This window comes from Microtus oregoni, unplaced genomic scaffold (genome assembly GCF_018167655.1).
Source record: "Microtus oregoni isolate MIOR12 unplaced genomic scaffold, Mior012 000018F_ref0000195, whole genome shotgun sequence".
Lineage (NCBI taxonomy): Eukaryota > Metazoa > Chordata > Mammalia > Rodentia > Cricetidae > Microtus > Microtus oregoni.
The window spans coordinates 1,535,470-1,813,794 of NW_024543077.1; the positions used below are offsets into that span (position 1 = coordinate 1,535,470).

Sequence of the window (278,325 nt, forward strand, 5' to 3'; positions counted from 1 at the left end):
GGATTGTAGCATGGTTATCCTTTGGTTTATGATGAACACCCACTTATAAGTGAGTGTTGCAGGAGCTCCTTCCACTCCTCCAGCCTATTGGCGCTGAGATACCAGCCCATTGGGGCGTGGTCTCTCTCCCTTTAAAAAAGGGGCCACTTCCCTCGCTAGCTCACTTTGGCTTCCGGCTCTGCTTCCAGCAACTAGGCTCCCTTCCTGATTGCACAGAAGGCTGTTGTCTGGGACGGTGATCTGTAAGTCTTCCCCTTAAATAAATAACCATTCTATTAATCATAATTCCAAACTGGTATGGGATTGTTTTTGACTTATGCCTTCATCTGAAGCCCAAACATTTGGTTTTAGGACCCCTCCTAATCCCCGCTGGGCTGCCTGCCGCCAGCTGGGTTTGGCACGAGCCCTCCCTCAGCTGCAGCTCCTATCGTTCTGGCTAGGACAAATAAAGCCGCTATGAACGTGGTTGAGCAGGTGCTCTTACGGTGTGGTGCAGTGTCCTTTGGTGTATACCCAAGAATGGTTTAGCTGGATTTTGAGGTACATCAATTCCCAATTTTCTGAGAAACCACCATATTGATTTCCAAAGTGGCTGTCTTAGTTAGGGTTTTTGTTGCTGTGAAGAGACAACATGACCATGGCAGGTTGTTTTTTTTTTTAAATTGATTTTATTGAGATCTACATTTTTCTCTGCTCCGCTCCCTGCCTCTCCCCTCCCCTTCAGCCCTCTCCCATGGTCCCTACGCTCCCAGTTTACTCCGGAGATCTTGTCTTTTCTACTTTCCATGTAGATTAGATCCATGTATGTCTGTCTTAGGGTCCTCCTTGTCTAGGTTCTCTGGGATTATGAATTGTAGATTGGTTTTCTTTGCTTTTTGTTTAAAAACCACTTATGAGTGAGTACATGTGATAATTGTCTCTCTGTGTCTGGGTTACCTCACTCAATATGATGTTTTCTAGATCCATCCATTTGCCTGCAAATTTTAATTTTTTTCTGCTGTGTAGTACTCCATTATGTAAATGTACCACATTTTCCTTATCCATTCTTGGGTCGAGGGGCATTTAGGTTCTTTCCAGGTTTTGGCTATGACAAACAATGCTGCTATGAACATAATTGAGCACATTCCTTGTGGCACGATTGGGCATCCTTTGGATATATATCCAAAAGTGGTATTACTGGGTCTTGAGGAAGGTTGTTTCCTAATTTCCTGAGAAATCGCCACACTGACATCCAGAGGAATTGTACCAGCTTGCACTCCCACCAGCAGTGCAGGAGTGTTTCCTTTTCCCCACAACCTCTTCAGCATAAATTGTCATCAGTGTTTTTGATCTTGGCCATTCTTACAGGTGTAAGATGGAATCCCAGAGTCATTTTGATGTTGAACATTTCTTTAAGTGATTCTTGGCTATTTGAGATTCCTCTGTTGAGAATTATTTGTTTAGATCTGTACCCCATTTTTATTTGGATTATGTGAGTTTTTCAATGTCTAGTTTCTTGAGTTCTTTATATATTTTGGAGATCAGTCAGATGTGAGGTTGGTGAAAATCCTTTCCCATTCTGTAGGCTGCCATTTTGTCCTTTGCCTCACAGAAGTTTTTCAGTTTGACCAGGTCCCAGTTGTTCATTGTCAGTATTGGTGCCTGTGTGCCTGGTGTTCTGTTCAGGAAGTCATCTCCTGTAACAATCCACCTGGAGGTATCACCATCCCTGATTTCAAGCTCTGCTACAGAGCAATAATAATAACTGTTATGGGTAGTGGTGGCACACGGCTTTAATCCCAGCTCTCGGGAGGCAGAGGCAGGCGGATCTCTGTGAGTTCAAGACCAGCCTGGTCTACAGAGTGAGTTCCAGGATAGCCAAGGCTGCCTGTCTCAAAAATCCAAAAATCAAAACAAACAAGCATGCAAGGAAACAAAAAAACGCATGGTATTAGTATAAAAACAGACAGATTTATCAATGGAATTGAGTCAAAGATCCAGAAGTAAAGCCACACCTATGGATACTAGATTTTTGTTAAAGAGGCCAAAATTATACAACGGAGAAAGGAAAGTATCTTCAAGTGTTGCTGTCACAACTGGCTGTCAGCATGCAGACGACCATAACTCCATCCATGTCTGTCGACCTGCACAAACCCAAGTCCAAGTGCAGAAAAGCAGCCAGATGCCCTGAACTTGGCAGAAGGGAAGGTGGAGAACAGCCTTGGGTGAATCTGGTGACTTTTGAGTCGAGCGTGTTAAAGGGTTTAGTAGCTTTTCCTTGTGCTTGTTTTACTCAGCACAAGAACTACAAGTTTGCCCACAGTGTGTTAGAAGTTGCCTCCTCCTTACAGCTGAATAGTGTTCTGTTGTATTTGTGCGGTGCCTGTGTCTGCCTGGTTACCCATGTAGATAATTATGGACACGTGGGCTGTCAGCCTCCTGGCTTACCGACATTCTTATTTTTAATGGCACTGAAGCTGTACCATCAGTGCATACAAACGTCCTTTCCCATCCCCGCTCTCTCGTCTTTGGGTACATTACCAGAAATGAAGTTGATGTGCAATCCGGTAATTTGAGTCTTAATATTTTGGGAACCTCCATTTTTCACACTCGTGCCCAGAGCACATCCTGTTCTGGGTTCCCCACATCTCTGTGAATCCTTGCTGTTTTCCTTGACTCTACGCTGGCCGTCATCAAGGAAAGTAACAGTCTTAAGTCACGCGCTCTTTGTTTGGTGAGTTTGTAAGAATAGGCTTCACTATTCAGCATTGACAGGCACTGCAAAAGGAATTTCAGCTCTGCCTGCCTAAAAAGAAAAAGAGCCACGTGGTGGCGCACGCCTTTAATCCCAACACTCGGGAGGCAGAGGCATGTGGACCTCTGAGTTTGAGGCCAGCCTGGTCTATAAAGTAAGTTCCAGGACAACCAGGGCAACACAGAGAAACTTTGTCTTGAAAACTCATAAGGATATACATGCATCAATCAATCAATCAATAGTCTAATGACATAATTGAAAATGACTTGGAGGACTGGGGAGGTGGCTCAGTTGGTAAAGTGTTTGCTGAATAAGGACCTAAGTTTGATCCCTAGCACCCACATAAAAAGCAAGGCGTCGTGGTGTATATCTGTAGCACTAGCACAGAGAGAGGCTGGAGAATGGCTGGGGTTTGCGGGGAGCCGCAGGTCCTCTGAGAGACTCTGTCTCAGTAGATAAGGTGAAGGATGGCTGGGAAGATGCTCGGTAGCAGAGCACCTGCCTAGTGTGTGAGGTCGTAGGTTCAGTTTCAGCACCGAGAAAGAAAGCAGCTACCAGGGAAGAGCACCTGACATGGGCCTCCGTGCCCTGTACACGCGTGCACACAAGGATAGTTTATAGGCAACTAGGTGGCCATATTACTTTGTTTTCTTTCCTTGGTCTTTTTATGGATTTCCATTTAGATGTCTAATAGAAAACTCCAATAACTCAAGTCCAAACCGATGACCTCCTGGTATTCCATCCCAAAACCTTCTTTATCTGCATCTTTCCTGACAATGGCCAGTCTATCAGTTACTTCATCCCCAGATCTTAAACCATCCCTGACTCCTCACTCGTGTGTACCTCGCTCATCCTGTCTACTGGTGAATTCTGATGCTCGTGCCTGTAATGATAGCTGTGTCCAGCTGTTTCTCATGTCACTCACTGCCTCCATGGACCAGGTGTTATCACTCTCACCTGGGTCTTTACCGTCCCCTTCCACCCTTGTGCCTCCCTTCCCTCCGCCCACCAAGCTCACTCCGGGCATAGCAGCCACAGGGATCAAACCCAGTTAAGTCCAGCCGGGATCACAGCTGCCAGCCTTCCACATTGCACGTGATCCGTGCTCTTCCTTCGGCTCCAGGCACATTCCCTCGCTTTCCCCAGGATCTCCGGCACTGCTTCCCCAGTTGGTCTTCACTTGCTGTCCTGAGACTGGACTCCTCCGCTCCCTTAAATTGTTATCTTGGCTCAGATGACATCCAAGAAAGGTATATTCTGTGAGTCTTACTTAGAACCTCCGCACGCTGAGTTTTACTGTCTTGATCAATCATTTTCAGCAGCCCTTAGCTCACCCTAACATTGTTACTAGTCTTCTTTATTTTAATTTTTTATTATTGTGTGTTGTGCATGATGAGGGAGGAAAGGAGCATGCACACACCGTGGCGTCTAAGTAGAGTCAGGTAACAGCTTTGTGGAGCCCCCTCTCTCCGTCCATCGTCACAGCCTGTGCTGGTTTGAATGAGAATGGCCCCCATAGTCTCCTGTGTTTGAGTACTTGAGCCCCACTGGGTGGAAATCGAGGGTGGACTTGAGATTTCAAAAGATTTGTACCATTCCCAGTGTGCCTCTCTGCCTCCGGCTTGTGGTTTGAGATATGAGGTCTCAGCTGTACCCGCCACCAAGCCTTTGCTCCACCATCATGGTCTCTAGCACGCTGAAACTGTAAGCTCAATTAAATGCTTCCTTCTGTAAGTTACCTTGGCTGTGGTGTTTTATTTATTTATTTTTTATTGGTTTATTTTTTATTATTACTATTTTTTATTAAAAATTTCTGCCTCCTCCCCGCCTCCGCCTCCCATTTCCCTCCCCCTCCCTCGCTTCCCTCCCTCTCCCTTTCCAGCCCAAAGAGCAGTAAGGGTTCCCTGCCTTGTGGGAAGTCCAAGGTCCTCCCCCTCCATCCAGGTCTAGGAAGGTGAGCACCCAAACAGCCTAGGCTCCCACAAAGCCAGTGCATACAGTAGGATCAAAACCCAGTGCCATTGTTCTTAGCTTCTCAGCAGCCCTCATTGACTGCCATGTTCAGAGAGTCCGGTTTTATCCCATGCTTTTTAGACCCAGTCCAGCTGGCCTTGGTGAGCTCCCAATAGATCAGCCCCATTGTCTCAATGTGTGGGTGCACCCCTCGCGATCCTGACTTCCTTGCTCATGTTCTCCCTCCTTGTGCTGCAACTCATTTGGACCTTGGAAGCTCAGTCCGGTGTTCCAATATGGGTCTCTGTCTCTATCTCCTTCCATCGCCAGATGAAGGTTCTCACTCAGGATAGTGTTTTCTATTTCCATCCATTTGCATGCAAAACTCAAGATGTCATTGTTTTTTACCGCTGAGTAGTACTCTAATGTGTATATATTCCACACTTTCTTCATCCATTCTTCCATTGAAGGGCATCTAGGTTGTTTCCAGGTTCTGGCTATTACAAACAATGCTGCTATGAACATAGTTGAGCATATACTTTTGTAGTATGATAGGGCATCTCTTGGGTATACTCCCAAGAGTGGTATTGCTGGGTCCTGGGGTAGGTTGATCCCAAATTTCCTGAGAAACCGCCACACTGCTTTCCAAAGTTGTTGCACAAGTTTGCATTCCTACCAGCAATGGATGAGTGTACCCCTTACTCCAGCAAAGGCTATCATTGGTGTTTTTTATTTTAGCTATTCTGACAGGTGTAAGATGGTATCTCAAAGTTGTTTTGATTTGCATTTCCCTGATCACTAAGGAAGTTGAGCATGACCTTAAGTGTCTTTTGGCCATTTGAAGTTCTTCTGTTGAGAATTCTCTGCTCAGTTCAGTGCCCCATTTTATAATTGGGTTGATTAGCATTTTCAAGTCTAGTTTCTTGAGTTCTTTATATATTTTAGAGATCAGACTTTTGTTTGTTGCGGGATTGCTGAAGATCTTCTCCCAGTCAGTGGGTTGCCTTTGTGTCTTAGTGACAGTGTCCTTTGCTTTACAGAAACTTCTCAGTTTCAGGAGGTCCCATTTATTCAATGAGGCCCTTAATGTCGGTGCTGCTGGGTTATACGTAGGAAGTGGTCTCCTGTGCCCATGTGTTGTAGAGTACTTCCCATTTTCTCTTCTTTCAGGTTCAGTGTGTTCAGACTGATATTGAGGTCTTTAATCCATTGGGACTTGAGTTTTGTGCATGGCGATAGATATGGATCTATTTTCATTCTTCTACAGGTTGACATCCAGTTATGCCAGCACCATTTGTTGAAGATGCTCTCTTTTTTCCATTGTATACTTTTAGCTCCTTTATCGAAAATCAGGTGTTCATAGGTTTGTGGGTTACAATCCGGGCCTTCTATTCGATTCCATTGATCAACTTCTGTTTTTATGCCAATACCAAGCTATTTTCAATATTGTAGCTCTGTAATAGAGTTTGAAGTCAGGGATGGTAATGCCTCCAGATGATCCTTTATTGTATAAGATTGTTTTGGCTATCCTGGGTATTTTGTTTTTCCATATAAAGTTGATTATTGTCCTCTCAAGGTCTGTGAAGAATTTTGATGGGAGTTTGATGGGGATTGCATTGAATCTATAGATTGCTTTTGGTAGAATTGCCATTTTTACTATGTTGATCCTCCCAATCCAAGAGCAGGGGAGATCCTTCCATTTTCTGGTGTCCTCTTCAATTTCTTTCTTCAAAGACTTAAAGTTCTTGTCAAATAGATCTTTCAATTCCTTGGTCAGAGTTACCCCAAGATATTTTATGTTATTTGTGGCTATCGTGAAAGGTGATGCTTCTCTGATTTCCCTCTCTGCTTCTTTATCCTTAGTGTATAGGAGGGCAACTGATTTTTTGGAGTTGATCTTGTATCCTGCCACATTACTAAAGGTGTTTATCAGCTGTAGGAGTTCTTTGGTAGAGTTTTTGGGGTCGCTTATGTATACTATCATATCCTCTGCAAATAACGAAAGTTTAACTTCTTCCTTTCCAATACGAATCCCCTTGATCCCCTTATGTTGTCTTATTGCTATTGCTAGAACTTCAAGCACTATATTGAAGAGGTATGGTAGAACTTCAAGCACTATATTGAAGAGGTATGGAGAGAGTGGACATCCTTGTCGTGTTCCTGATTTTAGTGGGATGGCTTTGAGTTTCTCTCTGTTTAATTTAATGTTAGCTGTCAGCTTGCTGTAAATAGCTTTTATTATATTTAGGTATGACCCTTGTATCCCGAATCTCTCCAAGACCTTTATCATAAAGAGATGTTGAATTTTGTCAAATGCTTTTTCAGCATCTAATGAAATGATCATATGGTTTTTTCTTTATTTATTTATATGATGGATTACATTGATAGATTTGCATATGTTGAACCAGCCCTGCATCTCTGAGATGAAGCCTACTTGATCATAATGAATAATTTTTCTAATGTGTTCTTGGATTCGGTTTACCAGTATTTTATTGAGAATTTTTGCGTTGATGTTCATGAGTGAGACTGGCCTATAATTTTCTTTCTTGGTTGGGTCTTTGTGAGGTTTTGGTATCAGGGTAACTGTAGCTTCATAAAAGGAATTTGGCAATGAGTTTTCTGTTTCTATATTGTGGAATACATTAAGGAGTATAGGTATTAGCTCTTCTTGGAAGTTCTGGTAGAATTCTGCATTGAAACCATCTGGTCCTGGGCTTTTTTTGGAAGGGAGGTTTTTGATAACAACTTCTAATTCTTCGCGACTAACAGGTCTATTTAGATCGTTCACCTGGTCTTGATTTAACTTTGGTATATGGTACTTCTCTAAAAAAAATGTTCATTTCTTTTGCATTTTCCAGTTTTGTGGCATACAGGCTTTTGTAGTAAGATCTAATGATTCTCTGAATTTCTTCTGTGTCAGTGGTTATGTCCCCTTTTCATTTCTGATCTTATTTATTTGCGTGTTTTCTCTCTGTCATTTGATTAGTTTGGATAGGGGTTTGTTGATCTTGTTGATTTTCTCCAAGAACCAACTTTTTGTTTCATTGATTCTTTGGATTGTTTTCTGTGTTTCTATTTTGTTGATTTCTGCCCTCAGTTTGATTATTTCCCGTCTTCTACTCCTCCTGGTTGAGTCTGCTTCTTTTTTTTTCTAGAGCTTTCAGGTGTGTTGTTAAGTCTCCAATGTGTGCTTTCTCCATTTTCTTTAAGTGGGCACTTAGTGCTATGAACTTTCCTCTTGGCACTGCTTTCATCATGTCCCATAGGTTTGAGTATGTTGTCTCTTTATTTTGATTAAATTCAAGGAAGACTTTAATTTCTTTCTTAATTTCTTCCTTGACCCAGGTGTGGTTCAGTAGTTGACTGTTCAGTTTCCATGAGTTTGTCGGCTTTCTGGGGGTAGCATTGTTGTTGCCTTCTAACTTTAATCCGTGGTGATCTGATAAGACACAGGTGGACACTGATATTTTTTTGAATCTGTGGAGGTTTCCTTTGTTACCGAGTATGTGGTCAATTTTCGAGAAGGTTCCATGAGCTGCAGAGAAGAAGGTATATTCTTTCCTATTTGGGTGGAATGTTCTATAGATGTCTGTTAAGTCCATTTGATTCATTACCTCTATTAATTCTCTTATTTCTCTGTTAGGTTTCTGTCTGATTGACCTGTCCATTGGTGAGAGAGGTGTGTTGAAGTCTCCTACTACTAGTGTGTGTAGTTTGATGTCTGCCTTGAGTTCTAGTAATGTTTCTTTTACATAAGTGGGTGCTTTTATATTAGGGGCATAGATATTCAGGATTGAGACTTCATCCTGATGAATTGTTCCTGTTATGAGTATAAAATGTCCATCTTGATTTCTTCTGATTGATTTTAGTTTGAAGTCAGATTTGTTAGAAATTAGTATGGCCACACCCACTTGTTTCTTAGGTCCATTTGCTTGAAACACCTTTTCCCAACCCTTTACTCTGAGTAGATGCCTGTCTTTGTGGTTGAGATGTATTTCTTGTAAACAACAGAATGTTGGATCCTGTTTTCGTATCCAATCTCTTAGCCTGTGCCTTTTTATAGGTGAATTGAGTCCATTGATATTAAGTGATATTAATGACCAGTGGTTGTTGACTCCGGTTATTGTTATTGTTTTTGGTAGTAGAGTTTGTGTGTTTCCCTTCTTTAAGTTGTGCTGGTGAAGGGTCGCTAGATGTCTGAGTTATTGCGGGCAGTGTTGGCAATGTTGGATTCCTTGGGTTGTGATTTTCCTTCTATTACTTTCTCTAGGGCGGATTTGTGGCTACGTATTGTTTAAATTTGTTCTTATCCTGGAATACTTTTTCTCCATTGATAGTGAACGATAGCTTGGTTGGGTATAGTAGTCTGGGCTTGCATCCATGGTCTCTTAGTTTCTGCAGTACCAGAACCTTCTGCAATACCAGTATCCAGGACCTTCTGGCTTTCATGGTTTCCATAGAGAAGTCAGGTGTAAGTCTGATCGGTTTACCTTTATAAGTTACTTGACCTTTTTCCTTTGCAGCTCTTAATATTCTTTATTTAATCTGTATGTTTTGTGTTTTGATTATTATATGGCGAGGGGATTTTTTTTGATCCAGTCTATTTGGTATTCTGTATGCTTCTTGAATATTCATGGGAATATCTTTATGTTGGGAAAGTTTTCTTCCATAATTTTGTTAAATATATTTTCTGGGCCTTTGAGCTGTAATTCTTCTCCTTCTTCTATCCCTACTATTCTTAGGTTTGGTCTTCTTATTGTCTCCCATATTTCCTGAATGTTTTGTGAGAATTTGTTGGCTTTGCTGTTTTCTTTGGTCAGTGTGTTTATTTTCTCCATGGTGTCTTCAGAATCTGAGATTCTTTCTTCTATCTCTTGTGTTCTATTGTTTATGCTTGTTTCTGTGGTGTCTGCTCGTTGACCTAGATTTTCCATATCCAGCCGGCCCTCGGTTTGTGTTTTCTTCCTTGCTTCCATTTCAGTTTTCAATTCTTGAACTGTTTCCATTACCTGTTTGATCGGTTTTTCTTGGTTTCCCAGGGTATCATTTATGTATTTACTCATTTCTTCAAACTTTTTGTTATGCTTCTCATCCATTTCTATAAGGGCATTTTTTACATGCTGTTTAAGAGACTCTATTGCTTTCATAAAGTCAATTTTTTCCACTTCTTCTGGATTAGGTTGTTCAAGTCCTTCTGTTGTAAGATCATTGGGTTCTGGTGTTTTCATGTTGTTTTTCAGATTGATGGAGGAATTCTTGCCTTGGTGCCTGCCCATCTCCTCCTACAAATGCTATCCAATGGGTCTTCTGAAGCAAGATCAGGTTCCCTTGCTGACCAGGGACCTTGCTGACAAAAGGCCTACCTTTCTGCAGGCAGGCTACCAAAGCAAAGGAACTCCCGCTGCCCTTTGCCCCCAGGACCCATCCCAGCGCCCAAACAGGCTGAGCTGGCTGATCCGCGGCCCAGTGGAAGGGAGGAAGAAGGGAGGAGGTTCCTGGGTGCAAGCTGGGATGGGCTAGGGAGAGAGAGGTCCTAGCGGGGGGAGCAGCCCCAGCAGAGGGGAGCAGCCCCTGCAGAATGATTGGGGAGCCAAGGGGGTCTGGGAATGTCCCTGTTCTGTTTCCTGGCTCTTGCTGCGGGTCAAGAACACACTCACCACTCAGATGGGTCTTCCGGTACTGGCTGTGGTGTTTTATAACCACAATAGAAGCCCAGCTAAGACATATGGGGTCTGGGATCTGATTGAATGCAGAAGGCTTGGTTCCTTACCTGCAGAGCCATCTTGTCAACCACTGTTGCTAGTCTCCTCCCCCTCCTATGGGGATGTGAGCTCCATAACAGAAGAGGTTTTTACTGCTGTTTCCTTGTGTGTTTTCAGCTCCTACAGTAATGCCTTGCACATAGATGAAACTAAAAAGGATTTTTGAAATGGTCTTAATATATTCCACAGGCTAGCCTTGAACTTGCTGTGCAGCCCAAGTTGTTGTCAAACTCACTGCTCTCCTGCCTTAGCCTCCCGCGTGCTCAGACTATAGGGGTATTCCTATTTAGGTGGAAGCTCTGCTCTGGCTCCACCTCTCGCTCGCTCTCCCTACCTTGCCCCTGAGAAAGACTGCAAGTGGTGGCTCCTCTTCCTGAGAGGCACAAGATCATGCTTACAGGGTATTTAAGACCCGGCCCATAGACTTGCGGCATGATTTCTTCTCCCCTCACCTGGGAGTTGCTTTGCTCTGATTAGACCTGGTATCATTAATTTAGCCTGATCTGATTTATTGCATCGGTGGAGAGACTTAATATTGGGATACAGAAATCTTTCAATACCACTATATCTAGGTTCAATAAATATTTTAAACAAATTGTAAGAAAGGTATTTAAAAACAAAATAAAACAAAAACCCCACTTTCCTGAAGAATAATAGCCATACAGTAAACTGTAGCTATTTGAGATGTAGCAATGAGATTTGAGCTAGGTGTGCATTTATAAAACCTCTACCACAGCCAGGAAAATTAGTCTGTCACCATCGTGTCTTCCTGTGTCTGATGCCTGTCAGTCTAGCATTGGAGAGCCGAGGTGAGAGAATTGCTGCAAGTTTGAGGCCACACAGGCCAGTATAGCAAGACTCTCTCAAAGAACAAACCAGATGAGGTAGCCATCACTGTAATCCCAGCCATGGGAAGAAGGGGTGTGGGGACTGGCACTTATGGCCACTTCAGCTGCAAGGCCAGTTCAGCATCAGCCGGAGCTACACTGAAACCCTGTACCCCCAAAACCAAGAGCAGTCTCCTCATATGTCTCTGTGATGACCTCCTACCTTCTGAGCAAGCGTCACGCCCAACACTGACCCGCTTCCATCTCACAGCTTACATTCTCCAGAAATCCGTAAATAGAACCCATATCCCACGGTCGTTCTCATCCAGCTCCTTCCATCGGCCCCAGCGTTTCAGATGTTCCCTGTTGTCCCTGTTGACTGTGCCAGTGGCTTCTCCTTTCCTGTACCATGCTGTGGTTTGGATGTAGTTACCATAGTGATTCTCATTCTGTTGGGGTTAGTAGACAGTGGAGCATTTAAGAAAGAGGAGCCTGGCAGCAGATGTTTGAATCACTGGGGTACCCTTTGTTTGTTTGTTTAAATGCAGGACCAGTTGTGTGTATTATGTAGAAACTATCTGCTGTTATCTGGCCACACATTAACAGACACTTGAGTTGTTTCCAATTTGGGGCTATAAACAAAATGGCCATGAATGTTTATATACAATGTTTATCATTGCCAGACATAAGTCCTTCTGAAAAGGTCAGAGAACTTACAGGAATCGATTCTTTCTTTCCACCATGTGAGTCTTGGGATTGAATTTAAGTTGTCAGACTTGGCAGCGAGCAGCTTTACACACTTTGCCTTCTTGTTGGTCTATCAGCTCTATTACTATTATTGTACATGCACACACATACACACAATAGTATATATGTGTGTGTGTATAAATGTATATACATATATATGTGTGTGTATTGTTTTGTTTTTGAGACAGGGTTTCTCTGTAGCTTTGGAGCCTGTCCTGGAACTCACACTGTAGACCAGGCTGGCCTCGAACTCACAGAGATTCACTTGCCTCTGCCTCCCGAGTGCTGGGATTAAAGGCACACGCTTCCACCGCCCGGCTAATAAATATATTTTTAAAGGCATTCTTGGGTTTTATCTGTAATTGTGTCAAGATCTCCATCATCTTAGAGAAACATGGTAGCTCGATTCTGTTTATTCTCACAGTGCATGAATATAGCATAGTTGTGGTATCTGTAAGTAACTAAAAAAATACTAAAACCCATCGGCACGCCAGTCTCATGGACAATGTCTCAGTGTCTCCAATAGCCCCTCACACCCCCTCGTGCTCCTTATGTCATCTCTGCATTACTTGTAGCACCGAAGGGCAGGGTGCAGGCAGGATGAATGGTGTACTGTGTTGTTTATGGACAAAGGGGGAAAGCCTGTACGTGTTCAGCACAGGCATGATGTTTCTAATGCAAGTGTCTAGTCTTGTGGATGTAGCGGCACGGGTGTGGGTTCATGGGAAGGCTCAGAGACTTTAAGGATGGACTTGGCCTTTTGTGGCTGCGGGAGCTCTGGTCTGAACGGACTGAACACTTTCTCTTTGCCCAGGGAATCTCTTATTTTTTTCATATTTACAATTAAGCCATTTGATTCCCATCTGCTCAAAACAACCTGAACGAAGCTTCTAAAAAAAATGCAATGCCAAGTGCAAATTCTCCACTCATCAGGTAACCACAGTTTGCCAGGCTTCCTGAACCAAACAGGCATAGGCTTTGTGTCCTTGGGAACTCAGACAAGATTCACACAGGGCAACAAAAGGGTATCTGCTAGGCGAAAGATGGATTGGAGCTGGGTGCTCACTTCCGAGCAAGACCAGATGGGAATGCGGCCACAGTCTTGTCTAGCCAGTGCAGTTGTGGAGCTGAAAGTGCATCTGTCCAGTGCAAAGATGATGAAGCTGAACACGCATCTCTTCTTGTGCTTAGACGTTCTGAACACGCATCTCTTCCTGTGCTTAGACGTTCTGAAATCCTTTTCAGCAAGACTTTGTGATGTACCCCTTACATAACTATAGGATTTAGCTCTAAAAGATTACATTTTATGCTACTAAAGATGGTATTTTAAAATTGTAATCTCCAATTTATTGTTGAATATCTAGACATGCATTTGATTCGCATACATTGGCATCATATCATGAAATCTTATGACGTTAACTTACGAGTTCCAGTGAGTTTATTTTAGGGTCTAGTTTCCAACACATGTGGCCATGCCTTCTGTAAAATTTTCCTTCTTCCTCTCTGGGCACCTTTGATTTCTTTTTCTTGTCTTATCACATTGGCTAGACCTGCAAGTAACGTCTCAGTGGCGAGACTGGATGTCCATGCCAATAGAAAAACATTTGGCACGGTATTACCTGAAGTTCTTCCGTAAATACCCCTTGCCGGGCTGCAAAAACTGCTTTCCTGTGGCTGATGTCTCGAAAAAACATTTAAGAACGTACTTTGTATTCTTCACTGCTTCTTCTGAAGCTACTGCTGTGATCGTGAGGGTTTCCTTTTTAAATGCTTTCTCTTTTAGTGGCTTACATTGATTTTCCAATGTTGAAATGGCCTGTGTCTTTGGAACAGACTGCACCTGGTGTCTGTGGATTTTCATTTGATAGAATTTCTCTAAGGTTTTGTGTCTGTTTTCATGAGCAGTATACTTTTGTGTTTCTCCTGTAGTTTCTTTGTTTTTATAGCATAGCAGTGTCGGCAGCTTAGAATGCCCTCTCCTCCCTTCTGTGAAGTTGTCCATACCTGGCCTTTTCTTCATAGGAAGTAGTGGGATTATCTCTTTCAAGGACATTTTAAAAATCTACTCCAAAAACTCAGATTTATTAGCATAGTATTTTTTAGTCTCCTTTTTTAATATTTACATTTTCTGAGTTCTTTTATTTTTAAATTTAGTTTAGTTTTTGACACAGGGCCTCACTATGTAGCCCAAGATGGGCTCAAACTCATTATCCTCCTGCCTTTGCTTCCTGAGTGCTGGGGTTATAGTAATTTGCCACTGTGCTCAGTTCTTATTTGTTGAAATAACCAGGCCATCTAAGGATAAAACAATTATATTTTATTTATTATAAGGGGGAAACTCACAAAACAGGAAATGAGAAATCCAAGCACAGCAATGTCCCTTGGGAAAAGGCGCAGGGAGAGAGAGCACCTGGAGGTGCACAGGTTTTACCCTGGGCCCCACCTCTTAAAGGTGATTGGCTAACAAGGTTCCCCACCACTTATTCTCTTTTAATATCTGTCCTATCCTGATTTCCACCAACTTATTCCCAATGTGGTATGTTATGCCTTTTTGGTTTTGTTTATTCTTATCAGCCTAGTTAGAATTTAGTCTGGTTTTTGGGTCCTGTCAAAGGCTTGGGTTTGGGTTTGGGTTTTGGTTTTTCTCTTATCCTCACAATTTCCTTTCTCCTGCTTTCAGTTTGATTGGCTCTTCCTTTTCTAACTTCGTAAGGTGGTGGCTGAAGTTGTCGACTGGAGATTTCTTTTCCTAAAAATACTGTTTCCATGGTCCCCACAGTCCCATCCTGTGGTTGCTAGAGTCTGAGTGTGAGCAACCCTTTAAAACTGGTGTGTCAGAACCTACACGCGCGTGGTCGCGTTCAGAAGCCAGCACTTGGGGAAGAGGTTAAACATGAGCCCTTCACCCTCATGGGAGGCTCTGATGCTCTTAGAAAGGAAGCCAAATGCCCTCATACTTTTTTTTTTTTTTGTCTTTCTGTTCCCCCCACTCCTGCAAATACAGACTTATTTCATCTGGAAAACGTAACAGAAGGTACCAGCTTTGAAACACAGGTCTCTGCCCAGAAGCCAGATGTGTCGCTCACCCCTGCCAGCGTAGCCCCTAAAGCTAAGAAAGGTAAGCCTCTGTTGTGTATGAACTTCTAGCTAGCAATGTTCTTTCGCGGCACTGGGAAGAGACAGAGACATTGTGGGTTCATTTTCATTCATTGCGATGTCTTTTCTAATTTCCCTTTCTTAAGTCTAGAAATTCATTGCATTTTACCTTATTTATTATATGGGTTGGCTGTGAGCATGCATGCAAAAGACATGGGCGGTTCTTGTTTTCCGTCATGTGTGTCCTAGGGCTGAACTGAGGCCGTTGACTTGGCTAAGGTAATCAGGTGGTCCATACAAGCTCTCATTCATGCTCCAGACACCGAAAGTACTCAGTTCTGCAGAACCCTGCGGCCTCATCAGGTCTTGTGCCCGCTGAGGAGCTACCAGGGGTTCACACTGCCGTATTTCCCCAGACAAAGAGCCCAGACTGCACCATGCTTTCCTCCCACTCAAGTTGTTGCTGCACAGGACTACTCTAAGTCCTTGGCCCTGTAGACCCATGCAGCATCCACGCAGCTGCAGCACAGCTCCACCTGCTCCACCTGCTCCACAGCCACAGCAGGCGTTTGGGCCCCCATAGAAACCCTCAGCAGATAGTCACATGGTACCCTCTGCTGTCCTGAAAGCACCCAAGTGGCCCTGTTCACCAGAGACCCCGGAAGGTAACCAAGACTTTTCTGAATGGCATGTCTAACACTCCAGCCCCTTGCAGTTTTTGAGAAGCAGTTGAACATCCATTTCTCAACTTAGCCTCCTGTTGTCTGAGCAGGTTAGCATGCAAGAACCTTTAAGTCAACTTGTGTAGTCCTTGGATACCAATATTCCTGCCTAAAGGAGCTGTATCTAGCTAGGGTTACAATCCCAGGCAGAGATAGCCGATGTCTTTGCAAATGTAGATTACAGGCAATGAAGCTACAAGGCACTCTGCCAAAGCATCCACAGTGGACAGGCAAGGAAGCTGCTTCCCAAGACGACTAAAACCCACAGGAGGTCATCCTTACTAGACAAGCCTTACAGCAGAAGCGAAAGAATAGCAACCATCACAGGCGAGTACAGAACTCAGAGAGGATCCTACTGGAGCACAAAGATAGACGAGAAAGGAACAACAGAGATACAAAAAACAAAACAAGAAAAATTAACAGAGCAACAGAAATGTTTCTTTATTAGTGATGACCTTGAATGAAAATGGATCAATATTCCCCAATTAAAATAGACAGACTGGCTAAATAGATTTTTTTAATTTTTATTTTTTGAGTACGGATGCTTTGCTTGCACGTAGGTAGGTGTACCACATGCATGCCTGTTGCCTGTGGGAGCCAGAGAGGACATGAGATCCCTGGAACTGGAGTTACCAATGGTTGTGAATCATGGTGTGAACCACACCATTCGGGTGCTGGGACTCAAACAAGGTGCTCTGGAAGACCAGCTGGTACTCTTAGCCACAGAGCAGTCTCTCTGGCCCCTGGAAAAATAGATTTTTTTTTTTAAACCATACCAAATGATACACTACCTATGAGAATTCTCTTTACTAGAGATACATAGGCTGAAGGAGAAGGGATGGAAAAAGACTTACCATGAAAATGGAACCAAAAGGAGAGCGATTATGTATATATGTATATATTATATATGTATATATTATGCAGTATATAACACAGACTACTTAAACAAACTAACTGAAAAGAAAGTCACTGTTTAACAACAAATGGATCAATTCAAGAAGAGAGGGTGTAATCATAAATGTATATGTACCCAGTGCTGGAGCAATGAATTACGAAAAGCAGACCTTAGTTGTAAAAGAGGACAGATGGCAATACAACACCTCTGTAATAGACCAGACAGACCTAGGGGTTGCAGATCATCATACCCAACAGCTACTGAATATACTCAAATCCACACACAGGACATTTACATATATGCATATACGTATACATATACATCCACACACAGGACATTTATATAATTTATATACATACATACACACATCCACACACAGAACACTTATATACATATACATATACATCCACACAGAACAGTCATATAATTTATATACATACATACACATATACATACACACAGGACATTTATATAACTTATATACATGCATACACACATACATCCACACACAGAACATTTATATAATTTATATACATACACATATATATCCACACGCATAACATTTATATACATATATGTAGACACATACATCCACATACACAACATTTACATATATGCATATACGTATACATATACATCCACGCACAGAACATTTATATAATTTATATACATACATACACACACAGACCATTTATATAATTTATATACATACATACACATATACATCCACACAGAACATTTTCCAGGATGGCTGGCTCATAAAAGTTAGATCAAAACAGGTCTTAACAAAATTTTAAAATTGAATTCTTAATTCACATATTCCTTGACATCAATAGACTAAGACCAGGAATCAGCAGGAGGAATTTTAGAAATTGTACAAATACAAATCATGGAAACTAAGCAGCATGCCACTGAGTGCATGAGTTATTGAAGAAACCAGAGGAGGAAAGTTAAGAAGCAAAAATAAAAACAAAACCCACAAGTGTAGCAAAAGCAGTACTAAGAGAATTTAATAGGAAGAAATGCTACATTAAAAAAATAGAATAAAAACCTACTAGTTGAAACTTAACACATTAGAAAAGCATTAACAAAGCAAACATAAAATTAGTAGAAGACACGAAATAAAAAGATCAGAGCAGAACTGAGACTAAAATACACAAATAATAAGCTCAAATTAGCTTCTTGAAAAGATGAAAGACCCAATTTCAGCAATGAACGTTGAGACATCTAAGAACGACCAAGATCAAAAACACTGATGACAACTTATACTGGAGAGGTTGTGGGGAAAAGGGAACACTTCTGCATTGCTGGTGAGAATGCAAACTGGTACAGCCCCTCTGGATGTCAATGTGGCGATTTCTCAGAAAAGTAGGAGAAAAACCTTCCTCAAGACCCAGCAATACCACTTTTGGGTATATATCCAAAAGATGCCCAATCGTGCCACAAGGACATGTGCTCAACTATGTTCATAGCAGCATTGTTTGTCATAGCCAGAACCTGGAAAGAACCTAAATGCCCCTCGACCGAAGAATGGATAAGGAAAATGTGGTACATTTATACAATGGAGTACCTCACAGCAGAAAGAAAATAGGAACATCTTGAATTTTGCAGATAAATGGATAGAAAACATTTTGAGTGAAATAACCCAGACCCAGAGAGACAATTATCACATGTACTCACTCATAAGTGGTTTTAAAACATAAAGCAAAAAAAAAAAAAGCCCACAAATCACAATCCCAGAGAACCTAGACAACAATGAGGACCCTGAGAGAGACTTACATAGATCTAATCTACATGGTAGTAGAAAAAGACAAGATCTCCTGAGTAAATTGGGAGCATGGGGACCTTGGGAGAGGGTTGAAAGGGAGGGGGGAGAGGCAGGGAAGGGAGCAGAGAAAAATGTAGAGCTCAACAAAAAAACAATTAAAAAAAGAAGAAAATTGAGGCGCTATAACTTAGCATCACAGAGTGAAAGGGACCACTGGGGCAATAATGGGCAATTTCAGGCTATAAATTGGAGAGCCTAGAAGAAACGGCTGGACTTCTGGACACAGGCAGCCACCAAAACTGAACCACAAAGACATGGAAACTCTAAACCAAGAGTGAGTGATGAGACTGAATTGGAAATGTAAGTCTCTCGTGCGATGCTCTAGCTGCTGTGACCAAGCAAAAACCTCTGATGGCTCAGGTGACACGGTCCACGTGGGCAGGGAAGGTATGGTGGAATTTACGGCAGCTGGTCCCGTTGCCTTCCCAATCAGGAAGCAGATAGTGAAGAATTCCAGTGTTCAGCTGGCTTTCTCTTAGATGCAGTCTGAGCCCTCAGCCCATGGCATGGCGCCACCCACATTTTTATCACTAGACCAGTGCCACCCTCAGCCTGGGGCAGAGAAGTTCCTGTATCCGGAGGGCGACAGTTGACGCGAAGACGCAGAACTGGCAGAAGTGCTGACAGTGGTGGCCGTTGTATGATCGTCCCTAAAGAGGACATTTATCTCCATCCCTCAGGACTCAGAACCATGAGCAAAGAGGATAGAAAGAAGAAGAGGATGGGGAGGGAGGAGCACCGTGAAGTGCTGTCTGCTGGACCACTGTAGTCAAGAACTCACAGTAGCCATGGCTACCCTGTACAAGACCTACCCAAGATCAAGCCAGTCAGTAGACATTCCAGTATACATAGGGGAGGGACTTAGGGGTCCACACCCACAGCTGAGGAGCTGTTGACAGCTGATGGCTAATAGGGAAGGAGCTGTGACTTCAGGGAGGATGCCATGCTCTAGGGGATGCCCCACACCCTGGCACATGCAGGCGAGACTAGCTGGACTCAATGGGCTGTTTAAATAAAGAAGTGGACATTAATTTGAGAGGAAGTAGTGTTGGGGAGGGTCTGGGAGAGTCTTAGGGGGAATTTGGGTTGCATATGATTAAGACACTTTATATATTTGAATGAAATTGTAAAAGAATAGATAAAAATATCTTCAAAAAGAGAAGTATATATGAGGTACTGGATAGGTAGTTCCTATGACCCGGTCATTACACACTACATACATGTATTGAAATGCTACTCTATACCCCATATATACTATTTTGATGTGTCAAAAACTGAGGTTGCTTGTTCCAAACATTAGAGGGTTTTCCAGCTGTATTTGGGGGAGTTCTTAGTGGAGGCTGAGGCTGGAGCTCAGGGTTTTTTCTGGCTAAGCCCACATTCTAGTCCTGAGCTATACCCTCAGCTCCAACTTCTCCAGACATGTTGCTATTGTTTTCTAATTTAATTTTATGTTTCTAGAGAATATATGAAATGATTTTAGTCCCTTTCTATTTATTATGACTATTTTTAATATAGCCTATCTTGATAGATTTTTTTCTGCCTATATGAAAGTAATGCATTCTGTAATTGAACAGGTACTTTGAACACTAATTGAGTCAATAATAAAACAACCTTCATTATTTTGGATAATAGTATTCTGAAATGTACTTGGTATGATATTAATAGAAACCCTGACTTTTCATTAGTGTCAGTCTGACCTATCTTTTAGACATATTTGTCTTTGTGTTTTTAATATCTAAAATGAGTGTCCTGCAGGATGCATACAGTTGGAAATAAGCTTCCCTCCTTGAGTTATTACTTTCTTCTTTTTTTTTACTTTTCTTTTTTTTCCGTTTATTTATTTATTAAAGATTTCTGTCTCTTCCCCGCCACCACCTCCCATTTCCCTCCCCCTTCCCCAATCAAGTCTCCCTCCCTCGTCAGCTCAAAGAGCAATCAGGGTTCCCTGCCCTGTGGGAAGTCCAAGGACCTCCCACCTCCATCCAGGTCTAGTAAGGTGGGCATCCAAACTGCCTAGGCTCCCACAAAGCCAGTACGTGCAGTAGGATAAAAAACCCACTGCCATTGTTCTTGAGTTCTCAGTAGTCCTCATTGTCCGCTATGTTCAGCGAGTCCGGTTTTATCCCAGGTTTTTTCAGACCCAGGCCAGCTGGCCTTGGTGAGTTCCCGATAGAACATCCCCATTGTCTCAGTGTGTGGGTGCACCCCTTACAGTCCTAAGTTCCATGCTTGTACTCTCTCTCCTTCTGCTCCTGATTTGGACCTTGAGATTTCAGTCCGGTGCTCCAAAGTGGGTCTCTGTCTCTGTCTCCTTTCATCGCCTGATGAAGGTTAATATTCAGGAGGATACCTATAAGTTTTTCTTTGGGTTCTCCTTATTTAGCTTCTCTAGGATCACTAATTATAGGCTCAATGTCCTTTGTTTATGGCTAGAAACCAAATATGAGTGAATACATCCCATATTCCTCTTTTTGGGTCTGGCTAACCTCACTCAGGACAGTGTTTTCTATTTCCATCCATTTGTATGCAAAATTCAAGAAGGCCTTGTTTTTTTACTGCTGAGTAGTACTCTAATATGTACACATTCCATACTTTCTTCATCCATTCTTCCATTGAAGGGCATCTAGGTTGTTTCCAGGTTCTGGCTATTACAAACAATGCTGCTATGAACATAGTAGAGCATATACTTTTGTTGTATGATAAGGCCTCTATTGGGTATATTCCCAAGAGTGGTATTGCTGGGTCCATGGGTAGGTTGATCCCGAATTTCCTGAGAAACCGCCACACTGCTTTCCAAAGTGGTTGCACAAGTTTGCATTCCCACCAGCAATGGATGAGTGTACCTCTTTCTCCACAACCTCTCCAGCAAAGGCTATCATTGGTGTTTTTTATTTTAGCCATTCTGACAGGTGTAAGATGGTATCTTAAAGTTGTCATGATTTGCATTTCCCTGATCGCTAAGGAAGTTGAGCATGACCTTAAGTGTCTTTTGGCCATTTGAAATTCTTCTGTTGAGAATTCTCTGTTCAGCTCAGTGCCCCATTTTATAATTGGGTTGATTAGATTTTTACGGTCTAGTTTCTTGAGTTCTTTATATATTTTGGAGATCAGACCTTTGTCAGTTGTGGGGTTGGTGAAGATCTTCTCCCAGTCAGTGGGTTGCCTTTGTGTCTTAGTGATAGTGTCCTTTGCTTTACAGAAGTTTCTCAGTCTCAGAAGGTCCCATTTATTCAATGAGGCCCTTAATGTTGGTGCTGCTGGGTTATACGTAGGAAGTGGTCTCCTGTGCCCATGTGTTGTAGAGTACTTCCCACTTTCTCTTCTATCAGGTTCAGTGTGTTCAGACTGATATTGAGGTCTTTAATCCATCTGGACTTGAGTTTTGTGCATGGCGATAGATATGGATCTATTTTCATTCTTCTACAGGTTGACATCCAGTTTTGCCAGCACCATTTGTTGAAGATGCTCTCTTTTTTCCATTGTATACTTTTAGCTCCTTTATCAAAAATCAGGTGTTCATAGGTTTGTGGGTTAATGTCGGGGTCTTCTATTCGATTCCATTGGTCAACTTCTCTGTTTTTATGCCAATACCAAGCTGTTTTTAATCCTTTAGCTCTGTAATAGAGTTTGAAGTCAGGGATGGTAATGCCTCCAGATGATCCTTTATTGTATAAGATTGTTTTGGCTAACCTGGGTTTTTTGTTTTTCCATATAAAGTTGATTATTGTCTTCTCCAGATCTGTGAAGAATTTTGATGGGAGTTTGATGGGGATTGCATTGAACCTATAGATTGCTTTTGGTAGAATTGCCGTTTTTACTATGTTGATCCTCCCAATCCAAGAGCAGGGGAGATCCTTCCATTTTCTGGTGTCCTCTTCAATTTCTTTCTTCAAAGACTTAAAGTTCTTGTCAAATAGATCTTTCAATTCCTTGGTCAGAGTTACCCCAAGATATTTTATGTTATTTGTGGCTATCGTGAAAGGTGATGCTTCTCTGATTTCCCTCTCTGCTTCTTTATCCTTAGTGTATAGGAGGGCAACTGATTTTTTGGAGTTGATCTTGTATCCTGCCGCATTACTAAAGGTGTTTATCAGCTGTAGGAGTTCTTTGGTAGAGTTTTTGGGGTCGCTTATGTATACTATCATATCCTCTGCAAATAACGAAAGCTTAACTTCTTCCTTTCCAATACGAATCCTCTTGATCCCCTTATGTTGTCTTATTTCTATTGCTAGAACTTCAAGCACTATATTGAAGAGGTATGGTAGAACTTCAAGCACTATATTGAAGAGGTATGGAGAGAGTGGACATCCTTGTCGTGTTCCTGATTTTAGTAGGATGGCTTTGAGTTTTTCTCCATTTAATTTAATGTTAGCTGTCGGCTTGCTGTAAATAGCTTTTATTATATTTAGGTAGGACCCTTGTATCCCTAGGCTCTCCAAGACCTTTATCATAAAGGGGTGTTGAATTTTGTCAAATGCTTTTTCAGCATCTAATGAAATGATCATATGGTTTTTTTCTTTCAGTTTATTTATATGATGGATTACATTGATAGATTTGCGTATGTTGAACCAGCCCTGCATCTCTGGGATGAAGCCTACTTGATCATAATGGATAATTTTTCTAATGTGTTCTTGGATTCGGTTTGCCAGTATTTTGTTGAGAATTTTTGTGTCGATATTCATGAGTGAGATAGGCCTGTAATTCTCTTTCTTGGTTGGGTCTTTGTGTGGTTTTGGTATCAGGGTAACTGTAGCTTCATAAAAGGAATTTGGCAATGAGTTTTCTGTTTCTATATTGTGAAATACATTAAGGAGTATAGGTATTAGCTCTTCTTGGAAGTTCTGGTAGAATTCTGCAATGAAACCATCTGGTCCTGGGCTTTTTTTGGAAGGGAGATTTTTGATAACAGTTTGTAGTTCTTCGCGACTAACAGGTCTATTTAGAAAGTTCACCTGGTCTTGGTTTAGCTTTGGTATATAGTACTTATCTGAAAAACTGTTATTTCTTTCGTATATTCCAGTTTTGTGGCATACAGGCTTTTGTAGTAAGATCTAATGATTCTCTGAATTTCTTCTGTGTCTGTGGTTATGTCCCCCTTTTCATTTCTGGTCTTATTTATTTGCGTGTTTTCTCTCTGTTGTTTAATTAGTTTGGATATGGGTTTGTCGATCTTGTTGATTTTCTCTAAGAACCAACTTTTTGTTTCATTGATTCTTTGGACTGTTTTCTGTGTTTCTATTTTGTTGATTTCTGCCCTCAGTTTGATTATTTCCAGTCTTCTGCTCCTCCTGGGCGCGTCTGCTTCTTTTTTGTCTAAAGCTTTCAGGTGTACTTTTAAGTCCCTGATGTATGCTTTCTCCGTTTTCTTTAAGTGGGCACTTAGTGCTATGAACTTTCCTCTTAGCACTGCTTTCATCGTGTCCCATAGGTTTGAGTATGTTGTCTCTTTATTTTGATTAAATTCAAGGAAGACTTTAATTTCTTTCTTAATTTCTTCCTTGACCCAGGTGTGGTTCAGTAGTTGACTGTTCAGTTTCCATGAGTTTGTTGGCTTTCTGGGGGTAGCATTGTTGTTGCCTTCTAACTTTAATCCGTGGTGATCTGATAAGACACAGGTGGACACTGATATTTTTTTGAATCTGTGGAGGTTTCCTTTGTTACCGAGTATGTGGTCAATTTTCGAGAAGGTTCCATGAGCTGCAGAGAAGAAGGTATATTCTTTCCTATTTGGGTGGAGTGTTCTATAGATGTCTGTTAAATCCATTTGCTTCATTACCTCCAATAATTCTCTTAATTCTCTATTAGGTTTCTGTCTGATTGACCTGTCCATTGGAGAGAGAGGTGTATTGAAGTCTCCTACTACTAGTGTGTGTAGTTTGATGTCTGCCTTGAGTTCTAGTAATATTTCTTTTACGTAAGTGGGTGCTTTTATATTAGGGGCATAGATATTCAGGATTGAGACTTCATCCTGATGAATTGTTCCTGTTGTGAGTATAAAGTGTCCATCTCGATTTCTTCTGATTGATTTTAGTTTGAAGTCAGATTTGTTAGAAATTAGTATGGCCACACCCACTTGTTTCTTAGGTCCATTTGCTTGAAACACCTTTTCCCAACCCTTTACTCTGAGTAGATGCCTGTCTTTGTGGTTGAGATGTGTTTCTTGCAAACAGCAGAATGTTGGATCCTGTTTTCATATCCAATCTCTTAGCCTGTGCCTTTTTATAGGTGAATTGAGCCCATTAATATTAAGTGATATTAATGACCAGTGGTTGTTTACTCCGGTTATTCTTATTGTTTTTGGTAGTAGAGTTTGTGTGTCTCCCTTCTTTGAGTTGTGCTGGTGAAGGGTCACTAGATGCCTGAGTTATTGCAGGCAGTGTTGGGTTCCTTGGGTTGCGATTTTCCTTCTATTACTTTCTCTAGGGCTGGATTTGTGGCTACGTATTGTTTAAATTTGTTCTTATCCTGGAATGTCTTGATTTCTTCATTGATAGTGAACAGTAGCTTGGCTGGGTATAGTAGTTTGGGTTTGCATCCATGGTCTCTTAGCTTCTGAAGTACCTCTATCCAGGACCTCTGGCTTTCATGGTTTTTATAGAGAAGTCAGGTGTAAGTTTACCTTTATAAGTTATTTGGCCTTTTTCCTTTGCAGCTCTTAATATTCTTTCTTTAACCTGTGTATTTAGTGTTTTGATTATTATATGGCGAGGGGATGTTTTTCTTTGATCCAGTCTGTTTGGTGTTCTGTATGCTTCTTGAATATTCAAAGGAATATCTTTCTTTATGTTGGGAAAGTTTTCTTCCATAATTTTGTTAAATATATTTTCTGGGCCTTTGAGCTGTGACTCTTCTCCTTCTTCTATTCCTATTATTCTTAGGTTTTGTCTTTTTATTGTGTCCCATATTTCCTGAATGTTTTGTGATGAGAATTTGTTGGCTTTGCTGTTTTCTTTGATCAGTGTGTTTATTTTCTCTATGGTGTCCTCAGAATCTGAGATTCTTTCTTCTATCTCTTGTATTCTATTGATTATGCTTGTTTCTGTAGGCTCTGTTCGTTGACCTAGATTTTCCCTATCCAACTGGTCCTCGTTTGTGTTTTCTTCCTTGCTTCCATTTCAGTTTTCAATTCTTAAACTGTTTCCATTACCTGTTTGATCGGTTTTTCTTGGTTTCCCAGGGTATTATGTATGTATATACTCATTTCTTCAAACTTTTTGTTATACTTCTCATCCATTTCTATCAGGGCATTTTTCACATGTTTAAGGTACTCTATTGCTTTCATAAAGTCAATTTTTTCCACTTCTGTGTTAGGGTGTTCAAGTCTTTCTGTTGTTAGATTATTGGGGTCTGGTGTTTTCATGTTGTTTTTGAGATTATTGGGTGAATTTTTGCCTTGGCGCCTGCCCATCTCCTCCTATTGATGCTATCTAATGGGTCTTTTAAAACCGGTTCAGGTTTCCCTGATGGCCAGGGGCTCTTCTTACAAAATGCCCTCGCTCTGTTTCCTGGCTCCTGCCGGGGGCCACAATCCCTCTCACCCCTCAGAAGGGTCTTCAGGAACAGGACCCGGCTCCTCTTTTGCTAGGGACCTCGCCAACCAAAGGCCTACCTCTTTGATTTAATTGTAGTGGGGCAATTTGCTCTCGGTGTTGCGCGCCAGTCCCTGCCTCCTGTGCCTCCCGTGCGCGCCGTCCGCCTGCTCGCCCCTTTGTTACTTTTCTATTGCTATAATAAAATGCCTTGACCAAGGCAAGTTATAGAGGAAAGTATTGGCTGCTTACAGTTCCAGAGGGGAAGTCCACGGACCATCATGGCACGGGGCAGCATGGCAGGAAGGCAGGCATGATTCTGGAGCAGTAGCTGAGAGCTCACATCTTGAGACAAGCAAGCCAGAGAAAGAGAGACTATTACTTTCTTCTTTATTTAGGTTCCACAATTCCTCAGTTTGTTGTTAACTATTAAATAACTTTAACAAGTATTTTTATATTTACCCCACTTTTAATGCTTTTTTTCTGCATAAAGGTAGTAGATCTGAATTTTAGGTCCCCACCACTAGTTTTTCCATCAACAAAGTTGTAGAATATATTTAGCCTCTAATATATGACATTTTTCTGGGTATTGGGAACATGATGGCAAGCAAGTCAAAGTTCCTCCAAGATACTTCCATTCTGGTGGGGGAGCGTGTTCATAGGCTGAAACAGAGCTTTACTCTGTAGCCCAGGCTGGCCTCAAACTTGTAATCCTCCTATGTTAGCCTTTTAAGTGCTGGGAGTTCAGGGTGTGACATCACAGCTGGCCACAGGAAGCCAATGTCAGTCCCTGCCTTCTGAGCACTTCCTTGGCTCACACAATCACTTTTCCGTGTCTGGATGAACAAGAGTGTGCAGGCACTGGAAGTTTAGAATGAGTCCGCGTAGGCTGGGAGCAGCTCTAACACACAAGTAGTGACTGCGCTCACATGTAGCAAACAAAACCTGGAGCTTGAGAGTTGAGAAATCTCTACCTTTTCTCTCGCCCACAGGCCATAAGGAAGCAGAGCAAACACCAAAAAAGTCATAGGAAAACTCTGGCCACCTTCCAACCATCGTGGATCAAAAACCAAACAGTCTACTTCACAGCAGTCTGCAAAGACCAGACCTCTTCCTCCAACGAGAGCACTGACCCCTTAGGACTCGCCAAGAAAACGTAAGGGTCACACCACCAGTAACCCCCTAAGGGAATACCGTACTTCAAGGGCCCCCCAAAGAGGACACTGCTCTATCAGGGCTCCCCAAAAGAACCATGAACCACAAAGTCCCCTAAAAGGGATGTGAAATGCTCCCCCCAAAAAGACTGAGGAGAATATCAAACAACCAGTGTCCGTAGAGGGCTTTAAAACCCCAGGTTCCCATCTAGGGGATCACTATGCAAACTGCACTGAACCACATGCTGGCCTCTGTCTAGCTAACGCCTTTCTCAGGAGTCTGTTTATATGGTGTTTCCTCCTCTGTCATGTCTTCTTTCTCCACCGTGCCCCCTTCTTCACTTCCTGTCCGAGTGTGGGGATGGTAGGGTGTGGTCAAGAAGGCGCACACAGGGGCACTGAGGTTCTCAGGAGCCGCACTCTGGCCCAGACTCTGTAGGGAGTGCACCTCAGGAGACAGGCCAGGGCAGACAGTCATGCGTAGTCACGGACCCAGGGTGCTGCTCTCTGGGTTCCGCAGGAGTATCTCGTCTTTTATTTCTGTTGCGTTACCTGCTGAGGAGCGCCTGACTGCTCACGTCAGCTTGTAATAAAGGCACCTCTCATGAAGCCAGTGTGTTGTGTGCCTCCCTCTGTGGTCAGGCTAATGAAGACTGAGAATCGGGTGCAGAAGTGACATTTTCCTCAGTCAGGGATGGAGAGGTGGCGTGGACATGAGCCAGGGGCAAAGCCCTCCTCCCACCCTCATTTTCTGATGTGTGTGCAGTGGGTGCTTCCTAACGCCTGAGGTTCACAATTGATGGCCTCATGCTCACTCAATAAACACTCTTGGCCTTATCAGGAAAAGAGCTCAGAACAATCATCTGAAGTCCCTTTTGCCTGGGAGTAGCAATAGTGAGCTGAGTTCCATGATGTGACCTTCCCCAGGGGTAGCAAGAGTGAGATGCGACCTTCCCCAGGGGTAGCAATAGTGAGCCGAGTTCCCTGATGTGACCTTTCACCCTTTCATTCTCACCCTGGTGGTCGGTGAAGCAGTGTAGATGTTGGAGGAGCAGTCGTACTGGTGGTGTTTGGGCACACAGACGTGTCTGGCCTGGCGCGCTTAATGTGATGTCTCAGGGAGACTAAGGGGTTCTCACTGTCACCTCTGTAGCTGCTGACTCCAGCCATTGCCCCGTCTGAAGCCTCTTCCCGGCCCAGATGTGCATAGTCCCCTCCAGACTTCACTGTCTCACTGGCGCAAGCATTTCACCGGAGGAAGTAGTAGTATTCTTGGGTGTGTCTCGATAAAACAAGGAGATTCTTCTGGCACAATGTGAGAGCCATTCTACCTCCATTGACCCTGGTTAAGAGCCAGGAAGAGATCCCTTCCCCAGACTCTATCCTCTACACACGCGCACACACACAAACACACACACACACAGCAGCTTGACCACGCAGGTGGAAGAAGTAGCTCTTGCGGTCACTCCCCTACAGGTCTGTATCCTGACCCCACATTTACTCCACAGCAAAGACCAACACAAGACCAGAGGCTAAGACACATGCTTTATGCCCTTAGGTGGTCAGGGAGATTTTCACAGGGACCCAGCATGCAGCTGTCACACAGAGAAGTGACCCTGGTAGAACCAGGAGCCTTTGTCCAGACCCAGGAGGTAGTCTAGGAGAACTTCCTGGAGCAGGTAACACTGAAGGAGTCTTCCAGGCAGGTCCCAGTGGTAGTGCTCACGGCAGGGGCCGTTGCCAAGGACCCTGAGGCCAGGCCCCAGGGTTTCAAAGTGGCAGTTCAGTGCACACAGGGTTAGGTTGTTCCCAGCTCCCAGCAGCACACAAAGTCACAGACCGCCTGATGGAGCGGGTCTGGATCAGGAGAGGTGTGCAGGGAACAGAGGGTTGTACACCAGGAGGCACTGCAGAGCAGGGTGAAGTGAGCCCAGGCACCAGAGGAGGGTGGGTGCAGGGAGGTTCTGACCTCCTGGCAGACGGGCTAGAGCCCAACAGATGCGGTCAGACGGCCAGGGCCGGGCCAGCACCTCCTCTGCTGTTCACCTGCTGCTCCTGGAGCTCCTCTGTTTGCTCATGGCTGTGAGCATCTGGCTGATGTAGGAAGTCAGAAGATCATCCATTTTGTAGCCCTGGAACCAGGGGTGAGAAAGTAAGCAAGGCCCACAGAGGAACATGCCAGCCCCTCACACACGTGACTCCCAGGATTCTCTGCAAGTCCTGTCCCCATCTACATGCTCGAGGGTGCCCCAGCCCTGTGGTCCCTGCAGTTCTGGAGGCCTCCCTCCAGGGGTGACTGCGGACCCTAACAGTCAGGCTGCATCTTGGAAGCCTGGGCTCATCTAGAAGGTCTCATCACTAATGGCTCTTCTGTTTGTACCTGGGCTGAAGGCCCACAGCCACCAGCTCAATCTCCCGATACTAAGACAGCACAGTTGAAGGAGGGATTGGTACCTCTACCCTGGACTGTGGACACTTTCCCCCAGATGAAGCTTCAAACAGACCCAACCCTGAGAGGCACAGGAAGTGCTCTCACCAGTGACGTCTCACAGAGCAGTTTGCTCCCGCGGACCAGGTTCCCAATGGTGATGTGGAAGTAGGTGTTGCCGCTGCTCCAGTTGGAGATCTTGGTGAAGGGGTGAGTAGTCAGAATATCCTGGGAGAGAGGGAGGCACATGGCTGCACAATGTGACCCCTGACTTCAGTGACCCCGCACATCCCTCCTCACAGAAGCCCTGAGCCCTCATAGGAGGAAAGAAACAAGAGGGAGGAGCCAGCTCTGTGTGGGGCTGCAAGGGAGCTTCCCCTCCCCACGCCTTGCCTTAGACACCCAAGGAAGCCCTAGAGGCTGTTGGGTGATTAGAGCCAAATATAGAAACTTAAGTGGCCTGAGAGCATTGGCAGCTGTTGGTTTGAGAGAGATAGCCTGGGTGAATTTAGGGAGAAACTGTGGCAGGGGAGAAAACAGAGAAGAGCCTGGGAAGGACACAGTGTACTTGGGGTGTGTAGAGCGGAAGCCCAGGAACGTCTGCGAAAGAATGATGAAGACAGAGCAGCCCCTGCAGCAAGGGGAAGGTGATGGTCATTAGTGATTTCACCAATATTCAGGAGCACAGCGTCTGGGGACGCAGTGGACTGGCCTTCCTGGCGCACAAGCGTAGGGTGCCACCAGTTACCAACCTGACCAGATGGGCAGAGTGTTTTGGAAAGAGGCGGCAGTCTGGCATGCAGTGACACTGGGAAACTGAGCATTAAACAGACTTTGCGGGATTGGGCAGCAAGGGTCTGACGGTAAAGTTGAAGGTTACAGTTCTGGTGGTGCAAATGAGTAAGCCAACGGAGCAGGCACAGGCAGCCTTTCAAGATGGACACACAGGGGCCCTGCTATGGGGACGGTGGCTGTCTGGGACTTCGGTTGGTCCTATCCAACCTGCTCACCTTGGTTCTGGGATCGATGAGGCTGACTCCGTACTTGTTGATGGCAATTAAGAGAATCTCAGGGAAGTTTGGTTCTGTAGTTTGCTGTCAGAGAAAACAGAGACACCATCAGATGGGGGTTCAGAGCAAGACCGGGATTCGGAGACAGGCGTGAAGCCAGCCTAGCCAGGACAAAATCAACCTGGTCTGCTGCCTACGTTGAGCCAGAGGTACAGAAGCCCTGCCGGCCCTGCTGTGGCCTCCTGGTTTCCCCCTCTGCCCGCAGCCTCATGGGTCCCCAGCAGAGGTTCCATCCTTTCCCTCTTGCTTCTCTAGGGGGTTTGCTACGTCTTCTCTCAATCCAAAGGTTTCCCAGTGGCCAAAGCCGACATAGGGTGCTCTTGTTCCGGTCCCAAACCTCCAGGGCTTTATTAACCCCTGAGGAGACCCTGACCCTCACCTGTTTGCCACCCTGCTTCTCACTACCTCAGTCACACTTGACCTTCTTCACTTCCTGCCCGGACGGGAGCGCTCAGGCTTGTGGGCTCTGTCTACGCAGGGCCCTCGGCAGAGGATTTCCTGGAAAGCCCAACATCACCTGCTCCAGGAAGCCACCCTAGACTACCTCCTTGCCCCAGGCACAGCCTCCTCCTCACCAGGGCACAGCCTCCTGATCTGCTACCTCACGAGGACCCACTATTACAGTACAAGCCACCCTCCATCACTCTGGCCTACACGTATGACCATCTCCCTCGGCAGGCCAAGCTTCTGGTCCCTCTTAGTGCGTCAAAGTTAAGGCAGCTCCTCCTCTGTCGCCAGCCTAAGTTCAAGGCCATCACCGCCACCTTCATGCCAGTCTCTGCCGTCTCACCCCACCCTTTGCCACCCTGCCTGCCCTCTGAAGATCTCCCAGAGACATACCTTCACCTCGAAGAAGGCTGAGCCGAAGGTGGGCCACTTGAAGATGAGCTTCAGGAAAGCCAGCTTGGCCTCCTCTTTGGACTTCCCTGCGTGCTTGTTGAAGTAGGCAACGATGGACTGTGGGGACATGGATCAGGGCGAGTGACTCACCACTCTCGGCTCTACTCCTGCCTGTCCACACCAACAGACCCAGGCAGGGGACAGACAGTGCTGCCGACTACCACGGTCCCCACTTACCCCAGCCAACTGCCTTCTGACCACCCCAACCCATGCAGAAAAGTAAATTCAGGTCTCCTAGACAACCAGGATGGGACAAACTAATGTCATAGGGTCACTAAATCCTTCGGGTGGAGATTAGAGAGTGAAGCAGATAGAGATGGACTAAAGGGTGCCCTCGTCACACAGGAGAGGCATTCCCCTTAGCTGCTGGCCAGTGTCTGCTGCCCCAACTCCTGGGGCGCCCCCATTCCCACTGCGCCTCCGTGTTTACCCGCTTCCAGTCATCCGGTGAGACCTGCCGGATGAGGTCCTGGGGTACCAGCTCCCTTAGCAACTTGGGGATGCTAGGGAAGTAGGACTTGTCCTCCTCAAACTTGACCCTGTAGATGAGGGCACCCAGCTGCAGCACCTCCTCCCGAGTGCACTTGTGGTAGCCTCGGAGATACTTGGGCAACTCCTGCCAGAAACAGAGCAGATGGTAGCACGGGCAAACTGGAAGAGGGGCTCCTGTAGTCCCCCTACATTTGGGTCCAGCACTTCCTCAGCTCGTCCTGCTTCCTCGAAGGAGATGCACGGGACGGGAAAGGTGTGGTACAGTCCTAGCACCTGGAAGAGCCAGGCTGGAGCATTGTCCACTGCCCTTCTACAGCCAGTGAGGCGGACTGGTGGATGAGCCCGAGGCAATTCCACATCCCTCCCCTCCTGAACTAGGTACCCCAGGCTTGAATGAGGGCAGGCCCTGCTCCCGGGCACCAAAGCAGCTTCTCAGGAATCCCAGTTTCTTCCTCACTCAAGGCTAAGCAAGCTGCAGCCTAGGATAGAGCACTGAGCAACAGTCATGAAGCCTGGGAGCCCAGTCCCCCCAGCTGTGCGACCTGAATCACTTGAACTCTCTGTGTCTGTTTGCTCCTCCAACGTAGGAAGATGCCGATTGCAAGTGGTTAAATGGAAGGACAGAGGGAATCAAAAGCAGACATGGCAGGCTCTGCCTGTGAGCTTCCCCAGGTTTCCTGTCTGACAGAACCAGAGGGCTTGGATGGACTCAGCCACACCAGCAAACACCTGCGTCCAGAGGACTTGGAGCAAGGAGCAGCCTGAGCTAGCAAGGACAAGGACCTCAGAAGAAGAATCAGTCAAGCCTCCAGGACCGGGAGGTGACGAGACAAGGGTCTGAGTTCCTACAACTGTCTGGAGACTCAGCCGTCTCCACAGGAGGCTACCAGCCATGTTGGCCAAAAGTAGCATTCTCTGGCCTCACCGTGAAGCCACCAGGTGGGTGGCCCAAGAAGCAGAGGCAGCAGAGGTGCAGCTCACCTGGTAATAGTGGAAGATGGAGTCGGCCATGGGGTCCTTGCCCGGCACTGTGGTGGTCCACAGCTTCTTCATGAAGAACACCTGGTAGGTGAGCGAGGGCACGATTCCTGTGGCCCGGGACAGCTGGTCACACGGAGGCTCCGCAGAGAAGGTTCCCTGACTCTGCCAGCCTGGCTCGGAGCCAGCGTGTCCCTGTCTCCATGCCTCTAGCAAGCCAGAGCCCAGCCCCTTACCATCCTTGATGGGTCGTGCTTTCTTTATCCAGTCTGTCAGGTGTCGGACGAAGTCAAAGAAGAAGTCATTGTCGGGGACACTGATGACCTAGGGAGGTAACCATCGCAGCCCATTTGCCTCAGTTCTGATTGGCCCACCATCATTCCTGGCACCTGCTTCTATGGAAAGACTCCACCCCCAGCCAGAGGGGTTCCCCGTGCCAGCCCCGCCCACACCACCTGTGTCAGCATCTCTGGAACACCGGCCTCCTGCTTGGAATGGCTTCATCCCACCCAGTGCCTGGCACGCTAAAAACTGCGCAGGCCCAAGGCAACATGGCCGAGAACGAGACCTAGTCTCAGCCTCAAGTGTCTCTGGCATCTGTGTCCAGCTCCACCCACAGGCTCTGACCAGATACTCTGGACCAGTGACCGGCACAAAGTGAGACAGAGTACACACAGAGCTGTCAGTGGTCAGTAGGAGGGACCATCCAGTTCTCCCCTAGGATGCTCCAGGAAGCCTTCCTTTGAGCGGGCATGACAGCTGACTTGGGAGACCTTTAGGGAAGGCACACCAGAATCTGGGTCCTGCTTTGCAGTCTTGGATAAGTTACCTAACCTCTCTTATGCAGCAGTAATAAGCATTCTTATTTCAAGGGTGAATTTGCTGAGGGTACCAAGTCAGTGAGCCCTGTGAATCCAGAGCACAGGGCACCTGGGCACGTGACCCTCAGAAGCGTTTTGCAGTGCCTCAGAGGGCAGGGCTTGAGGGGCAGCTGGGCCAGAAGGAGGTAGACAGCCAGATACTCCACGCAGGTATCTCCCTCCTTTCCTCCATGCCCTGTAGTTTCCCAGCCCCCTCCCCCGCAAGTCTTCAAAAGTCAGGCGGACCCACCTTGTCTGCGATCTTGACAAACAGGCTGAATCCCTCGGAAGACTTGAGGAGCAGCCGGCTGGCGATGTTCTGGCAAAAGTCCTTGGCCTTGGTGCTGGATTCCACCTCAAAAGCCTAGGGGTAGCACCTACTTGACTTCTGCAGGGCCCTTCCCCATCTCTGCTCTCCTCCTACCCAAGTTCCTCCAAGACCCCTGCCCTATCAGGTTGTCTTGTTGGATCCAGAGCTGCCTTTGAAGAAAGTAAAAAGCCACTCCCACCTGGACCTTCCCAAATCTCTGGCTGTCCCAACAGGACAAGACCAGGCCTGGACAGTGAGAACAAAGGCGGGGTCTCACAGGCAATTTGGGGGGAAGCAACCAAGGGAGTGGACAGGGAAAAGCAGCCAGACTGAGCAGGGGTGGAGTACAGGGGGGCAGGATGCCGGGAAAGTTTTTAGTCTCCAGGATCCCACTTAAGATGTCGCACTCATGACAGAAAGCCTGACTGCGGGGGGGTGGGGGGGTAGGCAGAGGGGTGTCTGTCTATCTGTACTCTTCTGATCAAGTCTGGCTCTACCCAAGGGCCAGAGAATGAGGCGTCAGGACAGAAGACTCCCACATCATCAGGGTGCTGGGTGGTGTTAGAGACTCCTCTGTGCAGCCTGAGGGAGCTTGGCTCCGTTTCTGGGGGGGTTGGACCCCCACGTGGGGCCCCTCACCTCGTCAGTGTCATCAGGGAAGTAGACCTTGTGGAAAATCTGGGTTGTCTTGTGCTGGATGGCCTCCACCTCCACCAGATGTGGAGGGTACTTCCGGGACCCATTCCTGAAATGCAGAGAGAGGGGAAGGTGATCCTCTAGGGAGCAGAGGAAACAAGAGACTGCCCCAGCCTGATCCCTATCTATACGCCCAATGGTGGGCTCAGTTATATGACCTCCCTGAGCCTTGAGTTCCCGTCCCAGTAGGTGGGATGCTGGCTGGAGGAGGGGGTGGAACCAGGGCAAAGGGTGTGAGTGAGCTCAGCGAGTCCACTGTGGGCTCCAGGGGCCGCCTTCCCTGTCTCCCAGAAGGTTTAGTCTCTCCAGGAGCAGCCGGACTCCCCAGTTGTGGCTGGCAAGGGCTGCAGCTTCTGCCACTGTAAGGCCCCACACTGGGTGCTCTTGCCCTCACCCCAGGGGGTTTGTCCTACAGCTGGGTGTGCCCCCCCCAGGCTCCTGTACCTCAGTGCTTTCTGCAGCCGCTGCAGGCAGTCGATGGCAAGTGGGCAGTGCTTGCGGGATTGCAGGAAACGCTGCACGTGGGGCAGGAGGATGTTGCTGGGGGGGAAGAGGCCCGTGCACAGCCATAGCAGCTCCCAGCCCCGCTCTTCACTGTACCTGTGGGAGGAGGACCAGAGGGAATCACAGGAACCCTGCACCCTGGAGCTACACCTCTGTCCAAGAACTGAACAGACACATGCATGACAGCCAGAACCAAGCAGTGCTATTCATTGCAGCCATGCACCCAGGCTAGGCCATGCAGTCACCTGTCCACGGGAAACAAGAATGAATGCCCGTAGCTGCTCAGCACTCTGTCTGGGTCAGCTGAGATTTTGTCCTCAAAGTCACACACTCCCAGAGATGTCGAATTTAGTGCACCATATATGCCGGCTGGCTTGTCTACACCGTTAAGCCAGATCCCCTATACCCTCAGGCGCCCCTTGGTTCTCTGGCCTGATGGAGCAAGAAGGCTTAGAGGAAGGGGTACAAAGTGGTGTTAACGTAGACTTTGAAGAGCAAGACCAATCCAGACACACAGATGAGAGGTGACCCTGCGCAGGGCATGGCCTGGCGGTGTGAAGAGATCTGATGGGTTTGCTTCCAGGGTGTAGCTTACAAACAAGGCGGAGCGCAAAGCACACCATTCTGATACAGGCGGATATGCCAGGAACTAGGCTGTCACGACCTCGGGGCAGGCTGGACTTAGGTCAAGGACTCTGCTGCCTCTGAGGGGGAGCAAGGCAGTCTCTCAGAAAGTAGATCACACCAAGCCCCAGCTGCGATCTGTCTCTGTGTGTCCTAGCCTCATTGCAGAAGATTTAATGTGCAGGCCAGACCATCTAGAGACAGATCCTAGTGACACACAGCGTTTTACACGGACAGCAAGGCCCATAAAGAAACAGCATACAGAAATACAGAACTCGGCTCTCAACAGAATGACGAGGTGCCCAGCTGACCGTCCAATGGGAGCCAGACACAAGTGTCTCACAGGGGAGGGCCATGACTTTCCTTTTAACTACTTTAAAAAGTTTCCCCTGTCTCCCAGCTGGGAGTCCTTTGGGAACTCAGCCACCATCACCTAGAAGTTTGTTTCTGTGAACCTTCCCTTTGCTTATTCTGTCTTGGTAAATTCTTTTATCCACCTGCATCACTGGCTTCCTGATGCCACCTTACACGGCCTATATGGGGGCGGGAGGGAAGGGGAGAAGGCTCTGCCCCTCTCACCCCAACTCCCCCCGCCTCTCTCTCCAGATCCTTTCTCTTCCCCCAGATGCATTTTCTCCCTCACCATCATTCAGCAACTCCATACACGGAACTCAGAGCAACTAAAGCCACCTCCTCTGCCTCAGAGAGCATCTTTTTCCTTCACAGGGTAGCCAACAGGGACCTCCACATCACCTTGGTAAACATCCCCGCTGTCCCAATTACCATCTAACCTGGGGCCATTGACTCAAAGTCCTTTACCTTCCTTACGGAAACCAAAGGGTCCACTGTGGCTCTGACCTAGCCTGGCAAACATTTATCACCCTAACAACCGCTTGCTGTGAGTTACCTGCCTTAGCATTGCCTGGCTGGGCTGATGAGGCCCAGGTGGGCTACTGTGTAGTTCTTTCAATGAACTTCAGGTAACCCTAGAAGCAGCAGGGATCCAAATGACTATCATTATAGGTAGGGAGCAACCTATCCTGCCCCGAACACCCTCCATCTCAAATCCTCACAGTCTTAATGGCAAGCCCCAGTCTTCCCTGCTGCTCTATTTCCTTCCTAGCTATGGGTTTCGTGTTTAAACTCTACACCCATCTAAGACTTTTTGAGACCCTTATCCTAAAAGTCCCTTGTCCGGTTACATCCCTAAAGACCGTCCCTATAATCTCTATGACAGTCTCATAGCCCAACAAGTTCCCCACACAGTCTAGGATGTCTCACCCCTGGGCACTACCGGCCACCTCTGTCACAATAGCACTTACGGACTCTAAAAGGAAAATCCCAGTAGCCTTAAAAGCCTGATGTGCGAAAAAGGCTTGTAAGCTCTCATTGATGTAACGCTCCTCTCTTGGCATTTAAAAAGTCAGGTGGGTTCTACAGAATGGTCCCCAGTCTTACCTAGGAATGGAGCCAGATATGAGGCTGTGGTCCCCATCCTTACACACCCTTGAGACAGACAGCCTGCAGCCCTCCTGGGCCCCAGGCCAGGCTGATGAGGACAGCTTACCGCAGACGGGGCCTCAACTGCCTCAGGAACTCCCTGCCCACGTCGGCTTACCTGATGTGGTTGTCAGTCAGCTGCTTCAGGATCTGCACGTAGGCCTCATCTTTGAGGGGTTCAGCCTTCAGTGCCCCCTCAAAGATCTGGTCAGTGAGTTCATTGACAGAACGCATCCTCTTGGAGGGGTAGTCACCCATGTACTTGAGTACAGGTGGGGGCCGTTAAGGAAGTTCTTGCGACTGAAGGGCAAGTAGGGGACCTGGAACTCAAGTCTGAGTCACATAGTGGATGCGGCCTGCTCACCACACCCCTTCCCTTCCCCTTCATAGTCACCCTTCCTCAAGCCCTGACCCTACATCCAAGTGTTCAAGGCTCCAGAAAATGTGGTCCAGTCACCAATCTAGCCATACCTCCCCCTGCCCAGAAGCTCCCCTGTTCATGGAACACAGACTAATTTGGGTCTCTCTCTCTGTCCTCTTTCTTTGTGTGTCTCTGTGTATGTGCCTGTGTGTATGTCTTTGTGTTTGTCTCTGTGTGTCTGCGTGTGAGTGTGTGTATGTCTGTGTGTGTCTGTGTGAGTATGTGTGTGTTTGTCCGTGTGTGTGCCTCTGTGTGTGTGTGTGTCTGTGTTTGTTTCTGTGTGTCTGCGTGTGAGTGTGTGTATGTCTGTGTCTGAGGATGTGTGTGTGTCTGTGTGTGTGTTGCTGGGGATTGACCTTGGCCCACTATGCGAGCGCTACACCACCTGGTTATACCTCCAGCAGCCATAGCTTCAGCAGGGCCTGGGAGTCTTTCCTCAGCAGACATCCACCCTTCATATATGCTGAATTATTTTGTACCCTTGAAACAGCCCTGCTAATTTGCCTCAGGACCTTGGTGTATGCCACCTGCCTGAGGAAAACCTCCCTATAGACTGGGTCACTTCCTGGGCCAGTACCATGACCGTGGATTCTGGCCAGCATGGCATCCTTATGAGGCAGGGGGCTGGCTCTGGCCACAGCTTTGTGTCTGTGCCCAGTCTAGGACAAAAGGCTCATATTTTAACAGAATGACATGACCAGAGGTGGTGACGGATGAGGCCATCCCTCGCATAGTGTGAGGTGCCAGGGACTCAGTCAGGGTCTTCCACCTGTCCCCAGGACCCAGCCTACTCTGGAGAATCTTCCACCTGTCCCCAGGACCCAGCCTACTCTGGAGAATCTTCCACCTGTCCCCAGGACCCAGCCTACTCTGGAGAGAAGTTTTGCTGTGCTTTTCTGGGTACCCTCCCCCCCCCCCCCGTGGCGGAGGATATCTATGAAGGCCATGCAGGCTTCCTGGGATAGCTCCTCGCTGCCCAGGATCTTCTTGAGCAGGGCCTGCTTGAGCGGCTCTCGCGTGTGACTCCACAGCCGGTCCTTACCGCGGGCCTTGGACACCATGACCCGACTCAGCGTGTGCTTGGGTGGGGGTCTGTCAGGTGCAGAGATGGTCAGACCCACCCCACCACGGGAAGCTGGATAGAGAGTTCCCACTGGCTCTTCCCCCTTCCCACGCCACCTCCCTGGGAGCCTCTGCACTGCTCCCAGACATCCCCAGTCAGAGCTGAGCACCCAAACCCACCGCATCCATCTTCCTGCCCAGCCCCCTCTCCCGGGCAGGGGACCTGCTCGGGTGGCACAGGCACCACCTAGAGGAAGGATGAGACCCCACGAGGGGACTCATTCTGGACGACAGAATCTGTCTCTGCTGCCCCGACCTGGCCCTGCTCTCAGGTGGGGGCATCTCAAAGTAGGCCCTTCTTGTCCTAGACCTGGCACCCAGAATCACCTGAAGTAATCGTAGGAGAACTCCTCCAGTGTGTAGGGCTTGGTGCGCACCTCTGGCTCTGCGGAGCGCAGCTGCAAGAGCCGGACCATATCCTGCCTCTGGTCTGGGGTCATGGTGACCAGGGCCTAGGAGCCAAGGGACAGAGAGTACCTGTCAGTTGTTCCGCGAGGACCACTGGGATGTGGCAAAGCCGGAGCTTCCAGGATGGGGCGGAGGGACTTGGTCTCCACGGGGGTAGACACCAAGCCTTCCTCCCCATGCCTACAGTTCTTGTGCCGCAGGCAGGCTGCACAGAAGCTGCTCGGAGAGCCGTGCTGAATCCCTGACCTGCGGTCCAGGAAAGGACCCTCACCCAGCCGTGGCTCCATTTCCCTTCAGACATTGTGACAACCATCCCCCATCCCTACCCCTAGGCCCCTCCTCAACTGACAAAAGTTTGGAAGAGACCCGTACATTAAGTCTGTCCATCTACACAGAAGATGCAGATTGTTACATTCCAATCACCAGGTGTGAGAAGGAGAGAAAGGGAGGGACCACATACCACAATCTCCCGTGGCGGCAGGGTGACAGTGGGCATGACGTATACACAGTCAGTGGGGAAGTCCCCACGCTGCTTGGTCCTCTCGTTGATGCCGTTGGCCCAGCCCGAGTTCATGACCTGCTCTCCCGTATCATGGTCGAGGATGATGAGGTCGCCCTTGGCAAAGCCGAGGAAGCCGGACTCCTCGCCGGCTTGGAAGCAGGGTGAGCGGGTCCGCATAGGGGCAGAAAATGGGGCTCGGTTGGAACATCTTCATGTGGGCTGGTGATATAACCGGCCGCTCCTCACAGAAGCACTGAGGCTCTATCCTTTCTGCATTCGGCAAACCCCACCCCCAGATTAAGCCACCAGCGAGCGAGCATGGGTCACCCTCCTCCTCAAAGCCTATCTCCTTCCTCCTCACTCCTGGCCTTTCTCCCTCCCTTCCCCTTTTCAATCAGGCCAATGAAATTGCAGTTTTGGATACACAGGCTTTCTTCTGCCTCTCCTCACTTATGACCAGGCTGAGTGGAGAATCTGACCTCCAAGTTCCCACAATCCTCTGGGCTTCCATTATCACTGTGTGATCACCACCATTTCCTACTTCCCTCCACACTGCCCAGAAGGGGTGCCATTGTCTCAGCAGGTAGGGAGGCTGCCGTATAACTTGGAGCCAGTGGTAGGAGGCAAGTTATAGTCCCAGAAGGATGGGAGCGTTCCACGGACTGTGTGGACAGGTAGTTCTGCCCTGGGCCCATGTCTAGACAAGGTAATACTAAGGCGCCAGCCACCCTGCTGGATGGCGGGGGTCGGGCCAGTTCTATGTCTGCCTGCCTCCTCTGAGCACCCGCGTCAGCGGTCACTCACCAGGGTTGGGGTTGTCTTGTAATGCCACCACATACTTGGACCTCTTCCGCAGCCCCTCCAGAAAGGTGACCACCAGGTCACGGATGTCCTCGGCATTGGTAGACGTGAAGGTGTACTCGTCCCCTTTGATGGTGGCCAGCGTAAAGCTGGGGGCCATCATTTTCGCTCCCCTACAGGACCAACACGAAGAACAGGGTCCAGCCGGGGTCAGCCCTGCCCAGCCTGGGTGACAAGTAGCACAGCCCAGGTCAGAGCAGCCCAGTGAGAGCGAGATGCGGCACTCCCTGAAGGGGACCAAGGCCAGCCTGTCAGATGGCCCAGACACCCACGGGGAGGTAAGGGTCATCTCAGACATGTCCCTTCTGAGGCAGACACACCATGGCTACAGCCAGGTCTGGCTCGAATGTAGCCCACTCTAGCCCAGTGCCTTCCTCATTGCCCATCTATGTCCTTACTCCCCCTTTAAGGCTTAGCCTGGATGCCTTTTCCATCAGGAAGCCCTCGCCCCTCCCCCCGCCATCCTCATCATATCTGAGCTGCGTTCCTCCTGGCCCGAGACAGATGCCCTGGGCTGCACTGCACTGTGGAAAGTAGCTATTCCAGGACCACCCCACCCCACCCCGCCCCCGGTGCTTCTCAGCTGACAAAGAGCTCCCCGTGGATAACACTGATTGCATCCCCAGTCCCAGGCGCTGTGCCCTCTCTCCCATCCCTCGGTGCCCTGGTGGCCATCCCCACCTACTGCTGGATACAGCCATGATCTCTGGGAAGGACAGCTCCAGAAGCACCTGCTCCTGCTCGTCCACGAAGTAGACACCTGTCCAGTTCACAGCCACGATGACGTCACTCTTGGGGAGGGGAGGGCCTGGGACAGTGACAGAGGCTCTGGAAGAGGAGCCTCCCTGATCTGGGGCCCCGCTCCTCCCTAAGCCTCATAACTACAAGTATGCGTCTTTGGCAGGAGAGTACTGATTCCTGGCTTATAAATAGGGGGAGTGAGGCTAGCCTCTGGTTCCTGCCCTGCGCCAAGGGCAGACAACTGAACCCCAGGGTTGCTGGTGGCCCTGACACCTGGCAATTCTGGGAAGCCGAGAATCAGCTCAGGGCTGACCCGGAGCGCATGTCCAGTGATGACCGCAAAGGCAAGCAGAGGTGATGGGACCATGTGGGCCGGCACCAGCCAGTTGCTTCCCCTCAGCAGCAACCACCTACCCTCTGTCGGAAACAGCCAATAGAACAGCACTTCTCTAACCTGGCTACCCTCTTCTATGCAGAGTGGGGGCTTCAACCCCATGGGCCATGAGCCCCACCTGCTGGTCATCATTGACTGCTTGTCCCCATAGCCCCTCAGCAGTAGGACCCGAGAAGACCACGCACTTATGACTGCTTGTCCCCATAGCCCCTCAGCAGTAGGACCCGAGAAGACCACGCACTTACGGACAGATAACCACCCTCCCTCTGCATGATGGCTGAAAGATGGACAGATACCTGAGAATTTGTAGGCTTCATAAAACCTGGAGAAGAGCAAAGGCCACTTGAAGCGGGCATAATTGACCACATCCTCTTTGACCTTCTGGGCATCCGTTCTTCTCTGGGTATAAATTCCCTGTGGAAGATGGAGTGGAATAAAGACCACAGCAATAGCCAGGCTCTAGAAACCAGCTTAGGGGCTTCTGCTCCCATCAGCCCACGGGCAGCCCCGCACTGGGGCTCTGGCAGGTCTGTGTCTGTGCAGGTCCCAGGCAGAAAGGGAATACATATCTGCCACCCTCAGGGAGTTCCCAGTGAGACCCTGGGAGGCCAGGGCCAGGTTCAGTGGGAGGGACATGCTGTGTGGGGAGGCATGCGAGCAGAGAGAGGATGTGGCATCGTGGCTGGGTCCTAAGAGCGGGCTTCTCCAAGGCTAGATAGGCGAGCGACAGAGTGAGCAGGGTCAGTGAGTAGGAGAGGGATGGGCCTAGAGGTCAGGCCCAGCAAGAGCTGCTGCAATGCTCCTGCCCAGGAGCAAGGCATCAACGTTCTGTTGCCTGGGAAGGACCCCATGGTCCTGGAGTAGTCTCGAGGCATCAAAACAAACTCATGGCCTGGACAATACATAGACCCAGCCCCAGATAAAAATGCTCATGCCGACCACAGAGAGGGCCAATGTGATCCCAGGCCAGGGACAAGGGACAGTTAAGCAGTAGCTGAGGGGTTGATGTGACCGACTTGATCTCAGTGTCCAGAAAATAACCATGTGTATGTGTGTGGAGAAAAGGCTATGAAGCAGAAGGTGGGTAGCCACCAGCGAGACCAGGGGACATGAACATGGCACACATGCATGCCTTGCTGGAAGTAAATACTTGGGTAGTCAGGGAGGCAGAGAGCTGGGAGCTAACACTGTCTGGGCAGGAAAGCAGACAGGCTTCAGTAACTTGCCAGGGGAGCAAGAAGAGATGGCCAATGAGATGGAGTGTTTCCCTTTGGGAGATGGAGAAGTGCAGGAGGGAGACAAGGGAGGGCCAGGCCTGGAGGAAATCCTTGGATGGGCATTTCAGGACTGGGTGGGCCTACAGGGAGCTGAGCAGATGAAGGGAGAGGGTGGGTGGAAGGAACCGAAGGACACCGGGGTGAAGGAAAAGCTTATCTGAGGGTATGAGAGACTGTATCCATGGGGACCTCCAATAACGTAGGCTAGGCCTACTCTGCTCGAATAATGTGGTGCCTTGGAGGAGAGAGGCACTCAGATGCATCAGCACAGCCCAGTTATTGCTTCTGCTCCACGCATGCGGGCCCCTTAGCTCCAGTGGGAACTTCCCATATTAGGTCATGACCTGGGACTTCCAGCAAGGAGTATGGCAGGAGCCTGTTCCCAGGGTTCCCAAGCAGGAAGGTACTGTAGTTTTGAGGGGAAAGGGGGGGACAGTTCCTAGACAACCCCCATTTTCAGTCCCACGTGGTCACTCAGAAAGCACTGCATTGTGAGCAACTGGAGAGGTCACCGTCAGAACCCAAGACCCTGAGGCTCTCTCAAGAGGCCGCAGGACCAACTTTGAGCCTTCTGTGTCCCAGGTACCCAGCCCAGAGGAAGTGACAGAGGACATTCATGAATGATGTCTGTGATGGTAGTGGGGCGGGGAGAGGGTAAGAGGCCCTAGCCCATAGCAACCTGCCAGGCAGAAGACATTAGATACCAACTGTAAAGGCTTGGATGCTCAGCGCTACCCTTCCTCCGAGCCCCTCCCTCTTCCTACCTTCTTGTGGGCAGCAATGGCCAGCTGTGCCCACTTCTCGAGAGTCTTCAGGGACGTGATCTCACGGTCAGGGATATAAGTGGGTACCAGGCTCAGCAGACGCTCCAGAATCATCTCAGAACCGTAGTCTACAAAGTACTGCTGGGAGGCCAGCTCAGCCAGGTCATCCTCCTAAGGAGGGGGTCTCCGTCAGACCCCTAGGGATGCCCTTCCCAGCCATGCCCCCTCTAGCTTGGGACCCCTGACCCTCAGGACCCTGTGTTCTCCCTGTCTCAATGTCATGTTTCTCTGCACAGGGCAACTATGGGATCCCTAAGCCCACAGCCATACTCTCGCCCCATCCTGGTCCCCTTGGCACCAGCACAGAGCTGGCTGGCTTCTGTCCAGGGGTACATAAACCGAGCAAAAGAGAACAGACAGCCTGTTGGTGAGACAGTTGGATGCTACAGCTCAACCCTGCAAAGACACTCGGGCTGAAAGTCTAGAAGAAAAGAGATGCCCGTCTTGGGGAGCAGGACCCCGGAGATGGTCTGATGGGGGACACACCACTGTCACCATCTCCATCACCGTCACTATCTCCCTGGGAAGACTCAGCGTGGTAACAACATGGCTCGACTTTAGAGAGCAAGGTGAGAATCTGTATGGGTGGGGCCCTTCTCTGCCTAGGTTGGTGCCCAGCAGCTGGGTAGTACTTCCTTGTGGTTCCTGGGGTTTCTGTATAGGAGCAGGGGTGATAGAGGAGGCTCTCAGGGGCCTTGTAGGCAACTTCTATTTCCCAATGAGTGGAAAATTTAGCAGCCAGTGAGGTGGCTTTAAGAATACTCTGGATAGGGGCTGGAGAGATGGCTCAGTGGTTAAGAGCATTGCCTGCTCTTCCAAAGGTCCTGAGTTCAATTCCCGGCAACCACATGGTGGCTCACAACCATCTGTAAAGAGGTCTGGTGCCCTCTTCTGGCCTGCAGACATACACACAGACAGAATATTGTATACTTAATAAATAAATAAATAAATATTTAAAAAAAAAAAAAAAGAATACTCTGGATATTAACTCATCAGTGGGCACACCATCACACCCCTGCCACCAACACCAATAAAACACCATCACCAGAGTCAGCACTACTGTCATCACCAATAACAAGCTCTCTCAACATCAACACTATATATCCATCTTCATCCTGCCGCCTCCAACAGAGCCACAGGTACCGGCAGCGCCACCATTAGCTTCAAAACCAAGACTCCATTCTGCCCCAAAGAGCTAAACTGATACACACCTGCAAACCTCAGTCTACAGGACTGGACCTTGTCCCTCAGAGCAGCTCCTGGACTAAGGACCACATGGCTAGTTTGTCCATCAGTGAGTACAAGTGTCACTACATGCGCTGCGGACTGCATGGAATCAGGACAGCCTTCTAGATACCCGCTCCACAGAGCTCATGTGAGATCAAAGGAACCCGGGAAATGCCCAGCTGCCGTCAGACCATTCTTGGCACTGATGGAGAGTTAGCCCTTAGCTAATAGCGCACAGATGGCCGTGGTTTTCTGTGGCTCATGCTCACACCCCCCACCCCCCTCCCGCTCACCTTCTCACACCGGTACTCCCCAAACTTGACTCCTCGCACCACCTGCTGGTAGATGAGATTGGTGGCCACGTTGTCCTCCGAGGGGTTGTGCCAGGGTGTGAAGACCTCTTTCCTAAAGAAGAGCCTCCACGGTGCGTTACGCTCCTGTGCTCCCTGCTCCTTGGCATACTGCTCACACTGGGAGATCGCATCCATGACGTGGTCACTGCTGCTGCCCAGGGAGGACACCTGAGAGCCATGAGAGAAGGCACAGGGGAGAGGATAGGCAACAGGTGGACACGGGATCAGAGACTTCAAAGGTCCATCCTCCGTGTGAACTGCATGAGGAGGTAGGGATGTGCCCTAGGTCCCCTGGGAGGCTGACCCCAGGTACATGTCATTAGCTGGCATGTGGCATACACAGTGACTGCCGTTCAAGGCTCAGTATCAAGACTGTGTATGTGGGAGTCCTTTTTTCCCCCTCTCAGAGCAAAGGATGCTGTCAAGCAAACCATCACTGGAGGAGCTGATTGGTGAGGAAAAACTCCAGGCAAACTAAGCCCAAGCACAAGGTCCTGTCCCTGGGTATGCCCAGTGACAGAGGAGACTCCAAAGCCCCAGGCTTAGCTCAGTAGAAAAGACTATGCACCCAAGCTGGAGGAACTCACACAGCCAGGAAAATGTGGAGAGAAAGGACCAGTGGCTGAGAAGACCCTGCACACATCTCAGCCTTGGGAGTGCAGTGACTGCTCTCCAATCCCTCTTTCTCCTCCCCCTGGACACCTGTGGTTGGAGTGAGCCCTGGACCTATGGCCACAGGGTACCCAGAAGCCCAAGAGCTTTACGCCCATAAATCCCAGTAAATCTGGCAACGCCGGTTCCCGTGACCCACATGCGAACACCTCAGCCAGCAGGTGGCAGCACGTACCGCTCTGGGCTTGGTCCGCCATACCTTGTCAAACAGGGCGATGTAGAGGGAGAACCCAAAGCGGTCCTTGAGTGAGATCTTGTCAGCCAGAGCGTTGCACAGCTCCTTGGCGGTGGTTGCGGAATCCGTCAGCAGAGTCTTAGTGGTCCCGTCCATGAAGGTCACAGGCAACATGATGGGCTTCTTGGACTTGGTGGCCTGAGGATGACCAAGGGAATGTGGCCCCATCACTCTCTCTATGCTCTGGCTGCCTATGGGGCTGGAGCTGACCCCCACGCTCTCTGCATCAACTGGGACACCACCTGGATCTGTCACAGGTATCTACCCTGAAGGGACATTTGGATGTCTGAGCCAGGGACCCAAGACCAGGAGGAAAGACATGGGCATAAGACAGAGTCAATGACCTTTCAGGGATTCTGGGGATTCATATTCTGGGGAACCCCGGAATTTCGCATGAAGGGTGTTTCTGGGGCACCAGAGGCCATGTACCCCCATGCATGCCATGTTGACATGCTGGGTCTCGCCGACCTGCAGCTCCAGCCAGCTGGGTGGCTGTGTCCGAGTTCCATTGACAAAGGTCCTCCTCAGGCGCTCCTCACAGTACGGCGCGTAGCCAGGTGGGCCCCCGTGGATGAAGTTCCGTAGGTACTACAGACAGGGGACTCAATGAGGCAGCCTGCAGTCCAGGCACACCTGGGACCCGCAGGGTCACCTATAGCCCTCTTTACCAGGCTGCTCCTGTCACCCTTGGAGCCCAGTACATGCCCGACAGCTTGGTGGCAAGGCCAGACGGTCGATCTCTCCTGCCTCACCCCCTCATTCTCTGTACCCTCTATTGCCGCTGCTGACCTCCTCCAGGTCTCCTCCCCCACCTCCCTCCTCCCCTCATGGTGCCCAGTTAACACCCAGAGCCTGGCCCAGAGTGATATTGAAGTGCCCGTCCCAAGATACGTGTTCAGGGTGCTCAGGACACATCTCGAGTGGGACCGGCAGAACCAAGTGCTCACCACCTGGCAGAGGGGAACTGGAAGGAAGGGGCTGGACAGGGGGTGTGGGACCTTCAAGGACCTGGGAAGGGCTCTGTCCTCACAGAGGGATTTCCTAGTCTGAGAGGTATGGAATTTCAGAACCAGACAAGTCCCGGAATCCCACGTGAGGGATATTTGTGGGGCACTAGACAGCCCGTGCCACATATACATGCTCTGTCCCAGCATAGAGCAGCCCTGCGTCCTTCCCGTCCCACACCACCCCCTACCTTAACAAACTTCTCGGAAGGGGCGAAGCAGCCCACGCAGAGAGACACGAGGATCCAGCCCCTGGCGTAGCTGCTCTTGGATGGGTTGTGTGTGAGCTGCTTGCTAATCTGGCAGTAAATCTCATCCCTGGGAGGGGACAAAGCCTCAGAGTGGCATCCAGTCACCCCCTACAGCAGAGCTGTTCTGCCCAGCCAGTCCAAGGCTTGCCAGGAGACAGCGAAGGGCCAGGTGAGGAGGCCGAGCACAGGTTCTTTAGATTTGTGGGTCATAAGGCACGGCCCAGATCTAGCAAAAGCTCCAGATGGGATCCACCATCCACAAAAGTGACCCGTATCCTATACAGGTTCAAGGGTCACAGCCCCTAATGTTCACAAATAAGAATAATCAACCTGGTCCTGCCTAGACCCCGCCACTGGGGGGGGGGGGGGCACAGCTACCAACGGGCTGCTATTCCGGTCACTGCCTTCCCTCAGGTCCCTTATCCCACCTTTACAGATAAGGCACAGAAAGATGGCAGAGACAGGTTAGGGTCACATGGCTAGCTGGTAACAGCTAGATGCAAGCATTTCTGCTTCATCAGTGGCTAAAGTGATGGAGCCCCTACCAGCTCCTACCGCCCCTGCCCCCAGGCCCTGCCTATAGGTGCCCAGCCATAGCCACAGCAACCATTGCCCGTGGGCACTGACCGCAGTGCAGGCCGCAGGATGCCGTTGCCGATGATGAAATGCAGCTTCTCCAGGTTTGAGGTGGGCCGGTCCTCTAGCATGCTGTTGCCCTGCACTGTGGATTCCCCGTCATGCAGTCTTTTGGTCACCTGGGCCGCGGAGACAGGCTTGAGTAGAACAGGTGAGGCTGGGGTGTTACCCCTAGCAGGCACCCCACAGGAGCAGGCAGACACGGGTAAGGTACTGTCCCTGCCAACCACTGCACAGGGAGCAAGCGGATGGGAGGATGGCCACTGAGTTTGTCCTTACTCCATCCTTAGGGCTAAGAACTAGACCCCATGCTGGGAGCGCCAGGTTGATGGCACCTGCTACAAGGGTAAATTTTCCTCTGTGGCCTCCACTGCCCCCTGCACCTCAGTTCCCACCCTAGAGACATATCCTCTTTTCAGACAGGATATGTCCCATCCCTGACACTGAGAAGAATAGCGTTGGCATCAAAGTACACCCTGACTTACAACCACCTGGTTACCGAAGCCCCTGGGCTTGACATGGCCAGCCTCATATCTTGGTCTCAGTAGATGTGTGTCTCTCCTGGCCTCACACAGTCCCAGAAGCTGCCCCAGATTGCACTCAAACACTGTGAGAGAACCTCCGTCATAGACAGAGGGCCTGCCAGGTCCTCACATCTACCGGGCCTATGTCTGTCTGTTTTAGACCTGACCCCCACCAGCCTAGACAGCCCTGGGGGGTGGGGGCCTTGGGGGCCTCAGATGGAGAGGGGTGGACTGATGGGTTGCAGTACAGAAAACCAAGGAGACCGCCACAGGAATTTGCTCCCAGGCTGATAGGTCCTGGGAAGGACTTTATGGTGTGTGTGTTAGCGAGCAGCAGCCTCTTGTTCATGTGTGTGATGGGTGTGCACAGCCCCTCCTCACTCTTTCCCCTGCCCTGGGAAGCCCCCACCCCAAGTGCTTCCATGCATTCCTGTCCAGTGATTGCTCCAATGCTGTACTGTGCAGAAGGGAGGCGTCAACCGCCCCTGCTCCTCCCACTCCCACGCCCAGTCTAGTTACGCTGCAGTCCAGCTACCCAAGGAACCCCGAAGCGATGCCAGGCCTTGAGGTCTCTTCTTACCTCCTCTGTGAGTTTGGACTTCTTCTTCAGGGTCAAGTGTACCAACTTGTGTCTCACGCTGGTCTTCTTCTGCCCCTCGGGGAGCTGGGCCGTGTAACAGAAAGCAAGGATGTGATATCAGGACAGAGGGGCTATGGGGAAGTGTGTGTGTATGCGTACATGCGCATGTGTCTGAGTGTGCGTGTGCACGTGTGTTTCGTTTCTATCAGGTGCAGGCCATGAGGCCACTCTCAACCTCTCAACCCTCACTCCCTGCTGAGACTCAGGCACTGTCTGCCTCCCAATAAGTGGTCACTAACACAGCAAACTCTGTCCGCTCTGCAGTGTGGCCGCTCAGTGAGGATGAGCACTTTACAGTTGGCAAACGATCACACATTATTCCCACGAATAGACAGAGGAGGGCTGGGCACTGGGGCAAACAGAGACAGCTAGATCCTAGGACGCTTTCTGCTGATTCTCCGAGGCTGCCATGCTGACATCATCCCCACTCGCCCAAACAGTTGTCAGCTGGGGGCACCTTGGCCTCACCTCGCCCTCACCCTGCAGGGCCTGCAGCTCCCTCTTGTACGTCTTCTTGCCCAAGGTCTCGTAGATCTTAGTCATCACCGGGATCTTCTCGCTGCCATTGCTCATGGCTGTGTGGTATTTGGGCTCCGGCAGGTCCCCCATGAACCGGAGGATGGTGATCCAGACAGCCAGCGCCGCCTGAGGATGGAGTACAGGCGTCAGAAAGCCAGGGAGGACAGAAAGGACCTGGGCTTGGACAGGAAGCTGGAGACATAGACAGCCACCTGCAGTGTGGACTGACCCTAGGCTGGGTGCTGGGCCAAAGGCTGTCAGACCTTGGCCACCGCCAAGGGTAGCGTCTACCCGCACCTCCCCCCGAAGCCCAGCCCCATCAGCAGCGACCCAGCTGCAGGCAGCCTCACCAGCTGGTCACCCTCATCATCATGGAAGAGCAGCGGCTGCTTGAGGGGCCTCCGGGTGTAGGAGTGTGTGGTCGTGCCCTGGAAGTACGTGGCAGCAAATTTGGCGAATTTGTACTCAGAGAGGTCCTCCTCATCCTCGTCAGGCAGGGGTAGGGCTGCATCCACGTCCTCCTCCACCATCTCCCTCCGCCCTCGCTCCAGGTCCTGGGAGGTTGTGTCCCAACCGTTAGCCAGCAGGGCCGGAGCCGAGGCAGCTAGGCTGCTGTCTCCACTCTGCTTCAGACCAGCATTACATGTCAGGAAATCCTGCCCCGAAGTCCTAGTACCTCAAAGCCGCTAGGTGCTTGGCCCTCCTGGCCTGGCAGGCCACTTGAAGTCCCCAGGAAGCCAAACATCTTGTCCACCATATCTGAGTGGCTGATGGGCTCATGGCGGGCCTTCTCCATCTGTTCCAGCAGCTCCTTCTTCCTCCGGGCCTCCTCCTTCTCCTTCAGCTCCCGCTCCGCATCCTCACGGGCTAGCTGGGCCAGACGCTCCTGAAGGTGGGGTGATGCAGAGGAAGTAAGTCAGCACCCAGCAACATGGCCTCAGAGAACAGCTGTCCTCAGAGAGCCGGAGAGACCAGAAGGAGCAACCCTGACTCCACCAGGAGCCTGACACGGAGTAGCTGACTATGCTCACAACCCCCGTCTGGGCCAGAGAGATGTCCAGCACCCCTGGACCACAGAGGACACCTCCTCTAGCATTCCCCTTTTCGTGCCCACCCTGACTCCATGCCTGCCCCTGCCTGCCTCCTTGCCCACCCTGCCTCCGTGCCAGAAGTCCTGGGCCATGGGGCTGGGAACTGTACTAGAACTGACTGAAAGGTTAATATAAATCATGTTTAAAAAGCAAGATAAGGGGGCTGGCGAGATAGCTCAGTTAAGAGCATTGCCTGCTCTTCCAGAGGTCCTGAGTTCAATTTCTAGCAACCACATGGTGGCTCACAACCATCTGTAATGAGATCTGGTGCCCTCTTCTGGCCTGCAGGCATACACACAGACAGAATATTGTAAACATAATAAATAAATAAATAAATATTTTTTTAAAGCAAGATAATAATGAGGATGATGTTTTAAAAACTAATAATAATAATAATGTTTTAATCATTTGGATCATATTTCCCAAATATCAACTTCACATATAATCAAATATAAAAATCACATGGGTACCTTACATCCTCTCCCTCTTCAGCTAAGTCTTCATCATTGTGTGCACCTCCCAATTTTAGCCACGGCCTTTAGACAAGCCACACTTCAGTGTTCGGTGGCACTTGTGACTGGCAGCCTGAGTCGGGCTGCATGACCCTGGTCAGTCTCCTGGCAAGCTTTTGCTCTGGGTGCCACTGCTAACCAGGAAGGTGCTGTGGGCATAGTCCTCTGATTCCAGCTCCATCCCACACCCCACATCAGAGTTCAGCAGCTGTGGGCTGACGGAACCAGGAAGTATCTCCCAGGAGGGAGGAAGACAGAGGGACAAGCTGGAGTCAGACTGCAGAGCAGCAACCCAGGACAGCTCCGAGGTTTGAGCTCACCTGATGCTTGCGCTCCGCCTCCTCCTTGGCTTTCTTGGCGCTCATCTCCTTCCGGAGCTTCTCCTCCTCTGCCAGCCGCATCTTTTCTGCCTCTAGGCGCCGCCGGTACTGAGGAAAGGGGCAACCGCGTGGACATAGAAACTTGTGCAGCCCTTGTCACAGCCTGGCCTCACCCCACTCCCAGCGCCCCTAGGCTGAGTTGGTCCCCAGGTCGCACATGTGTGGGGGCCCTGTGGATCCCAGAGCCAGGTCTCTGGTCTGTCCTGAGATCAGGCAGAATGGAAAGTCTCCCTTCTGTCTCTGGCATCCTCCACCAGCACCAGGGCAGGGGTGGGGAGACACCTGTGTGGGGCGGCACACACCAACAAGTCGCCCACTTTTGGGTCTCGGGAAACCCCTCACCTCGGCCCGGAGGCGCCTATGTAGCCGGCGGGCGATCATGCCTCGGGCATAAGCCTGCACGGTGAGCACGGCCCAGAGGCGGTGCCGGAAGGCCTTGCGCACCAGGTAGGCTCGGCAGCGGGCCTGGAACTTGATGATGCGCTGTCTGGCCAAGCGGTACTGCTGGTGCAGCTTCCGGGAGTGGTGCAGGGCCTGCAGCCGCAGGAAGCCAAGCCGCATCTGCAAGGACAGCAAGCCCTGTTCAGACCTGAGCTCCAGCCCAGACGGACGAGGCCAGCAACAACATTCAGAGCACAGTCCTCCATCAGACTGGACCCACCAAGCTACCTGGGTCCCACAGTGAGGCCTGCCTCCTTCCAGAAACTCCAGCCTTAACTAACCCGTGTTCTTTTTGTCCACCTCCCTACACCAAGTGCAGGCTGCAGCCGGATGCTCCAGAGTTGCAAGCGACCAGGTCTCTCCTGGATCTTCCCAAGGTCTCAGTCTCACTATGCTTTAACCCACCAAAACATTCCAAAATCCCACGGGACAGCCACTAGAGCTAGACCGGAGATTTGACTGACGGAAAGGTAGGGCTGGCTGGGGCATCCCTGGATTCAGGTTAAGTCCTGTAACCAAGGCAACACAGCCGGTCCATGGCCAGGCCAGTAGAATCTGGGAAGCGAGGCTTACCAGCTCATAGTTCCTTCTACAGTAGTGACCCCGCCAGTGCCTCTGGATCAGTGTGGCGGCACTCTTCAGTTTCAGGAAGTTGGACCTGAAAGGGGGGCAGCGATGAGTGACTCCATAGCAGACAGCTGGAAGCCCGAGTCAGCCAGGGCCCAGCTGTGCCCAAATAGCACACTGAGACCCTGTCCTGTGATCCCCAAGCTATGTGATCTAGAGCAAGGTATGGAACCTCCGTACCACAGCGCCACCTCCTAGAAGAGATGTGGCGTAACGCCTATCCTTCCTGCCTGGCCTTTAGAGCAGAAATTCGGAAGATGCTTGTTGAGAGAGTGGATGTGTGGCCAAGTCAATACTGAAATAATGTGAAAGAGAGAGCTTGAAGTTGTCCAACCCCCTCACTTTGTAGGTGAGGGAGTGGAGACCTAGGAGGCTGGACCCAGAGCCCCATCACTGTCTGCCTCTGAAGAGCCTGGTACCAGTCTCCGGCACACAGTAGGCTGCTCCTCAGATACCACAGTCACGTCTGATGGGGACAGAAGCCACAAAGCAACCGCAAGTGTTTGCTGGGAAACACAGGAGGGAAGGGTGGACAGACACGTCATGGCACCGGCCAGCGCTCCAGGGCCAGCATGCTCAGAGAGGCGGGTGGTGGCGAAAACTGAAGGAAAGGCAGGGGAAGGGGGAGAGGCTGGTAGAAGGAAGGGAGGCAGACTGTGGGTTTCTGTGACACCTGCATCACACTCTAGAACTGGCCTTGCCCGTGTGTGGACCATCACAGATATACGCATGTTCTGAATGTAGAATATGAGGTAGCGACACCTTGTAACTTATAAAATATCTGTGAATATACCTCTGGCCTCCACCGTGTGCAGGAGGAACCAACTAGTGTGTGGTCTGGTTTACATGACATGGTAGAGCTTTGTGATCCTTGGATGACCTTGTGATCATGTGCGAGTGCTGGACACGTGTGTGATGGCTTCCGTGTGTGTACCATGGGCGTGCATGCCTGTCCCTGTGTCCGTGTGGGAGCAGAAGCTGTTGACACACACCTGTCCTTGAAGCCCCGGATGACCTTCTGAAGGAGGATGACTCTGTCTGTGATGGCCTTGTCCCTCTCAACCTCCAGCAGCATGTCATGGTGGTCCTGAAAGGCAGAGCTCCTGAATACTGTCCCCCAAGACTGCCTGTTCATGAGTACTGTCCCCCCAAGACTGCCTGCTCATGAGTACTGTCCCCCCAAGACTGCCTGCTCATGAGTACTGTCCCCCCAAGACTGCCTGCTCATGAGTACTGTCCCCCCCAAGACTGCCTGCTCATGAGTACTGTCCCCTCAAGACTGCCTGCTCATGAGTACTGTCCCCCAAGACTGCCTGCTCAGTCCAGGTAGGACCCGTCTCCTGTCTTAACTCCTGCTTAGGACTCTGTGTGCACCTCGGGCTCCTAACCCTGCTAGGGCCTGTGCAGTGACCTCCTTTGCTGTTCCCCAGAGGCCTGGGGAGGGGACCAGAGGAGCCAGAGGCACCTCATTTCACTAGACTGAGGGAAGAGACTCAACAGTCACATCCTGGCTTCCCCTGTCACCATTTCACCCCTGGACCCTGTTACCTTTTCTCTCCAGGATCTTAGCAGCACACTCCTTACCAGGATGCTCCTGGTGTCTACCATTCCCCCTCTGAGCCTCTCCTTCATATGAGTCGGACAACCTTCCTCCGGTCTTCCAAACAAACCCACAGCATATACCTCATCCCGGCACTCAAGACCACGCCAGACCCCACTGACACCTCCAGCCCTTCCCCAACTCTTTCCCAAGCCCCGTCCCCCTGCCTCTTGGATGAAATTTGAAATTCACTGGTTCATCAATGCATAGATGGAAGGAATGGTCCATGGGTAGGCACAGTGCTGGGTGGTGTGGAGGAGCCTGGCCTTTGAGTCTCACGATAAACATCTAACAGTCACTAGACACCGGGTGAGACTCAGCCATGGCCTTCTCAGTGCGTGGACAGATGGGTGGACGGGTGAACGGACGGCTGGGGCTGGGTCATGCAGGCTCTTGAAGGATTCCTAAAGAATGCAGGTGGGTGCTCATGGGGACAATGGTGTTCCTCTGATTTTTCTGACTTTAGATGCCATCGTGATTCTGTTCTCTCTGCCAACCCATGCCTGGCACTTGACCATCCCAGGCGGACAGCCCATCCCCTGCATCCCTCAGTCTGGCTTCGGTCACTCGCTTCTCTCTGAACCTGTGAGTTGGGCACAAGAGCTCCTCTCTCACAGCACTAGCAGGAAGGCAGTGGGATGCCTGGCACACAGAACCCACTCTCCAGCCAGCAATCAAGGAACATATTTCCCAATGCAGAAACAAGGACATGGGAGGTGCAGGGGTTGACTCAAAGCCCTCACCAAGAGAAAAGACCCCACTAAAGGCGGCTTCCTCCCTCTCCTTCTCCCAGCCGTCCTGCACTCAGCCCCGCCCCCACAGAGGAAGAGCCCTGCTCTGTCACCAGAACAGAGGAAATGGAAATAGGGAAGCCCAGGCTGTCCCTATGCAGCGGCTCTCCAGGGCCATGACTGCTCAGGCCCAGGTCTTGCTCTCTCCCAGCGTGCCTAGGAGGCTGTGGGAGCCAGAAACTGTAGCTGCTGTCCCTGGTGCTAAGACAGAGCCGGGAATGACAGTGCACAGCTGACCCTCCTGAGCCCTGCCTGCCAAAAACACAAGAAGGGACCTGAGGTCCACTCTAGGCCACCCCAGGCCCAGCCTGTCACAGACACGAGAGTGGACAGAAATGCTGAATGGCTTATCCTCAGCTCCCAGGCTGAGAGCCACAGGCCAGGGTTTGAGTCCCCACTATGGGGTCTGACAAGGTAACCCACATCTGGTCATCTGACTCTAACCTGGGCCAGCACCTGGCCCCATTATTTATCATAATTATTAATAATCAATCATTATTTATTATTTAGTAAATATTTTATTAATAATCAATAATGATTAAACATTATTTTATGAATAATTATAAATTATTTCTCTTTTTTTTTGTTATTCGAGACGGGGTTTCTCTGTAGCTTTGGAGCCTGTCCTGGAACTAGCTCTTGTAGACCAGGCTGGCTTCAAACTCACAGAGATCCGCCTGCCTCTGCCTCCCTAGTGCTGGGATTAAAGGCATGTGCGACCACCGCCCAGCTATAAATTATTTCTGATGCTCACACAACCATCAAGATACACCCCATGTGTGCAGGGCTCCAGACATGGCAGAGCCATGGCCATCAGGGCAGACTGCGCTCACCTTTAGAAAGATCTTGGTTTTGCCAATCTGCCAGTCATCATGTGTGCCCAGCACTGCCTCAGCCATGCGCTGACATGTCCCTCGGAGGTCACCCTGGGTGGAAAACAAGGGTACTGAAAAGGCCCCCAAGTGTCCTTCTTAAGACTGGGGTCAAGTCTGTCCCTGTCTGGCTGTGTGACGGACGCAGTCTGACTCTGCCTTCCATGAACATCTATTTTCTCCTCAAGCCAACTGGATGGCAACCACCATGACAGCCGAGGTCTTCAAATATGTCCTTCTATCTGCCCCCTCTTTGCAGCAGTACCTTATGTGACCAAGTAGATGCCAAGCTCCAGTCCCATGTAAACCTCGAGTTCTCTCCCTTGTGGCTTGCCCAGCCTCGTACCTGCTTGTATGCTGGCTTCACCCCAGGCAGCAGCACACGGTAGCGCTCCACAAACTCCACAAAACTGTAGCGGATGGGGTAGCCTGCGCGCCGGATGCGGATAGTCTCCATCATGCCCGAATATCGCAGCTGCCGTACACACAGGTGCCGGTCGAAGAGCTGCCGGGCCAGAACCAGAGGCATCAGGACGAGGCCACTGCTGGGAAGCAAGGCCTGCCCTGCCGTTGACCCGCCCAGACAGAAACATACAGAGGCCAAGGCTTCTGGGATCGTGGGGAGCAAAGCAAGGCAGGAGCCCAGGACTGTTGGTCAAACCCAAGTGGTAGCATGACGTGAAGACCTGGGATTGGACAACCATGTGCTATAGGATCAGATCACAGAAAATGTCCGTGTCCTGATGCACGATTAATAAAAACTAGAGGTAGAAATTGAGGTTCAACCTGAAGGTCAGAAAAGCAAAGCAGCCAGTCCCTGGCTCTTACCTCAACCTCAGTCCAAAAATGGCAACCCTGCCTCCAGGAATCTATGACTGAGAGCTGTCTCCTCCCGTTTTACATTCCTCTCTAGTTCTGGGATTAAAGTCGTGCACCACCGGGATTAAAGGCATGCATCACCTGGTTTCTATGGCAACTAGTGTGGCTACTGGGATTAAAGGCGTGTGTCACCTCTGCCTGGTCTGTAAGACTGACCAGTGGGGCTGTTTTACTCTCTGATCTTCAGGCAAGATTTATTAAAATACAAATGAAATGTCACTACAGTGTCTCTTGGGAGACACAGGAGGCCTCATGGATACTGAGGGACAGATCTGGAGGCGGGTGAGCATGTGGGAAGAGATAGAATCTTGAAAGTCCAAGGCCTGCTCTGGGGAGTGTGGAAGGGGCAGTAGAGCCTGGGTCAGGGCACAGTGCAGGCTGCCAGGAGGTGGTACTCCACACAACCCCAGGCCACCCTTCATGTGGCCCCCATTACAGATCCACGGTTATTTAAACAGCTCTCCAGGGGCTGGCTGTAGTGCCTTAGGAAGAGCGTGTTCTTTGAATTGTCACATAGAAGCCAATGAATGGCTCAGGGCAGGACTATATCCCAAGTTCAAATGGAAAGAAAATGGGGAAAGTGGACCCAGGGGCTTTCTGGGATCAGGCTAGAGCAGGTAGGGCTACACACATGATGTTATTATCGGCGGCATAGTGGCAGGAGGCAGCGGGAAGCAGCAGACAGAGAGGCAGGTAAGGAGGCCACTAAAGAGGTGGAGACCACAGATCCCAAAAGGCCTGGGCTGGGAAAAATGCTCAGCCTGCATGTCCTGCTCCAGAGGGGAACCCGAAGTCAGAAGAGGACAGGACTCACCCACTCTGGGACATGATTTCCTGCAGGGACAGGGTGTGCGGAAGGCCAGCTTCCGCGGTCATTTCCTCTCCCTCTGGGCCACTTTCCCCAGCTTTCCCTCCCTCCCTGCCTAAGCCCCACGTCCGGCTTCCCCTGGCCCTCTCTCCCTCTCTGGATAAACAACCCCTCAGGCCTCCTGCTCTGGCCAGGAGCTAGGGCTAGGCAGCCCTAGGGATCTAAGCCCCTCAAAATCCCCTGAGCCCTGATGTGACAACCTTCACTTCCTCATAGGCAGCTTGCTGAAGGGGGCTATTCCCGGCCTATGGAAGGGCTAACAAATGCTGTCACTCAAACAGAAGGACCTCTGCGCAGACGAGTCCAGAGGGCCTTCCTGAAGGGGGTGGACACTGAACTGATGGGAGGGGACCTTTCAAAGGAGGGGCCATGGCAATAAGCCACACTACTATTTACTAAGCACTTAATAGCACCCTGCAAACTTCAGGCAATGGTCTCAGGGAAGAGGTGGCTGCTATGGCTCCTGCTTTCTCTCTCAAGGAAACTGAGGCACAGGGCGGCAGCTTATGACATATGTACAGTCACTCAGCTGGGAGGTTGCCTTTTACAAGCCCTCTGGTCTCCAGAAAGGACAAGACCTTGCACTGCCCACTTCCCCCAAGCATCTTGCCCCCACCTCCCCACCACCTCCCCCCCCCCCAAAGGCTCACCATGGGCTTCTTGAACTCATTGGGTTTGATGCAACGCACGAAGAAGGGCTGGCAGGCACCCAGGGTGCGCATCAGCAGCTCCAGCGACCGCTTGAACTGGCTGCTGAGTGTGGGCGAGCGCTTCCTGGTCTCCGCACCCTGTGGCGGGGGACAGACAGACAGTGATGGGAGGGGCCACAGCTTCCCCCTCCCAGCCCCCAGCAGCTGTTTAGGAGGGAGAAAAGGACCAGGCAAGGCCACCAAGGTCGGAGCCTGGGTATGTGGGTAGTTGAGGATTTCCTGGTCTGAGATGGAGCATGGACCTCAGACACCCACTCCAGGGAGCTCCCTAGGACCCCCAATACTGTCCCTCTGTGCCCCCCCCCACCACCAGCTGGGAGACTCTGGACCAGCAGCCTTCCATCTCTGAGAACTTTTCCCTCCCTGTATAAATGAGGAGTTCAGACTTGATATCCTCAGGATGCTGGAGTCATTTTAAATACAGGAGTCAGGCACACCTAAATTCAAACTCCATATCTGGCTGAGGCCAGCCACTAAAGGGTGCTGAGTCTCCACTGTTACCTAAGTGAAGCAACATTGCCATCTACCTCTCTGACAGGATCGGGGAAGGGGTTCTAGTGCAGTAAGCAACCACCTGGAGTGGTCACTACCCCGGCTGGGAGCCTGGGAGGAGCCAGCACTGCTCACGCCCTCCTCTGCTCTGCTGGTGGGATTAGCAGGCAGGCTAGAGGCAGTGGGGGTGACCTGGATAATCCTCCTGCAAAGGCAGGCTGTTGTTCTCCCAGCTGCTGTGCGGGCTCTGCACCCTGTTTATATGGTGCCTCTCAGAACATTGCAAAATAACAGGGAGAAGGGGGACTAGGGAAGACCCGCGGTCAAGGGAGCAGGAAACAAAGCTTCTGGACCATGGCCAGACTCAGGCAAGAGAGAGCATGGGAGTAACACATACTGTTCTCCTGGCCATTTTTGTATGAGAATTCATTAGCTAACTTGATTTTATGTAAGATCTTATAGTCTTAGAGTTATAAGTCAATCATATCCTTCAGTATCAGAACTCTGGGGTGCAGGTGGAGAGATGGCTCAGCAGATAAAAGTGCTCACTGCTCTTGCAAAGGTCCCAGGGTCCCAGTACCCACGTAGTAGCTCACAGCAACCTTTAACACCAGCTCCAGGGACCTGACACCCTCTGCTGACTCCGAGGGCTCCCGCATACATGTGGTGTATTGACATACACTCTCTCACACACATGCATATATATAAAATAAATACTTTAAGATTTGGGGTGCAGGGGGCTGGAGAGATGGCTCAGTGGTTAAGAGCATCGCCTGCTCTTCCAAAGGTCCTGAGTTCAATTCCCAGCAACCACATGGTGGCTCACAACCATCTGTAATGAGGTCTGGTGCCCTCTTCTGGCCTGGAGACATACACGCAAACAGAATATTGTATACATAATAAATATTTAAAAAAAAAGATTTGGGGTGCAGGGGCTGGAGAGATGGCTCAGAGGTTAAGAGCACTGACTGCTATTCCAAAGGTCCTGAGTTCAATTCCCAGCAACCACATGGTGGTTCACAACCATCTGTAATGGGGTCTGGTGCCCTCTTCTGGCCTGCAGGCATACACACAGACAAAATATTGTGTACATAATAAATAAATAAATATTTAAAAAGATTTTGGTGCAAAAGCACATGTATGAGGAATTTGGGGGTAAAGGCACTTAGCAGGTACTAAATCTAGGTGACATACCATAGCTTCTAATGAAGCCTGCAGGAAAGCAAATGTTTTGGGGTCTAAAACATGAAGTATTTTTCATCTTAAGTTTTATTGCAAAACATGCAAAATTTTGTTCAGGGGATTTAGGGATAGGGTGACGTCAGCTTTGGACCAACAGTTCTTGATTCGGCAACAGCACATGCATACAGAGCTCGCGGCTCACAAGACAGTGCACACACACAATGTACACTATATGCAGATAGTACACACGCACCAAGTACACACATCCCACAGTGCATACACACCCACACAAACCATACACACGTACATACACGCATGTACATTATACAGCATTATACACACAGGCAACATCTGAGCACGCAGACCACACATGATGTATACAGCACAGACACCCACATGCATACATACAACATGCATGCACCATATAGCATATGCACCATATACGACTTGCTCACACCAAGCGTGTATATACAACACAAATCACTCACAAATGCATACCCTACAGGACAGTGTATTTAATTCACACACAGCATGCATAACCCCATCCAACATAAATGCATACACACGGCACAAACATGCTAAGACCATGGCGCTCAGCACACTTGCTGGACATATGCCATAAAGCACACAAGGCAACATGTGACATACATACTCTGAACATACGTGCCCTCTACCCATTCCCCGCAGCACCCGCACACAGCAAGCACACTACAGCACTTGTGCATATATATGACATGCACCCACTAAGAACACACGCCACACTTTCCTCACAGCACACGCCCTGCAGGCACATGCATGACATGCACTGGCATGCTCACTCTGTGGCACATGTACACACATGCTGAGAACACACATGATACTAAACAGGGCACACGTGCCCTTCATGATTCTGTTATCCTGAAGCTGTTCCCTTCTGTCTGTCCTCCATGTTGGGACCCCATGACAACAGGCTGGGTCTGCCTTGCCTACTACTACGTCACCAGGGCCTGGGCACACTCACTGCTGTGTGTGCACCGGGACACACGTCAACCCCTTGGTCACCTGTCCTCCACGGTGCATAGACTGTCACCTTTCCAAAGCTGTACAACCAATCCCTTAGGAAATCCCTCCTGCCTCCTGCCCCTTCTCTCATCTGGGACAAACGTGCAGGTCCTTCCCAGGGTCAGATGTCATTCACGTTTCCCAGCAGCTGGCTCCAGCCTCAGCCTGGCTGGCTCATTTCCCACTTCAGCCTCCTACCCTGTCACCATGCCCAGCACTAACCACTCCACTCACAGAGCAGCGGAGTGGGGACGGGGCTGGAAAACCAGCCGCATTGCCCTCCTCACTCCAAGGATACCCAACAGCCCTACAAGGATCCACGATAGCTCCAGGATCTGCTCCAGGAGCCTCTGGTCCCCAATCTGTTGGCACTCTTTCTGGCACACTGGCCTCCTGGTTCTGCCCGGGGTACACTTGGGACTTTTGTACATGTGCGTCCCTCTTCCTGCAAAGTCCTCCTGGGGGAGGGCAGTGCCTTCATTTCCCAGTAAGGCCTGTCCTGAGCCTCATGAGTGATCCCAGGGCCTGTCACTGCCCCCGTCCTCATCCGTACCCCCCCCCCACACACACACACAGCACAGCTGCTTTAATCTTTTACGGATTCTCTCACTGCTCCCCTCTGCTAGAGCCCAAGACTGAGAACAGGGTTTAGTTCTGTGTCTCTGCATTCACCGCTATGCCCTGGGACCGAGGCAATGTATATGTGGTATATGGAGACACTCAGGAAGCGTTTGTAGGTTGAACGAGTGTGTGCGTGCATGTGGGTGAATGGGTGATTGAGGGTGTGGAGTCTGCTCCCCCAGCCTCGGCCACCAGTTTTCATCTGGTTCTGTTTTATTCAGGGACAGCCTCCTTCCTGGTGATTACCAGATCCTGGGGTCTCTGGGAGCGCTTGGGGGTGAGGTAAAGACTGAAGCCAATAGTCCAAAGGCTGGCATGAAATGAGGACAAAATGGATCTGAGGGAAAATGAAGCCATCATGGTGTCAGGTGTCTGCCAGTGAGCAGGCACATGACAGGCAGGAGTGAGCAGCTGTCCTGCAGATATGTCTGGGATGGGACATTCATCTGGTTACACCCCACATGTGGGAAGGTGGCCTTCCTCCGCTTCACTGGTCCCCAAGTCAATAGGTCAGGGCAGGTTGTGAAGCCCTGAAGGGTGAGAACTCAGGGACTGAGGACTTGCTCAAGCTTGAGGGATTAGGTTCCCGGAAGCAGGCGCTATGGCATCCACCCTGACAGAAGAGCAATAGCTAAGATGCTCTCCCCGGGCCAATTCCCACAAGGCAGCAGCCAAGCTTCCAGTGCTTGCAGGATCTCTCTTGGCCGGGGACGCAGCTCACTTGGCACAGTTCCTGCCTTGCAAGCATGGAGACCTGAGTTCAGTCCCCCAAACCCACACATGGAAAGGTAAATTAGACGGAACACCCTTGTAATCTCAGTACTGGGGAGACAAGACTGGCAAAACGGAATCGGGACTCACTGGTCTGCCTGCCTAACCTACTTGGTGAGTTCCAGGCCAGTGAGAAAAGCAAAATGTATGGCTTCCAAGGAACAACATCTGGGGTGTCCCTCTGGCTTACACACACACACACACACACACACCACGCATGCACGCACGCACACACGCACACATTCACAGACTCTTGTCTGATGCCGCAGGGCAGCCCAGGGCCACCTGATTCTAGATGACATAATTGTGTCACATGACAGTGGAACCTCTCTCAGCACAGGGAAGGGACTTGTCCAAGGTCACATTCAATCACTGCTGGAATGTCTATTTGTATCATAGCCAGGATAAAACATGTTGTGTGTGTGTGTGTGTGTGTGTGTGTGTGTGTGTGTGATGAGTGCAGGGACCAGTGTCACCCACAGAAGGGAAGATAGCCCCTATAAGACAGGCTTGGTACATAACCCTCCCCTTATTCCCCAGGGTGTTGGATCTATCCCAGGGCTCTGGGATCGCCCAGGAGCAGACCAAATAAGAGGTCATCCCTAGGCAGAGAGGAGAGAGGGAACTGGGAAGAGAGAAGCAGAGAGGAGGTGGGACAGTGTGGTAGCTGAGGCCTCTAACACCTTTGTGACCGGAAGCAGCATGGCAGCCAAGTCCTGAGGGGGCAGAGACCAAGGCAGCTATCCTAGCTGAACCCCCTCAAGATTGTTATTAAGGTAAAGGAAGCCCCCTCCCCTCCTTGACCTCAGTCCTGAATCTGCAGAACAGAAGACCACCTGTGTCTACAATTAAGTATGTCATCAGAGTCCCACTGAGTCCCTAGGGCCCACGGACACAGGGTATATAATAACAGACATGAGGCAGAAAAGGCTTAGGGAACCTTCTCCTACTTTCTTCTTGTGGACCTCAGTTTCCCCCTTAGGAAACAGAGATTACTGCAGCACACACAACTCAAAACAAAAGCCACTCCAAAAACCACTCCACACACACACACACAAAACACACTCCCCAAAAGACAAAAAATCCAGCCCTCTCTCCCTTGGAGTCAGCCCCATAGGGCTGAGCTCTCCCATCATGGTCATCCTGAGCCCCGGGCTGGGGCTTTTACCTTCACGGAAGCCGCTGCCTGGCCGACCGTGCCGGGTGAATAACCACAGAGAAACTATAAGGGGAACCACAGGCAGGTGAGAGGCAGAAGGGGGCATGGGCGAGAGAGCCAGGATGGGGTGGGCCTGGGATAGAGGTCAAGGCTCTGGCCACCTCCCAATCAGCTCAGACTCTGCACAGGCACCGGAGAAAGGTGGCTCTGCCCTCCCTGCCAACCCCACCCCCACCGGGGCCCTGGGAGGGAATGAAGGAAAAGCAGCCCAGCAAGAAACTCCAAGTGACCTTTGCTGGGCTTCACATGGGGGCAGAGTGGATAGTCCTCCGTACAGCTCAGGGTCTGGGTGGCCAGCATGCCACACCTGTCCTGTGTCTCCCCTTATATCTAGCTAGCACAGGGACCTCCAAGGCAAAGCCAGCCCCAAATCCCAAGTGACCTCCCACACAGCCCTTCCTTTTCTGAGCTTCATACCCCAGTCATATCCTGGGTCAGTAAACCAGGACTAGACAGAAGCATTTTGTAGACCTTCCCTTCTGGATGCCCAGCTAAGCCCTGTCCCCTGTCCCTACTCTGAAGTTCAAGGGGCTCCATGGATGGACAAGACTCAGGGTGGGGTCTGGATTTGAACCTGGCTCCCAAGGTGAACATCCAACAGCCTTACCATGGCAACGTCAGCCTGGAAAATCTGCTTTATGAACTTGTTCCGGGAAGAGTGGACCAACTGAATGATGTCCCCATGCAAGGTGTCCCGGTTCTTCTCCAGGAAGCCTGGAAGTGACAAAAAGTCATCACGGCTCCTCCAGCAGGGGCTCCCCAAACCCATGACAAAAGTCATCACGGCTCCTCCAGCAGGGGCTCCCCAAACCCATGACATCTGAGCCAGAAGGACCTATAGAATTCACCTAGCTCGCCCACACCCGTTCCTCAGTGGTGGGGACACTGAGTCTGGAGGGGACATGGGCTTACCAATATCACAGAGGAAATGAAGGCAATCAATCCCCCAAACACATAGCCCTGCCCGCAGGTCTCTGTCTCAAGGAGAGAGCGAGGCTACCTTCTGGGTCATCCCTAAGCCACTATGAGCTTTAAATTAAACTAAGGTGCCAGAGTCCATGATCCCCTGAAAGAGATCACATGTTAATGCTATAAGTCACCAGCAAGACAACTAAACACCACCACCTCCCGACTAGACAGAGCCGTGTATTTTACAGTGTCAGCCCTGCCTGACACTGGGACAGGCACTTACTATCTCCTCCATGTGACGAGGGAGAAAACTGATTTCAGTGAAGTCAGAGCAGCAAGCCATGGCAGAGTGAACACTCGAACCCAGGACCCTAGTGCCAACCCAGGGAGGCTCCCCACACCCAGAGGGCACTGCCATTCTCGGAGATAGAAGAACTAGAGCAGTACAGAAGATGAGGTACCCACAGGCTAGAAATGCCTGAGGGGTGAAAACACTGTCAGGTACAGGACTTGGGCCACCTCTTAGGGCAGATCCTGGGCCTGGTGTCATGGCGATGGAAGGGTAAGTTTTACAATGGCAGGATCTCTTATTAGAGCTATGCCCACCTCGTGTGACATGAAGGTCCCTTTCAAGATTTTGGTGTCCCTGTCTGGGAGGAGAAAGGTAGAACCATGTATATGCCCACTGATTTCTGAACCAGTTCATAAGGGAGCCTGCCACATGGCCCTAGATTGCTCTGAATGTCAGGGGGCTTTGGGCCCTGGGTGGGAACCCTTCAGGACAATGGACAGGATGTCAGTATTACACCCACAGTGAATGCCAACTTGGGGCTGGCCTTTCACACCAGGGTGGAAGCAAGACTCTGCAGGAAAGCTTCAAAGCTGCAGAGATTGCAGGACTGCAGGCAGGGTGAGCTGGGTTTTCACCCCTACTTAATTTCCAGTCTCTCTCTCTCTCTCTCTCTCTCTCTCTCTCTCTCTCTCTCTCTCTCTCTCTTTCATTTTTTAAGACAGGGTTCCTCTGTATAGCCCTGGTTGTCCTAGAACTCACTCTGTAAACCAGGCTGGCCTCAAACTCACAGAGATCCACCTGCCTCTGCCCCCCAAGTGCAGGGATTAAAGGCGTGCACCACCAATGCTCACGAGAGCATTTTTTAAAGATTTGCTTTTAAGACAGACTGTGGATCTGGCTAGTTCAGAACTCACAGAGATCCCCCTGTCTCTACTCTTTCTACTCTACTCCCTTCTGAGTTCAACACCATACCCAGCAAGATTTATCCTTCTGTATGTCTATGACATGTGAGGGTGGGTAGCACAGAGAGCATTGGATCCCTTAGAGCTGGAGCCACAGGCAATTGTGAACCACCTAACTTGAGCTCAGTTCCTCTGGAAGAGCATTTAACTACTGACTGTCAGCTTTAAGTGAGCCAGCTGCATGCCCTTGGGATGGGTTGGGAGGGGGAAGATGATGTCCAGTGCTGTTAGGCTATATCAGGTCATAGAAGAACAGTTTAGTTCCCTTTGGAGCCTGAGTTTCCCCCATTGCACAAAAGAGCACAGAGCCCCTCCTGTGAGCAGGAACTCACATAGACCCCACACCCACAGCACCACCCATGTTCCCATCAGCACACGAAGAACAACACAGTATGGTATATCACGTGGCAGAATAGTAGTCAGCCATGGAAACGAACGAAATTGACCCATGTCACAATGTAGATACACCCGGACGGAACTGTAATCAGCCATGTAAGCCAGACTCTAAGAGACAGATGGTGTGGCTCCGTTTACATGAGGTACCTAGGTGGCGGGATCATAGCAACAGAAGGGAGAATGGAGGTGTTGGGCCAGGTGGTGAAGGATGGGGTAACTGAGGGTGGACTGACCTCTGGGTGGAATCATGGAAAGCTCTGGAAAGGGCGGTGGTGAAGATTCTCAGTGTTGTAAATCTGTGTCGTGGCACTGAATTAGAGTGTTAGGTACAGGGGTGAATTTGCATTGTGGATGCTTTTGCCACAATTGTGTGTGTGTGTGTGTGTGTGTGTGTGTGTGTGTGTGTGTTTTAATCAACATCTGAAGTACTGGGGACGTAGCTCAGGGGTGGAGTACTTGAATAGCATAGCTTTGACCCCCCCAGTATCATAAGAAAACAAAAACAAGCCCAGAATTCAGGAGGCAGGGGCAAGTGGATCTCTGTGCTCCACATCAGCCTGGTCTACACAGTGAGTTCCAGGCCAGCTGGGGCTCCATAGTGAGATCTTGTCTTTTTTTTTTTTTTTCCCAAAATAAAGCAAAAAGCAAAGCACTGGATGGCATGCTTCCTGTAGCCCCTTCTGTCCCCTCTGATCTCTGTGCCATGTGGTCTCACTCCTAGCCTAGGGAGAGGGACGGGTGAGGCACAGGCAGAAAGACGGACACACACACACACACACACACACACACACACACCCATACCTTGAGTCTCGTAATAGACAATGCCCGCAAAGTGGTTGATCCCAAACTGGGTGTCGTGGCTGTTCTTGGGTGGTACATAGTTGGCGTTGAGCCTGTGTTGCGAATTCAGCTTATGCAGCATGGTAGCATCCGTGCCCTGAGGGAGTAGAGGAGCCACTGCCAAAATGCTGCCGTCCAGTGGCGCCTGCTTACGTCCTCCCATCTTTCTCAGCAGCTGCCCCTGCCATCCCCTCAACAGGTTCTCCGAGCCTCAACGCCCTTCTGTGAAGTGGGTGACCTGGAACCGCTCATCACTGAATGCACATCCCAGTCTATGCCAGCTAGTTCCCATGATGCAAATCCTTGGACGGCTAAGGCTGGAGGATATCCAGAACCGAGGAGTTCAAGGCCAGCATGGCCAATAGCAAGACTCTAATCTCAATGACTTTCCCCAAGGGCAATCCTATGTTCCCATCATAACCCATCATGACCATCTATGCTGAACCAGCTGTGAACTTAGATCTCCATGGTTTAGCCCAGGACCCAGGACCCAGGACCCAGTAGAGCGCAGGCAACCCCTGCTCACTGCGTCAACACCCTGGAACCAGCACGAGGCACCTGAGCAAGCTCACGTTGCTTGTCCCGGGTTGCAGATGGGGAAACTGAGGGTTGGCATGCCCACCTTGGGGAACTTGCTCTCCTCGTCGATGAGGGAGATGACGTTCATCGGCCGGTTGGCGATCATGTCCAGCGCATCCTGGTTGTCAGTGAACTCAATGTGCATCCAGTCGATGCTCTCCAGGTCGTACTCCTCCTGCTCCAGCTTGAACACGTGCCGCACGAAGAACTGCTGCAGGTGCTCGTTGGCAAAGTTAATGCAGAGCTGCTCAAAGCTACGAAGGGCAGAGGGCAGGGACATGTGGTCTTCCTGTCACCGAGACCCGGCCCTGTCTCTACCGTGTGACCTCAGGCACAAAGCTCCCATTGGGTGGACTGGGGTGGGCATGTCAAATTCAACCCCCTATGCAGAAGACTCTGGGGACTGGCAAGGGCAAAGGACATGCCCAAGGTCACCGAGCATCAGAGGAGAGAGGTTGGCTAGAGCTAGGCTCAGGGCTCTTTCCTTGAGTGACCAGGACCCACCTAGGGCCCACCAATAAGGGGAAAGAGTCAGAACACTGGGAAGGTGGATCATAGGGAGATGATAGAATCAACGAGAGGCCGAAGTTGACAAGCCCTGATGTCAGCGCAACTGAGTGGCAGCCTCAACTCTCTTACTCAGTGTGGTAGGCTGGGAGATGCTGTGACATCTTGCATTGCAAGAATTGAAGTGACTGTGGCCATAAGCTCAGAGACCAGAGACACCTCCCAAGTACCCAGGACAGCGTGAGCTTCTTCAGTATCCAGCTGGGCTAGCCTTACCTGAGCTGGGGCTGGCCATGAAAGGGATCTCCAGGATGACAAAAGTTAGGTTTCTCAAGCCTGGGGTGCTCTTGGAAGTGGGTGAGTGAGCCTAAATGCAGAGGCATGGCATTTCCCAGGTGTGGGGTCCCCCACACTACCTGTTCACAGCGAAGTTCTCAAACCCGAAGATGTCCAGGAGGCCGATGGACCGGCGAGAGTTCTTCACTTCCTGGGAGGGAGGTTTGTAGATGGCAGCATTGATCTTGTCCACAATCCACACAAAGAGACGTCCGTAGATGCCCTGAAAGGTATCCATCAACTGTGGGATAAGACAGACCCTTCCGGGAGGCAGTCTTTTCTAGACCCTTTGGATCCTGGTTCCAGCCTTACCCATGCTATTAGTGCCCCCAAGTCTTCACTGGGCCGTCCCTGCTACCTCACATACACTCCTGACTCAGGAATTCATTTGCTGCCTTAAAGCTTCCCCGACCCTGAAAGGGGTCACTTTGGGGTCCAGCGACTTCACTTGTGTGTATCCCCATCCTCTGAATACCTTGAAGGTCCAGAGTCCAGCACAGGGCTGGCACAGACTGGGGACTTTGTGATTGGCAAGCACATGGGTATACAACATGAGGGCTGGAATCTTCCATCCAGCCAGACCTCACAAGACCTAAGGGGTCTGGTCCTAGCTGAGGACAGTTGATCAAAGCGAGCCTGGGGGCGTCCCTGCAGAGCGCAGAGCCAACTTCTGTGCAATGCCTGGCCTTTGGGCTCAGAAGACAACAGAGGGAACTTGGGCACTAGAGAGTCAGAGATTCCAGCTGCACCCTAGCCCAGGGGCTGCCGAAGCAAGGGCCAGCTTGGAAACACCTCAAACTCCTGAGGGGCAGAGAGAACAGGGTCACTCCACTCACCCACCTTGACAAAGGCATCCCGCACGTCCAGCGCCTGCTCCCTGCTGAGGGGGGTGGACACTGTCTCCCCACGGGTGATGAGGGTGCGGCTGGTGAGACAGCTCATCAGGTCCGGGGGGTTCACCTAGAGCAAGCGCCCAGGTGTCGGCCCAGCCCCACCCTGACTGTCTTTCATCCCAGTTGGCTCCCTTCCCCATTTCTTCCCAGGTATTGCAGGGCCCTGGCCCAGGCCACCATTGTAGTGACAGAAGCCCAGGACCACACACAGCTGCCCCCTGACTGAACAGAACTTTCCTGCCCGAGGGCACCACAGCCAATTCCCCGCTCAGCTGACTGAGTCAGAAACTGACCTCAGAGAGAGAGAGAGAGAGAGAGAGAGAGAGAAAGAAAGAAAGGCTAGCACTGACCTCGAGCAGAGAAGCAGCTGTGGCTAGTGACGGGGAGAAGAGGACCTCACAGGCATCCAAGTTTTCAAATGTCCGGGCTGCCAGCAGAAAGGGACACAGTGTCAGGAAGGGAGGAACAGGGGCAGGGAGACTCTGAGGAGGAGCAGGCGGCCATGTCTATTCTCTGGGACCTGCCCTGTCCCCAGAGAGCACCGTCAGTGTGGCCAATGTACATCTGATTAATATTCTCATGATGTGTTCTCATGGTGGGCACCCTGAGAGTAGTATTAGCCTGGGACTGTTTTAGCTCTTGGAACATTCATCACTGCATGAACCTCCCAGAGTCCTCTACTCTGCCAGGACCCATGCTGGGCACCAGTGAGAAGGCAGAATGGAACCCGTGCCTTCTTCCAAATGACCACTTCCCACTCTAGGATACAGTGGTGCCAAATAAGTGTGCATGCTCTGCTTTGTCTTACCCCTTACAGACTGCTGTTTGGTCATTCACACCATAGCATGAACCCAAAGATATACCCTCTCTTGGGGACACCTCACCTTAAGAAACCAAATGGGGAAAGGATCTTAAAGGGTCCCAGTCAGCTCCGAACACCTCACCTCTGTGGTCAGACTGCCACACAGTGTACCACCCCTGAGGCTGACATCAGGTTGGCATCCCTCCCAGCCTGCATCTCAGATGATACCGCCATGACAGACAGCGCTGCTAGCACCCAGAAGCCAGGTGCCAGGCTGAGTGGGGTGTGTCACTGTGGCGCAGGGCACCGTGGGGTCTCACCCTCATACTGCAGGTTGCCCATGTGTAGGATGGCAGCCAGAAGCTTCGAGATCTCCCAGTTCTCCGTGTCCGTGAACATGAGGACCTTCATGGCTGAGCGGATGTTGGCGTACTCCTGACTGTCCACCCGGCCCTCACAGGTGATGCAGTTACCCTGGGGAGGGGCATAAAAGAGGAGGACGGGAGGATGTCGGGGAGGCCAGGTGGGCAACGCTGCCAGGATATCTAGACCACTCCTGTGGGCTTCTCCAGGGCACCCTGCTGTGAGTAAGAACTGGGCGCTGACACCAGGTCTGCTCCATCAGCCACTTCCATCACAGCTCAAAGCACACCAGGCTCCACACAGCCCCAGGGTGCCCGCTCTTCGGGGAACTCCCATTAATTGTAACCACGTGTGAATCACAGAGAACTATAGACACAGCCTGCTCCCTGGCGTGTGTGTGTGTGTGTGTGTGTGTGTGTGTGTGTGTCAGAGTGTGCCATTCAGCTAGTTACCCATAGCACCTCAAAACCTTTAAATCCTGGGCAGACTCTCTCCAAGGAGGTAACGTAGAATTCTCAACCTCGCCACTGTGTGCCCAGCCCCTAGAGTTCTCAACCTTCTTAATGCTGTGACACTTTAATACAGTTCCTTATGTTGTGATGACCCCCCCCCCGACCATAAAATTATTTACATAACTGTCCTTCATGTATGTAATTTTGCTACAGGGGTACAGGCCCCAGTAACCAGCTCCCACAATTTTAGAAGGCCCAGCCTACAGGTGGGAGCAGATCCATGCACTTAGATCTATGGCTCCTGTGTGTTGTGTCCCCACGTCCCATGTTAACCACGAGAAAAGTGTCTGTGGTAAGAAGTCACTAGGGACATGTGCCCAACTGAGGTGGGCACTTTAAGTACAAACAAACCTTAAAGTGTCCCAAGGCTGGGACAGAGTCACACAGGTGAATCTGGTCTTGTCTACATGACAGACAGGTGTCTACCCCAGGTGTCACCTGGGGACTCACCATGGCCAAGTAGTTGTAGTCAGCAGCCTGGCCTAGGCCCAGCTTCTTCTTCTGCTCCTCATTCATACCCTCCAGCATGCAGTAGAACACGTGGTAGTTCCTCTCGTCAGGGGCCTGGAGATGGACACGCATATTGGGACCAGAGAAAACACAAGGGCAGGGATTCCACAGGGGACTTTAGACACTTTGGGAAGCAGATGGAAGGGCAGCATGGTAAAGGCTGGCTCAGACCATGTGGACAGGGGAGCCCACCTACCCAAGGCAGAGACTACCCACCCTAGAAGACAGGGCTCACCTGGCGGCAGACTCGTGATTTCTCCAGCAGGTACTGCTCGATTTTGGCACCCTCGATGGCACCACGCTTGTTAAAGTGGATGTCAACATACTTGCCAAAGCGGCTGGAGTTGTCGTTGCGGATGGTCTTGGCATTCCCAAATGCTGCAGAGTGATAGAGAGTACAGGTGAGACTGGAGGGACCCCAGTACCAGCGCCGGACTCACCCTCAAAGCCTGGCCCTACCTTCCAGGATGGGAGTGGCCTCCAGCACCTGCTGCTCAATCCAGGAGTGCTGTCCACTGATGGCCGCCAGGAACTGCAGGATCAGCTTTGTGCTCTCGGTCTTGCCTGCTCCTGACTCCCCACTGCAGAGGGTGGGGGTGGCAGGACAGGCCTCAGTACTGGCTGTCCCATTAGCTGCTGTGTCTCACTACAGGTCGATGGTCTGATCCTCAGGGAGCACAGAGCTCCGCCCCGCCCCACCCCACCCCTACTGGTCCTAAACATGACCCATGGGAACTGCTCAACTGATACTTTGGCCTCTTGTTTAGCCCAAGAGAAAACAGAAGACAGATTTAAATTGACTGTAGCTTTAACAGGAACCTTAGGAAACAATGTTGCCCTCAAAAGCTAACATCAGCCCAGGTGATGTTAAGCAAAGATGTAAGGGCAACTCTATACACGGTGACATAGAAGGCACAGCCAGCTCCTGCGGAGCATCGTGGCCTTCCAATCACGGAACAGTCTCTAATATAGTCACAGGAGGGCAGAGAGCTGGGGCTTGCACCGGGAGTGGGGCTGTGCCGCCCACCTGATGATACAGCACTGGTCCCGGCTGTTGCGTTTCATGTTGAAGTAGCAGTTGTCGGCAATGGCAAAGATGTGAGGGGGCATCTCCCCTATCTTCTTGTTGGTGTACTGGCGGATGTGCTCTGGCGAGTAGATTGAGAGCAGCTGGTAGGGGTTCACAGCTACCAAGATGGAACCTGTGTATGTCTGCAAGCAGCAAGGGACAGGAGTTTACACTGTCAGGCAGCAGGGGAGGAGGGGGATCTCTATCCTGTGCGACTCTGGAGTCCACAGACATGGCAGGAATCAAGAGGGCCTCAGACTGGCTTTGGGTCTGGCTCAGAGACATTTGATGAAGGGAGGAGGGGCCAGCAGGAGGTCCCTAAGCCTGGGTTGTATCATCCAATCTGTAAAAAGGATGAAACATAACTGTCCCTATGAAGATGCATTAGATACTGTATTTTCAGATTCAAAGCACCGAGCAGGGACAACTCAAATACTGACTCCAACCTTTGGCCCCAATCTCTGCACCTAAGACTTCTAAAGCAAAATTCAAAAGCTGGACCATGTTCAGAGGGGAGATTGGGATGGTAAGGAGGCCACAAGTGGGGCCAAGGCATAAAGAGCAGAAGGGCCGGGGCTGGAATGTGGTACAGAAGGGGCTGGGATTTGGGGCTTGGACAAGGACTTTTTCTTTAGCGCCCCCAGGGCAGAGGTAGCTGTGGCACCCATGGATGGAGCTTGGGGACCAGAGGCTGTGTCCATTCTGTTCCTGTTTAAGAGTATGGGCATGACTTTCTGCTATGTCCTGGGGTCCTGTCACACAGGGCAGGGTGGGGCAATGAGGGGGGAGTTACTCCTCCCACCTCCTACCCCACCAACGCTAGAAAATGTCAAGCCCTGCCTATTGTTGCTGTGTATGTTTTGATGTCTGGAGCCCAGACAGGCTGAAGACAGATGTGTCTACACGGGAGGTGACAGCCACGCCCATCTCTCCAACCTCCGCCACCTTTCCAGGACTCAGTGCACTACACAAGATCAGCCACCATTCCCCAGCAGCTCTGTCCAGGCAGGAAAAACAGCTGTGGTGCCCAGCTCAGGCCAGGGGTGGTGCAGAGAAGCAATGACCAAGCCGAGAGACCCCAGTTTCAGAAATTCCCCTCCCCTTAAGCCACCTCCTCCCAGCACTGCAGCCAGGAGCACCCAAGATTCACTTTCACAGCTCAGCTCAGTGCCAGGAGCCCAAGCAGGCAAACAAAGGAAGCCAGGAGGCCAAGAGGAACCATCCAGCCCAGGTAGCAAGCCTCACACTCACCCACCCCTCCACAGTTGGTCTGCTACAAAGTAACGAACAGATAGAGACAGTCAGTCAATGCTGAAGAAGCCACAGAGACGTCTCCAGGAGCCCAGGCAGGACCCGGTGGCCGTCATCCCACAGCTCCATCCCACACAGCTCTGCAATATAGCTGACTCCTGTCTCCAGATGGGGAACCCATCCACGCCTGAGAGTCAGCCTCAAGGAACATCACTGTGGCCAGCCTCAGTATGCTCTTCTGTGAAAGGGGATGGCTTGCTACCCACTTCCAGGGTTGCTGCAGAGACTAAAGAACTAAGGCACTGTTCTTGCTAGGTACCAGGGGCATCATGCCACCTTAATCTCTTCTTAATACTTGCACAAGGGTGTGACACCTGTCACCAACACACAGCAGGAGGCTGGACCCCCAAAGTCACTCCACACCCTCACCATCAGAGCTCCGAGGAGCCCTGCGTTCTTCGGTGAGAGGTGGGAGCTGGCCAGCAGCAGATGCAGCCTAAAGGCCATGACATTTAGGGGGAATCTGACGGAGAAAAGTCATTCTGGAAACCACAGATGACAGATAGCATTTACCATTTCAGACCCAATGACCAGACTATAGAATCACCCTGAGAGTGATTCATTGACAAGGGAAGTGACAGAAAGGAATGTGGAGATGTCACCATGTCCCCGGACTTCCTGCAGCTGCAGACGGAGCCTGTTCTCCCACCACCGCTCCGGGTCCTTTCCATTCAGTTTGCAACCCAAGGGCCTCATGGGCTCAAGAGTCTTCAGTGTCCCTCCTGGAGGTCACCATGTGATGGGTTCCCAAGCCAGCACCCCTCCAACCCTGCTCTCGGCCGGCCCAGCTCAGCCTCCACTGCCATCATGCCCTTCACCCAGGTGGACCCTCCACTCCTCCCTGTCACCAGCCCACAGTCTCTGCTGCGCTCCCTGGCCCAGGCTACCAGATCCTTATTGGTCCCCTCTGGCATTTCCCTGCCTGGCTCTGGTCCCCACATTGCTCCATCTCCTCCACTTGCAGCCTACATTGGGCTCCACCAGGTTGGAAGCAGGTTGTTTTCTGCTGGGACCCATCCCTGCTTCCTACGAGCTCAGGACACGGTATGTATCTCTCTGATATTCTTCACCTTGCAGATGAGGAAGCCCTCCACTGAACCTGCGACCCAAATCCCCGCATTATCCTGCTGAACCAGGCTGGAGCACTCGGCCCCATGCCTTTGACCATTGCACCCCACATGTTCCCTACAACACATTTTCCTGGATGCTTGGTGGCTCTGGTTCAAGGTCTTTATCTCCCCACTGCCTAACAGAATATAGGACACACTCAGCAGTGTCTGTTAAGTGATAATGTGATTAGTTTGAATGGGCACAGTTGTCAGCATCAGAGATTATCTCCGGGGATTAGTACGGAAAGGAGCTAGGGACCACGACAGCCACGCTACCAAAAATAAGGCCTGGGATAAAAATGGTGAGAAAGACAGACTACCGTGAATAGACAAACTACTGTCTGTGGAGAAGAGAACAAAAGTTTACACGAAGGTGTGCACACACGTGAAGGTATATGCACATGTGTGCACATATATTTGCCTGCCCCACATATAATGAACATGCAAGTACTCATGGTCAAACACGTGTGTGCTTATGTGTACACATGCATACGTGGGTATACATGTACACCATTTGAGTACATACAGGCACACACAGTCTTTCCACTGTGGGAACACTGAGATACGTAGCATCGTAATCACATGTACACCATTTGAGTACATACAGGCACACAGTCTTTCCACTGTGGGAACACTGAGATACGTAGCATCGTAATCACACGTACACCATTTGAGTACATACAGGCACACAGTCTTTTCACTGTGGGAACACTGAGATACGTAGCATCGTAATCAGCTAGAAGGAACACTGATTTATAGCACACACATCTGGTTGAGCCTGTACCATAATGGCCAGTGAGATTGTTCAGGAGTTAAAAGCACTCCCTGAGCAAGCCTGCTGACCCAAGTTTGAGCCACAGAACCCGTGTGAAAAGTTGACCGCAGCGACACACATCTGTAATCCCAGCACTCCCACGGGAGAATGGGCTGGACACTCCGACTCCCACAGGAGATTGGGCTGGACACTCACAAGCCAGCTAGCCTGCTGTATGCAGCCCAGCAGAGCAACAAGAGAACCCCTGCCTCAAAACAAAAAGGAGAGAACCAGCCCCCCCAAAGTCGTTCTCACACTTCCACATGTGGCGGCTACACACTTATAATAAAAGCTCATGTTAAAATACTCAAAACCAGACTCCTTTCTTCAATGGGAAGGGTGTTCCCAGAAGAAGGGTAATGCCAAGAAGGTCCTGAGGGACACAAGCCTTTGCAACTTCAGATGTGAGGTATGGCCACTTTGCTCTCTAGATAGCTTGTCATCTTTTTGTTTGCTTGTTTTTGTTTTTGAGACAGGGTTTCTCTGTAGCTTTGGGTCCTGCCCTGGAACTAGCTCTTGTAAACCAGGCTGGCTTCGAACTCATAGAGATCTGCCTGCCTCTGCTTCCCAAGTGCTGGGATTAAAGATGTGCCCCACCACCGCCTGGCTAGCTAGCTTGTCATTTTTAATGAATAAATATCTTAAACTTTGTTTTAATTTCTAATACCATAAATATCATTATATGACCCGAATAAACAAGAGTCTTTGGCTCCCTCAGCAATTGTAAAAGGCTTTGGGTTCTGATGAAACCATGGGACTTTCTATTCACCAAGTGTCTCCAGGGCAAGCGTCCTGCCTGTGGAAATTGCCTCTGGGACCCCAAATTTCTTCCTTTCTCTGTGGAATCACTTCTCTGCATTCCACTAAGAACTGGTAAGGTTTCCACGGGGAGGGGTAAACTGGACGGTTCTAACGAGGGTCTCTGGTCCTTCTTTTCCTTTCCTAAGGACACATGCTACTTAGGCAGCCCCACCCTCATCTTGAGGATTCAGGGCCAGCCCCCATATGACACCAAAACACAGCAGGCAGCAACCCCTGGGCTCCCCAACTGGCAAGATGCTAAGCCTGTCCCTGAGCAACCCTGGCCTCTAGCTTCCAAACCCACAAGGCCTGTAAACCTGTATATAAAAGCTCCTGTCCCGAACCCATTCCTAGAGCCCCCAGACCTGTGCCCAGGAAGAGGAGCCTGGGCCTCTGGATCTCAGCACAGCAGCAATGGGTGGTACTCACATAGATGAGGTGCTCCCTGTAGCGGATGAGCAGGTTGCGCAGAATGCCCGCCTCGTTGAGATCCCCCAGGCGGATCATGTCCTCCACTCCATGCACCGAGGTGGGGTGCATCGGCTTGATGTGCGTGGCATTTTGAGGGGAAATCCAATGCTCCTGCAGGCAACAGAGTCTTTCATATCAGCTGCTGCTCCCGGCCTGGGCTGTGCAGAGGGATGGGGGCCCCAGGCGCTGCTCGCCTCTGACTGGCTTGAATCTGGGGACTTTACTGGTCTCTACCCACCAAGGCAGCTCTTCTCCTCTTAAAGAATCTGGCTACAGGCATGTAAGGCAGAGACTGCATTGCTCCCACCTGAGGTTATCATTAAGGGTATCAGGTCCCCCAGTTAACATTGAAGACTGGAGTAAAAGCATAGAAACTGGATTTAAGGGGCTTGACTTCAAAGCCAGGCTCCGGTCAACAAATACATAAAAATAAGCTTAGAGAGCTCAGCAGGGCTATTGCTGCCAACGTGCTGAGGTCACCTCTCCAGAAAGGTAGCATTCAAACCGAGAACGCGTCTTTAAGAAGTGAGAGGGCCAGACAGCAGGGCCAGCCAAACCAGCCCTTCCCAGGCCTTGTGGGCGTGGCCTGCGAGAGGTGCCCACGGGTAACGGTTCCACCAGGGTGTCTTTCCTGGCTGTGGGAGTGGAGATTTTTCCGGACCTAAGAGCTGAGTTTCTCTCTTCCTACCCCAGCCTCCTTTTGCCTGCACTATTCCCTGCAGCCACCAGATGGCAGATGAGGACATTCTAGGAGACTTGGATTCTTTGCTCTGGTCAAAAGGTGGGGTTGTTGGATTCAGAACCTTCTCACAACCCGGTGAGGGGGTGCACACCTTTAATCCTAGCACGCAGGAGGCAGAGACAGGTAGATTTCTGTGTTTGAGATCAGTCTGGTCTACAGAGCGAGTTCCAGGACAGGTAGGGCTACACAGAAAAGCCCTGTCTCGAAACACACACAGACACACAAATACACAGACACACAGACACACACACACACACAGATACACAGACAGACAGACAGACAGACACACACACACACACAGATACACAGACAGACAGACACACAGACACACAGACACACACACACCAAAACCAACCAAACAAACAACAAACCTCACATCCCCAGACTCTGACCTGAGCTCGACCTGAGCTCCTTGACTCTCCAGCACCTTGAGCCGGGAAGAAACACGGTTTCTGGGGGTGGGAGGAACATCTCTGCGACCAGCCCCCAGAGCCCGTAGGTGTGCTAACAGGTGTAACACCCCCTTCAGGACCCCGCTCACGTGTCCCTCTCCTCCAGCTGTTCTTAGCTATCATCAGCCCCACAGGAGACCGGAGCGCGAGCAAGGATCTAGCTTCAGTCCTCAGCTGCCCCTGACAGATTTGGTCACGTGATCTCGCCCCTCGGGCTACCCATGGTAGCAGCCACGCCCTGGTCCTCCTGTTTTGTGTTTTCTCTCCTCTGGCAGCTCAGGCCCTGCCTCTAGGAGTGAAGAGGTAGCTAGGTCCCTGGGCTGCTCAGAGGGGTCAGGGTAGGGCTACTCCAGCTTCCCTAACATTCCATGGCACTCTAGCAGGAAAACTTAATCCAGTCCAGGCTCTCCCACAGCTGTTCCCAACGCACACGGGGCCCAGCAGTGACGTTAAGGGCCTGTCTACACTTTCAGCACCACGCGGAACATTCCTGTCTTCCAAACACTCTGAGAAAAACTGATCCATTTGGAAATTTCCCTTTGCCTGTCCCTGGCCCCTGAGTGGGGCCAGAGGGACCTGGGCCTCTGGGCAACTCTCTGTGTCCTTCACCCCACACTTTGGTCCACAACTCCTTCCAAAATAGGTCAGTTAGACAGTTCAACATGGTTACTGTCTGGGCAAGGTGCTGAGATCCACTTTATCAAGGAGGTGGCATTCAAGCTGAGACCTGAAGGGAAAAGGAAGAGTTTCTGGGAGAAGTGAGCAGGGAAGGCCAAGGGACCTGCCAAACCAGCTCTTCCCAGGCCCTGTGGGCCTGGCACGTGAGGGGCCACCAGGGGTGTCTTTCACAGGCCTGGCTGGTGACCTAGATGGAGTGAGAAGGTGAGACAGACTGAGCCCACGCAGCCTCTACAACCTTAGGGAAGGTTCCTCACATCACCTTCTTGGGCCTCCAGGACCTCACCCACAAACAGAAAGCAAAGACAATAGTGCTCCGGAGTGGGGGAGGGGAAGCTATCCTGCCTGGAGAGGCCTGTCAGGTGTGCAGGTCACTGGGGCCTGGATAGACTCAGGCAGACACCTGTCAGGCACCCTGAGCCAAGAGGTTACAGAGACCACACGGCTCCTTGTCACAACCCCCAACAGAGACGTGGGGCCTGGGACCCAGCGACAGAATCAACATAAAAGGCCTGGCCAGGTGAAGAAGCTGAACAATTAATTCCACCTCCTGTGTGGGAGAATGCTCTGCTGAGGGCAGTAGCTTTCTGGTCAAGGTCCATAGCCCACAGCAGGGGCCAAAGTGTAAGAAGGTTAGGGGTGGAGACCTGGCTGTGAAGTGGGGAGCAACAGAGACGGAGGAAAAGACAGTGTCTGAGGACTGAAAGGGACTGGAAAAGAGAGACAAAAAAGACAGAGAAGGGAGGAAGGGAGGGAGGGAGGGAGGGAGGGAGGAGGGAGGAAGGGAGGGAGGGAGGGAGGGAGGGAGGGAGGGAGGGAGGGACAGGTTGGGGTGGGCACAGAGAAACACTGGGCAATTCTGAACATGAGACACACCTGGGAAAGAGGTGGCTGGGACTAAGCTAAGACAGGTGTTCTCCTGTGTGAGGTGGGGCCCCCACAGGCACAGGAGAGGATTGCACAGAGATGAGGAGGCCAGAGCTTCCATGTTCTGCAAGTGTTCTCCAGAGAGCCTGCTCTGAATACCTTGTTGAGGCCTGTTTAAGTCATGTGACTGGCCTGGTCCCTACTCTCAGCTACTGGGTCTGTGAGAGGGCAGAGGTGGAGGATGATGGCCTAGCGTGTCAGGGGAAGAAAACAGGAAAGAAGGTCCCAAGGCTTCAGTTTCCCTAACCTGTCTCCATCCTATGTTCCTAGCCAGTCACCCCTACCCTCATCTAGCAGTCCCTACCCTTAGGGCCATGGCGGGTGTGGTGCGGGGTGTGCAGGGTGGGAGGGGACCTTCAGGATCCAGTGACACAGAGTTACAGGATACCATCTGACATGCAACCTGACCCGGGTGAAACTCTACCCTCGGGTAGAGTCCCTGTCTCCATCCTCAGATCTGAAGGGCATCGCCAGCCTGACTGCTGCGCGTCCACCCCGCACATGCCTCCCCGGACTCAGCCTCAGAGCAGGTTCCCGGAGCCTAGGAGCGAGTTCCCGGAGCCTCAGAAGGGAGGAAGGGCACTTTGGCCTCAAGGCTGGGGTGCAGCCTCTCTCCCCCAACCCGAGTCCTGTAACTGCGGCCGAGACGCTGGTGGCAGACACACATGCAGAAGTAGAGATCCTTCATTCTAATCCCAGAGCCACTGGTTATGAACTTGGTGACTCACGGCCACCTGATGAGGTCACAGTTATCCTCTGTCCAGCCTTTCACAGGTGCCGTGAGAATCCAAGGACAGCACTTAGGCCAGGAGCTCTGAGGGGCGGCCCTGTGGGGTCCTAGGGTTCCTTGCCCTCGGCTTACAAGCTCCTCTTGTCCCAGCAGGACCTTCTTCAAGTCACTATTCCCTCTTGGCTCTCCCCAGACTAGGACACTAAGACAGGAATCCCAGCTAGACTATCCCCAGAGCCAGTCATAGCACTGGACACAATTCTGATTAGGGCAAGGAAGTTTCCCAGGTCCTTAATGTCTCCACTACACCACATTCTTGGGATCTGCCCTGCATCTACATGTCCCCAATACACACACACGTGAACACGCATAGAGACATGTGCACACTCATGCACACACACTCACATGCAAAGGTACATACACATATTCCGGACTTACTCTTCAAGATCCCACGGCTGCCTTCTGGGCCCTCACATAGACCACCTCCCTTCCTTACAGCCCTTTCTTTTGACCTTTGCCTCCTTCCTCAAGCCTGAATCATTACCAGTCTGCACTTCCAAGGCCCCTTCCAGGAGATGTGAAGGGCTGCTAGGTTACTTCCTAAGGGCAATGTGGGTGGTGAATCCCACAAGCCAACAGAGCAAAGCCCGGTGTTTCTACATGGATGCCAGCTGTACTGAGGTGCTTGCACGTGGAGGCCCACACGTGGGTCTCATCTTATTAAAGAGGGAGAAAGAAGAAGAAACTGAGGCATGAAAGGGAGAACCTTGACCCAAAGGCCCACAGAGCCGTGCCAAGGAGCTCCCCCAACACAGCACATACAGCCTTCATCCCATGTCCCAGAGTGGCTGGAAGCCTTCAGAAACGTGCAAACAGGAAGCAAAAGATACTCTTGCTGGAGCAGAGGAGGAAGGGTTGTGTGGGGGGAGGCATCTGTCACTGTAGCCTTCCCAGGCAGGGCTGGGGGAAGGAGGGTCACTCACGTTGCCTTCGTCATCCACCACCTGGATCTGCCCAGAGTCGCAGAGTTTCACCACGGCCCCGATGGGTACATCAAACTCCTGGCCCGACTTCAGGTCCATCCACACGTAGTCTCCCTGTAGGTAGGAGATCCTGCTGCTGAGTCCGGAGAGCCAGCAGCCATAAGCTCAGCGCCCTCTCGCCCACCGCCACTGAGCCAGAGGAGATGGAGGGGGGAGCCCTGGCTTTCTGGGAACCTCGGGTGGTGGCCTTAGGGCTCACAGTGTCCTCTGTGCCTCTTCTGTAAGCCAGGGTCCCCTCAGGTAGATGGACTGAGACCCAGGAAGAGGAGAAGCTGAGGCAACCTCAGCCCAAGCCGGTCTAAAGCTGCGCTACCCATGACTTATGGACTTACAGACACCTGACAGACTAGAGACAGAGGCAGGAACACCAAGTCACGGCCATCCCACCCTAAAAGGGTCAGGACACGGGAACCACCAGGCTGTGACAAGTATTGCAGGCTCCATCAAATCATCCTAGCGATGGCGTCTACCATTTCTGCGGAGCCCGGGGCAAGAGGCCACACTGATCCCTGGCTTGGAGGTGGTGGGGGAGGGGTTCTTTCTATTTCCATTCTCGGCAGCATCGGGTCCAAAGCCTGGCTCTTAATTCAGGTAGCCGAATCAAAACCCAGATTCAGAGATCTGAGCTGAGACCAACTATATTCCAAGCTGGTGTATTCGACAATCACCTACTAAGGGCACCTACTGAGGACAAAGTCCTGGTTGATTTAGACGAGGCTGTGACCAATATAGAGTTTCTATTCTAGTTAAGGAAATTAGAATGGCAACAGCTCAGCAAGGCTCTTCCCAGGATCCCTATGGACGCTGGTAAGTGCAGTAGAAGGAAACTTGCAAGCAATGGCAGGAGAGTGGCCATGCCAACTGGGCAGCCAATGGACCACGCCAGGGAGAAAACCACCACACTGGGATCTGAGGGGAAAATGTAGCCCTGCCGAGAGAACAGCGGGAACGCATATGCAAAGGTCCTGGGGCAGGAGGGGACGTGAAGGAGGCCAAGAGAGAAGTGGGTGGGGTCCAGGACAGAAAGGTCCTTGGAGAACCTGGAGGTAAAACATACACGCTCTAATCTAATAAAATGTGTTCCCTTGGGGAAGGGTTCCCAAGCTCTCCTGGAGGGAGGGAGAACTTGGTATCTCTACCAGCATATAAGCTCACAGCAAGCATGGTTGGAAATGCAATGGCCTGGTAATCTGGGTCGCTGCAGACCCATGGGCCTGGCCAGGTAGGAACAGTTCAGGGCCTGGACTCAGGGATCCTTCTCACTGACCCCTGGACCTCAGTTTCCTTGCCCTTCAGGAAGGGGGAGGGCTTGGATGTATAGTTATTTCCGCTTCCCTCTCCCGTCAGAGCTACAATGGGCCCTGGCTTGCTGGTGTGAGTGGACTTAGCACATGCCAGAGACAAGCCAGTCAGTCCCAGGCTCTGCTTGACGCCAGGAAAATGATCAGGTCCAGAAGTCAGGAGAGGTCATGTGCACTGAGCATCCCTAGGGAAACTGGGACTACCCACTGCTTCCCAGTGCCTGCCTTTTCAACATTCACAACTGCTGGACACCTCACCTCCAGCCCTGGGACCCCTGTGCCCGTCCACACCTCTGCAACAGGGCTTTTCCTAGGCTTCCTCAGCCCTGCTGGGCCGCACTGATTCTGCACTCTGCCATGGCTGTATGTGTGCACTGCCTGTCCTCGGGGACAAAGCAGATACAGATTGGAAGGTGCTGTCCAAGGAGGAGCAAGCCAGGCTACCCTGAGATGAGCTATGACAGGGACATGGAGCCACACACACCCAGAAAATGGCACCGTTACCACTTTCTTTCTTGAGACAGGGTCTCCTGTAGTCCAGGCTGGCCTCAAATGTGATACATGACCAAGGATGACCTCTCTATCATATAATACTGTCACACAATGCCTGGTTTATGCCCTGGACTCTAACCCAGGGCATTGTGAGTTCTAGACAAGCTCTTACCTCCTGAGCTGTCCCCCCTCCAGTCCTGGGGTTTCGTTTTGACAGCTCCGCTCTAGCAGCTGTGTGGATAATGGAGTCACCTGCTGATCTCACAGCCCAGCACGACACTGTCTGAAGCAGGGTTGGGCCAGCCTCTCACCCATGGCTCCCCAGAGCCTGGCTCAGAAAAAGCTTCCGTGAGAAGCCAGGGGAGTGTGAGGGGCTGTGGGCATGTGTGTGGTGTGAGTGTGAGCGAGGGCACGGGACTGTGTGTGAGGGTGTGGGGGAGGGGTAGAGAGAGTGAGCACAGAACAGAATCTTGAAGCAGTGGTGTGGTTCAGAGGAGAACACTCACCCAGGATGCAGAGGGTACAGGCTCTATCCCCACACTACGAAGGAAAAAGACAGGCAGAAGGGAGGGAGGGAGGGAGAGAGGGAGGGAACATTCACGCCTACTGGCCCAACTGCCAGTTGACCACTCTATGGAAGTCCCAGAACCTTCCAGAAAGTTAAATGTTCCTCTGAAATTAACTGTTCCTTCTGCCTTCATGATACCCTCTTGTGACGAGTTCCATAGCTCTGTTTTCTCAAAAGAAGTTAAAATGCCCCTGCTGTCACCCAGCCAGAACCCTAGGAACTCCAAGTCCAGGGCTCTTCCCCCAGGTATAGCCCCAAGCAAGACAGGCTAGGGTCTCTGGTTGAGTGACTCCCAGCTCTAAAGACAGACGGGAAACCTAGACCTAGGACAGCCGAGAGCCAGGTCTCTGACTCACGGGTGTCTCCTGGCCTTAGCACAGCGCCTGGCATACAAAATAGTTTTCCCACTGAAAGAACACAGAATCATCAAATTAAGATACCTTGTGTGCACCAGAAATAGAGGCTCAGAGAGGGAAACTGAGGCACTCAGGACACAAAGAAAGCAGAAATGACTAGACTCTTCTAACTTCAGGCTGTCTCCAGGAGGGTAGTGACAACCGTTTCTGCCCAAGGCCACAATTTCAAATGCCAAGTTGGAGGCTTCAGGGAGAATTCTGAGGCCAGACAGTCTCTAAGCGGGACAAAGATCTGGCCAGAAAAAGGCCTAAGGCAGCTAGGACACAGGGATCTGTATTTTACAGGTGAAGACACTAAGGCCCAAGAAGAAACAGACATGGGTACGCTCCTTCATCAGATCTCTCATTAGCAAGGCTGGCAGAGAGGAGAAGGAAGCCATGAATAACACCAGGCTCCAAGTCCCAACCCACTATGCCCACTTCCTGTGGCCAGACTCCACACCACCAGACTGCCCAAAAACATGCCATGAAAGGGACCCCTCTAGGGACCTCACCTTACAGTGAGGATCCCATTTGTAACATGGCAAATGCTTCAGTGGGGGGTGCCTAACTTGGGCCAAGTCTCAGATTTTCCTCATCAAGTGCCTGGCTCGGGGGATCCAGGCTCAGGCCTCCTCCTGCTACGCACATGTCTCCAGCACACTCCCTCTCCCTGATTCCTCTCAGGAAACTGGCATTTAACTGCAGGGAACACAGTGGTCAAGAGAGGTGGGTTCCAATTTCAGCTCTGCCACTGGTGCTGTGTGGCTTGGTCGAAGCGTTCAGCTGTGCCAGGCTTCGCTTTTAGAAGTCTTGGGAAGGGAGGATACAGTGTCTCTGAAGACCAGAAGCCCACAAAAAATGCCACCTGTGCCTGCCGCCTGCCCTGCTTATGAGCTTGGGGTCAGAATCACATCAATGCCAACCTACATGTTCTCAGCCCCCTCCTGCCTCTTCCCTCCTCTGGGACAGGGCTTAGGTCTCTGTGGAATGACAGGGGCCTGAATTAGAACATGGCCCCTCACTCATTTTCCTAACCTCCCTGGGACATTTTTATAGGCGGTGGGGTGGGGGAGAACCAATATATTGCCACAGGCATTTAGAAGTGGGAACTGTAACAGTTACTAGCTTGTAGTGGAGCAAGGGGCTCTAGGATGCCCCTCTGTGTGTCTGGGGGTGCTGCATGAGCTGGACACCAATAAAAGTTGGGGATTCTATTCTTCACTTAGTTCAGCTAGCCTGCCCCTTCCCTATGACATCCCTGGTTTTCCAGGGGACAAAAACTCTAGACCCTGAGAGGTGTGGCTTCGGCCAAGTTGACACCAGAGTCCCTAATCCCATGCAGCATCCTAGGGATGCAGTCTCTCGTGCCCCTCTAGCTCCTGCAAACCGCTTGGCTTCTGATCGACCCCGAAATTGAGGCCCAGGCCAGCGAGCCTTCCCCTCCCGGCCCGGGGCTCACCGGCATGACCGCGAAGGTCTTGAGCGCTTGGTTCAAGCTTCGTACCAGAGCCCATTTGCCTGGCGCCTGGGCGGGAGCCTCGCCTGGGTCAGCAGGGTTGCCGGGGGACTCCATGGTGCTGGTGCGCAGAGTCTGGTAGCTTGGCCGCAGGACGCGATGCGGGCTCCCTAATTCACCTAATCCCGCGCCGACACCGGCTCGGGAACCCTAAACCCGGCCATCTGCCACGGGCCCATGGCAACGGCGGCTTAGGTGACGCCCCGTGGGTCTGGTGGGGAGGGGGCACCGCGCTGCTGCGACCCCTCCCATGGAGGTACCTTGATACCCCCAGAATCCCGGGAGCTTCTCTGGGACCGTAGCCAGGAAAAAGTGGCTTCAGGAATCTCATCTTGGCTGCAGTTTTGGAGAAAACTGGTCTGTTTTCTACAGAAGGAAAAGTCAGACAGCTATCGGGGAGCACATGCAAACTTCGAGACATTTTAGGACTACAGGGAGGGTCTCTCTGGTTCCATTGCCGCCGCCGCTGGGGATCGAAAGCTGTTTTGTTTTTTGTTTTTAATCTTCCCAGGGAGCCAGCCATCTTAGGGTAACTGAACCCTGAAGAACTTGTCTGATCCTCCTCCGCAGGACCCAGGGGTTAGCAATAGGTGGCCTTGGATCTCAGAGGCATGGTGGACTCCCAAGGACCTGGAGCCACCATGATGGCTTAAGCTTGGCAGCGCTCCTGCGTCCCTGCATCCAAGCAAGAGAGGCACCAGGCTGAGACATGAGCGCGCTCGCGGAGAAGGGGGCGGGGGCGGGGGCGGGGGCGGGGGCGGGGGCGATACAACTGTCCGTCCAGGATGCTCTCCAGCTTCCTGCCCCACTCTCGTCTGCTTCTCTGCCCTCCTCTCTTTTCTCTTCAAGTCCACCTGTCTCTATTGTAGATAAACCTCCAGGTCTGGAATCCCAGAAGCCCACCTGCTGCTCCCTTAGCAAACACCAGCAGGGAGCCGAGTCAGGGAGAGCCCGGAGGAGAGTCAGAAGCCACAAGCAGCTCAGGCCAGGCCTCCATTTACCCACAGGTCCCAGTCTCAGGCTCAGGGACCCAGGATTCCGTCTTCCTGTTCCCGGCTAACACCGTGCCTGCAGACACTAACCCTTTCTACCCTCAGGAACCCTGATCATAAGAGCCCTTCTCCACCAAGCCCGGAGCCAGAGTACCTCTCCCTGTCTGCCTGCCCACCGCGAGCTAGCTGCAGACTGCAGAGAGGAGCTGATGTGGACTCTGGGCGTTTCCCATCTTTCCATACAGAAGCCTTTTCTGAGCACAAGCCCAGAGCTGGGCACGGAGGGCCCAGCTAACACAGCCTATCTTTGAGTTCCCCTCCTGGTGGGGTACACACAGGTAAGGAAGCACCAGGAGATAAGAGGTCAGTGCTGAGTCAGCTCACCTCCGTGGACTCTGGAGTCAGACCGCTTAGGTCCAATCCCACCTAGCCACAAAGCTCCTTTACCTGGGTACCTATGTTTCCTCCTCTGCCTGTCACAGGGTGGCAGCTCCACAGGGGTCCTGTGGACTCATGGACTGAGCCAGGGCCGGCACTCTGACTGGTGCTGCCCGATGGCCGTTATTAAGGGAGGGCATCACGAGAGCAGACACTACTAAGGACACCATCTCCTGGACATCCATGAGGGGAAGAGTGACCCAGACAGAGGGATAGCACAAAGGGCTGCAAGGGATAGGGGAGAGGGCAGACAGTGGGTCTGGTGGCTTGAGAAAGGCCCAGCAGGGGGTTGGGAGGTTGACTCTGCAGGTGGCACTGGAAAAACAGGTCCTCTCCAGAGCGGCAGAGACTGAGAGGGTCAGCAACTGGGGAGGGAGAGAGAGAGAGAGAGAGAGAGAGAGAGAGAGAGAATCTTTACTACATGTGCAGCCAGGTTCTCTTCAGAAACCGTGGAGGGCAGAAGGCAGGAGGAGGGTGTTCATCAAATGTCAAAAGAATCCAGCTGTGGTAGCTCACACCTGTAATCCCACAGATGCAGAGGCAAGGGGAGTGGACGTTTGAGACCAGCCTACCCTGCGTAGTGAGTTCAAGACTGGCTTGGGAAACATAGCATGACTCTATGTTCAAAAGAAAAAAAATCACTGGGCAGTGGTGGAGCATGCATTAATCCCAGCACTGGGGAGCAGAGGCAGGTGTATCTCAGTGAGTTCGAGGCCCTCTGGTCTATAGAGTGAGTTCCAGGACAGCCAGAGCTGTTACACAGAGAAACCCTGTCTTGAAAAACCAGATAGATAGATAGATAGATAGATAGATAGATAGATAGATAGATGGATAGATAGATGGATAGATAGATAGATGGATGGATGATAGAAAGATGATGAGAAATGATAGATGATTGATAAAGATGATAGATAGATCAATGATAGAAAGATAGATGATGATGAGAAATGATAGATGATAGATTGATAGACAGATGATAGATAGATCGATGATAGATAGATGATAGATAGATAGATAGATAGATGGATGATAGAAAGATGATGAGAAATGATAGATGATTGATAGATAAAGATGATAGATAGATCAATGATAGAAAGATAGATGATGATGAGAAATGATAGATGATAGATTGATAGACAGATGATAGATAGATCGATGATAGATAGATGATAGATAGATAGATAGATAGATAGATAGATAGATAGAAGGTACAGATGAGAATCTTATGCCTGGCGTCATGCAAAGGGGACACCGAGGACTGGAGAAGTGGTTTAGTGGTTAGGAGAAGATGCTGTTCTTCCAGAGGAGCTGAGTTCAATTCCCAGCACCCACAAAGTGATTCCCAACCACTTATATCTGCAGCTTCAGGGGTTCAGCCCCAGGCATGCATGTGGTGTATAAACATAATGCAGACGAAGCTCTCACAAACATAAAATACAATAAATGAATCTGAAAAAAAATTTTTGGGTTTTTTGAGACAGGGTTTCTCTGTAGCTTTGGTGCCTGTCCTGGGACTAGCTCTGTTGATCAGGCTGGCCCCGAAATCACAGAGATCTACCTCCTGAGTGCTGGGATTAAAGGCATTCACCACCACCGGCTGACTAAATCCGAAAAAAGAAAATTAAAAACATAACTAATGATAATAGCCAGCATGTGATTCTCCCTTTCCTCCTCCACGATCAGAAACGCACAAAGTAGTGATAAATCTATGATAGTATGTTTGAAACACAGTTTGTAAAAATGTACATTGTGGAAACAGAACAGAGGCGGAGCTGTAAAGGCTCAGATCTCGTATACCAACAACGTTAATTTGGTCTCTGTATTGTTATCTATTTAACATATTAGCTGCAAGCCTGAGAGAAAACATAAAGGAAAATAAACCTTTAAAAGTTTTTTTTAAACAATGTCTGTTTTTAAGAATTTATTTTTACTTATATGTGTGTGTGTGTGTGTGTCTGTGTGAATGTATGCTGAGTGTGTGAGTGCCCAGGTTGGACTCCTGGGGCTAGAGTTACAAATTCTTGTGAGTTAGCTGCCTGACATGGGCGCTAGGACCTGAATTCGAAGCACTCTTAACTGCAGAGCCATCTCTCCAGCACAGAGCGTTTTTTTTATAAACACAAAGAAGGGGGAAAAAATCATAAAGAGGAGATGAGAAGGGAATCAAAATAGTAGATGGGAAAAGATCCCATCGATTAAACACAAAGGCGGCAGTGATGAGGGAACGGGGAGAAGCTGAGTTACAGAGAACAAAAGCTGAAGGCAAAGGGCCTTGGCAGGGCGCTGGGGATGGCGCTCAATCCGCTGAGGGCTTGCCTAGCACGCATGAAGCCCAGCTCAGCACAAAAGCAGTCATAGTGCCTGCCTGTAACCACAGCCCTGGGGAGACAGGGACAGGAGGAGTGACAGGCAAGTTCCAGGTCATTCTTGGCTATCAGACAAGTTGTAGGCCAACCTGGGATCAAGGGGACTGGTCCTCAGCAGTAATTACTTTAGATATAAGTGGATTAAATGCACCAATTGATAGGAAGAGCTCGATAAGACTGGATAAGAACACAGGGTTCTACCAGGGGCTGGACACACGAGACTCGCTTTGGATCCAAGGACTTCATGCAGATAGCATTCCAGACACAAAGTAACCAAGAGAGAGCTGGGTGTTCCTGTCAGTATCAGGCCCTACAGATTTGAAGGCACCCGTGGTAACAAGGGACAAAGAAGTCATTATGTTCTATTAAGTCTCAATCCAGCCATCAGCAGCCCAAAATTACCTTCAAATCTCCCTCTGCCTGCAAATCTGGGTTAAGTTCCAATGGTTCCCACCCTGGCCTACCACAGAGCAGGGAGGAAAGTCATGTATGGTTGAAGCAAACTAACAAAACAAAATAAACTAACAAAACAACAACAACAAAACAAAACAAAAAACCTCCTCAAGCTCTTCACAGAAGTAGCGCCTGCACCAAAGGGACCTGGGTTCTTGTTTGCATCCTGTCACCTAGGGCCTGGCCACGCTGGAGATGTCGTCCAGAGATGTAAGTTAGGGGGGACTCTTGTTGTAGCTACACAGCTTTCCTATACTGACTACCCTGACTCCCAGGCTTCCTCACACCCTTCTGTCTGAGGAACGGAGGACATGCGAATTGAATTGAGGACACGCGAATTGAATGTGTGATTCAGGAAGGCGGAAGCATACAGGGGAGGAGAGGAGAGGAATGGATGATACGCCGTTATTTGTTCCACATGGGGGCAAACCTAAACGGGGAAAGAGAACCATCGGACCCTTTGAGGTCTCCCGAGATCTCCTCATTCCAGATGACGTAAGAGCACAAAGCAGGGAACACATCACAACACCATTTTCAGCAGGTGTGCGGCAGCTGACCACCATGGAACTCTCTTTCAAGCCCTGGTTCGACATTTTATCGGCATGACATTATACTCTCAGACTTCCCGTAGGCTGGAGCTACCATCAGACCTTTGTCACAGAAGTGCAAAATGACAATAGCAATTAGTCTACAGTTCCATAACTGCAGAGTCAAGGAGCCAGGAATCCAACTCAGCCCCTGCATCCAAATGGTACGCTTTTAGCTCCGCACTGAACCCTACCTACCTCACAGTGGTCTGGTGCCCAGCTGAGAACCCAAGGAGCAGGAGGTGGCTGCCCTTGTTTCGAGGGCTCTCTGGAGGCCTAGAAGTCAGAAGACACACAGACTCCAGGTTGACAGAAGCAAAGAGGCTCCCAAAAGAAACGAAGTCGGTACTGGGGCCTGACAGGATGTAGTTAGACGGCAATGTAGCCAAGGTCAGGGTGAGGCAGGAGTGGGCGGGTGAGGGAACAGAATTGGCAGCTCAGAGCTTACAGCCAAGGTCCTGGGACAGAAGGGACCTGCATGCTCAGCCCAAGGGCCTCACAGTGTCCTCAAAGTCCAAGATGGAGTCTTCAGAGCTGGGCAGCGCCCAGAGCTGGGACATTTTGGGGGATGGAAGAAGTAAAGGAAAGATATATCCTGTTTAAAAGTGGGTAGAGCCACCTTCACCCATAGCTCTGCTCTCAACAAGGTCCTGCAGGATGAGGCAGCCATAGACACACAACCCTGGGGGAGGGGCATCTGGTCAGGTAGAGGCCTGCTTCAGAGGTCCCTGGGGAACACTCCTGAGGGCATAGGGACTCCAGACCCTCCTTCTGGGGGTCTGTGTGAACCCTACTCACCAGCCCTCATTAGCCTGGCTTTGCGTTCTCCGATGGGCCTGTGAACAAGCTCCCAGCCCCTGAAGATCTTCCCAATCTACACCAGCAGCCTGCCTTTAACACACTGGCCCCACATGGCCTTGGGGCTTCCAGCCAAGCTGCTCCAATGGCCTCATAGCCTGGGACAAGGGGAAACTGGTGGGTGAGCCCTCACAACCCCCAGCTTCACAGCCCTAAGGCCCCGTGCCAGTCCCACCTGGCCAACTGCCTACATTCCAGACTCCTGCTTCGGAGACCAAGGGTTCATTAGGGTCTCAGGCTGGTCATGGGGAAGGGCTGAGTGAGGGTCAAGGGATCAGAGTGGCTCTGGAAGGAGCAGTGGAAGACTCAGCACTTTGCCTCTTCCCTAGGGAGCTGCAGCTTGGTCTCTGTCATCTCACTCCGGCCCAGCGACCTAAGCAAACTTGCTAACGGCCTCCCCAAAGCCTTTCCACACTGGGATCTTCGCAGAGGCTGTCCCTGTGCCTGGAATGCCGGGGACTCAGGTGGATGCGTCTTCCCCTGGCCCAGAGACACGGCGTGAAAAGGAAGCCGCTGTGGCGTGCCAGAGGGGCAGACTGAGATTGGGCCTGGGGGAGGTGGGGAATCATTTACAGCAGGGTTCTGAAGGCTAAGTAGGAGTTTTCCAAGAGGAAGACCCAGGGACACTTCGCACAGCTAGGAGAGAAGAGAGCGTGGGAGACCCGGACCACCCAGCATGACCCTCCCCAGCTCAGAGAGAGGAGATGAGGCGCACACACTCACCTGCTGAAGAATAACCATGGTTCCACGTCAGCGCACCTTCCGGAGTGACCAGATTCTGTGGGAAGAGACCACACGGAGACCTGAGCTCTGGCAGCTCTGATCCAGCAAGGCCACCTGGGCTCCTCCCCAGCCCTCCACTCCTCCCTCCCTGATTTCCATCCCCCTCCCAGCACGGGGCTCAGACTCAGTTGTTGTTATCACCTCTACTGCCCACAGCTGCTGAGCCTTTACCACCCTCTCAGCCTTTGACACCCAGACCCCCAAGCGACTCCTAGAAAGTCGCATATTTAGCCCCACACCAGATGTGAAAGCTCAGAGAGGATCGTCACTTGCCCGAGGACACACAGCAGAGCAGGGAAGACTCAGGACTAAGACTTGGGCTCTGGCACCGCAGTTCAGGTCTACTCCAGGAGTCAGAGGTCACGTGGCAGAGTAATTTATCACTTGTCCATGGCCCTCATCTCCTACCTCATTGAGCACAGGGCTAGCTAGGCCCAGAACCTGATCTGAGTAGAATTGGCTGCCCTGGGCATGGTCACTGGAAGCAGCTGCAGCCCCTAGGTCCTGGCGTGAGGTCCCTTCCTCCCTGTCTGGCCTGCCCCCCAGAGTGAGCATTAAGTTTTCACAAGGGCCCATTCAGATGCACGGGGACATCTGATCCTCTGCCCACAACACTACCTGACACCTGAGCCCTGACCCCCAGGCCCTGGGTCTCCATGGGCACGTGGTCCTTCCGGAGACCTACACCAGCCCGGGTAACTGACAAGGAATAATCGCACGGGCAGCGGGCAGGAGAGCTGCCCTCTGAAGAGGCCGCCTGGCTCTTGCCGTTCGTGTTAGCACAAGACTGTCAAGACAGACCCGAACCTTGGACGGTGGCTCAGGACAAAGCTGAAGCTCCAAGCGTCAGGGAAAGTCATGGGGTTCTTTTACCCCACAAACGAGGCTCAGGACACCCTTATTTCCAAAACTAAGAACTAGCCCATGCATGAGTTTTTCAGATTGAGAACACAGAACCACTTCTTTGTCCACGACTAAGTCTGATTTTACCTCGTCTCCTCAGCAACACTGGCTGGTGGCCTTCATATTCCCAAGTCACAGAGGGGAAATGCAAGGCATTAGGCTACCGAGGGGAAGCAACTTGTGTAAGAAAAGAAAGATGATCAGAGAGAGAGATGACCAAAAAGACCAGAAGGGAGAGAAAAGCACCCATATCCCATCCTCTCTCTTTCTCTCCTCCCCTCCCCTCCTCTCTATTCTTCTCCCCTCCCCTTCCCTCCTCTCCTTTCCTCTCCTCTCCCATAGCCCTGGATGCCCCCATCCCATCCCAGCCCCTTTCTCTTCAGCTCTTCCCTTCCCCAAGATACAAGCCTCCATGTACCCTGATTGGCACATTTTCTTCCCATGGCTATGGTGGCAAGTCCCCTGTAGGTTCAGGGAAGTCCAGCCCCAGGAATGCAAGGCTGTGAGCAGGGGCTCCAGAAGAGGCCCCACAGCCTATGGCTCCTCCCAGTCCAAAAGTCTCAGGACAACACATCCTTACCTGGATCTTATCCGCACCCTCTGAGTCGCCACCTCCCAGCCTGGGGTCAGGGGCCACAGGACAGGAGGACCCTGCAAGCTGGGGCTGGGCTGGAGTCTGCAAACACTGCCCCAGCCTGAGTCTTCCCCTGAGGTTGCTTTGGGGTCCCCTGGCCTCTTCTGTTTTTATGTCGACTCCCTGGCCACTCTGTTTCTTTCTGTTCAGGGCAGCTGTCCAGCCAGCACTGACACCCTCCCCTCCCACTCCAAAGCCTTCTCCCAGGAGGCGGAGCCCGAGGGGGCCTCCAAGGTCTGGATACGGTGACATCAGCACGAGGGGCGGGCTGTGCTGGGGCTGAGAGGACTGTCCAGAGGCTGCCCAAGGCGCTGTGGGAAGCACTGGCTAGCCAGCAGGGATCCAAGGCATGGAGGCCCCAGGAGGCCTGGCTGGCCAGGGTGGGACTCTGGCCTGTGGTCACCTATCTGGCTTCAGGGGACTCTTGTTCTTATATGTGTCACTACCTGCCATCTCTGCATGGTTGGGACCCCTGATCTGGTCTCGCCTTGGTCGTGATTTTGCTGGGTCTCAGTTCCCAGTGGCCTGCAGCAACTCTCTGCCACAACACTATAAGAGACCCTATCAATGGGCAGGCTTGGCAACACCTGGGCTCTCAGGGGACACAACATCCAGAGCAGGACTCCCCAAGATGTGCCCCCACGAGGCTTTTCAACCCACTTCCACGGCTTGTTCTAGGGGTCTTGTGTGTGCCATTTCCTGATTGCCCAGACATTTCGCCAAGTCACCTGACCAGGAGCAACATTGGACAGGTGGAGATTCATCCAATGTCAAACAATACGTGTGATTTCAAAGGGGGTGGGAATGAACAGGATACAAAACACTCCTGGTAGGTGAGGAAGGTGGACCGACTGGAGGACTCCCTCCTGAGACCTGGTCCTTTCTCCCACCCGCCAACTCTTGGCCAGCAAAGAAGCTGCCTATGGAGAATCTGGGGCGGGGAGCCTCGATGGCGCAATGGCGCCACCTGTTGGACACAGTTAACTGCTACAAGACCAAGGTGGCAGCAATTAGGGAAAGCCGCATCTGTAGGTCAGCTTCCTCCGGTCCCAGGGAGCCGCAGTGCAAGGTAGCGCACAGGCCAATGCTAAAGGGCACCCAATGCAGTCCTCACCCATGGGCTGCTGTTTAGGGGCCAGGCAAGTAGTGTAGGTCTACACCGAACCGGAGAGACACAGATAGGAGCACCCAGAGTTTCCTCGGGGGTGCAGGTGCATGGTATGGAAAGACGGGGTGAGAGAGTGGTCTAGGAATCCGTTTGGGTCTGTTTTGTCACCTGAGATCAGGTGGTCTGTCGAAGATGCTCACCTTGACTGGGGACAGAAACCTAAGACTCAGCATGGCGGTTCCTGTCATAGCATCCCTGCCTCTCGAGAAAGCATTAATCCCTTTCTCCAGCTCACACTCTACGGTACCTCTCCAGGCTCGGCCTGCTTTCTGCGCCATCTAGAAGGGACCTGGATTTCCAGCGCCTGAGCCTTTTTAGGGCACCACGTCCGAACCATTGCAGACCTGGACTTGGTTCACACCACCCTTAGGCACCTCCTGCCCCTTCACAGCCCATCGGTCAGTGCGGTCCATTCTTTTCACCTGCGCCTGCGTCAGTCCTAACCCGGCTTCCGCCCGTGGCCCCGCCCATGAATTCCGAGCTCTAGCGACCTGTACCCAGCATCTCTGCTCAGGCCATCTGTGTCCCTGACCTGTGCTGTCTCCTCTCCCCTGGGCCAGGACACAGGCCTTGAACGGAAGATGGGCTCCCGTGCTGCCCTATCAAGAACGCTACTACGGTGTCATGAAAAGGATTTGTGCATCTTCCCAAATTACTGGAAGGGTTCCCCAGGGCCTGGGATGGGCAGGGCTCAGCAAAACCAGTCCCACAGATTTACAGGAGGGAACCTGAAGGATGCCACAGAGCTCAACAGGCAGGCAGCAAGGCCAGCCTCACCTGGGACCCCCAAGTCCTTCCTTGCTTATCCCTCTGACCCAAGGTCAGCTACTCAACGTCCCTTCCCTCCTTTCCGGGCACGGGGCTGTGGATAGATGAAGCAGACAGACAACAGGAAGGTCTTTCAAGAGTGGCAGTCAATATTTATTCTGAGAAGATAACATGCCCTTGACCCCAGGGGGCGGTGTCCTGGAGGAAGGAAGGCCAGGTCCTGGTGGTCCCTGTAGTGTGGGCTGCAGGGTTGAGCTCCTGCAACAGGCACACTGGAGCCTCCCGGGTGCACAGGGTGACAAAGCCACTGCTCTCCCTGCTCGACACTGTCCTCACCCCGTCCAGTCCTCACGGCTTCCTGGGGACCAGAGGTCCCTGCACAGCCAGGAGCCAGCCTGGCCTAGCCTGAGAGGGAGGAAGCAAGAGCAGGGCTTCTGGCCCGGTTCTGGTTCTGCTGGAGGCGGCAGGCAGTGGCTCATCACCAGGAGAAGCTTAAACAAGTTCGCTTCTTGGTTCTGGTTTGCCCTGTGCCTCGGAGGGATATGGCTGAGCTAAGACCCACATGCCAGGCCCTAAGACCTAAGACGGCATAGCAGGTGCTTCCTCCTCCATTCCTGACGGCAGTCTTTGTCTGAAGTAGCCATTGAGAAGTGGTTATTTGAACATGTGGAGCGTACGATACAGAGTCACGCAGTAGTGCGGAAGTGGTGTGACCTCGCTCTTATTCTTGTAAGAGTCCCCACAAAAGGAGTCACGGGCCTCACGCTGCAGAGGGAGGAATTGAGGCACAGGAGGTTTAAGTGCTTGCTCGTGGTGGCATGCACAATCCAGGCCCAGGTCTTTGAAGGGAAGCCCCAAATGTGCAGGAGGAATTCTCTGATCTTTATTTCGTTGCCTAGCCCTTCCCATGGCCTGCGTCTCAGGCTAAGAGCAGAGCTATGGAGGAACAAGATGGCAGTCAGAATCCAGCCCTTCCAGCCGGGAAGAGGATCACATACTAGGGACCAGAGACAGAAAGTCACACTCCCAAAAGGGATTGCTGCTGTTGACCTAATCTTCTAAGCCTGGTCTGGAAGCCCAAGGAGGACATAGGAGGGACCCTGTGAGCCACAGCACCAGTCTGAACAAGAGCCCTCTCAGAAAGGCACTCTGGACCAGCCTGAGGATGCCCAGGAACCAGCACGCTCTTCTCCATCTTCCTCCGGGACTCCTCTGCACAGGTCCCACTTCACCCGTGACTTTTCACACTCAATGTCAAAATAAAAGCCGAGGACCAACAAAATGAGTTTTAGAAAGAACAGCGGGTAGGGGTAGACTTCCCTTTACACCGAGTTTTGTTTTCTAGGTGCTGAGACTATGAAACGTTGATGACTGAATATCTCTAGGTGCTGAGACTATGAAACGTTGATGACTGAAAGGGATATTGGTGGTTCACACAGCAAGAGCATGGTGGCCTCCTTGCTGTCTGGGGGATGCTGGTACAGGTCTCACCAGGACAGGCGAGTCCCTGCCTGTGACACCCAACAGATGACATCACCCTGAAGGCCTGGCACCATCCACCCTGGCTCCTGGAGCCCTTTCCTCTGAGAAAACCCCCAGGTCCTTCAACAGAGGCAGTGTGTGTCCCCCTAGGGTCTCCCAGAGTCCTCCATCCACCTGCCTGACCCAAGCCACTCTTTCCAACATCACAGGCAGAGGCTGGGGGATAACACTTTCTCAGGGGTGTGGCCACAGCTCTGTAAGAGATGGGGGTGAAGTCAGGGGGTGTCTACCTCTGAGAAGACCTGAAGATAGGGAAGCCTAGGGTGGCTCTTTGGGCTAATTGGGCAAATCTATGTTGAGTAGCTAAATGGGACAGGGTATTAGACAAGGAGCCAATGCCTCCTGCATACGTCCCGGCTGATGCCCACTAAGGGCTCCTTCAAAACAGCTTATAAAAAGAGGTGTAATGGGACCAGAGATGTAGCTCAGTTGATAGAGTGCCTGCCTAGCATACACCAAACCTTAGGTTCGAGACCCAGCACCATATAAACTGGTGTAGTGGTACATGCCTATAATCTCACCACTGTGAAAGTTGGCAGGAAGATAAGAAGATTAAGGTTACCTTACGCTGCTATAGAGTAAAGACCTGGAAGGGAAGCTAGAAAACGGGGGGGGGGGGGCGAGGAGGGGCGGGGCTCGGGACATGGCAGTTTGTGTGTAAACAAGTGACATCTTGGCACTCCTCGGCAGACAGGGCCTGGGGAAACATTTTCGACAGATGGCCCCTTAGCAGCAGAGCCCCCTGGGTAGAGAGAACTACTTGAAATCTTAGGCAAGAAGATGTCCTCCAAACACTGAGGCTCGGAGAGGGGCAGGGCTCTCCTCAGGTCACGCAGTTGGTCAGTGGAGGAGTGGGGAAAGGGCCCCCCGTGTCTGGTTCCCGGGCTGGTCCCAGGCCAGGTGCGGACATGCAAGGACTGGTGAGAACTAGCGTGGCCGGGCAAGCGGGCCGGTGTCACACGGCTGTGAGGGAGGCGCTGCTGAGGACGTGCACAGCCACGGTGCCGGGCAAGTCGCTGGGCTGCCGGCGACTGCGGTCCTGGAGGTGGAGGGTGTGGAGGGCCTGCAGGTCTTCCGGGTCCGTCTTCAGGCACACCTGGCCCAGGAATTCATCCTTCAGAACTCGGTGGTTCCAGATCTAAGGGGAGATGGTGGGGGAGGGGTGTGTCCAAGACCAGGGGTGTAGCCTGTGGCAGGCAGGGTGTGAGGGCAGGGCCTAGAAGCCTCTTTCCTCAATTGTCCTGGACTGAGGGATTGATGCCTTCTTGTAGACCCTCAGCTCCCATCAAAGCTCTCTACCATGTAGAAAGCCTAAACTCTCGCCACTAGCTTGAACTGAGGGGGTAAACTCAGACTTGACCTAGTTCTGCTCCCAGCCCCTTTTTCCTTTGTTTGTTTGAGACACGGTTTCACTGTGTAATCCTGGCTAGCCTGGAACTTGCTTATGTAGACCAGGCTAGCCCCAAACTCACCGAGTTCTGTCTGTCTCTGTCTCCTGAGTGCTGGGATTAAAGATGTGCGTAGCCACACCCAACACCTCATTTTTAAGATTCAGGTTGAATCACCTGCCCCTCAGGGTCCTTTCCAGCTTCGGTATCTACAAGGCTATGATTTGCCCCATTGGGATCCACCGTTAAGAACACTTGGAAAATCTAGCAGCTCCCCTGGGATGCTACACATTTGTTTACAGATGGTTTCTCGCCCAGAGAGAGGCTGCTCTGGGCTTGGGGGACCGAAGGCGTCCTGAGAGAAAGGAGCTGAGCCCAAGGACACTAGCATTTGGATTCCCTCCTCAGGCCTCTTTGGAAATAGCCACAAGTCACACGTGATCTCAGTATTACTTTCCCAAGTGACACTTGGTGGGAGCGCTGAGGAATAGTGGCCAAGGCTTGGACCACTGACTCTAGCTGGGAGACCAGCCTTGCTGCCTCTCAGACCCAGACTGGCTGGGGGTGGAGATTGGGAGCGGGCGGGAGAAGACCGCGGGAGGGAACAGGATGGACCTTACCTGCACGGTGATGGGCTGAGCCAGCTTCTTGCGATAGAAGACGCCTTTCACATTGTATTCCGGGGTCGAGGTCCCTCTCTGCACGGCCGAGCGGACCTTCTCACCCTCACACTTAATGATCACGTATGAGTTTGCCCCTGGAGAAAAGATGAGGAGCTGGGCTGAGGACAGAGCTGGGCAGAGCCCAACGGGATGGATGTCTGGGAGGGGACCAGCTAATCTGGTCTTAGTCACAACGGGGAAGGGAGACAGGAGCCTGATCCACTTTCCAGACAGGAGTCCTCTACCTTCTATGGCCAGGCGGAGGGAGGCGTGGAGGTGGCCTCTGGCCTGCAGTCCTGGCCACTCCTTCTTACACACAGATTTTACACCTTGGCCTAGAGAAAGGTCTGCTCCCCAGGAAGCCTTCCTGAACCCCCAGTGCTATCTGAGGAAGGAGGAGGTGGGCCTCTCTGGAAGCTCACATCACCTCCTGGATGGCTGGGCCTGCAGAGTGAGTTCTATAGGTGCTGGGGTCTCAGGAGGCTGGGGTCTGTGTGGAAGGAGGCAGGGCCTGAGGTAATCTCCAGATGAGCTCACCTGTCGGGGAATCCTTGAGGCCAGCAGCCCCTAGGACATGGACCTGGGTCACTTGCTGAGGGTAGCCACACAGGGAGCTCCAACAGGTACGAGGGGGCTCATCCAGGCGCAGCTCCCTGATACAGGGTGAGGCGGGGGAGCAGATAGCAGGAAGATAAGAAGACGGGTTCAAAGTCAGGAGCAGTACTTACTGCAGACATTCACTTAATCCTAAGCCAAACCTCATGGTAGACCCAACCATCCACTGCCACGGGCTTCCAGCCTCTCTGTCCCCGCTGTACCCCACCCCAGCAGGGTCCCATCCTCCTCATGGACCACAGGGCACTGAGCACTTCCTGCATGCCACATCCTCTGCTGGGCATTATAGATATTATTCTGCATCCTCAAAATGGGTTTAGCAGCCCCCATTGCCCCCCAAAGCCAGTCTCCATGGGACGGGGGACAGGGGTGACAATCCAGCTGGGTGGGTGACTCCACCCATACTAACACAGACAGACAGGGTCTGAGGGTGTCAGACCCTCTTTCTAGAGTTGGTCCCTACTTTCATCTATGAGATGGAGTGGTTAGGCCTCCCATTTGGGGTGTGAGAAGATAAGCAAAATAAGCGAAAGCAACTTTATAAACTGAGTCGCTGCTCCCAGAGAAGACCAAGAGAAGCCGGGCAGGCAAACAGGGGAGGAGAGAGGCAAGGGATGCCTATCTCTGAGGATGCCGAATCCTGGGTACCAAGCCTTGAGCGGACACAAACAGGCTAGGGCTGCAGATTCCACCAGCTCTGGTCCCCGCGCACCGGCAGTTGGAGGGAACGTCTGTGAAGACTCGGAGCAGGAACTCGCCAGTGTGGCCCGGCTCGAAGGTGGTGGGGATGATGACGTAGCGTCCCTCGGGCTGCTCCGTCCGCAAGAAGACGCTACGCGAGTTGATGTAGATGGAGCTGGCGGCCTTGTGCTGCAGGCTGTGCATACGGTACTGGCGGTTCTCTTCCACCTGTGTGGAGACAGGAGGAGATGGGCCACACGCGAGTCTATCCCACCTCCCGCTGGCCACCATGAAAGGATCAGTAGGATACATGGATTGGAAATGTCCAGAATTAGAGAATCTATGAAGACAAAATCAGTTCAGTGTTTGGCTAGGGCAGAGGAGCAGGGTGAAGAAGCACAGAGGTCCTTGTGCTCACAGATAAACACCAGGGAAACCAGTAATGTCACGCACGCAGGGTTATCTCTTCAAAGGGAGGAACGTATAACCTGTCCTCCACCCAGGAGGCTGGGAGTGGAGACAGTTACAGCCTGCTGACCTCTGTACCACCTGTATGACCGAGACCACACCAAGCCCTCCCACAGACTTAAGATGTCACCTGTAGCCAATCTATAGAGCCTGTCTTTATGGAAGATGTCACAGCAGTCATGCGTAAACCTTTATTGTGCACACAGGGTTGAGTTAATTGCCACCAGGAAACTTTTCCCCAGATTGCGCTGTGCTCACGTACGTCTGAAATCAACCACCCGCTGTCAGACTCTCAGAGTTTGAAGCAGCACCCGCTACTGAGTTGTGCTGAACTGGAATTTCTTCTTGCTTCACACCGGTGAACTGACGCTCTGCTGGCCCCCACGGAAGGGTGACTGGATTGGGTGGCGATGACCACTGGAGTGGAACGTTCTCTTCACAGCAAGGATAATCTACTGACAGTGTCACCAGGTTGCAGGCCTTAGACTTCTCTTGTTTTGTTTTTTATGCTTTTGAGACAAAGTCTCTTCAATTCACTTTGTCATTAAGATTGTCCTGGGGCTCCTGCTCCTCCTACCTCTGCCTAAGTGCTGGGATTACAGGCATGTGCCACCACACCCAGCCTGACCCTGCAGTTCTGTCACAAAGGAATCAAATGCTGTTGTCCCCAACCCCCACCCCTGCGTATCCACAGTTCCACGATTTCAGTTACCTACAGTCAACCATGCTCTGGAAACAGCAAAAGGAAAACGCAGAGATAATTTATACAGTTTCGGTTTCAGAAGTGCTGAAATCCTGCAGCGTTTCACTTTCCTCAATCCAGGACATGAGCCCCTTGTCTGGCCAAGGCATCTGTACTGTGTTCTGGACCTACAGATTAGCCGCTCATGAGCTGTCTTCCCTGTGGCCGTGGTGTGGTGCTATCTGCAGTTTGGCACACCCACAGGGAGTCTCAGAATTTATCTTTGTAGTTTGGGAGGCCTACTTACCAAGACGTGCCTAACTTCCAGCCCAAATCCATGAAATGACACCAGCACATGCTAGACAATCATGGATCCCATACAACCTTCTATGCTACAGTCAAATTGGTACAAGCCATGACATGACACCAAGTGTCACAACACGTCAACACACTACGCATAAGCCAGCACAAGGGGTGGGTAAACAGCCTTGTCATCACCACTAAAGGCTGGAGACCACACATGCACCAGTATCTCACACCTGTGTGGGTTCAGTAGGTTCTCAAGAGCTGGCACATGTGTGGGGACCTGTCATGCCAATTGTCCCCCATACTAAGCATCAAATGTGAAGGACAATAAGCCAGGGGAGTGGTCAGAGCCAAGTCTACCTATCTCTGCACAAGGTCGCCTACTTGGCAGCCCAAGAGGTTGCAAAGCTTCCAACCCCAAAGAGGCTGCAGGAGAGGAAAAGCTCAGCCCTAAGGGGGCAGCAGGGCCAGCAGTGCCAACAAGCCCAGCAGGCACACAACACCCGGCATCCCTCACCACAAGTCCCGCCGGCTGCGGGTCTCACCTTATAGATGTCGAAGCCGATGGCCAGGTTCTCGCCTTTGCCCTCTCGGCGAGTTGACCGCTTGGGCCGCTGCTGAATGCAGATCAGAACTTCATCTTCTGGCTTCTTGACTTCAAATATGTACTGCGGGTGTGGCCATGAAAAGACCCATGGTGGGGCCGGGGTCAACCTCCCGTGCTCCCAAGAGCCTGGACTCTGGGGCTAAGCCCAAGCCATGTTGGTGGCATGAGCTTGGGCTACCCCCATCAGCTCTCCAAATCAGCCCCCAATCTGGGAGAGGAACCTATTAACTCATACAGTGACTGCCCCACCCGAAGACTGGGAGAACTCAATGGTGGTAAGTGCTCACCTCAGAGCCTAGCACACTCTTGGCGCTCAGTAAGGACACCCTGAGTCTAAGGACTAAGCACACGGGCTCCGACTGGCCGAAGAAGCTGCTGGGGAGACTCCCCATGGCGGGCACAACCTGGCGACATTTCCTGGGAACAGCCAAGTCCCCGAGAGCCAGTGTCCTCATTGTGACCACACGCAGTGCAGACAGTAAGATTGGGACGTCATGACCCCAGACGGTGTCCACTGGGCCCTCACTGCACAGTCATAACGAGGCCCAGAGACAGTCTGGGTCATTCCTGAGGGATGCAAGGGCCCCTGGCAGGGCAGGGGTCAGGTCTCACAGCTGCTGCAGGGTGGGATGGGGTGGTCCTTGCACATGCCCACCTGAGGGTTCTGGAAGAAAGTGTCCTTATGGTTGATGCAGCCTCCGCTGCGGTTCTGCTGCGGGTCCTCATGCCTCGTCCAGGCGCCATGCAGCCGGGCCTCCTCCCACGTCTTATGGATGCTCAGGTAGGATGTGTTAAGTAGGCGGCACTTAATGATGTCGGTAAAGTACCGGCACACGTCCTCGAAGGTCATCCTGTGTGCAGAAAGGCATGGAGCTGGGTGAGCCCCACAATGCCCTTAACCACAGCTCCACAGAAGCAAGTTAGACACAATACTACCAAAACCCCAAATCTCTCTCAGGCCTCATTTTCCTCATTTGTAAAACGGGGATGAGCCTAGCAACAGTTGCCTGTCTCACAGGGCCGGCAGGGGATTGAGCAAAATTAAAGGGTGCAACATTGTTACCAACACAAAGAGCAGCTGGCGGGCTGGCTGTGAGGGCATTTTACGTGTTGACAACAGTGTGTACATAAATAGGATGGATGGAGAGAGTGGATGTGAGGGATGGGTACAGGGTGTTGGGTTCAGATGGACAGATTTAGCGGATGATTTTAGCAAATGGGTGCAGGGAATGTGAGACAGACACAGGGAATGACGGACCACAGAGATGGGCACAGAGGAATGGATGCAGGGGAAAGAGGAAGGGAATAGATACAGACGATTGGATGGGGGGCGGGGGGTGGACCTGGGATGGATGCAGGGTAGACACAGGGAGACAAAGGCTGGGCACAGAGACAGGAAGTTGGATGGAGATGGCTGTCCTGAGGTGACCGTCTGTTGGCCCTGTGGCTTGCTTGCTAGGACTAGCCTGGGAGTGGGAAGAGTTCCAGTGTCCCTCAGGTGTGCAGAGAGGACACGGGGTACGAGGATCCGTCTTACAGAGGGGTGAACAGGTTGGAGAGGTGGCCACAGACAAACTGATGATGACGGAGCCCCGGCTTCTGACCGCCTGTCACATGGGTCCCCATCAGCCCAAACTCGGGACGAGAGAACGCTCACCAAAACTCGCCGTCATCTTGCACGGTCACGCCCATCTTCTCCCGCTCACCCTTGCTCACTTTCTTCCATTCCTCCGAGCTGGGATGTGAGCATCAGGAAACAGGTTAAGAGGAGTGGCCTGCCAGGGCCACCTCCCCAGGACACAGCGTCGGACCAAGCGGACCAAGCATCGTGGTTAGGGAAGCTGAAAGTCACGTCCGACCCAGTTCCAAAAAGCCTCCATCCCCTCCCACTGGAGACTGTGATCTGTCTTCCTGCCAGGGCTACCAAGCCAAGGAGAAAATTTGGGAGGAGGGACTCCGACCCCTCGGGACCACTGGCCAAGTACAGAGCATTTGGGGAGCTAGTGGCCTCCCTCCCCACTCTTGTCTGCGTCACACTGGCCTCTGCGTCCCCACAGGTCAAGGTCAGCTCACCTTCTCCAGGCCACTGTCCTTGATGACTCCACCCCCAGACACTACACACACACACACACACACACACACACACACACTGGAAAGCAAGTGTCCTGTCTTTTCCTCAGGCCGTCTGCCCCAGACCCCACAAGACCCAGCCAGTCCAGTGTCACATTTCGTCCTGGCCTCTGTGCCTGTACCCACCCCAACCCCAGGCCTCACGTGTCGCTCCAGGGACCATTCCACTCCCGCTCGCCCCAGGGGTTCCTCAGGCGGATCATATCCAGCTTCTCTGACTTGAAGAAGGCCAGCAGGCCATGGCCCAGGCGCACCTTGCGTACATCGGTGACGGCATACGCGTGGCCCTTCACCAGGCCACATGCCAGGCGGGCTTCCATGTCAGCTGCTGTCACAGCCTGCAGGAGGACAAAGGATCTCAGACAGGAGGGTCACACTGGAATCCAAGCTAAGGAGCCACAACGCCCCCTTCAGGTAGGGGTGGGAACTGCAGCTGAACAGACACAGAACTGACCTTGCTAAGGGTCAGAACCCCAGGGGACCAACCACCTGCAGAAGCCATCCCAGAGTATGTTGGTGCCAACTTGCCCCAGTGAAGCCAACTGCTATATATTTAGAATTTTTCAAGTCTCAATGCATAGGCCCGAGTGGCCTAGAATTCTCTTTGCGGATTTAGCTGACTTTGAACTTGGAGCAATTCTCCTGCCTCTACCTCCCAGGTCCCAAGTACTGGGATTACAGATGTGCGGGACCATGCCTGGTGGTAACACTCAGAAATTTTAAGAGCTGCTTGTGAAAGCATGGGCAATAGGAAACTGACCTTGATAGCAGTATTTACTCCAGGGAACTCAGCAGATACCGCAAACCAGGGCTCCATGTATCTAGAGAGCCAGCGGGCCAGGTTCATGGTACCATGGTTTCAAACCCTGACTCCAATGCACCCACCTATCTCCCAGCAGTGACCGAGCACAGGACCCTTGGAGACCGGCTTCAGGCTACCTGCCCTAGGGCCTTGCTGCCCCCTTCCAGCTGCCCTTAGCTTTGACACCATTTGCCTTGACAATGTGCCTCGGAGGCAGGGACACAAGCACCCAAAGAAGTCTGAGGGAGTCTAAAGGGTGTTAGGAGCATTGCATAGTGCAGGGGGTTAAGGCTGGACTTGCATCGCTGCTCAGCACCACGGAAGGGGAGCTGTGCTCTCCAAGAATGTCAGCCATGGGGTCAAGGGTCGGTGTGATGCCTGGGTCCAGGCTCGGCCCCACTCGGGTGTACTCTGCGCTCCTACCTTGATGGAGGCACTGATGAGGCCGCCTCTGCTGTGCACCTTCAACACCCGTTCAAAGAGCTGATTCCTCTTGGCCTCGTCGTTGGCAAAGTCCCCCTCGGTCAGGTCGATGGGTTCGGAAACACCGCCCGTGAAATCTACTAATGCATCTGCCGTGTTGCCGCCGTCCAGGGCCTGGTAACAGCCTGCCAGCCTGGGTAACGACAGGCCGGGGGTTCCCAGTTGAAGCTCAGAAATCAAGCCAACTGCTACGGTCTCACAGCAAGCCACAGCATGGCCAACGATGGGGCTCAGGTCTAGACAGACTCCCAGTCTCGAGCTGTCGGGCTGAGTCAGCCACCACTGTAGGACTTGGATTTCCAACAATTCTGCATAAGTTATATAATTCATAATGATAACAATGTAAAACTATAAGGAATTGGTTTTAAAATCAAATGCTGGGGCTGGAGAGATGGCTCAGAGGTTAAGAGCATTGACTGTTCTTCCAGAGGTCCTGAGTTCAAGTCCCAGCAACCACATGGTGGCTCACAACCATCTATGAGATCTGGTGCCCTCTTCTGGCCTGCAGGTGTACATGCAGGCAGACCACTGTATATATAATAAATATTTTTTTTTTTTGAAAAAAGTGGACAACCAAGAATAGTCCTTTAAAAAACAACAACAACAAATGCTGTATCTATGCTCTGGAACATTCTAAAAAGTGTTGGAAAAGAACCTGTCGGGTAGAGAGAAATGCTAGTGTTTGCTTGTTATGCCTGAAAATGCAGGAACACTGAATTCCAGTTATGTTTTGAGAGGTAAGCAATAATTCCATAAAGTAGCTTCTGGCCTGGAGAGATGAAATAACTGTGTGCAGAATTGGGAGATCTGTAACCAGTTTCCCTCAGGGAACTTTAAAAAGATATTAAGAATCTACTCTGTAATGACACAGTGACTCTGAGCATGAGTAACAGAGAGATAACACAGCACGGTAAAGACAGACACACAAAACAGTGCCACGCTTTGTAAGGATGCCTGTGAACAAAAATGCATCAGAGACGTTAAAAGAAGCTGGCCTGGCCGGGCAGTGGTGGCACACGCCTTTAATCCCAGCACTCGGGAGGCAGAGGCAGGCGGATCTCTGTGAGTTCGAGGCCAGCCTGGTCTATAAGAGCTAGTGCCAGGACAGGCTCTAAAGCCACAGAGAAACTCTGCTTCGAAAAACAAAACAAAACAAACAAACAAAAAAAAAAAGAAGCTGGCCTGGTAGCACCGGCCTGTAGCCTCAGCACCGGGGCTAATAGTTCAAAGCCAGCTTCTGCTACCCAGTGAGTCTGGTGAAAGCCTGCGTGATAGCCTGTCTCACAACAACAAAATGATACCAAAAGATGCCCTTGATAGAGGAAACGGGGTGCACAGACTAAAAGAGGTAGCTGAAGGCCCAGATGCCTGAGGCAGGAAGGGGCGTGGCCTTCTCTGTCCAATACTTTTTGGATTTGCTCAAAAAGGCATATGCTCGTTTCACAACTTAAAAAGTGAAGAAGAACTGGGGTGGGGGGGTTCACCGGTTAAAGCAATTGTCAGGAAAATGTCAGGGCTAGAGTTCAAATCCCCCAAACCCGAGTAAACCCAAGCGGGCATGGGGGCCCACCCGCAGTTCCAGCCATGACAGGCAGAGATGGGATCCCAAGAGCAAGCTGGCTAGCAAGACTAGCCACATCAGTGAGCTCTGGGTTTGACTGAGAGATCCTGCCTTCGGGAGTGAAGGGGAAGAGCAAGCCAGGATGTTTCCAGCCTTAGGACTCCACACACAGACACACGAATATACACACGTGTGTGTACACATCTACACACGCATGTACAAGTATGCACACACACACACACAAAATGTGCCTAAGTACAACACACACAGAGAAAGAGAAAGAAGCAAACATAAAATAGTGAGGCCCGTTGAATGTCACATGACCCAGAAGTTCCACTGCTGAGAAACACTGGAAAAGGATCAAAGCAGAGACTTGACACCTGAACACCCGTGACCACAGTGGCACCGTTCACAGCAGTCGAGAGGGGGGCGCTGCCCAACTGTCTGTCTGCAGACAGGCAAAGCATGACTGAGAGCTCCAGCGGAAAGTGCTGGAATAAACGGTAACCTAGCCGGACATTGGAAATATGACACTAGGGGGCTGGAGAGATGGCTCAGCGGTTAAGAACACGTGACTGCTCTTCCAGAGGTCCTGAGTGCAGTTCCCAGCACCCACGTGGTGGCTCACAGACATCTGTAAGGGGATCAGAGTCCCTCTGGTGTGCATGAAGATAGAGCACTCATACACATAGAATACATGAATAAATAAATCTTTAAAAAAATATATCATGCTGAGTAAAAGAAGCCAGACCCAGAGAAACATATATAGCAGGATTTCCTGTATACAAGGTGCCCAGGAGAGATAGGTTCACAGGCAGGAATAACAGAGTTCTGCAGGCTTCAGGGAGAGAAAACGGAGTTACTGATTGATGGGGAAGAATTTCTGCTGGGGTGTGCGTGGGAAGATTTTGGATGTAGGTAATGGTGACAGCATTGTGGGTAGTAGTTACTGGACAATGAATTGGTGGCTTAGCAAGAAGTACTGTGTATGTGTGGGTGTGTGTGTGTATATATATATATATATATATGCGCGTGTGTTTGCATTTATAATCAATAAAACTTTATTTAAAAACCAAACTACGAGCTGGAACTGTAGCTCAGCAGTGGGGCACTTGCTTAGTCAGCAGGAGGCCTTCCACCACAGCCCCACCAATGGCAGTGAAAACACACTGGCCACCAAGGGGCTGGCTCTGCTGTCTTAGGGTTAAATTCTCAGGGGTTTTTCTTTTGGATTTGTTTTTCCTTTTCTCTCTTCCATGCAGGCTCTTGTGATTCCTCTCACACTTTCTGTCACCCCCCCCCCCCCACACACACACACACATCCCCAAAGGCCTGGGAAGAGAACCCAGGGAGAGACCCCTTCCATGCTGGCTAGAACCAGCTGGCATTCCTGCCCCCAAATGTCTCACTCCTCAGCACACTCTTGCTCATTCTGTGCCAGGTCCTACAAGAGGAGGACAGGCATCTGGGCCACGGTCTGCCATCCAGACCAGGAAAGGCCCCAGGGTAAGATCTACCGCCATAGCCCTGGGTATCAACCCTGCACCCAACACTGCGTGATGCCTGCCTGAACCCCATCTGCTCCCAGTTCCTCTTCTCATAATCTCGGTCTCCACTCCCCCCCAACAGACCTAGCAGGTAGGGTCCTTGGGCTGAGGCTCTGATCATGTTGTAGACACCAGTCCCTCACCTCTCTGTGACAGAGCATCCTAATGGCCCAGGACGCCCAGCAACAGTCCACACTGGCTTGATGATTTGGTCTGGTCATCCCGCTCAGACAGCTCCATCCACCTGGTCAACCCACCTGGTCAACCCACCCAGACAGCTTCACCTGGTCAACCCACCTGGTCAAACCACCTGGTTAACCCATCTGGTCAACTCACCTGGTCAACCCACCTGGTCAACCCACCCAGACAGCTCCACCTGGTCAACCCACCTGGTCAACCCACCCAGACAGCTTCACCTGGTCAACCCACCTGGTCAACCCACCTGGTTAACCCATCTGGTCAACTCACCTGGTCAACCCACCAGGTCAACCCACCCAGACAGCTCCACCTGGTTAACCCACCTGGTCATCCTACCCAGACAGTCCCACCTGGTCAACTCACCCAGACAGCTCTGCCTGGTCAACCCACCTGGTCATCCCACCCAGACAGCTCTGCCTGGTCAACCCACCTGGTCATCCCACCCAGACAGCTCCGCCTGGTCAACCCACCTGGCCACCCCGCCTGGCCACACCTACTTGGCATAGGCCTTCTCCACCAGGGCACACCAGAACTCATTTCTGGAGTTGGAGTGGCAGTAAATGAGCTGGTTGTTGACTGTGGGCAGCCTGTCATCGATGACCACGTCCACCCACTCCCCGAAGCGCCAGAAGTGGAAATGGAAGATGCCGGCATAGGCATCAGGCTTCTCGGGGTCCCATTCCTGCTCCTTCCAGTCTGGGATGACCTAGGGAGATAGATGAAGACATTGAGAGGCATCTGACTCCTGAGAGAAAGGCAGTGCATGACCCCAAAGAAACGGGAGTGCTGGGTTCCAGCCCACCACTGCATGGACACTGGGACTTGTCAGCACTCTGGTCTTGGGACCTGGGTTCCGTATCTGTCAGTCAGAGACTAGGGCCCCTTCTAGCCACAAGCCTCCCTCACACTGTTCCATCCACCCTAGCCATCCAGGCAGCCCCAGCTGGAAACCAGCAGCCATGCCAGACTCCTCTCTGTCTCCCTCTCCACCTAAGCAGATCCTCTCAGCTCCTGCCTTCCCACCAGCGCCACCCTGCCCCCTCACCATCTCTGACTCCCAGTCATTGCAACGGCATTGACACCCACAACCACCCTGGTTCTCACTCAGCAGCAAACGGACAAATGATGTCACTCTCCTAAGGGGTCTCCCACCCTACCGCCCTGCTCTGGGCTCCCAGGCTAGCTCCTTGCCCTCATTCCTCACAGTTCCTCCTTCAGTGGCCATTTTGTTGTCCAGGAAGTCCGCCTTAACTCTAGGCCAGACAAGGACCCCATCCCTCAGCCTCTGGGCCAAGGACGTTCCTAAAATCCATACTTTCACTGGGTTATTACAGCAAGTGCCCAGTAGTGCTGTTCAAGGTCCGATACAATCTGGTGTCAGCAACCCGTGGGCGGAGCTCCGCGTGGGTGGAGCTTCTTCGTGGGCGGAGCTCCCATGGGCAGAGCTTCCCTGCGGGAAGAGCTTCCGATTTTCTTGCTTTACATCCTCCTGGCCCAGGTGCACGTGTGTTACACATATGTTGACTGCATGCATAAACGCAAGACACCCCTTAGGACTCTAGTATCTAGTATTTATAGAGAGTCTTGCAAACTCCAGGGCTTGGACCTGACACAGACTAGGTCAGTGTACTTTTCCAAATGGCTCTATCTCGGCTTGACAGGTGAGAAAATTAATGCTCGGAGGGGGCAAGTCATTGATCCAGAGTCGCAGGGTCAGGAAAACAACAATAAAAGCTCATGGTCTTTGGAGGCAGGTAGAGCTGGGTTTGAGGCTGGGATTCAAACCCAGGCCTGTGTACTGACAGATGAGTTATTTAGCTGTATGAACTCCTGGGTGGGCCCTGGACTGTGCTAGACACTGAGGACCAAGATGACCCAGACATAGTACATTCCCACAAGACGCTTTGAGTCTGGCAGGAGAAGAAGGGACAAAAGCGCCCATGGTGTGGAGGGGAGGGAGAATAGGGAGTACCCTGGCACCGGCCACAGCTCTGAGATGTCCTAGGAGCTGGCAGAGGTGTCCCCAAGGACAAGAGGACAAACAGAGGTCCTCTGACAGCAGGCGGCAGGCAGAAAGGGGAACCACTCAGCCCTCCACGGCAGGACAACCAGCTCACTCCACCGTGTGTGAACAAAGTACTGCTGAGCCCCACTCAGAGCACAGGCAGTTCCTTCTAGGAGAAAGCCATCCTGGTTCAGACAGCAGCGTCCACACACACAGGCTGGCTGGCACACAGCGGCAGCTTCACCGAGAGGCTGTGCTGGTCGGAGCCTCCACCCTCACACTCCTTTGGGATGTGTTGTTTACACAACTTACACTATCAACGGGGACACACACAAAGGAGAGCTGTCTCTAGGGAGATGAAGATGCCAACTCCGGGCGCAGCACTACCTCCCCTCTTCTGGAAGGAGCCCTGTGAGGTGCCAGGCACACGGCTGTCTACTGTGTTACCCCCAACCCCCAAGGCTATGCAGGATGATGCCCCTGGAAGTCGCTAGCCAAGACTGCCACAGGCAGGATTCCAACACGGGCTTAGCAACCTGGGCCCAGGTCTGTAACCAGGCATGGTCCAGTATTGCCAGTTGCTTCCTTTTCCCTCTTTACCTCTGCCTTCACCCAACTCTGTGAGCTTTCACCTCTGTCCTAACCCCTTGCATTGTCTCTCTAGCTTTCTCTAAAGACAGAACACTGAATACAAAAAAAAAAAAAAAAAAAATGGGGCCTATGCAAGGTGGGGTCATCCCACTGCACAGATGGGTAAGCTGAGGTCCAGAGAAACTGCCCAGGGATACAGAATCGTACCCAACGGCGGAGAGCCACGCCTCCTCCCCTGAGACTCTGCACTGGGTACTCTGGACAGCCATGGAAGGAGGAGGAGCCCTCAGAGGGCATGAGAGATAAGCGGGGACCTGGGAGGATCATTAGTCAACCGCAGGGTTTGGCCCTGAGCCCACGGTCGTCCAAGAAGCAGATAATGAGGCTCCCGGGCCGGAGATCCAGAGTCAGGATCCCTGGTGGCCTCAGTTTCCCCTCCTGCATCACAGCCATTAGAATTGGCATAGGGTGGGTTCACAGTAGCTTTTGCTGCTTGGCCTCTGTGTTGCCTGCTGGGCATCTGGCTACATCACCAGTCAAGGAGGTTCCCCAGCCTCCCTATCTAGGCCAGAAGACTCGGGAAGCTGCCACAGATAGATGGCCTGAGCTTTAGGCAGGGACTGTCATGCCCTGAGCAGTGAGTGTGTTCAAGCTCATGAGGTCATAGACTCAGAACAGCCACTACCGGAGAAGGGCAGCAAAGCGACCTACTTCTCAAGATGGGAAATACAAAGAGAGAGAACGAAGCATTACCCTGCCTTTCTCTGCACAGCAAGGGAAGGGGGTCTCTGTCTGAAAACATAACCCAGGCAATAGTGTGGAAGAAAGGATGAAATCCAGTCCCTTTTATTCTGAAGCCATTGAAGAATTAATGGATGCACTGAGCTGTAGGGCAGAGATTGGGGAGTTTGAGACAGGAAGATGAATTCTAGGCCTGCCTGGGCTAGACCCTGTTTCAAGGGACTAATAAGGGCTACGAATGCGGCTCACTGGCGAGTGCTTGCCTAACATGTAGGAAGCCTGGGTTGGATCCCCAGCACAAAATAATCCCGATGTGGTTTCTCACGCCCGGCATCCCAGAATTTGCGAAGTGGAGGAAAGACGGTCAGAAATTTCCACATGGCTGCATGCCACATTCTAAGCAGGCTTCATATAAGGAACCCTGTCTGAAAACCATTATACAATGGTCACTTAAGAGAGAGAGAGAGAGAGAGAGAGAGAGAGAGAGAGAGAGAGAGAGGAGGACAAAATGTGTCTTCTGCGTGAATCTTACCAAGCCACTGGGACAAATCCCGGCTTACAGAAGCGCAGGAGCCAGAGAACACGCCAAACGTCCCCGTGAGGACACAGCCAGCAAAATCCACCCAGTGAGAAATCCACATAACAAATGACCTAGTTTCTTCAACAAATAAATTGCAAGAGAAAATGAAAAGCAGCACGGGCAACTGAGCCACGGTTATGCAGGACTTTTCTCTTTAAGCAAACGGACAAGTGTCTGTCTTTGAGACTGCTCTGTGTATTTAATGATTCAAGGTAGGCAGCCCAATCGAAAAAGCGAGACCCCCAAATCTGAAATGTTTTGAGCACAGACGTGATGTTCAGAAGATTTGGGAATTTGGATCTGCGGGTTTGGGGTTTTCAGATTTAAAATGCTCAACAAGTAAAACAAATATATAAATACCAAAAAAAAACATCAAATCTAGAATTTTGGATTCCAAACATTGTTTGGATTACTTTAAGAGTAAATATATTTACTATACATATTTAAAAGTTAACATGTATGGGTATGTTGCCTGTATGTATGTCTCTGTGTACTTGCATGCCTGGTGCCTGCAGAGGCCAGGAGGTACAGATGGTTGTGAGCCACCACGTGGGTGCTGGGAACTGAACTCAGGTCCTCTGGAAGAGCAACAAACTCTCTTAACCATCGAGTCATCTCTCCAGCCCTATAACTCCGTATCTTTCATACGATTCCTTCTCCTTTAGGTTTGTACCCATCAGCATCTGCGGATGAACTCATGTGGGGAGGTGAGAGGCGTAAGATGTGGTAAGACCGAGGGCGGCTGTTCTGAAGGATGCTCTGTGGTCCCTATATGCCACTGGGGACGCCAGGGCATGACCTGGGAATCTGCTGACCTCCTCACCTCCTGCCCCAACATCTCCTCTCTGTAGGCTCCACCAAAATCCACTACAACTGCACAACATCTCAGGATGCCCCAAGGCACATCCTGTGTGCCTGGCTCGACCTGCACCCTCCTTCCTTTACCCCCGAGAGGCTAACCCTTGGCAGCTGGGCAACCCCTCCTGGCTCCCCAGAACTAGGGATTTCCTTAATGGGGCTACGGCCAAACGTGTTCCTCCTCGGATTCCCAGCACCCAGTACAGGGCCTGGCCCAGCACCAATATGAATGCTGGTCACAGCAAGGCCTCCAAGTTGCCTTCCCTCACCTCCAGGGCTGTTATGATAACAGATGGCCTCGGGGAACTTTGTACACTGTGGAGGGCTGTGGTATCTGCAGACACATCAGTCTGAGAACTTAGGGACAGGGAGGCAGACAGTCCCTGAGAAAATCTCCCGCCCAGAGTCATTAATAACCTCCAACGTATTTGGCAGTGGAGGCGCACGCCTTTAATCCCAGCAGTCAGGAGACAGAGACAGAGGCAGGCAGATCTCTGTGAGTTCGAGGCAAGCCTGGTCTATGGCCAGCATGAGTTCCAGGACAGCCAGCACTACACAGAGATACCTTGTCTTGAAAACAAAAACAAAACAAAACAAAACACCCTCCAACACTACCCACCTCAAGTGCATGTGTGTCTGTGTGTCTATGCATCTGTGTGTGTGAGCCACACTGAGCAACACCCTACAGCGCCCTCTGGTGTTGGGTTTCCTAAGCACGTCTCAGACTAAAGAGCCTGACCAGAATTCCCCTTGAGCGGCACCTGTCTATACTGCGTTTAGGGGTCAAGAGCCCAGGAAGGGTGACACTGCCCAGGACCTGAGTGTAGTGTGATCAAGTGTGAAAATGAGTGTGAAGAACGGGAGACAAGCAGGAGCCGCTCAGATGTCCGCCTTAGATCCCAAGGGCTACCTTAGGGCACTTCTGAGCAACCCTGGTGAAACGCCAGGGTGGGGGTCGCCAGGGGGATTCCCTGTGGCTCCACTAGCAGCCCCCCGCCTCCACGGTGGTATTCCTCGAGTCTCGGCTTCTGGTTTCAGATTCCCCAGGTCTCAGACCCAGAGACTGGAGAGGTCAGGCAGTTACGTATCATCCAACCATCCCTGTGTGCCCAGGACGGGCACCACAGCTTGGGCCAGGGCAAGAGAACTCTGGTCCTCCACTCTCTAAGGCACAGTGTGATGGTCAGATGTCCCTTCCGCTGGGACATCTGAGCCTAATAATAATGAGAAAAAACTCGGTCCATTACCACTCTCTGGGGCCAAGAGCCTGGCCTGGCACCTGCCGATCCCGCCCCAACACCTACTGCCATCAACATTGGCCAGCTGTGCAGTTGCAGGCAATGCTGTTTACCTCTCTGAACCTTAAGTTCTTGTTCTGTGAATAACTTCTCCCAACCCTTCTCCCAAGATAATCTACAGTGTCTGTAGGAAGCTATTGACATACAAGTGACTTCTGGGGTCTTAGCTCCGCCGACATTCTCCGTGTGACCTTCCAGCACCTGTAAGGGAGGCACTGCTGACTACCAGGTAGAAAACAACCTAGAGAGGCTGCCTGGGGCCACAGAGCCAATCACTGGCAGGCAGAACAGGGCCCTGGAGCTACAGACACTGGCTCTCTGCCAGGCAGAGGCTTCAGAACAGCAGGACTTCTGGTTCCACGATTCTCAGTGGTTTTCGTGGCGAATGGGTCATATCCACGTGTGTGTACACCTGGGGACAGGGCCAGACCACTGCAGTTCACAGGGGCTGGAAGCTAGATTCTTCTCCTGGACTTTGCCTTTCTCAGAGGCCAGCTTCACGGCTGACTGGATAAAATGGAAGGAGGTAGTTTGGGAGGGGCACGTGGGAACACAGAGGCTCCTGAACCAGGGGGAGAGAGCATAGGGAAACACCTCTGGACGCTATGAGACATGGGAGCCAGGTGACAGAAGCTGAGGGGAGAATTCCGGAGTGCTCTGAAGCTAGCAAGCCAACCCACAGAGCCCTCTGACACGTCTCTCTGTAGGAAGCCATCCTAATACGCATGGGTCCTCAAAAGAGGTGGAAGAACGTATTTTCCAAGCCCATCACAGGAGGTCACAGCTGCGGGATCAAAGGTCCAAGGGCTCTGAATCCCATTCCCAGTCCACCTCTCCATGTTTCAGGATGGAGGCCTCCTCCCATGGGCCTCAATTGTCCCTATCCAAAAATGAGTGGACGCGGGAGATGAGGAGGGCTGAGCCATGAGGTGGGGCTCTAAGATGCCGGTTTCCCCAGCTATCCCAGTGCCAGGGTCAGAGGACATAGTTCTGAAGAGGTGACCTAAAACCAGGGACTAACCTGGAAGGCCAAGCCCAGGAGAGGGTCAGGGACTCCTAGAGGACACACCCAAGCAGTGACCAAGACCAGTCTAAACCGGTGTCAGTCTCACCCATTCCACTCCCAAGCACAGCCTCAGTTGGCTCTTTCATACCCCAGTGGCTGGGTTGGTCCCTGCAGGGCAGCCAGGAGACCTAAGACAGATGAGACAGATGAAACCCCGTCCTGACATGGGACCTCACCGCTCAATCATCCTGAAGGTTGGCAGGATGGAGTTCCTCAGAACTGCAAGGTCCCACAGGGAGGGAATGCTTCTGATGTGGGCTTGCAGCAAGGGATACAAACCACATCACAGAGGCACACCACACGGCAGAAGTGAGGGCATGAAGTCTTTATTGGGGACATGTGACAAGCACGGCAGAGACACTCAAGCCCCCACAGGGAATACGGGGTGAGACAGAATTGGGGGACAGGCAGCGTGAACCAAGGGGGTCTTGAGAGCTGTAGGGAGAGGTCAGAAAGGTGGGCCCCTGTCTAGGTATGGCTCTCTAGAGTCAGCAGCGTCTAGAAGGCACTAGCAGGTGCTTCTGCAAGCAATAGCCACCAGAGCCAGCAACACAGCCTATCTCCTGCCTCCAGAATCCCGACCCTGAGCTGGAGCTTGCGCTCCTGGTAGTCCACCCACTGGACGGGTCCTACCTTCAGATCTCCATGCATTGGCATCTCAGATGAGGCAGCCTTGAGGCAGAGTACCTCTGACTGACGCCAGGTGGCAGGTGAGGCTTCTCTCAGCATGCACAGGGCGGAGGAAATGAGGCTTGGGGCAGGACGGAGTCTGCCGATATCCGTGCCTCTGTTTCCCTGTCGGTTTGGGGAGTGGGTTTACCTGGATAACCTCTGAAGCCAGTCCAGTATTAGACATCTGGAGACATTCAACCCACTTCAGACATCAGACATCATAACTGCCCCAAAGCCTTACCCATGTGCCTCCACTCTGGTAGAACCCCCAGTAAACGCCCAGAGAAGTTACAGCAGGACACAGCACCTGTGTTCCTGATCAGAGACCTGCAAAGGCCAGCCGTCCTATCGGGGACATCAGTGTTTCTGGCTCAGTTCTCTGCTTCCCCATTTGAGCCTTAGTCTCCCAGTTCAGGAAGCCCTGCACCAAGGAGGACGCAGAGAGTGTCACCTCCACCAAGCCCAGGACCTAGTACCAACTGCTCAACAACTAAGCTAAAGTCAGCACACATCCATACAAATATAGCATGCTATCTCTCAACATATACATATGTGCGGGTAGTTAGAGCTGGGTCAGCTTCTACATGCTCTTTCCCTTCTCCACAGCAACCCGGGTGAGACCTGCAAAGCCAGCCACCCTCTGCCAGACAGACCAAGCCCTGCTGTAATCCTGCCCAGTGTCTGGAAGGCCTTAAGGTCACAGCAGGCTGGTGTTGACACTGGGAAAAGCACCTTCCCGCTGCCAGAGTGCCACTGGGCATCCATCTCCTGATGCCAGCTTTAGCCGTCAGGCAAATGCCTTCTTGACAGGTTCCCCAGAAGGCAGTTCCTGTCATGTCTCAGTCTTCCATCCCTGAAGGAAATCCAATGGTTGGTTATTTGGATCTCTTGGTTAGCCTTTTGGTTTCTCAGTCCCTCTCTGTCCACCACAATGAAGCAGAGGTGGCAGATGCCCAAGAAGTCCATCATTCTGGCCACATGAACCCAAAAGGCCTCTATTGTCTACAGTAGCAGTGTCCAGCTTCTAGACTATGGAGCCATGGGTCAGCCCTGTGAGCCGCAGCACTAGCACCAGGAAAGGGGACCTTTAGCCAAGTCAAGCACAGAAGGAGAATGTTAGAAGAATGTCCCCAAAATAGACATGTGGCAGGAGGTTCAGGCAAGGGGGAATTGTGGGCCAGAGGCAGGGTCGCCAGGGCTGCCGTCAGAGCTGGTTGAACACCACAGAGGCCTTGAGGTTGGCGGGCTCCACGCCCTCGCCAAAGGTAATAAGGAAATACATGACCTTGCGGATTTTGGCCAGGTCAGACAGGCGCTCCCCAAACTCCAGGGCATCAGCCTCATTCCAATCCATGACGTCGGAGTCTTCCTTGCGCCAGAAGATGGCAGCAGGGTCCAGCAGCTGGCGCGTCATGAGGTTGGTGAGGTCAGGCGTCCAGTTCTGCGAGGTGCCCGTGATGGTGACCTTGCCCGGCTTATCCAGGACCACATCCCAGCGGTCAAACTGCAGCTTCTGTTGCTGGATGAAGTCGAGCCGGTACACAGATTCGGCCGGCCGGAGCAGCTTCTCGCCATCCTGCCTCTTCTCCCCACGCTGTTTCAGGCTCTCGACTCGTAGCCGCATCTGCTTGGTCAGGTCCTGGTCTAGAACCAGAGGCATGTCCAGCTGCTGCTTCGGTGGCCCGTCCTCTGCCATGGCCCAGGCGCTACAGCTGTTGCCACTGCCACCACTCCCGCCGACGTCAGGGAACCAAGTGGGCTGGAGCCTCAGATGCCAAGAGAGGAGGCCCCCTGAAGGCCCGCCTCCCTTCCCAGCCTCTCCTTTTTGGCCACCGGCCCTTTCTGGCCCCGCCCAGTTCTCAGATCGGAGTGTGTGTCCAGCTGCCTCCTTTCTGCTCCTTGCCGTAGGCAGGCTGGAGGGTGACAGGCTCCTTCGGGACCGGAGTGCTGATGTCAACTGCTGTGGCAATCACCTTGACTACAGTAGGAGCAACAAGCCGGAGGCTTGCTTGTTTGTGAAGGAGGGAGCGCTGCATGGGGCTGTTGGGAGAGAAGTGAGGGGTACAGACACAGGGAGGTAACTCCGGAAGAGGGGACAGGGCAGCACCAAGATGCACCCGTCCATCCGTCACTGGTTTCCTGGCCAGCTTGGGGCCACCGGTGCCTCATCCTCTCTTCATTCTCTCTGATCCACCTGCCAAGTCCTGTCAATTCTGCTTCCCAAATGCCCCGGGCATCCTCCTCTCCTTTAGCATCACTAGGACCCAACCTGGCTGAACCTGCAACTCTCAAATCCCAAATCACCTGCCAGACAGCGGCCTGGCTCTGCTCCTGGAAGCCATGGTTCAATCCATCTAACCACACAGTATGCCACATAGCCACAGGCCTGGCTCTCACTTCCACCCGAATCCCACCAGGCCTTCAGCCTACACTGATCCTCCACCTCCCCTACGAGACACCTTCCCCAGGCCAGGGAGCAATCGGAGGCAGAGCCCAGCCAGTGTATGCGGACAGATGGTGGGACTGGGGACGGAAGTGTGTCTGGGCAGTGGCGATAGAGAGATGTGGCTGTCACAGGATGTCACACACAGGAAAGAGGCGGGGGGGGGGGCAAGGTGTCGTAACTGGAAATGATCAGAAGGGTTTAGGGGACAGAAGCACATTGCAAGGCTAGACGGAGACCAAGTGAACCAGCGGGTTGATAATTAGCACAGCTTGCTTGTTATGTTTGCTTGTTTGTCTTTGAGACAAGGTCTCACCGTATAGCCATCCAGGCTGCCTTCAAACTCCGAGCAATCCTCCTGCTTGGGTCTCCCAAGTGCTGGGTTCACAGATGTGAGCCATCACAGCAAGTGCTTTTCATTTGGGTTGTTTTTTTCGGCAATACAGGGAACTGAACCCAAAGCTTCTTTCACCGAACTACAGCCCCTAAATCTGATCCTTTTACTTGAAGACAGGATCTCAGTGGGTCAACCTCACAATCCTCCTGCCTCAGCCTCGCTGTCGGGGATCTTAGGATGAAGGAGAGGCGTCCAGGGTGTCCTTGACAGAGCCCTTGCCTAGCACGGACAGACCCTGGATTCAGTTCCCAGCAATGGGAAAAACAAACGGGGGCCACCAGCAGCAATCCCAGAAACCAGTATGGTAAGAGCTGAATCAAGCAGCCTGCTCGCTCGCCGGCCTTCAGGGCGATATGGCTGAGGGGCTTCAACGTCCTTTCTGAAGAGGAATGCCTTCTGCGCTTCCAGAGTGACATTCTGACCTTAAATTATTTTCATTCCATTTGTGTGTGCGTACATGCATGCATATGTGTGTGTGTGTGTGTAAACACCATAGGTCATATATGGAGGTCAGGGACAATTTGAAGGAGCTGGTTCTCTCCACCCACCATATGGGTTCCAGGATTGAACCCCGATTGTTGGTTGGCAAGCACCTTTACCCACAAAGCCACACAGCAAGCCCAGTTCGTATTTGTGTTTGCATAAGTGCTTGAAAGAGTGTGCGTGCATGCGTGTGAACAAGAGAAAGTGTGCGATGTGAGAGCCGATGTGTCTGAGTGGGGGTGCAAACGCGAGCTTTGCACGGGGTTGGCCGGTGCCTGCCCACTGAACTGGATCCCAGCCCTGATTTTGTTTGTTTTGAGTCTCCCCTGGACTGGACACCCTGGCAGGGCCATGTCTGTCTTGTTCATCCCTGTAAGTGAGAACATGGCTTCCATGCTCAGGGGATGTTCCGAAAGCTAAGTGAATGGCAGAAATGCTGAATGCTGAATGAATGAATGACAATGACAAAAGGTGACCTAGAAGCCTAGAAGGCGAGGTAGAGACAGGTCTCAGCACACCAGGGAAAGGGCCCTACACAAGCTGTGGGTTCAGTGAGGACGGATGGAGCTGCTGCCAGAGTGTCGGGGCCGAGGGCAGAGGGCAGGCGTTAACCTCACAAACCTAACGATGTCCAGAAAGGCTGAGAAATCAGAGGTGCCGAGCGCTCTGTGCCAGGCAGCCAGCCAGCACAGCAGGCTGGCAAGGACAGCGTGCCAGAGGCTGAGGCTGAGGAAGCTGGCATCTGTACAGACACTCAGGCTTCTACATCCCGGGGGGGAAGGTGGGGTGGGGGTGGGGTGTCAGCCTTTCTAATCCCTAAAGGGATCCAGGGCCACAGAACCGCTAGAGCGGGCTGGTCCGCTGTGGGGAGGGGGGTGCACCTTGCAGGCAGTCGGGGGTGAAGGAAGCTGTGACAGCTGTAATTGGGGACCCACAGACGGGCAGGCGGGAGGAGCCAGCAAAGAGCTGTGTGATAGATGTTTGTGACCAGAGAGGGAAGGAGGTGGACACAGCAACTCTACCAGCTACTGGACAGACAGACCCTGTGAGGAGCCATCCGAGGCTGGATGGAGGAGGGAACGCAGGAGAGAAAGGCCGCTCTGAAGGGGCCCCCGTGGCTGCAGACGTGGGCAGGAAAACAAAGGGAGCACCCCAGACAACCTCCTCAGCCTCAGCAGAGAAGAGGATGAGGAGACCCTAACACGGCTGCCTCTGGGTGGAGAATGGCACATGGGCCTTACGGGCATTTCACATGTTCAGTCCCCAGAACATACTGTGTACCCGGGACACGGCTAAGTCCTCCATTTCTTACTTATTTTTTTAAATTTTTAAAATTTTATCTGCATTGGTGTTAGGCCTGTATGTCTGTGTGAGGGTGATGGATCATGGAGGTACACACAGTTGTCAGCTGCCATGCCTGGGATTGGAACCCAGGTCCTCCAGAAGAGCAGGCAGGGCTCCTAACCACTGAGCCATCTCTCCACCACCCCCACTCATCACTTCCTAATGAACTGATTCATAACTGAGGCATGGGCTGGGACAGAGTGGGAGACATTCGATTTATCATTGTTGTTGTTTCGTTGTTGCTGAGACAGGGTTTAATGAATAGCCCAGGTGGGCCTTGAATGCAAGGTCTCCCCGCTGCAATCTGGGAAAACTGGAAAACATTTAAACTGGCAACAAAGATTGCCTGGTCCCAGCACTCTCTACTCTGCCCAGCACTGCCCAGGACTGACAACCCCTGCCTCACTCGCTGCCCCCAACACTCTTGCTTTGCATGATGTCCACTTCTGTCTTTAACTGCCAGCCGGGACTCTGACAGGCTACCCAGGGCAGCTACGAGCAGGCAGCAGGCCCATGCGAGGCCACCTCCCAAAGAACCTTGGATCTGGCCTAAGCTGAGCCCCGTGACAAGTATTTAACCTAACCATATCCTACTTGTGGGTTCACGGGGCCTGGTCACCTCAGACCCACCGTCTGACTTAGGGAACAAACTACTGAGCTGGAGGAGGCAATACTGACCCACATGAGAGAGAGCCCTGCGGAGCATATGATTGGGTGGGACGCACGAGGGAAGGGTGGGAGAGAAGCTGTGTAAGCAAGGGCACTCCTAAATGCCCAGCATTTGTCTACGGGGCCTGGAAAGCCAGGTTGACATGGAAGCCAACATCAGTGACCAGCAACCAGAACAGACTCAGCCTGGCAGGCTTGGAATCCTGTGCCCATCAGCCCCAGACTACCCTGAGGTCTTGTAAGAAAGGAACAGCTTCCTAGAGGAAGGGCAGGAGTGCCCCAGGTAAGATACATCTGCATCTAGTACTCAGCACTGGGAGAATAGAGGTGGGCGGGGTTCGGGGCACAACTCCCCCTACTGCTCTTCCAGGGGAAAAAACAGACGAAGGTCAGGGAGGCTCTGCGGAGCAACAGGACAGAACAAGAGGGTGACAACAAACAGGGACCAGTCAGTGGGGACCGCAGGGGATGTAAGGCACCGTAATGAGCTCCCCAGGGCCTCCTCGCATGAACCAGGGACCTGTCAGCACAGCACCTCCCGGAGGTGGACCGCAATCAGTCTAGCGCATCCAACCCTGGCCCAGCCTCCAACCGCCAAACTCCTGGAGGTCAGCCTGGGAGACCACCAGGGTTGGGGTCTCAGTCCTGCAGAAGGAGGCGGTTTCACACTGATGAGAAGCAGGCCAGCTTCTCCATCAGCTAGATGGGGAGCAGAGCCGCGAGGCCAAGTCAGTGAAACAGCAAGATGAGGATCTTCCTTGACAATGCATTGCCAGACCTGGTTAGGCTCCAGTCCATCAAGAGACCCGTGGGAAATGGACAGAAAGGTCAGCTTCAGAGTCACAGGGCAGTACTGGGTTCAAGGTGGGGCAGCCCTCTGTTCCCCAACCTTTGCTCATCACACCAGACTCAGCAAGAAGGGGCAGACTGGGCCAGCTCTGCCCCTGGGGAGTTCACCTCTAGAGGGGAGACTCGGATAAACAGGCAATTACAGGGCAGGGTGGAGCAACACACAGGGCCCACATGCCACTGCAAGCCAAGGCCGTGCAGCCCTTGCTCAGAGTCGGGGCTGGAGGTTGCTGTGTTGAGGACCAGTCCTCCATCCGGATGATGGATGGTTCCGGGCTGAGTTCTCTCCAGCCCTTGACACCCACAACAGACACACCCTTCTTCGGGCGTGTCTGAGGCTGTCCAGCATAGACTCCCACCCCTGTATGCCATAGCAGTGGGCTCTGAGTACCAAAGGCCCACAGTGTGCCGGGGTCGTGACCCTGACAGGGACACCTACTGGGTCGCTAGGGGCCCACACTCTCCAGGAGACCGGAGAGGAGGATAGAGGCCCTGCAAAGGCCTGGGTGTTGGCTAAGGACACAGCTCCCTCTGGCGGCTGATGGATGCCTGGGAAAGCAAGAAAAAAATGTATCCTATTCCTGAGCCCTGTTTCAATTACTTGTTTGTTTATTTATTTATATGGAGGTAGGAAGATAACTTGTGGGAGTCTATTCTCTTATTCCACCATGGGGATCATGGGGATCAAACTCAGACTTGAAGGCTTTTCCTACTGAGCCATCTCCCCTGCCTGGAACACCTGGAACACGCTTATGTTTAGGGATAATAATTATTACAAAATAGGTCAGGGAGGCCATCGCTGACTGAGAGCTACCCTGCCAGGGGTCCTATAAGAACAGTGAGTGTCTCTTCCTCCTCCTCCTCCTCCTCCTCCTCCTCCTCCTCCTCCTCCTCCTCCCCCTCCTTCTCCTTCTCCTCTCCCCTCCTCCTCCTTCTTCTTCATGACTTTCAGACAGGGTCTCACACATCCCGACTAGTCCTGAACTCACTATGTAACTGAAAATGGCCTCCCCTCCTTAGGAAAGTAGTTCCAAGTGTTATATTTAAGGTCTCCTGCTGAGCGTTGCCAAGAAGGTTCAGGAGGCAGACCCGGGACCCATTCCATCAATCCCCAGACCTTGGCCCAGAACATCAACAGCATGAATCCGGAAATCATGAAACATGGAGCTGTCTAGACCACACTCTGATGAACAACTGAGAAAACTGAGGCCCAGGAAAAGCCAGCAACTGGCCTGTGTCACACAGCAGTTACTGAGCACTGAGTGGTATCCCTACACCGAGGATAACACAGGCAGTGTGCATACTTCACAGGGGTAGCCTTTGCTCCACGGTCCCTCGTCCCTCAGCAGTTGGAGAGGGGACACATGAGAATCACCTTGGGAATTACCCTGAGGATCCCAGGCTAAACAGGCGAGGGAAGGCCAGTCTGCTAACTGAGGCCCAGCCCAGCGCAGCGGCAGGCTTTCAGGAAGCCCCACAAGCCTCCCCAATGCCACACTTTCCTGGCAGCGAGCGCCACGGGCTGATAGCCCCTGCAGCTGCCACTCCCCAGACCTTACCTTTTGCCAGAGGGACTCTCGGGAGGCCAGTGACGAGCAGGCAGCCACAAACCAGCAGTTGCCCACCTGGCCCTGGTGCAGGTCATGGGAGCTGATGCCATCTACAAAGAGGCGGGGATCATCGCAGATATCCTGCAGGGAGGGAGAGAAGAACATGAGAACCTGGGGGCATAGATGCCTCACTGCCCTCTCTCCCACATGGCCAACCATATCCCAAAGTCCTGCCTGGACTGTGTCTCCCTCCTCGGCCAGAGGGCATTTCCACTAGGGTGAGCTGACAGACAACAGCTGAAGAAAGATTCAGCTTGCTGGACCCTGGCCCATCACCTTCTTGCCTTGAGTAGATCTCCCCGTGCAGCCGGCCCTCAAGGCCAGTCACAAAGTAATCAAATGACAAGTCCCAAAAGGACTAACGCTGAGTACAAAATGAGGGCATTCAGGCAGTGATGGGGTTGCTACTCCATTCTAAGGATGAGGAACAGAAGCTCAAAGACAGGCAGGACTTGTCGAAACGCAGGACATACGAATGCCAGCGTGGGGCAGAAATTCTGTTGATTTTTCACAGAGATACACAGGCATGGCCACGGGGACACAGGAGACGCTAGGAACCAGGTGGGGACAGCTGCCAGGCAGAGTCATGTCTGGCAGGACTCAGGCCCTCCCCATCCTAGTTTCTGGGTCTTGGTCTAATTTTCCAATCTCTCCCCTCTTCGCGGTTGCCCTTAAAGACCCAAGGCAGGGCTATAGAGTGGAAAAAGTGCAGCTTTGGCTTCTGCACCAAGAGACACATGCTGAAAGCATAGATTCCTGTCTCCTACAGAGCAGACACCCTGCCCAGGCTGGAGCCAGATGTAGGTGGATCTCTGAGGGAGCAGAGAGCAAGCACCACAGTATGCCCAGCCCAGGAAAGCAGCTAGGCACACCATCATAGCCTCCTCAGAGACTAATGAGAAGACCTGAGCTGAGGGGGCAAGACGGCAGGGCGGGGAGGCAGAGCACTGAGACACAGCCTTATAACTCAGGCAACCCCCACTGGCCCTGAGAACCCAGCAGTGTGCCCATTTCACAGATGAGAGGTTGAGGACGATGCCCGTTTAATGGGCTTGACAAGATCGTCTCCATCTTGAAGCCAAGCAGCTGTGATGACCTGTGAGCTAACTCAGGCTGATGAGCATCCCCTTGGGGGGCCGGCAGGAGAGAGGCTAGAAGACCCTGAGAAGTCATCACATGACCCTCATGAGGCTCCCCACCCCTGAGACTATAATTGCTATGCCCTAAGGTAACAGTCCACTGGATGTGGGATTTCCTGGGGGTGTAGCCGCCTATGACCTAACCCACCCCATAACTTCATTAGGGTTCACAGGGTTTGGCTTGGACAAAACCCTCTCTTTGATCTGCTCATGCCCTGTCTATCTTGGGTGAAGAGAAGTTTCTTCACGTCTCCCAGAGAAAGTCACACACCCTGTGGTACCTACAGAGAACAGTCTGAACCAAAAATGAGCCGGGTGGGTATTCCCTGGTTTGGGGAGTGACACGCCTCCTAACTGATGTGACGGTTTCATTGGCCCTCAGACTTAACAACCGAGCCTGAGCTTTCTGTGCCCAGGGAAAATCAGGCTGAGGCATGCCCCGAGGGGGGGATTCCAGAGTAACCAACCTTTGAGTGGCAAAAAGTTAAAAATTGTTTAATTTTTAAATTTTTTTTGGTTTTGGTTTTTCTAGACAGGGTTTCTCTGTGTAGCCCTGGCTGTCCTGGAACTCACTGTACAGACCAGGCTGGACTCAAACTCAGAGACCCACCTGCCTCTGCCTCCTGAGTGCTGGGATTAAAGGCGTGTGCCACCACCACTTGGCTAATTTTTAATTCTTAATTCTATGTTAGATTTTAAGAAGGCTGTGGTGGCAGCCACTGGACTCTGGTTAGGACAAGGTGAGCAGCTGAGGCTGAGCCCAGAGGAAAACGGCCAGCCTAAAGGATGAGAAAGTCAGATTCGTGTTAGGGAGCCCCCCCGGAAGGCTTCAAGCCCAAACAATTGTTCCCCAAAGGGGTGAAGGGTGGGGGAGGTGCAGGTGATCACTGCTGCACCCAGTGATGTAGGGGGAAGGGGCTACTTGGCGTGGGAATTCCCTGCAGGTAAGGGCTAGGCGGAGGGACCTGAGGCTCCACAGTGAACTGTGGATCTTTTGCTCCCCTGCTGAGGCGCAGAACACCAGAGCTTTGATGGAGTCACACAGACCTTGATTCATGGCAACTTCTGAAAACACGGGGGTGGGAGTAATGGATGAATCAGGAAATGGAGCGATGTAGGTGAAAAATATTGAGAGTAATCTTGTCCTGAGTGGGCTGTGATTAACACCCACTCCAGATTGTAAGGAGGCAGGGCTGGGCGTATTGCTGGGATACACCCTGAAATGAGGATCATATACAATGGAGAAATCATTCACTAAATTAACCTGAAGCCGTTTTGGTAGCCAGGCGGGGCAGGTAAAAACAAAACAAAACAAGGCAGATAGGGTGCCCATTCCAATATTTTTCCTTTAAAAAAATAACGCATTAGCTAAGTATCCTTCCCGTAGGAGCATGTGTGATGCACATGTGTGATGAAGCACATGTGTGCACGGGTACATGTGTGGAGGTCAGAAGACAACTTCCATAGAGTCAAATAACAGTCGCCTGATCAGCTGAACCACCCCGCTGGCCCCCTGGCCCCACTGGCCCCCTGGCCCCACTGGCCCCCTGGCCCCCTGGCCTGTCCTCCCCATCCTCGCCCTTTTGAAGGAACCACCATCATCATCATACACGTGGTGGCACCTCTTCACACTGACGGCCCTTCACACTGACGGCCCTTCACACTGACGGCCCTTCACACTGAAGGCCCTTCACACTGACGGCCCTTCACACTGAAGGCCCTTCACACTGACGGCCCTTCACACTGACGGCCCTTCACACTGACGGCCCTTCACACTGACGGCCCTTCACACTGACGGCCCTTCACACTGAAGGCCCTTCACACTGACGGCCCTTCACACTGACGGCCCTTCACACTGAAGGCCCTTCATCCTGAAGGCCCTTCACACTGATGGCTCTTCACACTGGCAGCCCAGGAGACTTCCGTTAATTTGGTTGGCTCTGATCTTTAACATTCCTGTGGCTGATGAGCCCCCAGGGCAATTGGCATTTACTTGGAATGGACGCAGTAGACCTTCAAGAGGGCCTGCCAACCTCATAAAAGATCCCATTATAGTGCAATTGCCTCTAAATGTGTCACAGACTTAGAGACATCCGATAGCTGGCCATGTCCCTCGGCAGGACAGAGGGCGGGAAATCGGATGCCCAGGGGACCAGGCACCGCGTTGGAGCCCCTCTCTCCTCCCACCCTGAGATCCTCATCACTAGTACAAAACAGTTAACTGGGGTGGGACTTCTTGGTGGCATAGCCACCTGTAAGTGTCCCCATAAACTCAAACTCATTGGCTCCCCCAGGGTGGCCTAAGGCAGATCCCGTCCTTTGGTAGTCAGTGCCCTCTCTGTCTTTCCAGGGAAAGTCATATTTCAATGTCCCAGGCATATCATGGGAGCTAGAGTGGACAGTCTCTGCCTGTTTCAGAGTCTCCAGGTCTGTTCCTAGGCTCAAGCTGTCACAACACAGCAGAAGAAACCCTTCCACAGATGGCCAGCAGAGGGCAGGAGAGCCTGGGAGGCAGACCTCAATTCCTGGACGCCTGCTGCTGGAGACGCAAACAGAAGCCAATGCTCATCTTCTCTGTTCCTCCAGGTCCTCAAACGCTGGCCCTAAAGTGTATGTGTGGCCTCCATGGTGGCGGTGGAGCATTCTGCCAGGGGAAAATGGGATAATGGGACCTCAGGACAGTGTTTGGGACTCGATTGCTCAGAAAAAGAAAAAAGCCAGGAAAAGAAAGGGTAATTCCTCTGAGGGCACTAACTGAATCGGATGCCTGGACCACTTCTAGCTGTGGCTACAGGGGAGCCAGGGGCAAGCTGCATGGTGGCTTCTCCAAGGCACAGGTGTGTATCCTGCCGTCTCTGATCAGAGTAAACCCAGCCAGGAGGCCTGTTTCTCGTCCCCAAGACCACTCTCAGGAAGCTCTGGGCGCCACCCCGCTTCCTCCTAATCTTATCTTCCAGCCAACTGTACCCATCCAGAGTCCCAGACTGAGACAGAGCGATGTCTTCTCACGGAGGGAGGCTCTGAAAGGGGGCAGGGGCGGGGCCTCTCATCTAGCGAAAGGGGGGCAGGGGCAGGGCCTCGCATCTAGCGGACTCTGTAGCATGAGTTCACAATGAGAGAGCCGCCACCAGTTCCACCAGAGCTGCAGCGGGAGACGGCAGCAAGGTGCTCATCTCGCCCTGTGACAGACAGGAGGCAGGGGCGCCCCAGGTCAAGTACAACTGACTGAGCAGACAGGGCAGAGCAGGATGGTTGGGTACACCAACAGGATCTCCCTGCCACTACGCCTGTACCGACCTGGCTCTGGACCCCAGAGCGCCCTTCTGCCGCCCCGCCATGCCTACCCCAGACTGGGAGAGATGGAATTTCGGAGAAGCGCTTCCATCCCACCCCTGAGCATGCCGCCTGCACCTGAAGGCTCAGGTTTGCCAGCTCTGATCTAGGACACCCGAGGCTGCTCATACCTGGGATGCAGATGCACCTTTGCTACCGCTGAAAAAAACATCACAAAAATAGCTCCGAGGACTGGTCCTGGGGAGGCCAGGAGTAAAGAACAGGGTGCTCCTGGTAGTGCTCTCAGATATAAGGATGCCGAGGCAGAGAGAGAGAGAGAGAGAGAGAGAGAGAGAGAGAGAGAGAGCCAAGGTCACTGGTCCAGGGCCTTGCAGCATGATGACCTAAGATTCAAACTTGGACAGTCTGCTTCCCAGCCTCTCTCTAGGTGTGCTGCGTCCTATAAGTGACAAAGCTACCCTTCCTTGTGTGTCAACAAGACCCAGGAGGAAGAGGTGTCCTGTCCCTGTCCACCACTGTCGGCCAGAAGAGTCACTAGCTGACCATGAGTTGGAGACAGGCCCTACTACAGCCAGGCCCGAGTCTCCGGATGAATGGAGTTAATGACAACCTGATATGGGTTGAGGTTGCCGGGAATGTGGTCCCTTCAGAGCAGATGCGGAGATAATTGGGTTTGGTGTGGGGGGAACAGGAGTTGGAGAGAACAAGGACCCCCAAATGCCCTGAAGATGAAGATGAAATCAGTCCAGCCACAGTTGAAGGAATACTGCCCCCCCCTTTCTCTCTCTCTCTCTCTCTCTCTCTCTCTCTCTCTCTCTCTCCCTCTCTCTCTCTCTGTCCACACACACTCTACCTTGGTGCCAGGCCACCCACGCACCTTCCAGTCCTTTCCACAACATCTTAGTAATGGTGGGTCTAAAAGAACGTTGAATTATTCCAGAAGATCCCTTCAGCTGCAGAAGAGAAAGTCCCCTAGGGATAAGCCAGTTCCTAGGACAGATGAGTCTCACCACCAATTGGAGGTGCATCCACGTATGTAGATTTCCTGGCTTTTGCTCCCTCTTTCCTACGGATTTTAACACTGCAGCAGGTGAGGCCAAATCTGTAAATGAATCTATTTCCTTTATTCAGTTCCTGATTCCTGGTTGGTTGTTTGGGAAACCATGAGCTGGACCTAGGATACTGGGCACCACTTTGCATGTAGGTCCCTCTATCTGCCCATGAGCTCTCAGATAAGGGATGTGTTTGGCACTGGGAGGATACTGATTGGGCGTGGAGGGATAACCAAGTGCCCTAGACTGGACTGCACGGGGCCTGCTGTGAGCCCCGGACTGAACCACCCCCAGACCCCCAGGCCTCTGGCCAACTAGCCTCCAGGGCCCTAGCTTCTGAACCTGTGGTAACCTCAGCCGGTCGGACCAGTTGGCCCAGGTCTGACCAGGTCGGAGCCACGCCCCTCCTGGCTGAGCAGGAAATTCAGGTTTCCAGCTAGCGTAGAGTCAGGAACCCAGCCAGGAGCGAGAGGGACAGCAGAGCTGGGCAGCCATGCACGCAACTGCACCCTCAGGGGACACTGCCAGTCCTTATCCTTCCTCCTGTCCACTCCCGAATCTAAGGTCACAGAGAGTGGCCGCTGCAGGAACTTTGCCTGGACACAACAGGAAAGTCACAGGACATGGTGCCCCCTCTGCAACTGCCCTTTCTCCCTCCCCCATCTCCTTCTTCAGCAATCCAGCCAGGGGCCTTCCCTGGCGCTCTGAGAAGACTAGGGGAAGGTACCCAAGGGGCTCAGTTTTAGGGAGAGCAGAGGTCTTCCTAAGGCAGGCCAAGTGGTCAGCACTCGGAGAAGATCACCCTTCCAAAACGAGGTGAGATCCTGGGCAGTGGGCACACCAGGCTGTCTCAAGGAATGCTAGGGTCTCAAAACTAGAAAACGTTCCCAGGGCTCCTACCCACCCCCATGCATTCCATCTAGAACCCCCAAGACAATGAATGCCCAGACATAGGGAAGGCAGAGAGCTGGCTGGAGGCCAGACAGTTGTAGCCCTCAGCCTGAGAACCAGAAGTGGCTTCTGCCCACATCCTGACTCCCCAGAAACCCCCATCGCCTCCCCCTCCTCTTTCCAGCAGTAAGGAAGGCGGAAGAGGCTCCCTCGGTGGCAAAGAACACAACAGAGGCCCGCGGGGGAGTAGAAAGATGAATGCCAAAGAGGGCAGGCCTGGTGCCCCCTGCAGGGTGAATGGCAGGAAACTGGCCAGCTCTGGCTCCCCACCAAGGGGCTGACCAGAAGGATGAGGGTAGCTGGCTGCTGCCTCCATGTGTCTGATGCCTCCAGCACCTCAACTTCCAGAAACCATACTCGGCCAGAATTATTCTCCCCACTTAAAGAGGGGGACACTCTACTCAAAGCCACACTTCACTTCAAGAAGAGACCTCAGGCTGGAGTCAAGCTTGGCTTGCTCAAAAAGCAGGTTCTTCATAATATTGGGGGGGGGGGGAGAAGCCTTAGAGGAAGGGAGGCTGATTGACAGGTGGTAAGTTGGGACAGTAAGGCTGGACTCAGAGGCTAGGAAGCATGAAGGCTGTTGCCTGAAGGCCTGGGAAGTTAGGATGCTAAGGGGCTAGGGAGCTGGGACTATGGAGAGGGGAGCCTGGGAGGCAGGAAGGTTGGAAGGACTGAGAAACTGGGGACAGGAAGACTGAATGCCCAGGGACTGGGAGGTTGGGAAGTTCCAGACCAGGAGGGTAAGGGATGGAGACACTGAGTGGCTCGGCCTCAGAGGCTGTCTAAGGAGAATCTCCACAAACAGAGAAGTCACCATAACGACCAACTGAGAGAGAGGTTTCTAGAGTGGAATCAGAACGGACTGTAGGGAAAAGGCATCAGGCCCAGGACCCAGGAAATAGGACCATGCTGAAGCGCAGCTGCCTCAGGCCAGAGGCCAAAAGGCTGGACATTAACGGTCAGGAGCTGGCAACCCACCCCAACCCAGGCTGCTCCACTTCCCCTCCCCAGTTAAGTCCAGGTCTTAACTGTGGCATCATGCCCATGGGAACACACTCTGCCTACTGGGCTCAGGCCTGACCAAAACCGGAGCCCGGCGACTGCCTCGTGGTCCCTGCTCTGCCACCAGCCATGTGTGCCATGACCCTGCCAGGGTAGGCAATGTGTTCTTCGTCTTCAGCGGGAGCTGGAAAGGCATCTGGACAGGTGCCAAGGAAGGAGGAGGAAGGAGGAAATAGGATTCCTGAACCCAGGGGAAAGAGCCTTGAGAGGGCAGTGACTCCATCGGGTCACACCCAGTCACCAGCCTGCCCTGCACAGCCTTGGGCCTCTTGAAGCCCGTTCCAGACTGTGGTCCACAGTCTTAGGAAGAGGGTCAGGGCAAGGACAGTGTACCTTGAGGGTGGTGGCAGGAGGCTCAGGTGTCCACCCTTTCTCCTGGGAACCAGGATCTCACAAAGGCCCTTTTAAAACCAGCTCCTACCCCACACCTTGCCGAAGCAGACATGGGGTAATAGAGCCAAAATCCTGTTACTAGATCGGAGAAGAAAGCCAGGGTCAGAAGCTCCCCCAAAGTCCCAAGGTCTGAGGCCAAAGAACGCAGGGTCCATCTGGTGTCAGGAAAGGGCCGGACCGAGACCCCTGAATGTGTGGTCCCTTCTCTCAGCCTCAGTTCCCTTGCCTGACAAGAGCCCCAGTTCACAGCGATGCCCCAGGCTGGTTGTTGGGAGGGACGTGAATGTGGAATTTCATTTTTCTACAAATGTCCAAGGACCAGAGAGACCGGAGGTACACATCTGACTATTGTTTGCTTCTGAGCGTAGAGACGTGCGTGGCTCTATACGTGCTCAGAACTAACACACCAGGCCCAGGAGGTGGGGGTGCTTCCCTCCTGTGCCCCAGGTCCTGCCTGCTTTGTTATTGCCAGAGGGGGCCTGATACCCCAACGTAATAGTCTCTGTGTGACTGCACTTTCCCCCCAGCCTGACCCTGCAGCCGAGTCACCTTCTCTGAGAACAGGCATGGGGGAGGCCGTGACGACCCGCCCAAGTAACCTGGAAAAGGCTAGTTTCCCACACTAACGTCCCTTTTCAGTGACTGTCTCTCTGACACCAGGTGAAGCCTGGATTGGGTCCTCCAGCACCCTCCCTTCACGGAGACCCCAGGAGCCCCACTCGGCAGAACTCCTATGCCCACCTCACACAAAAAAAACCCCAGAACCAAAAGTCATGGCCCAGGGCCAACTATTTCTGCTAAGCATACAACTCACGGGCCCTAGACCAGGCTGGGAGCTGGCAAGGCCACCAACACTCAGGGTACAGGTCCCTACATTGGTCACCTGCTGCCTATCCTTATAGCTTCATGAGAGTACATGCTTCTACTTGTACAGGAAGTGACTTGAAAATCAGCACAGCAAACCTGCCCTTCAATCTTACTGCACACGGGGCCCATCCACGGCATGTCGCATACACCCCACATGGCCATGGGAAGGGAGGCCGAGACCTGCAGTCGTTGGTCGCTGAGTGCACTATGCCTTAGAGGGCCTGACCAGGCAGGAGGCTGCTGGTGGGATGGGGGACCCATTCTCCCTGGGGGGGAAACTAACCTTAGGCCGCTTCCACCTGACTGCGGGCCCTAGGGTACTCTTATAGTAGAGTGAGTCGTCAGTGGCCGGGAAGTGGGGGTCCTCAAAGAGCACCTTCCTGCGCAGACAGGCCCGCTTCAGTGCTGAGTAGTTCTGGTCCTCATAGGCTTTTACGCAGGAGAACATGGTGACCACGACCACAAGAGGAGGCGGCACCTAGAAGACAGGGGGGCAAGAAGACCATCAAACATGGACAGCCCCCGCTGAGCTCCAACCACTGGATGTACCCCCCTCCCAGAAGCATCTCAATAGCACAGGCAGGAAAGGTGGTAGGGAGAGGGGCAGAGGTCTGCCCAAGCTCATGCAGCCAGTACCTGTTATCGGGCAAAGAGGCAACAGGTACAGACTACCTGCCTCAGCTATTAAGAGTCTCTCCTTCCTGGTGTCTGGAAGGTGATACTAAGCCCTCAGGCCACCAGTGCCCGGTGTCCAGGGCTGGCCAGGCCACACCCACCTCACACTCCTAGTCCTGTTTAGCCAGCCCTAAATGAACAATGACCAAGTTCAAGGGACACACCCTGCATCAGGATGGTCAGAGAAGGCCCCAGAGAGCAGGGGTTGTACCCGGAACCAGTAGGGCTTGACCCATCTGGAGTTTTGACAGAGGTCTGGTCTCTCACACTCCTTCTTCAACCTCTCCAAATCTACACATTCTGGGGCTCACGTAGAACAACACTGTGGTCTTCATTGAGGTTCAGGCTGACCGTGAGGGAAACTGAGGCAGAATTCATAGAATGGTTTCTGAGCAAAGTTTGATAGCAGGATGGACGTAGGCACTGATCCTGGCCAAACTACTCATCTGTTGGGCAATAACCGTAGAAAAGTTGCTCAGCCTCTCCGAGGTAGGAACATCGCCAAGGTAGGAACAAGGTTCCTGTTCTCTGGAACCCACCATGGGCAAGCCACTAAGTGAGAGGCTTCCTGTGTCCAGTGTTGAGAGCAATGGCGGGCACACTGCTGCCATTTTCAGAATGAGGGCTGAGGCCCTGTGAGGTAAGGGACCTTATTCATGTCCCCATGGAGACAGTGGATTGGAACCCAGGTCCTCAGGTTGAGGTGGACACCTTGGCCTCAGGCGAGAGTACTAGGTAATGGCTCCCCATACAATTCCCAACTGAACTGCGGCCCAAAGGAAGGGAAGGTGGAGGATTCTCCAGGGAGGGGAAGAGATGGGAAGGAAAAGATTACCGTTTCTTCATTTGCAGTCATTCACCCACCTAGGGTTGCAGGGTAGCCTCAAGCCAACCATTTAATTTCCCTGGCCTCTCCTCTGCCCAGGGAGGTCAATCTCCTCAGGCCCTAGGCCTCCCTCCGCCCTGGAGGCCTGGGAAAAGAGAAAGGAGAGACTGGAAAACCTCAGGGCCCTTAGGCACGAAGCAGGTTCATCAGCCCTGCAGGCTTCAGCAGCCGGGGCTCAGGAAGCAATTTAAGTCACAAGAATTAGATCAGGGAGCCGAGAAATCAGCTCTTGGATTCCAGTATTTTGGAGCCCAGGGGGCCGGGAGAGCGGGAGCAAGCAGGCTGAGATCACACAGCCAGGACGGCAAATGAAACTTCTGGCCACTCGCCAGGCCACAGAGGGCTCAACACTACAGGGAGGATCTGCTCTCTCAGGAAGAAAAGATGGGGTAGCCAGAAGAAACGGGGTAAGGAGGAGTTGGGTGGGTAGGAAGGAGGGCATGGATGGACAGGAGCAGGCCACCAGAGGCTCGACTGTGCCTACCCCAGTCATTCCCCTCATCCCTGACAGGCAGGCTGACCCTGGCCTACTTCTGGAGTTGTTCCGGGGACCTGGCCTCTAACCCTTCAGCCCCTGCACTCCAATCAAAAGGTTGCTGCCACATAGTACCCCATGGGGTCAGAGTCTCAAGGGGTCACAGACCGTAGCCTCTCCCATCTCCAGGCACCATCTCGGAAAGCAAAACATAAACAGGAAGAGGAAGACTGACCAGCCAGCCTCTCTCCCCAGGGCTGTGCTCCAGGCGTGACCACTTATGGCTGTGTCTGAGCTGACAAGACCCCGTGTCACGTTAAGGACAGGCTGGAATTCCCAGCCATCTGATGTCCACCCACATCCCTTTCCCTGACAATCTCACCCTTGCATCCTCTACCCTGGAGCCCAACATTCTGGTGTCAGGCCTTTCTCGCAGGTCTTCAAGCTGTGGGCTAAGGCTTTCCCCTCTCCTACACAATCCAGCTCTTGCCTTGGCCATTGGGAGCCCCCAGGAGCCCAGCACCAGTTACATTGTATCCGTTTGGATACTCCCGGCTCATTTTCCCAGTTCCCCCTCTGAGCACAGGGCTTACAAAGTACCTCTGCATCTCCACTACGCACAGTGAGACACTGGGATTCAGTAACCACAGAACCATCCCAACAAACGTTGAGGGTGGCAGGAACTCCATCCCAGCTACAAATAGCAAGCTCGGGAGAGGCAGGACCGGGGTCGCAGAGGTGGCTCAGTGGTTAAGAGCACTGACTGCCCTTGTAGAGGATGGAGTTTCGGTTTCCAGCGCCCACATGGCAGCTCATAACTGTTAACAGGGGATTCAGACTCCTCTTGTTGCCTCCATGGGCACCAGGCACACCCGTGATACCCAAACATACATGCAGTTAGCTGGAACCACCCACCTCTGCCTGCTGGACCAAGCATCCACTTGCCTCCTGACCTTCCTGATGGCTGTGTGCCAGCGAGGGCCCACACCCCACTGGCCAGGCTGAGTTGACTGTGACCCTGCCCTTCAGCCACTGTGACTAAGCCCAGACTATAGGGCCCCAGGGATGGACTAGGCTGGAGGCCGGCAGAGGCCACACAGCCTACAGGGTCTTTGTCAGGAGTGGGAGCCTCTGGAAGGAGAAATAACAGAGCCAGGACAATCAGAGAACAGGCTAAGGCTAAGCCCAACAGCACACAAAAGGCCAAGAACAACCAAGGCCAACAACAGAGGCCCAGTTAGGGGAGCCACACCCAGGTCAGGCAGCCAACCCTAAAGTCCTGGTCACCGAGACACTGCCAGGGTAGACAAACAGATCGGTGGAACGGAACAGAAGTGTCCACTCAGTCCATGGGTGTAAGGACACCTGCTTTATGACTTGGAGCACACAGGGAAGAACCGTTGTTCCGATGAATGGTTCCACTTGCTCTCCACATGGGGGACGAGGATCTTGACCCTACCTCATACTACACACAGAACCAATCCCCAGAAAACGGCAGGGGAACTCCAGCCATGGGGCTGCCCGCAACCAGCAACACCTGTAGCCAGAGAATTGGCTCAGTGGTTAAGAGCCCTTGGCACTCTCGTGCAAGACTCAGATTGGGTTCCCAGCACCCACCAGGTGGCTCACAACCATCTGTAACTCCGGTTCCTGGGGATCCAATTCCTTCTTCTAGCCTCCAAAGGCAGTAGGCGTGTGTGTGTGTGTGTGTGTGATACACAAACATACACGCAGACAAAACACCCATACACATAAAATAACAGTAAAACTAAAATCAGCAATAACAATAAAAACCCCAAACAAACAAAAACAACACACTAAAAAACAGCACACTATAAAAGAAAGAGTCACTCCAAACACCCAGAAAAGAGAAGGAAAAGTGCTGGACTTCCCCCATCAGCAAGGAGGCGCAAACTTAAATCATAGCAAGACACCATCCCATCCTACCCGCAGGGCTAGAACAAGGACACACCACAACATGGTAGCTCACACATGACCCGATAGCTCACACACAACCCGATAACTCACACACAACCAGATAGCTCACACAGGCCCGAAAACTCACACACGGCCAGATAACTCCCACATGACCTGACAGCTTACACGCGGCCCGACAGCTCACACGCGACCCAAGAGCTCACACGCGACCCGACAGCTCACACGCGACCCGACAGCTCACTCACGACCCAAGAGCTCACACATGACCCGACAGCTCACACGCGACCCGACGACCCGACAGCTCACACGCGACCCAAGAGCTCACACGCGACCCGACAGCTCACACGCGACCCGACAGCTCACTCACGACCCGACAGCTCACACGCGACCCGACAGCTCACACGCGACCCAAGCACAGGCTGGGTGCAAGGCTCGGCAGCACAGTGATGGACTAGCACAAGTGAAGCCCTGGGTTCCGTCGTCAGAAACCAAACAAGGAAAGCACAAGAGGAGCTCTGACACCCAGCAGGGTGGACAACCACACAGTGACTCTGCAGAGCTGCTTTGTCCCCCTGAGTACGAGCAACACATATTCCATCGTCTAGTTAGTTCACCGAGACATGGAGGCTGTCCCACAGAAACACAAGAATGTTTGCACAGATTTCTGTTGAAGGCTTTTTAAAAAAGACCTTCAACTCCTGACCCCCTTCCTCCTACTGCCCAAGTGCGGGAATCCCAGACATGTCAAACTCCGTTAAAATCTGGTATGTGGAATATTAGAAACTACTCAAGGACTGTCTGTAAAGGACTGTGTGAGAGGGCTTTGTTGTTGTCTGTTAGAATAATAGAAAATGAACTCCCGGTTATACACAGCCCCACAGATGGAGCTCATGGGCATAGCATTAAACAACAGGGCTTCCTACATGACTTCATTAGATCAATTTAAAAAGCAGAGCCAGATCACCCTGATACCAAAGTCAGAACGGAAAGTTACAGGGGAGCTGAAGAGGAGGTGCACAGGACAAGGGCACCTTCCGCTCTCTCAAGGACCTGAGTTCTGTTCCCAGCACCCACATGGGGGTTCACATCACCTATAACTTCAGCTCCAGGGATCTGATGCCCTCTTCTGGTCCCTTCATGCATTGCACTAGTGTGCACATACCCACAGACATACACATACATAAAAAAGAAAAAGTCACAGACCAGAGGTTCCTAAGGAACGCAAGCACAGAAAACCTGGAGTTCTGCTGGGCGGTGGGGGTACACGCCTTTAATCCTAGAACTTGGGAGGGAGAGGCAGGCATTGCTCTGTGAATCTGAGCCCAGCCTGGTCTACAAGAGAGAGTTCCAGATGGGCCAGGGCTACACAAAGAAACACAAAGAAAAGAAAATAAAAGGAAAGGAAAGAAAAGAAAAAGAACAAGAAAAACCTGGAGTCAGGAGCATAGGGGACACACTGCACAATCCTCTTGTCAGAAGTAAAGAAAATATTTGAGAACACTTAGCATCCTTTAGTGATAAATCCCCAACAAATCAGATACAACAGTAATGTTCAAAACTAAATAATAAATAAGGAACATAAAAAGAGATGGGTAACAGCAGAACTCAGCTGTGTTTCTGTGCTAACAACAAACTACCCAAAAATGAAACTGAGAGAATCCCATCCCATCCCATCCCATCCATAGCAGCTACAGAAAGAAAACAAAGTAAAATACTTAGGAATAAATGTGAAGCCAGGTGGTGGTGGTGCACGCCTTTAATCCCAGCACTCTGGAGGCAGAGGCAGGCGGATCTCTGTGAGTTCGAGGCCAGCCTGGTCTACAAGAGCTAGTTCCAGGCTCCAAAAGCTACAGAGAAACCCTGTCTAGAAAAACCAAAAAAAAAAAAAAAAAAAAGAATAAATGTGAACAGGGAGGTGAAAACCCTTCACACAAAACTGTAACACATCGAGAAAGATGAAGGAAGACACAAATAAATGGCAAGATACTCCACGCTAAGCACTGAAATAAATAATGTCAAAGCAGATACTATCCTACAATCCCATTCAGCATAATTCTGAAGACGCTCCTCACAGAAAGAGAAACCCTAAAACTCATAGGGAACCACAAAAGATCCTTGAATAGCTTAAGCAATTCTGAGCAAAAAAGACAAAGTTAGAGATGTCAAATTGTTGGTAGAAAAAAAATACTACAGGGGCCAGGAACACAGTTTAGTGGGTAAAGTGCTGGTCTAGCCTGTGCAATACCCTGGGCCCTGCCCTTAGCACCACATAAACCCAGTGTGTTGGTCCATGCCTATAATCCCAGCTCTCAGGACAGAGAGGGGAGGATCAGGAATTAAAGGTCATCCTTGCCTACCCAGAAAATGAAGCAAATGTGCTACACAGGATTGTATTACAATAAATGAATAAATAAATAAACAAATATTCCCCACTCCTAGAATTAAGGTGGTGCGAGGGGCATTCCTGTGAAATAGAGGCAGCAGGACTAGGAGTTTAGGGCTAGCCTCAGCTACATGAGATCCAGTCCAAATGTGTGTGTGTGTATGTGTGTGTGTTGTCTTAGTTAGGGTTTCCATTGCTATGACAAAACACCATGACCAAAACCAAGCTGGGGAGGAAAGGGTTTATTTGGCTTATGCTCTCACATTGCTGTTCATCACTGAAGTCAGGATAGGAACTAAAGACTGCAGGAAACCTGGAGACGGGAACTGTTACAGAGGCCGTGGTGGAGAGCTGCTAACTGGCTTGCTCGTCATGGCTTCCTCAGCCTGTTTTCTTATAGAACCCAGGACCACCAGCTCAGGGACGGCCCCACGCACAGTGGACTGGGCCCTCCCACATCAATCACTAAGAAAGTGCCCTATAGTCAGATCTTACAGAGGCATTGACTCCAGCTTGTGTTGGATTACATACAAACACACACATACACACATGACCATCCAAACAGCATGGCACTGGGGCGTGAGACGATTATATACTTGTTTACAGTTCTTTGACTTTCAGCAAAGGTTCCACACCACCCCTGGGAAAAGGGTCTAGACTCCAGTCAAGGGGGTGAGAACAGGGGAAACCCATATGCAACAGAATTAATTATACCCTAACTTCACATACGCAAAACCCAGCTCAAACACAAATACCAGAAACTGTCAAACTGTCAGAGGCAATGGGAAACCCCATGGCTTTAGCCTGGGCACTTATTTTTCAGCTATGAACCCATAAGTACAGGAAACAAAGGCAAACCTAGACAAACAGCCTGACATCAAACTAAAAAGCTTCCACACGCAGGAAGTGGTCCACGGAGCGCAGAGCGCCCACAGAACCAAAGCCCACTTCAGATAAGAGACTAATTCTCTAACACAATAAGGAACTCGGGCAGCCCTGTGGCCACAGAGCAGAAGCTTGGCTGGAAAACAGGCAAATGACCTAAAGAGGTGTTTCTCAGAAAAAGAAACATGAACAGTCATCGGGGACGCAACAGCGGTTCAACATCAGTAGCCACGAGGAAATAGAAAATCAAAACAAAAAGATGTGCTCTCTCACACCTGGGAGAGTCCTCGAGAATGAGACAAAGTGGGTGACTTGTGCAGCGTCTGCAGACAGCAGCAAACACGTATGCACCTAGCGTCCTAGCATGGGGCGGTCAAGGCAGGAAGACCGTGGGTTCTGGGCAAGCCTCGGCTCTCCTAGCATCAGGGAGGTCAAGGCAGGAAGACAGTGGGTTCTGGGTAAGCCTCGGCTCTCCTAGCATCAGGGAGGTCAAGGCAGGAAGACCGTGGGTTCTGGGCAAGCCTCGGCTATCCTAGCATGGGGAGGTCAAGGCAGGAAGACCGTGGGTTCTGGGCAAGCCTTGGCTATCCTAGCATGGGGAGGTCAAGGCAGGAAGACCGTGGGTTCTGGGCAAGCCTCGGCTATCCTAGCATGGGGAGGTCAAGGCAGGAAGACCGTGGGTTCTGGGCAAGCCTCGGCTCTCCTAGCATCAGGGAGGTCAAGGCAGGAAGACCATGGGTTCTGGGCAAGCTCGGCTATCCTAGCATCAGGGAGGTCAAGGCAGGAAGACCGTGGGTTCTAGGCTAGCTTCGGCTCTCCTAGCATGGGGAGGTCAAGGCAGGAAGACCATGGGTTCTGGGTAAGCCTCGGCTATCCTAGCATGGGGCGGTCAAGGCAGGAAGACCGTGGGTTCTAGGCTAGCTTCGGCTCTCCTAGCATGGGGAGGTCAAGGCAGGAAGACCGTGGGTTCTGGGCAAACCTCGGCTATCCTAGCATCAGGGAGGTCAAGGCAGGAAGACCATGGGTTCTAGGCTAGCTTCGGCTCTCCTAGCAGGGGGAGGTCAAGGCAGGAAGACCGTGGGTTCTGGGCAAGCCTCGGCTATCCTAGCATGGGGAGGTCAAGGCAGGAAGACCATGGGTTCTGGCAAAGCCTCGGCTCTCCTAGCATGGGGCGGTCAAGGCAGGAAGACTGTGGGTTCTAGGCAAGACTTGGCTATCCTAGCATGGGGAGGTCAAGGCAGGAAGACTGTGGGTTCTGGGCAAGCCTTGGCTATCCTAGCATGGGGAGGTCAAGGCAGGAAGACCGTGGGTTCTAGGCAAGCCTTGGCTATATACTATAGCCCTGTCACACTTACAAAACAATCTAAAATAGAACTAGCCTCGGCCAGCAATACCACTCCTGGGGCCGTATCCTGAGGAAATGAAGTCAGCATGCTGAAGAGATGGCCGCAGGCCATGGTCACTACAGCCGAATTCACCACAGATATGGGAACAACCTGAATGTCAGCAGCAGATGAATGGAACTGTGGACTAGGGAGTGGGGTGCTGCTCTGTTGGCACGGTGCCCACTTAGTGTGGCTCCCGGGGTGTGAGAAGTGGGCACGGTGCTGTGTAGCCTGCAATCTCAACACTAGGAAATTAGAGGCAGGAGGATCAGGAGTTTAAGGCCAGACTCTACTGCATAGGAAATTCAAGACTAGCCTGGGCTACATAAGGTCTTGTCTGAAAAAGCCCAAACATGGGCCAGTGAGATAGCTCAGGGTGAAGAGCCTTGCTGTACAGCCTGACAGCCTCAGTTCAACAGCCAGAACCCACATAAAGGAAGGGAGGGAGGGAGGGAAGGAGGGAGGGAAGGAGGGAGGGAGGGAGGGAGGGAGAGAGAACTGACTTCACAGTAGTCCTCTGGCCTCCACATGCCTGCTGGGACATGACCCCCCCTTCCCACACACTAATAATAACAAAACAATATTAATGAATTTTTTAAAAGCAGCTGTAACTCACCTCTAATGAGGACTGTGTCAATCAGTTTTCTGTGACTGTGATAAACACCAGAGATAACCAACTCCCAGAGAGACAAGGGTGACATGACTCAGCTTGTGGTTCCAGCAAGCAATGGGCGAACCCATTACATTCCGGCCTCCAGCGTGGGGCTGGAGGCAACGCTGGGGACCTCGAGGTGAGTCAGAACCTCACAACCCATAGTGGCTGGGAGTGAAAGCAGGAGGAAGAAATAGGGGCTCCACAGGGCTCCTCAGTGGTCAACAGCACCTCGCTGGGGGGTTGGGGGTACAGTTCAGACCCAAACTATGGCACTATTTTTGCTCTCCAGTCGGGTATACTCAGAACTGCTAACACTCCAGGCAGTACAGGTAAAGAGGAGCCCAGGTGGCAGAAAGACTGTAGTCAGTGCTCTGGGCACACGCAGGGCAGGGGCAGGCAGTAGCACACACTGTGGTCAGTGCTCCCAGGAGCAGGGAAGGTTGCAGGGTAGGGAGAATGCTGGTTACTCTTTCGCATGAAGCATGGTGGTGTGTGTCTCCATGTTAGAGTGTGGGACTAGCATGTGTGAGGATGCGGAGGCTTTAATTATATTCTATGTCCCTCCAAAGCTGTAGCCCAGGCCTCCAGCGCTCTCTCTCTCTCTCTCTCTCTCTCTCTCTCTCTCTCTCTCTCTCTCTCTCTCCAGACGAAGGAAGGCAGATGGATGGGGAAAGCTGGGCTCAGGCCACCCAGGGTTCCAGGCTCCCAGCTTCTGGCTGTGCAGCTGAGGCGGCCAGGCCCAAATGAGTCACCCGGCCAACGCCAGGCAGGCTGGCACCCATACTGGGAAATCCTGTCTTTCTCCTTCCCTTCCCCTTATCGTTTCTGTTGGTGTCCAATCCCCCCTCCACAGTGAGCTTCTGACACACCAACAGCCAGGTGGTATCCCTGTTCCCCTGCCACCAAGGCCACACAGGGCAGGGCCAGGCGTATGGATCACAGAGTCTGAGCTGGCCCTAAGGGACGGAGGTCGGGGAACTTGGACACCTCCACATACATGCAGAGTGAGAAACCAGTTCTCTCTTGGCTCTGTCTGTGTGGCCTGAGTCATAGGCCTGACCCCACAGCTGTTCCTCGTTTGGGACTTAGGTCCTGCTGAAGGTGGCATAAACACGCAGGAGCTGGGAGGCCTCTGGAACCAGAAGGCTGCTGGGATGGGTGGGGTTGGGGGAAGAGTCCTTCAGTCCCTGGGTTCCTGCGGGCCGATGGCAGTGACAGGAAGAGGCTTCCTGCATGGGCTCTGCATTGGCGACTAACTTGCCACAGTTTGAGTTCTCAAAGCCTGGGCAGCAAAGGGCAGGGGGTCCTTCCACACCCTCACGGCCCAGCACCACATGCTGTAGAGTTGACACCGAGACGGGAATGGGACAGGGGTGCGGCAGAAGCAGCCTGTATTCCCAGCAGCAGAGTGTATCCTACCAAGGTGGGGCGGGGACAGGATGCTCAGGCCCAGGACACAGGTGCCACTCACTCCCTGACAGGAGAGACAATCTAATAAAAGGAGGCTTGATCTCGTCATGAGACCCCAGGCAAGCTTCTGCCCTCTCTGGATTACAGGTTCTTACCAAGGATGGTGGGGTAGAGACTGCTTTGATTTCCAACCTGATAGATCTGTCACCAGGACAGTCATCTCCCCTGCTCCCCCCACCCCTGTTTTTTGCATGGGCAGGCTATGACCCTAAGGCCACCTCCTTATAAAACTGAGGGTTTAAAACCCAATGAGTAATGGTACCCATTTCTTAGGTGGAGAAATTGAGGTACCCTTTCTCAACTCAAGTTCCAGCTTTAGAAACAGACTGAACTTATTTCCCCTGCCCAGAGGGCAGAGGCAGGAGCCTGTCCTATGTCAGAGCTGGGTTCTGCCCATTACCTCTTCCCCAGGGTCCCACCCCTACACCTGCCCTGTGTCTGGCCAAGGGGGAAGCAAGAGTCAGAAAAAGTTGTGCTCCAGAGGTCAGATGGTGAGGGGGGCGGGGGGGGGGGGGAGAGACCTCAGGAGTGCCAACGAGCCTGCTCTGGGAAAGAGGAGGGCTTCAGAGAGGTGGGAGGGCAAGGGGGAGGAGGATGGAGAAACCAGTTAGGGCAGGCTGGAGGACGGGGTGTGGGGGAGGGGAAGGGAAGAAGGAGGAAGTAGGAGCAACCAAACCCTGAGAGTGACTTAAAAAGGGGCAGAAGGGACAAAGAGGCACACACAAGACTCAGGCCAGGAGACCCGGCCGCACTGGAGAGAAGAGACTGTCAGGGCATGGTGCTGGCTGTGGGGACGGAAAGCAGGCCACGGCCCACAGGGCACAGTGCTCTGGGCTCCTTCCTGGGGGACACTGCCTCCTAGGACGGCAGACTGGGTGACATGTTGGTGACATGTCCAGACCCTGAGCACAGCCCTGAACTGAGTGCAGTTCTTGCCCATAGCAGCCTTGGATGCCAGTGCCCCCTCTCCATGCCCAGGTGGAGACAAACTGAACCTCCGGATATAAAGCTGGGCCTGAAATGCCCGGGGCCTGGAAGGGCCAAGCAGTTCACTTCTGGGAACCAAAGCCCAATCTGACTCCTCACCCTTAGACCTATTCCCACCTGGAGTATTCTCACCCGCCTCTGTCTTTATTTTCTTATTTATTTATTTTTCAGAGTCTCGCTACGTAGTCTGAACTACATAGCCTAGGACAGAACTGATTATATAGAGCACAGAGATCGGGCTGCCTCTGCCCTCCACTGCCCAGCCCCCACTGCCCACCCCAAGGGCTAGAGTTAAAGCCACCACGCCCACCTCACTTGTCTCTTAAAAGGTGCCCATGAGGGTCCAGGGACCTGCATCCTAGAGAATGGGATCCAGTCACTGGGGTGACCGCAGGGACCTGGGGACACAGACCTCTCTCCTAATGTCATGAAGTCCTGGCTTCCGTGGACTCAGGCTGGGCACTGGGGCCAGAGATAAAGTAGCCCCGGGCCTGCCTGAAAGGAAGGAAGCAGGCAGAGGACACACTGAGGGTGATCTCATGAGATATCCAGGACCTTGACTAGGGGAACCAGAGAGCTGGGTGTGGGGATGGTGGAGGGGGGCGGTGGTCTGCAAAAGTTTCTTTCCTGGGCTGATAATGGCTCCCAAGCTATCCATATGGGAATCCTTAAACCCTGTGGGCCTCATGTAGCACTAAAAGTTTTCAGATGGACAGGGAGAGCATCCTGGATGCGTCCTAACGGTAATAGCAAGCAAGTGAGACGCAGGGCTGGGCATGTGGCTCAGTGGCAGAGTGCCTGCCAAGTATGTACAAGGCTCTGGGGTCCTCCCTCACCGCTGGCCACAATGAATGGATGGATGGATGGATGGATGGATGGATGAAGCCAAATGTGGCAGCACACGCTGGTGTCCCTAACACTCTGGAGGCAGAGGCATGGTCTAGGTTATTCTGATCTACAGAAGACTTTGGCTTAAAAAACCAGGGAGGGAGCGGCCAATGAGCCATTCACCAGGTAAAGGCACTCGCTGCCCACCTCCGATTTCGAGAGCTCATCCCTGCCACACACGAAAAGACAGATGGCATAAAACAACCACACACACTGTCCCTCTGACCGCCACTCACCAGCCACGGCATGTGTATAGACAGACACAAACCTCATGGGCACACAGAGATAAACAACATAAAACTTAAATAAAAGCAGGAGGATAGGGAGGCCCGGGGGGAGGTTTGAGGGCAGAAGAGGAAAATGAAAACAGAGAGGAGCAGAAACTGGGGTGACTCAGTCACAAGGAATGCCAGCAGCTGGAGGAGGCAAGGCCCAGACTCTCCCCTGGAGCCCCCCCCCAGAAGGCTCTAGGCTGGGTGTTCGTCCCATACGACTCACCTCTGACATCCGAGGACAGTGGAAAAAATCCACAGTTTTAAGCCACTGACTTTCTGGCATTTTGGGTTCAGCGAAGATGAGGAAGAACATTTCTGAGGCCCAGGGGACAGGGTGAGTGAGTGATGGAGCCTAAGTGTTCCCTACTGCTCCAGAAGGGCGACATTACAGCTCCAACTGCCCCCCAACGTACCATGAAGTTCCCTGTTACCGTTACTAGTGAGAAGTCATGGAGTCCCTACCTCAGGCTGACTGGCAGGTCACCCAGCAGGGGTCAGAGGGTACCAGAGCAGACATGAACAGACTCTCCCACACCTGTGTACGCCTGACCACACCTGTGTACCCCTGACCACACCTGTGTACGCCTGGCCGAGATGGATACCCTAGTACCCATGAATAAGCCTGGTCTCTTCTGGCCACTGGCACCTTCTGTGCCTGACCACACGCTCCACAGAGACACAAGACCACAGAGTCTGTGGTGACCCTAGTCTCTCAACCAGCTCTGGGAAGTCTGGGGTCTCAAGCAATGACAACAGGACATGATAACTCAACCCTTACTGGGCAGCAAACATTCTACAAACTCACACCTGAGCTCAAATATGGACTTCGTGAAGTTCAGGTTGGTACCCCAAAGGCGTGCGGCCCGTTTTGCCTTTAGTGAGCAAGGAAAGACGGGGTCTAAGGCTGAAAGGAAGCTAGCAGTTCCGCCAGCTCTGAGGTAACCCCAGGGTGGCACCACAGCCCAGAGACCACGCTACAGAGGTGGGGGCCTTGAAGGCCAAGCCTGGGGACCTTAGGGAACTGTAAGAAAGCAAGAAACGACAGGGCAGAGAGGCTGTCTGGAGGACCTGGGTAGTTGGAAGGGGCCCCACAGGCACTGAGAGATAAGGCAGAGGAAGGCTCAATGGACAGGACTAGCTACAGATAGCCTGCTGGTGGCCGCCCAACCTACAGGGCTACTGGGGAAGGAGTGACAGGCCCGCTGTCTGTAACTGGGGACAGCTCCACGGTTCATACCCAGGAGTCTTTGGAAGACATATGTAGGGTGCCCCTCAGCTGCTCTACCCCTGCTTCTCCCTGGGGATAAGGGAGATGTGGAGAGGCCAGAGGACTCGGCCAGTCTGATAGAGAACAGTAAGCAGGGGCCTTACGGTGATCAGCAGGTCCTCTCACTCGCTAAAGTCAAGAGTGGAAAAAAACCACTGCTGTCCACCTCTTTGTTTCCTCACCGACAATGGCTGCCAACTGGCTACCGAACACCTTATAGTAAAGTACAGAGTGACCAGAGCTAACGTCAGCAGCAGCATCCCTAAGTCTCTGTGACAAGGCAGCATTTAGCCTCACGAGGGGAAACTGAGCCACAGGCAAAGACAGCTCTCTGCTTTAAGGGCATAGGCAAGCAGGAAGACAAGGATCCAGTCTCGAGGACGAAGAAGACAGGTCCTTCAGGCAAGAGGGTGGTGGAGGGTAGTCCGCTAGCACTGTGGGGCGCCAAGAAAGACCTCCTTTTGCTGGATGGGATCTCGGTGTCATCCCAAGAGCTATCGGGGAAAGCGGGGTAGGTGAACACGGCAGAGGCCTCCGAAACACACACAGGTGTGCCACCGAAAGCCACAGGTTTCCCGCCAGCAGCGTCCAAGCCCCACCTCATTGGGCCACATCCCGGAGGCAGCCACCTGCTTCTACACAGCAGCGAGGTCTGTAAGGGTCCCCCTGGACCTCCCACTCCTCTCCTGTCACACCCGGGTGAGGTGCTGAGGAGAAGAGAGAGGAAGTGGGGCCCCTCCCTGCTGGAACCTCCCCAGTAGCCTCTCCCCCAGAGTAGCAGAGCAGGCCCTTGTCAGACACACCCCCCTTCCAGACCGGCATGCAGCCTCTCATCTTTGTGTGCTTTGCTTGTGGTCTGTTTCACGGTTTTGACTATAAGACTTTCTTCACCTTGCTGAACTTTCCCCAGTCCCTGTGTAGATGAACCTATTGGTTCCCAGGCCAGGATGGCCCCACCTGGTATTGACTCTGCCTTATCCTCAGGACTCGAGTTAGGGGCTTATCTGCTGGCCTACCAGCCTCTCAAAGGGAAGAGAAGCCTCTCAGGGCGGACTCCACCCAGGCTTCAGCTCTGACCCAGCCTGTGGCAGCGGCAGCAACCATTGGGCCTACCATACCCCACGCCTGGTCTTCTTCAACTCCACCCTGGACACTAAGCCTGTAGCGAGAACCAGAAGGAATCATGGGAGGTCTTAGTCTCCCCTCCCTTGCCAAGGCACAGCTTCCCAGGAAGGTCTCCCCGGCTCCCTGAACACTTAGCTGCCCTCAGCACTGGCTGATTGCTCCACCCTCTGGCACAGAGAGAAGATCATAGCTTGTGCCTTAGGGACCTGGGTGCCAGTTCTGGCTGGGTCACCTTAGCCTCTAAGGCTTAGAGGGGGACTGGCTTCCCTACTGCGGCTGGGACTCATCTGTGTGAAGTCTGGAGTTGAATCTTATCACAGGGCAGGCTAAGAGCAGAGCTGGACATGCAGCACCTGTTAACGATCTATACTGATATATACTCCACCTCTGAGCTCCCTAGGAAGAAGGCCTTTCCTACACCCCTAATCCTGAGGGGTGGGGGTGGGGAGCCAGTCTCCGCCAGACCTGTCCTGCTCCCAGTACCACACATCCAGCCCTAAAGTCAGGGAAAAGGACCCCATTCAACCTGCGGACCATGACCAAGAAGGGGCGCACGGGGTCTTTGGCCTCACGCCCTTCTCCAAGCTGTAGGATGGAGGCACTTAGAAAGGTTGGAAGGTGACTGGGGTGAGGGGGACAGAGGTGGGGACAGGAAAGGGGACTTGTAAGGAAGATTAGAAAGAGTTGAGCCCGATGCTAAGCACACACCAGCGCCTCTGCACTAGAAGCACAGCAACGGAATACCCAGGTGGAGGCAAGGGATGCCCCTCACCCAGGGCTGCTGTGGGTGGAGGTGGGGCTGAGTCCGGGCGGATCTTCGGGGTGTGTGTAGGGGTGCTCCGCCTCCTAGGCCTGCAGGCCAGCGCTCACCTCCCAGCCCTGAATCCGCGGGATGTGCAGCCCCTATTCCGATTCGTGCTAGCACGGGTCCTCCCTGCACCTGCACACAGACACACACACACCACACACATCCAAACGCACACTAACACACGCGCTCGCACACGCCTCCCTCCGCGCAGCGCCTCCTACCTGCCGCGTAGCCGCAGCTGGAGCCGGACTCCCGGGATGCAGGTCACAGCACGGGCACCGGAGCGGAGGCTGGACCAGCCCGCGCTGCAGCCTGGGACTAGGCGGGGAGTTGCTGTCCCGGAGGCGGGCGGGCTGGGGCTGGAGCTTGGGCGCTGGAGCTTGGACCCCAGGGCTTCGTTCCGTCCCGCCCAGCCTCTAAGCCTCCGCCCATTGGAGGCAGAGGCGTGGTCCCGGGGAGGGATGGGGGGGGGGGGGGGGAGCCAGGACGAGCAGCTGAATGCGCATGCGAACCGGTGAGGCTGCGTCTCCAGAGGTTAGGAAGTAAGAGGGTGGCCCTGGCCCCAGCACTCCCTCCTTCCCATGCCAGTGCTGTCCGCGGTAGGAGAGCATCACGGGGAGCTGGCTGCCCAGTGTGGCGTTGGCCCTGGCGGATCTGCATGCCCTACCAAGTGCTGGCAGAAGATGGTGACTGACTTGGGATATGCAATTCATACAGACTACATCAGGGCCTAGGCAGGACAGCTGGGAATGGGAGGACCCATGAGACGAACACCCCCTCCCTTTCCATCTGTATCTCCACACCCATTCCCAAGATTTTGACCGGAGAAGAGGAATATAGGTCCTGGTGGGGTGCCCAGAGGGTCCCAGTCAGTTAAGGAAAGCTGACCTCATCCTGTCCCCTGTGCTTATCTGCGCTGGATGTGACCAGATTTTGGGCTCTTTCTGCATGGCCTTCTGCATGGAACACACCGAGCCTGGGTTTCTTACTCTAAAATGGGATGTGTAATGTCCATTCACACCGCGCTGTCATGTTCATGGTCTCTGTCTTGTCTCCTTAGCTGTGTGGCCTTGGGCAAGAGAACCTGCATAGAACCAGCACCCACCGGGCAGCTGTGGAGGGAGTCCTTCTGGTGGTCCTTGGGTTACTGCCATCTTGCTCAGCCTCCTCATTTTGTAAAGCATACTCTGTAAGGTGTCTGATTAGCATCCCAGACCCCTTAGAGTGTGTCTTAGACGGGGAGGCCTGTCTCAGAGCCCACCTCTGGCAGCTTCCACTTTCCTGAGAGGTGAGACAAGAAACCTAGAGAGACAGTCCCTCCACAGCCTGACGGAGGGACCTGTGGCTCTGATCTCTGGGGAGCAGGAGATCAAGACATGCCAGGAAGAGCCCGGCCGCCCAACAAGGTTTCTGTGGGGTGGATGATGCCTCTTTGCCCATGCGTTGGCCCCAGAACCCCTGCCAATTGGTTTTTATAAGCTTAGTCATCTAATGGTGCCATTAAAGAGCCTGAAGGGTAGGTGTTTTCCCATTAAATTCTCACAGTTATTAGCCCCACTTAGCCAGTGACAGACTAAACCCCAGGGAGGTACCCCAGGTCACAAAATTAGTAAACAGCAGAATTGGGATCCAGACCTCCAGAGCCATGCTGATTCTTTCTATTCTTGTGCTGGATCTTTCCTCCTCCTCCTCCTCCTCCTCCTCCTCCTCCTCCTCCTCCTCCTCCTCTTTTCCTGGCTTTTTTGGAAAGGCATCTCTGTAGGCCCCTTGACCTGCTGGCTAACCTCTGCTTGAATCCCCTTGCTACTGGGGACTCATTCCTTCCTGGGATAGCCCTGTCCCTTCTGTTTGTCAAAATCTTTAGATCCCAGCCCATTTTACCTAGCTCTGCAGAGATCCACACCCTTCACCAAAGCCTTGGAACAGAATGGTCTCTGCAAGGGTCAGGAACCTCACCATTAGTGTTCCTCTGTGTAGTAGTGTTATAGTGTTTCCTAGGTGAAACTCATAATGATCCTTTTTTCTCCCTCTCTCCCTCCTTACCTTCCTCCCTCCCTTTCTCCTTTTCTCCCTCCCTTCCTTCCTAGTCAGTTTGGCTGGCCTTGAATTCCAGAGTCAAATGATTCTCCCGGCTCAGTCTACCGAGTCCTGGGACTGCAGGTGTTGTGTTTGAATGGGAAGTGTCCCCATAGGCTCATGTGTTTGAACACTTGGTGTCCAGCTCTTTGGGAAAGCTGTAGAAATTTCACAAGGTGAAACCTCATAGGAGAAAGTAAGTCCCTTGGAGAAGGCCTTGAGATGATACAGCCCAGCTCCACTTGCTGCTCACTCTGTGCTTCCTAACTCTGAACTCAGGGCAACTAGCTACCTGGTGTCCCTGCCACCATCCCTTCTCTCCTTGGTGAACTGTGTCCTTTCTCAAACCGTAAGTTAAAACAAGCCTTTTCTAAACAACAGCTTGCTGTAGCAACAATAAAAGTCACTAAAACAGAAAATTGATATCATGAGTAGGGTTTTTATTATAATAAACCTGATTCGGGGAGGGTCTTAGGTCATTGGAATTGGTTTGCAGGAGGAATGTGGAAGAACTTGGGACTACGCATTAGAGAATCTCCTAGAAAGTTGTAAACAGCGTTCAAACGGACATCCTGACGGAGTGTGGAGGACAAGAAGGCCAAGGCAAGGAAGTGTGTGTATATTTGTTTTTTTTTTTTGTTTTTTTTTTGTTTTTGTTTTTTTTTCGAGACAGGGTTTCTCTGTGGTTTTGGAGCCTGTCCTGGAACTAGATCTTGTAGACCAGGCTGGTCTCGAACTCACAGAGATCCGCCTGCCTCTGCCTCCCAAGTGCTGGGATTAAAGGCGTGAACCACCACCGCCCGGCCGTGTGTGTATATTTGAGGCCCAACTCATGAGGTTTCAGAGCAAAACAAAGACTCCATTGGGAACTGGGCTAGAAGTCATTTGTGTTACATTCCAACGAAGACTCTGGTGCATTCTCCCGTGTTCTAAAAGCCAAGTGAAGCCAAACTGAAAGAAGAATGGACTAATTGTTTGCTAGAAGAACTTCTAAGACGAGACACAAGTGGTCGGGCCCCATCATGGGGGCTGCTCACTGCCCTTATCCAGGTCTACAGCAAGAGGAGGAACAAGAGAGGCGGAAAGATATGAAAATGTGTAGTTTAGTGGGGGAAGGAGGGAGCTTACAGTTGTGGGCCAGACAGATGCAAGAGCAGCTGTTGAAGGGATTCCTCCATTAAAGAGAAAACCCAGTGCTGTGCCCTGGGGAGAGAGAGAGAGAGAGAGAGAGAGACAGAGAGAGAGAGAGACAGACAGAGAGACAGAGAGAGAGAGAGAGAGACAGAGAGACAGAGAGAGAGAGAGAGAGAGAGAGAGAGACAGAGAGACAGAGAGAGGGGGGGTACCCTGAGGGTAAGACCTCAGCCACTGGAAGCTTCATCTTAAGAAAATAAAATTTGTTTTAAAAGACGGAACCTGAACTGGGAATGCTGAAGAAGGGTGTGTTAGTTTGCTTCCTTGCTTGGAGTGGAAAGGGTTTATTTCATCTTATATTTCTAGGCCACATTCATCACTAATGGAAATCAGGGCAGGAACCTAGAGGCAGGGACTGCAGTTAAGACCATGGATGAAGGGGGCTGGAGAGATGGCTCAGTAGTTAAGAGCATTGCCTGCTCTTCCAAAGGTCCTGAGTTCAGTTCCCAGCAACCACATGGTGGCTCACAACCATCTGTAAAGAGGTCTGGCGCCCTCTTCTGGCCTTCAGGCATACAGACAGAATATTGTATACATAGTAAATAAATAAATTATAAAAAAAAAAGACCATGGATGAATATTGCTTACCGTGTTCCCTGTTTCCTGATCACTAACTTTCTATTTGTTTGTTTGTTTGTTTTTGTTATTGAGACAGGGTTTCTGCTGTCCTGGAGCCTGCTCTGTAAACCAGGCTGGCTTCAAACTCACAGAGAATCACCTGCCTCTGCCTCCCAAGTGCTGGGATTAAAGGTGTGGACAGCACCCATACCTAACCCTCAGCTGACTTTCTTACACAATGCGGGACCATGTGCCTAAGGACCACACGTAGTTGGGTAGGCTGATACCCAGAGATGAATCTGATGGAATCAATTCCTTAGTTGCTGCTTCCTCTTCCCAGGTATGTTAAGGTGATAAGATTAGCCATCAAGGGGCTCTCGACTAAAAAGAAATAGACAAAGCAACAAAAACTGAACCGTCTAAGAAAGTATTTTCTAAGATTCAGTCACCAAGACGTACAGAGGCTCCCACAGATTTGGTCTAAGGGGATAAAGCTACATTCTGGGCTGAAAGCAGAGCTTGGCGCAGTTGTCCACATGGTACCAGAGTTTCAGGCTTGACAACTGTAAGAAGAATGAGGAGGTCATGGAGGTTTGCACCAAGGCTCCAGAAGGTCACTGGGACCAGACAATGTGTCGCAGTTTCTCTGCTCGGAGGTCCTAAGAATGTCTGGAATGAGGCTGGGAATGTGATGTTTAAGCTGCAAGGAAGACCTAGAATAGTGGAGCTGCCAGGACCATGGGACATCTGCCAAGGAAAGCTGCAGGCCTAACATGAACAAGCCAACCCAAGAGAGAGGCTATGTGTGTTGTAGCAGAACTAGAGAGGCAGCCCACCCAAGCCCAGATGGCCCCATCACAAGCCCCAGAAACCAGACATGGAGCTGTGGGTTTTGGTATTTGCCCTGCTGGGTTTTGCTGGGTTTTGGTTCTGCTTTGTTCTGATTTTTTTTTTTTTTTGCTATCCTCCATTCCTCCCCTTTGGAATGGAAATTATACCCTGTGCCTTTGTATGTTAGAAACACATGACTTTTATTGTTGTTGTTGTTGTTGTACAGAGCCTACCAGTTAAATGACAACCTCAAACCTCAGAAGAGATCGTAGACTGTTGGACACTGTTGGGTCTGTTGAAGACTATGAGGACTTTTGAAACTGGAATAAACACATTTTTGGCAGAAGTTGTAGTTGGGCTGGGTGAGATGGTGCACCTCTGTGATTTCAGCCCTTAGGAGATCAGGCAGGAAGATCGGAAGATCAGTCAGGGATTGGAGAGATGGCGCTGTCAGTAATGTGTTTGCTGTGCAGAATGAGAACCTCGGTTCTGATTCCCAGCAAGAAAGAAAACAAGCCGTGTGTGATGGCTTGAGCCTGGAGTCCCATCCCTGGGGGAGTTCATTGGCCAGCACAGCTGAGGAGGTGAGCGCCAGGTTCCGTGAGAAACCCTGCTCAGAAAGTAAAGCGGAGAGCGGTTGATGAGAACCCCGGCTCTGACCTCTTCCCTCCACGTGCACATTCACACACGGAGTTCCCAGTCAGCCACACTGGAGCACACAGGGAGACTCTGTTTCAGAAACAATTGGCTTCTATTTGGGAATCGCTGCTAATGGCACTCCACAGAAGAGGAAAACTCAGCTTGCACTCCATGGAGTCAGATGCCGTGCAAAAGCCAGTGCAGAAGACAAAATGGCCTTTGGGTTGCCCTTAATTCTTTCCTTTTCTGAAATACTGTTTATATTGTGTATGAATATCATCTGGATATTGGAAGCTAGCTGAGACCAGAGATGGGGCTCAGTGGTACAGAACTTGCTTGGCATGCGCAGGCCTTGGCTTCTAGTCCTAGGAAAAAAAAGGCTAAAAATAAGATGTCTAAGATGGATGTCTTAGTTACGTTTCTACCGCCGTGAAGAGACTCTATGACCAAGGCAACTTAGAGAGTTTATTGGAGGCTTACAGTTTCAGAGGGTTAGGGCCCCTGACCATCATGGTGGGGAGTGTGGGAGGGAGCAGTAGCTGAGAATTTATGTGCTTATGCACAAGTAGGAGGGAGGGAGGGAGGGAGAGAGAGAGAGAGAGAGAGAGAGAGAGAGAGAGAGAGAGACTGCGTGTACTGAGAAGACTTTGGAAACTTCACCCCCCAGTGACCCGCCTACCGCAACAAAGCCACGCCTCCTGCAGCAAAGCCACGCTCCCTAATCCTTCCAAACAGCTCTGGCGCCGAGGACCAGATATTCAAATCCGTGAATCTATGAGGTCTGTTCTCATTGCAAACATCACAGTGATATGGTGCTGCTTTCCCTATCATCCCAGCTGAGGCAGGAGAATCACATCAAGTTTAAGTCCAGCCTGAGCTATGCTGTGAAACTCTGGCTCAAAAAAGTCAATAAATAAAAAGCCCTACCTTTTATGCCTAAAAACAACGTGGCTTGCCTGTGCTGAGGAAGTCAGGACAGACAGCTGCAAACAAAGATTGATTGATTCCCTTCCAGCAGGTGGGGAAGTATGGGGAGACCCGAAGAACTGAGTGGGGGAGCAGGGAAGAGGAAGAAGTGACATTTCTCTAACTAAATCTTGAAAATATTTAATTATTGAGATATAATTTTGCTATCATCAAAATCACCCTTTAGAAATGGGTGGGGGGGCTGTGGCTGAGTGGTAGAGAACACTAGCTTTGCGTGCACACAGCCCAACACTAAATAGTTATAAATAGTTATTCTGTTTTGCTGGGGCTTTTTTTTTTTTTTTTTTTTTTTTTTTTTTTTTTTTGAGACAAGGTTTTTCTGTGTAGCCCAGGCCGTCCTAGAACTTGTTTTTGTTGACCAGGCTGCCCTTAAACTCAGGGATCCACCTGCCTCTGTCTCCCAAGCTCTGGGATTAAAGGTGTGCGCCACCAACACCCAGCAATAATTCTTTAAAGTATAAAACTCAGTGGTTTAATATCCTTAAATTGACAGCCGTCACTGTTAGTGAACCTCAGGACATGTTCATCAGCCCAAGAGAACCTTAGTGCTCACCCTCAGCCATGTCCCATCCCTCCTGGAGTTGCCCTGAGCAACAGCTAATCCACTCTGTCTTTTTGGGCTTAATGGATGTTTCCTATAATGGAATCATGCGTGTGGCCTTTTGTTTCTGCAGTCTTTCACCAAGCATACTGTTGTGGTGTTGCAGCGTGAATCAGGGCTTTCTTCCTGTTTACGGCTGGATAATAGTTCATGTACAGATATGCAGATTTTATTTATCCTTTCATCCGTCAGTGGGCATCTGGGCCCTCACTCATTCTTTTTGGCTGCTGCGAGGAATGATGTCATGAGAGTTTTCAGCTCTCACAGGAACGTCTAGGTAGGATTGTGATTCTGGAGTAACTCCGGGGGTTTGCCTGTCCGTGTTTGTTTGGTGTTTGAAGTGGGACTTGGGATCTCTAGCCTGGCCAGCACATGCTCTCACACGGACTGCACACGCTCTCACACGGACTGCACACGCTCTCACACGGGCCGCACACGCTCTCACACGGACCGCACGCGCTCTCACACGGACCGCACACGCTCTCACACGGACCGCACACGCTCTCACAGGGACCGCACGCACTCTCACAGGGACCGCACGCGCTCTCACACGGACCGCACGCGCTCTCACACGGACTGCACGCGCTCTCACACGGACTGCACGCGCTCTCACACGGACTGCAATGCTCTCACACGGACTGCACACTCTCTCACATGGACTGCACACGCTCTCACATGGACTGCACACACTCTCACACGAACTGCACGCGCTCTCACACGGACTGCACGCTCTCTCACACGGACTGCAATGCTCTCACACGGACTGCACACTCTCTCACATGGACTGCACACGCTCTCACATGGACTGCACACACTCTCACACGGACTTCACACGCTCTCACACGGACTGCACACGCTCTCACACGGACTGCACACGCTCTCACACGGACTGCACACGCTCTCACACGGACTGCACATGCTCTCACATGGACTGCAGCCCCACGGTCACGTGTTTGGCTTTCATTTTTATTCATCTGTTTTTATTATTATGTGCATGGATGTTTTGCCCACACGTGTATGTCTGCAAACAGGCATGCCTTGTGCCTTTGGAGGCCAGGAGAGGGCGTTGGAGCCCCTGGAACTGGGGTTACAGATGACTCTGAGTCACCAAGTGGGTGCTGATAATGGAACCCAAGTCTCTGGAAGAGCAGACAGTGCTCTTGACGGCTGAGTCAGGGTTTCACGTTAGTCTAGCCTTAAATTTTCGAGTAGCTGAGGGTGACCTTGAACTTCTGATCCCTAGGATTTCAGGCTCGCCCTGCCACACCTGCTAGGATTTTAGTTGTTGTTTTAAGGGTAGGTGTGGCACAGCCTGACGACCTTGAACTCTGTTTCCTGCCTCATCCTCGCTAGTGGGCCCAGCAGGTGTGGGCCCAGCAGGTGTGTACCAGGTCAGTACCACCACACCCTGGCAACAACGCTAACTTCTGAAGGGCTGCCGTACTGCTTTTCAAAGCACTGGACAGCTACACTAGGGTGGGGACACCCATCCGTGCCCCTGTCTTTGGCAGGTAGAAGTGTCCACAGTTCTCTCTCCAGCATGGGCTCTGACTCTGCTCTGTGTGAGTGGCTCAGTAAGGAGGAAGTAAGTGGCTGCGTGGGGTGTCGAGGGGATCTGAGCCCCACAGAAGCTTCACTGTCCAACACAGGTGTTCGACATTCTCTAAGCTCTAACTCATAGGCCCTGCCTGCTGGATCCCACATCCTTAGTCATAACCCCCAAAGCCTAGCCAACCAGCCTTTGTCTCTGGCCTGTCAACACCTGCTCACTGTACCCCCCACTCCACCCTGCCCCGCCCCCACCTCCTAGGATTCAACCTCACCTACTTGAAACCCAAGGACCCTTCCGCCCCATTCATCCTGACCAGACCCCAGGTCCCTTCCAATTCTGTCATGTTCTTCTTCCCTCAGGTGGGGCTCCCTGGTCACCTCTCCCCACTACTGTCCCCTGTCCTTCCGTCTACTGCTCAGTCTGCTCAGCCCCCTGCCCCAGCAGCCAAGGCCCACACAGGCCATGCATGAATCTCAACTCAGTCTTTACCCTGTGTCGAACTGTTGAGGAGGAGAATAAAGAACAAGGGAGGCATTTTAAAAGTGTGTCTGTGTTCTTCTCAGCGGTGGGGTTAATCAGCCCTCGTGCTGAGGGAGCACTGATGGAGGTTCTCAGGCAGGTGCAGGCTGGGGGTGGGGGTGGGGAGGAGCTTCCGGCGCCAACCAGGATTAGTCTGAAGTGACTGTCCCCGGGTGGAGAGGACCTTTCTTTCAGAAGACATTGTTAGGATGTTGATTTAATGCTGAGAGGTTGGCAGTTCTCCCAGCACTATAACACAAAGGCAGGGCCAGGCCAGTAGCCGTTCAGACCCTATGAAGACAACAGATAACCAAACTACTGTCTGCTTCCTCTCTGAAGCTCCCGGCTGGACTCTGCCCTCGGCAGCAGCTCTCAGCTCAGGGGGTGACTGGCAGACAGCAAGTGTGGGAGCTGGGGGGTTGGTTAGAGCCCAGGAACAGGCAGGAAGCGGGTACTTAGTCCCTAGTGCCCTGTAGACCCTTGTGATCTTGAAGTTTCCTCCCTACCTGGGCGTCGGTCCTCACCTCAGCCGCTCCCGAACTGGAAGCAGAGATGCACCGTGTGGCAGGCGCGCCCCCTGGCGGCCCACTGACCTGGAGGACGCACGCGGCTCGCCTGATCCTCCAGGTGACTTGGGTGGTGCCCTGGGCGAGCACAAGCCTTTCCTGTTCTTGGATAGCAGAGCAAGCAAACCTCAGCAATGTGTAGTCAGGCCCCAGGGTCACACAGTGGATCCAAATCTGCAGCTTCCCCACCTTTCTAAGCTAAGAAATGCCAGAATCTTAAAAAAAAAAACTTTTTTTAAATTTTAAGTAATTTTATGTGCATTTGTTTTAATAATTTATTTTACGTGCATTGGTGTTTTGCCTACATGTATGTCTGTGTGAGAGTATCAGATCTTGGAGTTACAGATAGTTGTTAGCTGCCACGTGGATGCTGAGAATCAAACTCTCAGTGGTTTTCGAGATAGTTTTCTCTGTAGGTTTTTTTTTTTTTTTTTTTTTTTTTCTGCCTGTCCTGGAACTAGCTCTTGTAGACCAGTCTGGCCTCGAATTCACAGCGATCCACCTGCCTCTGCCTCTGCCTCTGCCTCCCAAGTGCTGGAATTAAAGGTGTGAGCCACCACCGCCCAGCGAACTCAGTGCTCTTAACAGCTGAGCTATTTCTCTAGTCCTATAATGCCAGAATCTTAATATCCTCACCCAAAAAATGGAGACAACTTTCTTCCCGGGAACTGAGAACACGGCTCCAGAGCAGGAACTTTGGGATTGGCGATGCCCCGTTGTCCACCGTGAGAGTGGGCATTGGGACCGTTTGTTGAGAAGAAGCACATCTGTCCCGTGTTCATTTCCTTCGTTTATTATTAAATAGCATCGTGGTAGACAGAGCCTCCAAGGATGTCCACACCCTAATCCCTGGAATCTGTGACTAAAATAGGTTATGTGTGAACAAGATGAACTATGGAATTGCTGGTGAGCTGGCTTTAAAACATGAAGATATTACCTGGGTGTGGAGACAAACCTGTAATCCACCCTGAATTAAAGCTCATGCTTGACCTACCTCATGGCAAGTTTCGGGGCAGCCTGGGCTACATGGGAGTTTGTCTTAAGCAAATAGACACAAGCTAAGCCTGGGTTAGCCCGGTGAACCCGGGTTTTAGCTCCAGGGAAGGAGAGCAGATAAAGACTAGTCAGAGAGAAGTTTGGCTGTAGAGAAATGTAACATGGTTGGTTTTGAAGATGAAGGAGGGAGGGCCTCTTCTAGAAGCGAGGGAATATAGTGGGGTGTGTGGATACCCAGGAAGGAAGGAGGTTTTACCAACACCTTGACTTTAACCTAATGAGAAGGGCCTGTGTTGTCGGAGAACTACAGGATAAGTGGGCTTGTTCCTAGGCTTCGAGCCTTGGTGAGAATTTGTTAGAGCAGCAACAGAAAACCAAGACAGGGTTCTCACAGATAACGCTCCACGCCATTGGGACAGATAGCATTTCCAAAAGCGTTGGAGAAGCAAATCGGACGCTACTAGTTCACAGTCAGGGCTGCAGAAGGGAGGCTGCGACGCTGACTCCTCCAAGATTCCTGGAGCGTCGCGGAAGCAAGGCTGCCAGACACGGCTTCGTTCCGAGTGTAAACTGCCTTCTGGGAGCTCCCCTCAGCTAACATTGATCTTGGCAGTCATGCCTCTCTTGCTACCCACAATGAATGGTTACAGGTTCCCGGGAAGGCTGGTATGTGAGGATAAACAGGTATTCCCAGCCCAGTTTAAAATAAGAAAAACACACCTACGCGTCTGAAGACCAATAGGGTCAGAATCCCTGACGTGGAGGCCAGGAACACAGGCTAGGATATAGTGATTTCCAGATCTACCCTCAGGGTGATATCAGTGTGCATCGGGGTTCAGATCGGAAGACGCACTCTCAGCTCCCCAGCTTTCTGTTCTCAGGAGGCCCTGCCTGGTGCCTGCGGCTGCAGTGCAACTGCGGGTTGTGCAGCGCCTTCCACATGAGTAACATCTCATAGGGCGCAAAGCGGTGCACCAGCAACAGCTCGCGGTACACGCAGGGGTCGAAGGATGAGCGCTCCGAGCCCGGCATCCGCACGCCGAAGGGCCGGATGCCCTCATGGGGGCTGGGCGCCAGGCCGGCCTGCTTCAGACACATGCCCATGTAAGCGTCGTCGATGGGAAAAAGCGGGACCTGGCGCGCCGCGCTGAGCAGGTCGCGGGCTGTGCGGCTGGACAGGAGGAAGCCGCCGCCGCTGCAGTATACTGGGTAGGCCTTGCCCGGGAAGAGCTGCGGGGGCACGAAGTACTTGCTCCAGCTTTCGCGGATGGGCACAGAACCGTCCATGAGCTGCCCGGTAAAGAGGTGGCTCTCGGGCGACTGCACCTCCAGGAAATGCACCACGTTGGCCGTGTGCACGAAGACGTCGTCGTCGCAGCTGAGCAGGAAGCTCGCACCCGGGCAGCGCTCGGCTGTCCACTCCAGCAGGTGCACGTGCTTGAGCGAGAGGTTGAGGAAGGTGTCCGCGAAGTCCCACTGCAGCACGTCGCCATGCTCGCTCGCCTCCAGGTCCAGCAGGCTGGCCAGCTGAGGCTCGCGCGCCGCCTCGTCGGGAGGGGAGGTCCCCAGCAGGAAGAGGCGACGCACCTGCCGCCCGCCGTAGCTGCGCTCCTGGCCCCACGTGCGCCGGATCAGTTCCCGCCGCTCGTAATGCGCGGGCGAAGACTTCACGGCCAGCAGCAGGAAGACGCCGCGATGGCCCGCGCACTTGTGGGGCGTGTCCCACAGCTGCGGGAAGCGGCGGCAGTGGCGGTAGCGTAGGAAGTCTTGGATCCGGGCAGGCAGCTCCTGGAAGCCTTCCGTGAGGTTCACAGAGGCGTTGGCCACGCAAGGGGGCGCCTGGAGGTGTGGCGACAGCTGCACCGCAGCCTCGGAAGACCAGGGAGCAGCGGTGGGGACTTCAGTGTACTTCTGCGTGGGCTCCTGGAGAAACCACTGGTGCAGCACCACGAAAGTCATACCCACTAGAAGGAAAGCCAGTGTCTTGGGGTTCTTGGACCTGCGGCCGGGCAAAGCCATCTAGGGAAGGGGGAAGAGCAAGTCACAGATGAGCCAGGAATTTTTGGTACCAGTGGGATGCCTCTCTATCCACATCGGATCTCTCCCAGAATCCGGCTCAGCCCTTTCTCAACTCTGCTAAGAGGTTAAAGGAAGCCGGGGCTGTCATGGTGCGTGCCTTTAGTCTCCCAGCATAGAGAAGGAGGAACAGGAGGATCCAGAGATGAGGTCATCCTCAGCTACAGAATGAGTTAAGTCCAAACTGGGCTCTGTGAGACCTTGTTTCAAAAATCAAAACAACCAACTAACCAATCCAAACAAACAAACAAACACCAAAAGGGCCCCATGCAGTTGGTAGAACGAACGTTGTCTAGCATGAAGGAGGTCCTGGTTTGGGTAGCCAACTCTACATAAACCGGGTATGGTGGCTCACACCTGTAATTCTGGCATTCAGAGAGGCTGAGGCAGGAGAATCACTGAATTGAGACCAGACAAGGCACACAGGTGGGGTGAGGCCCAAATCCCTGCACTGTAGGTCTCCTGTAGTCGAGAGTGAACTCATCTTCACAGCTGTGTTTATCATGGTCGATGCACACTCCTGGATGCCACCCAGGATGGCAGACACATGTTCAAAGTCAGCCTCCATCTTGCTCTGAGTCGCCATCCAGCCCTTTCTCTGCCAGTGGTACCCCATCCATGCATTTGCTCAACCAGAGGCTCCACATCTCTCCCCTGCCCTCCTCAGGGTGTGTCTCCTCCCCGCACTCCTCTGATTCTGCATTCTGCATTTCTCTCGGGTTGATCCCTTCCTCTCCATCTCTGCCCAGCTGGATCCCATGCTGGCTAGAACAACACAGTGGAGTAAATACCACTTGCTTGGGCTTACATTCAGCTTCTGTTAAGTAAGCTCAGGGCAGCTGATCAAGGGGGCACGAGGCCAGGGCACAGATGTTTGTTGGTCACTGCTAGGAAGTGCACCTCAAGCAAGACAGTCAGATCTCTGGCTCTAGAGAGAACTCTGTAACATCGGATTATATTACATTCTCCACGAGCGTGGTGAGAATTAAGGATCCTGTGGCCACTGAATGCTATCCGATTAGGACTTTGGCGTCCTTCATGTTTCTATGTCTGCCTGTTGGTATTTGTTATCAAGATCAGGCCCTTTCTTGCATGGAGCCTGCTCATGTATATGTCCTCCAGCACTGCAAGGAAAATTCCACATCTTTAACCTCCCTGCTTAACTGTGCACGCTGGCACCGGCACACAACACTGTCATTGTGTGTGTGTGTGTGTGTGTGTGTGTGTGTGTGTATTTCTTTGTATACAAGGATCTTTTTTGTTTGTTTGTTTTTTGTTTTTCGAGACAGGGTTTCTCTGTGGCTTTGGAGCCTGTCCTGGAACTAGCTCTGTAGACCAGGCAGGTCTCGAACTCACAGAGATCCGCCTGCCTCTGCCTCCCGAGTGCTGGGATTAAAGGCGTGCGCCACCATCGTCCGGCTTTGTATACAAGGATCTTATATAGACCGTGGTAGCTTCAAACTCCATATGCAGTCAAGGATGACGACCTTTAACTTCTGATTCTCTTCTGTTCTGGCTAGTTTTATGTCAACTTGACACAAGCTAGAGTCATCTGAGAAGAGGGAGCCTCGACTGAGAAAAGGCCTCCATAGGATCAGCTGCAAGACATTTTCTTAGTGATCAATGGGGGAGGGCCCAGCCCGTTGATGGTGGGGCCATCCCTGGGCTGGTGGTCCTGAGTTCTATAAGAAAGCAGACTGAGCAAGCCACGAGGAACAAGCCAGTATAAGCAGCACCCTTCATGGCTTCTGCATCAGCTCCTGCCTCCAGGATCTTGCCCTTTAAGTTCCTGCCTTGGCCGTCCTCAGAAAGCCATGAAGGATATGGAAATCAAACAAACCCTTTCCTCCCCAAGTTGCTTTGGTTATGGTGTTTAATCAAAGCAATAATAACGCCAGCTAAGACATCTTCTTTCACTTTTTACAGGAATGGCCAGCTGCCCTTCCCTGTTTGAGGTACCCGGAGTAAACTTTAAACAGCGAGCGTACACACATCATTCCGCTCGCTCTCTCTCACCAGCCACCTGGCCTGGCCATCTGCTATGCCTCTTTCTGCCCTGAAATTTTGTCCTGTGCCAATTGCTAACTGCACAAATCTCGCCTACCTTAGTCATCCATCATCGTGTGGTACATTTGAAGCTGTAGAACCGTTGAGAAGGCCTCAGTGGAGGCCAAAGGAGAGCAGGCACACTGCCGGTCATGCCCCTATACCTCCCTACTGCTAGCCCATCAGCACCTCTGGGGCAGGGATGGAATCTTTGTTCCTCACCATTGTAGGATGAGGGAATGGCGTGCTGTGGCTAATGCTGCTTACCAGGGTTCAAATCCTGTTTCTGCTACTTTCTGGTTGCATGGTTAAGCAAGCAGACATGGGTTTGTCTCACACCTAGCCCTCAAACGTTCGTTTGTTAATTTTTGTTTGAGACATGGTCTCACTCCGTAGTCTATGCTAGTTTCAAACTCTGGATCTTCTTGCCTCAGCCTTCTAAGTTTTGAAATTATGGGTATACGCTACCACACCTTGTTTTTTCTTTTCTTTTTTGGGGTGTCCGGTGTTGGGGAGTCAACGTGAAGGCCTTGTGAGCAAGTGTAATGCCACCGAGTTACGGACCTGGCCCTCTCAGTGACAAGGAAGGAGCTATGTGTATAAAGAATTCAGTACAGAAGCCAGGGAAGGGAGTTCACACCTATCAGACCAGACTCGGGGAGCTAACAGGGTGATCACGAGATCAGAGGCAGCCTGGGCTATAGAGAGAGGCTCCCTGGAATCCGCATGATGGAAAGAGAGAAATGACTCCCAGAGACTGCCCACTGACCTCAACACCCCTGCATGTACATCACAAATAACCTTACACAATAATGATGGGAATAAATGGCTTTTGAAAGCCAAAGGGAAAGCAATAACTTGTTCAGTACTTATATTTGCAAATGGTAAGTGTTCGGTAAATGTTAGCTGGTATGATTGCCAAGTGCAAAAGGCTGCTTTAGAATACACGTTCACCGCGTGTTCTCAGGCAGTAGCTTGCGATGCGAGGTGTTTGCTGTGGAACAATCTTTTTGTACACTGTGAAGATGTGTCGCTCGGATTGGCTTCATAAAAACCTGAATGGCCGATAGCTAGCTAGGCAGGATTTTCCGGGCCCAGAGGATTCTAGGAAGAAGGACAGAGCCGCTAGCCAGATGGAGAGGAAACACGGCGTGTAGGAGATGCGGTAACAAGCCATGAGCCGTGTGGAAGCGCGTCCATTAGTATAAATGGGTTCACGTAAGCTGTAAGAACTAGTTAGAGACACGCCCAAGCTATCAGCTGAGCATCATGATTGATAATAAGTCTCCGCGTGGTGATTTGGGAGAAAGACTCGTGACAGGTGTCACTGGAATGGCCCTGCTCCAGCACTTAGGTATCACAGACCATCCAGTGTCTAGCTCAGAGAGAACACAGAGCAGGTGCTCAGGGCAGAGGGGGAGCTGTCAGCTAGGTGCAAGCGCAGAACAGTGCACACACAAGCAGCACTGCTGGGCATGGTTAGGAAGGCCAGCTGTAGATTTCCGCTGTTTTGCTCATGGCCCTACCTCGGTGCGGGCACACCTGAGAAGGGATGGCGACAAGCTGTGCCCATGTGACTGTCAGTGCATACTCTATGTCTGGAGAATTTGAGTCAGTGATTTTCTCTTTCTCCCTTTCTCTCCCCACCCTTCTTCCTCCCCGCCCTCCTTTTTTTCTGACAAGATCTTATATGTTCCAGTCCCGCCTTCAAACCCATTATGTGTCCAAGGATAATCTTGAACTTCTGGTCCCTCTTGCCTCTTATCTCACCTTCAAAGGCTGGAATTACAGGCATGTGCCACAATGCCCAGAGAATGTGGTACTGGGAATGGAGCCCACAGCTTCATACAGGCTGGGCAAGTGCTCTACCAACTGAACTACACCTGTGCCCTACCAACTGACTGTAAGGACTTTTTCCATGAACAAAGGAATGAGATATGAATGAACACAGGCCAGGCTTTGGAGTCTAAATAACTGGGCGTGAGTCTCAGCCCTTTCTCTGGGTTAGTTAACCTTCAAGGTTTGAGTTTCCTCCCTGAAAAATTAATCATATCTCTCAGTGAAATAAAATAATCATATACATGCTAAAATGCCTTACAAATGCTAAACTAATGGGTAGTGGTAGTGCACGCCTTTAATCCCAACACTCGGGAGGCAGAGGCAGGTGGATCTCTGTGAGACTGGGAATTTAAGGCATGCACTGGCAGGCTCAGGCTGGTATTTTTGAGAGAAGGTTTTACATGGCTTAGGCTAGCTTTGAAGTTCTGATCTCCCTGTCTTCATCTCCCTGGTACTGGGGTTATAGGCATTTGCTACCATTCTCTCCTTAAAACATAATTTAAAAACATTTCATGCCTATAACCCAGCATTCAGAAGACTGAGACAGTCTGGGCTATACATAGCAAGACTGGTTCTTGGGTGGGTTTTTTTTTTTTTCATGTTTTCACCTCTTTGTGTTGAGTCATTTCTAGAAAGAAAAAAATTCTCAGTCTTAATGCATCAGTGAATCTGGTTACAAAAAAAGAGTGTAATTTCCTCTGTTAAGTCCAAAGAACTTGGAGTGTAGCCAGCATTCACGGTAAAGAGGGACAACGGTGTGCCTGGAAGGGCAGGCCCTTTCTGAGGGCGGAGCTGGCTCTCTGTGCTGGGGTATACAATCTCTGACTTGGCTCTGACTTGACTCCTTTTTCCTGGACCTCCCTTTCTCAAGCTGCTCCTCCAGTGCTGGGAACCTCTCCACCTAAAACTCAACTGGTCCCCACCTACCCTGCTCCCTGCCTCAGTTTGGACTCAGCTTCAGTACCTGCTCCTCGAGGTCACTTTCTGGTAAGCCCAGGTCAACAGATCTGTCTCCTTGGTGCTGTGGCTACTGAGCTTGCCTGAAAGGACGGTCTCTCTCTTGAGCCGTATCTGTGGGATTGGGCAGGTTGTCTCGGTAGCCCATGCTGTGGGTTGATGCCATGGTAACCTTAGCGTCACTAGGGGCACCCTCATGGAGCCAGGCTAGCCACCCTGGCATTTTGTGGTCCTCTGGCCACAGCTCACTGCTTTCTGTTCTACACTTGTAATAAGGTCCTCTCTGCTAGGAATCCACCCTTTTCTTTCCCAAGAACGAGTTAGGCTATTTCCTGCCCAGATGTCAGGGTCACCATCCAGTCCCCCAGAGGCACTCTGGGAGGGGGTATCTGAACAGAAGACATGACAAGCAAAGGGACTTCTGCTATCTCTGGCCCTCCCCAGCACCCATGAAGACCTAAACCCTTGGGACTGCATGGGCTGTACAGTTTTCTTATCTAAGAAGGAAGAGATGAGGGTGCAGTTAATTCCCAAAAATAATGACTCCAAGGTTGGGCAAGATGGGTCAGGAGATGGCCCTGCTGCCAAGCTTGACAACCAAAGTTTGATCCATACATGGTAGGAGAGAACAAACTCTTCAAGTTGTCCTCTGATTCCATGTGAATGTTTTCTCTCGCTCTCTCCCCCCTCGCTCTCCACCTCTCTCTCCACCTCTTCTACCTCTCTCTCTCCCTCTTCTACCTCTCTCTCTCTCCCTCTTCTACCTCTCTCTCTCCCTCTTCTACCTCTCTCTCTCCCTCTTCTACTTCTCTCTCTCTCCCTCTTCTACCTCTCTCTCTCCCTCTTCTACTTCTCTCTCTCTCCCTCTTCTACCTCTCTCTCTCTCCCTCTTCTACCTCTCTCTCTCCCTCTTCTACCTCTCTCTCCCTCTTCTACCTCTCTCTCTCCCTCTTCTACCTCTCTCCCTCTTCTACTTCTCTCTCTCCCTCTTCTACCTCTCTCTCTCCCTCCTCTCTCCCCCTCCTCTCTTGCTTTCCCCCTCTCCCCCCTTCCTCTTCCCCTCTCTCCCTTTCTCTCCCTCTCTCCCTCCCTCCCTTCCTCCCTCTCTCTCTCTTTCTCCCCCTCCCTCTGTCTCTCTCACACAAATGCAAATAATAAATAAATAAATACACTCCTTCTCAATGAGAGGATCCCACCCCACCCCATCTTACCTTGTGTGTTTGGGCGAGGAGAGTCAGTCCTGTGTCACCCCAGACTGAGACACCTTTGCTGCACACTGGGTTCCACCCCTCATCCCCACCCCATGACAATGGTTTAGTTTAGTCTTCTTGCATTCAACCAATCCAGGCCCTCACTCCTCCTACTCAGGGGTAGGGTGAAGGTAGCCACAAGGTTCTTTAGGCCCTGCAGCCATCTGCTTACTCTTTCAGATCAAGCTTGGACGTTGCCTCCTTTTGGGATTACAGAGAGGCTGAACAACATCGCAATCCAGGTTTCCTGCTAGATTAGAACCACTCCAGGTATGGGACCTGCTGTTAACAGAATGTTCTTTAAAGTCTTTATTGGAGAATTTTCTTGGGGCTTGGGAGATAGGTAAAGTGCTTGCCAATGTACACATGCGTACACACACATTAAACTCTTCATATATATGCTTTTAAACACACAAAGGACATTAGAGTATACTGATTTTGAGAGTATGAGAATTGGAAACTAGGGCCTCTGCATACCAAAATTGTGGTAAACCACTGAGTTACCACCTTCTCCTTTTCCCCCTGGGGTTTTAACTTAATCTTCGAAAAGTTTCACCCAGCCTCCAAGTACTCTGAACTTGCCAGGTGGTCAAGAGTCCATCTCATGACTTCTGAGAGTGCTCAGGACAGAGCTGAAAGTGTGTAGACATACCCTCAGCCCTTAAGGAACTAACTCATCATGTCTTACGAGACAGAAGCTACCTAGAAAAGGAAAAGGAAATTATAAGACGTGAGCAGAAAGGCAGAGAAAGCTCAGGGAGAGCACTGGAGTGAGCCCAGCAGGAGTCACATTCGAGCTGCTTTCTGGCAGGTGGAGTGCTTAAGCAGACTCCGTGAAGAACCTACCTGATGCAGACAGCCACAGCAAGTACGCCTCAATGCTCTGCGGTCGGTTTGACTCAAGTTTCTTATGCGCGGCCCAGCAGTCTCTTCTGTATTCAGTGAGTGGTAAGCCAAGGGCTGGCTCAGCTGGGACTGCTGAATTTCATGACACAGTGGCCTCAGGGCTCTGGAACTTGCATAAAGTCGATCCAAGTAGTTTATTGATCATAGTCATAAGAGTGCCCCAGATGAACGGGGGTCGAGAGTTCTGGAAACTGATGGTGATATTTAACCAGTCCCATTGAGGGCTGAAGATGGTTAGGGGTTCCCACAGCAGATGAGGAGGGGTGTAGAAGGGGAGGAGGCACTGGGAAGGGGATCACGCCTGTGAGGCACTCAAGATATACTGTGGAGAGAGGAGCGTTAGGCCTGAAGACACAAAGGAAGTTGAGAGGGTTGGGGAGAAGGGTCTTGAATATCATCTTTCTCCCGATTATTGGAAATTTTTCACAAGTTGTTATTCATGCTCATGAGTCTACTATATCAGCCTACTCTGGAAGCAAGGTTAACAGAGGGAAGATAATCCCGGAGGAGGGGTAGTGCCTAGGGCTGAGGCCTAAGTAGGTAGGGGCTCTCAGGGTAGAGGGGTGAGCATCTTCATGGCTTGGGGACTTACCTGAGGGTCTGCATGAGACGAGTGAGGGGCGGGAGCTGGGGGAGTGGAGGAAGGTAGTCAAGGATGAGAGAGAGCAAAGGTTTCTAACGGGCTGTGTCTGGAAGAGCAGGGCAGTCTACAGACTCACCAGAAACTCCACGGAAGGGCGGGTTCTGAAGGAGCGGCTTGAGCACAGGTCAGATCTGGGCAGGAGCAGTCCCAGGAAGGGTTTCTACCACATTTCTCTCCAGGCCTGGGGCCCACCATTTTTGAGGTGATTAATGGTTGGCTGACTAGATTTAAACCTGTTTTCTTTAAGCCCCCCTAAAACCTCTCCACAGAAATGTCTTCTGTAAAATTTGAGAGTAAGTTGAGGTGGAGAGAAGGATTCCTGGGGGTAAGGTTATTAGAATAAAATGAGGACTTGAAGACAAACATTTATGGCCTCTGTAGGAAGTCTCTGGAGTGACCAAAACTGATATAGGCAAGGATGTGGGGGAAATGGCTTTGAAAACATATGCTCAATTCAGAGGGGGAATTAAAGCAAGCCTAACCCAGTTCTTTCTTTATCTTCTCCCTTATAGCAGGTGGTGTAAAAAGTCTTGGTCCGCGGACTGTTCTGCCACACCTTTAGTATGAAAGACAGGTGTGTAATAAGAGCTTTGCTTCTTACCACTTCCAACACAAACAGGTGTTGTGGGTACAGGCCAGCCCCTGATGTTTGTTCTAGGCAACGCGGATCAGTGAGAGGGATCTGGGACAGGAGTTGACTCTGTCTGCCCAGAAGTTATGAGGTCCTCAACAGACTTGGGCCAGGTAATCTATGACAGGGACACACGGAAGTCACCGGTTGGATTTAAAATTCTACATTTCACAAATACAGAATCTAAATATTAGTTAAGTAACTTGGCCACAGTTACACAGCTCTTTGGTGGAGGTCCAGGATCCTAGCCCAGGTTTTCACGTGCACGGCAGGGAAATGATGTATCTAAAGAGGATAACTCAAAAGGATTCACACCTGTGGCTCCAGCCGTGTTCTGAGCCCCTCTTCATGTCAACCCTGTAGCTAGCTCTGCTGACAGCCGCTGGGCCTCTCCAGGCTTTCCTCTAAGTGGCTGGTGTCTCTTAAAATTGAGGGTCTGTTACCTTCACAGACTTAGGCAGGACCTGAAAGAACAGGCTGACTACAGTCTAACTAATGCTGTAGATAGGCTCGCTTAAGCGTTGTTTTGTTTTTATACAGGAAGGTAACAAAGAAAGCAATGATCCAAGGAAGGTTGTTTGAATTCATAAATACGTGATCAGAAAAACATGTAAATAAATACCATCAAGCACCTGATAAATATTAACCAAGAGAGCAACCCTTCCCCAGAACTTTCTCAGGACAGACCACTTAGGTGCAGTTGCCTGTCACGAACTATACATCACATCTGGGAAAGAACCAAAGCAAGGCAGAAGGCCATATGCAGATTCAGAGGACAGAGAGGATGGCCCTCAGCATATCTTTTCACATTTCGGGTCGGATTCTGTAGCTATGCTTCAATATCCAACAAGAATAAATGTATCTAATAAATTGTTGTAGGGAGGCTGCTAGTTTGTCTCCCGGCCACCCAGCAGCTCAGACCCGGAATAATCACACAGAAACCATATTAAATCACTGTTTGGCCCATTAGCTCTAGCTTCTTATTGACTAACTCTAACATTTTAATTTAACCAATTTCTAGTAATCTGTGTATCACCACATGGCAGCGGTTTACCAGGTAAGTTCCCAGTGTTGTCTTTGGTGGGGCTATATGGCTTCTCTCTAACTCCTCCTCCTTTCTCCCAGCATTCAGTTTAATTTTCCCTGCCTAGCTCTGTTTCCTGTGCAGGCCCAAGACAATTTCTTTATTAACCAATGGTATTCACAGCATACAAAGGAAACTCCCACATCACCTCCCCTTTTCTGTTTAAATAAAAAGGAAAGTTTTAACTTTACCACAGTAAAATTACATATGACAAAACAGTTATCAAGAAAAAATTACAGTTACAATACTTATATCTACTTTATCTTCTATCATAACTAAGGAAAACTATAACTAGAACTATCTACTCCATCAAAGACTCTAGAAGGTTATAATATTTCCTAAGTAAACAGGAAGTGTATTGTAAGCAACTTCTAAAACTCTATAAATAATAGAGACATCTATCTCTCTGCCTGGACAATCACCCAAAGTTCTTCTGTACCACTGGGGCACCTATCTTCAGTCTACTGACCCATAGTATTTGGCAGACTTTTCCATAAAGCAGGAAATTTCAAAGACAGTTCCACCTATATTGGCAGTTTGTCAGTCACTTTCTTCTGTGTCCTGCAGAATGTTTAGCAGACTCTTTCATGAAGCAGGAACTCTGAAGGATCATCTCACCCTTAGGCAGGTTCAGCAGTCATTTCTCTGTGGGTCCTACATGTCCAGTTCATCAAGAAGTTCAGGCAAGAGCAGTTTCTTGCCTAAATGGCTAACCAACTCTATAAGGGGCCTCTTTGATGCTCATCATCCTCTTGAAGTAATTGGTGCTGCCAGGAGCAGATGTGTCTCATTGTCATGAAAAGTCCTAAGTTCTTAAACATTTTAAATGCCATACTCTGTAGTCTTTGAAAAGTTTGAAGAATGCCTATCCATCTGAAATATATCTCTGTACATCTAGAAAATCTAACATGGCTATAAGCTTGACTATTACGCATGATTATCTATTAACCTATATTTCTTAATTATGCATTACATTTTTAAATAAACTTGACAAACACAATACCTTAATCAAGATCAGAAATGCATATACATAGTATAACAAAACTGACCTTAAAATTGTATCAATAAACCAAGATCCATACCAATGCAAATCTCTATAGCATATCCCCTGTCAGATGTAAACAAACATTTACAAACAATATTTGGGAATTTTGGCATAGTTCTCTCCAAACTACTTCCTGCTGTTTATTGGGTGAAGTAATTTTTAGAGGGGTGTTCAAGGCAACATTTTAGGGGATCTTGGTCCACCAAATCACATTCCATCCTCTGTGGAAACAAAAGAAGAACATCTTTTCCAAAGTAGCATATCCTTAAACCCCAATTTTAAAGACAAGATATCTTTAAAGTATATAGGTTGGTTACTTAGCTCCTTCACAGTCAAAAAATTCAAATAAAACACAATAATATACATAATCTAGACACTCTGTGTATAGTCCATCTTTACGTGGCTTATTTGTTTTCATGCTATTACTTTTTAATATTTATTTTATTATCTTTACTCCTTTAATATGTAACTATATCTCTTTAAAGGCTTTTTCTTTTTTTAAACCCATTTATTTTTATAACTCTCTATACCCTTTTTCTTCTCTCTCCCAAGCCTACGTACATTTTTAAAACACACTGTGTCTCATTTAGAGGTCTTTTTCATCTGAATTTGTCTTTATTGTGTATCTGTAATTATTTTCTGACCAAAAGTGCTTCTTAAAATGCTAAGCCTTTCTTATGAACTTAAGCGACACCATTGCTAGGGGAAATATGGCAGTACCTGCTTGCCCCACCCAGTACAGCATGGCAGAGCTGTTCACTACCTCTGAGAACCATGTACATTGCCCCATTTTTAGGCACACAGCCGGTCTATGTTGGCATTAAGCAAGTTGTAGCACATTGTTCACAAACCCCATTTAAATGTGCAGTCTCCTGAAAGAGCCAGAGGTTGTGCTGGCAGTATGGTCCAGAAAGCAGCATTTCAAAACTGTGGCTTTTTTTCTGCTACTGCTGATCCAGGAAAACCTCTCTTAAAGGAGCCACAGCATGCCACCAACAAGCAAAGCCCATTCTGGAAAATAACTGTGGCTAAACTTTGTTTTTTAGTGTCTAGAATTTCTTTCCAAGCCCTTTAAGGTTTTATGTGGATTTAGTAAACCATATTGGTGCACCAGCTTGTTGTAGGGAGGCTGCTAGTTTGTTTCCCAGCTGCCCAGCAGCTCAGACCCAAAATAATCACACAGAGACCATACTATTTAAATCACTGCTTGGCCAATTAGCTCTAGGTTCTTATTGGCTAACTTTCACATCTTAATTTAACCCATTTCTAGTAATCTGTGTATTGCCATGTGGCAGTGGCTTACCGGGTAAAGTTCCTGGCTGGGCTACTGGCTTCTCTCTAACTCCTCTTCCTTCCCCTCAGCATTCAGTTTAGTTTTCCCTGCCTACGTCTATTCCCTGTGCAGGCCCAAGATAGTCCTTTATTAACCAGTGGTATTCACAGCATAGAGAAGGGAATCCCACATCATAAATTGAATGTGAATATTGTCTCAGGCGGCACAAAATCATGACCAGGAACAGTCCAGCAGGAAAAAGCCCTCTGCTTTCTCTCTCTGGATCCTCTCTTACAGCTTCTCAAGGTACCATTCACCACCTTTGACCCTATTCCCGTAAGGGTTCCTTATCACCATTATTCCACCTCATCCTGAAGTGAAGTGAAGTAACCTCATCCAGGACTTAGCCCTTCTGTGAGTTCCATTATCTCTATTAATGTCTTTGTTTCTCGAGTTAATGACTTTAGTCCAAATTTCAGTCACCTGTGTGACTCACTTATCACTACGATATTCCCAGCATCATGTCCAGATGGTAAGCACAAGGAAGTTGGATGGGCATGGTGGCCCATGCCTGTGATTCCCGCACATAGGGGTGAGGCAGGATAACCTAGCATTTACAGTCACTCTGATACTCGGGAAGAGGCTCTGTCTCAGAGTTTCTACTGCTGTGGTAAAGCATCGTGACCAAAAGCAACTTGGGGAGGGAAGGGTTTGCTTCTACATCTTTCAGGTCGCACTCTGTGGGTGAGGGAAGTCAGGGCTGGAGGCAGAAGCTGAAGCAGAGGCACAAGGGAGAGCCTTTCATTGACTTGCTTTCTTAAACAACCCAGGGTCACCTGCCCAAGGGGCTACTGGGCCCTCCCATGGCATTAATCAAGACAGTTCTCCACAGAGTTGCCTAGAGGTTCATTGGATGGAGGTACTTTCTCAATTAAGAGCTCCTCTTCCAGCCAGGTGATGGTGGCACCTGCTTTAATCCCAGCACTCGGGAGGCAGAGGCAGGCAGATCTCTGAGTTCGAGGCCAGCCTGGTCTACAGAGCGAGTTTTAGAATAGCAAGGGCTACACAGAGCAACCCTGCCTTTAAATAAAACAAAACAAAGAAAGACAGAAAAAGATTTCCTCTTTCCAGACATGCCTAAGTTTGTGTCAAGTTGACAAGAACAACCAGTACAACTGACCCTTGTCCACCTGACACACAAACACATTACTGTTCTGTATTAGTCCCTTTCCTATAGCGTGGTAAAATGCCGCAACCAAGGCAATTCCAAAGGACATGTCACAGTAAAACGAGAAACCAAAGGATTCCGCACCCAGCAGAGATGGGGTCACCGTCCGCATAGCTTTTACAGTAGACGTCTGGGCATCCTATAACGCGCTTCTTTTGGAAGTCGGCAGTTTTCACATCTTCCCCGGTGGTGTCAAGATTTCAATGAGATGGGGTTGCCGTCTGCGTAGCTTTTACGGTAGACAGCTGGGCATCCTATAACGCGCTTCTTTCGGAAGTCGGCAGTTTCCACATCTTCCTCGACCGTGTCAAGATTTCGAAGCAAAGGTCATGACCCCCAGCCAGAGCTTCACCTTTGATTTGAACTTCAACAGAAGGGTCTCGTTACAAACCTGGGACGAGAGGCTGAGGCGCCTATTTAACACATATCACAGTGGACCTGGCCACCAGGTTCTCCCTGCATCCCTCGGCCCCTACCTGTCACAGGGTCCTCCTGGCTGGCATACCCTAGTCCCTCCCTGAAGTCACCAGCCCAGGGACTAGGCTGCCTGTCCCCCCAGAGGCTCTTCTCTATATAATCCCCACATTTTGGTTACTCAGTACTTTGGGGCCTCCTGGCTGTTGCATTTGGTTCCTTCCTCTTCCCTTTCCCTCCCCCCAGTGTCTGCACATGACCTTGCTCAGCCTGGTCCTGTCCACCACGCTGGACTCTCCCAGATGTGTCTGGTTCTGGCTGTGTTCTTCCTTGTATCTACCATAAAGCTTTTCCTCCACCATACCTAGGAGCAGTCAGGCCCTTTTCCTTTTAATCCCTTCCTTCCTTCCTTCCTTCCTTCCTCCCTCCCTCCTTCCTTCCTTCCTTTCATTATTTCATCTGGTGCTCAAAACCCTGGAGGGGCATAAATGAGCTCCCCTTCCAAGGGGCTCAGCCTCTCTTAGTTGAACCAAACTGCCAATTTTGCCCTGGTGGGTGCGGATCACTTGCTCGAGCTGGCTTCTGTGCCCCCCCCCCCCCCCGACATATTTGGCTCCAAATTCTATAGTCTGGCTTTTCACCTCCTCAGTAAGTATTCTCTCTCTGGCTCTTGGAGTCTGCAATGCCCTTTTGGGGTGGCCACCATATTGAGCCTATCCCTACTATGCCCTTTTGGGGGCACCCACATGTGGGCATCTCCTTTCTACACCCTTCTGGAGATGCCACCATGTGGACATGCCCTTCTGGGCCCCACCGCATGGATAACTCTGCTTGCTAAGACACATGCATCTCTCCAGCTGTTTTCCTCTCGACCTGTTCTAACCACTTGCCCCTCCCCCTTTCCTGCCTAACCATCATTACCACAGAGCTTCCTTCTTTGTCTTCTTTTACTATGAAAAGCTACACTGGTATGCCGGGACCCACCACATGAAAAGGGATGCCTCGCCTCTGTGATTTGGGACAGTTCCCTCTCACAAGCCTCTCAGTCAGCTCGAGGATGTCCCGGATTGAAATTCTTGTTACCATGACACTTATCCTCCTCTGTTCCTTCATGGTGCCTCTCAGCTCCTTCTTGGAACTGCCTCACCTCCACTAGGAGTTGCCTACACTCTCCTGGGTCTGTGACCCTTTCCTTGCCCCCTTCCCACTGGAGCTATCTGCTGTCTCCTTGAGCCAAGGCAAGACGTTATGAGTTTGCTTGCCTCCCCCAGGAGCTGTCTGAGAAGTCCCATAGCATTTCTCGGCCCTCATGGCTTCTGGGATACTGGAACTCTCCCTAGGGTGGAGTTCCTGCTTATTCGTCCTTATCTCTTATAGCTAAACTGTTCCCTGTCTATTAGGTGCCTAACCCTCCCTATGGTGGTGTTTTTTCTTTGTGACCTATCTCCCCTTTTCTCATTGGATTTAATTTTTTGATAATAGATAGATAGATAGATAGATAGATCTACTAAGAAAACAGATGTTTTTAAATAGCAACCATGTGTACCTTGGCTGATGACCACATCAGGATGTAGTAGCCACATGGTTAGCAGCCCTCTTTACTAAGTTTAAAGGGTACATGCCATGTGACTTAACCATGTAAAGTTGACCACGTGGCATAAAGCAGCAATTATAAAACATCTCAGTCCTACTGAGTTTACTTGGTTCTTTTAGAGCAAGAAAGCAACAAGACATCTTCAAAATATTTTAGATTAGTATGGATTTTTGTATGATGATATATACTTAAAAGTGTTTCTCATTGTGCTAAAAACATCTGTCTAGTCTATATACACCCAATTTTCTGGATAGAAGAAAAGGTAATCACAATTTTAACCCCAAATCATTTTCCATCCCCACGCTTCTATTATCACTCAAAAGTGTGAATCCACAGCCTTTTCTATAATGTGGATTTCAGTACAGATCAAAATCCATGGTAATACTAGCGTATCCGAAACTTATCTCTTTTTGTAATAAAAAATTCTTGTAAGTGTCAGGGAATCAACTTGAATCCAGCTCTCGGGTCAAATGGACTTCAGAGGAGTACAATGACCTGCCTATTCTGTTTATTCCTGAGGGTGGGATCCCCCACCCCCAGCTACCAGGACCCTGGGTCTAAAAGTTTCAAATGTGCATCCTGGATAAATTTCCTCTAAACTCCCAAACCTGCGTCAATGTGGCTGGCCCAGGTGGTCCAGCCTCTTTCAGGACTGCAGCCAGCATCCCAGTTTCCTTGGGTCCCCAAGGATGTTCCCCAGACCACAGGAAGCAGTCTCCAGAGCATGGTGCCCCATTCCTGCCTCGCCATCACCCCTTCCTACTTCCTCACCTTTTATAATAAACAACAGGGAGGAATGTTAGAAACCAGGCATTCTCCCTGCCTGCCTTCAGCGACTCAGCGCTACAGCTATGTCATCACCACTCGCCAAACGCAACACATGTACCCTTTAAAAAGGTGAACCCTTTAAAAAGTTCCCTGCCAGCACAGCCTGCTCTTTCGTTCTGTCTCTCGCTCTCTTTTCCCCACTCCAAGATGGCCTCTCATCACCCCCCACCCCCATAGCTCTCTTGTATGAGATCTGTTGCACGGTGTGATTTCTGCAGAATTCCCTGGCTGTGATCTGGCGAGGTACTCTGTCGTGGTAACCCTAACAATGCCTCTTTCACTTCTTCACAGGGTATTGGTGTTTACCCTGGTAAGACACAGACAAAACGCTGTTTGCTCAGTAGGTATTTAACACTCTAGTTAAGAGGAAGTCAAAGGAAGGGGAGGGAGGGTAATAATGTCCAATCCTTGCAATGTCCATGCAGACTCCACAAAGGAAGAACAAACAAAGGCATTGGGATGAAGGTGAATTGGCCATAGCCTGTCAGTCAGCAGAGATCTCTCCTGTGTGAGGCCTGACTGGGGAACTGAAAGCGCCTGGCTTGGCTTTGTCTTCAAAGTCTTTGAAGAAGTGATTACAGTCTTGCCCCTTAGGGGTGTGGATACCCCTCCTATGAGATGCCAGGCAACTTATCCCTGAAATGAACATTAAAACTCCTGCCCTAAAAGCCTATAGCCTCAGGGCATGTCGCTTCCTTCTTAATCCGACTTTGATGCTACAGAATCTGAGTCATAATTGCAGTAACCTTGTCACAAGGGATGTGACTATGTTTTTATTATCCATACTTTATGCAGAATAACAGTCAGCTGAACAGTACTCAAATGGAGTGGTGTGAAAGAGAGGCATTCTTTAGAAGTGGCCTCTAATGTCAGGCGCACGTAAACAGCATCCAAAATCGGAATGGTAAAGCAAAATGCAGTTTCACAGACTGCTTTGGAACTCTTTATTCCCTTCTAAGAGAGGAAGGAGGATAAGGCATAGATAGACATTTAATAAAACCAACAGCAGAGGAAGACAGGGAACCCTTCCAACTATATGCTACACATGACAAAACAGCACACACAATAAAAGTCTGGTGACTTCCTATTGCCAGAGAAGGTAGTGGCTTTGTAAATGCGCCTCCCCCCCCCCCCCAAGGACTGGACTTTGGACCTTCCCCAGTCCTTGGGGAGGGAGCATGCTCCTATTCTGGGAAGTTACTTTTCTTTTGATAAAATATCTCCATCTCTAGCCATGTGTTCCTGGTGCAATACTTTGTTTAGGACAGAGAACCTGGAAATCCCACGGGTGCCCTCTGGACTCTGATCTATGCTTATAACAGTTTTGGTAAGCATCAGCCAGGAACACAAATACACACACATGTGTATCCTCTTAAGAACCTTAACTTGGGCTGGAGAGATGGCTCAGCAGTGAGGAGTACTTCTTGCTCTTACAAAGGACCAACTTAGGGCCACTCTGTTACATAGAGCCAGGGCCCTTTGTTCTGTCCTGGCCACCCGGCTAGCTTACACCTGAAATAATCACACAGAAACTGTATTCATTTAAGCACTGCCTGGCCCATTAGCTCTAACTTCTTATTGGCTAACTCCTATGTCTTAATTTAACCCATTTCTATTAAATCTGTGTATTGCCACATTGACTGTGGCTTACCAGCAAGATTCTAACCAGCATCCATCTCAGGCAAGAGCTCCATGGCGTTTCTCACTCCGCCCTTCTTCCCAGCATTCAGTTCTGTCTTCTCCACCTACCTAAGTTCTGCCCTATCAGGCCAAGCAGTTTCTTTATTGATTAACCAATGAAAGCAACACATAAACAGGAGGACTTCCAACACTACCACTCCCAATTGCCTGTGACTCCAGCTACAGGAGATCCAATGCCCTCTTCTGGCCTGTGTGGGGACCCCTATACACATGGCATCTGAGCACTGCCTGGGTGTCCTAAACATGCCTCTGCAGGGGCATAAAGACGCAGGCAGTAGTGTCATTGGGACAGTTCTTATCTGCTTTTTGACCCCGAAAATTCAAGCCCTGTTACTTGCCATTGCCGGAAAATTGCCTTTGTATGTATGTGTGTATAAACTGGAACCCTTACAATACGGGCGAAAGAATAAGAAACACGATTTAAACAGTACGTGTATAAACTCGCTCCGTACTTCTTAGACCAGGAATTGTTTAAGTCCTTTCACTACGCTGAGGCTGCTGACCTAACCCTTGGTAGGGGATCAGTTAGAGCTGGACTCTATTGGGCCCTGCTAATGAAGACTCTCTGATGACAATTGGGGCAGGCACCAAGCTATGCATATAGCAGAATACCATTAGGCCATCATTGCATTGACTTTTTTTCTTCCTGTAACCATGTTTGGCTCTATTCTAGGTCTTTGGGCCGTCCGTCCTCTGGGTCCTGAAGGCAGCATCAAGGGTGGGCTCGCTCCCGTGGTGTGGGTTACAGGCGGGACCAGTCATTGTTTGGCCCCTCCCACAATCTCTGCTCCACCCTAACCACAGCACATCCCATAGGTAGGACAGGCTGTATAAAAGGGTATGTGGCTGGGTTGGTGCCCCCATCTTTCCACTGGAAGTCTTGCCTGGCCATGGGAGATGGCCAGTTCAGGCTGAGAATCTGCTCTTGCTAGGAGTCTTAGCTGGGGTCATCCTTGTAGACTCCTGGGAGTTTCCCTTGCACCAGGTTTCTGCCTGGTATGGAAATGCCCTCCCCCGCTTCCAGCCATCTCTTTTAGTTCTCTCCCCCTCCATCCAAGTCCAATCTGATCCCTCAAGTTCCTATCCCCACCTGGCCCCAGTCCATCCACAAAATCTCTTCTGTTTGCCCTTCCCAGGGAGATATGAGCTTGCCCTCCTGGAACCTCCTTGTTACCCAGACTCTCTGTATCTGTGGCTTATAGCATAGTTACCCTTTGTTTTACAGCTGATATCCATTTATAAGTGCGTACAAACCATATTTGTCTTTCTGGGTCTAGGTTACCCCCTCAGGACTTTTTTTTATTCAAATTTCATGATGCCATTGTTTTTAACAGCTGAGTAATACTCCACTGTGTAAATGTACCACATTTTCTTTATCCATTCTTCACTTGAGGGGCATCTAGGTTGTTTCATGTTCTGGATATTACGAATAAAGCTGCTATGAACATAGGTGAGCAAGTGTCCTTGTGGTAAAAACCAGTAGCCCTTTTATGTACAAATGATAAACAGGCTGCTGACAAAGAAATCAGGGAAATAACACCCCTCACAACATCCAGAAAAAACCATAAAATATCTTGGGGTAACTCTAACCGAGCAAAGGGAAAACCTGTGCAACAAGTCTTTGAAGAGGTAAAGTGGAGAAGACTCAGAAGATGGAAAGATGTCTTCGTCAGTGTTCTACTGCTGTGAAGAGACACCATGGCCATAGCAACTCTTATAAAGGAAAACCTTTAATTGGGGTGACTTACATTTTTGGAGGTTTAGTCCATTATCATCATGGCGTGACATGGTGGCGTGCAGGCAGACATAGTGCTGGAGAAGTGTCCTACATCTTGACTTGTGGGCAATAGGAAATAGTCTAAGACACTGTGCATATATGAGCATATATGAGACCTATAAGCCCGCCGCCACAGTGACACACTTCCTTCAACAAGGTCACACCTCCTAACAGTGCCACTTCCTTTGGAGGTCATTTCCTTTCAAACCACCACATTCTACTCCCTGGCCCCCAAAGGCTTGTAGCCATATCATAGTGCAAAAATGCACTCAGTCCCTCAGCCGGGCGGTGGTGGCACACGCCTTTAATCCCAGCACTCGGGAGGCAGAGGCAGGCGGATCTCTGTGAGTTCGAGGCCAGCCTGGTCTACAGAGCTAGTTTCAGGACAGGAACCAAAAACTATGGAGAAACCCTGTCTCGAAAAATCCAAAAAAAAAAAAAAAAAAAAAAAAAGCATTCAGTCCAATCTCAGAAGTCCCCATAGTCTATCACAGTCTCAAATTTATTTCAAAGTCTAAAAGTTCAAAGTCTCTCCTAAGATTCATGCAACCTCTTAACTGTAATCCCCTATAAAATCAAAATCAAAAAGCAGACCACATACTTCCAACATATAACGCAGAGAATGTGCATTAACTTTCTAAAACATAGGGAAGAAAACATAGTGAGGAAATACTGGACCAAAGCAAAGCGGAAAACCAGCTGGACAAACTCCAAACTCTGCACCTGCAGGCCTGACGTCAATACGCTCTTCAGATCTCCAACTCCTTCCAGCTCTGTTGACTGCGGCACACTTCTTTCTCTTGGGTTGGTTCCATTCTCTGTGAGCAGCTCACAGCAGGTTCCCACGGCTCTGGCATCTCCAACATCTCAGGATCTCCAAGGTAATTCAAGCTTCCACTTCCCAGTGCCTGGCTTCAGCAGCTTTCCTTGGCTATGGAGACAAAGTCCGTAGCCCCTTTCTTCTATCCTTAACCCTAGGACCATGCGGCCAAAGCTGCCAAGCTCCGCTGCCTACTGCAGCTGGAACACAGCCCCCTTGTTGAATTCCATCTTCACCAATTTTCTGCTTTCGATGATTTCTTTCACTAAGCCTGGCCACACTGCCCCCTCCCATGCTGGTGAAAGAGTTCCCTCTGCCTGCCCTGGGGGCTGCATGCCTCAACTTCTGGTCAAACCTGACCAAGGTTTGGCTCCGAGGGCCAAGGACTCTGGATGTAGGTGTTGTGACGCTGTAGCCAGACTTCCCTCCACCAGAGCTGCTTTGATCATTCAGATCCAGTGGGTCATAAATATCTGTCATTATTTATAGGGGAAGGTTACAAATTAATATTGGTTAATGTATAAAACAAAACTACTGTTGATTTCAAATGTTTCATACTGGTACAGGATTTTATGTGATGTAAGTTTAAAGTTATTTTTGTTATAGTATATGCATGTTTCTGTTCTTACTTATAACATTGAAGCCATACATCATACACCACTGAGGAAAACCACAAGAAAGACTTCGATAAGAAGTTTCATATTGTCTAAAAAGTGAGAGAGATTTTGGTATGTCGTCTAAAAAGCGAGGGAGAAAGCAGAAGACGAAAGAAATAAACAGGAAAAAATGGACTAAATGTATATAAAAAGTTATAAAAGGTCAAAAGGGGATGTAAACTATGTTTGTTGTGGTTTCTCATACATGCAAATACTAAATATGCTTGTTTTGTTAAAAAGTGTGTCTATGTCAGTTTTTTTGCAAGCATGGAGCTGAGACAGAAATGGTCTATTTGTGCTGTTATGGGTCTGACTTCAAAACTTTATCACTGAGCTCTGATTACTAAATTTGGGTTAGCAGAAATTCAGATGACTTTTTGGTATAGATAATGTTAAAACTGCTATATGCTGTTTTTTAAAATTGTATTATGGCTGGGTGGTGGTGGCACACGCCTTTAATCCCAGCACTCAGGAGGCAGAGGCAGGCGGATCTCTGTGAGTTCGAGACCAGCCTGGTCTACATGAGCTAGTTCCAGGACAGGAACCAAAAAGCTACGGAGAAACCCTGTCTTGAAAATCCAAAATAAAAATAAATAAATAAATAATAAATAAAATTGTATTATGGCTCTTCCTCTGTTAGACCCGTGTTTTATTTACTTAAAATCTATGCATGGGTAATTTAAAAAAAAATCATAAGGCATAATTCTATTTTAAATTTTAAATTGCCATTTTGCTAGAGTTAAAAAATGGATGCCACATGATTTCACTGCCATCTTGATTAAAGATGACCACGTGGAGTGGGCCTAACAGATCTCCAAGATAGTTTGGATTAAAATACACCTCAATGTTTTTGTTTTTTTCAAGACAGGGTTTCTCTGTAGTTTTAGAGCCAGTCCCGCCAATCCTGGAACTAGCTTTTGTAGACCAGGCTGGCCTCGAACTCACAGAGATCCGCCTGCCTCTACCTCCCGAGTGCTGGGATTAAAGGCGTGTGCCACCACCACCTAGCTAACCTCAATGTTTTTATACTCAAATGTACCTTGTTCTGCCTGCTAGACTTTGTTAAGAGTCACCCAGGTGATAATGGTTATAAAGACATAAAGGGATCATAAAAAAAAATAAAACAGCTAAGGTTTACAAATGTATAACAGGACTAGAGTCCCAGAGAATATACAGTTGCAACAATGGACCTTAATGGTTTTAGAAGTGCCAGTGCTAGGTGATCGTCACCAGAAGCACCGGGTACAGTGAAATGGAGCAGGCTGAGATCTAAAAATCAGGCTGTGTATGTGCTGTCGAGGGTGGGACCAAGGAAGTACTTTATTTTTGATATTGCAGAAAGCCATTTAAGAGATTTTAGGTTTTTAAATAAATTTATAAGGCTGTGAGACATCTGTGCTATAAAATGTCTTATATTTTATATCGTTAGGGTTTAAACTCTTTGGATAAACTGAGTCATAAATTTCTGTATTAATACTAAGAGGTTTAGACCTCCTCTTCTGGGGAAAGAATGCTGTTTCTATGTCAGTCACTCTGGGGTTATTAAGAGATTCAATGGCCTTGCTAATGACAGAAAACAGTGTAGTAATAAGGGGCGGCGGGGCTGCGTTCCCAGCACCCCGGCCGCCTGCTCGGCTTATGCCCGAAATAACAACACACAAACTGTATTCATTTAAACACTGCTTGGCCCTTTAGCTCTAGCCCTTACTGGCTAATTCTGATATCCTGATCAACCCATCTCTAATAATCTGTGAGAACCGGTCTTACCGGGAAGATTCTAGCCTAGTCCATCCTGGGTCGGAGCTTCATGGTGTGTGTCTGCCCGGGAGCGGGGCATGGTGTCTCTGCTCCAGCGAGCAGAGCTGTCAAGTCTGAGCTCACTTCCTGTTCCTCCCAGCATTCTGTTCTGTTTACTCCTCCCACCTATCTTCTAACCAATAAAATGGGCCAAGGCAGTTCCTTTATTAGCCAATGACCTTCCTCCATCAAAACAGAACGCTCACACTGAACGTAAAAACTTGTTCAACTGGTCTCCTTGATTAACAACCCCGCTTCCAGCTCCAACCGGCCCCTAATTAGCTGCTTCTTATCAACAGACCAATGGCTTTTGTTCGAGAACAGGTCAATACTGCTCAACTGATGGTATAGAGGTTCCAGTATCACCCCCTTGAGCCCCTGGACAGACAGGACCCATGATTGAGTCCTGTCATTGGTACTTGTGAAGGAGGAAAATGTTGGGCCCAGGGCAGCTTTCTCAGGTCAACTCGGTATACACCTGCTAAGATGGGTTCTATAGATCAGCAGGAAGGTAGGCCTGAGTCTCAGTTTGCCCAAGGGCAATGCCAGCCCTTAGACTCCCTCCTGTTCCCATATCACCCTGGGACCTGTTCCTTGCCTTTGCAGGAGACAACATTAACAATTAGATATAAACTTGTTCTGTGTTTACCCTTGGAATGACTAATTCAGTTTCTTTATTAGCTTTAATTCAAAGTCATGACAGAGTGTGGAGTTCTAGTCTTGTAAAAGCTGCTAAATTATTATAGACTGTCAGAAAATACAAGTTAGTCATCTTTAAAGTACCGATATGATTAGTTACAGAAATAAACCTTATTTAGTTCCCTGTATATGTTTTCAAAATCAAACTTAAAACAAAAACAAAGTTTGTCTAATTAGACATGCCTAGGCAGCCCTCATACTTCAGAGATCTACAGAATGTGGCATTTAAAATAATAATTAAAAAGCCTATTATATTAGACAGAGACTCTAAGATCCTAGCATTAACCCAAGGTCTCCAGAGAAGATTATAGACACCATGATGTCTCCACCTGGATTATGACGACGCTGACCACTGGACGAGATGTCCCAGTGCAACACCAGCTGCCAGGACCCTGTCCAGACTGTGGACAAACAGCCGGACCTTGGAGAATTGATTGCACCACTTTTGCCTAGACAAAACAAGGTCAGTCTTTTCCATGTCCCTCTTCCACAGAAAAGGAAAAATTCACCTTCTGGGCCTGGCTTAGACAGTTGCTGTTCTGGATATTTCTGTCTCCAATACTATGGAGACCTGGTCATGACTAACCGTATATAGATTTTGGTTCTTGTCATTTTTAATAGATTTAAAAACTACTATTTGGTCTGTACTCAGATATACTTTATTTATCCTTCAGAGATCTCTGATAGTATTAACAGCTAGGGCAGATATAATGTCAGTTTAGCAGCAAAAGGTATCCAGATTCTTCCACCAATCTATAACCAACTTGTAAGCTCATTAAAAAATGTTTTAAGGCCTGAGGATATAAAAGTTCATAAGCTTTGAGGGTCTAAAAGAAATGACTTAAGATATGAAAAATGTTTCTAATCCCCCCCATGGAGTTCTAATAAGCTGATAGAGTAATGACTACTTGCTATGTGGGTCAGAAGCTCAAGATTTTAGATTTATTCTGGTTGCCATTTAAATATGAACTTAAAGGTGTTTCTCATTGGACCAAAGGCATCTCTGTCAAACCAGACGTGGTTCTCTGAACAGCAGAAAAATATACATGTTTCTAACCAAAATCTGTAGTTTTTGCTAGGACTCAAAGGTATGAGTCTATTCCTTCTGTTTACAGATACCCGTTATCTGCTCTTTTTCTACAATATGGGTTTTTTCTTTAAGTTAAATTTTAACTCTGTTCCCAGTTTAAACTTATCTCAATCGGCTTCCACTTGGCTGGTAGATGCGTCTAAGCATCAGTTGCTGACTATAACCTGCTCTGAATGGTGGCGAGCCCTGGACTTCCTGAAAGCTGATGTGGACCAGTCCAGCTGATATGAACACTCCCTGTTCCTTCAACAAAGTCTGATGAGTGTCCCATTGCCTAAATGTCCCCCGCCTACACAGGATTTCTCTGTGTAGCCCTGACTGTCCTGGAACTTACTCTGCTTCCAGGCTGGCCTCAGACTCACAGAGATCCGCCTGGCTCTGCCTCCTGAGCGCTGGGATTAAAGGCGTGTGCCACTGCCACCAGGCCTAATTGAACATTTAAAACATCTAAAGAAAAGACTGAAATTTTAATTTACAGTTAATAAGAGTTTTAAATCTACATCTAAGATAAAGAAATGTTAAAAACGAGTAAGAAATTAACAAAAAGTTGAAAGATTGTATAAGAACTAAAGATAAATTCTAAAAAAAAAATAGTTTAGGCATTCTCCGGCTGTGTTTTCTGCTGACTTTTCCTTCTTTACCTTCAAACAGCGAAATTTTCTATGAAAAAAGAAAGAATTGTGCAGCCTAGAAGAGATCCCATTCTAAAAATTTCCCATCATGAAGGTGATCTCTCTTGATTATTAACTATTAAACAAGAAAGGAAAATAAACTAATCCTACCTTACAGCTTTACCTTGGAACTATCTCCTCTCACTAAATTTATTCTGTGTCATGGTGACTGTCTTCATCCAATTCCTTTGTCATTTTTCACTCTGAGGAAGAACTTAAGCCTGTGAGCATCTCATTTATCATTTAAAAACCTTTATTTTGTGCTTCTCTTAGTATGACTAATTTTGTTTTTAAGATTTATGCTATGTGTACAAGTGTTTGGCCTGCATGTACGTATGTGCACCACATGTATGGCTGTCACCTCAGAAGAGCCATTGGATCCCCTGGAACTGGAGCTGTGAATGGTCATGAGCACCCGTGGGTGCTGGGAATTGAACCCAGGTCCTCTGCAGGGGCAACAAGTGCCCTCAGCCGTTGAACTATCTACCACTCCAGCCTCAATGCCAGGCCGGATTTAAATGTGGGTAAACATGAATGCGTGAGACATATTAAAAGGCCTGATAAATACATACTGCCTTATGATAAATACAGGTACCCCTAACTCCCTACTAACCTACTAAAATTGTATTTTTTTGCCTATCAAATGTTTCATTAACCCTTCAAGTGCTATTTGTGTCTATGAAATGAACACCATCCACGCATCACAGCATGGAAGCCCTATTAAGTCATCACACGGGACGTACCGATTTTAATAAGGACTGTCTTCCAAACTGGTACTGGAAAAAATTAAAACTTTATTTTAATTTTTAAAAAAGGTCAAGGGTAACAAAAATAAAACAGCATCAAAATGCTTTATTTTGACCCAATTCTTTGGACGCTGTGTTGAGAATTCTGTTGGACTGGCTCCTCCTATAAGAGTGCTCCTACTGTACAGTGATGGATGTAAGACTTCCAAGTGAGGCTGAGATACATCTAGAATGACGCACAAATTTGCCAAAGAGCTTTAACTTGAACTTCCTTTCCATAACGAAAATTATAGAAGTTACAGTATCACCAAGCAGTAACATCAGACTGGGTATACTTACTCTGTGTAATAAAAAGGACATATTATTAAGCCTTACCAAAACAGTCTCCCGTATTGTGGTTAGAACTCAGTGCACTGCTGCAGACTTACTTCTCTGGCGACCTCGGCAGAGACAACAGACTGCACCTGATAGGCATTAAAGCTGTTAAAGGTGGGCACTAGATGTGTGGAGACCGGATACAGCCTGTGGGGGTCATTCTAAGGAAGTGGCACCAGTGTCTCCACAGCCTCAAGAACACCTTGAAGACAAGCACCTACTCCTAGCTATGAAAAGGCTGAAGGACTTAAAGGATCTCTTCAGACAACAAACGGGATACTTTCACTTCTTAAAGGCAAAGATAAACTATCAGTAATTACAACCGTATGCTTTGCTTTTTTTCATTATTTTTCTTTTGGCACTGTTGGTACTCTGGTTACAACCCATAGTATCTTTCCTTTAATCCATCTACTACTGGATTTTTTCCTAATTTTTTTTTTTTTTTGTATTTTACCATGATCTCAATATATAACCATCAGTTGGGATTTTTTGTTTGTTTGTTTGTGTGTGTGTGTGATTTTGTTTTGCTTTGTTTTTTAGCAGTCTAAAGGACCATACCCAGAACAATTTACACAAGCATAGCTTTGGTTTTCCTGACTCAGGTCCTTCCTGGGGCTACTTCTGGTATAATCATAATGTTCTTGCACTGACAACTTTTCAGAGATTTATTACTTTAGGTGTATGGATGTTCTGCTTGTATGTGTACCATGTGTGTGTCTGGGGCTTGCAGATGCCAAAAGAGGTCGCTAGAGCCGTAGGAACTGCAGTGATGGAGGTTGTGAGCTACCATGTAGGTGCAATCAGACCCAGGTCCCCTGCAAGAGCAATTAGTGCTCTCAACTGCTACACCATCTCTTCAGCTCAAATTCTTGCATTTTTAGTCCTGTACAATTTGTATCTTCTAGGATATGACAGTTTCAAACTTAGCTCATTATGATAAAGGGATTCAAGTCAACCCCCACAACAAAAACTCCAAAGCCTCCTCTCCAACCAACAGAAACAACAGGAAGAGAGCTTTGTGGTCTCTCTTTGGCAAGGATTACACTCCTCATCAGCACAGATTTACACAAAATAGACTATTATCCTTTAGCCCCTCGGAAAGTGTTTTGGGACCACAGCTCTGAGGAAGGGGTAAAGTGAGGTAGGCGAACAGGAAGTTCTAGAGGCAAACAAACAAAAAGCAACCCCAAGGAAGACTGGAAACCTCTCCAAATTTGGTATATGCATAACAAAATAGTATGCTTTAAAATAAGCTCTACCTCTCTAATTGCCAAGAAAGATGGAGGCTCTGCTGACCAAGGACCTTTGCCAGTCCCATTCCTAGTGAAAGATCTCTATTTCCATCACTATCCAAGTACACAGGAACCTGGGCATCTCAGCGGGTGCACTCTGGACTCTGACTCATGCCTACAGCGACAGTACAACTGAGGTTCTCTCAAATTATGTTTTGGCATGTCTTGCTTTTATAAAAGGTGTGTTTGTTTAATGTTGGTCTTTAAAATGTACCGAGACTACCTAATAAACCAAATGCTTTTTGTTTGTTTGAGATCTCACCTTGAAGGTGTTCTGGAACTATGTAGGCCAGGCTAGCCTTAAACTCACAGAGATCCGCCTGCCTCTGCCTCCCGAGTGCTGGGGTTAATGGCGCGCATCACCCTGCCAGCTAAGGCTTCTTAATGACTATTGGAAAAATGGGAAAGTTGTTTTTATCAATTTTGCATGAGAAAAAACCCCTACTTTTCCTTTGAAGCCTTAGCTCAGGATGCAATCAATAGATACATGACCTTTCATTTATTTTTGTGACAATCAATTCAATTTCCTGACACTCAGATTAGACCTATCTGCCTCCCCATGAGACTTGACTGCTATTACCGACTTTTAAAATTTTAGATGCTGCAGAAGTTACAAGTCAGTACTGTTTTAATACTTGTATTTCTTCTCCTCAAAAAATGAAGGAGCAAATACTTTAATAAGCTTTATGCAAAACAGGGTTAACCTGACACAGGTGTCTGGGTATAGCCATGACCTCTCTGAGAACTGGAAAATACTGCACAATGCAAGAAGTAAAAAACGTCCAACTTTCCCTGGTAACTTCATTTAAACTATGCTGTCATACAGAAAATGGGTAGGCCAGATCACCAGTTAAATTTGCTAGACGCAAAAATAATAATAACTTGAAAATCAAAGAAAGCAAAACAACAGACTTTAACTGGTGAAAGACAGGAGCCCTGAAGGAACTCCCAACCGGATGACAGACGGCCGGCCCCTTGACTGGCTGTGGGCCAGAGCCCGAAACAAACTGGTGGGGTGAGAACAGAGCCCACGCACTGGCAGGTCGGAGTCTGCTTACGGCGGTCCAGCTAGCACCAAGGCAGATAGTGAGGGGCTATCCAGGCAGCTACAGCCAGGGCTTTCTTTTCCTTTTTAAACATTAAAAAACCACGTGAGGTTAATATAATAATATAAATCAAAGTTGACACAGCCTAAGTACTGGCTCACAGTCAACCATCTGGAAATGGGATTTTGTCAGTCCTTAATGACTTTGTTCAATATTTAATCAACAATTAGGAAAGGTATAATTAACATATTAGCTTTTTCCATGAATGACCAGCACAGACTGTTAACCTGTTAAGAAACGCCCAACTTCTCCCACTCCAGAATATAAATATACACCCATCAGTTTCTCTATAAGCATCTTAGGTCACAGACAAATGAGATAAAGCCAGGAGCTAAACAGTCAACAAACCGATGCTCATTCTGTGCGGCTGAGTCATCCAGCTCTTGTGACGGGCATGGTGTCTGAATGTGCACGTCTTTGGGGACTTCTGGACCATCTTGCCAGAACTACAGCAGATGCTTTTGTTTCCTTGATAGAAGAATTCATCAGTGCTTCCTCTGAGGTTCAAACATGACCATGGGCCAGATCCCAAAGAGAAACTGTGGAGACAGGTGAGGACAGGATGAGAGGAGAGACTGCTCTATGCCTGAAGAGGAAGGAGGATTAACACATCCTGGGGTCTGCACGGTAACACGTGTTAGGCTGTTAGTATGAGCAGCCTGAGCACAGCAAGGGCCTTCCTGACATCAGCTCTCAAAATCTACTTTCAGTTCATCTATGCAAATGAAGTAGGCATGTAATCTGTAACTCCTAAAGGAACTGGGGGGCAGACTTGTGTGCACATACACACATGTGAACACAGGTAGGCATGTAATCTGTAACTCCTAAAGGAACTGGGGGCAGACTTGTGTGCACATACACACATGTGAACACAGTGCTTGTGCAAGTCAGAAGAGGGCACTGGGTCCCCAAAGCTGGAGTTAGAGGTGGTTGTGAGGCGTCTCACATGGGTGCTGGGAATGGAACTTGGGTCCTTTGAAAGAACAGGACATGCTTAACTGCTGAGCCATCTCCCTAGTCCCTTAATCTTCAAGTTTTAAAATAGTGCTGTAATGTAGCTACCAATAGCTCCATTCTGTTGAAGTAACTCGGGTTTAAAGAAGCTGCTTCTCTAAGATCACAGAGTAGGAGATGGAGAGCGAACACTTCAGAACTGATGTCTGCTGCCCTCTACTGCTCCATAGTTCTGTTGTCTCTCACATCCACTTCCTCTTCTACCACCACCCTGCCTCACAACAAGACTTACCTTCACTTTTGGCCTGTATCTCAGGTAAAGTGTTCTTGTATATAAACTGAAAGAAAAGTGGAAAAATTTCTTAGACAAATCAACTCATAGACTTTAACTTCAGGTGTCTGTAGTTTAGACCAAGCATCGCATTATAATGCCCCATGTGGTTGGTATCACAAGTCCACCTTTGCAAACGCAGCTGGAAGCATTATTTAAATAAAGGCATGAGAAACCCAGAGAGTAACAGTTCCGTTGGTGTCTGTCTTTAAAGTGAGTCACTGCTGGAGCTGAGGTTAGACCAGCAAAGCAGAGCACACGGCAGACACTGGGCTGTCAGGAATACATCACAGTTTTATGTACACTACACTATTTAAATGCACTGGAATAGTGACAAATGTACCATGACCACAATACAAAACATAATTTTCTAATATTTCTAATAAGAATGTAAACATTGCAAGAACCTAGTTGTTAAATTTGTAAAACTTAGTGTGACTGTGCTACATTTTCCTGTACACACGAGTTCCTCAGTTTTGTTTCTCACGCACCTTCTGGTCTTAAAGAATACACGATTACATGATTTCCATTCTGTAGTCTGACCTTCAACCTCCATCACTTGTCCCTCAAGATCAGACCCAAGCCACCATGAATTTCTGGTTCAAAAAAAGGGGTTTTTTTCTTTCTTTCTTTCTTTCTTTCTTTCTTTTTTTTTTTGGAAGTTCTGGCTGTCCTAGAACTTACTCTGTAGACCAGGCTGGCCTTGAACTCAGAGACCTGTCAGCCTTTGCCTCCTGAGTGCTGGAGTTAAAGGTGTGTGCCGCCACCGCCGAGCTTCTTTTTCCTATAAACATTTCACTTTGTTCCCACAAAGATTCTGAGGCTAACGTGCCATTGGTGAAGACATGACCACGTACACATCCATTCATTAAAGACATACCCTGGTTGCTGACTACATATTAGGCGTTATTCTTACATCTGAAAGATGGCAAAGAATAGGTAAGTCCCTGCTCGGATGAACTTATACCCGGCTGGGGAGGAAGATGAGTAAATACAAACGTAACTCATCATAAACAGTTTGAGGGGTAACAGAGACAGCTCAGCACTGGTGGCTCATAACCATCTGCAGCTCCAGTTCCAGGGGACCAGATGGCCTCTGCTGGCCTTTGCAGGCACCAGGCACACACGTGGCACACAGAAATGTGTGCCAGTAAAACATAGTAAAATAAACTAAAAATATATGTGCAGGCAAAACAAAATAAAAGTAAGTTGTTTTTTTTTTTTAAATCAATCACAAATAGATGGTTTGAAGGAAGATAAGGCCTAATAACTGGGAAAAGGATGCTAAGGAGGTATGACTTGTCCATTTTTGCCAAAAGTGTCTAATCATAAACAGTCTCAAAGAGAACAAAGTGATAACCAAGTTATTTCTGGAAAAAGAGCCTTCCACCCCCGAGAAGGTCTGGACTGAACACTCTAAGAACACACACCCTCACACCCTCTTGTGAGACTTGGGTGTGAATGGGTCTCGTGGAACTAGTCAGCTGTCAGCCATCTACTTCTGGAGTACACATGAGGGAATCCCCAGCTCCAGCTGCTCCTGATCTCATGCACATGACACACACGACATAATGTGAGAAGGGAAGGAACTCTTTTTTCAAGGATTTCTCTGTAGTTTTGGAGCCTGTCCTGGAATTAGCTCCTGTAGACCAGGCTGGTCTCAAACTCACAGAAATTGGCCTTCTTCTGCCGCCCGAGCGCTGGGATTAAAGGCGTGCGCCACCAGCATCTGGCTGGGAAGGGAATTCTTATGGTCACCCAGTGGCAAAGGCAGTGCTGAAATGCTGATTCTGTCTCCAACATTTTATATTTACACCTTCCTTCTTGAAGCATAAAGTCAAAAAAAAAAAAAAAAAAAGGCGAAACTCTTCCAATACTACATCAAAAAGCCTTTATTTCCTACCTGAAAAGGATGTGAAGATAAGAGCCCAGGCCAGTTAAAATATGCCACCATGCATGAAACTGTGTCGTGACACCAAGGATAGGGGGTGCTCTCTTTCGAAAGTTCCTGTGTGGAGAAGGGGAGGGCACTTTTATAACTGAAGATATGTTACACTTTGAAATATTGTAAAATATGGAAATTATTTAAGTTCTGTACACTCACTGTATTGTTTTCTAAAAGGGTATTGTGGAACAAACAATACTTCCAAAAGGTTCATGAAGAAATGACTCAAATTAATGTAGAAGACAATTTACTGACCTCTTATTAACTTTAATGTATTTAATTAATTAAAGGTTTTGAATAGTCTTACCCAGAATGCATCGTTCTGTTCCAGGTAACCATTAAGCCATGGAAACTGTTTTTAAGTAGTGCTTTATTAATACTTAGGAACAGCTACTTTCTGGAACTCACTTTGAAAAACACAAATACAGTTAGCTATCTGCTCAGGAAAAGGAAAGAACACACACGCACTTCCTTTCATCTCAGTATACCACTATATAGCTTATAAATTCTTTTAATATCTACGGTTTCACATCTAAGTGCTTCTTTGAGGAAGTGGGCATTAGCAAAACTGTATGTGGCAGGAACTTAAAATTTGTAGATTAACATAGTTCCCCAAGTAAGTTACCTGAGTCTGGGTGGGTCTCAAACTCTTTTGATTAAATAAGTATATATCATACTAATATTCACTAGAGAAGAATACCAATGTGGAAAGCCAACTTGAGGCCACCATACGGAGTTAGTGGGTCACACCCAGGGATGGCTACCCGCTCAGCTCTCCTAGGCATTTTGCTGGATGTTTCTAGTTCAGAAGCATGCATCTAGATCTTAGTTTCCCAGGTTTCAAGTAGTCTAGGCTAGCTTTCATGTCTTGAACCTCCTACCTAGAGTGCTGGGATTATGGGCATACACCACCATATCCAGCTTGATCTTAGTATTTAGTGTATATTTATTTGTCTATATTCACATAACTTTTTAGTATAGGGATCTAAGCAAAGAATATACTTATCTATGTTTAAAGTCCCACATGTACATATACAACATATGTGGCGGGGGCATCTGCTTGTGACTCTAACATTGGGAGATGGAGACAGGATGCAAGGAATTCAAGACCACCCTTGGTTACTTAGTGATCTCAAGGCCAATCTGGGCTGTATGAAACCCTGACTCAAAAAAAAAACAAATCACCCTCCTCAAAAGTAAGCTAAATAATAATCCTTACAACCGAACTTCAATAATTATCCAATTATGCTAAATCCAAGTCATCTGAACCTTCATTAATGTCTCTCTCCCACGTTACTTTGAGGAAAAGTCTAGACATATTTTATCACTAGATATTTCAGTATATGTCACTAGAAAAACTTCTTTAAAACATAGCTATAATACTATTTTCATATCTAAGGTATTAGTAATAACCCTCTAGTATAAAAACTTAATTATTAATCAAGTCCAATACTTGTGTTCATGTCTTCACAGTGAACCAAGACCACAAAGGCTAATAATGACATTGTTAACCACTGGCTTTGGTTTTTGGTGCTGGTGACAAGTGCTTGACCATCTGAGCTGATGTTAGCATGCATAATATCTCTCTCAAGTCCTTTAATCTTAGGCTATACCTCCCTCCTTCTCCTTTCCTGTAATAAATCTGCAGAGACCAGGCCACACAACTTCCAGGTTTCTAACAGTCTAAGGCCTTGCTGACTGATGCCGTCCTTGGCAAGGTTAACCTGCATTCCAATGCTTATGTTTCATGAAGCAGATTAGGTCATTTCTTTTCTTTTTTCTTTTCTTTCTTTCTTTCTTTCTTTCTTTCTTTTTTAAAGACAGGGTTTCCTTGTGCAATAGTCCTGGCTATCCTGAAATTCACTTTGTAGACCAGGCTGGCCTCGAACTCACAGAGATCTGAATGCCTCTGCCTCTCAAGTGCTAGGATTGAAGGCTTGTACCACCACACCAGTTTTCAAAGATACAGTGAATCTGTGATTAACTGTATAATTTTTGATACACACATACAAAATAACCCAAGATTATAAAATATTCTGAGGTTTGAACTTTCAGGCAATGTAAATAGGTATTCCCAGAGTTTAATTTTACTGTGCTATACAGTGTCAACACTGGTAAAATTCATTTTAGGACACTAAAATGCCTACAAAATTCTCTGCTTAATATAATGCTTCCAAAATTATTTTCTAGGAATGAAAATATATCTTACCTCAGTGAATCACAGAAGATGTTATCTACATTCCACAATAAAAATCCCAACAAAAAGACAGTCAAGGACGTATAGCCCAGGCCTCTAAGCCATGGATAAACCCTGCAGGGAAAAGAAAAGCAAAATGACAAGTCTTCAAGCCCAGATCATGTGACAGCTGGAAATCATCATTTTTATGAGAAAGAAAAGTCCTCAGGAGACGAAGAGCAAATCCATTTATTAATTTAATGTCTTTGTCAAACATGTATTACATACTTTAAACAGATTTTTTTGAGGAGGGTCTTGCTATGTTCAGGCTGGTCTCAAATGTCTGGGCTCCTGCAGTTCTCTTGCCTCAACCTCCCAGGAGCAGCGATTACAGCAGGTTCACCACTGTGCCTAGATAGCTGCTGAACGTTTAGCTATTTAAAGACACTGGAGAGAATGGCCCATCAAGACTGTTAAGTATATGAAGGAGATAGCCCGATACACTTGCCCAACAATTTTTCAGTGATGGGATTTCTTACTGATGGGAGAACTACTAACATTGAATCACATTCTCTGCCAGGCCCTGAACACACACACACACACACACACACACACACACACACACACACACCTACATCACAGAATATACTAATACACCTGGAACTGGTTATGCCCAGCAAATACCACATTTTTTACCAAAAGCCTGAAAATATTTTGATTGTGATTTTTTTAACCTGTAGACAAAGCTGGAAAACTGACACCTTAATGATACTAACTTTTCTAACCTGTAAGGGAGTATCTCTCAAAGGGAGCATCTTTCTCAGACGGAGTATCTCTCTCCATTTACTTAGAACTTTAGTTTCTCAGGAAAATACTGTTGTTTCTAATGCACAAATCTGGAACACTGTCCAAGAATGGAGTTGTGTGACAAGAATTCTGAGTACTTCCGACAAAACAAGACAAGGGTCTTACGAGCTCAGTTTCTTCAAAAGCACACTGTTCTCGGGATGTGTTTCTGCAGCCCTCCCTGGTAGTGGATGGGAGTGAGTTTCCTCCAGAGCACTCATCACCACTGGCTACTGCTGTCTGTTTACATGTCTTCGCCATGGGAGGCTTCTCCTGTGACTGTACACTTTACTATGTGACTCTTGTACACGCTGTGTTAGCCTCAAACACCATGTTAGACAGGACTTCTATCAGCACAATTCTGAGTAAAATGGTGATACTATAATAACCTTATTTTATTTTAGCTACTACAGGAATTGAAAAAACCCCACATTTTAGGTGTGCTATATGCTACAGAACTTATAGGCTAAGAAAATTCCTTTTTACTACTAATTGGTAAGGTCTTTTTAGATTGCGAATATGTGTCGAATTTTACAGGACACTTTCTGTAAATCTACAGTTATGTAGTTTTTACCTTTTATTTTTTAAATATGGTAAATAGTAAGAACAGACCTCGACTCCATTTTGTCTTTTCTTCCACATTTTGTTAAGGAGGGGAAGGCAGTTCTTGAAAAATCACTTAAATTTCTACCTTCTAAACTGCACAGTAAAGCGGATATTCCAGATGAACAGTGAGTACCCTCTGCACAAAACTGGACAGTGTCTACCCCACTTGGTAATGTGGTATGGGAGCAAACGTGAACAACTAGCCTCACTACATTTCTTCACAAATTCTCAAAGCAGTCGTGTGTGTGTGTGTGTAAAACCCAAAACTTTAGACTGAAGTTACCATCTTATTTTACTGGAGGGCATTTGCTTTTAGTATCTTTCTGGTTCTAGTTCATGTGACATGGTGATGAAAAAGAATTCAAATTATCCAGGTTTTTAAAAAATCATTGTATATGTATTTATTTTGTGTGTGCATGCATACAGGTGTACACCTGCAATGAGTACCAGGGTATACATGCGGAGGTCAGAGGCCAACTCAAAGGATTTGGCTCTCCTTTTCCACCATGTGAGATGGGGATTGAACTCAAGTAATCAGGTTTGGCAGTACCTTTACTCGCTGAGCAATCTTTTAGGCCCTCAACTAGAAATCTTTGTTTTCTGTTCTGAGGCTCTTGATACTAAAGACATCAGTGTGCTAGCATCTTCCAGGGCCTTCAAGCCAACTATTATACACACTCATTTATCTCTACAGCTTCTTCTTTGAGCTTGATGCTCTGGAATTCTTATGCCTTTTTAAACTAGCTAAGTTTATTGTGTTTTATTCAGAATTTTTTAGTGTTTTGTTAATGAAGGAATTTTAAGATCTCAGTCACATTTGAAAACAAAATTTGAGAATTTCTATTTGATATTAAGAACCTTTACAAAGAAGCATTTTCCTGAGTTCTAGGGATTATCAAGTTAACTAAGTCTTAAGAAGCTCACAATGAGCTCAGAGGAGGGGGTACACTCCTTTAAATGCCCTTAATCCCAGCACTCGGGACCCAAGCCGGCAGATCTCTGAGTTCAAGGCCAGCCTGGTCTACAGAGTGACTACCAGGACAGTTTTGGCTGATGGAGAAACCTTATCACGAAAAACAAACAAACAAACAAAACCCACCAACAACAACAAAAAACCTCACAGCGTAGTTAGGGACAGATAAGGAGAAAGTGAACAACACTAAACTAAGTCATCACTAAACAGAGATACAAGAAAGAATACTTGCAAGGCAGATAAAAAATGATTTTATTTCATGAAAATTGTTACAAGTAAATACTTAAAAATCTTTTTATTATATAAAGGGGGTGGTAACTCTCTCTCTTTGTGTGTGTGTTTTGTCGGCACCTTATTGCTTTTGGTGGTTGGTTCTCCCCTTTTAACTGTTAAAAGTTTAGGTCCTGGGGACTGAACTCAGATCATCAGGCTTAGAGGGAAGAGCCTTTACCTACTTACCAAGCCCATCTGGCAAGTCCTTTCTAAAGGTATCTGTGTTTCTCAGCATGCCTATTCTATCCGGTCAGACTGAAGCTGTTTCATGTCTTGACATCTCCCTAAGGCACTCAGATTACAAACAGAATAGAGACTTGTGCTTCTGCAAAAATGGAATAAACTGAGTTTTTCCTATTCTTTCCACTAAATTCTGCAAAGCTGTGTATATTACATGTAATATTAAACAGACATCAGAAGACTTTGAAAGGTAAAGAGAAGGAAGTAAGCTAGGTATAGGCTATGAGACCTGGAAGATGATAGTGGTAAGCTCCCTGTGTTTTCTTTTAAAATTAATATTTTAATTGACACATTACAACAAATTATGATTATATATACTTATGGGACACACCCTCGTGTTCTATGTATACAATGTGGAATGACTAAATCAGGCTAATTAACATCTCTATCTCATTTGCCATTTTCCATGGTAACATATTTGACATTTACTCTTTTGAGCTGTTTTGAATGCACATAACTAACCACTGCAAACTTGCACAACAGAACTCAAGAACCTATTCCTCCTGTCTGACACTTTGCACCCTCCCACTAAGATTTCCCCCAATTGCCTTGCTGCCCCACTCCAGCCTCTGACAACCACCATTTATTCCACACTTTCAAGAGTTCAGCACTTTCAGTTTCTGTATGTAAAAAAGACTGTGTGGTATACTTGGATTTTGATGTTTTCAAGACAGGGTTTTTCTGTATCCCTGGCTGTCCTGAAACTCACTCTGTAGACCAGGCTGGCCTCAAACTCACGGCTGCCTCTGCTTCTCGAGTGCTGGGTTTAAAAACATGCTCCACCACTGTCAAGCTAAAACTGATTTCTTAAAAATCACATTTATTATTTACTTATTTATTGTGGTGTGTGCACGCAGGTACCATGGGGCCCATATGAAGGGCAGCTCACAGGAGTCGGTTCTCTCCTCCCACCATGTGGCCCCACAGATGGAGCGCAGATGTCAGTCTCGGTGGCATTTACCTTTTACTTGCTAAACCATCTCATTTAGCTTGAGTGGTATTTCTACGTAGGCCCGGCTTATTTTATTTAGCACAATACTCTTCAGATTTACCTACCATATGCATTCTTTTTTGTTTGTTTGTTTGTTTGGTTTTTTGAGACAGGGTTTCTTTGGGTAGCCCTGGATACCAGGTACTAGCTATGTAGACCAGGCTGGCCTCGAACTCACAGAGACCCGCGTGCTTCTGCCTCCCAAATGCTGGGATTAAAAGTGTGGATGACTACTACCCAGTACCATATGCTTTCTTTTGGGCTAGCATACTCTGGACTTGGAAGGGAACTAGCCAGCATGTGAAGTCTAGGCACAGACAGAAAAGTTCCCAACAAAATCTACTTTCTACAGTCAATGAATCATGAAAAGGGCCAGCCTCACAAGACAGAAAACTTAAAATAATAACTACCTTTTTTAGTCATACATCACACACACACACACACACACACACACACACACACACACACACACACTGTAGTTCCTTCCCCAAGCCATTTAGCAAATTGGAAGTCCAGATTTCCATCCTTATTAGATATCCAGGAAGAAGAGAAGGATCACAAGTTCAGGGCCAGTCTGAGCAATATAACAAAACTATCTTGTCTCAAGTGACAGAACCAGAAGACATATTTCCCTTTCCTTGAGTTTTTAAAGAAAATGTACTACAACTGAGGCAAAAATCATAATATTATCTGATGTGGTTCTAAATTTATGTAGAGAAAATATTTTAGGCAATTATATTTTAAATGGAACAAGACATGTTAAATTATTCTCTTCTCCACCTCCAAAATACACTGAATCCCTACCCCTAGTACTTCAGAATTCGACTTTATTTCTAACTAGGGTCACTGCCGATATCCCAGACGAGGCTAGACTGGAACAGGTCTGTATTTTGAGAAGACTGGTGTCCTTACAAGAACATGGCCATGTGAAGATACAAGGGGAAGACCAAATGACAGCAAAGGCAGAAACTGCAAATGAAGTAAGGCCAGAGTTGCCAGCCAACCTCCAGAAGACAGGGTGCGGTGGGATGCACGGAGACGCCTGCAGTTGTAGTCACAGGCTCCAGACCCGAGAGGCAGTGGATCCCAAATGTCCCCAGAAAACTACCACGGGCACAGAAAGACAGGTAAGGTTTCTGCACCACACTAGAAATGGACAACATTAGACCTTAGTGGTTGTATACACACATGGAGAGCAAACAGAGCACACTACAGAGATGATGGAATGGAATCTAAAAATGGCCAGGCTATACATTAACTGGCTTTTTAGAGCCAAATCCCTATGGTGGAATACCTTGCTCAGCCTTGATATAGTGAGAGGGGCTTGGTCCTGACTTAACTTGGTATGCCAGACTTTGCTGACTTCCTAAGGGAGGCCTTATGCTCTCACAGAAGTAAAAGGGTGGGGGAGAGTGGAATGGGGGGGAGTGAGGGAGAACTAGGGCTGGTATATAAAGTGAAAATAAATAAATAAATAAATAAATAAATAAATAAATAAGGCCAGGCTGGGTGTGTGGCAGACAACTTTAATCCCAGCATTTGGGAGACAGTAGTAGGAGGATCTCTGTGAGTACAAGACTAGCCTGATCTGCACAGTGAGTTCCAGATCAGCCAAGGATATAGAGTAAGAATCCATCTCAGAACAAACAAATAACAACAAAAGGAAATCTAAAAATATAACATCAAAATTATGAATATTTGGTTGCTAAAAAGATTCTGGGGGCTGGAGAAATGGCTCAGCAGTTAAAGCACTGGCTGTTCTTCCAGAGGACTCAGGTTCAATTCCCAGCACCGACATGACAGCTCACACCTGTCTGTAACTCCAGTCCAGGGCTTCTGACACCCTGACAGAGACACATGCAGGCAAAATGCCAATGAACATAAAGTAAAAATAAATTATATATTTAAAAAGGGTTCTGAAAATAATATGTAAGATAAAGTCAGATTGTGGGAAAATATTTATAAATTATATATTTGACAAAAATTAAAATCTTAAAACTTGTAAACACAAAAAAGTTCCCTTGTTAATTCTTGTAAATCCAAGAGTAAATGAGCAAAGGCACAACAAACATTTCACTAAAGAGAACACACTAATGGCACAAGAAAGAATATAGGAAAATACATTTAACATGATTAACTATTAGGAAATGCAAATTAAAAGATACTAGTGTGTACCTTCATGCCTTCATGAGATAAAAATTGTTGATGAGGATGCAGAGAAATTGAATCACTCATACATTATGGGCAAAAATGTAAAAACCATGCTGGAAAACATTTTTTTCAGTTTTTAAAAAAACTAAACATACAATTACCACACGGCCCAGCAATTCCACTTTCTACAAAAACACAGATGCTCACAGTAGCTTTACAACAGCCCCAACCTGTAAGTTACTCAACTGGGGCACATCTACACCATGGACTACAGCAGCAAGAGAAGTCCACACTACCATCCAGAGGATTATACTGAGGGTCAGAACAATCTTTAAGGCTACACGCTGTATGCTTTTATTTATCAAACTTTCTTGGACTGACAAAACTATAAGAAAGGACTAGGAACTGCTGGGGGTGTGCACAGGGAGAAGAAGGAGAGGGGTAAGGGCACAGCACGCACCCTTCTGCTGATGTGCCAGCATCAGCTCCTGGCTGGGATACTACGTTATACATGCATTTCTACATGATCTCAAAATAAAAGGCTTATTTTAAAAACAAAAACGGGAAAACTGCACAAAACGAACCACTTACAGAGCTGCGCGTGGACTGTATGGTTAGGATCTATTTAAAGTCATCTCATGAGTATTATTTAATTTTAATATATATATGCTCTTAACCTCTGAGCCATTTCTCCAGCCCTACAAACACATTCCTTTAATGCAGCACTTTTCAAGTCTTTAACATCCTAGTCAATAGTATCCATATTCAAGTCTTTAACATCCTAGTCAATAGTATCCATATTCAAGTCTTTAACATCCTAGTCAATAGTATACATATTCAAGTCCTTAACATCCTAGTCAATAGTATCCATATTCAAGTCCTTAACATCCTAGTCAATAGTATCCATATTCAAGTCTTTAACATCCTAGTCAATAGTATCCATATTCAAGTCTTTAACATCCTAGTCAATAGTATACATATTCAAGTCTTTAACATCCTAGTCAATAGTATACATATTCAAGTCTTTAACATCCTAGTCAATAGTATCCATATTCAAGTCTTTAACATCCTAGTCAATAGTATCCATATTCAAGTCTTTAACATCCTAGTCAATAGTATACATATTCAAGTCTTTAACATCCTAGTCAATAGTATACATATTCAAGTCTTTAACATTCTAGTCAATAATATACATATTCAAGTCTTTAACATCCTAGTCAATAATATACATATTCAAGCAGATGTCTCATACATAGTTTCCTTCAAATTTCTTTAATTTTAGAACTCTTGTTTTTATATGATGCACATTAGTAAGTATATGTCATAAATAAATGTTGGGTTACAGTTTCCTAGCACTGTTCTGCTAGAGTTAGGTTTTACTGTATTCCAATTTAGGCTATAGATTTACTGTTATAAGCCTGAATATATTTTTATCAGAATGTTGGTGGTAGTCTCAAACTACTTACCATGTGACAATATAAATAGAACGGAGTACTAATGTAAAGACCAACATTCCATACATGACCTGAATAGGAGAGAAAGAGAAAGTGGTCAATACAACTCTTCCTGCCTAACTACTCATCCATTCCATCCATTGTCCGTCTGTCCATCCGTCCATCCATCCATCTATCATCCGTCCATCCGTCCATCCATCATTCATCCACCCATCCATCCATCCATCCATCCACCCATCCCGTGGTGAGGAAGCCTGGACCAGAGCCTCACACATACTAGGGAAGTGTTCTGTTACTGAGCTACTACTCCCATTTTCTTTTATTTCACACAAAGTCTTACTGTGTAAATTAGACTGGCCTGGAATTCTGGATCCTCCTGCCTTAGTCTCACAGGTGCTGGGATTATAGCTGTGTGCTACCATGTCCAATTTAAAGTCAGCTTAAAAAGATGAAGAGTCAGGTGCGGTGGCACCCACTTCCATTACTGAGTACTCCCATCACGCAGGAGGCGCAGGCAGGAGGTAATTAGTTAGAGGGTAGCCTGGACTACATTGCTAGACCCTACCTTGAAGTCAGTCACCAACACACAACACTGATCTTTCTCATAATAAAAGATTCCAAAGTAACTGGACACCAGAGTATCACATAATAATATAGGCTGTGAAATAAAAAAAACCACTTTTTTTCTAGATTTGCCAATAACCAGATGAGGAAAAGCAGACCAATCATTTATCCTTTCAAACTCTCACTTATTTCATTTATAAAGAAAGTTTCATTTAGTATGATACTGGTCAATCCAATCTGTATAATATGCATGAACAGATAGCCATATTACATGTGTGTATATTTATATACAATGTAGCATATAATAGATCAAAATTACTAGTTATATTTCCAAATGTGCTTATTTTCCTTACAGTCCTAATTAGTAATAAAATGTATAAAGAAGCATAATAGAAAAAATTTAACTCAAAATGCTTAGTCTTGCTTTTCACAATGTTTACACAGTGTGTTTTTACAAAGCCTGAGGGTCAAATGAGAAAAGAAAGATTCCGTGCACTGACATACGTACTACACCTGGGAGTCTTCTGTGGTGGAAATCTGTCAGGAAACGTAGTCACCGGGCTCCTCGAGACAGCAGAAGGTCTCTCTCAGAGATAGCAATTTGCTGCTAAAAGGCTTCACTGGTCTCTTAGGCTTTCTTTTTTAATCTACTCTTATATATGCTTTTCTCCTTGTTCCCTTGCTTTAAGCTATGTTGGTATATCTAATGTGGCAGTTATGTAATTAGGGTATTACCTTATTTTGAAAGTCCATCAAACGTGGGCTCTCAGTTGGAGATTTCTGGGTCACCTTGGACTTAATAGTGAGTGAGAGTTGTTATCAGTACTCTTCTTCTCAGGAAATTCAATCTGTCTAGCAGACACCTTTGGTGTTTATCAACCCTTTCCTTTTAGTTTTATTGTGTTACTTATCTCTAAAGCTAAGTTAAATATCTTTTAAAAGTTTTTCACCAACTATCATGGGCAGGAATTTGTATGTCATTTGACATCTTAATACATAGTTTGTAACACATTCCTTTATTTTTATGCATGCACATGGTTTCCTTGTATGCGTGTATTATGTGCATGCCTGGTGCCCGCACAGCCAGAAGAGGGCATCAGATTGCCTGGCACTGGAGTCACAGACGGTTGGTTCTGACTGCCATGTGGGTGCTGGGAACTGCACCCAGTTCTCCATCAGAGCAGCCATTGTTCTCACCACTGAGCTTTCTCTCTAGCCCTGTGCATGGTTAGCATCAATCTGACTATTAAGCTTGCTGAATACAACCACATCGTTTTCACATGACACTTATAAAAATGATACATTTGCTTCTTTTCAACACTTTAAAATGCTTGTAATTTATTGTTGTTGGGTGTTTGTGTGTGAGACATGCAGGCAAGCAGAGGTGCCCCCTCATCATGAGAACCAGGGACTGAATTCAGTAGTCAGGCTTGCACCGCAACAGTGTTTACCTGCTGAACCATTTTGCTGGCCCATTTTCACTATTTTTATAAACCAAGAAATTAAAAGATTAAAGACTGAAGAGATTTCTGTATAACTTATCAAGTGTCAAGAAACCAAGACTCTTAAATTTCCAAGCTGGTGAGTGTTTCTTTAGCTAAGACTGCTGTTTTCAAATAATGGATAGTGTGTCACCATCAAGAGACCAGACAACTCGTTCATTGTTCTGTTTCTTCATGTGCTAGGGACTGAACCCAAGGCCTTCTGACTGCTAGGCAGATATTCTCACCGAACTCTCCTCCAGCCCCATTAACCATTCATCTTAAAATTCAGACATCAGATTCACCAGAAGATACCATTAGGAGAATGAAAACAGGCAGGTGTGGTGTACACATCTACTCCCTACATCTGGAAGGTTGAGCTAGAAGCTTCTCCAGTTTGAAGACGACTTGAGCTATACAGTGAGACCCTCTCTAAATAGAGCACAACCCAGAACAGACAGTGAGAACAAATGCTGTAGAACAGAGGAGGATCAATACCACTTAGCACAGCTGTTCCCAGACTCGGCAACAGTCAACACTCTGCCTCGTTATCTCTCTCTGTGTCTCCCTTCCTCCCTACTCCCCTCTCTAATTACTTACCTATAACTAAACATTAAAGACATTTTATTATATATCCAAAGTACAAACACAGGGAACTACAATAATCGTGGTATGACACAAAACAGCCTTTTAATCAAAAGTTACAGTTGCCTTAATATTTGTAATAGGCAAAACGAAACACAAATAAGCCAGGCATGGCTGCTGATGCCTTTAATGCCAGCACTCAGGAGGCAGAGGCCAGCCTGGTCCACACAGTGAGCTCCAGGTGAGCTAGCACTGCATTATAAGACAAGACCTCGTCTCAAACAAAACAAAACAAACAAAATATTACACGGGACATTAAAGATGCATTCAGTTATCACGCCTCTCAATTATGCTGGCCAGTTTTTTGTCAACTTGACATAAGCTGGAGTCATCTGGGAAGGCAGAACCTCAATTGAGAAAATGCCTCCATAAGATTGACCTGTAGGCAAGCCTGGAGGGCATTTTCTTGATTGAAGATTGATGTGGGAGAGCCTAGCCCACTGTGGGTGGTGCAACCCTTGAGCAAATGGTCCTGAGTTATATTAAAAAGCAAACCAAGGTTTTCCGTAGTAGTCTCCATCTGTTGCAAAGAGAAGGTTCTTTGATGAGGGGTGAATACTACACTTATTTGTGAGTATAAAAATAAATGTTCATAGATTGCCGTTAGGGATTAAGCTGTGATTAAGGCAGTGGGTGTAGATTCTCCTCCAATAACCACAGCCAATCAAAAAGGCAGAGTTGTGGATCCTAGTCCCAATGGATACATCTACGAAACAATTCCTGCCCCTAAGGCTCAGGGAATATTGCACACGAGATGGAAAGACTGTAAGAGCCAGAAAGCCAGGGATTTACTGTGAGACTGTCTCTCCTAGTAATATCAGAAGCTACACCCATAAAGTCTCACCAACATGACTGTCCAAATATGAGCTAGACCAGGATGGCAGCAATGCACATGCCAAACTGGACGGAAAAAAGCCCATGAGGCCTCAAGCTTACACAAAGAACACAGGCAACCGAGGGAAGCTGGGAATGGGAGAAGCAGCGTGCCCAAGGAAGAGCTTGTCTGGTGCCAACTGATCACTCTGAAAACATTTATACAGGGAGCAATATACAGACCGAATATGTTATATTTAGGAATATAATTGTATACACATATGCATATATGCATGCAGTAACAATTAGTCTTTTTCTCTCTCTCTCTTTTGGTAAAAAGAGGCCATAAATTTGAAGGAGAGTGGGAGGAGTATATGAGAGAGTTTGGAGGGAGAAAAGGGAATTAAATTATAATTGCTCTCTTTTTTGTTTGTTTATTGTGACTGGGTTTCTCTGTAGTCCTGGCTGTCCTGGAACTTGCTCTGTAGACCACGCTGACCTCAAACGCAAAGACTTGCCTGCCTCTGCCTCCTAAGAACTGGGATTAAAGGTGTGCATCACCACTGCCTGCCTTAGGAAAAAAAAAAGCAAGCTGAGCAATCCATGAGGAGGAAGCTAGTAAATCTTACACTCTCAGCTTAAGCACCTACCTCCAGGTTCCTGTTTGAGATCCTACCTTGACTTCCCTAAATGATAGACTATAAATGCTAAGATGAAATAAACCTTTTCTCTTAAGTTTCTTTTGGCAATGGTGTTTATTGCAGTGACAGAATCAAGCTAGGATATTCTCTGAAGTCTTTTTTTCCAGACTAGCTCCTCACTCTTTACATGTGTTTGATGAATTTAGCTTTTGTGGCCCACAGAATCTTGTTACATGACCTAGGTTGGTTTGAATTTGCAATCCTCTTGCCTTAGCCTCCCGAGTTCTGGGATTATAGGCACATACTCTCTGACCTATGACTTTGATAATTTTAAAGGTTATAGTCAACTTACTTTGGGGAATTTCCTTAAGTTTGGGTTTGTGTAAATCACATGTCTTCGTGATTTACTAAAATGATGCAGTGCCCTCAGTGAGTTATGACAGGAGCTAGCGTGACAACTATCACTGGGGACACTAAATTCATTGTAGATTTTTCTAAATATGGCATCTAAGCCATGAGCTCATATTAATATTGACTTCAAGTTCTTTTTTAATTATTATTGCTCCAAAGTTCTTTAAGTTAACTTTGTTTATTTTACATCCTGACCACAGCCCCCCCCCCCCCTGCAAATCCTCCTCTGTTCTGAAATGGGCAGGCCTCCCAAGGGTATCAACAAAGATGGCATATCAAGTTGCAGTAGAACTAAGCACCTCCCCTTGTATTATGGCTTTGCAAGGCAATCCAGTAAGAGGAATATGACCTTGAATTCTAAAACCTCCTCTTGCTCCAGACTCCTGAGTGCTAGGATTAGAGGTATGCGCCACCAAGCCCAACTATCTCTTTCTATATTTGTAACTAACTCCAACAGTGAGAAACAGCTTGCTTGTTCAACTGTATGGTAGTTTATTTTATATATATATATATATATATATATATATATATATATATATCAGTACAAAGGATGCAGATGAGAAAGAGGAGGTATGGCAGAAGGCACACACATTTTCCATGCCCAGCTGAGCACGCCACTGTTCCAATCTCTTGAAGCATTTATCTTGTCTTTGTGTGTCTGCATGTGTGCACACTAGTGTGGCACAACCTGAGGACACCGAGCTTTCCTGATTGTTAACCTCTGGGCCGAGGGTGTGAACCACCATGGACATGGGTAGTCCAGCCTACTCCCACTTTTATCAGTGCACATTATTGTTGTATGTGGGGAAGAAAACCATAACTTCATAACCTTTTCCTGATCGTCACAGGCCACAAGCAAGCATATGGTACACAGACATACATGCAAGCAAAACACTCATATAAATAACATGAAATAAATAAATCTTTTTAAAAATTACCTGATGGAATATAGGCTCTTTTACTTTTAGGTAAATCTGAAAAATATTATTAGAAACGTAAGTGAAGGAAGGGATATAAATCTATTCCAACCACTCTTCAGACCCCAGCCCTCTCCTTCCCCATGTTATCCCAACCAGACCCCAGCTACATAAAACCAATCAGGAGGGCGAGCGCCGACAGACAGCTTCTCCTAAGCCAGCCTAGCCACGGCCAAGGAAATAACTATTCAGGCAGAGGTGGACTACGTCAGCACTGGTCTTTAGGTCACCACCAAGGAGGGTGGAGGATACAAGGTTATTCATGAAGGGTAAACAAATTAAACAAATTATGTCGACAGTCTCTGTACCAGCAGAAAGACTACTGTAGTCAGGGATCAGAGTCAAATCTTGATTTTGATGCCAACTTGCTAGATAAACTTAGCTAGCATTCTTGACTTATTCCCTCTGTTAGAACAACGGCATGCCTTCTTTTCATTTCTGTAGTTGTAGGATTCTTCCATTATTAACCAGTACAGAGTTTAGGCAAAGGAACACAGGACTCGGGAAACAATGAATATTCTGTTTACCATCTTAACATCTGACAGTTTCCTTTAGTGGGTTGTTATGCTTCCCTTTTCTTATCTACTCAGAGAGAACCAATAGCTGCTTTTGTTTTTACATTTCTTCATTGTATGCATATGACATCACAAGGTGAGGTCAGAGTGCAGCTTATGAGGGTGAATTCTCTCCTTCCATCCCATGGGTTCTGGGAGTTGAACTCAAGTCGTCAGGTCTCAAGGCAAGCACCTCTACCTGCTAAGCCATCTTGCCATCCTCCCTGTTTACTGTTCACATCTAGAACAGTTTGTACTCTGTGACATGACACTTTCTTGTCTTTCCTGTGTCTCTGGTGTCTGTTTTCAGTCTCCTTGGCTGGCTATAGTTCTCCATAGTCCTCAAATGTCTGCATTCCATAGGGTTGTATCTTTTTAGTCTAAACGGTGTGTTTTACTATGGTACCAGTTCACAGGTTCCGTATTTCTGATACAACCTACACCCCAAACAACTCCCAGATCTGTACCTTTAGTCCACCTACCTACCTGTTAAGCCTCCAGTATCGCTAATACTGGATACTTCAACTCAACATATCATAAACCAAGTTTATTCCTTCCTACATCACAGCATACGCTTACTAACTATCTTTTCTGAACAAGATGTTCGTAGTTCAATCTGCAAAGCAGAGGACACCTTGCAGCTGTCAGTTCTTTTCCCACAATTTTGAGGTTCCAATTATCAAACTTAGATTTTTAGCTTTAGTAGCAGGATCCTTTACCCACTGAGCCATTTTGCTGGTCCAGTTTATTTATTTTTTAACACATATCCTGGGTGTCTTAAGCTGATTATATTATTAAAGATGACCTCAAACTTCTGATCCTCCTGCCTCCATCTGTCTAGCCTAGGTTTTGGGAATGCAGACATTCACCAAGACACTTGGTTTTACTCAATTCTGAGGACGGAATCTAGGGCCTTCTGTACACTAGGCAAGCACTTTACCAGATGAACTACAACTACAATTTTATTATCTTATATATATTTTTAGCTTTTAATTTTAATATATTTTGTTTTGTTTTGTTTGAGACAGGGTTTCTCTGTGTAGCCCTGACCGTCCTGGAACTTGCTCTGTAGACCAGGCTGGCCTTGAACTCAGAGATTTGCCTGCCTCTGTCTCCTGAGTGCTGGGATTAAAGTTGTGTGCCACCACCATCCAGAAATTTAATTTTTATATTTTAAGACTCATGTAGCCTGGCCCTGAATTTGCTATGTAGAAAAAAAAATGGCCTTTAACTCATGATCCTCCTGCCCTTGCCTCCTGAGTGCTGGGATTATAGGCTGTTCCAACATGCTGGCTCCATGTTTTAATTTTAAAAGAAGGTCTTGCTGTGTAGTCTATGTTAGCTTCAAACTTGGGATGCCATGCCTTGGCCTGCTAAGTGCTGGGACTACAGGCATGCACACGACTTACATGGCTACAGGTTCTGTCTTTGTTCCCCTTCTACCCTCTCTAGTCAATAGGCCACACATCCCAGACTGGGCACGGCTGCTTCTTTACATCCTCACCACAGTTACAGTACTTCAATCTTAGCCCCAAATTTTATGAAGTATGAAAGGTTCCTGTATTTAATCTCCAGACTCCTTTAATCTTCTGTAACACATAATTTTTCTAAAACTTGTCTGATTACATTTTTCTACTTTATGGATCAATACTACTTAGAGAACAAATTTAATCTCTTAAGCACAGCACATATGGGACGTTATCACCTGACAGACTGTCTCATTCACTAGACCCATTTACTACTGCCCCTACCATAGGGCAATTACATACATAAGACCTCTCTCAATTGTGCCCGTGATAACTTAATTGGACAATCAAGGCAAAGCATTCAGTAAACACCTGGCACATGGTAATGTTCAAAAAAGAGCAATTCACTTTGCTATTCTAAGGTCTGTGTGTACGGAAATACAAAAGACTAAAAATGCTTGCCACACTGTTGCCCAGAGGCCTGAAAACCCGCTCATAGTTAACATCTAACTTAGAGACTCCCCTGAAGCTTCCCTGACCGACGCAAACAGTATTTTCCTCTGGTTCTGTTTTTTTTTTTTTTTTTTGGTTTTTCGAGACAGGGTTTCTCTGTGGTTTTTGGAGCCTGTCCTGGAACTAGCTCTTGTAGACCAGGCTGGTCTCGAACTCACAGAGATCCGCCTGCCTCTGCCTCCCGAGTGCTGGGATTAAAGGCGTGCGCCACCACCGCCCGGCTGGTTCTGTTTTCCTCCCTCAGACACAGTCTTTTGACGTAGCCCAGGACAGCCTCAAGCCTTCAGGCCTAGTTCAGGCAGGAATCTTTGTTTTTGTTTTTGAAGTTCTAAGCTCAGAACAAAACATTACGTAGCCCAGGATGGCCTCAAACCCATGTGTGATCCTCATCAAGCAGTATTTTTTTAATTAAAGTTATGAAGGAAGTGGGGGCATGCTGAGACAAGTCAGAGAGCGGACGCTGGCCTAGAACACACGATGTGGCTCAGGATGGCCTCAAAGTTCTTATCCTCGTTTTAGGCTCCAGGTGTTGGGATAACAAGCACACACCATCATCTTGGCTTCAAGAGTAAATTAAATTTTAAAGCAATTTGTTTTTATAATGCTTAATTGTCTGCATGTGCACACATGTGAACATGCCTGCACACGAGTGCAGGTGCTGTGAAGGCAACAGATCCATCTACCGTTAGAGAAACGGGTCTATGAGCCCGACAGCGGTGTGCACGCTAACCACTGAGTCGTCCCTCCAGTCCCACAGTTAGCGTTTAAAGATGGCTCCTAAAGACAAAAGATACACACATGTATGATGTCCTAACTGATCCTCTTCTCACATCACTATAGGACGGGCCCACCCTTTATTCTCGCAGTCATTATCTTTGATCCCTAGTAGAATGAGTTCCCTCATGGATACCAAGGGCTTCTTAGTCACTTGTATTTCTAGTACCTGACACAGATTTCCAAAGAAAAGTCATAGTATGGCCAACGGGGAAAACCTCACTTCTTGTTTTTAACAAGAAAGAGGGAGTAAGTTCATCCTCGAGAAAAACAATTTTCCCCCATTGCTATTAAGGATTTACTTTTTCAACCTTTTCTTTATCTAAAAACACACACACATTAAACAGTTAATTTTGGGACTGCAGAGACGGCTCATTGATTAAGAGCACTTGCTGCTCTTACAGAGGACCCAGATTCAGTTCCCAGCACCTATACGGTGGCTCATGACCACCTGAAACTCCAGGGGATCTAATATCTTCCGACCTCTGCACGCATCAGTCACACAGATGGTGCACATACATATAGACAGAACACTCAAATACACACAAAAAATAGAATCTAAAAACAAACTTTTTTTTTTTTTTTTTTTTGGTTTTTCGAGACAGGGTTTCTCTGTGGTTTTGGAGCCTGTCCTGGAACTAGCTCTTGTAGACCAGGCTGGTCTCGAACTCACAAAGATCCGCCTGCCTCTGCCTCCCAAGTGCTGGGATTAAAGGCGTGCGCCACCACCGCCTGGCTTAAAAACAAACTTTTCAAAGCTTTTTTTAATTAAAAGTAATTTTTGAAAAGGAAATAAAGGTGCAAAGACTAAAAATAAGACATCCCAATTGCATAAAAACATCTCAGTCTGCATAGCTTGACACCAACACTGGAAGCTAACTACTCCAGTCTCCTACACAGCACACTTTACTGGAGACTAAGTATGACTTACCGTGGTTACTATTAAACTGAATAGGACGAGGGTAAAAAGCAGATGGTAGTTTACTGAGCTCTTTGTCTTGAAACATTCAAACCTTTAAAATAAGAGAGAAAGAAATTTACTTTACAATGCATAACCAGGAACAACTCTTGTGATCCAGTAGTACTCTCTGTCTCTACCTCCCACCCTCTGGGTTAGAAACGCTGAGCTGGACACAGACTACAAGAGGCTGTCGGGATCAGTAGGAGTAACGTAACTTAGGCTGAGACAATAAATTTCTCTCCTGCATGTATGAAGTTGGGGAGACAACAAAGTCAATTAAGTAAAGGGAGTCAAATATGGTATCAGATAGTCTACGGCTGATATCTGGAGGCAGCGAGGTGAGCAAACAAGGGAATGAATGAGCGGAGGAATAACCTGGATGAAAAGAAAAATAAAGTAGGTAGAAAGACTCGGAGCCATGAGGAGAGACAGGATGAAGAAGACGGAGGCACAAAGACAGTCCTTTCCAGGTCTAGGGAGCCAAGGCTGGACTCCCTCTATGGGGTCAGTTTCCTCGTGTTCTGACAAAAGGGAAGTCTCTTTAACTCCAGTAGCTTTGTGCATTTGTTATCCTACAACAAAGCTCTCTCTGAATGCAGCTACTGAGATCACTGTGCTGCTAGGCATGGTAGCTCATGCTTGCTACCCAGCACTCAGGAGGCCAGGACTGGAGGACAGCCCTGGGCTGCAGAGTGAAATTCTGTTGAGAAGAGGAGAAAGAGAAAAAGGCATTGCATTATACTTAGTTTTCCTATGTGTCTCCCCAACTAGACTGTGAATTCTTTATGTACAGTGATGAAATCTTACTGTGTTTGCAGACAACTACTAGGTCAGTGCCCAACGCACAGGAGATAGCATGGGGGTGCAGCGGGCCACCAGTAAGCACTCAACCTTTGAGGACTGCATTAGAACAGACAGCAGTGCATTCTCACTTTACTGAACTACATGCTTATCTCCTCCGTAAAGAAAGGAGACTGGAACAGGTCTCTACAGTCCTTCACCTTTAAATTCTATGGTTTTATGTCTCTGAAGATGATACAAATATCTTACTTTTAAATTATATGATTTTATAATTGGATAGAAAAGTTAGTGTATTTATGAATTATAGTTTCATTTTTGCTTTGTCTACAGCTGAGAAACTTATATCGAATGTTCTCAAAGAATAGTGTGAAGGCATCAGACGGCAGCTCACAATTGTCTACAATTTCAGTTCCAGGGATACAATGCCTTCTCGGTCCTCTACAGGTACACACGAGGTGCACACGTCATACATATAGGCAAATCACCCATATGCACAAATGTTACCACTTTATTTTATGCATTGACTTTTTTTATATATATCCAAGATTTACTGGATGGTTTCCACTTGTCTTGAATCAGGGTGCTTTCAGAACTACTTTGATGCGGGATTCCCCTCTGTGTGCTGTGATTACCACTGATTAATAAAGAAACTGCTTTGGACCTATAGCAAGGCAGAACTTAAGTGGGGAAAACTAAACTGAATGCTGGGAGAAAGAAGGCAAATGCCGGAACTTTACCCGGTAAGCCACAGCCTTGTGGCAAAACATAGATTAATAGAAATGGGTTAAATTATTATGTAAGAGTTAGCCAATAAGAAGCTAGAGCTAATGGGCCAAGCAGTGATTTAACTAATACAGTTTCTGTGTGGTTATTTCAGGGCCTCCTACAGCACTACTTCCTCCAGAAGGAGCACCCAACTTTTTGTAAGCTGTGTTGTCCCAGCTGCTGGCTGCCAGAGGACAGTGGAGCAGCAAACACACAGACTGTGTATAACTGAAGGTCACAGTGATTTTATAGCCTCCTGCGTATTTCACACCCATGATGTGGGAACTGGGGCTCTTCCTCTTTTCCTCTTCTGGAGAGGGATGAAGGAGAGCTTTACAAGAGGCGTGTCTTACATCACCACCAGGAAGGCTATCACTGCTTTCTGATCTGGCCCTGTCCACACAGGGTTAGTACTCGACTCTTTTGCCTTCTCCTTCCATGTTTACCACGAAGGCTTTCCAGTACATGCTTCACAGATGCAAGCACACAAGGCAAGCAGGTTTAGAAACAGCTGGAGGTCTAGACTGCTTTGAGTACTTGATATGGTCAAAGAACATCCTAAAACCAATCCAAAACAAAACAAACAAAAACCATTCAGGGTCAGAGAGATTATGACCCTTGTAATTTTCTATCATGGGCTCTTTCCAGGGATATTTTAGTGTCCTTCAGAGACTGTGAACCTGTATAATATAATGTATGCCTGACATGCTTATTAATGAAGATACACTCAAATCCTTGAGCAGGTTGCTAAATTTCTCGTGCTTTACTTTCTTGTGTATAAAGCCAGCTCAGCACCTACTGTCGTCATTAGTGGAAATCTGGACACAGTGTGTGTGTGGGGGGGGTCACAAAGCCCCATCACGGCTGAGGAGCTGCTGGGAAAGAGACAGTCTGGATTCTTTAATGGTATGGCCACTGGTACGTCACCTGCACTGTCTTAGAGAAAGCCCCACTTCCAAGAGCAGCTGATCAACACAAGTGGACCTGATAGGTTAAAATAATAATAATAACAACAACAACAACAATAATAATAATAAAAATATAACATGAAATTGGGTAGTTAGGGAGATAGGAATAGATCTAGAAGAGTTCAGGCAAGGGGGAACAGATGATCAAAATGCAGTGTATGAAATTCTCAAACAACTAATAACTATGAGTTATTTCACTTTTCGGGTAAGCTTTTATCAAGAAACAGTTCATGAGCTAATGAAATGGTTCAGCAGGTTAAAGCAATTACAGTTCAAGCCTAAAGACAACGTTCAGTCTCAGTTTACCAGGCTGGGAAGAGAACCCACTTCTGACCCCAGCATGTACACTGTGGTACACACACACGCGCACACACATGCACACACACACGCACGCACACACACACTAATCAACAAGAACAATAAAGGAAACTGGTGCTGGCTCAGCCACTAAGAGTGCTCGTTACTCCTGTAGAAAACCTGGATTCAGTTCCTAGCACATGCGTGCTGGCTTACAACCCTCCATAGCTCCAGTTCCAGAGGATCCAATCCCCTCTTCTGGCCTTCTCATACTAGGCATGCACATGGCGCACAGATATACATGCAGGCAAAATGCTCACACACATAAAATAAAAATAATATTTTTTAAACGCAGTAACTAAAAAAGAAACCACTCATACTACAGTATAGAGAAACTGCTCCAAAACTTTTATGGCACAATTTGGACACATTCTTCACTCAAGAGAAGTCACAATGCCTATTTAAGTCAAATTAGGATACTATCTAAACTGGCATTTAGGGTTCTGAGATTACTGTAGCTTCCCAGAAACTAAACTCTCCACTAATGTCACATTTTTTTTAATCTTTTACATTACGTATCCTAGTAATGTAATTAGATCAAAACCCACCCAGAACTGAATTTCAAATGTCAGTACTCACATGCAGTACACAAATACACAGCAGCTGTAAATCATGGGGAGCTCATCCAACAGCTACATGAAGCAGAGAGACAAAGTGTGAGCATAGTACAGCTATAGTTATGGACATCAAAATAAAATTCCTAGTGCTCAGTCCCGATTATTAATTCTTATTTAATTTCTTTTGCCAATTATTTAATATATGCACCACCATCTAACTTACTTTTTTGTTGTTTTTGAACCATCAAAGTTATCTTTCATCCCTTCTAAGACAGACATCGAAGTCTGACTGACTTATCCCAGAGAGCAGAGTCCAGGCCAAGAAAATCATAAATTATAACTGTGCAGATTTGGTAACTATTTAGAAAGTAAAATAAATAGATATTTGTTATTAATTTTATAGAAAGGTAAGGAGAAAGAAGCTAAAAATGATACGTCAAGCTTCTTGCCTAACAATTCAGGATACAGTAGTGCAGGTGAAGGAGGTTGTGAACCATTTCAGCGTTCTCAGATAGTAGAAATGCCCATCAGGTAATGAGACGAACAGATCTGCAGCTCAGGAGAAAGGCATGGACTCCAGATGTCTGTGGCTTATTTAAAAGGACTACATTTACAAAAATATAAATATTCGCTCATTTGTACGTGTGCACGTGTGTGTGTGTGCACACTCGTGGAGGCAAGTGGTCACCCTTTAAGTGTTTTTCCTCAGGCACTCAAATCTTGTTTCTGACTGAGCTGGAGCTGGTTGAATGGGGCAAACCTGATGGCCACAAAGCACCAGATTGCCTGCTGCCTGGGATGGCAAGCATAAGCTACCATTCTTGGCACTTTTGTGTGGACTTTGGAACTCAAACCCAGGTCCTCACACTTGCAAGGCAAGTGCTTTACTGACTGAAACATTGTACCAGCGCCTACTTACTTATTACTGAGCAGAGAGAGGGCACTGTTGGGCATGCGTGTGACTGCACACATGTGGAGCTGGAGGACAATGTCTGGAAGTTGGCTCTCTCCTTCCACCAAGAGGATCATGAGGATAAACGCAGGTGGCTGGGCTTGGCGGCAAGCACCTTTCTTTGTCCTGTCTCACCAGTCTGCATCTTATCGCTTATTGATGGAGGAAGGTCATTGGTTAAATAAAGAAATTGCCTTGGCCCTGATAGGTTAAAATTTAGATAGGCGGAGTAAACAGAACAGAATGCTGGGAGGAAGAGGAAGTGAGCTCAGACGCCATGCAGCTCTCTCCAGGGCAGACACGATGCAGCCAGCCACCAGGTCAGACATGCTGAATCTTTCCTGGTAAGCGCACCTCGTGGTGCTACATAGATTATTAGAAATGGGTTAAGAGGCTGAAACTAATGGGCCAGGCAGTGTTTAAAAGAATACAATTTGTGTGTTGTTATTTTGGGGTATAAGCTAGCCAAGCGGCCAGGAGCCGGGCTGTGGGAAGAGGCCCACAGCTCCCTACAACAGAATGGCGCCCCCCAAAAAATCTTTTTGTCCAGTTTTTAAAAAACATTTATTTTATTTGTGTAAGCATTTTGGTTTCATGTACTTAGTACCATGTGTATGTTTTGAAAGAGTTTTTGGATCCCCGGAACTAGAGTTACAGATGGCTGTGATCTGCCATGTGAGTGCTGAGAACCAAACCTGGGTCCTCTGTAGTTGGCATACAAAATAACCCAGTCTGAATTTCAGAATGGCCAGTCTACACTAACCTGTAGTGTAACCCTGTCTCGTTAGAGATGATAAGCCAACAGGTTCAAATGACTAGCTAGATAAACTCTTCACACCAAAGACTGGAGGCACCGAAGAATATGTTTTCGTGAATAGCTTATTACTTTTTAGAACACCTCCATGTAACAGCTAATGCTGTTTTAAAGTTATATGTGTCTGCCCAGAATTGGCATACACAGAAAGCCATACTACTTCTTTATATGGTCAATTTGAGTCCTTTGACCTGAAGGGAAAAACTTCAAGAAGACAAGCCTCCCCGCCATCATCCTTTACTTATGTGTTCTTTTCTCAATTTGGAGGTGTCTCTAAACTGAAACAACCACTTTCTTTTGCCATTACTCACCTGCATTTCATACTTCAGAGTCATGTGGAAACACCAGGAGCCCATCCCCACCACTGAAATTAAGACAGGCAAATAAAAGGATTAGCAAGAAATTATTTGGGGGCCAGAGTAACTTCAGAAGTAAGACATTAAGTACTACATTAAGTACATTAAGTACTAAGTCCTGAGGAAAACTAAGTCTGTAAGTTCTTGTGATACAGGATACAGACGATGATGAGTTAGTACTTTGACTGAGGATTTTGGCATAGAAAAAATGAAAGTAGGCACAGTATAATTTTTCTAAAATTCTCCCTACTAAGTAGTTTACTAGATTAACAATACTCTATTTTTCTATAAAGTTTACTGGGTACTCAGGACCAGCTTTCATGTGCATAGTTGGTCAGCTTCCTTTAGCACTCTCTTGTACTCCTCTGATCCACAAAACCTAGCAATATAATTTAAAGAGCCACAATATCATATATCTAAAATTACTGTCAAACACCTAAATGTTCTCTTTTGAGAACTTTCTTGAGGAAGTGTACTACAGTCTCTATGTGTAAATAATTAATAACTAACGCTGCTTCTTTCTGACTCAGTCTAATTCTTTCTGTGGTCTATAGTCTACAGATCCAATGATCCAAGGGAGCACCTCAGACGCTGGTGGCCGCTTTGGGCTGTCTCTCCTACAATAAATAGTTCTATGCACTGAAGTTTTATGCTATGCTAAGTATGCTGACCACTACAAATGCTCTAGGCCCTTTCGTCTTTACAGAACCATTATCAGTTACCATCTGGACTTCATGCAGTTCACTGACAATGAAGGTTCACAAATGCCATAGCACTATTAAGTAATAAGGAAGGAATTCAAACTCAGGTTCCTTTATATTTTTTTTTTTTTGATTTTTCGAGACAGGGTTTCTCTGTAGCTTTTGGTTCCTGTCCTGGAACTAGCTCTTGTAGACCAGGCTGGCCTCGAACTCACAGAGATCCGCCTGCCTCTGCCTCCCGAGTGCTGGGATTAAAGGCGTGCGCCACCGCCGCCCGGCTGGTTCCTTTATATTTTATATACAATATTTATCTAGGAAATAATTACAGAGCTATGTACAGAAAGGCCTAGAAGACATTTTCAATGTTCTGGCTCAAAAGTGGACTTTGGGGGGCTGGAGAGATGGCTCAGCGGTTAAGAGCATTGCCTGCTCTTCCAAAGGTTCTGAGTTCAATTCCCAGCAACCACATGGTGGCTCACAACCATCTGAAATGAGATCTGATGCCCTCTTCTGGCCTGCAGGCAGACACACAAACAGAATATTGTATACATAATAAATAAATATTTAAAAAAAAAGTGGACTTTGTAAGCCTAGCTAATAAAATTTTGTAGTTACGTAGGACTTTTATAACAAATATTGTGTCAATAGTCCATATATTTTATTTCATGCTAACTAAAAGTCCCTCTTTTGGTAGTGCTGGGGATTGATGCAAGGGCTATGTTTATGCTAGGTAGATGCTTTACCCCTGAGCATCCCAAGCCAAAAGAAACTGTAGCTCAAGACAAAGCCTAAATTGTGTAGGTTTACTTCACACTCTGTATTCAGGCAAGCTCCCAAGTGGCTGGAATTACATGTGTGCCCCACTGCACCTGGCCAGATGTGTAGCTCAATTTGTCCATCTTTCCTTACACCTGTATTTAAATCACAGCAAGCCTTTCCAAAATGCTGGACATAAATTCACACATTTTCTTTCAGCATTTGTAATATTTTGGTTTTTATGTTTATTATTTTGATCAACTGAGAATTTATTCTTGTGTATGATGCAAGGTACATAGTCAATTATTTTATCAATTATTTTTCTAGCATCAATTATAAAAATATTTTACCTTCGCCCTAATGACTGGAGATGCCATTTTATCAATAAGCTATGTGTCCAGAAATTTGTGTATTTCTATTTTATCCCCTCTGTTGGAACATAACTATTCATAACAGTTCCTTATGACCAGGCGATGGGCACGTCTTTTTCCCAGCACTCGGGAGGCAGAGACAGGTGGTTCTCTGAGTTCAAGGCTAGCCTGGTCTACAGATGGAGTTCCAGGACAGTCAAGGTTACAGGGGGAAACCCTGTCTCAAAAACCAAAAACAACCAGAAAAGTTCCTTATGATTCTTTGTATCACTGTGTCAGTTGTAATTCATCTTCATTTAACTGATCATATGCATTTGTCTCTATTCCATTGTTTCTGATCTGGTCTTTATTATCTCCTTATGTTCATTATTTTTAGGGTCTATTGTTTTTCTTTCTTAGGATGCAGTGTTAGGGTTACTTAAGCTCATCTTTTCTGAATGGCTTTGCTGTTCCCTATAGGTTTTCATATGCTGTGTTTCCATTTTATTTTCATTAATTCACTCTTTATTCAGTAGTATATACCTTAGCTTCTGCATGTCTGTAGAATTCCTAACATTTTTCCTGTTATTTATTTGTAGTTTTACACCATTCTTATCAGAAATATACTTAAAATCATTTCAGTCTTGAACTGTTAAGGCTTGTTTTGTAGGCCAACATGTGCTCTATTCGGGAGAATGTTCCATGTGCGGCGAGGAACATATGTGTTCTGTAGCTGTTGGGTGTACTGTTTGTAAATGTCTGTTAGGTTCATTTGGTCTATTCTGCAATTTAGATCTGCTCAGTTTTGTTTTTTTTGTTTTTTTTCCTGGATAGTCTGACAATTGCTAAAAGTAGCTGCATTATAGTCTGTCTGTACATGCATTTGTGACTGTTGAATTGCCCTGTTTATTATTATGTAATGAGCATCTTTGCCTCGTCTTATAATTTTGACTCAAGTATTCTGGCTGAGCTCAGTGCAGCTACTCCTTTCAGGATCCATGTCCACAGACTGGCTCAGCTGGAGGCAACATACAATTCCCAGTTTTGTTTTGTAATTATTTAGCTATTCTGTGCTTTTTAATTGGAGAGATTAATCAATTTACATTCAAGATAACTGTTGATAAATAAGTACTTGTTACTATATTTTAATTCTTTTAGTAGTTTTGTATATACTTTTCTTCTAGTATTCTCTTTCTTTGGGGTAGTGACTTTTCTCTAGTATATTCCAACTCCATGTATTTTATTTTTAGTGTATTAATTAAGTGTATTAATTTTTTTTTTTTGCTCTATGGCTACTATGAAACTACCAAGAATGTCCTACAATTATAATAGCTTGTGTTAAACAGGTTAAAAACTCAGTTTGACCACATAGAAGAAAGCAAAAAAAAAATCATTTTGTTTGTTTAATTTTGTAGACAGGGTTTCTCTGTGTATCCCTGGCTGTCCTAGAACTCACTCTGTAGACCACAGTGGCCTCGGACTCTACTGTCTCTGTCTTCCAAGTGCCAGGATTAAAGGCATATACCACCCCTGCCCAGCTAAAAAAACTTCATATTTTAACTTTTTCCCTTCCTAAATTTTAAATTTCTGATGTCACAATTTATATTTTATTATCCACATAATTATTATAATTACCATTACTTTAATAGCTTTGTCTTTTATCCTTCATACTAGACCTAATTAACTTATACTTATAGCTCACTATATATCATAGGGAAATCCTAAATTTAACTGTATACTGTATTTGTGACTTGTATACCTTCAGGCGTTTAAGTTACTCACTGCTGTCCTTTTCCGCTGTTTATACAGACTCTCCTAGCACTTCTTGTAAGGCAGGCAAATTCTTCAGCTTTTATTAGTTCTTACTATTGCCCCATTTTTGTAAGATTGCTTTTCTTGATCTATTACCTTATTCCCTGGCTTATAAGGTTTCTGTTGAAGTTCACTGAGGTATATTAAGAGTCCACTTTATGCTATTTACTTCTTTTAAGATATTTTGTCTGTTGACAATTAGATTATGTGTAGTAGAGGCCGTTTGTTTGTTTCCCAGCCACCCAGACTCTCAAATAACAACACAGAAACTGTATTAATTAAATCACTGGGTGGCCTATTAGCTCTAGCTTCTTACATATTAATTTAACCCATCTCCATTAATCTATGTATCACCACATGGCAGTAGCTTACTGGCAAAGTTCTGTCCAGTGTCTGTCTCTGGCAGGGCTGCATGGCTTCTCTCTCACTCCGCCCTTCTTTCTCCCAGCATTCAGTTTAGTTTTCCCCACCTAGCTCTGTTCTACCCTATCAGGTCAGGCCAGTTTCTTTATTAATCAATGGTATTCACAGCATACAGAGGGGAATCCCACATCAATTACATGTCTTTTGATATTTAAATTTGGACTGAATCTGATTTGTGATCTCCTACTTTCTTAATATTCTCTCTACAGATTTAGGAAGTTTTCTGCTATAATTTCTTCTCTCCCTTCTCCTCCTCTGTGTGTGTGTGTTGTTAAAGACTGATCATTGGGCTGGAGAGATGGCTCAGTGGTTAAGAGCATTGCTTGCTCTTCCAAAGGTCCTGAGTTCAATTCCCAGCAACCACATGGTGGCTCACAACCATCTGTGATGGGGTCTGGTGCCCTCTTCTGGCCTGCAGGCATACACACAGACAGAATATTGTATACATAATAAATAAAAAAAAAAGACTGATCATTAACTTGTGATCGTTAACTTCTGAAAGTTAAGTGCCCTACCTCAAAGCTACATACCCAGCCCTGCTATATATTTTTTTTCTTTCTCTTTTGACAGTCTCATATGACCTAGGAAGCCTCAAACTTGCTATGTAGCAAAGGTGATCTTGAAATTTTGATCCTCTTACCTGCTGAGATTGTAGGCATGAGTCAGCATATCCGCTTTACACAGTGCCTGGGATAAAAGTCAAAGTTTGGGGCATGCTAAGCAAGCATTCTACCAGCTGAGTTATATCTCCACCCCTATAATTTCTTACCTTTTATTCCCTGTCTTCTTCTATTCTTTCATGAACTCAAATAACTCATAAATGCTTTTTGATGTTATTCTACAAATCCCTTAAACCTCTTTAGTTTCCTCTCCTGACTGACTATGTATGTTTAAATAAGCTGTCTGATTCACTGCTGGTGTTCTCTACTATAGGTTTCATTTCATTCGTTTTATTTTTTGGCTGCATAATTTTTGTTTGATTTTTAAAGTAGTATTTCCATCTTTCCTTTAAATTTTTCTAGTAGATTTCTGAATTGTTTTTTTTACTAAGGCTAGTTAAGCTTCCTTTAAAAAAATTGTTTAAGATATATTTATGTGTATGAGTGTTCTGCCTGCATGTGTGTCTGTGCACCACATACATGCCTAGTGTCTGCAGAGGTCAGAAAAGGGTGTCAGATCCCCTGAAACTGGGGCTATGGATAGTTGAGAGCTACCATGTGGGTGCTCGGAACTGAAGCTAGGTCCTCTGCAAGAGCAACAAGTGTTCTATACCATGGAACCATCTCTCTAGGCCCCGTGTCAAGATTTCTTAAACTATTTTGAAATTTTTTGACAGAGTCTTCCATTCTTCTGGGGTCAATCACTGACAACTTACTTTGTCTGTTTGGTGAGGTCATATTTCACTGCTTGTTTCTGATGCTTTGAGACGTGAGATGTTGTCTTCTCATTGAAGAATTAGGTGTTATTTCAGTCTCTGTCAGTATGGCTTTCTTTGTGCTACCCTTTTTCCCTTAACCTGTTCAGAAATTCTAAACAGGCAGATGTACATTTCCTAAGTCTGTGACCACTGCAGACATTTCAGTACTCAGGTGTGCTCTTAGACTGAGGTGTTGCTCCAAGACTGATGGGGGAGCCTAGCTCTATAGATCTGCAGAGGACGCAGGGAAAGTTTCAGAGGGACTCAAAAAATCTATGGTGGTCGAGAAGTCCCCACAGCTGGGACAGTTCTGACCATAGCAGCAGGAGCTGGAGCTGACAGGGATCCCTTTGAGTAGCAGGTGAACCTATGCTGGTGCCCAGATGTGCACGCACCTCCCACCAGCTCCTCACAGAGTCTGGGCAGTCCCCAACTACAATGAGATCTACATCAGAGTTTTGAGCCAAGCAAAATATAAATTTCAGGTTCACTGTCAGGACCAATGTCAGAAGGCAGACAAACCTCTCTGCCACTGCTCTAATAGATGTGATTCCTTCTGAACACTCTGGCATATCAAACAAGCCCTTAACGTAGGCCTGAACTCAGGAGCACAGCCGGGTGTGGGTGTGAACTCTCCAAACAATCTCAGGCTCCACTACAGTCGCTCACCTTCTTACCAATGCCTGAGGCTTTCAGAGAGACTCTTCTGTGGAGAGGTGTTATGAGACCTCTTATTACACTTATGGACATCACCTCTCCTATGCTACAGCTTTGGTGTGTATTTACTCACCTGAGACTGTTCTCTAGCGTACGGAAGACTATTACAGCACACCACTGTTCTTAGATGTGCCGTCTACGTACCCGTGAGCGCTAAGTAAGCAGCAATGTACCGCTTCTCCAGTCCATCCCTGATGCTCTGAACTGCGCCAAAGATCGGAGGTATGATCATAATCAGGTTGCTCACTGTATTCCCTACATGGAAAAACACAAGAAAATATTAGTTAACCAGCGACCTTAAGAACACATTCATTTCGTCTTTAGCAATAGTTAAATAAGGAACTCACTGGAAAGACTGTGATATCATCAAGGTACTACAAAAAAGTCTTTATTCAATACAAATTTCTTAAAATAATCAAATAAAACAAAGATACTTCCTGAAAAATGAACCTAAGGATGTTTTAGAGTATACCCACTTAAGGCAAATTTCTAAATTCTAAAAGCAAGCAAAGAAAGGATCTCAGAAAAACCTTGGAGATACAACAGTAAGTTAGGTAAAGCTGGAAGTCTATACTCAAAGTGTGGTTCTCTGTAAGTGGATGATAATATAAATTCTGATATTATAACATCACATAATATAAATAATTGGGTTATTTATTTTGGCCGTGGAATTGAAAAGCAATGAACTGAAAGTTTACATTTTATGTGTTTTTGTAATATTTCATTTTCCTTGTAGTGCTTCCAGGACGTGAGACAATAGATTTTTAAATTTTAATTTTTCTGTAATGTAGTGGATCTTATATAATTTTTGTTCTCGTTTTTATTTTTTAAAAAAGTTCTCAGTGGGCAAAGGTGTGTCCCCAAGCCTGATGACGTCACTCTAATGTCTGGGGTCCATACATATGGTGGAAAAGCAATTCCTTCACACTGTTTCTGATTTCCATGTGTGTTCTGGGATGCATGTGTATGTGCACACATGTAGATAAATAAATAAAATGTAATGAAAATAAAGTTCAAACATGAATAGCAAAAGAATAAAACCAAGTTGCCAAAGTTGTTAGTAAAACTAGGAAAGAAATATTAAACAATACAGTGTTATGATAGGCAGAGATGAGTAGCATATTTTCATGTTTCAAGTGAATGATTTTTAATATAGTTACTAACATCAAGATAAATCATCAGCAAAGTGAAAAAGTAGAATGGAGATATTTTCTCAAACAATCCAGGACTGAAAAAGTATATTTGCAACACGTCTTTTCTCTGGATCAAACTAGATAATGTAAGAAGCCAAAACAAGGACATTACTTATGAGAAAAGATGAGATAAAAATCTAAGAAACAGGGGCTGCAACACAGGAAAGTAAAAGACCAAGAGTTCAAGATACCAGTGATGACGCAGCTGGAAATAAAGCAGGAAAGGCAAACACTGCAGGAAGTTCCCAAGGAAAAATAGGTAATTAATAAGTCAAAATGTTGGTAGGATATCTGATAAAAGTATTGGAAATCTGTACTAAGTTCAGTCAACCTGGTCTCAACTGAACCAGGCATCTGTTGCTGAATATTAGGCTACTTCAACTGTATTACTGTAAAGTATAACCACATACTGTAGGTCCTCCATATCTGTGAACTCTGTATTATTCTGAAAATACTGGAAATATTTTTAAATGTGTATATTAATCACAGACTTTTTCTTGCCATTATTTCCTCAACAATAAATTACAGTAACTACTTACACAATATGTGTATTGTGTTAGGTATTGTAAGTAATCAAGGGATCATGGTGCATATTGAAGGATGCGCACAGATTATATGATTATATTATGCCATTTTATATAAGGGACGAGCATCTGAAGATGTTTGGAAGAAGGCACAGGTCCCCTGGAACTAGTGAGGCCCCATGCGGTGCTGGGCCCTGTGCAAGAGTAACAAGTGCTCTTAGCCTCTGAGACAACTTTCCAGACATATGTTTTAGAAAGCCAATTTAGGAGCTAGGAATTCAGCTCGGTGGTTCAGTGCTTGCCTAGCAAGACCTGGTTCGGGACTCAGCTCCAGGGTGGAGAGGGAGTGATGAAACAAAAGAAAATGAAAAAGTTGATTTAAAAATAGATATAAAATTTCCCTTTAAATGGGAAATTATATAAATGATAGCAAAATAATATACATGATTGCAGACGTAAAACTTTTTTAAACTGCTATTGATCAGGTTCTAACCAGAATCGATAAGCCATGGAGCAATTTGAGCAAGAAAAGTTCACAAGAATTGCTGAAGAGGGTGAGATGTACCTCAGTTGGGAGAGTTCTTGTCTATCATGCATGAGAGAGACACTAGATGCTAGGAATTGATTTCCAATATCACACTAACCAAGTGGTGCGTGTCTATAATTCCAGCACTCAGCAGCATGAAGAGCAGACGTTTAAGGTTATCCTTAGCTACATAGTGAATTGAAGGCTAGCCTGGGCTACATGAGACTCAGTCTCAAAAATAAAAAATATTGGTGCTAAGTCACCTGATATACCTTGGGAGGCAGTGATAGAAGGATCTCAAGTTCAAGGACAGATTACTAATTAAAAGAAGGGAGTGGAGTAGCCAGTAGCTAAGAAGCAAAGAGAACTCTGCAGAATAAAGGAATAGCAGGTGCAAGGAGACCATCCCTACTCACTGGGGTAGAGCGGTGAAACTCTCTCTCTCTCTCTCTCTCTCTCTCTCTCTCTCTCTCTTTTCTCTCTCACACACACACACACACACACACACACACACACACACACACACCTCTCACCCATCAGAAAGAAAGCTGTCTTCTAAGATGCCAGCAAAAGCTGACCGCCCTGCGAGGGTGGGGAAAAGTTCCTGGTACTATGTGCTTTAAACTAACTTCAGGACCTGGGTATTAGAGAAGCTTCCTGAGCTTGCAGGAGCACATGGTACAAGTTTCACCTGAACTTCAAGAACCGGCACCAAGACGTTGCCTGGCCAAGATACTAATACCAGGAAGGAAAAGTCCTTCCTCCTGTGATGTATCTCTAGTGCCCTCCACTGACACAGTTTAACTCCTGCTGGCTGTCAAAGAAAGAGTTGAAGATAGTATAGAATGGAATCCTGAATTTGGAGTACAGAACAGGCAATAAGTGACTGTGGTGGTTAAACTTTCATCGGCTGTGTCTGAACTCGGCTGTGGCTGCTGAGGGGCCCTAACAACCACATAAAAATAGGAGATGAGGTGAAATAATGATTTTTCTTTTTCTTCTCTATATATTTTTATGTGGTTATGGTGTTTTGTAATTTAAAGTGTTAAAAGGATTAATGATACATAAATAAAGGCTAAATTACTTCTGCTAAAAATTTAATTTGGCTTGGAATTAATTCCTTGAAAATTATATAAAAAACAGCTTAGTTTCTGGAAATAAAATACATTCATACACCACACAATATTTATTAAATAAAAAATTCTTCTTGGATGTATATTTAAATGAATTTAGACAATCTTTTCAAGAAGGCTAGAGAGACGGCTCAGTAAATAAAGTGTTGTCTGTGTAGCCACGGGGACATGAGCTCAGCTCCCCATGAGCCATCCAAGGGCTGAGTGTGGTAGCGTGTACCTGGAACCCTAGCTACTGGGGCTGGAGTTGACACTGCGGATCCCAGGGGCTCTCGAGCTAGCCAGGCGGACAGTAAGGTGGAGAGCGACTGAGGACAACCCTGGCGCTAACCTCTGGCCTGTACACTCACGTGCGTGGGTGAGTGAACCCTCTTACACAATGCACACACACAAAAGGAAAAACACATTTTAAAGATCTGAAACGTTTAACCAGTCCCTGTATATGACGCCATTTATAGGCCAGGCTGGCAACATTCTGGTACCTTCAGAATTGCTTAACAAAGTCTTTTTTTTTTTTCTTAAGAAAGACTCATATATTAAAGTACGGTGCTATGATGAGAAGTTGAAATAGTTCCCCCACAAGCTCATGATTTGACCACTTGTTCCCTTGCTGGTGACGTTATTTTGGAAGGCTCTGGAATGTGTAGAAGATGGGGCCTAGCTGGTAGAAAGGAGACATGAAGGGCAAGTCCTTGAAGGTTATGCCTAGCCCCTTGTTTCTGTCACAAACTCTGCTTCTTGGCCCACAATGTGAAGAGCCCCCACCACACTCAGGCTTCCAGCCGACCCTGCCAGGGTGAGCTGAAGCTAGGATACATCTTCAGATTATGTCTGTCAAGCATTGCTGTCACAATGACCACAAAGCAACTAATAATACACAAGGGAAAAGAGAAAGACAGGAGGAAAGTCAACAAGCAAAGGTAAGTTTAGAAGGGAACTCCGACAGTAGGTGGAGCCAGAGTGCTGGCAGGCTGACAGGAGCAGGCCCTGAGGTGACTAGATGCTACTGCAGTTTAGAGATTAGATTAATCTGCAACTACATAACCATCTCTAAGAGCTAAGAATCAAATATAGACACATTAAAAGCTGCAGAAACAAACCCACTGTGCTTTACTGGTGCTTCTAAGAACTCCTACTGTCAGCAGATGAGCTATGTGAACATGGTAAAGTAACCCTGAACTCTCCCCAAATTTCATTTTGCCAAATATTTTCATGAAATGTCTAAATAATGCTAAAAACTCCTAGGACTTCAGAGCTGGAAAAGGATAGGGAGATCTGGGAATAATCTCTCCAGTTTATAGTAGGCAACACACTATTCTATGGGGGCAATTTATTAACTAACACCTGAATTTAAAAATGTATAAATAAAAATATTTAAACAATTATATATTTAAGAAATACAATCAGATAATATGTATTCAGTTTCAGCATATCCAGTATTTTCTGGGCCATACATGGTGGTGCACACCTTTACTACCAGCATTTCGGAGGCAGAAGTAAGTGGATCTCTGTGAGTTCAAGGCCAGCCTGGGTCAGCAGGACCTATCTATGGAGAGAGACCCTATCCCAAACCAAGCCAAACCAAGGCCTTCTGACCTCTAAGGTACCTCACTCATGCACATATCCACACGGGGACACAAACAAAAACACATAGTTAAAAATGAAAAATTAAACAAACAAAATACTGCACCATAGCTTATGAAAAGTATTTTTCACATTTTTAAAAAGTTAAAGCCATACACTATAAAAATGAAATATACAATGGAAGCAGAGTTTAGGCTTGTGAAAAAATACAAGATGATGTTCAGTGGTTAAGAGCACTTGCTGCTCTTCCAGAGAACTTGGGTTCAATTCTCAGCACCTCCACAGTGGCTCAAAACTGGTCTGTAAGGTGAGCATCCAAACTGCCTAGGCTCCCACAAAGCCAGTACGTGCAGTAGGATCAAAAACCCATTGCCATTGTTCTTGAGTTCTCAGTAGTCCTCACTGTCCACTATGTTCAGCAAGTCCGGTTTTATCCCATGCTTTTTCAGACCCAGGCCAGCTGGCCTTAGTGGGTTTCTGATAGAACATCCCCAATTGTCTCAGTGTGTGGGTGGTCCTTGGACTTCCCACACATCAGGGAACCCTGATTGCTCTTTGAGCTGATGAGGGTGGGGGACTTGATCGGGGAAGGGGGAGGGAAATGGGAGGCGGTGGCGGGGAGAAGGCAGAAATCTTTAATAAATAAATAAATTAAAAAAAAAACTGGTCTGTAATGCCAACTCAAGGGAAGCCGGTGCCCTCTACTGGCCTACAGGACATGAGTCACAGTAGTGCACAGATATGTATGCAGGCAAAACATCCACGCCTATAAAACAGTACGATAAAAACTAAAAAATAAAATTTGAAAAAAACAGCCATTATTTTAAATTTGTCCAATTAAAATTAACGAAGTCATTCTTTTCTCCAAATTTCTTTGGTGTAACAATTCCATACTTTAACTTCGTCTGAAGTTTTCATTCACTCTTCATTATTTACAAGAGGTGGGCAGTGGTGGAGAGCGCTGACTGCTCTCCCAGCACCCACAGTGGTTGAAACTCACTTCAGACTGCTCCTCTTCTGGATTCCTTTAGAACTTGCACTCACATTTAAATATGTACACAAAAATGATAATGCATTTTAAGTTTAATTTATAAGATGGGACCATTTAATATTGCTAAAGTTCCACCAAGGACACCATTTCTTCTTCTTCTTTAATTGTGCATTGGTTATGAGATCCCCTGGAACTGGATTACAGACAGCTGTCAGCTGTCATGTGGGAGCTGTGGAAGAGCAGCCAGTACTCTTAACTACCGAGTCATTTCTCCAGCCCTGACACCATTTATACTTTTATGATTTATTTTCACTAAAGTTTTTACTTTGCAATGATTTCTTATATTGTCCTAAAATATGCAAAATAGTTTTGTTTTTAAAATTTTGTTACCCTGACTTATTTGTGTAGGGAGCAGACAGGGCCTGAATGCCTAAAGGCACACAGATATTTGCAGGACTCAGTTCTCTCCTCCCACCATGTAGGTCCAACATCAAACTCAGGTTGTCAGGCTTACAACAAGTGCGTTTACCCACCCTCTAAACCATCTAGCCAACCCAAAAAAATTTAAAAATAATCTTAAAGTAGTCACAAGAGGGAAAATATTTACCTTTATTCTTCAAGACTGTAAGGATTCCCAAAGATTAGTAGTCTAGGTTCCATAACTTAAAAATAAAAGTACCATTATTATTTTTAATATGTAATAGTGATGTCACTACTTTTTAAAGATATATTTTTAAATTATATGTGTGCGTGGGTCTGCACGTGGGTATGTGTATATGTGTGTTAATTACTGTGAAGATGCCATAAACTCTTATAAAGGAAAATATTTAATTGGGGCTGGCTGACAGTTTCAGAGGTTTAGTCCATTGTCATCATGGTGAGAAGCATGGTGACACACAGGCAGACACAGTGCTGGAGAAGGAGCTTGAGAGTTCTACACTCAGATGGGCAGGCAGGCAGGCAGCATCAAGAGAACTGGCTTGAGCTTCTGAGACCTCCAAGCCCTCCCCCTAGTAATGCACCTCCTCCAACAAAGCCACACCTCCTAATAGTACTGCTCACTATGGGCAGCCAGAGTCAGATATCTCTGGAGCTAGTGACAGGAGGCTGAAATACAGATTCTAGAAATGAAAGTTATGCCCTCTTGCAAGAGCAGTACACATTCTTATCTACTCTGTAGCTGGGTTCCATCTCTCTGGCACCCTACCACTGCTCTTAAAAAATGATTGCAGAGTCTCACACTGTATGTGATACACACACACACACACACACACACACACACAAATGCTAATAGCTTCTTATTTAAAGAGGTTTAAAAATACTGTGAATATCTGTTGTCTCCTCGGGCTGCCGTAACAAACGACCATAGCGAGCTGGAGAGATGGCTCAGAGGTTAAGAGCACTGGCTGCTCTTCCAGAGGTCCTGAGTTCAATTCCCAGCAACCACATGGTGGCTCACAACCATCTGTAATGAGATCTGGTGCCCTCTTCTGGCATGCGGGCATACATGGAGGCAGAATGCTGTATACAAAATAAATAAATAAATCTTAAAAAAAAACAAAAAACAAAAAACGACCATAGCCTGGTGTCTTTATGAACTTACTGAGAAGGTTAGACGTCTTAAGTCAAGGTGTCAGCAGAGCTTTTCCCCTGAGGAGCTCGCTCCTCTGAGCTTTGGTGGCTGCTGGCATTCTCTGGCACTCTGGTTGTAATGCACCATCTCGGTCTCTACCTCCACTTTTGCCCACTTCCTTCTTCCTGTGTCACTGTGATATCATGTTCTTACAGATTCCAGTCACTGGATCTACAACACCCTAGCTCCGGTATAATTTAATCCCAGGATTTCCATAACATCTGCCAACACCCTATATTCAGATCGAGTCACACTCTGAGGTGCCAAATGGACTTGAACTTCTGATGAACGTTATTTACCACCACAATATCACTGAACAAATTTTTAAAAGAAAAAACATAACATATTTTAAAGCAGCAATTCTTTTTGTTGTTGTTGATTTTTCCAGACAGGCTTTTTCCGTGTCACCTGGCTGTCCTGGAACTCGCTCTGTAGACCAGGCTGGCCTTCAACTCAAGAGATTTTCCTGTCTCTAACTCCTGAGTGCTGGGGTTAAAGGTGTGTGCCACCACTGTCCAGCTAAATCAGCAATTCTTTTTCAAACTATATTTTTTTAAACTAAAATATAATATTTACATGGTTTATCAAAAAGCGAAACAGGCCAGGTGGTGGTAGTGCACACCTTTAATCCCAGTACTCGGGAGGTAGAGGCAAGTGGATCTCTGTGAGTTTGAGGTCAGACTGGGCAACAGAGCGAGTTCCAGGACAGGCCCCAAAGCTACAGATAAACCCTGTCTTAAAAAAAAAAAAAAGTGAAATAATAACAAGGAAATTTTCCTTAAGAATTCCTTAATCACCATATATAATATAGTAAACATGGTTTTTAGAAAAGATTTCTTTTGAAATTTATTTTCATTTTATGTATATGAATGTTTTGTCTATGGATATAAATGTTTTGTGCAACTGTGTGTGTTGTGCACCACAAAGATGCAGTTCCCAAAGAGGCCACAAGAGGGAGCGAGGAGTTACACATGGTTGTGTGCAGCTATGCGGGTGCTGGGAAGCGAACTCTGACCCTCTGCAATAGCAGCAAGTGCTTTTAACTGCTGAGCCATTCTCCCTAATATTAGAACCTATTTATCTACACATTTTATTATCCCACAGGTTTAATTCCTGAGTATAATCTCCTCACGAAGAAATACTGCCCAGCATTTCTTTTTAAGAGCTGGTCACAGAGTGGGAAGACTGTAAGCTATAAGAGCGTCTGCATTCCTATACTCCCTGGCCAATTCTCACAGCAATCCAAGACTCTCTGCTGCGGAAATCAGAATCAGCTGCAATAAAAACAACACTCTTTTGGACATTTACAGGAAGTTGGTCTAGTTAATGCCTGGGCATCCATATTTCAACCAAGTGTGCTGTATAAAATAGTAAAATCAGAAAAATGCCCTATGAAACACCACATGGCAACAGGGATTGAAGAAAGCATTCTCAGCAATGAACTGGCATTGGGAGCTCCTTCCTATCTGAAGCTCTGGTTTAGGCTGGGTTTGAACTCCAGGAGGTCCCTGATCACCCAGGAGGCTGGGGTGGCTACAGGCAGGTTGGTAAGTAAACTGGGTTCAGGTAAACCTCAAGTTCTGCGTGTTTTTAAGAGTCGCACTCCCGGCTCTTGAGTATACATCTATTTAATGCTCTGCCATGGAATTATCATGAAATAAAATTTACATAGACAACTACTACACACCCAAGTTTGTAGTCATCAGATTCACAAGGCTGCTCTCTAAGTGAAGCATATATGAGACTGTTAAGATTGAGTTTAACTACCTGATTTTTTCATGAGCACCATTTTAACTTGAAAGAATTGACAGGTAAATTATGACTATTTATTCTTGGGAATATAGAAGTTCTTTCAGGAAATAAGCAAAGTGAATGTTCCTTTGAGATAAACAATTTTGTGGTTTTTTCCTAATGACAAAATATTAGCTTTTCAAGCAAAACTCAGTTTTGAAAATCCTGTAACTACCTCTGTGAGACTGACAGCTTGACAATATTTACAGGCTTATCTGGCAATGCCAAGGTGTTATATTAATAAATGTGATTTTTAAAAGTATTAAATAAGTACCTTATATCTAAAAGTCTTATATCAACAGTGAACCTTTTTTTCCCAAATGACTGAGGCATAATCCTTATAAAATCATACGGATTTGGTAAAAGATCATTTGAAATGCAAGTAGAACTGATGTATTTGCAGTGACACACTAAAGCAGGGCCAATGACACAGTCAAGGAGGTCTAGGTTTTAACTTATCATAAGCCTACAACAACTTGTTAAATTTTAGTATAGTATCAAAGAACACCCACAGTTTTTGAAGAAGGCTAACAAAATACTTTTTTTTCCCAACTAACTGTCTGTATTTAAAGCCTAATATTTTTATACACTTGATCCAAAACATTATTATAGACTAAATGCAAAGGAAAAAGGGAGAATCCAGTTGACTTTTATGAAGTCTAAAAATGTAAAGAAATAGCACTCTTACTGATTTAATTGTTACTGTGTGTGCACATGTGCATGAGGCGTGTGGTAGGGCACCTGTGCCACAGCCTACATGGGAGGTCAGTCTTACAGGTTCCAGAGCTGCACCTCAGCTCATCAGATTCATAAGGCAAGCACCTTCACCCACTGACCCAGCTCATCAGCCCTCTCAGTAACTTTTTTTTTATCAAGCAAGAATTTTAGTTATAATACTTAGTCCATTTACATTTGGCAAATTAAGGAAAATACTCTATAATTTATCCTATCTTTGTGAGTCTAAAGTTTTATGTCTATCTTTTATCATAACTAAGAAAAAGTATAACCATAACTATCTGTTCTTCAACTCCATCAAAGACCCCAGAAGGATATAATAGTACATAAGTTAACCGGAAGTACATTGTAAGCAACTTCCAAAACTCTAGAATTGACAGAGATATCTCACTGCCTAGACAGTCACCCAAACTTCTTCTGTAACATGGGGCAAACTTTTAAGAGCAGGAAGAGGAAAGATTTCCATTAGTGGTGGAGGTCAGTGACAGAATCTTGCCCAGTATGGAGGTCACAGGTTCAATCCTTAGCATTTTAAAGAAAAGAACACTCAGTTGGAACAGAAGCAGGGATACCATAAGTCTTTTACAGGTCATTAATCATTATATAAGAGAAAACAACAACAACAAAAAACCCAAGTTTTGAAAACCCCTGGTGTTGCTCTGGAGGCTGGAGCTTTAGATGACAATAGATGACACAAGTATAAAAACGTTCCAAGAATGCAAACCCTTGAAAACAATCATTTCTTTGCAAAGTTCCTTTCATTCTCCAGCAACAAAGAAGCTTTCATATGCTAACCACCACAGATTTAAAGCAGTAGAATTAAAAATAAGTGGTAGAATAAAGGGACAAATAGCTCTAGATACAGCTTTTCTTCCTGTCTTAAGATACGTTTTGCAATAACAAAACACCAGGGACTGGACAGCTTATTTACGTCACTGTTCTGGAGGCAGAAATTAGCGAGGGCTTCATGCTGCATCATAACCTGGTGGATGAAGGAAGAGCGGTGTACACAAGAATTAGGGAGACGTCAGGCTCACTCTAAGACAAATCATCTGTGCTCGGAATACCCATGACCTAATGACTTCCAAAAAGTCTCAACTCACAATAATGGTACATTGCAAATTTAATTTCCACATAAATTTTAGTGGGCATAAACTATATTTAGACTGTATCATTCTCATTTTTCCCTTTCTGGTTCCAAAAAGTATCCAATAAAATTATGTTCTCTTACTGTTGGCCCTAAACAATAATACAAAGACCTATTATCTACCAGCAGTGTTTTTTTTTCTTCTGGTGACAGGGAACATGGGTACAGATACTGAAAGTAGAACCACAATTGAAGCAATTAAGAAGTTATACAGGGAGCTGGAGAGATGGCTCAGAGGTTAAGAGCATTGCCTGCTCTTCCAAAGGTCCTGAGTTCAATTCCCAGCAACCACATGGTGGCTCACAACCATCTGGAATGAGATCTATTGCCCTCTTCTGGCCTGCAGTCATACACACAGACAGAATATTGTATACAAAATAAATAAATATTTAAAAAAAAAGAAGTTATATAAAAAAATTAATTAAAACAGGGCAGCAGACACAGTTCAGTGGTAAAACACTTGTATGGCATGCATATGGTCCTAAGCCTAAGACAATATAAATGCACACACATGTGAGTGCACACTTGAACACACAAATCATCCAGGGGTGTGATGCTGGAACAAGAGAGCTCACCAAGACCGACTGGAAGGTCCAGACAGACCCACACACATTTAAAATGGAGCATACAATAAAGTTGTTGGAAGAATTTAGCAAATGGTAAAAAGTAGCTGAAGTAAAATCCATCTTAAGAAAACTTAAGGTCAATCTTTCTCCCCATTATTAGGTAAGCCAAATATATTTTTGAATATGTAGGAGTAAAGTTTTAAGAGTACCAGGACATGAATTTTAAAAAATCACTACATACTACTTGAGTAGCAACACAATATGACCCACTGTGAATCTCAACCTTGAATTCTCCTGAAATCTAAATTTATAGCCGAGATCCTACTGGTTCAGTGCAGAGACAAGCTAACGGGCACACACACTAAGCCCCTGTGATGTCTCCCATGGTTCAGTGCAGAGACAAGCTAAGGGACGCACACACTAAGACCCTGTGATGTCTCCCATGGTTCAGTGCAGAGACAAGCTAAGGGACGCACACACTAATACCCTGTGATGTCTCTCCATGGTTCAGTGCAGAGAGAGACAAGCTAACAACAGGTCAGCTCTTCTGTGCTGCCCAAGTGAGATGTAGGTCCTGCTCTCCCCAACGCTGCAGCTGGTAAGAGGCAGGGGAGAGGGCAGAAAGCATCACAGGCAGTGAGGGGCATCCCTCACCCACACCACCTTAGGGCAGATGAGAGGAGGGGCCAAGTCTTTCTTGCTTACATTTTCATTAAGAATGGAAGCTCACCCCAGCTATTTACCTTTTTTTACATTTTTTTTAAAAGTTCAAAGTTCGGGGGCTGGAGAGATGGCTCAGCGGTTAAGAGCATTGCCTGCTCTTCCAAAGGTCCTGAGTTCAATTCCCAGCAACCACATGGTGGCTCACAACCATCTGTAAAGAGGTCTGGTGCCCTCTTCTGGCCTTCAGGCATACAGACAGAATATTGTATACATAATAAATAAATAAATTATACATAATAAAAGTTCAAAGTTCAATGAGATAACATTGCAAAGGAATATACATAAACTAAGTATAAGAACCAGCAAAACAGGCTGGAGAGATGCTCAGCTGTTAAGAACACTGCTGCTCTTGCAAAGCACCCGATTTTGATTCCCACCCACAACTGTGTGTAACTCCAGATCCAGGGGGTCCAACAGACACCAGTACTCACGTGCCATACATTCACACTAACACACAAACACACACACATACACACGCATGCATGCATGCTGGCACACGGTGAAAAGACAGTCTTTAAAAGGGGGCATTAACAAAAAAATCAAGAATCACACAAAGATGAAAAAATTCAAAATATGGGTATTTCTTTTAATGTTTAAAGAAATAAAAGGTAACCACAAAAAACAAGCAAAAAAGGAAAAGATAATGACCAACACTGAGACAGATTTAGAAAAAAATTAATCCTCTAGAAATGAAAACTTAAAAAAAAAAACTAAAATAAGTTGTAAATTTAGAAAGCAATCAAACTAAGGCTGAATTAATCAGGTAGAGCGGCCGGGCAGGACATGGCAGAACAGGGCAGGACATTACCAATGGAAAGGCCCATCTTTCCAAGACATGAAGCAACGACGCTATGTGAGTCTAAGGACATCAGCAGTACAAGGCACAGGGCACAAGGTGAGGTCACGTCAGAGGACGCAAAGGCCAGTTATGAAAGCCTTCCTAGGCTAGACTCTAAACACGGCATTCCTGGGATGCTGATACTGCTTAAATGATTATTTTTTCAGATTAAGAACAATTTCATTAGGGCTTAAACGAAAAGCCTGCAAAGCAGGCAACCTGTAAATGTCAGAGGCTGCAAGGAGAAGACTGGAGGTGAGAAGAGAAAGGAAACCATGGAAGGAAGACACATAACAGGAAGGACAGCTTTACAGAGAGTAACAAGCCCAAAGTGTTAGGGGAATCGTGCTTAGAAAAGAAAGAAGAAAACAAAACAAAACATGCTTTTCTGAATAATTTAGAAGGACAGACTTACAAAGCTAGCTATGACCCAGTAAACTACTACCTAGATGACTTTCTTATATCTATCCACAGACCTACTTACAATAAAACCGCTAGTTTATAAATATATAAATCCTGGCTAAGAGAAATAAATAGCTATCTATAAATATGCAGACAGTCTTGCACTATAAATAAATATATATGTTGGAAATTTTCAACAAATATATTCTTTTTTTTTAAATATTTATTTATTATGTATACAATATTCTGTCTGCGTGTTTGCCTGCAGGCCAGAAGAGGGCACCAGACCCCATTACAGACGGTTGTGAGCCACCATGTGGTTGCTGGGAATTGAACTCAGGACCTTTGGAAGAGCAGGCAATGTTCTTAACCTCTGAGCCATCTCTCCAGCCCCTATATTCTTTGATTTTGTTTCTAAGACAGGGTATAACTATACAGCCGTGGCTAACCTTAAATTCCTTATGTAGACCAGGCTGTCTCAAACTCAGAGATCCACCTGCTTCTGCATCCCCAATGCTGGGCTTAGAGGTATGTGCTACCATCAGCTTAATAAATATATTCTTAAATGCACAGCTTAACTATAACAGTATTAAAACTCAGGATACTTCTGAGAAATGTGGCACAAAAGGGAATTAGAAAACAATATGGTAACCAGGTTATGGCTGCCCCAAGAGAGAAAGGGAAGGGCGCGAGGGCCTGTTTTGGTACCACAGGAGGGTGAGATTCAGTGCTCACAGCGGAGTAAGACTGAGGCCTTGGACCATTTCAGTAATGGGCACTAGGTCTGAGATTGCCTGGTATGCTTAAGGGGCTGACTCACAGCTGTATGAAATAAAAAAGAGCAACCATTCACAAGTATTGACAAGCAATAGAGCTGATTCATACTGATCCTGTTACAGGTAAAATAAATAAATAAAAACACAATGGGAACAATAATTATTTCACTTGGGAATATAAAAACAATGTATGTATTAGGGTTTGAGATGTAGTCTTGTAACCTCAACTACTTGGGCACCTAAGATAGAAGAGTAGAAAATTCAAGACCTGCCTAGCTGACAAAGCGAACTCAAGACTAGTCTGGGCAACTTAGGGAGCCAGACCATGTGTGGAGGAGCTCAGTGGTTAGGAATGTGCCCAACAGGTACCCCAGGTCAACCATGAACTCAGTCCAACCACAACAAAACCATAAGCTTACTTAAAACATTATGAAGGTTTTAAAATATTTATCGTGTGTGTGTGTGTGGTGTGTAAAACGGACGGTATGTGAATGCTATAACACATGTATGAGGCCAGAGGATGAAGGCAGAGGTCCACAAAATAATCCCACACCAGCTCAGAATTATGAATAAATAAATTATGTTTAAATAAGAGAGTTCCAAACCCAATACAAAACTATATACACTAGGAACAGATATCAAGTTCTATCTAAGGAGTCTAAGTCTTGTATAGGAAATGGCTTGGCTAGATCATAAGAGGACGGAAACTATGACTATTTAATCTTCAATACTATTGAAGGCCTGAGAAGGGAGATAATATTACTTGAGCAGGCAAGAAGTACAACCAAGCAGCTTCCAAAGGGAGCAATAAATGACGGAGACAATTAGCTACCTGAGCAATCATCCAAAGTCTCATTTGAAGCGTTGAAGCCATCAACTCTGGCTAAGGCCTAGCATAACTGACTGACCATTTTCAGAGGCAGGAAACTTTTCTTATCCTGTCTTGGCAAGATTTGACAGTCTGGGTACCATTTATTTTGTCAGTGGTAGAGGTATGGGCGGTTCCTTGACCAAAGGCCATTTGTGCCAAGAAAAAAACAAACTCCGAGTGGAGTGTCTTCGGTGCTCAACATTCTCTTGGGAATAGATGGGTGCTGTCAGGAGCAATCAAGAGCAGAAGGAGTTCCCACAGCAAGAGGACAACTCTGTGGAGTCAGTGGATTGTATCCACGCTGCCAGGCTCGCACAACTTCTACCTGATGAGCCGTATTACAGACTTACAAAGGGTTTGTTTGTTTGCTTTTTAAATGTGTCTTAGTTAGGGTTTCTGCTGCTGTGAAGAGATGCCATGACCAAGGCCAGTCTCTTGATTTTTCGAGACAGTGTTTCTCTGTGTAGCTTTGGAGTCTGTCCTGGAACTCACTCTGTAGATCAGGCTGGCTTCAAACTCACAGACATGCACCTGCCTCTGCCTCCCGAGCACTGGATTTAAAGGAGTATGCCACCACTTATTTTTTTTAATATTTATTTATTTATTATGGATACAATATTCTGTTTGCATATATGCCTGCAGGCTAGAAGAGGGCACCAGACCCCATTACAGATGGTTGTGAGCCACCATGTGGTTGCTGGGAATTGAACTCGGGTCCTTTGAAAGAGCACGCAATGCTCTTAACCGCTGAGCCATCTCTCCAGCCCCTTTTTTGTTTTTGTTTTTTTTTTTTATGCCACCACTTATTAAGAAAACATTAAATAAGGGTGACTTACAGTTTCAGTTTAGTCCATTATCATCACGGCAGACGGCATGCAGGCAGACATGGTGCTGGAGAGGAGCTGAGAGTTCTATATTTTGATTCTCGGGCAGCAAAAGCAACTGTGTACCCTACTGGACATAGCTTGAGCAAATAAGAGGCCTCAAAGCCTGCCCCCATAGTGACACACTTCCTCCAACAAGGCCATACCTCCTAATAGTGCCACTCCTTAAGGGCCAAGCACTCAAACACGTGAGTGTTTGATACCTATCCAAACAACCACAGGTTTGGTTTGATTTTATACTTTTAATTCTTTTTTTTTTTTATTTTGGTAACTCAACATTGTGAACTTATGGGATGCCATGTCTTGTCAAAAGGTTGAACAAAAGAGGGAAATCAGTGAACCTACTAGACTAGCTAAAATACCAGATGTAGAAACACATGGCTTAATTAATTAAAAAGACAACAAGAAAAGAATGTTTTAAAAAAGCAAAGAACAAATGCAAAATAGTAAAAAAATGATAACCAAATCACACAAATAATGACAATAGCTATAAACAGACAACATCTGCCAATGAAAAAGCAGGGATTTAAACCAGGTGTGGTGGCTCATGCTTATAATTGCAATACACAAGGGCTGAGACAAGAAAGCTCTGAGTTCAAAGCCTACCTGGACTATAAAGTAAGAAGTTATGTCAAGAACAAAAAATAAAAAATAGAGACATTGTTAAAATAACTGTGGTGGTTTGGATAATACAGCCTGCAGTGGGATATTTGTTTACACTGTATGCCTCATCTGCCTAAGGCACTGGTCGGTTTAACAGCGAACTGACCAATAGATGGCAGGAGAAGACAGGCAGGACTTCCAGGAAAAGAAAGAAACCAGGCCCGTGAGACACACCAGCAAGACACAGAACAGAGGAGGCTAAAAAGCCATGGCAGAATGTAGATTAATAGAAGCTGGTTAATTGAAGTTATAGGAGCTGGTTGGGAATGAGCCTAAGCTAAGGCCAAGCTTTCATAATTAATAGTAAGTCTCCATATTTGGGGGCTTTCTGTCCCAAATAAAATAAAATAAAATACCGACAAGAAAGTCCTACTACATACAATGGCCCCCATAGACTCACATGTTTGAATGCTTAGACCATAGGAAGTGGCACTATTAAGAGACATGACCTTAACCCAGACCCAGAAAGACAATTATCACATATATTCACTCATAAGTGGTTTTTAAACATAAAGCAAAGAAAACCAGCCTACAAATAACAATCTCAGAGAACCTAGACAACAATGAGGACCCTAAGAGAGACATATGGATCTAATCTACATGGGAAGTAGAAAAAGACAAGATCTCCTGAGTAAATTAGGAGCATAGGAACCATGGGAGAGAGTTGAAGAGGGGAGGGGAGAGGCAGGGAGGGGAACAGAGAAAAATGTAGAGCTCAATAAAATAGCGAGAGAGAGAGAGAGAGAGAGAGAGAGAGAGAGAGGGGGGGGGGGGGAGGTGAATTTGTTGGAATAGGTGTGGCCTTGTTGGGGGAAGTGTGTCACTGTGGGGGTGGGCTTTGAGGTCTCATATGCTAAAGATATGCCCAGTGTGGTACACAGTCTCCTTCTGCTGCCTGCAGATCAAGATGCAGAACCCTGAGCTCCTTCCCTAGCACGTCTGCCTGCACACTGCCATGCTTCTCGCCATGTTAATGGACTGAACCGCTGAGCTGTAAACCATAAACCCTCATAAATGTGTTCCTTTATAAGAGCTGTCATAGTCATGGTGTCTCTGCACAACAACAGAAACCCTAACTAAGACACTGACAAAAATGAATATGAGTCTATTATAAATCCTATAGAAAATGTGCTTTCAATGTAAAAATATAAGATAGGCTAACATTTAAAAGCTAGGAAAGAAGAGTCATCCAACACGAACTATAAAAAGTTAGGTGATGCACTGGTACCACGGAAAGCAGAGTCCAGGATTTAGCTATTACGGAGAAAGTGGATGACATGTCAGAGGTAAAGGGTCAATAGCGCAAGTGTATCAATGTGCACACGGTCAGTGCCAATAAAAACTTGACTACGTATCATCAGAGTTCTGCTTGCTCTTCTAACTGTTAAAAGCAGTCTGTCTTGAGAAATCCGAGAACATATCTAAGCGCTAAGAGCACATATCTAGAATGAGTCAACAATTATTCCCAGTTCTGCAAACAAACTATTTCAACTTTGGGCTACACTTTCATTGGGTGAAATACCTCTTGATTGTTATTCATACATTAAAGGGATCAATAAAAGGATGCTTATAAAATTCTAGGAAGATAAAACAGCTTTCAAAGGCACAAAACTTAGTTCTTATTTTTTTTTGTCTCGACATCTAAGATTTTTTAAAAAGTATGATACAATTTGGCATACCAAGTTTACGTAATAGGAAATCAAAATTGCTCAAAACTCAACTTCAAACACTGTTTTCAGTTACTTATTGCTAAAAAAAAAAAAATCCATCCAAATTGCAAAATTTCCTAAGACAAGTGACTCTCTCTCAAAGAACAACGTGAACAATGGAAGGGCATGGGCGTGTAACGCACACGCGCACACGCGAAGAGCCAGAGGTGGGGTGGAAAAAGACTGACCACCTAAGAATAAACAAACCAGATATCGTGACATATGGGTATGCATTCACCAGAACGGTTAAAGTGAAAATAACTGAAGCAAAACACTGACAAGAATGTGGACCAAGCTGTATGTGTGAGGCAAGCATGGTAGGCAGCACAGGGCTCTATTCCCAGCAGTCAGGAGGGCCAATGTTTAAGGCTAGCCTGGGCTACATAGCTGTCTCAAAACAAAACCAAAACACTATCACTGTAAAATGGAGAAAAGCCTTGTAGTTTCTAATGCAACAAATATATATATATATATATATATATATATATATATATATATATACTCTATGTTCCAAATATTACAACTATAGGGATCTGCCTACAAAAAATAAGATGGCTCTACTAGGTGTGGTGACACAAGCCTGCGACCCCAGCACTTAGGACGCTAAGGCAGGAAGACTGCCACAAAGTCAAGGTCAGCGAGGGCTAAAGAGCAGGTCAGCTAGGACTGTACAGCAAGACAGCCAAAACACTAAACAAGCAAACAGGTTGAAAATAACAAAGAAGCATATGTCCATAAAACACTTGTCCAATAATGTTCGTAACAGTTCTATTGATAGTCATCAAAGTCCAAAAATAGTCAGAAGGCACCCCAGCCAGAAAATGGGTTCTGTGTTTCATTCATAGTAAATCACCACTACACAGCAGCACAGATGAATCTCAGAAACATTCTACTGATCAAAAGAAACCTGACATCAAACAGTAAATACTGGATGATTCACTCCACTTACATGCAGCTCCAAAACAGGCCACTCTACTTTATGGGAGGAGGAAAACTTAAGAACAATGGTGGCAGGGGAGAGGAAGGAGGAGATGACAGAGGGGCATGAGGTGCATGGCAAAGCCCCCATCTTCTCTCCCCTTCTCCCCACACTTGCTGGAGAGAACAGAAGGCTTCTAGGGCTTCAGGTATGCTAAGCACTCAGTGTGCCACAAAGTGACATCTGCAACCCACAGCTGTGTATCTCAACAGCAGTTCTGTTATACAGGTGTGCTTATTTTTCAGCAAATATAAGTTTGATGTCTATGCATTCCATTGAATGAAGACTTTATACCAAAAGGAAAACACACAAAAATTGAGCTTTATATAATGAAACAAATGTGAAAGGTTTTTTAGGGGAAGTGTACTGTGTGAAAAAAAAAAAAATAAGATGATAGGCTGAGCGAAGAACCAGTAAACGACCAGATGTGTGAAACTGTTAGAGGAGAGGAGGCAGGGGAATGGCCATCCACCGTGGGGTTCCTCCAAGTCTGCTGTAGGTTTGAAATTTTCACCTAGGGAAAAAAACAACATTAAGCTGGGATGCCGAAGAGATGGCTCAGTTGTTAAGAGTACTGGCTGCTCTTCCAGAGGACCCATGTTCAAATCCCAGCACCCAGCTGAGGTTTACAACTGTCTGTAAGATAGTCTAGTTACAGAGGATCAAGTCCTCTTCTGGCCTCATTGCATATTAAACATGCAAGTGGTACACAGACATACATGCAGGCAAAGCACCCACACACATAAAATAAAAATAAACAAGATACAACAATTAAGATATAAAGTGCAGTGGTGGTGTACATCTTTAATCACACCACTCACAAGCAGAGGCAGGTGGATCTCGGTGAGTTCAAGTCCAGCCTGGTCTGCAGAGTGAGTTCCAGGATAGCCAGGGCTGCACAGAGAAACCCGCCTCAAAAAAACAAAAACAAACACGGATATAAAGTGCTTATTTCATGTGGCTGAGATCCTGCATTTTATAAAAAGTAAAATGATACAGAGAATAAATGATTTACCCAAAGACACAAGCCTGAACTGGAGCACAGTGCAGACTCTAGTACATAGTAAAATGCCCGGGATTCTCATGTTACCGTAACTGTCCTTACTGCCTCTTTCTGGATCTGTCATCTTGCTGAGTTCCAAACATGTCTGTAGCCCAACACAAAATTGTAAACTTATTGAAAAACTGAGGGGTTTGGTGTGTGTGTGTGTGTGTGTGTGTGTGTGTGTGTGTATTTGTAGATGACAGTGCAGTGTTGGGGTGTTACAGTATCAAAAGTTTGGCACATCTATAAGTCTTTCTAACTCTGTTTCAGGTTTTTATTAAGTATCATTTCATTCTGTCCTAACGTACCCATAAATACATCCACCACAACAACCAAAACCATTTACTTGCAGTCTCTGAGCTGGATACATTAAACCTAAATCTTTTTTACACTAAATTTGATCTTTCATTTGTCCTTCCTTCTTCGGCTGACTTTTATGCTGCACGTTGGATGCAGTGCTGCCTGTTCACTTTTCCTTAGGAAAGGAATTCTCTAGGGACAGGGGAAATGGCTCAGTGGACAAAGGTACCTGCCATCAGGTCTGAGGACCTAAGCTCAATCCCGATGACCCAGATGGTAGAAAATGAACTAACTCTTGAAGGTGTCCTCTAATAGCCAAAAGCACAAGCATACATATACACTAAATAAATAGAATATAGATGTAATAAAAATTTTAATGAAAGAGTTATCTTCCTGAAGATGACAGCCCACAGAGACCAGGACTAAGACTCCTGATGTGTACTCACGTATATCAAGAAAAATGGAAGGAGCCTAAGAAAAGGAAAGAAACAGAAAGGAAGCCAAAGAGACTAGATACCCCTAGTGGCATGTGTACGAAAGACAACTGGTTAAAGCCTTTCATCATAAGCTACAGAGAATAAACAAACTCCTTTCTCCCATCTGCGTGAATCTTATAAAAAGTCATAAAGACCGAGAGCACTGAGGGCTGCCTACTTCCCTCTGCCTGGATCCTACAGATAAGGCTGGAGAGTGGCAACAAACCCATGAGGAGGGAGAAACAATACTTAGCTCAAACCATCTCAACTCCAAAATAAAAGGAAGATGGCAAGCTGGTCATATTGTCAGCGGCCAATCATGTTACCTCCTCTGGCGGAATTTCCAAATATTCTTTAGCTTTTTTATAAATAACTCCTATAAAATGTAAATTCTCAGACATTCTTCTACCAAATACATTTTAAAATGAATCTCACTTGAAAGGAGCAATGTAAACAGGCCTGGTATCTAAGTCTGCAACACAGCTACGCCGAAGGCTGACACAGTAAGTTCAAGGTCTGTCTAAACTACAAGCGGTGATTTCAAGGCTACCTTGGACAAATCAGTGAGATTCTATCTTAGAATAAAAAACAGAGAGTTGAGCTTAGCTCAGAGGTATAGACAGAGTCAGAGAGATAGATTCAGACACATATGTAGGCATACAGGCATGGATAAGGATATATAGATACATATTTAGCCCACATGCAGCCCTAGGTTCAGTCTCTAATCTGGGGAGGAAAGTATGCCTATTGATATCCTACTAGCCTTCCCAAAACCATGGATAGAGAGGCCACCTATACATAACAGTTTTACAGTCTGAGGTAACTGACAAAATAGCTCAATGAATACTTGTAGTAATAAGAGCGGCAGGGCTGCGTCCCCAGCACCCCGGCTGCCTGGCTAGCTTATGCCCAAAATAACAACACACAAACTGTATTCATTTAATCACTGCTTGGCCCATTTCTATCTAGCCTCTTCTAGGCTAATTCTCACATATTAATTTAGCCCATTTCTAATCATCTGTGTAGCGCCCCTAGGTGCGCTTACCGGGAAGATTCTAGCCTATGTCCATCCTGGGTCGGAGCTTCATCGCGTGCATCTGCCTGGGAGCTGGGAGCTGGGAGCATGGCGTCTCTCTGAGGCGTCTGCTCCCGAGAGGAGAGCTGTGGAGTCTGAGCTCACTTCCTCTTCCTCCCAGCGTTCTGTTCTGTTTACTCCTCCCACCTATCTTCTAACCAATGAGGGCCAAGCAGTTTCTTTTTATTTAACCAATGACCTTCCTCCATCAAATACTTACTGAATAAATGAAATATTCAGAAAAAAAATTAAAGGCAGGGTCTCTTAATACTTAGGGTGGACTTAAACTAACACTGTAGCCAAGAACAGCCCTGAGCTTCTGACTCACCTGTCTCTACCTCCCAAGTCCTGGAATTGCAGGCATGAGCCACCACACCCAAGTCTTTAAATGATTTTTAACTGAGTAATTTCTTCTCTGAGGCGATAACAATAGCTTAGGACGCTCCTCTCCTTAGGCACTGTTTCTCCCACTAAACTACTAGCGCTTGGAATGTCACCTCCTGCATCTGTGTGCCACGGCAGAAAGTGTCGGACCTACGTTTGAACACTGTTTCTGCCACTATTAGTGGTACAGATATATGCCACTGAGGAGGTAACTTCTTTCTCTTTTTTAAAACGAGACAGCATCGCCTACTTAGTAAAATGATTTGAGGATTATTAATATATAGTCATCTTCACTCAGCAGAGTTCCAATATGTATTTATCTTAGTTTGCCAGAATTGAATGAAATAATACTAATCCAAAAAATTAACTACGAACTTCACTGTTAGATCTTTAAGCCATACATAATCACATAAACTTTTTTTAGTGACCAACTTAGTTAATTCTTTCAAAGCTGGTTATTTTCAAAGTCATTTAATATCTGTTATTCAGTCCATGTACAGAGAGCAAAGCATATGATTGAGTTTTATCTTCTTCTCCTGGTGACAAGAGGGAACTGGTCAACAGTGGGGAAAGGGCAGCAGAGAAACAAACTCCAGTCAACAGAAATTGCAAACCAGTGTAAACAGAGTTATGAGAGAAACAGAAAACCATGGAGATGTACTACGGGATGTCTGTACATGGAGTGGAGGTGCACTGCTGACCGGCCAGTAGCTAGGCAGGAGGTAGAGGCGGGACTTCCAGGCAGAGGGAGGAGGAGGAATCTGGGCACGCAAGAGAGATGCGAAGAGACACAGAGGAAGCAGCATGGGTGGTACACGACAGAACGTAGATTAATGGGCTAACTTAAGCTGTAAGAGCTAGTTAGGAACAAGCCTTAGCTACTGGGCTAACTTAAGCTGTAAGAGCTAGTTAGGAACAAGCCTAAGCTACCGGGCTAACTTAAGCTGTAAGAGCTAGTTAGGAACAAGCCTAAGCTACTGGGCTAACTTAAGCTGTAAGAGCCAGTTAGGAACAAGCCTAAGCTAAGGCCAGGCTTCCATAACCAGCAAGAAGTCTCCGGGGGCTGGCAGCACAGAAAGACGCATTACAGAAACGCTGATGCCGCTGTCACTGAAGAGGCTTTAGAGTTACTGCCTGAGGAACTCAGTTAAGGCAAACTTATCAACACATTGAACACAACAGTTGTGGGGAAAACGAAGGAAGATAACCCAGAAGAATAGCAGCCAACAAAGAACAAAACTAAGTCAATTCTAATTAAAGGAACTTTGGGAGCTATTTCACAATACAAAAAACGCAGAGAATAAAATGCTAAAAGACTGTCCAAACTCAGAGAGGCCTTGTCAAAGCATTGGGAAAGCATTCACTCCAAGTTACACGATGAGAAAGCAAGTGTTGTTTACGCTACACTTGATAATAAGTCATTTCACAGAGAAACAAAACACGCTTGTGTATGTGGTGGCGGAGGGCACGGGAAAGGTCAGACTACTTGTGCGAGTGAGTTCTCCCTACCGTCTAGGTTAGGGAGCTGAACTCGGGCCACCAAGGTTGGCTAAGTACTAGGTAAGTGAGCCATCTTGCTAGCCCTGTTTGATGAAAGCTTTTAAAGTTCACAGAACAACTCTGACTTTTCTACTATTAATTACAAGACTGAATTGAGTTTGGTCCCTGGAGCCCACATGGTGGAAGGGAAGAACTAACTTCCGCAAGTCATCCTCTGACCGCCATACAGTGTAGCGTGTATACACCCCCTCCGCCACATAAACACCCAAACAAATAAAATATCATTAGCCCAGTTTCAGCTTGCACTGTTATCTGTATAGTCCATATAAAACAGGAACCACTTATCTCTATAACTTCTAGAACATCAAGGGGCTTGCTATTTCTTATCTAAAGAGACTCTCTTCCCTTCCCCCTGGTCCTTCCAATCTTTTCAAATAAAAAGAAGTTTGAATCAATATGGGCTGATGGCTTTTAGCCCAGCAGTATTTGCACACGTCTTTAATCCCAGAACTCAGGACACGGAGGCAGGTGGAGCCTGAGTTCAAGGCCGACCTGGACTATACATCAAGTTCCAAGACAGCCAGGGCTACAGAGAGAACCCTGCCTTGAAAAACAAAATAGACAGGTAGGTAGACAGGAAGATAGAGAGACAGATGGATAGATAGGTAAGTAGATAGGTAGGTGAGTAGATAAAAAGAAAAATTAATTAATTAAAAAAGAAGATAGCTTTGCAGGACTGACAGTTACCACAGCTACAACGGTGGTTCCCCAAATTCAATTATTATCCAAAACACATACTGTAATCCTGAAAGATGGCTGAATAACTTGAATGGTCATTCAGTTTGTCTTTTGTGATGACATAGGATTTCATGTCTGTTCTCCCTTGAAGGCAAGAGCAAAACAGTAAGGGTAATAAAAGCAATGACGGAGAAGAAAAGCTGCATAAGACTACACCCTCAACCTGAATACTGTTTCAGTACTCGTTACAACTTTAGATAAATTACTTCTTAAAAACAGATGTTCCTGGGCCGGAAAGATGGTTCAGTCGTTAAGGCCTAGGCTCACAATCAAAAACACCAGAAATACATGCTCCTTCCAGGACTGGGGCTCACTCCTGTAATCCTAGCACTTGGGATGCTAAACCTGGAAGAGTGCCAAGAGTTTGAAGTCAGCCCAGCATACATGCACACTGAACATCTTCGCAAAATGAAACAAATTAAAAGTTAAAAGGATATGAACGCTTCGAGTTATTAATCTGTGAAATGGGCATAATGATACCTTCAGCGAATGACTGTAAAACTCAAGAGAGAAAACATATTAAAGGCTTGGCAAATTGTGGCACACAGATAATAACACTTATTTTCCTTGATAAAACTATCATTAAAGCTCATTAATGTAAATATGATAGAGCTACAATGTCAGGAGTAGTACACAGTACATAGTTTAGATGTATTTATATAGCTGTTACTTATTTGGTTGTTTTGATTTCGTTGTTGTTTTGTTTTTGAGAAAGTGTTTCATGTGGCAAAGTCTGGACTTGAACTCCTGATTTTCCTGCTCCTACCTCCCAGGCGCTGGAATTAGAGGCATGTGCCAACACATCCAGCTTTTTAAATCTGCATATTATTCAAAGGCCAGATCCTCGCACTCCAAATTACGATACTATGTTATATATGGTCAGACAATCTGACTCAGCCTCCCTCGGGTCATTTTCTCCCAAGGTTTGTACACAACGAGCGGCCAACACACTCACTGACCCTCTTCACGCAACCCTTTTGATTGCTGCGTCCAAACCGTCCCTCAGTCTACTCCGTTTCCTCTTCTGAGCACATGAAGAAGTAGAACCATTTCCCCATTTCTTGGAGCTATTTGCCAAAATACAGTATCTTCCTCTCTCACAGTCCGCATGACTCAACGGCCAGTTTTCTCTTTTGATTCTAATCTAAAGCCTTGGTTCTGAACCAAAAGTCTTTATTGCCTATATATATAAAAAAACAAAAAACAAAAAAGTGAATAGAGCTAAGTCCTTTACAATTCCTCTTAAAATACATGACTTGGGTGAGCAATGCCTATGTTAGCACTTTCTGTGACAACCTGTTCCGAGACGGCATCGCTGGTTAGGACGTCTTCCCTTGTGCCGGAGCAAAAGCCTTTCCCCTTCCAGTGATTTTCTTCCACCCACTGCACCTAATTCTACATTCTAGAGGAAGTGTGTAAACCTCCAGCCCATCCAACATCTGAAGACTCCTGAGAGGGGAAAAATAAAAGGCTACAAACTTCCAGTTCAGAGAAGCATGATTTTAAGTCTCCCTGGTGGTCATGAGCCTCTGGTAGTCTTGCCAAAGTGATCTAAAAACGAACTGGCCAAAGGCTCGCTTTGTCGATGTTTGGATTGCCAAGTAATTAGCCTATAAATAATGACTCTGCCCATCTTCTCCTTTACTGTACAAAAACTATTCATTTAAACTAGTCATGCAGAGAAAGTGATGCTCCATCTCCATCATGGCCTCAAGGGCATGGGACTAACATCCTGAAAACGGTCAAGACTCGCTGCAGGATCATCTCACATGAAACTCGCCCTCGAGAAGGACTCGAGAATGGGAATGTGAGCTAAGAAGAGTTTTCCCTCGTGGCCTAGTAAAGTGGGTCCCGTTCAAAAGAAGACAGTAGCAACCAAAGACGGTTCTCAGCTGCTTGCCAAAAACAAACAACAAGAAAAAAGAATGACCAAACACCGTGCTCGCAAAAGCTGACCAAACTGGACGGAAGAAGTGGCAGATTTTTTTCTAGCGTGCGAGAAATAATCATCTAGGAAATACACACACACACACACACAGAGAGAGAGAGAGAGAGAGAGAGAGAGAGAGAGAGAGAGAGAGAGAGAGAGAGAGAGATATATCCCCAAACCGGGCCAGCAATGCTGGTCTAGCAGCAGCAAATCGCGGTCTCTGAAGGTGCATTCATGGAAATGAGTGTCCTCGGATGACCATTAACCCCTAGAAAGCCCGATGCGCTAGACGCAGAAGGTAGCAAGGAGACTTAAGTCTCTCGTGCTTTGGGGAGAGTGGCTGGAGCAGGAAGGTAGTGATTAGCTGCTCCGGCTTTCACTTTTGGGGCAAGATGAACAGCGATCCCCTGCACTTGCAGACACCGGGGTGAGGGTGAAGGGGGGCGGGGGGCGGGGGCTTCGGCTTGGAGAAACGGTAACTGTTCCCTGGAGGTGAGCGAGGTCTAACGAGAACCGGAGAGAGAGGACGGGAAGGGCCCTGAAGAGTTTCCCAGGCTCGGGGAGGACGAAGCCCGTCAGCGTCCCCCAGGGGTGCCCTCCCGGATGGCTGAGGCGGATGGCAGCAGTCGGGCCGGCGTTCAGGGCCCTCACGGCAGAGACCTCGGGACCGGCAGCGCCCGGCCTGGCCGCAGCCGCGCTCAGGGCTCAGGTAGGAACTCCCGTTCCCAGCCGCGCGCCTCGCTCTCTCCTCTGAGGTCCAGGCGCGGCTCCCACGTCCCTTCCGTCCCCGACCCGAAGGCCCCCCCTTGAAACCAGTCCGGGCATACCGGGCAGGCCTCGTCGGCTCCCCGGCTTCCCCCCTCCGATCGCGCACGCCCAGCCGCCGCCGCTCCCGGGCCGGGCCTGGAGCCTTTCGTGGCGGCGGCCAGGTTTGCCCTCCACGTTCCTCACTCGCCCGCGTCTTCGCCCCTCGGCGCGCGCCCTCTCTCCGTCCCCGGTCTCGGGCCCCGACTCACAGAACTCGGCGACGAACAGGGTCACCGCATAGTTCTCCTCACACCAGTCCAACGTGGAGGTCGTGGGGCCCCAGTAGCCTTCGCGGTCCCCAGCCGGAGCCATCGCGCCGACGCCCAGCACACTCGGCTCGGCCCGCTCCCGGGCCGGCTCAGGCAACGCGCGCTCTCCGGCGCCCTCCTCCCGAACCAGAAGGGCAGGGGCGGGGCTAGAGCCGTCACGGGACCCGCCCCGCTGAAGGCCCCGCCCACCACGCCTCCGGACCGCCCCCTTTATACACGGCCCCGCCCACCGCGTCCAGGGAAGGCTCCCAGGGCCCATTCAGAGGGCGCCTGGTGAGTGACCCTGTCGCTCCTGGGCCCCGGTGAGTAGTGATCCACGGGAGGAGTTGGGAAAGTGGGGAGTCCGGCCGATCTTGACACGCCCTTGTGGGTGACGGCGTCTAGCACCCACTTTTCGGTCTGGACGCGACCAAGCCTCTATTAGTGTGTGGGCGGTCTGGTTTCATTGGGGCGAGAAGGAGATGAAATCTTTCTCTGTCAAGCCCGGGACTAGATTAAACTTGCACAGTGAGGCACCTCAGTGTCTGGACTCTGGCCACAAATTCAAAAGGAGGAGACGAAAAAGAGCACCTACCTAGCCAGCTCCGGCGATTACTGGGAAGTCACTCTGAGTGTCCTGTAGAGAAAAAAGGAAGGGGGCAACCACTCAGAATGGACAGAATAAAAAATAGGTGTTGGCATTCTTTAAAAGTAAATACTGGATAAAGCACTAGAAGTTTGTGGCTTCCCTTTGGGCGTCTATGCGTGTTGTTTCCTGCCTTCTTAAGTGAGCCTGACTCCGTGACTCCCTTGTCGACCACCTAGCCTCCCTCTGTTCCAACATAAGGATTGGAATATACATACGTACCTCAGTCTCCAAATTGGACTATTAAGAATGAAAACACAGGGGAGCTGGAGAGATGGCTCAGAAGTTAAGAGCATTGCCTGCTCTTCCAAAGGTCCTGAGTTCAATTCCCAGCAACCACATGGTGGCTCACAACCATCTGGAATGAGGTCTGGTGCCCTCTTCTGGCCTGCCGGCATACACACAGACAGAACATTGTATACATAATAAATAAATAAATATTAAAAAAAAAAGAATGAAAACACAGGCCTGTGACATGGCTCAGTGGGTTGACTAAGACATTTACCATGTGAGCCTGGTAGGCTGTCTTATCTCAGGAACCATGTAAAAATGCAAAGAGGGAACAGACTTCACAAAGTTGTCCTCTGACCTCCTCCATGCAAGCAACATGGCACACATGTCTGTCACGTGTGCACACACACGCACACACACACACAGTAATAATAGGTAAAAATTTAAAAATAATAGGCACATTCTGTTGCCTTTTGTGTTCAGTTTCAGTGAACTCTCCCCAAGTCAGGAAGATGCTGCTCAGCTTCCATGGTCCTTCCTTTGCTTCTGAATTTGGCCAGCTCCCCGCCGTTCCTTTAAAACCCAGCTTCCTGAAGACCTCCCTAACTCTCACACCCAAGAGCCCCTTTGCCCTTCATTCTTGTTCTATAGTCATGATGCTGCAAATAGAGGCCTTGCTTTCCATACTTTGAGCTCCAGCCTGCAAGAGTCTGCCAGGCCACACTGTACGAAACGAAGAGCAGAGATCAAGAATTATACAGTTGTTGTTTTCTAAGGGAGGCAGATGAGCCACAACCAAAGGGAAAAGAAAAAACAGAGAGATCATTAGTCACAAGGGTTTATCATTCATGTGGGTTTATCAGAGGTCATCCATTGTAAGTCAGGGTACATCTGTATCTTCCTTTATTTGTGAAGCCAGGTGGTGGTGGCACACAGCTTTAATCCCAGCACTCAGAAGGCAGAGGCAGGCAGATCTCTGAGTTCGAGGACAGTCTGGTCTACAGAACTAGTTCCAGGAAAGCCAGGGCTACACAGAGAAACCCTGTCTCAAGAAAGGAAGGGAGGGAGGGAGGGAGGGAGGGAGGGAGGGAGGGAGGGAAGAAGATTTTCCATAGTCCATTTTTCCTCCATATGAAATATGAATGGCACCTGAAGTTTACCATTGGTCTGCATACACACACTTATTCACACATGCAAGCCATACACTCACACAAGATCATGTTACACAAGACCTAGCAAAAATGAATTGAACCTCTACTAGAAACCAAGGCTTCAGCTCAGGGGTGGGGGATGCGGAGTGGAATCGCAAAGGTCCCGGATTTCAGCCTGAGACTAATTTAACTGCCAAAGTGGAATCTGACAAGACACCCTGCCTAAGTGAGCTAGCAAATTCACTTTGCAATAAACGCTTAATAAACATCTACTGGTGTCAGATGGTGTTGTAGGCAATTGAAGAAGACAGAACAGATATACGTACCCAGTGGGGCCAAATGGCTGTAACCAGCATAGCCCCTAATACTTACAATCACATGCTCCGAGAGTTTTGAGATCTAACAGTCCTACAAAGCACTGCCTTGATCCGTATAGTGAAACTGACCTGGTGAGTTAGACATTTCTCCCTAGGACACCCAGATAACAAGCACCTGAGCTAAGGCTGGGACCTAGGTGGTCTAGTGTGAGGGCCATATTTGGATCTCCTGTGCCCAGCTGTTCTTCTAGGGGCTGAGCTGATAAGAAGACCACGGGCTCTCTAAGGGCCAGCACGGGGTTGGGTTCCGCTCCCCACCTGGTATGGGGAAACAAGGCCTGGCATTCTTGCAGGAGCAATTTTGTTTGGAGCCCAATGGGTTTTGAGCAAGAGCTTGATGTAGCTAGCTATATTGATCAAGGGAGGGCAGATAACATTAATGTGGCTTACGTCTGCCGAAGGAAGGGCAGATCAACACGACTGGGCAAGACCCGGAGCTCCTGGACGCGTGAACAGCGCTGCGGATGAAGAGGGGGGCGCAGTTTCCAGATTGTTCGCACACAGAAATCAACAGGGTTTGTAAGGAACTCGAAGGAAGGGTTAAGCGAGAAGGACAAGACGGGGAGTTGGGCTCTAGCCATTCCCAGCTGCTGGAAAAAGCAGAAAATAAATCTGGCTGCTCTGCGTTGGGCAGTCTGTGAGAGAATGTGTGGAGAGACATTTCTGGGCAAGAACACAGCCTGCGAGGGCTTGAAAGGGCAGGAGAAAGGGGAGCAGAATGAGGCATTTAGAGCATTGCGTTTGTGTGTAAGAACAACTATTAGCCTGAGGATTGAAAGCCCTGGCCTAATATACTGTAATGAGATCCTTGCTATGCACTGTACTAACAAGAACAGAAGGGGGGGCGGGTAAAATGGCCAAATCTGTGGGTTAGGCAGAATAGGTTTCCAGGTCTGTGGTGGGCAGGGGCGGAGGGAGTCTTACAGTGGGGCAAGATGGGGAGAAGAGAAGAACCAGGCAAGTCAAGGGGCCGTGATAATAATCTTCACAAACGTTGGCCACTTTGTTAGGATGCAGCATAGCCCTGGGGAATTCTTGCACCATCTTTCAGGGACAGACCTCCAGGGCTCACTGATTTGTGAGAAGGGGAGACGAGCAGAGGTTCCCAGATCAGCTCCTGAGCCCCAAATGAGCCACCCTGGGAGATAATCGCTACACAGGACCAGAGCTCGCAAACCTTTGGTTAAGCACCTTGAGCAGGATAACAAAATAATGTCACCGGGGGTTGAGTAATCACTAAATAACCCACAAGGATTGTTTCATTTTGAATGAGATCATAGAAATGTCAGCAATGTGCAAACAACCTAAGGATCTGTGCTCTACGAACTGGAGTGCGTGAGCCAGCCTTCTCAAAGGCCCAGGTGCATGTGTGTGCAGTTAGGAGCCTGTTATCCACACCCTCCTCAGAGCTGTCAGTTTTCACCCCTATGCCGGCCTGAATCTCAATCTCCTACCCACATCTGTCTCCAGGGCCTCAGCTCTTGAATCAATTAAGATCATATTTTTTTGCTACGAATGACAGAAAAATAGTTCCAGCACCCTAACAGAAAAAAAAAAAAAGCTTTTTAGCTGGCTGTGGTGGCACAGCCTTTAATCCCAGCGATCAGGAGGCAGAGGCAGGCGGATCTCTGTGAGTTCAAGGCCATTCTGGTCTACAGAGCTAGTCTATAAGACAACGTGGGTGGTTATACAGTAAAACCCAAAGCAAACAAAGAAAAAGGATTTTTTTTTTCCCTCAAGTAGTAGACAGCCCAAGTTTCTACCTCAGCTGCCCAATGCAAAGCGTCTGCTTGGTCTTCAGCCCCATGGTCAGAAGAGATCACTGCTGCTTGTGCAAGCATCCAACTGTGATCAGGCAGGAGGAAGGAAGGAAGGGCAAGGACAGGGGCAAAAGGCACATACCAAGCCGGGCCTGTTCTTTGTTATCAGGAAAACAGTATCCCTTCCAGAACCTTCACTCGAAGATATCCATTTAGAAATACTTGGCCAGAAGCAACTGTGGGAGACCAGAGACAATGATGGCGTTTGGGGAAACAGGCAGGAGAGCCTAGGAGAGAGTTTGAACTGGGCTGTTACCCCGAACAAAACCGACACCTGTTAGGGAAGAACTCATCCAGATGACCTTCTGAGCAGGTCCGTCAGTCATTTCACAAGGCTTTCAGATTCTGTGTGTTTTAAGACTGACCCGCCACTTCCCCCCACATGTTGGCTTCCCTCTCTGTGGTTTCTTTTCTATGGTGTTGCAATACAGAGTCATTGACCCAGTCTGCTGAAGAAAGAAGCTATGACTGACAGCCAGTTCTCCCATCCGGTCACCTCCAATCAGTGACCAGCTTCTGTGGGTTCCTTCTCCGTCCATTTCCCTCCTCCCTCAGCTGTACGTACCTCAGGGCAGGCCAAAGAAAGTCTTGTCTTGTCCCATCTCACAGCTTCTTCCTGCAGAAGGATCTGTTCTTAAACTCAAAATTATCAACATCCTCCAAGTACTAACGCTCTGGGATTTTTCCAGACCTTCTGACGTGACCCACAGAGCTCTCTGTCACCTGGTCCCTGCTGACCTCTTAGGCCTTAAATCACAATTCTAAAATGTCCCCTCTCCCTCTAGAAAGGATTCTTGGTTTCCCCTTACTCCTGGGCACGTGAGCATATCGTCCCTTAACCTCCAACCTCTCTTTTCTTTCTTCATCCTGCACCTTCATGGCTAGCTTCTTCTGAATTCGACGTCTCTGCTTAGACCTGGCTTCTTGAAGAGACTCTCCCGATCCTTCTGTAACTTCTCTCCCTGCATCTGTCTCCTCTGTTCCTCAAACTTCCCAGTAAACCTGAAGAAGCAGACTGCCCTGTGGACTGTACGCCTTGAACAGCATGTCTTCAGAAACCCAGAGCCAGGCCCCAGGACAAAAAAATAAGTGTCTTAGTCCCCAGCATGTTCCCAGTGTGCCAGCACACCTGGCTGCAAAGTTGACCTCCTGTCTACCCCCCAACGATTGGCCTTACTCTCCTCTGTACTGTCTTACCTACATAAAATAATGCCAGCTAGTGTCAGGGCCCAGACTGATATCAGGCTTACCAGCTGCTCAACCAGCCAATCTCTTCCTACAGTCCTTGTGATCTTCCTGCCTCTACATCCCAAGTGCTGGGATTACAGCCAACTGTTATTTGCTTGGCCTGTTTTAATTCATCCTGGGGCTTGAACCCAGGGTCTTGTGCATGCTGGGCTAGCACTCTGTCAGCGTGCTACAGCCCCCAGCAGTGCCTTTCATTATCGCTGAGGCTTTCCCAGCTCTAGTCTTCAGCTCCTTCACCTAAGATTTATGGCTATTAGCAGCAGCCTATTAGGATTGCTGTTAGGAGTAAATAGGATAATGGACTTCAAGCACTAAAGAAAACGTTTTATCCAATAGCAAGAATTTAATATACATTGACCCATATCATCATTTCTACTGTTATGACTATTGTTCACAGAGTACTTGTTGAATTCCAGCTAGGCATTTGATTGAACATATGTAGATACATAACTTCATTTAATTCTCCAAGGAAATATAAGTATCACTATTCTCATTTTTTTAAGATTTTATTTTTTATTTTTTGTATGTGTGTGTGTGTGTGTGTGTGTGTGTGCATTAGATCCCCTGGAACTGGAGTCACAAGGTGGTGGTGAGCCACCTGACATGGTTGCAGGGAGCTGGACTCAGGTCCTGTACTCTTTAACCACTGAGCCACTCTTCATTTTACAAATAAGAAAATCAAGACACAGCGAGCAAAGTAATTCATACTGGGCTAGCAGAGAGGAGCAGGTAGAAAAGACCATGAGCAGCAGTGGGGTTAGGGCGCCTTTGGAGTCTCTCCAGAGGACTTCACTGCAATAAATGATCTCAGAAAAGTGCAAAGCTGAGTTTGAGTTTAAATACTTGCAAGGGAGGCATTAACACACACAAAAAAAAACAGGAAGATGTTAACAGGGTAACAGGAAGATGTCTGGGGAAAGGCCAAGACACACCTAAGGAAGGGTCCCAGTCAAGTGTCTTAGCAGCTGTGGTTTGGAGGATCTTGGAGGCTGTGGAATGACGTTGTTCAAAGGGTTTCTAAGGGACCTTCTTTCTTTTTTTGATAAATGAGATTACTGACTGGTTCTAATACCTTGATAGGAATACAACATGATATAGTTTAAAAAAAAAAAGACACAAAGAGTCAGGCGGTGGTGGTGCACACCTTTAATCCCAGAACTCAGGAGGGCAGAGGCAGGTGGATCTCTGAGTCTGAGACCAGCTTGGACTACAGAGTGAGTTCCAGGACAGCCAGGGCAACACAGAGAAACCGTCTTAAAAACCACAAAAACAAAATATAGCAATGCTTCGGGGTCCAGAACTGTCCCAACTCTCTCTTGAGCCATCCCCGCCTCCTGCTGCCTGTTACCACCCGCCTCTGCGGCTTCTTTGACTGCATGAGATCCAGCCTTTCGGGGACTTTTGACCTGCACTGTCTTCTGACTCAGAGTCTAGCATGCTGTAATTCCTCCCACTCCCATTCTGGGCACATTAGCTCCCAAGTGCAACTGAGCCCCAACCAAGAGCCAAATTCGTTCTGGAGCCTTGCTGAGCCAGAATCTAAGTCTGACCCGCATTGCCCATCCACCTCTGGCCAGAGTGGAGGCCTGGGCTATGAGAAGGCAGAGGTCAGCAGCCCATGTACCAATCTTGACAGCTGGGCCTGCCAGCTCTGTATCTGCTTCAGGAGCCATGCATGCCCTGTGGTGAGTTGTGCAACCTCAGCCTTGCTGTTGCAAACCTCAGGCAATAACAAGGTGTTCACAGGACACCACAAATTCCCACTTATAAAAGGGTAGGAGAGACGGCTCATTGAACTTCCTACCAAGCTGACAACCTAACCCCTGGAACCCACAGAGTAGAAGGAGAAGCCCCATTTGTGAGTTGTGGTACACGCACGTACACATGTAATTTAAAAAAATGGGGGGTGGTTCAAGATAGGGTTTCTCTGTGTAGCCCTGGCTGTTCTGGAACTCTGTGTAGACCAGGTTGGCCTTGAGCTCAGAGATCCACCTGCCTCTGCCTCCTAAGTGCTGGGGTTAAAGGCGTGTGCCACCACTGCCCAGCCCCCCTCAAAAAAAATTAATGAAAAAAAACTCATTTCAGCTTTTTTTTTTCTCATTGGCTGCGATCAAACCCAGAGCCTAATGGAATAAGGCCAGCCACATTTGTGAGGTTACACTTAATCTCAATGTCCCTGCCCTCAGTCACCTCCTCTGCCCAGAGATAACTGTGTAGGGATGTCGTCTGGAAAAGAAAGAGGAAAAAATAGTTACCATAGTCCAAAGGCCAGAAATGGAACAGAGAAAACAGGTGGAACACACCTGCCATTGCAGCTGGTTCAGGAGGTTGAAATGTGACTGCAAATTTGAGGTCAGAGTCAGCTTGCATTACGTACGGAGACCCTAACTCACTTCTGCAAAGGAAGGGAACAGTATGGGCTGTTTGACATTAGAAGTAGCTCAGGAGATGTTTGATGGAGTGGTTGAGTGGGCAGCTCCCACTGCACCACAGTCCTGCCATTTGTTAACCAGGCCCCGCTGGAGTCAAGGGTGTGGGCACATGGGGGCACAGTGAAGGTGCTGTGACCGGCAAGCTCACAGCCCACTGGGGAAAAGTCAGAAAGGAAGCCACTTATTTGCCTTTGAATAGATTCTGGGGCCCATGCCAAACACTAACACACCATATGGGTGGTCCCCTTCATCAAGAGTGTTGCAGTCAAATTCCAAAGGGTTGTTGTCTTCACCTTGGGTTGGAAAGATAGACTCTCAGGGGCCAACGTTATATGGGCCGTTCAGGCAAGCCCTCCAGAGATAGTGTTTTATCTCCTATGCCAGGTATCTTCACGGAAGGCACCCAGATCTTTCTCCCGTTCCGTATTACAGATGCAGTTGTCAGTAATGACATAACTGGGTAATAATTCACAGGTCATGGCAACCGTTTCAGGTACTTTTTCCATATTTTATGTACAGTAGCTTAGGATCTACAATAAATCTACAACTTAGATACCATACTATCTTCATTTTAATGAGGAACCAAGGTACAGAGAGGGCAAATAATTAAAAATATTTAAATTATGTGTAAATGTATGTGTGTACACATGTTAGTACACATGCCCTTGAAGTCCAAAAGAGGGCTCTAAATCCCACGGAGGTCAAGTTACAGGCAGCTGCCAGTCAATTGACTTGGGTGCTGGGAGCCGGGTTGGTTAGTTTTGTTGTGACACAAAGCTAAAGTCACCTCAGAAGAGGAAATCTCTACTGAGAAAATACCTGCTTCAGATTGGCCTGCAGGCCAGCCTGTGGGGCATTTTCTTGACTGAAGATTGATGTGGAAGGGTCCAGCCCATCTGGGCAATGCTATCCCTGGGCAGGTATAAGAAAGGGGTGTATAAAAAAACCAACCTGAGCAAGCAGTGGAGGGAGCAAGCTGGCAAGCATCATTCCTCCACGGTCTCTGCTTCGGTTCCTGCCCTCCAGGTTCCCTGCCCTGATTACCCTTCATGAAGAAATAAGCCCTTCCCCTCCAAGTTGTTTACAGTTGTGGTACCATAAATTATATATTTACCATAGCAATGGAAAGCAAATTAAGACAGGAATCAAACCCAGGTCCCCTGGAGGAGCAATGTGTGCTCTTCACATGTCGCCTAACCCTTCTCCTCACAACAGCCTGGTGAGGCCAAGGAGGGTCCTGCTTTTCAGGAGAGGAACATGGGGGGAGGGGGAGCCCTCTGAGACGTTGAAGGTGCCCTTGGTGAGAGGAGACAGGGACCAATGGGAAGATAAGGTCAGGGAGGTGAGCCGGCACAACACAGGAGGCTTCCTGCTTCTGAGCAGTTCTGGCGAGCTCTGCCCAGCAGCAGGACCTTGTCGAAGGATGACAGACTGCCGTGACCTGAACATTTATCCTAAGGTAGGCGTTTCTTAGACGGCGTCCTAAGGCTGTTGCACCAAACTCTTATCAAGCAGCAATGAAAGGGGATTTTGAAATACAGTATACAGATAAGAGGGTGCCGGCACCTATAACCCAGTGCTTGGAAGTGCTGGCGGGACAACTAGGAGTTCATGGCCATCCTTAGCTGAGTAAATCTGAGGCAGTCTGAGCTCCGTGAACTCTGTCTCAAAAACCAACTAACAACAAAAGAAATTCAACAGCTGAGTAGGAACCTGAGGCCAAGGGAGCCTTGGTCAAGGTCATAGGACTTATGAAACAAGGACTGGCATTTAAATCCATCTCTGGTTTTCTTGGATGCTAAGCGTACAGTCACCAGTCTCATGGCGCCCACAGAGGTGCTGAAGCTGAAGAACAAGACAGCTGCCCCAGGGGCTGGAATCCACCATGAAGGTGTTCAGAAAGCAGAGGCACTGGAGAATAGTGAAGGTCACACAAGGGTCCCACAGGGAGTGGACCGTGTTGTCCATCTCTGCCCCTGCTGGCACTCTATCCTTACTCCACCAAGAAAGGCATGTGCTCCTTACTTAGACCAACAGAACAGGCCTTCAAGGGAGCCATCTGGAGAATGGGGCTGTGCACCTTGGTATTTAGGGGGTGCAGGGGCTGGGCCCCAATCCACACTTGAGCGTGGCTATGGTTGAGAGGATAAGAGAGTCATTATACAGATTGATCTAAGACTCTTGCTGGGCAAGGATGCTCGGGAATGTTCACATCCCAGATGTGCCACACTGCAAGGTGCTGGGTTAAAAGGCTCAAGAAGCCTTTCCAGATGACCCCTGGGGAGGGATGGACAAGAGCTGGGCTGAGGGAAGAGACACAGAATCCAGCAAAGAACAGAGACAAGCCTGAGTGCTGGGGTAGGAGAGGTAGGAGGGGATGGGGGTCCTCACAAGACAAAGCCTACCAATTGCACAGCTGTTTGGAAGACCCCAGTGTCAAGGTGTGTTTACAGCAGTGGCCTTGAGCTGGGGAGAAGGTTTAGGGAATAAATGCCCCTGTACCAAGCCTGCTGATCTGAGGTCAGTTCACAGAACCACATTGTGGAAGGAAAGAACCAGTTTAGGCAGGCTGTGCTCTGATCTATACAGAGTGTATCAGGGTGCTTGCAATGTGTACATGTGTACACCACACACACACATCACACACATACACATCACACACATACACATCACACACATATACATCACACACACACCACATACACCACACACACATCACTACACAGACACCACGCGCACACACACACACGCATCACACATACACATCACACAAACACACCACATACACCACACACACCCCACACACATACCACACACACCATACACAGACACCACGCGCACACACACACACGCATCACACATACACATCACACAAACACACCACACACATACCACACACACACATACATCACATACACATTACACACACACACACCACATGCACACACCACATACACCACACACACAGACCACACACATACCACTCATACCATACACAGACACCAGGCACACACACCAAGGGAAAACGTTTAGTACGTAGGCTTCACCAGCCCCTTGTCTCTTCCATCCACCTTCCCTTCTGCACGGGGCAGTGGGAGAAAGCAGACAGGACGGCACACCAGACACCAGGGTCCAGCCAGTTCTTATTCTGCTCAGAGTCTGCTTAGCTTCATCCTTCTGAGGTCAAAACACAATTATTCAAACAATTAATTATCACATAGTGAAAAAGTATCCATATGATGAACTGGTATTTTCAAACTTCGTTGTATTTGCTAGGTTCAGCAATATCCCTTGAAATTTTGGCCTTCCCCTACCCTGGGATAGGATACGGGAGGCATCTGGGTGGCTGCAGCTTAGTGCTTGGCTTAGTCCCCACCATCTGTGAGCCCAGGGGCTCCGCGAAGAACTCTCCACGACAGATAGGAGAAGGCGTTCCTGATGACATCACCTTTGTCCTGGGAACCTCCTCACGCTCCCAGATGTGCAGAGCTTCGGGGGAAATGCCTGCCCTGTTAGGTGGGGCTCCTGGGTCACAGCCCCATTATTGTGACCCAAGTCCCCTGCAAATACCCAGAGCTGCTTATAGCTTCGCATTCTTATTTGGTGACTCACTGGGGTTAACTTACTGAGTGAGGGTTGATTGTGTTCTTGGGGAATTGTGCCAGACTAGCCATGGACAAAGGAAACCCCAAATCAAACCACCACTTGGGGTAATGGCTGTGTCTTGGAACTGCGATGTTGGGACCACTTGGGGGAGGGGACAGTAGTGTTGCCATGCTGGGCTCTGAACCTGGTTCCCTGACCTAGGCCAGGGTCTGGTTTCACTGCTGTCTGCATCTGGGGAACCAAATACTCAGAACCCTACAGAGACTGCCTGGCAAGGCCTGGGTGGCAGAACAGACTGGCCCTGCATCTCCTGACTTCTGCTCTGGGTGCCTGATTCTGGAATCAGTTGTGAAATTTCTTCACTGACACCTCAGGCCAGGCTACTAGGAGGTCACAGTATTTGAAGGGACTGAGAAATTCAAGATGGATAATATGGCATGGTGGCACACCCTTATAACCCCAGCACTAGGGAGGCAGAAGGGTCAGGAGTTCAAAGTCAGCCTTGGCTATATATCTAGTTCCATGATGACCATGGTTCCATGAGATTCTGTCTCAGATAAATAAACAAGCACAGTATAAGGCAATGGAATACAGTGGACTCCTTGTTAAAATTCCTCTTTTTATTAAGTAAGTCACGTGTATTGCTGGTAATGCAAACATAGATTAGGCCAAAGAAAAGTGTTTTGACCCTTCGTTTTGGTCTGTGGTATTAAAAAAAAAAGTCTACCATTCTATCTAGTCACAGGATTCCCAACACACACACACACGCGCGCACACACACACACACATGCACACACTCCCTAACCTCAGACAGCATAAAGAAACTGACTGAAATCTTAGGTAGAATGTCCAAACTAAGTTCTCCCTTTATCTGAGAGAGAGAACTGAGGGGCAGAAGTTCCCAATCCTCCTAACTCACAGCCTCTGGGAACAGAGGTAAAACCCAGATTTGCAGGCCTCACCCCAGGACGCTGAGTCAGTAAACCTAGGCTGAGGTTCGGGCTTTTCAGCAAGCACCTAGATGGCACTAACAGCAGCTGCCAGGGCGCCTCACCCCAGGGGACACTGTAGAGAAAGGTGGCAGAACACTATTGTTCCTCTGGAGCCTGCAGACAGCTGACCACAAACAAACCCCTCTCAGGGAGTTGGGGTTCATCAGACACCTGCCCTGCAGCCGAAATAAAAACCCTCTCTTCCTGGGAGTGTTTAGGCTGTGCTGACTTACTGTCTACTCAGTACTCACTGGGTCTACTCAGAAAGTTGGGAGATAAGTGACTACCAAGGAGGAAATCCTCCCTTTCCGCGTTTGCACACGGGGCCACGTCAATATCCGAACGAGGGTCCCAGATTTCTGTGGTCATTTCTTCTGGGCTGTTCCTAGGGACACGGTCTTTAATAAATCATAGCTGACAGGGCCGGCACTTTGAGCTGTGTGGTTCCTGCACGCAGGGATTTAAATATCCGTGGCCCCCCGTAGACTTCATGTTGAAAAATTTCCATCTATAAGTGTCTCCTGGTAGGCCTCTATGAAGGGATTAGGCCAATGCATCTCTTCAGATGCCACCCAGGAGGCTGAGGGGTCGCCAGCTCCGTGCCTCAGAGCCTCGCAAAATGAGACTCAGATGTGAATGAAGAAGTTGTACGTAAGCCTAAGTTACACACTTTCCCAGATACCTCAGGCTCTGACTGGGACTCATGCACTCATGAGTAAGTCGTGTGTGTGTGTGTGTAAGTCAGAAGTCAATGTCAGTTGTGTTCCTCAATCACTATTTTATTTGTTTGTTTGTTCGAGACAGGGTCTCTTGCTAACCCTGCCTGGAAGTCACTGATCCAGCTAGACTAGCTGGCCAGCAAGTCCCAGGGTTCCTCCTAGTCCTGCTCGCTCTGCTGAGATTACAGGCACACAGAGCCAAGCCTGGCTTTTTTTTACATGGTGCTGGGGCCCTAACTCAGGTTCTCATACTTGGCCGGCAAGCACCTGAACTGACTGAGCAATCTCCCCAGCGCCAGTGATTCAATTTAAATCCTTATCTCTCAGGCGAGGCCCAGGCCGGGAGCTGAAGCCGCAGTGGTGTGGAGCAGAAGGAACCAGGACGAAGGGCAACGGCTCAGAGACGCAGAGAGACGTCGGCTCAAATATCAGGATGACTAGACAAGAGTTGGTCCGGAAACTGTGAAGCACCAGCAAATCAAACTCTGCGGGGTGGCTAGCAGTTCCCAGGGCCGGCAGCTAGAGAGGCCGTCACACTGAGACCAGATAACACGAAGTAGGCAGACTTCCGGGAAAGGAAGAACATTATTAATAAAGCTTCTACCGGGAAGAGGGCTGGCACTTTTCACCAATTTCAATTAAGGTCAGAATAAACGCATAGACCTTCCCTAGGTGGGTGTGAGACTGCGCTCTGGGTCCGCAGACTAAGAAAGAAAGGCCCCCCTCGGTCGCAGAACTTGGCTGACTCTCAAGTAGCCTGTGTGCGTCTTACCCAACGGACCCTGTCCGAACCGAGCACCACTGATCTGGGGCAGTGATAACCACGACAAGGCATGGATCTCAGTAATTTGTTGGTTTTTCAAGACAAGAGTTTCTCTGTGTACCCTTGGAGCCTGTCCTGGAACTCGCACGATAGACCAGGTTGGCCTCGAGCCCACAGAGATCAGCCTGCCTCTGCCTCCCAAGTGCTGGGATTAAAGGCGTGGGCCTCCATGGCCTAGCTAGTAATTTCTTTCCGATTCTGTTTTAGTTTAAAACTGTTTGAACAAAGTCCCAGTGTATTCAAAAGATTCTCAAAATCGCTTCCCATCCTCAACCACCCAGCAGTCTTTCTGTTTGTTGGCGACAGAGGTGTGAGACGGGGTCTCAGTTGGCCCAGGTGGGCCTTGAACTGGTCTTCCCATCTCTACTTCTTAAGTGCTGGGGTTACAGGCATGCACCCCCATGCCTGGTTTCAGCAGGTTTACCGTGAGTAGCTACTGTGTGGTCCCGTGCCAGCTCAGATTACCTCAATTTAATCCTTCCTTTTCTGGACTTTCGGCCTTTGCCAGTCATTTTTATCCCGCCTGGAGTAAGTTTGTGAGCCCTTCTAGGTCAGAGGTCATGATGCAATTTATTTCTGGCTTTTGTCCCAGCTGGGCCAGGGCACGAGAATCCAGAGGGGTAGATTATCCGTGAGCCCACAGGGCTATCTCCCCGGTGGCTGTACACCCAGAGTGTAGGCATCTTCTTGGACACTTGTTCAGACCCTGCTATGAGAGACTGTCCATTCAGATTCCAAACCTTTACAAGTCTGCTACGTCAACTTCCCATTGGGGCATATGCTTTTTTGTTGTTATTTTGTTCATCTGTTTGTTTGTAGACAGGGTTTCTCTGTATAGCCCTGGCTGTCCTGGAACTCGCTCTGTAGACCAGGCTGGCCTCGAACTCAGAGATCCACCTGTTTCTGCCTCCCAACTGCTGGGGTCATAGGCGTGCGCCACTGCCTGGCCGAGAGGTACATTCTTAATCTTTCTTCAAATCCCATCCCGAAACCACTTCCTCCATCAGGCAGACCTTGTGCTGTGCGAGCTGGGTTGATTCCATTTCTCCCCACTCCCAGCTTCATCGCCACTGTCATGAGTGCTCCTGGGAGCCAGGCCCTGGCTGACTTAGCTCTCTGACCTCTATCCAGAAAAGAAGGAAGGAAAGAAGGGAAAAGAGAGGAAGGGAAGAAGGAGGGGAAATTGAGGGAAGGAAGGGTGATCATTTTACGGAACAGTAGCCTCTGTCTTGCTCTCTGCTTTTTGTCAAGGGCCTCATTTTCTCCTGAGTCCTTTCCCACCCCTGATCCCTGCATCAGCTATGAAGAGGTTTAGGGTAGAGACTCGTCACCCTGCCAAGGAGGAAGCTGAGGTCTCAAGAGGAGAAGTGACTTGCACCAAGTTGCCTCTGGACTCCCACTGGGACCTTCTCCTTCTTCTCTCCCCCTCCTCCCCAGCTCCTCCGCACTGGCTTCTTTCCATCATGACCTTCTGTAACATGCTATGATCGTGGTGTAACATGCCATGGTCATGGTGTAACATGCCATGATCGTGGTGCAACGTGACATGATCATGGTGTAACGTGCCGTGGTCATGGTGTAACATGCCATGATCATGGTGTGACATGCCATGATCATCATGTCACAGAAATAGACACAGGGCCTGGGGGTGTAGTCCAGACTAGTCTAGAATTAGAAATCATCTCATATCTACCTCTTTTTTTTTAAATATTTATTTACTCATTATGTATACAATATTCTGTCTGTGTGTATGTCTGCAGGCCAGAAGAGGGCACCAGACCTCATTCCAGATGGTTGTAAGCCACCATGTGGTTGCCAGTAATTGAACTCAGGACCTTTGGAAGAGCAGGCAATACTCTTAACCACTGAGCCATCTCTCCAGCCCCTCATATCTACCTCTTGAGTGTTGGAATTAGATCCATGAGTCACTATGCCTGTATTGTAGCCTGCTTTCATTTCCAATGAAAACACGTACAAACATTCTAAGACCCTTACATACTTTTCTGCAGGTCTAACACTTTAAAACACCCTCTGAGGCTGATGAGATGCCTTCACGAGAAAAGGTGCTTGCTATCAAGCCTCGTGATCTAAGTCCAATCCCTGGGACCCACATGCTGGAAGGAAAGAGTGGAATCCCACCAATTTTCCTCTCCTATCCACATGGGGTCATGACACATGTGTATGAGGGGACACACACACGCACGCACACACACACTCGGAATTATAAATGTTAAAAAATTCACCTTTTATTGAAGCATAAAAGAGTCATTAAGAAGGCTCATGTAAATATTGAGCCTGGTTGGACACGCGTGTAATCAATCTCAGCACTCAGGAGGTGGAGGCAGGAGGATCAGAAGTTCAAGGTCAGGGTTTGTGAGGCGGTTCGGCAGCTAAAAGCATCTGCCACCAACCTTGATGACCTGAGCTTGACTTCTGGGACTCGCCTGATAGAAGAAGAGACAAAAGAGAACACAAAAGTTGTTCTCTCACCTCCCCACACATATGTGCGCGCACGCGCGCGCGTGTGCGCGCACACACACACACACACACACAAATGTAACTTTAAAAAAAGTTCAAGTCATTCAGAGCTACATACTGCTTGGGCTACATAGACCTTATGTCAAACAACAGCAATATCTAAACAAAAACACAAAGGGCTGAAGAGACGGTTCAGACACTAAAGGCTACGTTCACCTCCAAATGACAAAAACAAGCAAAGCCCAGCTCATGCGTCCTAAGCGTACAGCTCATCGCATCTTCATGAATGGTGTGACCAGCCCCTAGATCATCATCGCCGCTATCTTGGCTCACAGTCTCAGAGACATGAGCCCATCATGACATGGCCCTGTCTCTGGGGCCTGTTGTGAGACAGAATATCATGGTAGCAATCCCGGTGAGAGAAAACTCTTCACCCTTAACAATCACAAAACAAAAAGAAAAAAGAAAGGGGCTCGTACCCCCTTCAAGGGTGCACCCCCCCCTTAGTAACCTATCTTCCTTTGAAGAATCTGCCCCTCTTCACAGCACCACGAGATGGCGACTGAACCTTCAACACAGAACACCTGGGGGGGGGGGGCGGTACTTCAGCTCCAAATTAACATGGTTTTGATAAGGATCAAGGGGGGTTGTTTGATTTTGCCTATAGGAAGTTACATTTTTTAAAATGATCCACGTGACAGTTAGGTTTAATTGTCAGCCTGACACAACCTATCACCTGGGAGGAGAGATTTAATTAAAGATTGTTTACATTGTGTTGGTCTGTGAGCACATCAATGTGGATCGTCTTAATTAAGTTAACTGATGTGGGAAGACCCTGCCTGTCGTGGGCAGCACCATTCCCTAGGCAAGGGGTCCTGAGCTGTATGAATGGAGAAACCAGGTTGGGTTTGAGCAAGCAGGCAAGTATATTGTGTCTTCATTTCTCTCTGCTCTTGACTGTGTTTGTGACGGACTAGACGTCTGAAGTCCCTGCCTTGATGTCCCCACAGTGATGAACTGTAACACACAATTGTAAGCAAACCGTGATAACTTCTGACTCCTCAAGCTGCCTTTGGTCAGAGCGTCTTCATCACAGCAACAGAAACGAAACCAGGACAGGCTGTCCTTCCAATATGAAGTCTAAAAGGCTATTCTTGCTCAACCCTTGATCTTAAAAACTTTTTTCATATTTTTTTCCCTAAGAGTTGTATTTTTATATAAGGTATGAGGTTTGGATCAAGGGGAGTTGTTTGGTTTTGCCTATAGGAAGCTAATTGTTATGGTTAGGCAATATCCTATCTCTATTGCTCTGTAAGTTACTTAAACAGTTATGATACTGGTAAGTATTTAGATCATTTTTAATATTTTTGTAAATAATGGAAATAAATATTCTTGCCACTAGATTTTTTTTATCTAGCTGTGATGGTTTCATAAGAAGAGGGTTTTGCTGTTTTTCTTTTCCTTTTCTTTTTTCTTTTTTTGGATTTTTTAGAGACAGATCTTACTAAGTTGCGCAGGCTGCTTCAAACACCTGGGCTCTCAACATCAACCAACTCATCTTTCCCAGTAATTGAATAGCTGGGACAGCAGGCACGTGTGTACCATGCACACGTGTGGAGGTCCGAGGACAGCATGTTAGAAGTGGCAATACCGTTGTCATTTGGGGACCACGGGTTCCAGTTTTGGAACTGCTCTTCAGCAGAGCTGTGCCAGTCCGTGCTCCTGCTATCTGGGTCTGGAATCACCTGCTCTCACCTCCATGTGCAGGGTGTTTCCTAGAAATGCAGGGAAACGCTGCAGATGGGGAACCCCGACTCCCAGCATCCCTCCGAGACCCCATCTCCTTCCTTCTTCCTGGTGTCTTTCCACCCACCGCTCTCAGAAGGCTAAGTTCAGGGCCCAGACCTGTGCTTTCTGCTCTCCTGTCTCTCCTGGTGTGTAACCCTAGACCACCAAGTTCCCTTTCAGACCATGGCTGGCCTCATCTACAGGGAGCTAGCAGAGCCAACAATGCTACTTCCTCACACGGCTTTTAGGGAAAATCAAAACCTATCATGGATGTGCAATTACTCTGCAGGAGACATGCCAGCATCACGGGTTTCCTCTTATATATGGAAACGAGATTTAAAATGGCTTCTGCGTGTGTGTGTATTTATACACATGTATCTGTTTATGTGTATGGACGGGTCATGAAACTAGAAAAGGATCACAAGAGACGAGGAAGAACTCTGGAGGGAGATGGGAAGTTCAGGGGGTAATGGGGTACGTGTCATAAGAAAGGAGAAGGGGGACCAACTTGGGGGAGGAAGGGAATGAGTTGGAGGGCGGAGGAAGATGCCCATGGTGGGCTGTGGGGGAGGGGAACCAAGAACAGTCTAATGACACAGATGTAAAGGAGGCTGCGGCGAAGCACGCGGCTTTTTGTGCTCACCTAAAACATTAAACAAAAGAAACAAGGTGGGCCAGGCCTATCCTAGCCCTTGGGAGGCAGATGCTGGATTTATGTGAGTTCAAGGCCAGGTTGGGATACATAGTGAGTTCCAAGCCAACCAAGGATACCCAGAGACCCTGTTTCAAAAGAAAGAAGTGGGGCAGGGGAGGGGAGAGGAAGGAAAGGAAAGAAAGACACCATTAACTGGAGTTACTTTTCATGCATTTTCCTTGCTCAGTTTCTCCCTGCATTTGGGGTAAAGGGTATTTGGTATTGGCACCCCCGCTGACTGTCCACAAAATAATGGCCAATCCTAACGAATCAGGGTGGGATATGGCTCCGTGTGTAGGGTGAGGTCACTGCATCTGAGTTCCCTTCTCCAGGAAGTGTCCCTGCAGGGTTGGCTTGGCTTCCATCCAGACCTCAGCCCAGATGTGAGAGCACCGAGCCCCGATTCAGTCCTGCGGGCATCCCTTATGGGCCTCTGTACCGTTCTGGCAGCATTTATTGCGGTCTTGTTGACATGTCCAGTCAAGGGACTACAGTGTAGCCCTTCCCCATTGGATGCCAACCTCTAGGACATCGGGTACTTTTGGTCACTCCTCTCTCCCCATCCCTGGGTCTGGGCACAGAAAACACAGAAAAAAACCAACTATGTATTAGGAGAAGCTGGATTAATGTTTCCAGTTCTGTGAGACAGAGAGCGAAAGTTCTTGCAATACAGGGGATAATGTGACGGCAATGGAGTCCCTGGTAACTGTAAGCTGCTCATCAAACACGCGCACGCTCCTGAGTTTGCCCTCTGCTCTGGACCTGTGGCCTCCTCCTCCTCACCTCTTGCTTCCACCAAGTCCGAGAGGAGAGCAGGACGGTCAGGATCTACCACCAGAGTAGGAATCACAGCGCCACCTGCCGGGCATCTGCTCCCAGTCCCGCCCTCTCAGACCAGGTCCTCTGGCTTCTTCACGAGACAGGGAGCCATGGGCCAGGGCTGAGACCGGCCTCTTCCTGGGTATCCAAAGACTAGCTGTGGGGTCTCTGCTATATGCAGGACTTTGAAGGCCGGTAGGGGAGGCATCCAAACCCACAGAGGGCTGAGCCCACCGCATCCCCCACCCTTCTGCCTTAAGCCATGAGTCACTCGTAGATGTCTGTCTCCTTTGTCCTGGAGTTTTATTATCCTCGTCCTCTCTCACAGGTCCACTAGAGAAAGGGTTTACCCTAAAGAGTTGACTTCCTGCAGGCTGAAACAAGAGCTTCTGGTCGACTGTCAGCTACATCATCTTAGCGTCCTCTATCTCCTCTCCCTTCTCTCTTCATTCATCCTTCCTTCTTTCCTTCCTTCCCTCCCTCCCTCCCTCCCCTCCCTCCTTCCCTCCTTCCTTCCTTCCTTCCTTCCTTCCCTCCCTCCCTCCCTCCCTCCCTCCCTCCTTCCTTCCCTCCCTCCCTCCCCTCCCTCCCTCCCTCCCTCCTTCCCTCCTTCCTTCCTTCCTTCCTTCCTTTCTTCTTGCCACGTCACTCAAATCACTCTAAGGAGAGAAGAGGGAAGTTTGGGTGGGAGCTGACGAGTCCCTACCCTGCCTTCCTCACTAAAAGTTGTGTAAGAGCTGTGCAAACTCCAACTTCAACCACCCAATAGAATCCTCTGGATCTGTTTGTTTTAAGACCCAAACCCCGCCCCACTCCCACCCCATCCCACTCCCTCCCAATCCCCACCCATGGGAAAGTTTAAAGATTATGTAATCCTGCAGTTAACCTGCGAGGCTCCTGGGAAAATACAGTGGTTTCTGGGGCCTTCTGGTGACCGGTGACGGCAATTGCTCTGGATTTGTTCCCTGTGCCTCTGCTACAGACAGCCTGGAGCTGGGGGATTACCATCCGAGCAGGAACAAAGATATTCTACCCTGTGCCCGCTCCCAGCCAGCAGATGATTGAAAGGATGGATTCCAAGAAACTAGAATTTCCCCCAAGAGTCTCATGCCGGGAAAAGGAAAAGGCAGGGGCCCTGATACTAGACACAGGAAGAACTTGTCCCCAAGAAGAGGCTTCCTTCAGTTTTTACAACTTGTCTGGTGATGTGGGATTCCCCTCTGTATACTGTGAATGTGTTTTGATAATGAATAAAGTGGCTTTGGTCCTATAGCAGGGCAGAATAGAGCTAGGCAGGAAAACTAAGCTGAATGCTGGGAGAAAGTAGGCAGAGTCAGGGAGATGCCATGTAGCCTCTGAAGGAGAAAGACATGAGCTACCAACCGTAACCTTACCTGTAGGCCACGAACCTCGTGGTAAAATACAAAATAATAGAAACGGGTTAATTTAAGAGCTAGCTAGCTAGCTTAAGTGATTGGCCAAGCAGTGTTGTAATTAATACAGTTTCTGTGTGATTACTTTGGGTCTGGGTGGCCAAGAAACAAATGAGCAGTCTCCACCTAGAAATTGGAGGGGCAACATGGGCCAACTACATCCACATAAAGCCTGAGAGAGCTTGATAAGGAATTCTAGACACACACACACACACACACACACACACACACACACACCAGTTAAGCGCAGCTTCTTAGTAGCCCTATTTTTTTTTCAGATGGGCTCTGTTTGCTGGTGGGGAGTGTGGGTGCTGTGTCTTCCAGGGGCTGGAGAGATGGCTCAGAGGTTAAGAGCACTGACTGTTCTTCCAGAGGTTCTGAGTTCAGTTCCTAGCAACCACATGGTGGCTCACAACCATCTGTAATGAGATCTGGTTCCCTATTCTGGCCTACAGGGATATGTGCAGGAAGAACCCTGTATACCTAATTAATAAATAAATCTTTTTTTAAAAAAATATCTTTTTAAAAAAAGAAAAGAAAAAAAAGAGGTCTTCCTTCCAGGGGGCTGGAGAGATGGCTCAGAGGTTAAGAGCACTGACTGCTCGTCCAGAGGTCCTGAGTTCAATTCCCAGCAACCACATGGTGGCTCACAGCCACCTGTAATGAGATCTGGTGCCCTCTTCTGGCCAGCAAGCATACAGATAGACAGAACACTGTATACATAATAAATAAATAAATAAATAAATAAATAAATAAATAAATCTAAAAAAAGAGGGGGGGTCTTCCTGATTCAGCATTAGCAGAAAAAAAAAAACAAAACCCTGTATGGTTTCAAAACAGTGGCTTCCTGGTTTATGCTGCCAGCATGAACTCTGGCTCTTTTACGAGGCTGAGCATTTGAACGGGGTTTGTAAGCAGAGGGCTACAACTTGCTTACTGGCAACATAGACCTGCTGTGTGCCTGGAAATGGGGCTGTGAGCATGGCTCGCAGACTGAACAGACCTCCACCATGTTGGACTGGGCAGAACCAAAAGGCAAAGTAGCCTTAGTCCTAGCCATGCTGCTTAGCATTTTAAGAAGCGGTCCTGATCAGAAAAGGATTACAGATATGCAATAGAACAGATTCAGACATAAAAAAAAAACCCTGAATGAGACACCGTGTGTTAAAAAAATATATACATAGGTTTGGGACAGAGAAGAAAAAGAGTATAGAGAGTTATAAAAAGAAGTAAAGCTTTTAAAGAGACAGAGAGTCATAGATTAAAGGAGTAAAGAAAAAATAAGCCACACAAAGATAGAATATACACAAAGGGCCTGGATTATGTTTATTATTGTGTTTTCTTTACATTTTTGACTGTGAATGAGCTAAGTAGAGAGACATTTTATCATATGGGCTGCTACACTAAACCTATGAAATCTTGACTTCGAAATTTGGGTCTAAGGATATTTTGCTTTGGAAAAGAGGTTCTGCTTTTGTTTCCACAGAGGATAAAACCTGCAGATTTCTTATGGGCTAATATAGTCTGATGGAACAAGACCCCCTGAAAGGTCTCTGCGAACCCCCAAAATTACTTCACCCAACAAAAAGCAGAAAGCAGTTTGGAGAGAACTATTCCCTAAACAATTGTTTATAAATGTCTGTTTACATTTAAAGGGGGATATGCTTTAGAAATGAATACTTTGCATTGGTATGGATCTTGGTTTATTGATATAAATTTAAGGTCAATTTTGTTATATGTATATTTCTGCTCTTGATTAAGGTATCATGTTTCTGCAGCTCATTTAAAGTTGTATTGTATAATTAAGAAATACAGGTTAATAGAGAGTCATATATAATAGTCCAGCTTTGTGGTCATGTTAGTTAGGTTTTCTAGATGTACAGAGATATATTTCAGATAGATAGGAACTCTTCAAACCTTTCAAATACTAACAGAATATGGCATTTAAAATGTTTTAAGAACTTAGGACTTTTCATGACAATGAGAAACATCTGCTCCTGGCAGCACCAATCTACTTCAAGAGCAAGATGGGCACCGAAGAGGCTCCTTATGGAGTTTTTTAGCCATTTGGGCAAGAAACTGCCCTTGCCTGGACTGCTTGATGGTACGCTGTTTGAACTGGACACACAGGACCCACAGAAAAGTGACTGCTGGACTTTCCAAAAGATGAGTTGATCCTTCAGGGTTCCTGCTTTACAGAGGAAACTGCCAGACATTCTGCGGGACACAGAAGAAAGCAGCTGACGAACTCTGCCAGGATACGGCATAAGAGATCTTCAGAGTTCCTGCTCCATACAGTCACCTGGAACTGGAGTTAGGGGAGACTGCGAACCACCATATAGGTGCTGGGAATCCCTGGTCCTCTGCGAGAGCAACAGGTGCTCTAAACCGCTGGACCATCCCTTTGGTCCCTCTTGCTTTCACGTTTTTTTTTTTTTTTTAAGATTTATTTATTTATAATGTATACAACATTCTGCCTCGATGTAAGCCCGCACGCCAGAGGAGGGCGCCAGATCTCAGTAGAGATGGTTGTGAGCCACCATGTGGTTGCTGG

General features: G+C 48.5%; 5 protein-coding genes across 12 annotated transcripts; all 5 read right to left on the reverse strand.

Moving 5' to 3' along the window:
- Positions 1-28,790: 28,790 nt before the first annotated feature.
- LOC121458868 (unconventional myosin-VIIa) lies at positions 28,791-82,419 on the reverse strand. Of its 6 annotated transcripts, XM_041668194.1 has the most exons (48): positions 82,309-82,407; positions 77,755-77,907; positions 74,546-74,560; positions 73,249-73,433; positions 72,681-72,802; positions 72,457-72,599; positions 72,162-72,275; positions 71,157-71,310; positions 70,385-70,461; positions 69,982-70,101; positions 69,222-69,364; positions 68,342-68,552; positions 67,681-67,816; positions 64,928-65,034; positions 58,935-59,072; positions 56,884-57,042; positions 56,499-56,591; positions 54,267-54,361; positions 53,221-53,305; positions 52,549-52,767; positions 52,147-52,254; positions 50,900-51,109; positions 50,574-50,777; positions 50,173-50,349; positions 49,645-49,728; positions 48,532-48,659; positions 47,845-47,971; positions 47,118-47,237; positions 46,614-46,787; positions 45,683-45,910; positions 44,103-44,273; positions 42,358-42,475; positions 41,608-41,734; positions 40,870-41,039; positions 40,024-40,214; positions 39,483-39,607; positions 38,968-39,125; positions 37,731-37,884; positions 35,429-35,584; positions 34,928-35,033; positions 34,229-34,342; positions 33,355-33,442; positions 33,122-33,228; positions 32,079-32,264; positions 31,589-31,705; positions 30,689-30,772; positions 29,787-29,906; positions 28,791-29,382 (listed from the first exon to the last, which is right to left on the reverse strand). In XM_041668194.1, the coding sequence occupies exons 1-48, from the start codon at positions 82,405-82,407 to the stop codon at positions 29,293-29,295; spliced, it is 6,510 nt and encodes a 2,169-aa protein (XP_041524128.1). In that variant the 3' UTR covers positions 28,791-29,292. The 6 variants fall into 6 exon arrangements, with proteins under 6 accessions (XP_041524128.1, XP_041524133.1, XP_041524132.1 ...); XM_041668199.1 differs by lacking the exon at positions 74,546-74,560 and having other exon boundaries at positions 31,595-31,705; positions 49,645-49,735; positions 50,174-50,349; positions 82,309-82,419; XM_041668198.1 differs by lacking the exon at positions 74,546-74,560 and having other exon boundaries at positions 49,645-49,735; positions 50,174-50,349; positions 82,309-82,419.
- A 15,555-nt stretch (positions 82,420-97,974) lies between these two features.
- On the reverse strand, positions 97,975-151,143 carry LOC121459045 (calpain-5). 2 transcript variants are annotated; one of them, XM_041668546.1, is made up of 13 exons: positions 150,956-151,143; positions 134,916-135,110; positions 125,821-125,952; positions 110,763-110,971; positions 106,900-107,092; positions 105,819-106,012; positions 105,202-105,279; positions 104,200-104,395; positions 103,483-103,605; positions 101,513-101,709; positions 100,723-100,838; positions 100,144-100,280; positions 97,975-99,273 (listed from the first exon to the last, which is right to left on the reverse strand). In XM_041668546.1, exons 2-13 carry the CDS (start codon positions 135,078-135,080, stop codon positions 99,091-99,093), a joined length of 1,923 nt encoding a protein of 640 aa, XP_041524480.1. In that variant the 5' UTR covers positions 135,081-135,110; positions 150,956-151,143; the 3' UTR covers positions 97,975-99,090. The 2 variants fall into 2 exon arrangements, with proteins under 2 accessions (XP_041524480.1, XP_041524481.1); XM_041668547.1 differs by lacking the exon at positions 150,956-151,143 and adding an exon at positions 135,269-135,330.
- Positions 119,235-119,789, reverse strand: LOC121459046 (olfactory marker protein). Its single transcript, XM_041668548.1, has one exon. The coding sequence runs from the start codon at positions 119,770-119,772 to the stop codon at positions 119,281-119,283; it is 492 nt and encodes a 163-aa protein (XP_041524482.1). The 5' UTR covers positions 119,773-119,789; the 3' UTR covers positions 119,235-119,280.
- Positions 151,144-160,767: 9,624 nt separating the features above from the next.
- Positions 160,768-169,414, reverse strand: LOC121459008 (acetylgalactosaminyl-O-glycosyl-glycoprotein beta-1,3-N-acetylglucosaminyltransferase-like). Its single transcript, XM_041668467.1, has 2 exons — positions 169,383-169,414; positions 160,768-163,272 (listed from the first exon to the last, which is right to left on the reverse strand). Exon 2 carries the CDS (start codon positions 163,270-163,272, stop codon positions 162,109-162,111), a length of 1,164 nt encoding a protein of 387 aa, XP_041524401.1. The 5' UTR covers positions 169,383-169,414; the 3' UTR covers positions 160,768-162,108.
- A 19,638-nt stretch (positions 169,415-189,052) lies between these two features.
- LOC121458983 (alkaline ceramidase 3) lies at positions 189,053-254,653 on the reverse strand. 2 transcript variants are annotated; one of them, XM_041668434.1, is made up of 11 exons: positions 254,476-254,653; positions 226,428-226,538; positions 220,063-220,115; positions 218,008-218,060; positions 214,508-214,589; positions 210,231-210,266; positions 204,750-204,808; positions 197,237-197,338; positions 194,986-195,090; positions 193,044-193,089; positions 189,053-192,336 (listed from the first exon to the last, which is right to left on the reverse strand). In XM_041668434.1, exons 1-11 carry the CDS (start codon positions 254,576-254,578, stop codon positions 192,283-192,285), a joined length of 804 nt encoding a protein of 267 aa, XP_041524368.1. In that variant the 5' UTR covers positions 254,579-254,653; the 3' UTR covers positions 189,053-192,282. The 2 variants fall into 2 exon arrangements, with proteins under 2 accessions (XP_041524368.1, XP_041524369.1); XM_041668435.1 differs by lacking the exon at positions 254,476-254,653 and adding an exon at positions 254,287-254,378.
- Positions 254,654-278,325: the final 23,672 nt, after the last annotated feature.

Excerpts from the sequence above, each read along its gene's own strand:
- LOC121458868 (XM_041668196.1), bottom strand. The coding sequence starts at position 82,407 with ATGGACCTGAAGTCGGGCCAGGAGTTTGATGTACCCATCGGGGCCGTG. Across the intron at positions 72,803-73,248 it reads GACCAGTGCTGTATCATCAG|TGGGGAGTCAGGAGCAGGCA; the intron begins GTGGGCGGCACA and ends CACCCTCTGCAG. Across the intron at positions 34,343-34,927 it reads TCCCTGATGACACTGACGAG|GCTTTTGAGGTGGAATCCAG; the intron begins GTGAGGGGCCCC and ends TGCTACCCCTAG.
- LOC121459046 (XM_041668548.1), bottom strand. The coding sequence starts at position 119,772 with ATGGCAGAGGACGGGCCACCGAAGCAGCAGCTGGACATGCCTCTGGTT.
- LOC121459045 (XM_041668546.1), bottom strand. The coding sequence starts at position 135,080 with ATGTTCTCCTGCGTAAAAGCCTATGAGGACCAGAACTACTCAGCACTG. Across the intron at positions 105,280-105,818 it reads AATGGTCCCTGGAGCGACAC|CTCGGAGGAATGGAAGAAAG; the intron begins GTGAGGCCTGGG and ends CTCACATCCCAG. Across the intron at positions 103,606-104,199 it reads CTTTCTTCCAGAACCCTCAG|TACATATTTGAAGTCAAGAA; the intron begins GTGGGCATGTGC and ends CCACACCCGCAG.
- LOC121459008 (XM_041668467.1), bottom strand. The coding sequence starts at position 163,272 with ATGGCTTTGCCCGGCCGCAGGTCCAAGAACCCCAAGACACTGGCTTTC.
- LOC121458983 (XM_041668434.1), bottom strand. The coding sequence starts at position 254,578 with ATGGCTCCGGCTGGGGACCGCGAAGGCTACTGGGGCCCCACGACCTCC. Across the intron at positions 197,339-204,749 it reads TCTATTTATATTGTCACATG|GGTTTATCCATGGCTTAGAG; the intron begins GTAAGTAGTTTG and ends TTTTCCCTGCAG. Across the intron at positions 195,091-197,236 it reads ATCTTCTGTGATTCACTGAG|GAACTTTCGAAAGAGAGCAC; the intron begins GTAAGATATATT and ends TTCTCCACACAG.